This window comes from Trachypithecus francoisi, unplaced genomic scaffold, assembly GCF_009764315.1.
Source record: "Trachypithecus francoisi isolate TF-2019V2 unplaced genomic scaffold, Tfra_2.0 Lachesis_group7, whole genome shotgun sequence".
NCBI classification, from domain to species: Eukaryota; Metazoa; Chordata; class Mammalia; order Primates; family Cercopithecidae; genus Trachypithecus; species Trachypithecus francoisi.
In genome coordinates, this window is record NW_022681472.1 from 53,965,615 (window position 1) to 54,244,732 (window position 279,118).

The 279,118-nt window shown below is 41.5% G+C and overlaps 3 protein-coding genes and 1 non-coding gene across 6 annotated transcripts; 1 reads left to right on the forward strand and 3 right to left on the reverse strand.

Moving 5' to 3' along the window:
• Window positions 1-4,928: 4,928 nt before the first annotated feature.
• RIDA (reactive intermediate imine deaminase A homolog) lies at window positions 4,929-23,384 on the reverse strand. The gene is made up of 6 exons (XM_033202710.1): window positions 23,195-23,384; window positions 11,802-11,907; window positions 9,168-9,222; window positions 8,835-8,903; window positions 7,380-7,435; window positions 4,929-5,490 (listed from the first exon to the last, which is right to left on the reverse strand). The coding sequence occupies exons 1-6, from the start codon at window positions 23,257-23,259 to the stop codon at window positions 5,428-5,430; spliced, it is 414 nt and encodes a 137-aa protein (XP_033058601.1). The 5' UTR covers window positions 23,260-23,384; the 3' UTR covers window positions 4,929-5,427.
• A 71-nt stretch (window positions 23,385-23,455) lies between these two features.
• Window positions 23,456-67,743, forward strand: POP1 (POP1 homolog, ribonuclease P/MRP subunit). Of its 2 annotated transcripts, none has more exons than XM_033202539.1 (16): window positions 23,456-23,553; window positions 30,068-30,211; window positions 34,333-34,500; window positions 35,094-35,269; window positions 37,216-37,464; window positions 41,045-41,132; window positions 41,575-41,762; window positions 43,583-43,839; window positions 43,962-44,073; window positions 47,476-47,587; window positions 48,187-48,306; window positions 53,912-54,027; window positions 56,468-56,659; window positions 58,403-58,557; window positions 63,971-64,333; window positions 65,540-67,743. In XM_033202539.1, the coding sequence occupies exons 2-16, from the start codon at window positions 30,070-30,072 to the stop codon at window positions 66,192-66,194; spliced, it is 3,093 nt and encodes a 1,030-aa protein (XP_033058430.1). In that variant the 5' UTR covers window positions 23,456-23,553; window positions 30,068-30,069; the 3' UTR covers window positions 66,195-67,743. The 2 variants fall into 2 exon arrangements, with proteins under 2 accessions (XP_033058430.1, XP_033058431.1); XM_033202540.1 differs by having other exon boundaries at window positions 43,962-44,055.
• A 34,571-nt stretch (window positions 67,744-102,314) lies between these two features.
• Window positions 102,315-201,490, reverse strand: NIPAL2 (NIPA like domain containing 2). 2 transcript variants are annotated; one of them, XM_033202680.1, is made up of 11 exons: window positions 201,094-201,490; window positions 169,236-169,304; window positions 167,672-167,843; window positions 151,392-151,451; window positions 134,282-134,403; window positions 124,113-124,209; window positions 115,687-115,822; window positions 113,692-113,780; window positions 106,493-106,556; window positions 105,282-105,337; window positions 102,315-103,299 (listed from the first exon to the last, which is right to left on the reverse strand). In XM_033202680.1, the coding sequence occupies exons 1-11, from the start codon at window positions 201,226-201,228 to the stop codon at window positions 103,187-103,189; spliced, it is 1,113 nt and encodes a 370-aa protein (XP_033058571.1). In that variant the 5' UTR covers window positions 201,229-201,490; the 3' UTR covers window positions 102,315-103,186. The 2 variants fall into 2 exon arrangements, with proteins under 2 accessions (XP_033058571.1, XP_033058570.1); XM_033202679.1 differs by having other exon boundaries at window positions 102,455-103,299; window positions 105,282-105,376.
• LOC117079768 lies at window positions 102,411-102,515 on the reverse strand. Its single transcript, XR_004435608.1, has one exon. It is a non-coding gene; the product is annotated as a U6 spliceosomal RNA (small nuclear RNA).
• Window positions 201,491-279,118: the final 77,628 nt, after the last annotated feature.

Genomic DNA, 279,118 nt, shown 5'->3' on the forward strand with positions numbered 1-279,118 from the left:
TAATCCTAGTAGGGTTTACATTGTACTCTTTTGGTAAATATAATAGCTTATTAGAGATGGCAAATATCTTTTTATTTTTTGGTCACTCAGGCTGGAGTGCAGTGGTATGCTCTGGTCACTGCAACCTCCACCTCCCAGTTTCAAGTGATTCTCCTGCTTCAGCCTCCCTTGTAGCTGGGATTACAAGCAGGCGCCACCATACCTGGCTAATTTTTGTATTTTTAGTAGAGACAGAGTCTTACCGTGTTGGCCAGGCTGGTCTTGAACTCCTGAGCTTAAGCAATTCTCCTGCATTGACTTCCCAAAGTACTGGGATTACAGGCTGAACCCCTACACCTGGTCGCATATCCCATTTTTATGAAGATAGTTTGGTGATCCAAATCTGAATTCTCTTTAACAAAGACCAGCGATGTGGACATCATAAAGCCATTCATTTGCCCACATACAAATGTGTGTAAGGCAAAAGGTAAGGTAAAAGGAGAATGACCCTTCCCTTCTTCTTTCTCCCCACACCAGATAGCAAGGCATGCCGTGTTTGAAATGTTGAAAGCATTTGCTTATAAGATGTCATAACATCTAAAACTATATCAGCTTCTCATTTCTCCAGAGTTGATAAACTTATGAGTGTTTGGTTATAATCTCAAGGCTTTAATTGCCTACGCAGAATCAGTGTAATTTCAGAGAGCAGCTGACAAGTATGGAATTTCTCTTCCAGTTCCTGTTAGTATCAACAAAAGTTGGCATTAGTAATCCATGTACAGGCAAATGGCAGGCTTTTCACTTTACTCGTCAGTACCGCCACTCAGCACATTTATTGGGGAACATTTGAGTTGTTAAAAGTTAACAACTATATCATTATTCTTGTGCCTAATGAAAGAGTTCTCTGGACATCAAAGCCAGGGTTTAATAACTCCCAAAGGTAGAAGAAAGGCCAACCTATATTATTCTAAAACACTCTTTCAGTTTAATAATGTGCTACTGAAATTAATAAACATGCTACTTCCATCCACCACTGGGGACAGAGGTCTGCAAACCTCACTAATTTCCAGAAAAAGAGTTCTGAGAAACCAATTGGGGATACCAATTTTGTTTTGAGATCTGCCTCATTTTGTTTTCTCATAGAATATAGATATTTCTAAAATTTCTTTTTTGTTGTTGTTTTTTTGAGACAGAGTCTTGCTCTGTCTCTCAGGCTGGAGTGCAATGGCATGATCTCAGCTCACTGCAATCTTCACCTCTTAGGTTCAAGCCATTCTCCTGCCTCAGCCTCCCAAGTAGCTGGGACTACAGGCATGTGCCACCATGCCAGATTAATTTTTCTATTTTTAGTAGAGAAGGGGTTTCAACATGTTGGCCAGGCTGGTCTCGAACTCCTGACCTCAAGTGATCTGCCTGCCTTGGCCTCCCAAAGTGCTGGGGTTACAGGCATGACACACCACGCCTGGCCTTAAAATTTCTTAATAAAAGTAAGCATAGTGATTTGTACTATCGCATAAATTTAAAAATAATGCATGTTGTATTGAATTGATTTGTGTGACCCTGATTCTAGACACTTTTTTTTTTTTTTTGAGACAGAGTCCCACTCTGTCACCCAGGCTGGAGTGCAGTGGCGTGATCTTGGCTCACTGCAACTTCCGCCGCCTGGGTTCAATGGATTCTGGTGCCTTAGCCTCCTGAGTAGCTGGGACTACAGGTGCACGCCATTACACCCACCTAATTTTTGTATTTTTAGTAGAGACGGGGTCTCACCTTGTTGGTCAGGCTGGTCTTGGACTCACGACCTCGGGTGATCCGCCTGCCTTGGCCTCCCAAAGTGCTGGGATTACAGGCATGAGCCACCACACCCTGCCCTGATTCTTTTTTTTTTTTGAGACGGAGTTTCGCCCTTGTCACCCAGGCTGGAGTGCAGTGGCGCGATCTTGGCTCACTGCAATCTCTGCCTCCCGGGTTCAAGCGATTCTCCTGCCTCAGCCTCCTGAGTAGCTGGGATTACAGACTCTAGACACTTTAAAAAGTCATTTTGGCCAGGTGCGGTGACTCATGCCTATAATCCCAGCACTTTGGGAGGCTGAGATGGGCAGATCACAAGGTCGGGAGTTCCAGATCAGTCTGGCCAACATGGTGAAACGCCATCTCTACTGAAAATACAAAAATTAGCTGGGCGTGTTGGTGGGCACCTGTAATCCCAGCTACTCAGGAGGTTGAGGCAGGAGAATAGTTTGAACCTAGGAGGCAGAGGTTGCAGTGAGCTGAGATGCACCATTGCACTCCAGCCTAGGTGACAGAGCGAGACTCCATCTCAAGCAAACAAACAAACAAACAAAAAAGAGTCATTCAATGACAAGAGAAGAGGCTTTCCATGGCAGCTGTACTGTTGTAGAGTAGCTTTGGGTTGGAGAGGGGGTTTGGGGCCCAGCACCTCACTAGGAAGTCACAAGGCCCAATGGTGACTTTTCCAACCACCACCACACCCCTAGCAGTTCCATGGAGAACAAAGCAATAGTGATTTCAAATAGCAGTTATTTAGTGAATCAGTATAGATTATCTTCAAGTTTCTGGATATAAGAGTTTTTAAACAACTTTTTTTTTTTTTTTTGTGGGGGTAGAAATAACACTTTCTGCCTAGGTACTTATAGGTAACACAGAATGACTATTTTAGGCAATAATTACAAAAGAAGGAGGTTATTAAAATAATTACTTTTTTCTTAGTATAAAACAATACATGTTCATTGTAGAAACTTCAGAAAATATAAACTTTAAAATATGAAGTCTAATATTACCCATAATTCATCTCGATGATCACTGTTAGTATGTTGATGTATATGGGGGATTTTTTTAAATTGCAAAACTTGTTGCAATAACAAGTTAGTCAAAGCACAACTATCAATAGAACTTTGAGTCTGTTGAGTCAATGAGCCAGCACTTAATCCAATGGAGATAATAGGTTATAGAGAATGTTCCAGTAATTCTTGCTGTATTCATAAACATTGATTAGTGCTGCAGAGAAAGCAACTCTGCCTAAGTATGTTAGGGCTTAGCTGACTACAGTTTATGATTTATGCTAGATGAATAATTTACTGAAATGGAATCCTTTATTTGGAATTATTTTTCATGCTTTCCAATTGCTAAACACATGGCAGAAGTGAGAAAAATTGTAAGCTCTTCTGAGGGCAGGAAAGTTAGTTCAAACTTCATTCTCCTCCCCTAAGTCTAGTACACATTTGTCATTCTATAAATATTTGTTGGTAACAAATGTTCTTTATTCTTATGTAATCATGGCAATTTCCTTATAACTGAAAGTAATTGGCTTTATGGGAAATTATGGCCAAAATTTTAATGAAATTATTCGTACTGCTGGGTCAACATTTATAATTTTGATTGAATAAATATCTTATTAGAACTAATAAAGTGTTAAAAAGTTTATGATTGTGTATTTTTTACCTGAATTGTTTTACAGAAACATACTATTTCTTTTGATTTGTTGTGTCCTTTAGAAAAAAAAAGCAGACTTTAAATTAATCTTGGGAGGCTGAGGTGGGAAGACAGCTTGAGGTCAGGAGTTCAAGACTAACCTGGGCAACACAATGAGATGCTGTCTTTGCAAAAACATAAAAATATTAGTCAGGTGTGGTGGTGTCGGTAATCCCAGCTACTCAGGAGGCTGAAGTGGGAGGAATGCTTCAGCCAGGAGTTTGAGGCTGCCATGAGACATGATTGTGCCACTGTACTCCAGCCTGGGTGACAGAGTGAGAATAAAAGAAAGAGAAAGAAAGAAGAAAGAAGAAAGAAAGAAAGAAAGGAAGGAAGGAAGGAAGGAAGGAAGGAAGGAAGAAGGAAGGAAGGAAGGAAGGAAGAAGGAAGGAAGGAAGGAAGGAAGGAAGGAAGGAAGGAAAGAAAAAGACCAACATGCAATGTTCCCCAAAATTAACAAATTCTAGTGATTCTCCTTCAAAGTGGAAAGGAAGACTCCAAGCCACGACCCAGCCACTAACAAATTAATTAACGTGGGTACCAGCATCTTATTTCCAGCTCTTTCATTCTAGAGTTTGATTTTGAAGTCATGCCCTATATACAACTATTCCCCCTAGACCTAACCTGGCCAGGCTGTCTAATTTCCTGGCTTTGGCTTAGGAACAGGCCCTTAAGCTGAGCTGGACCAATCAGAGGCTTCCCTGAGATTCTTCTGCCAGAGAGATCAGGAAATCGTTATCTTTCTGCTGGGGTTAGCGCACTCATAGCCTGTATCTGGGGTCTGCAGCATCTTCCCCCAAGAGACAGATGGAGCCGTGAGGTTTTTGGGCTACATGTGCCTAAAGCCAGCGGTACTCTGGCCTCTGCGACCTAAGCCTATGCATTTATCTCTTTTCTCCACTTAATACTAGTTTGAGTTGGGTGTCTGTAACTTACCAATAAAAGACTCAATATTAAAAGTAGAAAAATGTGACTTATCAATGAACTGGAGAAAATAATAAATATAAGAGCAGAAATAATGATAAAGAAAGATATAATAGAAAGGATCAACAAAGCCAAAAAGTGGTTCTTTAAAAAGATTAATGAAAGGGATAAACTTCTGGCAAAGACTGATAATGGAAAAAAAAGAAGTCCATATAAATCATATCAGACATGAAAAGGGGGGACAGATAGAGCAGAGATTAAAAAGATGTCTACAAATGTGAAAATTTACATGCAAATTCTGCAACACTGTAAATGGCCAAAACTGCTGAAGACTAGAAAGTTTAAATAATGTTTCATGTAATAATAGTTGGCTAAAACTGCTGAAAAAAATAAAATGTGTAAAAGTGCATGAAGTCAGAAGTAGGCTTTGAAAAATGAAATAGTTGGAGATTTTAACTTTACCCACCCCAACTAGGCAATATGTTTTAATGTATTAAACTGTTAAGAAATAAGTGAACAAAATCACACCAAAGGAAATCTGCATGTCTCTTTTATTTCCATTAGAAAAATATTATCTATATTAAATTTTGGTCCACTTTCTTCTCCTTGACCTCAAATTTAAACACTTAAATTTTACTCAAGAAAGAGCAGAATCCCATACCTAACATGAAAACTAAATCGTTCACATCATTAGTTTGAATTAGATATGTTCTTGATTATTTCTCAGGAATAATTACTCTTCTTTCCTACCTGTTGTTTCTCTTTTATTTATTGAGTAACTATGTAATGGGTATCTCTTTCCTATATTCAGTAATACAGGCGTAATTTAAAACAGCAACTGGATTCCTTCTCTAATCTTCAATTCATGTTCAACTCTCCCTATTATATGGTATTTCCATAATAACTTCAGATATTTTCATCAAGCTCACACTGTCATCAATTGTGAAAATTAAAAGGTTAATTAAGATGTTACATTGTAAAATTGTAAAAATTAAAATGTTAACAAGTCCAGACTACAAAGCACTGGCCCACTTATAGTGATGCTGTTGTCAGCGGTCCTTGGACAGCTACTGCTTCAATTTCAATTCGACTACCCTGTGAGGAAAACGAAATAATTTGTTTTAATCATTTTGTACAAATTGCAAACTCTATAATACCTACTAAAAACATGAAACTAACAGCAATATAACATTTTTAACGTTAAGCTTTTCAAGGAAGGAAAGGAGAAGGAAATATTCACCAAGAATCTATAATAGACCAGGTTACCATGCTAAGTATATTCATATACTATATTAGCTTACATGAGTCTCATGGCAGCCCTATTAGAGAGATATTTTCCCATCAATTCACAGAATGATATGCTGAAGTGTAGAAGGAATAATTAACTCATTCCAGTCACAAGCTAGATAGCAGAGGTTGAACCCTTGTCTTTTGATTCCAAGTTCAGAGCTCTTTCTACTACAACCAGTACCTTAATAGGTTTGATAATGATCATTCCAAGTAACAACTAATTAAAGCAATACAAATTACACTCTTAAAACATAATTTTTCTTTAGTAGAAACTGCAAGTAGAAGTCAGTAAGAGCTGCTTTTTTATAGGCAGGAATATCGTGCTGCTAAGCTTCGAGTTAGAGTAGCAAAATCAAAATGGTGAGAAATATGTGTGCCCCTGGTTTAGAGATTATTTTTCTAGTGGAAGGTTTAGATACTTTTTCTTTTCTTTTTTTTTTTTGAGACGGAGTCTCGCTCTGTCGCCCAGGCTGGAGTGCAGTGGCGCGATCTCGGCTCACTGCAAGCTCCGCCTCCCGGGTTCACGCCATTCTCCTGCCTCAGCCTCCCGAGTAGCGGAGACTACAAGCACCCGTCACCACGCCCGGCTAATTTTTTTGTATTTTTAGTAGAGACGGGGTTTCACTGTGTTAGCCACGATGGTCTCCATCTCCTGACCTTGTGATCCACCCGCCTAGGCCTCCCAAAGTACTGGGATTACAGGCGTGAGCCACCACGCCCAGCCAAGATTCTTAATTGTACAATAGCCAGGTGAAATTTTTACTGCAGAACTCATAAACAAATCTGGCTCAAATTTATAGTCCCCTAAGTAACATTACAACAGTACAGCTGCTATTTAATTTTTTCTCACAATTTTTTTTTTTTTTTTGAGATGGAGTCTCGCTCTGTTACCCAGGCTGGAGCGCAGTGGTACCATCTTGGCTCACTGCAAGCTCTGCCTCCCGGGTTCACGCCATTCTCCTGCCTCAGGCTCCTGAGTAGCTGAGACTATAGGAGCCTGCCACCACGCCCAGCTAATTTTTTGTATTTTTAGTAAAGACCGGGTTTCAATGTGTTAGCCAGGATGGTCTTGATCTCCTGACCTCGTGATCCACCCGCCTCGGCCTCCCAAAGTGCTGGTATTACAAGCGTGAGCCATCGTGCCCGGCCTTTTCTCACAATTGAAGTATTTTGATTTTGATTCTATGTTCATGTGTTGTCTTAGAAGGTTTTTTTTTTTTCAAGCATGTAATATAGGGTATTTCCTTTCAGACTTTAAGTCCCTGGGGAAGCAGGATCTATCTCTTTTCTTTCTTTTTTTTTTTTTAGAGACAAGATCTCACTGTCACCCAGGCTGCAGCACAGTGGTTCGATTACAGCTCACTGCAGCTGTAATCTTCTGGGTTCAAGTGTTCCTCCTACCTCAGCCTCCCAAGTAGCTGGGACTACAGGTGTGCACCACCACCATGCATAGCTAATTTTAATTTTTTTTTGTAGAGATGGCTGTCTTGCTATGTTGCCCAGGCTGGTCTAGAACTCCGGGCCTCAAGCGATCCTCCTGTGTTGGCCTCTCAAAGCACTGGGATTACAAGGGTATGCCACCCTGCCCAGGCTACTTCTTTTAAGTTTCCTTTCACAGTGCTTAGTTTACTTATAGAAGAAAAACAATGTAGACATTGAAAACTGTGTACATTAGTCATTTAAAGTGTACTTACTTTGGGCAAAGCAGCAACTTGGTAAGCAGCTCTAGCAGGAAAATTACTCTTGAAATCTGAATTTAAAAGAATTTCATTTTTTTAATAGAGAAGAGTTGAAAAAATAAAGATCAAGTGAAAAGTTTTATTTTAGTTTTCAGATATTGTATTGTTATTCAATACTCTACAACTAAGAATCTGGCAAGTGCTTCATATACTGGTCAGTTCTTAGATATAAGCAACATTTTATTTTTATTTTTTTGAAACAGAGTCTCGCTCTGTCACCCAGGTTGGAGTGAAGTGGTGCAATCTCAGCTCACTGCAACCTCTGTCTCCCATGTTCAAGAGATTCTCCTGCCTCAGCCTCCCGAGTAGCTGGGATTATAGGTGTGCACCACCACGCTTGGCTCATTTTTGTATTTTTAGTAGAGATGGGGCTTTGCCATGTTGGCCAGACTGGTCTCAAACTCCTGATGTCAAATGATCCACCCACCTCAGCCTCCCAAAGTGCTGGGATTACAGATGTGAGCCACTGCACCCGGCTTTAAGCAACATTTTAAAAAAGAGACTCACTATCAGATTTGTTTGATAAAATATTTTGCTATACGATTCCTACGATAGTTAACACTTTTTAAAATCTCTTAGCTTTCTGGCCAAAAAAAAAAAGAAAAAAAAGAAAAAAGAAATACATACTCTAACATTTTGATCTTGTTTGATGTGGAGTTTTGTTTTTAAAGTGATATTTATAAACTATTTAACTAAATAGGGAACAAGTGCCCATCTCCAGCAATTTTGGCAAGTACTTCCTCTGCCAGCTTTGGTCTTTTCTAGTCATTTCTTCAGGAGAGAATAAGTAATGATGCTTTTTCCATGTTATACCTTTGCCTCATCCCACTAGGTGGTGGGGACACCAATTTTCCCCACTATGCCATCAATGTTAATAATAGCTAACATTTACTCAGTGCTTATAACACACCAGCATCTAAGTGCTTTACACGTTGTACTGACTCATTTAATCATTCCAACAATCCTATAAGGTAGGAGTATATTATCTCCATTTTGCATATGAGAAAACCAAGGCATAGAAATATTAAGTAACTAACTAATGAGTCTGAGAGAGCCAGGATAAAGATGGTGGCTGGACCATACAGCAATAGTAAATAAAACCTATGTGTAAAAAACTTTTTAGGCGAGTTTAAAAAGCCTGAAAAGGGTTTAATGAAATTAAGCTTTTGAAAAATGGGTATGTAGGGTTTCACTACATTGTTTTAGGGAATGCAATAGAAATGTCTTAGAACTTTTTCATGGGGTGTATACAACCTATTTCCAATCAGATTATTAATTCTTTTAGGACAAGATCTATGACCATTTCTTTAGCATCTCCTACCACTCTTAATTCATAATACACATTCATTAATGTGACCAGATTTATTTCTTTTTAAAAATGGAAAATAGGAATAAAGCCAAATTACTTACACTGTTTGTAGATTTCATTGACAGTATTGAAGTCATTTATGTCAGCCAGAAGAACAGTTGTTTTCACCACTAGAAGATATAAACATTGTCATTAGGTTTAGTTATTTGGTCTGACCCAAAACATTACTTAGAAAAAGACTATATGATTCTGAGACTGTCTTGATTAAAATGGGACTGAAATGGGACCAAAGAAGCGAAAGAGAACAGTTGCTGTTTAAAACAACTTCAAGTAGTAACAAAGACATGGCATGGCATATTACTGGATGCCATATATTTTTGAAAAAGACCAAAGAAATATCAAAAAGAAAGGTGAAATAATATCAAATTGCTCACCATTAGTGAAGTCACAGCCTGCAGCTTTCAGAATTTCACCCATGTTTTTAAGAGCCTGTGAACCAAGCCAAGAAAGGCCTAAGTCACTGATGTTAGATTTAAAGCTTTAATTACATTCAATTAATCATCTTTTACTAATACCTCCTTAAATAGCTTATGTTGCAGAAAAATATTCTCTACTCTTGTTAGGAAGCTTACAAGTGTGTTTCTTGGCTTCCCTTTAATAGAATGAGTCTTTCTGAAATACAGTGAAAAGGTCGTCTCCTTTTGTGCGTAAAAATACTGGGTTGAAGTCCCTTCTTCAGTGCTAAAATGTGTTAATTGTTCGGCCAATGTCCACAGAAATAATTTCTGGGGTTCTTCATTTGATACCACTTCAAGGATAAGGATGAGCTAGTAAGCATTAAAACATGTTTTCTTTTAAAGCAATATTTGACTTTAAAGAGTTCTTTTTCCTTTTTCTCAAAAAATGATATTAGTAAATTATATAACTGTTTGAGACACTGGCTTCTGGAAAAACATCTTTTTTTGGATTCATTCTTCCTTCCCACTTTGCTGGTCACAATGTAATATTTCATTATATTCTTGTGTCTTTTAAAATAATCTTCTAAATAGGTAATACATGGATATGGCAACAACAACAACAACAAACTCAAAAGCTATTTAAAAAGCATATATAGTGTAAAGATCTCTCTCACCCTTCTCTCTCTCTCCCATGTTTCCCACCTCAGAGGTAGCCACTGTTCCTAACTTAATGTATATCCTTCTAGGTACAGTCAATGCTTATGATACATATTTTTAAACACAAAAGCACACACGGTAGCATACTGTGCATGCTGTTCTGCATCTTGGTTTTATTACCATGAAACAATTTACGTTGGAGATCTTTCCACATTACTTTAGTTGTATTGATCTAGCAGAATTTATTCAACCGGTTCTTTATGAGTGGACATTTAGGTTTTTAAAAATCTTTCAGCTAGGCCACGTCCGGTGGCTCACGCCTGTAATTTCAGCACTTTGGGAGGCTGAGGTGGGTGGATCATGAGGCCAGGAGATCGAGACCATCCTAGCTAACATGGTAAAACTGCATCTCTACTAAAAATACAAAAAATAAGCCAGGTGTGGTGGCGGGCACTTGTAGTCCCAGTTACTTGGGAGGCTGAGACAAGAGAATTGCTTGAACCTGGAAGACAGAGGGTGCAGTGAGCTGAGATCACGCCACTGCACTCCAGCCTGGGCAACAGAGCGAGGCTGTTTCAAAAAAACAAAACAAAACAAAACAAAACAAACTTTCAGCATTATATGACTCAGTAAATGCATAAAATTATAGTTTATTATTTTATTTTATTTTACTTTTTAAGACAGTGTCTTGCTCTGTGTCCCAGGCTGGAGTACAGTGGTGCGATCTTGGCTTACTGCAACCTCCACCTCCCAGGTTTAAGTGATTCTCCTGCATCATTTTCCTGAGTAACGGGAACTACAGGCATGTGCCACCTCACTGGGTTAATTTTTTTTTTCTTTTTCTTTTTGAGACGGGGTCTTGCTCTGTCGCCCAGGCTGGAGTGGAGTGGCGCGATCTAAGAGTTGGAAATTTGATGGATCATGAATCATCTAACAACCAAAAGAGAGATTCCTCCTCCTTAACACTAAAGTCACCTTAAACCTGAATCATTGACATCAGATGACATGCTGCCACTTCCACATGGATTGGGAAATTTTCTTTTCAGGGCCACTGACCTGCCCCTCCTAAAAAAAAAAAAATTACCACCACAGAAGTAAAAAGTCAACATTTAAAAAAATAAGCATGTGGAATATAATTCTAATTATATGTTGCTCACTGCAACCTCCACTTTCTGGGTTCAAATGATTCTCATGCCTTAGCCTCCTGAGTAGCTGGGACTACAGGCACATGCCACCACATCTGGCTAATTTTTGTATTTGCAGTAGAGACAGGGTTTCACCATGTTGGCCAGGCTAGTCTTGAACTCCTGACCTCAGGTGATCTGCCCACCTCAGCCTCCCAAAGTGCTAGGATTACAGGCGTGAGCCATTGTGCCTGGCCTCCCCTGGCTAGTTTTTGTATTTTTAGTAGAGATGGGGTTTCACCATGTTGTCCAGGCTAGTCTTGAACTTCTGACCTCAAGTGATCTGCCAGCCTCGGCCTCCCAAAGTGCTGGGATTATAGGCATGAGCCACCATGCCTGGCCTACATTATGGTTTAATTATATTTATTGGATTAGAATTATATTCCCCATGCTTATTTTTTAAAATGTTGACTTTTTACTTCTGTGGTGGTAATTTTTTTTTTTTTTAGGAGGGGCAGGTCAGTGGCCCTGAAAAGAAAATTTCCCAATCCATGTGGAAGTGGCAGCATGTCATCTGATGTCAATGATTCAGGTTTAAGGTGACTTTAGTGTTAAGGAGGTAGAATCTCTCTTTTGGTTGTTAGATGATTCATGATTCATCAAATTTCCAACTCTTAGATCGAAAACTATGTTAAATCAAGCAGTAAGTAGTTTAAAAAACATTTATCTGTTAATCTCTATAAAACAAATCAGGCAAGTGGATTCTTAATACTCTCCAACCTTAAAAAGGTAGTAGAAAAGGGAACCTCAAATGTGGAAAATGACTTACTTGTTTAGCTTCTTCTGCTACCCCTCCTGACACAAGTTGTCCACTTGAAGGGTCCATGCCTATCTGTCCTGAAATGTAAATGGTCCTGTCGACTAACACAGCTTGACTGCAATAAACAGAAAGCTAGTGTATTTATATAAATATAAAACACAAAATTCAATGCTAGAAGATGTTTTTGATAGGACAGAGAAGTACAAATGGTAAAAAAAAAAAAAAAAAAGATACATTGGACTTCACGAAAATTAAAAACTTTTATTTACTAAAGTTATCTTTTTTTTTTTTTTTGAGATGGAGTCTTGCTCTGTCGCCCAGGCTGGTGTGCAGTGGCATGATCTCGGCTCACTGTAAGCTCTGCCTCCTGAGTTCACGCCATTCTCCTGCCTCAACCTCCCGAGTAGCTGGGACTGCTGGGACTACAGGCGTCCGCCACCACGCCTGGCTTTTTTTGTAGTTTTAGTAGAGACAGGGTTTCACCATGTTAGCCAGCATGGTCTTGATCTCCTGACCTTGTGATCTGCCCGCCTCGGCCTCCCAAAGTGCTGGGATTACAGGTGTGAGCCACTGCGTCCGGCCTATCAAGATATGTTTAAGTAAATGAAATGGGGCTGGGTGCTGTAATCCTAGTGCTTTGGGAGGGTGAAGCAGGAGGATCGCTTGAGACCAGGAGTTTGCGACCAGCCTGGGCAACCACTCAGTCTCTACAAAAAACAATGAAAAACAGCCGAGTATGGTGACGCACACCCGTGGTCCCAGCTACCCGGGAGGTTAGGGTGATTGAATTGCCTAAGCCCAGGAGTTGAAGGCTGCAGTGAGCCATGTGTATATCACTGCGCTCCAGCCTCAGTTGGCACTGGGTAATAGAGAGAGACCCAAAATTAAAAAAGGGGTCAGGGGAAGAAAAAGCAAGTCATAGATTGGGAGAAAAATATTTGCAAAACATACACCTAATAAAGTACCTATATCCAGAATATAAGAAGAACTCTTATAAGTCAATAATGTGAAGACAACCCAATGAAATAGGAGCAAATGATACTTTACAAAAGAAAACATACAAAGAGTTAGAGTACATTAAATTTGCTCAACATTATTAGTCATTAGAGAAATGCAAAGCAAAACCACACACTAAGACATCACTGATAAAACAAGCATTGGCAATGATGGGGAGCAACCCTCATACACTGTTGGTAGGAATGCAAAATGGTACAGCCACTTTAGAAAATAGTTCGGCAGTTTCTTTAAAAATTTAAATATATATTTGACATACAACCCAGCAAACTCTTCTTTCAGAGACAGGGTTTTGCTCTGTCACTCAGGCTGGAGTGCAGTGGTAGGATGTTGGCTCACTGAAGCCTTGACTTCCCAGGCCCAAGCGATCCTCCCATCTCAGCCTCCTAAGTAGCTGGGACTAAAGGTGTGCACCACCATGCCTGGCTACTTTTTAATTTTATTTTTTATTTATTTTTATTTTTTGTAGAGATGAGGTCTTGCTGTGTTGCCTAGGCTTGTCTCAAACTCCTGGACTCAAGTGATCCTCCTGCCTTGGCCTCCTAAAATGCTGGGATTACAGGCTTGAGCCTCAACTCAGCAATTTCTTTCCCAGGCAACTATCCAAGAGAAATGAAAACATATGTCCAAAGACTTTATGTGAATGTTCAGAATAGCATTATTTATAGCAAAAATGGAAGATGCACACACATGCACCCACTGACAGATCCAACAAAGGACTATATATTGTCTTATTTCACTTAAATGAAACCTTAGAAAGGACAATAGCAGCAGCAGATGATTAACTGTTGTCTGGGGCCAGGGGTGATCATAAATGGGTACAAGAGAATTTTTTGGGAGTGATGGAAATGTTTTAAAATTTGACTATTTGGATGCATGATTCTATACATTTGCAAAAACTCATGGCACACTATGTGAGTAACTTAATTAAAATGGGTAACTTGTTGTTTTGAGATGGAGTCTCACTCTGTCACCCAGGCTGGAGTGCAGTGGCGCAATCTCAGCTCACTGCAACCTCCGTCTCCAGGTTCAAACAATTCTCCTGCCTCAGCCTCCCAAGTAGCTGGGATTACAGGCGTGAGCCACCACGTCCAGCTAATTTTTGCATTTTTAGTAGAGATGGGGTTTTGCCATGTTGGCCAGGCTGGTCTTGAACTCCTGACCTCAGGTGATCCACCCACCTCGGCCTCCCAAAGTGCTGGGATTACAGTTGTGGGCCACCACACCCAGCCATTAAAATGGGTAACTTTTATAAGTAACTTATACCTCAATATAGCTGTAAAGCAAAAAAATGCAATTTCAAGAGCACTTTTAAAAACATAAGTAGTCATGGGGGCAGTTTCCCCCATGCTGTTCTCATGATAGTGAGTTCTCATGTGATCTAACAGTTTTATAAGTGTCTGACAGTTCCTCCTACACACACACTCTCTCTCTTGCCTGCCATCATATATGATGTGCCTCTTCTCCTTCCGCCATTATGGTAAGTTTCTTGAGGTCTCCCCAGCCACGCGGAACAGTGAGTCAATTAAGCCTCTTTTCTTTATAAATACTTGGGTTGTATCTTTATAGCAGTGTGAAAACGAACTAATACAACTTCATTTCTGTAAGTGCTTACTTCTGTAACTGACTTTTTCTGTCATGAAGATGTTAACTTTCAGAAGTAGGATAAAATCACAGGAAAAAGAATACAATACATTGATACCCGAAAAAAAGCCAAACAAGTCCACTTTTTATAGGAATCATATTAGTTTTGGGATGAAGAAAGCCTGTCTGTTTTTTTAAGATGTTGAAGAAAGAAACCTTAATGTAATTTTAATTTAGAAGTGAAATGTGGTAGGGCATGGTGGCTCATACCTATAATCCCAGCACTTTGGGAGGCTGAGGCGGGCAGATCACATGAGGTCAGGAGTTCAAGGCCAGCCTTGCCAACATGGGGAAATCCTGTCTCTATTAAAAAACACAAAACTTAGCCAGTGGTGGTGCACACCTGTAATTCCAGCTACTTGGGAGGCTGAGGCATGAGAATCACTTGAACCTGGGAGGTGGAGGTTGCAGTGAGCCAAGATTGCATTACTACACTCCAGCCTGGGCGACAGAGGAAGACTCTGTATCAAAAAAAAAAAAAAGAAAAGAAAAAAAAGTGAAATTTGTTTTAAAATTTCCATGCTTATTTATAAATTTAAGATAGTCTCATTTTAATCCTCTTCTTTTAGTTCCCTATTCTTCCATCTTCCAACATGCTCCAAACTTTCCTCTTTTATTTAATGAAGTTTTCCCTGGTCTTCTTGACCACATCTTTTGTTTTCCTTTATAATTTATTTTTGAATAGGAGTTCATATGGTTCAAAAATCCAGAAAATATATACAAAGAATTGCAGTGAAAAGTCTTTCTTCCATTCTTGTTCCCTATGTGCTCAGTTCCCAGCCCAGAACCATTGTTCTTCTTCAGGTATTCATCCAGTTTCTTTAAAGAACAGATAACCAAAACAAATATATATTTTCTCTCTTCTTTTACATAAAATATGGTATATTAAACATTCTTGTACACTTTGTTTTTTTCACTCAACAGAATATCATGAAGATCTTTCCATAAGTATATGTAGAGTGCTTCCTCATTTTTTGAAACAGCTATGTATGTTTTACAATATGGATATACTTTATTTAATTAGTCACCATTACTTCCAATATTTTGTTATAAATAAAACTACACTAAACACATACACACACACACACACACACACACACACACACACTCTTTCCCAAAGTAACTAAGCTTTTCTTTCTCCTGGATCCCAGGAGTGCTCTGGTTGTATCTTCCTTATACTATGTACAGGATCCTGCCTTGTGTTGTAACTCATCCTGTTATTATCCTATCTCCCAAGGTATCTTAGACTCTAAACTCCTTGAGTTTGGGGTAATGTCTTACCACATCTCTGTAGCTCTGTAGGGTGTAGGTGATTCCTTGCATACAGTAGGTACACTATAACTACTTGCTGATGTTTTGCCCTTTAACCACTTAGTAGCATAAACAATTTTGGTTGTCAGTGAATGTCTTTTTAGCAGGACCTGTCGACTTATAGCAAATGCTTTGGAGAGAGCTAAGGAGGTATGTTTAAACTTGGTAACAAGATTCAGAAAGTCTAGAAAGTTTTCTCAGCTATCTGGCTTTCACACTGGTCTACAAATAGATAACTACTGAGTTTGTTAATTTGTAATCTTTTCTCGGGTTAAATAATACCATCAATAACACTGTTTTTCATTAACTGTCCTGTGTAGAATTAGGCCATCTGCCCTAGGTCCTGTGCAAAGGGCCTTCAGCTTTCCCCATATATGAAACATACTTTAAGACCATATGCATTATTATTTATCAGAAACTTCATGATAGTAAAAAGAAACTCTTTTCTTTTTTTTTTTTTGAGACTGAGTCTCGCTCTGTTGCCCGGGCTGGAGTGCAGTGGCCGGATCTCAGCTCACTGCAAGCTCCGCCTCCCGGGTTCACGCCATTCTCCTGCCTCAGCCTCCCGAATAGCTGGGACTTCAGGCGCCCACCACCTCGCCCGGCTAGTTTTTGTATTTTCTAGTAGAGACGGGGTTTCACAGTGTTAGCCAGGATGGTCTTGATCTCCTGACCTCGTGATCCGCCCGTCTCGGCCTCCCAAAGTGCTAGGATTACAGGCTTGAGCCACCGCGCCCGGCCGAAACTCTTTTATTTTCAAAATATAAAAAGTAAGCACTGGAGCTGAGTCCATCTGAGCTATGTGAGTTATCTCTTATAGATCTAAAGAGGTTTGTTCATAAGAATAATTGTCTAGTTGACACTTTCTGAGCATAAGAATCCTACTATCCAAAGACAAGTGGCTGGACTTCAGAAAATTTAAAAGTGCATTGTTCTACTTCCAGGTTAAAGGGTAACCACACTTTCAAAAGCATTCTAATAATTCTCACATCATAGTCTATGCCACGTGGGCTACTGCTTCAAAAATTCATAATTATGAGGACAGTGTGCAATATGCGCAATGCAAAGCAATGCAATGTTGAAATCTTTCAAGGTTCTGTCTGGAAGTATTCCTGAAATGTGCCGAGTTGATTGGCTAATTAGTGACAACACCCCATCCATTCCAATGCCAGAGACTGAAAGTTCAACACATTTGAATTCTTCCTGGAGAGGACCCAGGATTCTCAAAAAGTGTACTCACTACGCACTCCATGCACAAAAACTCTTGTTTCCAAAAGGTTCCTAAAACATGTCCAATTAACTTTATCAGAATATAAGTAGTTAGTTGGAGTTTGTTTTTTTCTTAAACATTAAATATTGAAAATAAGCACGATTTCTAGTCACCTAGTGCACAAGAGGCACAATGTCCTGGAAGTCTCCACACCACGAAGCTGGTTGGTGGCTTTTTTTTCTTGTCATATTGGCACATTTATACAATGATTCCCTTCTCTTTTGCTTTCAGCTTTATAAAGACAGTTGACTCCCACTCACCTTCAAGTCAACCAGCAACATTACTGTTATGCTTTCCTTCTTGAACAAAGTCCACAGAGTATCTCTAAATAGGTCAAGGAAGGGGTATACTCTTTAGCAGGCTCCAGGACAAAGTGTCTCTAATAATCACTTTGATTTGGTTGTGTCCCTCTTGTTTGAAGGTAAAAGTGTTTTTTTAAATACTACTACTGTGTGATTGAGAGAAAGACATTAGGGCAGAAGGAGAAAAAAGATTACAAATTTTCACTTACAATATTCCCTAACTATTCTCACTCTCTTAACCTCCAAATTTCTATCGGAATTACTATCAGAATTATCTTCTTAAAAGATCTGATCATGTTCCACCTTGTTTAAAAACATTTAGCCTGGGCAACGTGGTGAAACCCCAGCTCTACAAAAAATACAAAAATTATCCAGGCATGGTGGCTTGGGCCTGTAGTCCCAGCTACTTCGGAAGCTGAGGTGGGAGAATGGCTTGAGCCCAGGAGGTTGAGGCGGCAATAAGCCATGATCCTGGCTCCAGCCTGGGTAACAGAGTGAGACACTGTCTCAACACACACACATACAAACACACAACCACAACAAAAATCATATTTGATTGTTCCTCATTATATACAAAATAAAGTTTATATTCTTCCATTTAGTATTGGAAACCACCACAACCTGTATCCTGCTAAAATCTCTCTCTCTCTCTCTTATTTTTTTTTAGACAGAGTCTCGCTCTGTAGCCCAGGATGGAGTGCAGTGACGTGACCTCCGCTAACCACAACCTCTGCCTTCCAGGTTGAAGCAATTCTCTGCCTCAGCCTCCCGAGTAGCTGGGATTACAGGCATACGCCACCATGCCCAGCTAATTTTTTTTTTTTTTTTTTTTTTAGTAGAGATGCAGTTTCACCATCTTGGCCAGGCTGGTCTTGAACTCCTGATCATGTGATCTACCCGCCTCTGCCTCCCAAAGTGCTGGGATTATAGGCATGAGCCACTGCGCCCAGCCAAAATCTAATTTTTATTGGTCACTTTTATTTAATTCCCACAATAATCTTATCAAGTGGTATTATTTACGCCCATTTAGAAGACAAAGAAGCAAACTAAGAGAGGTTAAGTCACTCTGCAAGGTTATATAATTAAAAAGAGGCAAAACAAAAATTCAAATCCAAAGTCCAACTCTTAATCAGTATTCTCAAAGGAGTCAGTCATACACAGTAAAACACAGTAAGAAAAAGACTCCTTTTCCAATTTTTTTTTCAATCTACACCAGGGACAACAAAGTAAATGATTAAGACTAGGCTCTAGTACCCATTTCCTAAATTCAAATTTTGTTACATCACTTTTTAGTGGTGTAACTTTTGGCAAATTATTTAATTTTGCACACATCAGTTTCTTCATCTGAAAAATGGGGACTATAATATAACCATGCATATAAATCACTTAGAACCGTGCCTGGTGCTGACCAGGCATGGTGGCTGACACCTGTAATCCCAGCACTTTGGAAAGCCAATGTAGGTGGATCACTTTAGGTCAGGAGTTCAATACCAGCCTGACCAACACAGTGAAACCCTGTCTCTACTAAAAATACAAAAATTAGCCGGGTGTGGTGGCACATGCCTATAATCCCAGCTACTTGGGAGGCTGAGACATGAGAATCACTTGAATCTGTGGGGTGGAGGTTGCAGTGAGCCGAGATTGTGCCACTGCACTCTAGCCTGGGCAACAGAGCGAGACTCTGTCTCAAACAAACAAACAAAAAAAAAAATAGTGCCCGATGCTGCTGAGTAAGCATCAGTAAATGTTAGCAATGATGATTCTACCCCATTTGATTACATTAAGGAGAAAAAAAAATCATCTTTAGAAAACAAATTAAAACATCAATTGAAAGTTTTTAATTAAACTTTTTTTTTTAATAGAGATTGGGTCTCACTATGTTGCCCGGGCTGGTCTTGAACTCCTGACCTCAAACAATCCTCTCACCTTGGCCTCCCACAGTGCTGGGATTACAGGCGTGAGACACAGTACCAGGCTAAAGAAACCTCACTCTTAACAAAGAGAGAGCAGGCCTCAGATTTTGAGCCAACTGTAATGTCTAGTCTAGCTAAAATTTAATAACACCTTTTCTAAAATTGAGGTTTTCTTACTATTACTTTCTATTGAAATGTTTTCTATTTCGTGTACTGTTGTAAAGTTTCCCTTTTCAATTAACTTGTTAAATAAAATGAAGTTAGCCATCTCAAAGAAATAGGTTAAGTAAATTGTAAGTGATATACAGATTTGGCAAACAAACAAAAAAGATAGAAGTAGCACTTGAATTATGAAAACTTTCTCCCCAAAATCTTTATACCATGCATTCTTCTACCTCCATGCCCTCACTCAAGCCATTCCCTCTACCTGACTTCTACCTCCATGCCCTTCACTCAATGACTTCCTGTTGAAATCCTTAATATATTAATTTAAAAATCAAACTTTACAACACTACTATAAATGACAAAACCAACCTTCAAAACCAAAGGACTACCTCTCACAAGGAACCTTCCTAAATCTTCTTTTTCCTCTTCCACCCCAAGTTAAAATCAATTTGTCTTTTTTCTGCTTTACTCCCTACCCCACTTGCCCTCTCACTCTCACTGCATTTTATTTCCAAGTTTTCTATAATAATTCCTGTTCTGCCACATCTCAGTGTCTTTTCCCACAGCAGTAGGTTTAAAGGAGGGAGCTAGGGCTTGACTTCAAATCAAAATGTCACTTGTAGACTCTCTGACCTTGACTTTGAGCTTCAGTTTTCTTTTTGTAAAATGGGGATGGGACTTAAGAGAAGGTGGTTGTCATGGTGCCTGGTATAGAGCATGTGCTAAATTAAAATGTTCATTTTTCTTTTCCCCATATATATTAATGTTTTTCACACTGGGTTGTCTTTATACATTTTTGTACTCCTAAGTGCTTGGCATATAGTAGGCATTCAATGCACATCTATAAGAGTTCAAATGTTTCAGCTGTAGAAGTTTTCCCATTTTGGTTCTTTAACAGTGAGCAGATACTATAAACTGTATTTTAAATAGAAAAAAATTGAAAAGGGGTTACAAAGTATAATTTAGTGAAGAATTAAAAATAAACAAAAAATTATCTTAGAAAAAGAAAGTATCCAACAATGCATACTATAAGATCCAATAGTTTTAAAGCTGAGACATTTTAAGAATATGAAGTAGGGGGCCGGGCGCGGTGGCTCAAGCCTGTAATCCCAGCACTTTGGGAGGCCGAGACGGGCGGATCACGAGGTCGGGAGATCGAGACCACCCTGGCTAACCCGGTGAAACCCCGTCTCCACTAAAAAAATACAAAAAACTAGCCGGGCGAGGTGGCGGGTGCCTGTAGTCCCAGCTACTGGGGAGGCTGAGGCAGGAGAATGTCGTGAACTCGGGAGGCGGAGCTTGCAGTGAGCCAAGATGGTACCATTGCATTCCAGCCTGGGTGACAGAGCGAGACTCTGTCTCAAAAAAAAAAAAGAATATGAAGCTTAAAAATAAAATTAACTTTTCCATTTAAAAGCACTTCTGACAAGTGGAAACAAAAGCACAAGTGGAAACAAAAACAGGTTAGACTTTCTGGCCAGTATACATATATTTAGCTAGAGTATGTTGGCACAGTCTTAGAAAATAATGTTTGCTACGATTTGTATTTAGTAGTGGGAAATAAGAATGGGCAATGAATTGATAAACATTACAATGCATTTCCATATGTTGTAGAAACCAGTGGCTTGAGTAGATGTGCAGGGATTTGCTAAGCATTTCTGTTAAAGGAACTCAGCTCTCCACAGAAGAGACAACCACATCTGTTGACAGGGCTCTTCTCAATTGAGGGAGGGCTCTGTTTCCTCTTCCACCCCAAGTTAAAATCAATTTGTCTTTTTTCTCCTTTACTTCCTACCCCACTTGCCCTCTCACTCCCATTGCATTTTATTTCCAGTTTTCTGTAATAATTTCTGTTCTGCTACAACTCAGTGCCTTTTCTCACAGCAGGAGGTTCAAAGGAGGGAGCTGTTGATGGGGGTCTTTTCAATTGAGAGAGGGGTAGACCAAGTATGAAGCTAATGAAAGAAGTTGGTCATGCCGGGCGCGGTGGCTCAAGCCTGTAATCCCAGCACTTTGGGAGGCCGAGACGGGCGGATCACAAGGTCAGGAGATCGAGACCATCCTGGCTAATACGGTGAAACCCTGTCTCTACTTAAAAATACAAAAAACTAGCCGGCGAGGTGGCGGGTGCCTGTAGTCCCAGCTACTGGGGAGGCTGAGGCAGGAGAATGTCGTGAACTCGGGAGGCGGAGCTTGCAGTGAGCCAAGATGGTACCATTGCATTCCAGCCTGGGTGACAGAGCGAGACTCTGTCTCAAAAAAAAAAAAGAATATGAAGCTTAAAAATAAAATTAACTTTTCCATTTAAAAGCACTTCTGACAAGTGGAAACAAAAGCACAAGTGGAAACAAAAACAGGTTAGACTTTCTGGCCAGTATACATATATTTAGCTAGAGTATGTTGGCACAGTCTTAGAAAATAATGTTTGCTACGATTTGTATTTAGTAGTGGGAAATAAGAATGGGCAATGAATTGATAAACATTACAATGCATTTCCATATGTTGTAGAAACCAGTGGCTTGAGTAGATGTGCAGGGATTTGCTAAGCATTTCTGTTAAAGGAACTCAGCTCTCCACAGAAGAGACAACCACATCTGTTGACAGGGCTCTTCTCAATTGAGGGAGGGCTCTGTTTCCTCTTCCACCCCAAGTTAAAATCAATTTGTCTTTTTTCTCCTTTACTTCCTACCCCACTTGCCCTCTCACTCCCATTGCATTTTATTTCCAAGTTTTCTGTAATAATTTCTGTTCTGCTACAACTCAGTGCCTTTTCTCACAGCAGGAGGTTCAAAGGAGGGAGCTGTTGATGGGGGTCTTTTCAATTGAGAGAGGGGTAGACCAAGTATGAAGCTAATGAAAGAAGTTGGTCATGCCGGGCGCGGTGGCTCAAGCCTGTAATCCCAGCACTTTGGGAGGCCGAGACGGGCGGATCACAAGGTCAGGAGATCGAGACCATCCTGGCTAATACGGTGAAACCCTGTCTCTACTTAAAAATACAAAAAACTAGCCGGGCGACGAGGCGGGCGCCTGTAGTCCCAGCTACTCGGGAGGCTGAGGCAGGAGAATGGCGTAAACCCGGGAGGCGGAGCTTGCAGTGAGCTGAGATCAGGCCACTGCACTCCAGCCTGGGTGGCAGAGCAAGACTCCGTCTCAAAAAAAAAAAAAAAAAAAAAAAAAAAAAAGAAGTTGGTCATAAAGGACCACACGTTTTATGATTAAATTATGGGAAATGTCCACAATCAGCAAATTCATGAAGATGCAAGTAGATTGTCAGGGGCCGGGGGGAGAGTGGGGGCAGAGGAGAATGGGAAGTGAATGCTAATGGGGATGGGATTTATTTTTGGGGTGATGAAAATGGTTCTGAAGAAAGTGGTGATGGCTGCATAACTGTGAGTATGGTCAAAGCCACTGAATTGTCCATGTTAAAGGGGGTGAATCTTATGGTACGTGAATTATATCTCAATAAAGCTGTTACCAAGAAAACAAAAACTACCCCCTTCCCCCAAAAAACACAGGGTCTGAAGACTTCTAAATGGGGAGAGCTGTCTGGCAGGCTCGGTTCCGCAGCGAGGCAGCCCCAGAACGAGCAAAATCCCGTGGAGTGCAGGCTCCCGCTCCCATCGTGGCTCCCAACTCTCTGTGGGTCTTCGGGTGCGTTGCCCCTTTCCAGGCTCAATTTCCTTGCGTGTTCGCTGGGGCTCTGACCCGGAGGGACCCCAACCGGGCCCGAATCCCCGAACCCACACGCCCCGGGACCGTCACTGCTCACACCAGCATCGTTACCTGTAGGGTCCAATGGCCCCTGGAGCTTTCGCGGTGCTGATCACCCTTTTGATCAAGGACGACATGGCTAAGTCTTCCCTCTTGCAGCCCCTTCGGGAGAAGAAGCCCCAGCACCAGCCGTGCTCGCTTCTGGTGGGACCCACCAACCCTAGCAGCGCCTCTGCCCGACAGCGGCTGCTGGGGGCGGGCTCGCGCGTCATTCTGGGAATTGTAGTTTCGGCGACGCTCCAGGCCACGTGGAGGAAGCGCCCGGTCTGGCGCATGCGCTCTCCAGCGCGTTCGCCAGGCGCTTTGGTTCGGCGGGGACTGCTGTGGAGGCTTGTCATTCTGACCCGGGAAGTCCTCAGAGCGTCTGGCAGGTTGGTCGTGAGGGGCTCGTGCCTTCCAGGGCTGTCAATGTCGGGGGGACTGTTTGTGGTGGTCCCCCGCCCGGCGCCCGTCTCCCCTCTTCATCTTTTCTCCCTCAGACTCCGCTGACCACTTCTTTCCTTGCTGCCTATGCCCGGGGCCCCTCTTCCTGGTGTCGCATCTCCTTCGGCCCCTGCGCTCGAGCCCCCTACGTCAGTCATTTCCTTTCATTGCCCCGCCGGGCGGAGGCCGTCCTGGGATGGACTTGCATCCCCTCTTCTGCAACCCCAAAGGACTAAGATGGGTCATTCAGGCGACCACGCTGAGATCTGGGCGTTGGTCCTCCCGTGTTCCCTTTCCTGCTCCTCCCGTGTTCCCTTCTCTAGGGTGCTCCTCGGGCTTTACAAGGTCACTATCTGAACAGAGCCCTAGTGATTGGGGTATCATTTCAGAAAGAAAGATAGTGATCTGGAATGGCCCAGATCCCTTATGAGTGTTCTGCTGTGTCAGAAGGGATGGTACTTGGCTGAATATTTCTTATCCTGTTAATATTTGCATTGTTAGTACGCTTCATTTCTTCATTTATGCGGGCACTCACAGATATATAATGAGTCCCTACTTTGTGTAAGGCACTCTGCTAGATGCTAGGAATGCAACAGTTAAAAAAAAAAAAAGTAAAATCTCTGCTTTCCCTGCTTCTTAAAGATAATATAAGAAAATCTCCTTTATTCCCTTTCATTTTGTCCTACATACTGCTTAGGTTTTGGCCTTCCTACTTCCGGCTCAGGAACCCTCTGATCTTTTTCACTGGTTTGGGGCCTGGAATAAAAGACCTTTCAATCTGGCCTCCCCTTGCCTATTCAAGTTTCATTGTCATCTACTCCCTCTTCCCACTAGAGTCCTCCTGTATTCACACAATAGATTCCTGAATACTCTTTCTTCCTCATCTATGCAAATTCCATCTAACTGAAAGCCTATTTTCTCTTTGACTTTTCCTATCAATTCACATATTTTTTCTTCTTCTTCTTTCCTTCCTTTCCTTTTCTTTTTGTTTCTTTTCTTTCTTTCAAGACAGGATCTCACTCTGTCACCCCGGCTGGAGTGCAGTGGCATGATCTTGGCTCACTGAAACCTTGACCTCCTGGGCTGAAGTGATCCTTCAGCCTCAGCTCTCAAGTAGTTGGGATTACAGGTGCATGCCGGCTAATTTTTGTATTTTCTGTGGAGACAGGGCTTCTTCATGTTGGCCAGGCTGGTCTCCAACTCCTGGGCTCAAGCAATTCTCCTGCCTCGGTCTCCCAAAGTGCAGTGTAACCATTACGCCCAGCTACATTTTTTTTCTTTCCCTTCTCCTGTTTCCTATTGTGCTGTACCGCATAATTTAGTATTTTATTATATGAGATCCTATTTTCTAATTGTTATATGTTTCAAGAATAGTGGATTGGAGAGGGAAGGGGCAGAAAAAAAAAGAAGAAGAATAGTGGATAGAGTCAGACTGCCTGGTTTGAATCTCAGCACAATCACAAGCTTTGTAGCCTTGGGCTGGTATACAGTATCTCTGTGCTTCAATTTCTTCATTTATAAGATGGGAATAATACTAGTGACCACCGACTTGTGAGAATTAAATGAATAAGTCATGTAGAATAATGCCTGCCACATCAAGTTCTTAATGCTGCCTAAGATGACAAAATTCTTATTCTACTTTGGTATTATACACAGCTTGAAACTATTAGGCACATAGTAGGTGCCCAAAAGTTTGCTAAATTTGATTAAACTAGATAATTAAGAGATGCTTTTTATTTACAAAATAATTCACCATTTAAGTTTTTAAATAAGAAGCTCCCTTGGAGCATTACAAATGATTCAACTTGTGTAAAATATTTCTTGTGAAATAAGATGCCTTTATTCTTAAGGCAGATTTTATATCAAGTCTGAATCACCAACTTTTTAGGTCTAGAAGAAAATAGACATCATCTAGTTAGTTCCCAGGTTCTCAAACTGGGAACTAACTAACACCAAAGGTTGTGTCTGGCCAATCAGGGGATACTAAGCTGTGCCAGAAAATATAACGTATCCATTTTATTTGAAGATTTGGGGAAAATATTTTTATAAAGGCAGCACATATTTAGTGCTTATTAAAGTTTTGACAAAACTGACTTGAAGGTGAAGGTAAGAGTTAAGATTCCTTCTGGAAACTTTTTTTTTTTTTGAGACAGGGTCTTGCTCTGTCACCCAGGCTGGAGTGCAGTAGTGTGATCAAGGCTCACTCACTGCAGCCTTGACTTCCCTGTCTCAAGCCATCTTCCCACTTCAGCCTCCTGAGTAGGTGGGACCACAAGCACATAACCATGCCTAGCTTGTTTTTTGATTTTTTTGTGGAGATGAGTTCTCACTATGTTGCTCAGGTTGGTTTCTAACTCCTGAGCTTAAGCAATCCTCCCGCCTTGGCCTCCCAAAGCACTGGGATTACAGGTGTGAGCCACCACACCAGGCCTCTGGAAACTTTTAAATTAAGTCCTCAGACTTCATAAAGATGCATCCTATGTTCATTCCCTTTTGCTGTTAGACCACTGCTAGTTTGATTTGCTCATTTTTTAATCTGGACCCAAAGCTCAGGGATGTTCCCAAGGTTATCCTAATCCTCCAGCACCAACCTTTTCTTGGCCCATTCTGATCCTGAGGGGAGCTAGAGTTCCGATGGTGTTCTTGTCTAGTCTTGCTGGTGAGTTCTGATTCAAGCAGGTAACAGTAGGTTAACTAAGTTGTTTTGTGGAATATTTGGAATGGCTTTTAATGCAGACTGATCTGAATCTTGTGCTTCACTAGCCAACCAGTTCTGCAGAACTCCATTTACTTCCTTCATAGTGTTTAATTTGAAAAATGTTTTTGCGTGTAGATATAGTTGTCTTTCATTTAGTTGAAATTAGTGGAGTAGACAGTGAAAAGGCATCAATCCCTGCTATTTCATTTATTATTTAAGAATAATAGCTACTATAAACTGAGCATTTAGTTAGCATAAAGCCCCATGCTAAGTGAGTTGTGTATATGCATTTTGCAAAACCAAAACCACATACAGTATGTATATGTTTGTTTTTTTTTATTTTGAGACAGAGTTTCACTCTATCGCTCAGGCTGGAGTGCAGTGGCGTGATCTCGGCTCAGTGCAACCTCCACCTCCTGGGTTCAAAGGATTCTCGTGCCTCAGCCTCAGCTGGGATTACAAGCGCATGCCATCACATGTGGCTCATTTTCGTATTTTTTTTTTTTTTTTTTTTGAAACGGAGTCTTGCTCTGTTTCTTGCTCTGGAGTGCAGTGGCACGATCTCTCGGATCACTGCAAGCTCCGCCTCCCGGGTTCACGCCATTCTCCTGCCTCAGCCTCCCAAGTAGCTGGGACTACAGGTGCCTGCCACCATGCCAGGCTAATTTTTTGTGTTTTTAGTAGAGATGGGGTCTCACCGTGTTAGCCAGGATGGTCTCCATCTCCTGACCTCATGATCCGCCCGCCTCGGCCTCCCAAAGTGTTGGGATTACAGGCGTGAGCCACTGCGCCCGGCCTCATTTTTGTATTTTTTAGTAGAGATGGGGTTTCACTATGTACGCCGGGCTAGTCTTGAACTCCTGGCCTCAAGTGCCTTGGCCTCCCATAGTGCTGGGATTACAGGCATAAGCCATCCCACCTGGCCTGTATGTAATGTTTAATTCTCACAGCAACTTGTAGAGGAAGAGGCTGAGGCTGAAAGTGAGAAAGTAATTTTCCTGAGATTATGTAACTACAAAGTATAAAGAAGGAATTTGAACCCACATCTTTCAAACTCCGTAGTGTTGTATGCGAGCGAGTTAGAGAAACGCCACACTCTGAGACGAATTTAAGAGTCCTTTATTAGCCAGCGACCGAGAGACGGCTAACGCTCAAAATTCTCTCTGCCCCAGGAAGGGGCTTGATTTTCTTTTATACTTCGGGTTAGGAAGGGGAGGGGAGCTCAGTTGCAACAATTCTACAGAAGTACAAACATGTAAACAAGTTAAAAAGATAAATGGTTACAGAGAAACAAACAGTTTCCAGGTGCAGGGGCTCTAAATCTTTCCTAAGATGTTTTATATGGGGGCTCTGCCAGACACAAACTCAAGGCTTTGTGGTGTTATCTTTTGAGCAAAATCCTGGGAACTCCGCACATTGCTTGCTTCAGTACCTTATCAGTTAATTGGACTCTTTGATATGTTGAGAGTCTGCTTACACAAGTTAACTCCTTGAGGAAGCGGGGTGGGTAAGGAGTCCTTGAAGCCTTGTAAATGAAGGAGCAGAAAGGAGTCCGTCTGGCTTTCTCAGCTAAGGGAGAGCCTATTCATGTGCAAACAAGGCTAGGTGATTAAGGGAGAGTCTAAAAACAAGGTTAGGTATTACAATAGTGAAAGCCCTTAAACGCTTTACCATATAGGCAAGTCTTAATTTTGTGAGGTCTTGCATTGGAAAAGGAAGTAAGTGAATAGGGGGTAGTTAATTTAGTAGCTCTCAGTGGAAGTGGGCAAATTCTGATGTGACTGGCATTTTGGAAGTTTGTGCAGGTATTTTGGTTGGCATAATTGGGCTAACATTGCCGGCATTTTTTGGGCACGGACCAGGAATGTTAGACAACCTGCTATGTGCAGAAAAGCCCCGTAGTAGCCCAGTACCTAATTTATATAAAATTACTGGTTACACAGGTTCCCCCCCATCCCCCCCCCCCCATGGGGACTCGCTCTGTTGGCCAGCTTGGAGTGCAGTGGTGTGATCTCGGCTCACTGCAACCTCCACCTCCCGGGTTCAAGCGATTCTCCTGTCTCAGCCTCCCAAGTAGCTGGGCTTACAGGTGCGCGCCACTGCGCCCCACCAATTTTTTTTTTTTGAGACGGAGTCTCGCTCTGTTGTCCAGGCTGGAGTGCAGTGGCTCCATCTCGGCTCACTGCAAGCTCCGCCTCCCGGGTTCACGCCTTTCCCCTGCCTCAGCCTCCGGAGTAGCTGGGACTACAGGCACCCGCCATCACGCCCGGCTAATTTCTTTGTATTTTTTTTAGTAGAGATGGGGTTTCACCGTGTTAGCCAGGATGATATCGATCTCCTGACCTCGTGATCCACCTGCCTCGGCCTCCCAAAGTGCTGGGATTACAGGCGTGATCCACCGCGCCTGGCCCACCCAACTAATTTTTGTATTTCTAATAGAGATGGGGTTTTGCCATGGTGGCCAGGTTGGTTTCGAACTCCTGACCTCAACTGATCCACCTGCCTCAGCCTCCCTAACTGCTGCAATTACAGGCATGAGCCACCGCACCTGGCCTGGTTACACAGTTTTAATATGCACTGAATTTTCCTGTAATGCAGTTAGTCAAAGCAAGTTTGTACTTTTGTTGGCGGGGTGGGGGTTGTACTTCACTAAGGAGTGTTCACCAATTTGAAAATTTATGTCATTAGTGGCATTGTTACCTTCTCTTGGAGGCACTAGTACAATGCACCTGTGCTGCTTTGCCTTTGTAGCTGTTGAATTCATGGTAATTCTATCTATAGGTAGAAGTAAAGACTGGTATTAAAATATTGAACTGCTTTGAGAACTGTTTGGTGAATACCAGCTGCTCTGAGCTCCGCTACATCCTAGTGTGTCCATGTATAGGGCCCTTCGGATTTCCTACAGTTAGCAATGAAAGAGTTAATCACTGGTGCCTCGGGATTGGAGAGCTTCCAGGATTCCTCATTCTCCAGCTTTATGGATTGTGCCAATGCCTGTGCTAGTGCCTATGTGGATGTTGTTATCCCCTGGGTTCAAAATCTATTTCAAAATATCATCTAGTGTAGTTGTGGTGAAATGGTTACATACTGAAATATATATTATTTTATTAAAATTACTTCTTAGGTCTCCTTTATGTTACATTTAGGGCATCTATTGTAGGGTATGTCTTGATATGTGTCTAATAGGTTATAACATTCATTTCATTTAAAAGTAGAAAACAGCTGCTTCAAACTGAATCAGTAAAAATAGGGGATGTTGAGTTTGAGAGCTGGGAACTGCTGAGTGGTAAGTCAATCGGAGTCCCACTGTTTTTGTCCTTTATTTTGCTTCAAATTGAAATCATTATCTATTGCCTTTGTAAATTAAATATATAGCTGGCCACATCTGAGTAGCGGAAATGAAAGCATCAGTAATCTGTGTTGTTTTTAATAGAGTTTCTCCTTTCGGAATAGGGTGTTTTGTATTTCATTGATTCAGGTGGCTCTTATTTCATCTAAGAATCAAGATAAAGTATTTGAACTAATTAATTTTTTTGTCATCCATAGTAATCTTATCTCATTTTTCATTCTTCTAACAGACTTTATTTGATATCAACAGTTGTACATGATTTAATTATTTGACAGTGCAAACTGGAATGTACTGATAGGGTCTCTTCCATCAGTAGACTTATTTTGAATCACATGAATATTTACTCATTAAATTTATTTTCATTTTTAAGTGGAAGTTTCCTTTCCCTGTATTAAATGTATTACTTTCTTTCCAGAAATGTCTAATGCAAAAGAAAGAAAACACGCCAAGAAAATGAGAAACCAGCCCACCAATGTGACTCTGTCCTCTGGCTTTGTGGCTGACAGAGGCGTAAAGCACCACAGTGGAGGTGAAAAACCTTTCCAAGCTCAAAAACAAGGTAAGATATACAAAATAGACCAGCCATGGTGGCTCACGCCTGTAATCCCAGCACTTTGGGAGGCTGAAGCGGGCGGCTCATGAACTCAAGATATCGAGACCATCCTGGCCAACATGGTGAAACCCTGTCTCTACTAAAAATACAAAAATTAACTGGGTGTGGTGGCACGTGCCTGTAATCCCAGCTACTCAGGAGGCTGAGGCAGGAGAATTGCTTGAACCCAGGAGGTGGAGGTTACAGTGAGCCGAGATTGCGATACTACACTCTAGCCTGAAGACAGAGGGAGACTCCGTCTCAAAAAAAAAAAAAAAAAGATACACATGATGCTGTCTCCACTCCCATTTTGATCAAATTGCTTTTGTCAGCTCTTTTGATAGTCATTATCTAAATAGTAAATGAGCTGAATTACAAACAGATACAGTAGACCCTTATTATTATTTTTCAATTTCCTATTTGCAAGTTTGCCTTCTTGCCAAAGCTTATTTGTAACCCCAATGTCAATACCCATGGAGCTTTGCTATCATTTGTGGACATACATAGAGCAGGAAAAATTTGAGTTGCCCTGTGTTTATGTTCCCAGCCGAGCTTCCCAGCTTTCATGCAGAAATGGCCGGAGGATGGTGGTAGTACAGGGACAGGGCAGTACAGTGCAAGAAGCTCCAGCTCTACTGAGGTTTGAATCTCAGCCCTGGGGCAGCCTCATGCAGGTCACTTAGCATTTCTAGACTTCATTTTCTCTTTTGTAAAATAAAGGAAATAGATTCTACCAGGAGGAGTTGTTTTTAGGATTTAAGATTATAATATGGCCATGGGCAGTGGCTCACACCTGTAATCTCAGCACTCTCGAAGGCTGAGGTGGGCAGATCACCTGAAGTCAGGAGTTTGAGACCAGATTGGCCAACATGGCGAAACTCCGTCTCTACTAAAAATACAAAAATTAGCCAGGCATGGTGGTGCATGCCTGTAGTCCCAGCCACTCGGGAGGCTGAGGCAGGAGAATTGCTTGAACCCGGGAGGTGGAGGTTGCAGTGAGCCAAGATCGTGCCATTGCACTCCAGCCTGGGTGACAGAGTGAGGCTGTCTCAAAAAAAAAGGAAAAAAAAAGATTATAATCTATGTGAGATGAAGATATATATGTATCCCCACTAGGAGGAATGGTTCGGTATTCACTAATTCATTGACATAATTCAGTGACTGTATGAAACATAACTACTATAAATAATGAAAATTAGCTGTGCATATTTTAGAGCTGGTATATTTTATTTCTACCTTAACATCAGTGATTATTATACTTCTGTATTTCCTAAGAGAAGTGCAGTATAGTCATCATATCTGTATTTCACTGGTGTGCTGATTTTAGAACCTTATGAAGTGATAGGAAGATTACAGTTGTTCATTAGGGCAGTGGTAGAAAATGCTAATTTGGGAAGACAGCAAAAGCAAGTGGCCAAGAACTTGTTTAGAATGCTTTAAAAAACTGTGCATTGGGTCTGATTAAGTAAACTTTAGAGTCAAGTTCATAAGGTCTAGATTCAGATCCTACAGTTGATGCCCACCATGCCATGTGATAAACCTTTCACACATATTATCCTCACAGTGTTTTAAGATTATAGTGGTTTAATAATTAACACCACAATTGAAATAAGCTGAAACACTATGAAATTCTCTACTGATCTCTCCTTTAATTTACAGACAGTTTTTTTTTTTTTTTTTGAGACAGGGTCTTGCTGTGTTGCCCAGGCTGGAGTACAATGGTGTCATCTCAGCTCACTGCAACATCCACCTCCTGGGTTCAAGCGATTCTCCTGCCTTAGCCACCTGAGTGGCCGAGACTACAGGCGTGTGCCGCCACTCTTGGCTAATTTTTGTACTTTTAGTAGAGACAGGGTTTCACCATGTTGGCCAGTCTGGTCTCAAATTCCTAACCTCAAGTGATCCACCTGCTTCAGCCTCCCAAAGTGCTGGGATTACAGGCGTGAGCCACTGCACCTGGCCACAGGCAGATATTTAATGTTGTCTTATAGTCATAATTCCCAGACACTTGTGTGAAAGTGTTGCCTTTTTATTTGGAGACAGAGTCTTGCTCTGTTGCCTGTGTTGGGGTGCAGTGGTGCGATCTTGGCTCACTGCAACCTCTGCCTCCCGGATTCAAGCAATTATCCTGCCTCAGCCTCCCAAGTAGCTGGGACTACAGTCACATGCTGCCACACCCGGCTAATTTTTTGTATTTTAGTAGAGATGGGCTTTTACCGTGTTGCCCAGGCTGCTCTTGAACTCCTGAGCTCAGGCAATCCGCCCACCTTGGCCTCCCAAAGTGCTGGGATTACAGGCGTGAACTACTGCACCTGGCTGGAAATTTTGCTTTTTAAATTTTTAAGACAGGGTCCCACTCTGTTGCCCATGCTGGAGTGCAATGGCATAGTCGTGGTTCACTGCAACCTTGACCACCTGGGCTCACGTGATCCTCCCACCTCAGCTTCCCGAGTAGCTGGGGCTACAAGCGTGTGCCACTGTGCCCAGCTAATTTTTTTTTTTTTTGTAGAGACAGGATTTCGCCACGTTGACCAGTTAGTCTCAAACTCCTGGACTCGAGTGATCCGCCCACCTTGGCCTCTCAAAGTGCTGGGATTAGAGGTGTGAGCCACCACATCCATCCTGGAACTTTGCTTTTAGTTATTTATTTAGTATAGTAGCTCTCAATTTGAGTGTGGCGGAGAATTAGGATAAAAGACTGTACATAATCATGTGGATTATAGTATTAAGGGAGTGTCGTTTGGGCTGCTGTAACAAAATACAGGTTGAACATTCCCGATCCAAAGATCTGAAGTCTGAAGTCCTCCAAAATCCAAAACTTTTTGAGCACTGACATGACACAACAGGTGGAAAATTCCACGTCTGACCTCATGTGATGGGTCACAGTCAAAATGCAGGCATATAACACACAGTTTATTCAGTATTCCCATGGGAAAAAAGATATTCCTAGCCCCCTTCAGCTGGGATATAAATATTTCCAAGCACTCCTAGATTTCACCACCTAAGCACACCTGCAAAGACAAATAAAATGGCATGTAATTCTTACTGTTAAATACTTACATGTGAATCAGCGTGAGAAAGTGATTTCTTATCAGCAGCGTATAGATTCCGAGTCAGGAAGGGTGCTGATGCCAGCCAACCACAGATTGTCCACAGGGCGGCTGAGATAGTGGCACCTTTGCTTTCTGATGCTTCAGGTATACAATGTGCAAAAAGTTTCATGCACAAATTATTAAAAATATTGTATAAAATTACCTTCAGGCTATGAGTGATAAGGTAAAAGAAACATAATTGAATTTTGTCTTTAGACTTGTGTTCTAAGATACCTTAGACTTGTGTTCAAGATACCTCATTTTATATATATATGAATATTCCAAAATCCAAAAAAAATTGGAATTTGAAACACTTCTGGTCCCAGTTATTTCAGATGAGGGATACTCAACCTATATCTTACTGGGTAGCTTATAAATAACAAATGTATTTCTCACAGTTCTGAGGGTTGAAAAGTCCAAGATGAAGGAGCCAGCAGGTTTGGTGACTGGTGTGGGCCTGCCTTCTGCTTCATATACATCACCTTTTTACTGGGTTCTCACATGGTGGAAGGAGTGAGGGTCTCTGTGAGGACTCCTTTATAAGGATACTAATCTCATTCATGAAGGCTCTACCCTCATGACCTCATCGCCTCCTAAAGGCCCCACCTCCTAATACCATCACCTTGGGGGTTAGAATTTCAACATTGGAATTTTGGGGGACATAAACATTCAGACCATACCAGGGAGCTTAGATTTGACATTCATGTTGCACTGTTTATAGGAGAAAATTTCCCCTGTATCTGTTATATCCAGGGTCCTTTATATGTCATCCTGACATGATTACCTTGTGTGCTACCTACTAGCTTTGTGACCTCAGGCAAGTGAATTCACCTTCCTACGTAAGATTCCTCTTTAAAAATAAGTAGTAATAGCCACCTTACAGGGTGACTGTAGGATTGAAAACATGGTCAGTGTTGCCACCCAACAAATATTAGTTCTCCACTATAATTTTTATCTCTGATAAAGGTAACATGTTTCTTTTTGAAAATATACTAGAGCCTCATCCTGGAACTTCACGACAGTGGCAAACCAGAGTCAACCCCCACTCTCTGCCTGACCCTGATGTGAATGAGCAGTCTTCCTCCAAAGGGATGTTTAGAAAAAAGGGAGGATGGAAAGCAGGTCCCGAGGGCACGTCTCAGGAGATCCCCAAGTATATAACTGGTGGGTACTCATAAAGAAGTGCAGTTTGCTTGTATTTTGAGCTCTTCATGTCTAGTGCAGCAACAAACTGCCCTCCTTGTGGTCCTGGCTCTGCCTCCCCTGCCTCTCCTCTCCTCCTCCCACTTCAGACCCTTCTCACCTCTAGCCTGGACTTTGACCAGAGCTTCCTTGGGCTTGATGGCTCTCCCTTCTTCAGTTTCTCTCCCTGTCTCTTACTCGTCTTCTTACAAGTCTTTGTGAACTGTTCCTCTTTGTCTTAGCCCCCACGCCTGTCTAGTTTTAAATATGCCATCCATACTCAGCATGGCATTCTCCAAAGATGGAAAATTGCATATGCACTAATGGCAACCAAACCTTTATTTAAAGGGCTTGTCTCCAGGCCCTTTCCAGCCTCTTCTGTTCTTCACCCTATAATCCCCAACCACACTACCACATTAAACCCTGTATTCCTTATACATACCTTAGATGTGCTTTCTGGTCTCTCTTTACACCTTCTTGGTGGAGGAATTCACTTAAGTTTCCCCAGCAGCCTGTTTATTCTCCAGCGTTAATTCAAGATTGGTGTTTAATGACGTTGTCAATTCTTTCAACAGCTTCTACTTTTGCTCAAGCACGAGCAGCTGAAATCAGCGCTATGTTAAAAGCTGTGACCCAGAAGTCTTCGAATTCACTGGTTTTCCAGACTCTGCCACGGCACATGCGACGAAGAGCCATGAGCCACAATGTCAAACGTCTTCCCAGACGGTTACAGGAGATTGCACAGAAAGAGGTTGGAGTTCCACTTAGTGTAAATGTTTAGAGTAGTAACTCCTAGAAGCAATTGAGAAGTATTGACCTAATAGAATTTATTAAAAATGAAAACCAAGGCTGGGCATGGTGGCTCATACCTGTAATCCCAGCACTTTGAGAGGCTGAGGTGGGCAGATTGCTTGAGCCCAGGAGTTCAAGACCAGCCTGGGCAACATGGCAAAACCTCATCTCTACAAAAAAATCCCAAAATTAGCTGGGCATGGTGGTGCATGTGTGCCTGTAGTCCCAGCTACTTGGAAACTGAGATGGGAGGATCCCCTGAGCCAGGGGAGGCTGAGGCTGCAATGAGCTGTGATCGCGCTACTGTACTCCAGCCTGGGCGACAGTGAGACCTTGTCTAAAAAGAAAACAAACAAACAAAAAAACTCAGAAAAGAACACCCTCATGGTTTTTGTTTTTGTTTTTGTTTTGCATATATTTGATTTAATCATTATCCAAACTTCTTCTTCCCTCCAAGCCAAATTAACAGACAACTGGCTATTACAGGTGCTTTGAAATACAGCATTTGATACTCCTCTCTTGTAAGGGTGTTGAATAGTTTATGTTCCCTTCCCAAATGTAAAAAAAACCTGACCCTCTTTTTTTTTTTTTGAGACGGAGTCTCGCTCTGTCACCTGGGCTGGAGTGCAGTGGCTGGATCTCAGCTCACTGCAAGCTCCGCCTCCTGGGTTCACGCCATTCTCCTGCCTCAGCCTCCGGAGTAGCTGGGACTACAGGCGCCCGCCACCTTGCCCGGCTAGTTTTTTGTATTATTTAGTAGAGATGGGGTTTCACCGTGTTAGCCAGGATGGTCTCGATCTCCTGACCTCGTGATCCACCCGTCTCGGCCTCCCAAAGTGCTGGGATTACAGGCTTGAGCCACCGCGCCCGGCCAAAAAACCTGACCCTCTTACCAAGTAGTTTTGGATTTGTGTTTTTGGAGTGTGGTCAGCTTGGGGTAGGAAGGTTAAAAAAAGCAACATCAATGCTTAGCATTTGCTTTCTGACTTTTTCAAAGTTGAAAACTTAAACTGGGTTTTGATTTTTGTACAAGTCTAATTGTGTTTTGGCTTCATCAGAATTCTAGACTTGAACATTCTAAGATTAAGCCAATGTCTTTACTAATTGGTTTAAAACCTATTTATTGAGCAGCCTTCTATGTACCATTGCTATGCTAGTGGTGGGGTTTGAGTTCAAGAGGGAAAACTAACAAGGAATTTTATACTTTCTGGATTTAATGTAAAGTCTGTTTGCCAGTGATAGCATTCAGCATGTGTCTGTCTGTAGCCTAACTGAAATGAAATGTGTGGATTTTCCTCACTTATATTATTTTTGGTCTTAAGTTTTTGGTTTTAGTTACAGTTCTACAGGTTAAAATGATAACAAGAAGCTAACATTTGACTTCTTCTTTCTTGCCCTCTAATACTAATAGCCATATGTCTTCCTTCTCTACTTACATTGAAGAAACCAAGTTAACAATTTTTTTTTTTTTTTTTTTTTTTTGAGACAGAGTCTCGCTCTGTCCCCCAGGCTGGAGTGCAGTGGCGCGATCTCGGCTCACTGCAATCTCCGCTTCCCGGGTTCACACCATTCTCCTGCCTCAGCCTCCCAAGTAGCTGGAACTGCAGGTGCCCGCCACCACACCCGCTAATTTTTTGTATTTTTCTTAGTAAAGACGGGGTTTCACTGTGTTAGCCAGGATGGTCTCGATCTCCTGACCTCGTGATTTGCCCACCTCGGCCTCCCAAAGTGCTGGGATTACAAGCGTGAGCCACCATGCCCGGCCCCAAGTTAACAATTTAAGCAAGCTAATGGGATCTATAAAATATTCCACTTAATCTAAAGTTATTTGTTTGCATTCCTAACCATTAACTCTGTTTTGAGATTCTTACAAACTGGGATATGTCTCTTTTCTTGAAACTATAGGCAGAGAAAGCTGTACATCAGAAAAAAGAACATTCAAAAAATAAATGCCATAAAGCTCGAAGATGTCACATGAACCGGACGCTAGAATTTAACCGTAGACAAAAGAAGAACATTTGGTTAGAAACCCACATCTGGCATGCCAAGCGGTTTCACATGGTCAGGAAGTGGGGCTACTGCCTTGGGGAGAGGCCAACAGTCAAGAGCCACAGAGCCTGCTATCGAGCCATGACGAACCGGTGCCTCCTGCAGGTGAGCTTTCCCAGTGGGCTTTCTTGTTATTTTGGTTTGATCCTTTCCTATTGAGACCTTTAGAATAGTTTATGGTATGCCAAGCCCCGTTTATGTGGTTATTCATTGGAAAAATGATTCCTGAGCATGAGGCCTGGGTCCTTTGCCAGATACTGGAGATCAGGCACCCTAAAGTCACTTCACTACCAGTGGAGTGACTGACATTAATCAAATGATTTCCAGATATGTGATTGTAAGGGAAAAGCATGCAGTATGATGAGCATTTCTAACCAGCTCATCACACTGAGGGCATCCCCCAGAAGTGCTGCTTGAACTGAGCTCTCAGGGATAAGATGGGAGGGGGGAAGGCAGAAGGAAGCCAGGTGAGAGTGAAGAACTGGAATCAATTCTGTGTGATAGAGATGAAGAGGAGAGCAAGGCAACATGAGGGCGAGGTTAGGCTGGAGAAAAGAGTAGGAACCAGATCGTGCAGGTCTCGTTGATCATATCAAGCTTTATTCACTATAGATTAATCTAACAGTCATTCACCAATAACAGATACTTGAGAATCTACTGTGTACCCTGAACAGGGTTCAAAATGCTGGTCTAGGTGTTTGTGGGTCAGTGGGATGCTAAAGGATGTTTTAAATTTTAAAAGCTTTGAGAGGACACATTATTTTAGAGCCTCTTAATAGTATTTATCTGATTGTTCCCTCCTCTCAGTAGCTAATTCAGTTGCTTTCTATTTCTTCCAATACATATTTAGAAATTTGTTCTTTGCAGAAGGGCCTATCTTTCAATGGCAGAATGGCCTTGGCCAAATTTTGAAAGCGATTATTATTGGTGTCCTTTGATACCCCTTGAGAGTAAGCAATACAAGAATCTTTTTTAAAAATTGTGGTCAAATATACATAACAAAACCATTTGACCATTTTAAGTGTACAGTTCTGTGGCATTAAGTATGTTTACGTTGTGTAATCAGTACCACCATCCATCTCCATTTTATCCTCCCAAACTGAAACTCTGTACTCATTAAACACTAACTCCCCATTCCTTCAGCCCCTGGCAGCCACCCTTCTACTGTCTATCCAATAATTTGATCCTATAGGTACTTCATAGGAGTGAAATCGTACGATATTTGTCTTTTTGTGACTGGCTTATTTAATTTAGCATAATGTCTTAAAATTCATCCGTGTTGTAGCATGTGTCAGAATTCCCTTCCCTTTTAAGGCTGAAGATATATTCCATTGTAGGTATATACCATATCTTGATTATCCATTTATCTGTCAGTGGACATTTGGCTTACTTCCACCTTTTGGCTATTGTAAATAATGCTGCTGTGAGCATGGATATGCAAATATCACTACAATCCCTGCTTTCAGTCCTTTTGAGTATATCCCCAGAAGTATAATTGCTGGATCATATGATAATTCTATGGTAATTTTATGTTTAATTTTTTGAGGTACTGCCTTACCGTTTTCCATAGCAACCGTATCATTTTACATTCCCACCAGCAATACACAAGGGTTCCAATTTCACCTCATCCTTGTCAGTACTTATTACTTATTTATTTGTTTGATCACAGTCATTATAATGAGTGTGAAGTGAATAAGAGCACCTTTTAGGAGTCTTTGATTTGAGAACTCAGCAGCAGAAATCACAGATTATAGTCAAGTTCCTCATTCACATTGAGGAAGCTGGGTTCTAGAGAGATGAAGTGACTTGCCTGGGCTCACACAGCTTGTTGGTGGCCTACATGGCACTTGAGTGGCTGATTCCCCTGGCCTGCACTTTTTCCACTGTCCTCTGCCAATGAGTTACTTTTCATTTTGGGCAGAATTTTTGCTAAAGTTATTAGATACTTTCTTTAAAATTTGATCAGCCCTAAGTGATAAAAATAATAACTAATAATAACAAATATTAGTGAGTGCTTAATATACGCCCTACCCTGTTTTAAATGCTTTGCATGTGTTTATTCATTTAATCCTCACAATAGTATGAGGTAAGGAGTTACCATTATTTCCATTTTACAGATGGAGAAACTGAGTACAGAGAGGTTAGTAATTTATCCATGACCATATGGCCAATGAGTGTTGAGGTTCAGATTTGAGCCCAGTTGCCTGACTCCAGGGTTCCACACTCTCAACCATTATTCTCTGCTGTCACTTATTTGCACACATTTGGGTGCGCTTCCTCTGGCCACTGACAGCTGAGAGCTGGTCACTGGATGGGAAGATTTCTTTCTGTGAGTGATCATATTGATTAATGTGTGTTGTCAGAATCATAGCTATAATTTGCCTTTTAGTTCTAGTTGCTCAGTGAACTGAAACTGCTTAAAGGTGCCATAGCAGAAGGGTTGGTTTGGCAGGTCACCGAGCCTGATTAGAATGCTGGCTTCTCCACTTAATGACTCTGTGTCTTTGTTCAAGTAACAATCTCTGTGTCACAGTGTCCTTGTCTATCAGATAAGATAACCATACTTGGTACATCTGATTGTCAGGAAGACTAAATGACAGTTCATGTAAGAAGTTAACTCATTACTGGCACTCAGTAACCCTTCAATGACTATTAACTATTACAGGCCAGGCATGGCAACTCATGCTTAGAATCACAGCACTTTGGGAGGCTGAGGCAGAAGGATTGCTTGAGCCCTGGGGTTCAAGACCAGTCTGGCTGGGCAACATAGTGAGACTCTGTCTCTGCAAAAAAAAAAAAAAAAAAAAAAAAAAGCTGGGTGTGGTGGCTCGTACCTGTAGTCCCAGCTACTTGGGAGGCTGAGGCAGGAGGATTGCTTGAGCCCAGGAAGTTGAGATTTCTGTAGCTGTGATTGCACCTCTGTACTCTAGCATTGGCAACAGAGTAAGACCCTGTCTCAAAAACAAAACAAAACAAACTATTAGAACTGTTATTATTATTATGGATACTATAACTATTGAAACTTTTAACATTGATTTCATTACCTTAGTTTGATCTCTCTTCATCTTACTTAAAATTCTGTGTTATTACTTTTACTTTCTTTGTACTGTGCTTAAAGTTGCATATCATGGTTAAGATTGAGCATGGGAGAAATATGGGATGGATTAATTGCAATATTGTATCTCTAGGCTTACTGTTAAGTAATCTTGAGGTCCTGAATTACCTAACCAAATTGAGCAACCTGAGCATAATTTTGCAGAATTCATTACTGTTTTCCTTATTTTACTCTGGTTTGTTATCTTAGGTAGATTTTGGGGGTGAACGGTTCTTTACTTAGAAGCAACAGTTATATACCCTCCATAGAACCTGTCTATGAATATGGGATAAAACGTAGATTATCTAAAAGGTAGGATACTGTAACTTACATTTTTAAATGGAGATTCATTTTTATTTGGTTCGGATTGGTTTAAAAATATTTGCTAAGGTAACAGGAATGGACGGGTTTAGATATTTTTTCCCCTAAACCATCGGGCAGGAGAAGGTTTAGATTTTGACATATGAGAATATAGCTTTAGCAATTTGTTTTGTGTCTTAGGCCTCTAAAGTTTTTGTGATGTGGCTTTTGGCTTCTTAGCAGTTTTGCCTATGTAAATTCCTAAGTACTTGTGTCTCCCGCTTTGTGCAGGATTTATCCTACTACTGTTGTTTGGAGTTGAAAGGCAAAGAGGAAGAAATACTAAAGGCACTTTCTGGAATGTGTAGCATAGACACAGGTAAACTTGTTTTAAAGCTGAGTTCTATTTTAGTCTTTGTATATTTATTCCTTTCATAAAGAATTGTCTACTGTAAGCATTTGGAATTCAAACATATAGAAAAATGTGGGAGACACTAATCATTCCCGATGAAAATATTAATTTAAGAACAGTTGGGTTGGCTTTTAAATCATTTCTAACATTGTCAAGTTTTACACTTGACAGTGATAGAGTCATTTTTCTGGTGGGGTGAACTTGACAGAAAGAAACTTGAAGCTCTCATTATTCATTTAACACATATTTGTTGAGAACTTATTGTGTGCCAGGCTTTGATCTGAGCAATCCTCACAACCAAAACTTCACCTCTCATGGAGGCAGACAGTAAATGACAGTGTGGCTATCAGGAAATAGGACTGCAGTCTCAATACCTGGAATTATGGAATTTTGCTTTTGTTGATGTCAGGACTGACGTTTGCAGCAGTTCACTGCTTGTCTGGAAAGCGCCAAGGGAGCCTTGTGCTTTATCGGGTGAATAAATATCCCAGAGAAATGCTTGGGCCTGTTACGTTTATCTGGAAGTCCCAGAGGACCCCTGGTGACACTTCTGAGAGCAGGCAGCTGTGGATCTGGCTGCATCCAACCCTTAAACAGGTATAATCTTTCAGGTTATCTCCCATTATTCTGAAACTGCATTTTTAATTACAACTGGAAGTCAATACTGTAGAAATGTAAATAGTGTAAAGGTTTGTCTGATAGTCTGATATTTATATATGGGGGGGCTCTGTGAGTATTGAATGAAGTGAATTTTTAAAAAACTTATATAATTTGTGTTTAAAAATGTCTAGCTGACAAAAAGCAAATATATTCGAAGTATATAATATGATGATTTGATGTACATGTTGCGTACCATGATCAAATAACACATCCATCACCACCCATGCTGTACATTAGATCCCCAGAACTTGTTCATCAAATAGAATGAAGTCAGGGCGGGGCATGGTTTCTCATGCCTGTAATCCCACCACTTTGGGAGGCTGAAGCAGTTGGATCGCTTGAATCCAAGAGTTTGAGACTAGCCTGGGCAACATGGTGAAACCCCGTCTCTGCAAAAAAGACAAAAATTAGCTGGGATTGGTGGCATGTGCCTGTAGTCTCAGCTACTTGGGAGGCTGAGGTGGGAGGATCGCTTTGAGCCCAGGAGGCAGAGTTGCAGTGAGGTGAAATCGTGCTATTGCACTCCAGCCTGGGTGATAATGAGACCCTGTCTTGAAAAAAAAAAAAATGAAACTAATCTTGACCTCTCATATTTTTAGTAAGTCATAAGTAGAAGTAGAGATAAAAACCAGCCTTATGCTAATTATTTGAAATGTTGAATTGGAACTAATGTTTCTACCATGACTGAAGTGGTTCACTAGTATCTAGGTGCTAGTTGCAGCCTATTTGATAATGAAAAGCTATTTCTGAGTACTTCTGATGATTTTTCACACTGAATTTAGCTTAGCTTCCCTTCTTTAGCATACTCACTACTTAAAAAAAATTTAGTCAGAGTGATCATGTTGTTTTCATAATATTTGACTAACCCTACCCCAACCCCAGCCCTAACCCATTTTAAATTTTAAATTTCAATTTTTTTTTTTTGTTTAAAGTGACATGCGCTACTCAGAACACCCCAAAACGCTTTTTTAAAAAAATTAAAGTTAGATTAAAAAATATATATATTTTTTGAGACAGGGTTTTGCTCTGTCATTGAGACTTGAGTGCAGTGGTGTAGTCATAGCCCACTGCAGCCTCTACTTCCTGGGCTCAAGTGATTCTCCTACCTCAGCCTCCCGAGTAGCTTAGACTACAGGGGTACGCCACCATGTCCAGCTAATTATTTTTTTATTTTGTGTAGAAACAAGGTCTCCCTATGTTCCCGAGGGTGGTCTCAAACTCCTGGGTGGAAGCCATCCTCCCGCCTCAGCTTCCCAAAGTGTTGGGATTACAGACGTGAGCCACCGCACCTGGTCCAAAAAAGCTTTTTGGTGATTAATTTAAGTTAATCTGTGAAGGGATAAAAATGTGAATTTTTTTTTTTTGAGATGGAGTCTTGCTCTGTTGCCCAGGCTGGATTGTGATGGCATGATCTCAGCTCACTGCAACCTCTGCCTCCCAGGTTCAAGCGATTCTCCTTCCTCAGCCTCCTGAGTAGCAGAGATTACAGGTGCCTGCCACCACACCCAACTAGTTTTTGTACTTTTTAGTAGAGATGGAGTTTTGCCATGTTGGTCAGGCTGGTCTCGAACTCCTGACCTCAGGCGATCTGCCCGCCTCGGCCTCCCAAAGTGCTGGGATTACAGGTATGAGCCACCATGCCCGTCCAAAAATGTTAATTTTTAAAGCGATGAAAAAAAAAAACATAACCCAACTAAATTTGTCATAATATATTTAAATTTCAGGATTTTAAAGTGAATATTTAAATATATTTTTAGGATATCTTAGAGGAAATAAAAGCAGCGTGTCAGTGCGTGGAACCCATCAAATCAACTGTCTGCATCGCTGACCCACTTCTGACACAATCCCAAGAAAAAAGCCAAAGTGAATTGCCTGATGAGAAAATTGGCAGGAAAAGAAAAAGGAAAGACGATGGAGAAAATGCTAAACCAATTAAAAAAATTATCGGCGATGGAACTAGAGATCCATGTCTACCATACTCTTGGATCTCTCCAACCACAGGCATTGTAATCAGGTATGAGTTGAATTTGCTTTGAATCTACTGAATATTTTCAGTGAAGACTTGCTGTGTTTTTGTCAGTGGCACAGATGTTGTGTGATGGAAGTTTCCATTTTAAGATCTTCTTTCTTTTTCAGTGATTTGACGATGGAGATGAACAGATTCCGGCTGATTGGGCCACTTTCCCACTCCATCCTAACTGAAGCAATAAAAGCTGCTTCTGTTCACACTGTAAGAGTAAAAATGACGGTAGTGTTTTATTCTAATCATGTTTTTCCTGTCAAATTTGTGAAACCTAATATATAATTTGGTAACATTTTGGGCCATGGCTTTTAGATGTTTATTTCCCTACTTATTATCAAAGATTTTGTTATCTTTCACTTCTCCTAGAAGACCACAACTAAGTGGATATGATCAGTAAACTGACTGTTCTTATTTAAATACAGACTGCTCTGGTAGCTATCAGCCTTGTAGAGGGTCTTAACTTCTGCTTCATAGGTAGGGAGTCTCTAAAATCCCTGAAATTGTGTGCCAGATTTTGTGCATTTTTGCTTGTGCCATGTAGGTTTTCTTTCTTTCTTTCTTTCTTTTTTTTTTTTTCTGAGATGGAGTCTCATTCCGTTGCCCAGGCTGGAGTACAGTGGTGCGATCTTTGCTCACTGCACCCTTTGCCTCCCGGGTTCAAGCGCTTCTCTTGCCTCAGCCTCCCGAGTAGCTGAGACTATAGGTGCGCACCACCAGGCCCAGCTAATTTTTGTATTTTTAGTAGAGACAGGGTTTCACCATGTTGACCAGGCTGGCTCGAACTCCTAACCTCAGGTGATCCACCCGCTTTGGCCTCCCAAAATGCTGAGATTACAGGCGTGAGCCACCACACCTGGCTGGTTTTCTGGGGCTAGTTTTAGGACTCTAGGATCCCTAAAAAGGTTAAGAGCACTGTGTCTAGGGCAGAACTTCCAGTAGAGCTTTCTGTGAGGGTGATGTTCCTTTGTGCTGTCCAGGATGATAGCCATTAGCCACATGTGGCAGTTGAATACTTGAATTGTGGCTGGAGTGACTGAGGGACTGAATTTATACCTTTACTTAACTTTAATTAACTAAAAATTAAGTCTGGGTAGCTCTATTGGCAAGTAGCTAGCATAGAGACTAGCTTAGGAATCTGTACCCTGGGTTCAGATCCTGTTTGTTTTCTGGTCTTAGTGCAATTAACTTTTCAATGCCTGTGCCTCTCACTGACTTGACGTGGTCAAATATGATGATAGAGCTGAATAGATTCCGAGTTTTTAGAAGTTTTTAAAATACAAAAGCTACTTTTCTCCATCTTCACTGCCTCTGCTCTGCTCTCAATCAGTGTTGTCTCTTGCCTGAACACTTAGGGGATCAGGAAAGGATTCTAGAGGGAACCTTACGTTTCCTCCATCCCTCCTCTTTTTTTTTTTTTTTTTTTTGAGACGGAGTCTCGCTCTGTCGCCCAGGCTGGAATGCAGTAGCCAGATCTCAGCTCACGGTAAGCTCCGCCTCCCGGGTTCACGCTATTCTCCTGCCTCAGCCTCCAGAGTAGCTGGGACTACAGGCGCCCACCACCTCGCCTGGCTAGGTTTTTTGTATTTTTTTAGTAGAGACGGGGTTTCACCGTGTTAGCCAGGATGGTCTCGATCTCCTGACCTCGTGATCCGCCCGTCTCAGCCTCCCAAAGTGCTGGGATTACAGGCTTGAGCCACCACGCCCGGCCCATCCCTCCTCTTTTTCAGCCCATTCTCCACACAGGAGACAGAGTGATTTTTTGATAATTTATTCACCTCTTGTTGCTTCCTGATAAAAAGTTTTTGAATAGCTTCTCATTGTAATTAAGATAAAATCCAAAGTGTTCAATGTGACCCATGTAATCTTGTGCCTTCTTGCCTCTGAGGCCTCATTTCTCCTCACCTTCTACACTTCAGCCACCCTGACCTTCTTTCAGGTTCTAGAATGTCAGTTCTTGTCTCCCTTAGAGCCTTTGCACCTGTTTTTTTCTTCCAACTACTGAGCATTCTGCCTCCACCACTTTTTGCTTGGCTGAACCATCCTCATTCTTCAGGTTTCAGTCTCTAGCATTTCCCTCTAGCATCCTTTCCTGATCCCCCAAGTTAAACTAGATCCCTCCTGTTGTTTTCAGAGCATCTTGCAAATTTCTTCAATTTGTTTGTGTGGATTTGTGTATTTATGTAATGTCTGTGTCTCTTGTGAGACTGTGAGCTTCATAAGGGTGAGGATAGGGTTGGTCTTGTTTTTTACTCTTTCCCCAGTGCTTAGCACAATGCCTGGCACAGAGAGGGTGCCCCATAGCAGCTAATAAGTTGTGGAGCAAAGATTTGAACCTACGAAGTTTGGTTCCAGAGCCTGTACTGTAAACCACTAAGCTGTGCTATCTGAGTTTCTGTGAGTAAATCGTACCTTTGCTTTTTTTTTTTTTTGTGAGACAGAGTCTCGCTCTGTCACCCAGGCTGGCGTGCAGTGGCACAATCTCAGCTCACTACAACCTCCACCTCTTAGGTTCAAGCAGTTCTCATACCTCAGCCTCCTGAGTAGCTGGGATTACAGGCGCCAGCCAACGCACTTGGCTAATTTTTTGTGTATTTTTATTAGAGGTTTCGCCATATTGGCCAGGCTGGTCTCCAACTCCTGGCCTCAAGTGATCCGCCTGCCTCGGCCTCCCAAAATGCTGTCATTACAGGCGTGAGCCACTGCACCCCGGCCATGATTGCTTCTTTAGGATCTGTAAGTGCACATCCTACTTCAGTGAACTTCAGCATGAGTTGTGGCTATAGATTCCCTTCTTGCCATGCACATGATACTTGAAGAGCTTTTTGAAATCTTCCTCAATTCTTAGTTCCATGTGGAAAAGATATACATTTCTAGGAATACTGTAGTAGTAGTATATCCTTTATCTGGAGAGTTCTTCAAGAGGTACTGGTTTGATTTTCCTTTGGTGAGGAACATTTTATTGCTTACATCGGAGATGATGAAGTTAGCTCTAGTGGAAGAGGACCAGGTGCGGTGGCTCACACCTGAAATCCCAGCTCTTTGGAAGGCTGAGGTGGGTTGATTGCTTGAGCCCAGAAATTCAAGACCAGCCTGGGCACCATAGTGAGACAATGTATCTACAAAAAATAAGTTTAAAAAATTAGCTAGGCATGGTGGCGTGTGACTGTAGTTCCAGCTCCCAGCCACTTGAGAGGCTGAAGTGGGAGGATCACTTGAGCCTGGGAGATTGAGGCTGCAGTGAGCCATGATCGGGCCACTGCACTCCAGACTGGGTGACAGAGTGAGACTGTGTCAAAAAAAAAAAAAAAACGGTAAGAGAGGAGCGAGGCCTCCTCTGTTGGTACTGTGCTCTGGAGAGACTGGGTGTGAAGTATCTTAGTGAGTTAGTCTATCCTCATATGTGAAATCTTGAGAGAAGTGTAATACTATATCCTTGCTACTAACTGAAAGAGTAGTCTGGTATTAATTGCTATGTGAAGTATAGTGGCAACTTCCCTGGTTCACCCCATAACACATTCATTTCTTCACACAGAAGAAGAAAGAGTGGGGGGCTGATATCACAACCATGACAAAATTATGAAGGTGGATTCATTGTTTGCCCGGTGAATAGTGGTTGTTATTTTTCAGGTGGGAGAGGACACAGAGGAGACACCTCACCGCTGGTGGATAGAAACCTGTAAGAATCCTGACAGCGTTTCCCTTCATTGCAGACAAGAAGCCATTTTCGAGTTGTTGGGAGGTATACGAAGGGAAGACCGGGTTGTGTTGGGGAGGGAAGGGGGCTAAAAGAGCCTTTTGCAGTTGGGCCTCCAGCGTGTAATATTGCTTTTTAACCTGCTGCAATTGTGACACAGCAAGAGGACCAAGTAAGAGTCGGACTGAACTCAGTGAATAAACACTATATTCATGCCTGGTTATGAAACAACAAACAAATGAGATGTTCGTATTCTAAGTAACTGGCATTCTGATAGTGGAGATAAATGCATACGCCAGGTACTGACCTAAACTCTGTACTTACCTGAACACAACTGCGGTTTTGCCCATAGCTGCTATAGTTATCACTGATAGAAGCATGTGTGTTCATTTCATAAAAGAACCTTTTTTTTATGTTGGCTTCATGTTTTTTTGCGAGAAACCTCATTCTTTATAAATGTTAACTTATTCTCTAAAAGTATCAATGGGAAGAGAGGGAATACATGCTTTTAAGTAATTAGTCCAAGAAAAACGTTTCATTAGGAAATCTGAAAGATTTAAAAATACAAACAAATATAGATGTATTATGAATGACTTTCTGTAAGCTTCTTTTGGTTGTTTTTGTTCTTTTTGTTGTTGTTAAAGGAATAACATCACCAGCAGAAATTCCGGCAGGTACTATTCTGGGACTGACAGTTGGGGATCCTCGAATAAATTTGCCCCAAAAGAAGTCCAAAGCTTTGCCCAATCCAGAAAAATGCCAAGGTAAAGTTCTAAAAACGCCCCAGGTTTTCCTTACGATTTTGAGCAGGCCAGTCTTATTAGAAGAGTTCTGTCTCTGACACATCTCCAGTAACTTCATCTGTAAAAAATTAGGGCAGTCTCCTTACCTGCCCACTTTACAAACTGATTATGATCTGAGGAAATGGTATGTGTGGAAGTGTCTCTTAGCTGTAAAACATGTAGCTTGATACTTATGTTCATTTTATTTTCCGAGTTCTCTCTTTTTAGTATCTAGTAAAACCTGTCTCTCTGCAAACTACGTTCTCTGAAAATGTCTGGCGTTTCAGAATTTTAATTGTGAGGAAGGGATCTGCACCCGAAGCTGGTCTTGTGCTCAGTGGAAGCCTCTGTCTGACCATACAGATGATCCAGGTTCGAATCCTGGCAAGGCCATCCCAGGTGCTGAAATATAAGATGTTTTGGTTTAGACTAAGTAGAATGGCCTGAGAAAGTTGTTTGGCTGGGGTGGCATAGGAGGTGGGTAAGGGGCTGGCTAAAATTTTGTTCTGATCTGAGATTGGCAGCAATTTTGATAATGTCTCATTGTATTTACTGTCATATAAACATGATTAGTTGGAAGAATAATTACAATTACCGTGGCAATCTTTGGAGGTAAAGTACAGGTTTGTGTTGTAACGACTTCAGAATTTTTTTTTTGAGATGGAGTCTTGCTCTTGTCACCCAGGCTGGAGTGCAATGGCGTGATCACTTCTACCTCTGCCTCTCAGGTTCAAGCGATTCTCCTGCCTCAGCCTCCCGAGTAGCTGGGATTACAGGCGTCCACCACAACACCTGGCTAATTTTTTTTTTTGTATTTTTCGTAGAGATGGGGTTTCACCATGTTAGCCAGGCTGATCTCAAACTCTTGACGTCAGGCGATCCACCCAGTTCAGCCTCCCAAAGTGCTGGGATTACAGGCATGAGCCGCCATGCCCGACCCAGAATTTTTTTTAAATGTAGTTAGATAGCTTATTGAGGGGGCAATAAATTACTCTGTCAGAACTTCAGATGAAAGGTGGATTGGATGAGGGAGGAGTTTGAAGATATATAGGTAAGTTAGTTAATTATGAAGCCTAAGACTTTACTCAGTGAGTCATTGCCTCTTTCTTTTCTTTTTTAATATCAATGTGGTCTGGTGCAACGTAAAAGTTGCAGCATTTACTACACCATTAAATGTTGACTATTATAATCACCTTAAAGCTATAAACTCTACTTAGTTTCTCTTGCTACCTCAAATCCTTTTTTGGATTGAGGTGATTATTAAATCCTCTCTAAGGCTTTTGTTTTAATATGAATCAGCTCAAGGAAAATTAAAAGTCTATCTTGAAAAGTGATTTAATTTGACTCCTGAAGTCAAGCAATCCTTCTGCCTCGGCCTCCCAAAGTGCTGGGATTACAGGTGTGAGCCACCATTCCCAGCTAGAGAGCTTTTAAAAGGAAGGGTACATGAAGGGTACCTGAAGTGATAATGAATATTCTTAGATGCTTTGGAAAAGTTTGCTTGATCAGCTGGTTCTAGAATTTGAATTAAATCTTAATAATGTGTTTCTGCAAATCTTTTCAACTGTATTAACACAATATTTCACTATATAAGTAACTGGTTTTCTAGGTGAGATTTAAAAATATAATTTCTGCCGTACTAGCTGTTATTTTATTTGCAATCTTTAGTATTTGCCATTTTGCTTTGATGGATTATTTTGATTAGTTCTTATCTGTGAGAGACCAATTTCTTTTAGGAAATACTGAATTTACATTGTGCTTGTGGGCTTATCATCTTTCCCTTTGAACACTCTTTGGTAGTATGACTTTCCCGTACTACCCAAAACATGGAAGGAGAACAGCTGCCTTTAGAGTGATAGGTTGCAGGTCATCCTTTATATTTTAGAGCTCTTGCAAGCACTTTGAGAGCACTGATCTGCAGTGGACTTGAGCAGTGCCCATTTAGCAGTCATATTCTCTGCTTCACCTGGGTCCTTTGAACTGTTTTGCATATTTTATTTAAAATAGTTTAATCTGAAGGCTGTAACTTTGGTTTTATTTGATTTCCAAATGAGAAAGCCTTTTACTGGTTACCTTTGCTTCTCTGAGTCAAACTCATTAAAAGAAAGTTTAATGTAACATTTGGTGATCTTTAAATACGTTTAAGAAAGAAGAAAGCCAGCTCCTCTCTTCAGTCTTTAAGTCACATTCTGGAGCTAATATAATCAATTCAAGGACTTTTGTCTGTGAAAGGAAACATGCTTTATATGAGTCTGGGGGAAGGACTCAGAATTACATTCAGAAGTGGCAGTCATTCTAGGCACACTGATGTGGGTACTGATTCTAGGGTACTGATGTGAGTCTCAGCTGGGGGTATTGTTTTTCTCTGCCCAGTAAAGACTATTGACCTAAAAGGGCCTTCCCCTTAGCCTTCAGACATACTCCACTTTGTTGTAAATAGACTTTATTTTTTAATGCAGCTTTAGGTTCACAGCAAAATTGAGCATAAAGTACTGAGATCCCATGAACTTCCATCCCCCTCTATGCACCGCTACCACACAGTCCGTGTCCTTACTAGAGTGGTACGTTTGTTACAGTCCATGAACCGACATTAACACATCATTATCACCTAAAGTCCTCAGTTTGTATTAGGGTTCACTCCTGGTGGTATATATACTCTATCGATTTTGACAAAGGTGTAATGACATACTCACCATAATAGCATCATACAGCATAGATTCACTGCCCCCCAAATCCTGTGTGCTCTGCCTATTCATCCTTCCTTTACCCCTAACTTCTGGTAACCACTGATCTTTTTACTACCTCCATAGTTTTGTGTTTTTAAGAATATTATATAAATGGAATCATACAATACATAGCCTTTTCAGATCGGCTTCTTTCACTTAGTAATATGCACTTAAATTTCCTCTATGTAGGCCAGGCATGGTGCCTCATGCCTATAATCCCAGCACTTTGGGAGACTGAGGCGGGCAGATCACCTGTGGTCAGGAGTTAGAGACCAGCTTGGTTAACATGGTGAAACCCTGTCTTTACTAAAAAAAAAAAAAAATTGGCATGGTGATGGGTGCCTGTAATCCCAGCTACTCAGGGGGCCAAGGCAGGAGAATAGCTTGAACCTGGGAGGCAGAGGCTGCAGTGAGCTGAGACTGTGCCACTGCACTCCAGTCTGGGCAACAGAGCAAGACTCCATCTTTAAAAAAACAAAAAATTCCTCTGTGTTTCACATGGCTCAATAGCACATTTCTTTTTAGCTCAATAATATTCCCTTGTGGGGACATACTGTCTACTTTGTTTTATCTGTTATTATTATTATCATTATTATTATTTTATTTATTTTTGAGACAGAGTCTCACTCTGTCACCCAGACCTAAGTGCAGTGGTGCAATCATGGCTCACTGCAGCTTGACCTTCCAGACTCAAGCGATCCTCCCACCTCAGCCCCCAAGTAGCTGGGATTATAGGCACGTACCACTATGCCTGGCTAATTTTTAACTTTTTGTAGAGAAAGGGTCTCACTGAATTGCCCAGGCTGGTCTTGAACTCGTAGGCTCAAGTGATCCTCCCAACTCAGCCTACCAAAGTGCTAGGATTAAAGGCATGAGCTACTTTTGCCAGACCTATCTATTATTATCTTTTAACATATTTGAAGATGAGGTAGTACTTTCCTGGGTCTTTACACTATAAGTATCAACTATCTCTTGTTTGCAGCTTAGTCTGACTAAAATCCCAATCATGACCCCAAATGCGTGGCAGTGCTCCACAGGAAAGCACTCTGGGTACCCAGGCTGTTGGAAGTGGAGCTTGATTGCTCCTAGACAGGCCATGTGAACCTGCAGCACATAGCACTGTGGCTTGAGGATCTGATGGTGGTTATCTCTGTAAGGAAGAGCAGTGTACTGAAGCTGCTGTGGCTTTAAAAAATTTTTTATTTTGCTTTATTTTTTTGAGACAGGGTCTGGCTCTGTCACCCAGGCTGGAGTGGAGTGGCACAATCTCAGCTCACTGCAACTTCTGTCTCCTGGGCTCAAGCCATCCTCCTACCTCAGCCTCTCAAGTAGCTGGGACTACAGGCACACACCACCACACCCAGCTAATTTTTGCCATGTTGCCCAGGCTGGTCTTGAACTCCTGAGCGGAAGCAATCTGCCCGCCTTGGCCTCCCAAAGTGCTGGGATTATAGACATGAGCCATTGTGCCTGGCCTGTTGTGGCTTTTGAACAGTTTTTAATCTCAGATCTTTTCATCAACTTAATTTTTTTTCTAACTTTGTTCTCCCTTAAAATCTGTCACACTATGGCCCAATGGCTCCCAACTTATTTTTTACTAGCCATCAGACCCATGCAGGCAGGTATGTGCCTTTGAGTGATGTTTCTTTGTGGAGAGTTTAGAACCATAACCCAAACTCAAAAATTGTCTTTGTTTTCTAATGAAAATTCATCAGTTCAACAAAATAAGATTTGGGAGATACTTTTCCCTGGGGATTAAATGACTACATGTAGGAAGTTCCTTCTATCAATATAGAGGCTTGTCACTGATAAAGTTTCTTCCTCTTTCTGCTTGAGTACTTGCTAGAATGGTACAGCTTATTTAAAGGGATAAAACACTATGTATCACTGAAAATATGCTTATTTTAAAGGGATGAGGCTGGGCATGGTGGCTCACACCTGTAATCCCAGCACTTTGGGAGGCTGAGGCAGGTGGATCACTTGAGGTCAGGAGTTCGAGACAGCCTGGCCAACATGGTGAAATCCTGTCTCTACTAAAAATAGCAAAATTAGCCAGCAATGGTGACACGTACTTGTAATCCCAGCTACTTGGGAGGCTGAGGCAGGAGAATCATGTGAACCTGGGAGGGGGAGGTTGCAGTGAACTAAGACTGTGCCACTGCACTCCAGGCTGGGCGACAGAGTGAGACTCTGTCTCAAAGAAAAAAAAAAGGATGCAAAAATACATTTTACAGAAAGGAATAAGTAGTTCAATATAAATAGGTTATCAGAGACTTAAAATAATGGGGCAGAAGAGAAGATGATGATATCTGTTGGCTCACCACCATTGGATGAGGAATGATACACAAAGTCCTGAAGCCAGTAGCTGAAATATGACATGTATTTATAATATGGCATATTATTATTTGGAGATGGGGTCTTGCTATGTGGCCCAGGCTGGACTTAAACTCCTGGGCTTAAGTGATCCTCCCCGCTTAGCCTCCCAAGTGGCTGGAATTACAGGTGTGCACCACCATGCCTGGCTTAATGTGTCATAGTGTTTGCCTTTGCAGTGGCTACTAGAATTTGATTATCTTGCATGTGGAATTAGGCAGTTTTTTGGAGGCAATTTAATATTGTGATATTTGCATCTTGTACATGAAAAATCAATACCAAAGAAAACTGCTTAGGAGCCTTTGCTATGTCATAGACTGTAAAACTGACTATAAGAATAACTTAATTTCTTGTCAAGTAAGTTCTTCTAAACTAAGTAAATGCCTATGAAATATTGGTTTGCAACAAAAGGCCTACTGCCAACGTTTGGAGTTTGACTTCATTGATCTGAAGGATGTGGTTTGAAGGCTATTTCTTTTCCCTCTTAGATAATGAGAAAGTTAGACAGCTGCTTCTGGAGGGTGTGCCTGTGGAATGTACGCATAGCTTTATCTGGAACCAAGATATCTGTAAGAGTGTCACAGAGAATAAAATCTCGGATCAGGTAACTAATTAGTGTAAGGATTATTGGTAAAGTCATGAATGACAGGTTAAATATATCATTCTAGAGACCGTAAAAAGTTATTTCATACTTCATAGAATTCCATAGACTTTCTTTTGTTTTCAAACAAGTTGTTGATCCCTGACTCATGATATGTACAGTGATTTTCTTCTGTTCTTAGGGATAATCTAAGAATAAGGATAGGGATATAAGAATAAGGATCTTATCTGTTATCCAAGGATAAGAATCTAAGAAGAAAGATACATACTGTGATTTTTTTCTGTTCTTAGAGATAAAGTAAGAATAATCTCTAGGAAATGTTAATACAAAGACTTTTTCTTGAAATGATGATCTCATGGTTTAAATATGTTTTTCTTTTATTGTTTTCTTTTCCCTTAAATGTTCTCTGTCTTTAATTTTACTATGATTGGGGAACTTCCAGGCCAGACATTGTGTGAGATGCTGGGATAGATGATTTAGATGTGGTCAAAGAAAGTACAGGGCACTCAGGAAATCTCTAGAAGGGGTACTGAGCTCAGATGAGAAAAATGAGGCTGGCCTCCTGGATGGAAGAGCAGGCATTTGAACTGACTCTCAGATGGGAGCCAGAAGTCACCAGACTTCTTGGAGGCAGAGTCAAGGTTTCAGTGAAGATAAGATTGCAGGAAGTGAGAAAAGCATGTGCAGGAGCCCAGGCAGAAACCAGGAAGACTCTCCAAGTGGATCAGGAGCTAGGAATCAGAAATGGGGTGAGAAATGAAGCTGAAGACACAAATGGGGCTAGAGCATGAAAGACCTTGAAGCCTTTTAAGGATTTGGAGATGTGGGACACCCTTAAAGGTTTTAAGATTGGCCATGACATGATGAGATTTCACACTGGCAGCAGTGGGGGGTTGGAGATGGGGGGTGAGGGAGCTGGAGAGAGACTGTGGGTTGGATGGCCTTAAAAAGACCCTTGAGATATTCAAATATGACATGATGGGGGCCTGAATTGTGGCGGTGTGGCTGGAGTGGAGAGGGTGAGGTTTAACGCATATTCCTGGAAGGTGAAATTGACAAGGCTTGGTGGTTGGTTGGAAGATGGGAGGTGAGAAAGGAGGAGGCGTGCCGATTAGGTCCTGATATTCTAGCTTGGATTTAGGATTTCAGCTAAAAGAGAGCCAGAGCCATGTCTTACTTGCTCACTGATGTATTTCCAGGTTCTAGAAAAGTGTGTAGCACATAGAAGTGCTCAGTAAATATTTGAATGGCGGAATGAATGGAGTGTGTGAATTGTGGTGTCATTCAGCTAGGTAGGGGATACAGGAAGAGAGCAAATACAGTGGAAGGGTGATGAGTTCAATCTTGAGCTTGAGGGGCTGTGGGACTTCCCAAGAGCAGAGGTCCAGGAGGCAGATTTCGATCCCAGAAGGAAGAGTCAGGGCTAAAGAGAGATAGTTTGGAATTACTAACACATAGATGGTAGCAGAAACTCCGAAAGTGAAAAAGAAGATTGGACCTGGCTTGAAGAGCGTTCATGAGATAGCAGTTAGACTATGGTCTGGAGGCAGTCTCTTGCATAGTTTCTTCTAAACTGAGTGATAGCCCTCTTACCTACCTGTTAATCTCTTTTTACAGCTCCAAGAAAAGTCTGAAAGGATGTTATCCACCCCCTACATTCCCTTTAACAATAATTTTAACCATCTTCTGTTTTGATTCTTTAAGACCTGGTGGGCAATTTTCTCAAGAGCCAGTGCATTTCTCTAGTTGCACATCCTTGAGAAGGCGTCACTTAATTGTTTATATCTTTTTTACTCTATGACACCAAATCTTAATCAAAATCAATGTAAGGACAGAATATCAACATATAAGATTAATCTTGATATAAGAGATCAACAGAATGAATGCTGATAATGAGTGATATAAGACAATTTGGCATTTCTACCTAAACGCTTGTATAGAGGAAAATATCTGGGCCGGGCGCGGTGGCTCAAGCCTGTAATCCCAGCACTTTGGGAGGCCGAGACGGGCGGATCACGAGGTCAGGAGATCGAGACCATCCTGGCTAACACGGTGAAACCCCGTCTCTACTAAAAAATACAAAAAACTAGCCGGGCGAGGTGGCGGGCGCCTGTAGTCCCAGCTACTCCGGAGGCTGAGGCAGGAGAATGGCGTAAACCCGGGAGGCGGAGCTTGCAGTGAGCTGAGATCCGGCCACTGCACTCCAGCCCGGGCGACAGAGCGAGACTCCGTCTCAAAAAAAAAAAAAAAAAAAAAAATATATATATATATCTGTAGGAGGAATACCTTATACTTAAAATGGCTCACATTTATTTATTGAGAATGTTTTTCTCTTGCTTTTTTAAAAGAGCATTTAACTTTCTAAAGCTGCTTATAGGGAGACCCAGGAGGATCTCCCAGAAGACTAGGGCTGTTTGTCTTGAATTATTTTCTTCCACTTTAGGATTTAAACCGGATGAGGAGTGAATTGCTGGTGCCTGGGTCACAGCTTATTTTAGGTCCCCATGAATCCAAGATACCTATACTTTTGATTCAGCAGCCAGGAAAAGTGACTGGTGAAGACCGACTAGGCTGGGGAAGTGGCTGGGATGTCCTACTCCCAAAGGGCTGGGGCATGGCTTTCTGGATTCCATTTGTAAGTTACTTTTTGATTCTAACAGTTGCAATATTTAAAATAGATTCCTAATAAATGCTAAGTACTCAAAATGTTCCAGACTTTATGTACAACTTAGGAGGAATTGAGTGGTATATTTCTGCCCTTAGAGCTATAGTCCCGGATACAAGATACTTCATACATATAGTTCCTGGAGCCAGGTTCTCATTATAAGACCTGTGCTGACATATCATTAATTGTCGAGGTTTTTAAAGTGACCTGATTTTTGAATAGTAGTGGCAACAAAAATGTCTAGCTATTTGATTTGAAGAAATTTGTTATAGTTTAAAAGCAAAGGACTTAACTTTTACAGACAGAATACTTTTTAAAAAAATGTTAACTATAACCATATACCCCTATTTATCAACTGCAGCTAAAAATTTTATTAGAATCGAATGTGTCTTTTTTTCCTGTTTATTTTAAATATTACTTCGAAGGCTGGGTGTGGTGGTTCTCGCCTGTAATCCCAGCACTTTGGGAGGCCGAGGTTGGCAGATCACTTGAGGTCAGGAGTTTGAGGCCGGCCTGGCCAACATGGTGAAACCCCGTCTCTACTAAAAATACAAAAATTAGCTGGGTATGATGGCTCCTTGGGAGACTGAGGCATAAGAATCCCTTGAACCTGGGAGGCGGAGTTGCAGTGAGCTGAGATCACACCACTGCACTCCAGCCTGGGTGACAGAGCGAGACTGTCTCAAAAATGAAAATAAATAAATAAATAAATATCACTTTGATCCTAGAGAGTGTAAAAGGCATGTGAGACTTTTAGATTCATGCCAGTAATTAATTTTTAGCATGCCTAGTGCAAGGACATCCAGTTAATCATTCAGGAGTAGGAATATTTAAAAATAATCCTACTGGCCGGGCGCGGTGGCTCAAGCCTGTAATCCCAGCACTTTGGGAGGCCGAGACGGGCGGATCACGAGGTCAGGAGATCGAGACCATCCTGGCTAACACGGTGAAACCCCGTCTCTACTAAAAAATATTAAAAAAATTAGCCGGGCGAGGTGGCGGGCGCCTGTAGTCCCAGCTACTCGGGAGGCTGAGGCAGGAGAATGGCGTGAACCCGGAGGCGGAGCTTGCAGTGAGCTGAGATCCGGCCACAGCACTCTAGCCTGGGCGACAGAGCGAGACTCCGTCTCAAAAAAAAAAAAAAAAAAAAAAAAAAAAAAAATCCTACTTAATTTTTTACTATGAGATGCTTTCAAGCATACAAAAAAGAATAGATGCTGATGTAGTAAATGCCTGTGTGCCATTTACCCAGCATCTGGCTTAAGAAATAAAACACTACAGATGCATCAATGCACCCTGTGTACCTCTCTCCAGTTTCATTTCCCTCCCTTCTTTTAAAATAATCACTCCTCTGATTTCAGTGTTTGCTGCTACCATGCATATTTTTATAGGTTTATTGAAGTATGTTTGTATCCCACAATAAAATAACTATTTAGACTTGACACGTTTTTAAAGTATATACCTCACTGTATATATGATTTTGCAACTTGCTGTATTCACTTGGCATTGAGATTCTTTTCCATATTTATTAATGAAGCATGACGAAGCTCAATTTCATTCATTTTTACTATTGCGTGGTAATCCATTGTGTGTATTTCTATCCATTCTCCTTTTGAGGGGCATTTAGGTTGTTTCTCATTTTCCCCCATATAAACATAAAGCAATTCACTTTAAGTTGGTAGACTGATAGTATCTTTTTGACATTTCTTTTAGATCTATCGAGGTGCGAGAGTCGGAGGGCTGAAAGAGTCTGCAGTGCATTCTCAGTATAAGAGGTCGCCTAATGTCCCAGGCGATTTTCCAGACTGCCCTGCCGGGATGCTGTTTGCAGAAGAGCAAGCTAATAATCTTCTTGAAAAGTACAAAAGGTAAGAAGCTGGCTTCTCTAGTTTGATAACGTATTAAGGAGAAGAGAAGTGCCTGCTTATATTGGTATCCCAAGCATTAGGATGGCTTTGGTAATTCTTGTTATCTAACATGGAGTTTCATAGACTTTTCAGTGAGTTCAGCATTACTGAGAATTAATTAAGAAGATACGACTTAAGTGGGGAGATTGTCTTATGTCTGTTTGGCTTTTATAGGCCCATTTTGGTTATAAACCCTTTTGTTCGTTATTTATTTCTATCAATAATAATGTACACTTAAACTTGGACATGAGTCTCAGACACTTGTTAATAGATTGCTAGTACCAACCCCTCTCTCCCTCCAAAATGGAAATTGTGTTTTTGAAACGTATTATAGAAGTAATATATAGTTATAAAATTTTAATTAAACTATGAAAATATATAAAAAGATAGATTGGTATAGTCCTGCCATCCAGAGAGATAAGTACTGTTTGTTTGTTTGTTTTTTGAGATGGTGGTCTCACTCTGTGCCCAGGCTGGAGTTCAGTGGTATGATCTTGGCTCACTGAAACCTCCGCCTCCTGGGCTCAAGCGATTCTTTCACCTCACCCGTGTAGCTGAGAGTAAAGGCACGTGCCATTGTGCCTGGCTAACTTCTGCATTTTCTGTAGAGACGGGGTTTCACTATGTTGCCCAGGCTGGTCTCAATACCGGTTTTCCATGAATGCACCGGCCTCGGCCTCCCAAAGTGCCAAGATTATAGGTATGAGCCACTATACCTGGCCAAGCACTGTTTTTATATCTTAGTACTTATCCATTTAGACTTTTATTTTTTCACTGGAAGTGTGGCCAATGAGGGTCATGATTTCCTTTATATTACAAAGTATATTCTAACATTTGGAATTTGTTGCCCCCTAAATTGTAGGCTCCCAGAAGCACAGAAGCTGTCTCTCTTTATTGTGGCATTTGCAGTGTCTAGCCAGTGCCTGGTGCACAGTAGGTCTTAATAACCTTTATTTGTTGTCTGATGAATGACTGGTTGAATATTGTAGTTCCTTGATGGTGAGCTTCATGAGGGCAGAATTGTGTTTTCTTGTTCATTGCTGCAACCATAACTGTCGAGACAGGCAGTCTGCCTAGCTTTTTTGGGGGGGGGGTGGGGTGCGGGGGACAGGATCTCACTCTGTCACCCAGGCTGGAGTACAGTGGCATGATCATGGCTGACCACAGCCTCCACCTCCCGGACCCAGGTGATCCTCCCACCTCAGCCTCCAGAGTAGCTGGGACTACAGGCACCTGCCACCACACCTGGCTAATTTTTGTATTTTTTGTAGAGATGAGGTTTTGTGATGTTGCCCAGGGTGTTCGTGAACTCCTGGGCTCAAGTGATCCACTTGCTTTGGCCTCCCAAAGTGCTAGGGTTACAGGTGTGAGCTACCCTGCCTGGCCTGTGCCTGGGTTTCAAACTATTTGCAGAGTGGTGGATGAATGAGTGACTAGTGATATATTCCTGGATTGCTAGCTTACCAGCTCTTTGAGGGCAGCAATCATATGTTATACATCCTTGTGTCTCCCATAGAATGTAGTTGAGAGGCTTCTATGTGTTTGTTAAATAATAGTTGACAATAATACTTATTTCTTACTCTTCAGAGCTTTTTATGCATGCAAATTTTCCATAGATACACATATTTTTTTAAAGAATGGTATTACATACATTATTTTGAAACCTGCCTTTTTCGTTTAACAATATGGTGTGTATAGTTTTACCATATCAAAAAATATGACTCTAAACCAAGTATTGACAAACTTTTTTGGTAGAGGGCCAGATGCTAAATATTTTTGGCTTTGTGGAGCCTTTGTTCTCCATGGCAACTACTCAACTCTGCCATTGTGGCTTCAAAGCAGCTGCAGATGACGTGTAAGAGAACGAGCACGGCTGTGTTCCAATCATGCTTTATATATGGACACTCAGATTTGAATTTCATATAATTTTCATGTGTCATGAAATATTACTCTTTTGCTTTTTCAACCATTTAAAAATGTAGAAACCATTCTTAGCTCATGGGTGGTACAAAAACAGACAGCAGGCTACATTTGGCCTGTGAGTCAGCCTGCCAGCTTTGCTCAAAATGTCACTTTGAATGGTCGCATGCAATTGCAGTGTGGATGTCCTGTAATTTATCAGTAGTTCTTGAGGTTATTTCTGATTTTTTGCTGTGTGTTTCTGTGAACATCTTCCTGTGTGCATCTTTATATATTTGTCTCATTTATTCCTTCATTTAACATACATTTCTTTAGAGCCTACTGTGTGTCAAACACCATTCTAGGTGCTGGGGCGACAGCAGGGGCAAGGCAGACAAGTCTGTCTCTGCCTTCATGGAGCTTATATTCTTCTTTTATTTTTTTGAGACAGGTCTCACTCTGTCACCCAGGCTGGAGTGCAGTGGTGTGATCATAGCTTACTGCAGCCTCCAACTCCTGGGCTCAGGCAATCCTCCCATCTCAGCCTCCTGAGTAGCTGGGACTGTAGGTGTGCACCACCACTCCTGGCTAATTTTTAAATTTTTTGTAGACAGGGTCTCGCTTTGTTGCCCAAGCTGGTCTTGAACTGGCCTCAAGCAATCCTCCCACCCCAGCCTCCCAAAATGCTGGGATTACAGGAATGAGCCATTATACCTGGCCATGTAACTTGTGTTCTTGATGGAGACACAAGTGTCTAGGCTGGTTGGGGGTACCCAAGAGATGGGAGGGAGGCTAAAATGTAAGAGCTAAGTCCTTGGACAAGGAAGAAGGGGTGGGATTCAGGGCACAAGTAGAGGAGGCAGTATCTGTTGGGATTGAGTTCAGTTCTTCTGAATATAAGACTGTTAGACTGCCACTGATACCATTTAATCTGCTTTTATTTCTTTGGCTATCTTCCAAATAGATTTACAAACAGTTCGGACTCTTTTTTTTTGAAATGGAGTCTTACTCTGTTGCCAGGCTGGAGTGCAGTGGCATGATCTCGGCTCATTGCAACCTCCGCCTCCCAGGTTCAAGCGATTCTCCTGCTTCAGCCTCCCGAGTAGCTGGGATTACAGGTGTCTGCCACCATGCCCAGCTAATTTTTGTATTTTTAGTAGAGATGGGGTTTCACCACCAGGATGGTCTTGATCTGTTGACCTTGTGATCCGCCTGTCTCGGCCTCCCAAAGTGCTGGGATTACAGGCGTGAGCCACCGCGCACAGCCCTGACTCTTAATTCTATTTTCCAAACCACTTTCTTTCTGTAATTCTTAAGTTGGCTAGTTCTTCTTCCTCAGAAAAAATTAATATAAGACTGTTAGACTGCCACTGAAATCTGAACATGGATTTATTTAGCTAGGTTAGATTCTGCGGTGGGGGGATTAAGTAGCACACACCTGATTGTGACTGTCTTCATGAAAAAAGAGGCACAGCTATCAGCCAGCAGTAAGAAGGGGAGAGAGGCTGTTGGAGATTTGAAGAGAGAGGAATTGTAAGCAGTTTCTGGGACAGTGGAAGATGGAATTGAAAGGAGAAACATAGGATCTGTAAGATGTAGAGAGCGCCTATTTGAGATTTGTGTTTATAAAGGAAGACCATTCAGGACCATTTTGAGTTCTTCCTCAGCTGTGCTTTGCCACTCGGGCTGGCATGGGGTCATTGGAGAGTCAGCTGCGCCCAGGTGGACTTTCCAGTGGAGGGAGTGGGGGCGTTTGTAGGGGAGGGACGGTGGTGTGAACCATGGAGTCTAGGCTGATGAAGAGCGAGGCAGCTGCTGCGAGCCGCGGGGAGGTGCTAGTGTAAATGGATGGTTGCGGCATTGTTGTGGGAGGGTAAGTGGGTGGAAAACAGGACGCATGGCTCTGAGAACAGGATACTGACATCACAGTTTGAAGCTGGAGCAGGTGTTGGCAGTGATCACACTTAAGGTATGAGCAGCGAGTGGGTGCTTGAGGTGGGATGAAGTAAAAGATGCGAAGTGAGGGTGGGAAGGTGACTGGTGGGGTATTGGAAGGATGATTTAGGCAGATGCTGAAGCCACTGGTAGTGACAACAAGAGTCATGGTGGCGCAGCGGAAGGCAGAGTAACCGTCAAGATCATTCATTGCAGCCTTGTTTGGAGGAACCAAACTTGAAGACAATCAAAATGTCCTTTCATAGAGGACTGTCTAAATCAATAAGGGCATATTCATTCAGTAGAATAAGATACAAGATACACAGCCTTTTAAAAAGAAAGAATGAGGGAGCTTTCAGTACTGGCATAAAGTAATCAAGATATTTTGTTAAATGAAAAAAGTGAAGTTAAGCAAAAAGTACTGTATCTAGTATGCTGCTATTTGTATAAAAATAAATAAAAAGGAAGAGATATGTACATATCTGCTTGTATGTACATAAAATGTCTCTGGAAGGCTATGTAAGAAACTGATAATGATATTTATTGTTTTTGTGGAGGGTAGCTGGGTCACTGGAGGTCAAGAGTAAAATAGAAACTTCATGTAACCTTGAGCTTAGTGTATAGGAAAATCGTGGCGCAACTCCAGGGGCACCAGTTCCTTGTAGCTTTCAGGAATGAACCCCCTGGTGTGGTTCAGTGGCCACATGGGGCTACATTGTTTATTGAAAACCAGAGAAAACAAAAAAGCTTGGCCGGTAGAGTTGGTTATTATTATTATTTTATTTATTTTTCTTTGGAGATGGAGTTTTGCTCTTGTCACCCAGGATGGAGTGCAGTGGCATGATCTCAGCTTACTGCAACCTCTGCCTCCCGGGTTCAAGTGATTCTCCTGCCTCACCCTCCCTAGTAGCTGGGATTTCAGGCACGTGCCACCACACCTGGCTAATTTTTTTGTATTTTTAGTAGAGATGGGGTTTCACCGTTTTGGCCAGGCTGGTCTCGAACTCCTGACTTCCGGTGATCCACCCACCTGGGCCTCCCAAAGTGCTGGGATTACAAGTATGAGCCACCGCGCCTGGCCTATTATTATTATATTTTGAGACGGAGTCTTACTTTGTTGCCCAGGCTGGAGTGCAGTGGCGCGATCTTGGCTCACTGCAGCCTCTGCCTCCTGGGTTTAAGTGATTCGTCTGCCTCGGCCTCCCAAGTAGGTGGGATTATAGGCACCCTCCACCATGCCCGGCTAATTTTTGTATTTTTAGTAGAGCTTTCACCATGTTGGCCAGGCTGGTCTCGAACTCCTGACCTCGGCCTCCTAAAGTGCTGGGATTACAGCCCACCTCGGCCTCCTAATGTGCTGGGATTACAGGCATGAGCCACTGAGCCCAGCCTATTATTCTTTATCATATGTTTCTCGGAGAGCTTTTGTGTGTGTGTTTGTGTGTGTGTTAAAAAAGAGATACATTATAATGGTTATAATTATTTTAGTTTTGCAGTCCTAAATTGTTCAACATTGGTTCTCCTCTGTGTTTTTCTTTAGACGCCCTCCTGCAAAACGGCCCAACTACGTTAAGCTTGGCACTCTGGCACCTTTCTGCTGTCCCTGGGAGCAGTTAACTCAAGACTGGGAGTCAAGAGGCCAGGCCCACGAAGAACCTTCTGCAGCTTCATCTCCAAATGGTAAGGAGAGTAAGCTAAGAAGATCTGAGGCGCCTTGTGCTCCCATGCCTAAAAAACCTCATCAGCCATCTGACGAAGTGGGCACATCCATAGAGCACCCCAGGGAGGCAGAAGAGGTAATGGATGCAGGGTGTCAAGAATCGCCAGGGCCTGAGAGCATCACAGACCAGGAGGCCAGTGAAAACCATGTTGCTGCCACAGGGCGTCAACTTTGTGTTCTCAGGTAAGTGTGGGTGACTTCTGGGTACATTTTGGATTATTTATTTTGATACTGAAGAGGCTACAGGATATAAGCATCATCACTGTTTGTTTATGCAAAATCCAAGGGAATTTATAGACTTTCTGGAAGGGAAAGCCAGTCTTTCATATTTCATAGAGGGCTCAGGGAAACAGCTTAATAATGTTTGATGTAAGGCATGATGCTAATTGATGAAATGATTTACAATATTGTCATCAATAGATCTAAACCAAGGCAGTTTTTTTCTGACATATTTTATGCAGTTTGAGCAAGAATTCTTTGCTTGAAATCACCAAATTAGATTTTTTCTAGTTCCTTTTGAATCATATGGATTCGTAATGGAGTAGCAACCAGTTAGATGTAATATGGTCCTAACCAGAGAGGCTACCAGATACTCTATGTTCTCCTCTCAATATTGCTGCGGGCCAGGTTCTGCTTATCAACAACCCTGCATTCTGTGCTTTGCTCTGATTTTTTTTTTTTTTTTTTGAGATGGAGTCTTGCTCTATTGCCCAGGCAGGAGTGCAGTGGTGTGATCTTGGCTCACTGCAACCTCTACCTCCTGGATTCAAGCGATTCTCCTGCCTCAGCCTCCCAAGTAGTTGGGACTACAGGTGCATGCCACCACGCTTGGTTAATTTTCACCATGTTGGTCAGGCTGGTCTCAAACTCCTTACCTCATATGATCCGCCCACCTCGGCCTCCCAAAACTGCTAGGATTATAGGTGTGAGCCACTACGCCCGGCCTGTGCTATGATTCTTAAAAAGTGCTTATCCCTCTAGTCTTGTGCTTACTTTTCCGTATAGTAGCCTCTTAATTTCCTATCATTCTTTCTTACTTTACATGCAACTATTGTCCCTTACAGTTCCTTTACTCATTAAAATCTTAGTGCCTCTTTATTTTCACCCTCACTGTGATTACAATCCTAGATTCTATTTCACTGTCTTGTTTTGCCTGCCTTCAACTTCTTAAACATTTAGTCCCTGAGTTTCAGAATGGCAAACACATAAAAAGAAAAATATCAGTACTAAAATGTACTACAGTGTATTTCTAATTTTTAAAATATTGTAGTTTTGATTCTTATATAGTATAAAAGAATCAAATTAATTCTAGCAGTGTCTAATCTTCTGATTGTATGTTTTTTTTCTGGAACAAAATATCCTCAAACGTATGTCTCCAACTTCATGTAGGAGTAGAAAATTACTGAAGCAACTGTCAGCCTGGTGTGGGCCCAGTTCTGAGGACACTCGGGGAGCCCGGCGAGCTCCTGGCAGAGGCCAGCAAGGATTGACCAGAGAGGCCCGCCTGTCCATCTTGGGCCACTTCCCCAGGGCCCTGGTGTGGGTCAGCCTGTCCCTGCTCAGCAAGGGCAGCCCCGAGCCTCACGCCATGATCTGCGTCCCAGCCAAGGAGGACTTCCTCCAGCTCCGTGAGGACTGGCATTACTGTGGGCCCCAGGAATCCAAACACAGTGACCCATTCAGGAGCAAGATCCTGGAACAGAAAGAGAAAAAGAAAAGGGAGAAGAGGCAGAAGCCGGGACGCGCCTCTTCTGATGGCCCGGCGTGGGAAGAGCCCGTGGCTGGGCAGGAAGCTCTGACTCTGGGGCTGTGGTCAGGCCCTCTGCCGTGTGTGATGATGCACTGCTCCAGAACTCTCCTAGGCTTTGTGACTCAGGGAGATTTTTCCATGGCTGTTGGCTGTGGAGAAGCCCTGGGGTTTGTTAGCTTGACAGGCTTGCTGGATATGCTGTCCAGCCAGCCAGCGGTGCAGAGGGGCTTAGTGCTACTGAGGCCTCCTGCCTCTCTGCAATATCGATTTGCGAGGATTGCTATTGAGGTGTGAACGTGCGCTTATATCCCAGCAGGGCATAGATAATATGTTATTATTGTCTGCCAAGTTTCACATGTGGCAAGTCTGCTTCTGCTTCAAAACATCATGTGAAACTCCTTGGAAACAAGAATAAAAAATTATGTATTATGCAGATGATAAAATGTTTACATCATTCCAGTAGTGTCATTGATTTCCATCTTTCCCTGTCATTGCTGTAATACTTTTAAATTATTTGGCCAAAAGCTTTGTATTATGATCTCTTGGTCTGGGTAGTTGTGGCTGAAAATAATTAGAAGCTCTACAAGTTATCATCCCCCTTTTTTGTTAGGAACAAAGGGCTTGTCAGGTCTATTTGAAAAACCTTGTAGTCATGTGATAAGCAACAATAGATGTTTAATGATTTCACTGTTACAACAGAAGACAAGACAAGACGTTTGGCCTCTGTACATGAAATATGGGCCCCTGATGGGCCACATTCAATTCTGTACTGTGATTACCATGCTGAACAACTCAAAGGGAGAAATCATGGACAACTGATTGCTACCTGTTTTCAGGCAGGCAAAGTTTATGGCGACAGTGCTAGGCTGGAATTAGAAAGGGGGGGGTCTATGACGTGGACTTCCTGACTCTTTGATCTCTTTGTTGTTGACCAACACATGATCCTACTAGTTACTTAATTTTTTTAAGTAAAAAAAATTATTATTATTTTGTTTCTGCAAAGAATTTCTCAAAGCCATAGAGGAGCATTTCTCAGAATGTGTTCTATGAAATGTGTCACCCCAAAAAATAAGAGATTCCAAGGTCAGGTTGATATGGAAACTCTGGGTTAAAGTTAAGCATTTCTTTATGAAAGGACTTCTGGAAACTTCCATGTGATACTGTACATTGTGGATCTCCAGGAAGGGAATGATAGTGTATAGTATTTTCTAAATACTTTGATTCCTAAAGTTCTCTTACAAGGAGCACTTTGTAGGACCAGTGTTCTCAGGAGCGCGCTTTGGGCAGCGTGGCTGTGTAGTGCATAGCTACCTCTGCAAGGTGATAACAAAGCCGGCAAGCTGCCTTTCAACGTTCATGCAGTCACGTTGTCCACCTGAGATTCTCAACAGGGTATAAAAGAAAGGTCTTATCCTGCCACAGGAAGAGTGGGCTCAGTGTGACTTTTTTTCCACGAATGGAGAAACTCAGTGCTCATCTACTTTTAGTTGCCACATATGGCTCACTCATAGCCTTGGTCCTTAACTTTCCTGCCATAAATTTCTAGAAGAGCTTAAGCGAGATTTTTTCTAAAAATTGTAAATGTGCAGTTAGGAATTATTTTATGTAAATGCATTGGGTTTTTACTGTAGCGTTTGGCAGTAAATGGCTTTGGGGATGATGCGGTGGGGAAGGATACGGCAGGTGGTACAGTAGTCAGAAAGTACCTGCCGCCAGTGAGATGTCTGATGCTTTGCCTCTCACCATGCCTCTGAATGTCTTTGGATCCAACCCAGATGAGACCGAGAAAAATCAGTGTAACTACGTGGTGCCTGTAAACAGAATAAATGAAAATGTCACCTGATGTTCAGTTGTGAATATTTATTGGACCATTCCTTATTTGTTTTCTGGGCTCTCAGTGACCTCATTTGTGGCTGAGCTCACTCGATGACAGAAGTCTGAGTGTGCTGCGTGGTCACCTAACCACCTTCTGTGCAGCCCTGCCCTCATTATAGAGGACAGGGCACGTTTGCAGCCACTCTGCCTTGTGGGTGGTAGGTCAAAGAGCTGTGCACCAGAAAGATAGACTAGTATTTCCCAAAATGTATTCCTGGGAGTACTAGTCCCTGCAGCTGTTCCTGGAGAAAAGTGTTCTATGGCTAAATAAATTTGGGAAAAGCTATATATGGTATCCTTCTATTGCGATTCACAATGAATAATTGTATAGTCAAAGCTCTGCAAAGCTCTTTAGGAAAGAAATCTGTCTTTCAGACTCCCACACACGTACCTTTTTTGGTTTTTGCATACCTATTTGTCCAGAGAAAACTAGTTTCACAGAAGATACTTTGAAAAACTAACAATCTGCAGAGGCAATAAAGAATCCGTGTTCTTTGTGAAAAAGACTGATAGGGGAATGGCTTATTTTCCGGCAGCTGAATTGATTAGCATGTTGATCTTGATCCTTCTAAGTGCCTGCCATGCTGTACTAGAGCCGCGTAGCTACCAAATAAGTACAATGTGGCCCTTGTCCTCTTGTTGAGGGAGCAATGCTTTTAGGGTTCTTGAAGCATCCTGACCAACATGGTGAAACCCCATCTCTACCAAAAATACAAAATCATCCGGGTGTGGTGGCGCATGCCTGCCATCCCAGCTACTTGAGAGGCAACAAGAGTGAAACTCTATCTCAAAAAACAAACAAAAAAAAGGTAAGAGTTGTGAGCTGAACACTTATAGACCAGCTATGCACTTAAGTTCTGTAAGAAACAATGGATTCCTTTTGGTATTTGCTCTAGTAACATTGGTCATATCAGTCATCCATATTCATCATAAAACAATTAGAAAATGAAGATAGGCAACAACAATAACAAAATTTGAATCACCTGGATTTTCACCAGCCAGTGTAACTAGCTACCTTCTGGTATGTATCCTAGATGTTAAGATGTATGTGGATAGCATAAGCCATTGCGTATGTAAACAGTTATACCATACTAGTGCAGCAAAGTGCGTATTACCAGTTTTTTTGTTGGTGCTTGACTGGCAAGAGCTTTAAGGATAATGCTCCTTTTTTTTTTTTTAAATGGGAATTGACTAGGTAACCACCCATCATGTACTAAATGTAGCCTTGCCGTCTTGGCGGCCACGTGCCTTGCGTGAGTTTTTTCTTCCCAGCCAGTGGGAGGTGAGGGGGGCAGCTGACAAGCTATATGGAATCCCTTGTAGTCTTAACTGGCCTACTCATAACCGGCCGATCTGAGGCCTGGGGAACACAGAGATAGATCCAGGACTGAGCTGCATTAGCAGAGAATACAAAGCCTGTAGCAATTGTGGGCCACTCCAGCAACAACCTGTTACACAGCGGTTCTGGTTATTGTAGACCTCCTGAGGACATAGAGGAATACAGGTGCTGCCTTTTCTTTGGCAACAGCAGCTTCCAGTCTTGGCTGCGTTTTTAAAAATTAATTAATATATTTATTTATGACAGAGTCTCACTCTGTCTGCCCAGGCTGAAGGGCAGTGGTGCGATCTTCACTCACTGTAACCTCCGTCTCCCAGGTTTATGCAATTCTTCTGTCTCAGCCTCCCGAGTAGCTGGGATTACAGGTACATGCCACCATACCCGGCTGATTTTTGTATTTTTTTAGTAGAGACGGGGCTTCACTATGTTAGCCAGGCTGGTCTCAAACTCCTGACCTCAAGTGATCGGCCCACCTTGGCCTCCCAAAGTGCTGACTTTACAAATGTGAGCCATCGCGCCCGGCCTTTGGCTGCATTTTAGAATCACCCAACAGCCCAAGCCGCAGCCCAGAAATCAGTCTTGGGCTGGGCCCGAGGATCAGTATTTATGAGCTCCCCAAGCCATTGTGATGTGCTGCTCAGCTGAGAATCACCGCCTTAGGAGGTCCAGCTCTTGGACCCTCCGCACCTTGGGGAAGTGTGACTGAGGAACAAGGCTGTGGAAACCCAAGAACTCCCGGGCCTGTGGCAGGCCTGCTTGCCATTATGAAAAAGTACGTTTCTGCAGTCAGCTCACAGGGTCTGTTGACTGCATTGTGAAGCGTCCAGGTGGGAACGTAGTGAGAGCGTAGTGTCGAGGGCTGGGTGGTCCAGAGTGGGGGCTTCCACCTGGGGAAGAGGCCTGGTCTTGAAAAAGGAAACAGCCTCATTACTTGTGTAGCCTTCTCTACCTGAGCATATCAAATAGGTGTCTTGTTTTTCTCTTGATGAGTATCCTTCCAGATCAGCTGTTCTCAGCCTTGGCTGCACATGGGAATCACCTGCAGGCTTTCAAAGCACCGGTGCCCAGGGCCCACCCTCCTGGGATGGAGCTTTAACTGGTCAAGGGTGTGAGCTAGACTTGGGGGGTTTTAACGGCTCCCAGGATTTGCAGCCAAGGTTGAGAACCACTCTTCCAGACTTTAAAAATGAACTTCCAACATAAGTAATTAAAGATGCAGCTTATCAGTAATGGGGACCCTGAAGCAGGGTGTGGGGAGCAGATGCAGCTGTCCTAAGGGGCACACAGCTGTGACCCATGGCCCTGGTAGGGGCCTGCTGGAGTTGAGCATGTGGCCAAGTTCATATCAAGGCATTTTCCCTTTCCCCGTGTTTTGAAAATTTCATCAGATATTGTTCTGGAGAAGCCCACCCTAACCATTTGTGTGCTTTCACTTGAGGAAATGTTTACAAACATGGAACTTCCCTCGTTTCTCTCTCTAGTCCCACTGCACCCCTCTGGCCTCACCCACTGGGCTCTGAACATGCTGGCCTCAGCTCCTTGAACAGTCAAGCTCTTAGCTCCTCCACGATTGTCCACGTGGAGAGGCTTTCTCTGCCCACCATTTATTTTATTTTATTTTTTATTTTTTGAGACAGGGTCTTGCTCAGTCTCCCAGGCTGGAGTGCAGTGGCGTGAACATGGCTCACTGTTGCCTTGACCTCCTGGGCTCAAGCGATCCTCCTCCCTCAGCCTCCCGAGTAGCTGGGAGCCACACATGCGTGCCAACACACCCAGCTAATTTTTGTTTTTTTTTTTTTGAGATAGTCTCGCTCTGTTGCCCAGGCTAGAGTGCAGTGGCATGATCTCAGCTCACTGTAGCCTCCGTCTCCTGGGTTCAAGTGATCCTCCCACCTCAGCCTCCTGAGTAGCTGGAATTACAGGCAGGTGCCACCACATCTGGCTAATTTTTGTATTTTTGTAGAGACAGGCATCTCACTATGTTGCCCGGGCTGGTCTTGTACTCCTGACCTCAAGTAATTCACCCGCCTGGGGCTCCCAAAGTCTTGGGATTATAGGTGTGAGCCACCGCACTGGGCTTGCCAATACCACTTAAAATAGCCTCTTCCTGCTTACATTACTCTATATCACACAATGGGTTTATTTCCTGACATCACAATATAAAATAATTAATTCTTTTGTTGTTTACATGTTTATTGTCTAGTCCATTAGAATATGAGCCTCATGAAGGTGAGACCATGTCTTGTTTAATTAGTGTTGCACCCCAGGTGATGGCACAATGCTTAACCCAAAACTTGTATTTAATACATTTTTGTTGAATTGATGCATTAATCAAAAAGGGTGTATGTATTAAACTTTCCAGTTAATACTCTTTGTAATGAACAAAGGAATCCACTAGGTGGTGCTAAGACCTCATGAATAAACAGCCCACTCTGGGGGAGGGGGGGGAAACATCAGCTGAAAGCACAATTCAATGGTGTATGTCCTTGGACTGGGGGAGTTTATGAGGTCACTTATCAATAAACATTCCCCCCTTTTGGGGCAGACTCATACTAACAGAATCTTAGTTTGAAAAGGATTTGTGATTTTTAAAGAGGTGCCTAGAAAAGGAATAACTTTAGGGTGGGCGTGGTGGCTCACACCTGTAATCCCAGCTGCTCAGGAGACTGAGGCAAGAGAATCGCTTGAACCTGGGAAGCGGAGGTTGCAGTGAGCTGAGATCGTGCCGCTGCACTCCAGCCTGGGTGACAGAGTGAGACTCCATCCAAAAAAAAAAAAAAAAAAGGAATAACTTTAAAAGCTTTATCCAAAGAATGAATCCCATCCACATTATCCCCAGGAAGTCTACCCCTCTCCATCACAAGCTGAATGCCTCTGATGATGGGGAGCTCATAACTTCACCAGGAGACGCCATCTCCTCTTTGGCAGCATACCGATGGGTGAAATGGCCCTTCAGTTCCAGGTCAGTCCTATCTCCCTGCATGCTTACATCAGCTAACAATGAGAACCACCCATTTGTTTTTATGAGGTTGGTTTTTAACCTTTTCTCCAGGCCAAATAAGCCTTGTTTCTTTGGTTTCCTTCTCTTGTTTCCAACATCGCACAGAGGACCTTACATTATTTTTTGGACACAACATAATTTGTTGTCAGAACCCTGCACAGCTGCAGTGAGCCTCAGGCAGGGGCTGCAGCTTCAGGGAGAGCCTCTGGTGTTCTGGGTCACTGTGGGCTGGCCGTCTCTGAAGTCTGCAGCCTCCTCCTTCCTCCTTGTTCTGCAGGCTTTAGCCACTACCACTGGAGGGCATGGGTTAGCCACGTTTTTCTCTAAAACAAAGCCTGGCATGGCTTTGATGCAGGAAGGCTGGGAAAGTGAACTAGGGAAGGAGGAAAGCCTATCCAAGTATGCATTGTGAGCTGGTTACCCTTGGAGGCAACTGGGGCTCCGTCCCTCTGAGGACAGTCTGATGAACAGAGTGCTTTGTCTACAGGAGGCCCGGGAGAGGAAAATCTTTATTTACCAGCTCCCATTTCTATTGCCCAAGGGTTCCCCTAGGGACTGTTCATTTCCGCCAGATTTGCACAGGTGTTAGAATGGCTGGGCCTGCTCAGTGAGCATCTCACAGAAGGCAGGACGAGAAGCCCCAGGGGCAGAAGACTAGGGTCGGCTAAGGCAAGGTGCCCTTGGCCTACACCTGTGCTCAGCTGTAGCAAGGGCTGAGCACAAGTTGCTGTAGCAAGGGCTGAGCACAAAGTGGGTCAAGGGAATGAGAGACAGGATAGGTGTTCAGCACAGGGCCCTCAGAAGACAGGGTGATTATTTCCCGTTGCAACTTATGAAGCCACATTTCTGTGTGTGTGTGTGTGTGTGTGTGTGTGTGTGTGTGTGTACTGTATACACAGGGTGGAGGGGTGTCTGGAGCCACATTTCTGTGTGTGTGTGCACGTGCACACTTGTATATACAGGGTGGAGGGGTGTCAGGGAGGGCCTCATGTGCACCCTGGAACACATGCCAGAGGTTGGCATGTAGACTCTAAAGTTGATCTTGCCAAAGAGTGGGGTAGTTACGGTTCAGCTGCCCAGCAAGCCCTCAGTCCCAGGGGCCCATGCAGAGTTCTAGTTCCCACTGCACACCTGCAATGATCACTAGGAAACAAGCCCCAAGACTGTTGTCTGGTAAGAAAATGACCAAGTGGAGATTCTGGGGCTGACTTTGAAACCAGCTTTCCAGCTTTACCATCATTCTTAGTTTTTTTTTTTTTTGGGTTGTGGGGAGAGTCTTGCTCTGTTGCCCAGGCTGCAGCAGTGGCACAATCTTGGCTTACTGCAACCTCCACCTCCTGGGCTCAAGGAGTCTTCCTGTGTCAGCCTCCCAAGTGGCTGGGACCATAGGCGTGACCCCCTGTGCCTGGCTAATTTTTGTATTTTTTGTAGAGACAGGGTTTTGCCATGTTGCCCAGGCTGGTCTCGAACTCCTAACTCAAGCAGTCCTCTTGCCTTGGCCTCCCTCCAAAGTGCTGAGATTACTATCATTCTTGATCAATTAGCTTGCAGCTTCCTTTCAGCTCAGCTCCCACCCACGTCATTTTTTTATCTTTCAACTCAGCAGTTCTCCTCTCGACTTCCCTTATATCTACTCCTCAGTTTATCTGTTTCTCAGTCAAGTGAGGGAGGTTGGAGAACAGTCTGGACACTTCAAGTATGGTTTTAGGACCAGCAGCATCAGCAACAGAAATGCAGAATCCCAGGCCCCATTCAGACCCGGAATAGAATCTGCATTTGTACAAGATCACCAGGTGGTTTGCATGCACAGGAAAGGTTCAGGAGCAGTGGGCCAAGTCTGTGGTTTCCAAACCTCATTATCATCAGAGCACTTGGGGAGCTTACTAAACTCACAAATGTCTTAGTGTCAGCCCCGAGAGATTCCAGCCCAACTAGGTCTGTAGGGTGGCCCTGAAACCTGTGATTTTTATTAGGCTCCCTGTGTGATTTCATGGGGTCATGTTTGAGAATCACTAGGAAAGATACTTTTTTGAATTTTTTGTCCACTTGTAAGTTCTGATATTTTTGCCAGAATTGACTGTTCACAAATTTGAATGTCACTCTTTTTGGGTGTTATGAATGAGGGCATAAAGGTTTAATTTTTTTTTTTTAACATTGAGATCTGGATCACTGTAGGCCTTTTCCTTCTTTCTCTCTTTCTTTCCTTTCCTTTTCTTTTTTTAAACAGTGAGGCCTAGCTTCTGGTTGCTGAATATTGAATATTCTGGTCAGGAACTTGTCTTTCTTCTAACATCTAGCAGCTGCCCCTTTACGTAACTTCTGGGTATTTCACATGCCCTGTAAGCTCCCACGGCATCACTCTTCTGCAGGGACATATAAGTTCTGCTGGAGCCTGGGATGGCATTTTGCCGCCCTCCTTCAGCCGCTAGGCGCTGGAGGGGATGTTTCTGAGACACCCTGTCCTGACTCTCTGTGTGGCTATTGACAGATGAGGCCTGGGGGAACTGCAGAAGGCGGTCAGAGTGTGTTTTCTTCTGGTCTCGGCATCTTGGGGCCATTCCTGTCCCGATGCGTCACCCCACACAAGCCTGAGTGACCTTCAAGAAAGTAACCTCGATCCTTTGCCCTGGGAGCCTTGGCTGGGGCATCTGGAGGCACCCCCCATGGCTGGGCATCATAAGGGGAGAAAAACCCGCCGGATGGGGCACTAACTGGCTGCAGGGAGCACGGGGCACTTCCAGGTGAGCAGAGAGAGGATGAACACCTCAGAGGTACCCCCACCAAGCTGAGGTGTTAGAACGTATTGGAGGCTCCAAACCAATAGAAAGCCTTCCTTAGAAGGTCCTCCTGAAGTGGCAGGTCCCCTGCAAAGCCTAAGTAAGTGTCTCCTCCCATACATTTCCTTTTTGAGTCACTAATTGTTTTCTGCCTATGAGGTGCTGTAGAGCTCTCTTTGCGGAGCTGGGAGAAAAGGTAGAAATTTCTTCTTACCCAAGGCAGAGCATGGCTCCCACAAACACTTGTCACTGGCTCAGGGGCACCCCCTAACGCGAAGCAAGTGGCAGCCAAGGGGTAGCTGGCCTTCAGCATGGGGCCAACATCACTCACAGAACTGCCTGGCTCTGCCCCTCCACCCAGAGGCCAGGGGCGGGGGTGGCTGCGGTCTGGGCCTCCACCTCACTCCCAGGCAGAATCTGCGGATCCTCGCCTAAGTCTGGAGGGCACTGGGGAGTGACTGGAGGGGAGTGTCTGTCCCTACTGTGGTGACCACAGAGTCAAGCTGGGAACAGGGACAGCTAGGGTTCCCCAAATGCCAGCATGAGACCCCCTTCCTCATAGTTACCAGTGCTTCCTCAGCCTCTGTCTCCCTGAGTGTGAAGAAAACAGTTGTTCCACCAGCATGGCATTTGGAATGGCTTTTAACATTTTCAAAGGCTTTAACCAGTCATTAGGAATAGAAGACAGGGAGGCCGGCCGAGTCTTCCCTACATAGGCTCCGACTTGCCTCAGGCAGCTAAAGGGCAACAACAGCTCCCTGCTTTGGGGCCACGTGAAGAGTGTCGAGGATTTTGACCCTTGGTCTGGCACAGGAATCTGGTCTTTCTCATCCTGACATGTTCCTCGGAAAGATGGCCCTGGAGTCCTGATAGATTTATTTCATTTGTTTTTCTCTCTCTTTAATTCTGCCCTGATATGCTGCTGTTATTTTCAACTAGAGCACCACCCAAGCCATTCATCTTCGCCTAGTTAGGCGTCTATGAAAGGCCCGTGATTACGTCTACCGATTGGCCCGCTCTTGTTTGAAACATCAGCCAAAAGCAAAACAATGAAACATAGGCACACAGCCGTCCCGCACCCAGAAAGGCGTGGGTACACCCCACCCGCGCTCTCCTCTCAGCTAAGAGGTGGCAGGGAGCAGTGACCTCTCCTCCCACTCTGCCCTGGGTCAGCCTTTGGAGCCTCGGCAGGTTGCATTCTTTTAATCTGGCTAGCAAACGGCCAGGCTCCCTGCCCACAGGGCTCTGCGCCTGCGGAGCTCCTGGCCCTGCATGCAGCGTTTTGGGCACAGTGATTCAGTCCCACTGGGGATTAATGCTAATCTCCTGTTCACATGACCGAGTTAAGAGTTATTCTTTCCATCTGTCACGTGCCGGGGCACAGTTCTGGGTCCTTTCTTCCTCCTCGGAGGTCTCTGAGGCCAAATGGTGACACCCCTTGGCCATGGATGTCCACAGAGTGGTGGTGGGCAGCTTCCCCACAGGGCACCTGAAAAGCATGGGGAGGGACTGGTGTGGGGCTGAAAGGCCCCAGAGCAGGCATCTTGACCCACCCTCTCCCTCATTTTGTCAAGGAGGAAACTGAGTCCCAGAGAGGGGGTATCACGTGTCCAAAGTCAGCCAGTCACACCCCTGCGTCACAGCAGGGCCAGAACCAGAGCCCAGACCTCCTAACAGTGCTGGGTGCTTCTCAGGACAAACTTTTGTCTTTTTAGTTTTTTGTTTGTTTTGTTTTGTTTTTTTCTTGAGACAGAGTCTCACTCTGTTGCCCAAGCTGGAGGGGAGTGGCACAGTCTTGGCTCACTGCGACCTCTGTCTCCTTGGTTCATGCAATTCTCATGTCTCAGCCTCCTGAATAGCTTGGATTACAGGCTAGCACCACCACACCCAGCTAATATTTGTATTTTTAGTAGAGATGGGGTTTCACCATGTTTTTTAGTTTTTTTGATGTTGTTTGTACAGATGGGGGTCTTGCTATGTTGTCCAGGCTGGTCTCCAACTCCTGGACTTCAAGGGATTCTCCCGCTCTCAGCCTCTGACTGTGCCTGGCTGAACTTTTTGAATAAAGCATTTTTTTTCCCTCCTGCAGAAAGAGGGTCTGACATCCATAAGGGAAAAGAGCAGTTTGCTGTCTTGGACTTGCACTGTGTCTCCTCTCTCTTCTCTCTTTTGACCTTCCCAGTTTTCCCTCCGCATTCTGCCCTCTGCATCTTCTTTCAGGGGGCTCCTGGAATGTTGGCAAGCACCAAAAGGCTCCGCTTCAAGCCAGCGTTCCCTGGCTGAAAGACCTCAGGCCAGCCCCTTCCACTCTCTGAGCCTCAGTGTACTTGTCAATACAATGGAAATATTAATGTTTACCTCACTAACCTGAAGCAAGTCTCTGATGGAGTAACAGAAGCATAGGTGCTTTGAATTTTTATTTGTTGAACACTTGCTATGTGTCAGCCATGGAGCCTTAGCTTATTTTCTATGAATTATGTCTTTTAATACAGTGATTCTGGGTTCTATCATCCCCATTTTATAGAGAGGGAAACTGAGGCCCGGTGGGGTGAGGTAGCTCTGCAGGGTCTGAGCTAGGGAGTGGTTGGGTTGGGCTCAGACCCCTCTCTGCCAGCATTCTTTACCAGCATGCGCTTCAGTAAGGGGTTAACGCGTCCTGTCTTTGTCCCTTTCTCTCACGTGTGGCTTGAATTCTCATTGTCACCTCCCACTCATAATCTGACAAGCGGGGCTTAGGATGTCAGGACCCAAATAACCGTGGTGAAGCAGTGCCTGGTCATTGTCGGAGACTTTATAGAGGGAAGAAGGTGGGCTGAGGATTCCAGTCCTGGAAGAGGTGACAACGGCGGGAGAGCGGGGCTCCACGGTGCTGTCCGGGAAGGTGCAGTTGCCAGGTGTGACCGCGGGGTGGCGCGGTGCACCGGCGCCCGAGTTCGCAGACTTCCCTGGAGAGAAACCTCCGTGCAGCCCAGGGGCTGACGTGGATGCCACCCTGGGGTGGGTATTCAGTTTTGTTTGTTCCAAACTGCAGCCCAGCATGAGACCTGTGTTCCTTTCCATCCAGCAGGCGTTTGTGGGGACTCCAGGCGCAGCCCAGGCCCTTGGCTCAGGGAACCCAGGGGGCTACATGACCAGGTCTGTTTCTGCCTCTGGGAGCGCACATTCACTTGGGGGACAGTGGCAGACGCCCCCACACACGCTCCCTTCTAGATGAATACGAAGAAAGCAGGGCATTTTGCCATAGCCTTAAAAAAGAAAAAGCTCGCATTTTCTGTATCCAGAGTAAATGAGACCTTCACGCTTTCCCAGACCCTCACCCCTATTCCTGGAGCCACTCGGAGTGACCCAGCCTCAACAGAATGGGGCGTCTGAGAATCCCAGGCCTTCCTTGAAGGTTCTAAAAACTTGCACATCCACCATTCATAACCAATCCTCTCCCCATCTCCCCTGGGGCACCCTGGCTCATTTAACCGGGCAAGCTCTACTTCCTCAAAATGCTGCTCATCCCACCCTTTTATAGTGTAGCGTTTCCTGAATCCTTTGGAATGAACCGCTGCCTCCTTGGTGTTGTATATGCTCCCGCTCCCAGAATTGTGCATTTACCATGTATGTCAGTTTCCACATCTGCCCTGCAAGAACAAAATGTCCCTGAGGACAGGGTCCCTGGGCTTGTATCCCCAGCACCTGACACAGGGCCAGGCTAGTAGAGTGTGCTTATTAGGCGCTTGTCCAATTTTAAAAACTGATACATAGTATTTTTGCGTATTTATGGGATACATATGCTATTTTGCTACATGCATAGAATGTGTAACGATCAAGTCGGGGTATTTACGCTATCCATCACCTCGAGTATTTATCATTTCAATGTGTTGAGAACATTTCAAGTCCTTACTTCTAGCTCTTTTGAAACAAATATAGAATACATTGTTGTTTACTGCAGTTACCCCACACTACTTGGAGAATGCACACATGATTTTTAAGTTATTACCTAATTCAGTTCTAACAAAAACCCTATGTACTTGCTATTATCTACATTATTATTACTATTATTTTAATCCCAGAAGATTATCTGCATTATTTTATAGATGAGGCAATGCTAGTTGCTGCAAAAGAGAGACCCTGAAATCTCAAGGGCTTAACACACTCAGAGGTTCTATCTCACATCACAGCCTCTGTGAGTTGGGCAGCCTTCTTCCATCTTCATGCTACTTTATCTAGAATGCATGTCTCTAAGCCTCCTGGTTTAGTTTGCTTGAGCTGCTGTAACAAAATACTATGGACTGGGTGGCTTAAACAACAGACATTTATTTCTCACAGTTCTGGAGGCTGGCAAGCCCAAGATCAAGGTGCCAGTAAATGTAATTCCTAGTGAGGGCCCTCTTCCTGGGTTGCAGGTGTCCTCACATGGCTGAATGAGAGAAGACTCTGGTCTTGCTTTCTCGTCTTACAAGGGCACTAATCCCGTCATGGGCCCTACCCACTATTCTCATCATGGGGCCCTACCCTCATGACCTCATCTACACCTAATTACCTTCCAAAGGCCCCACCTCCAAATACCATCACATTGCAGGTCAGGGCTTCAGTGTGTGAATCTTAGGGGACACAAACATTTAGTTCATGACAGCTGCCACTACAAGGGCATGTGGGCACTAAGTTGCCCCAGCCAGAAGTCACTTCTGTTCACAATTCATTGTCCAAAACTAGCCATACTGCCCCAACATAAAGACCAGGGGGACTGAGAAACATAAGAAGCACAGGCATAGTGGGTGGGCGCCATCCAACTCTGCCACGAAGCCACACACACCTGTGCATACCTGCCTGTATCGACAAATGCACACGTATCCACATACATATACATACACAAGGGTACATACCTATCAATCATGCCCGAACACATGTAATAAGTACTATAATGACCTACACAGACACACGGAGTCTGCAGAACATCATGTGTCCAACAAAAAGCACATGCAAAATAATCCCCATGTGAGAAGGGCTGCATTTCTTAAAGAAGATTTTTTTTTTTCACCATTATTGGCAAAGTTGTATGCTTAGGACTGAAAAAAAAGATGTTTTTGGAGAAAACTTAAAGAACAGCAGGCAAAAGCAATGGCAACAAAGAAGAGATGATAATGTTCTCTCTGTTTTTGAGGATAATAGAGTTCTGGAGGCAAGCAGTTCTTGGGCGGTTCACTTAGAGAGCAGCGAGACATAATCTTTGCAAGATTTCCCTTGAGAGCCAGAGACAATTGTTTTATTTCTTATAACTATTTAGCATATATATAGAAACAAGAGAGGCAGGCAGAGGGGATGATACACCCACTGCCTCAGTGCTGCTTTGTGGCACCAAAGCTGTGTGGGTGTTGATGCCGCTGCAGAGGTTAAACGCGACTTTGGGGAGGTTACTTGATGACATTTTGACATTGTGGAGACTGGAGGTGACACATTTGTGTGGGAATTAAAATATTAGGACCAATTATATCAATAAACATGACTTAAAGGGAAAAACAGCAAAGATTGGCAGCTCCTGGCATTGATTGATCTCGCGTTCTCTCTCTCCAGGACATCTAGAGTGAGTGTGGGGGACAAAGGCATTCTTTCACTGGGGCATTTCTGGTCCTGCTCAGGGAGAATAAGGTTCCCTGGGAGTTTTGGATTTCACTTCAACAGTTCAACCCAATTTGATCAATATTCATGGAGTGACTCCTGTGGGCCTGGCACCTCTCTGGGTGCTCAGCCCCCAATGTTCTTGTAGTTTCTGCCTGCAGGGAGCTTGCAGTTTGGCAAGAGAGAGAACATATGTGCTTTAATATCTGCAAGCCAGAGGAAAGTGGGGAATTCTGCAGAGATGGGCGGGGGGAGGTGGAGTTAATGGGGAGTGATTCAGAAGTCTCCAAAGGAGGTCTTGGAAAATGGGTAGGATTGACTCCTCTGGACCTGAGAAGAACATATATGAAGTGTTGCAGGGTGCAGCTAACTCCAGAAGTCAATGAAAAGGTTGGGAGGGAGGCTGGAGCCACACCTTGGCGGCTCTGCCTGCCATGACATTCGACATTCCCTGGACCATCAGAAGCCCCCACATCAGCTGTTTAGGAAGCTGCTTCTTGTAGTGGGGCCCTGGCTGACTGCAGCGAGGAAGCATCAGAGGCTGAGACAAGAATTTAAAGAGGGGAGGTGGGCGTGGCTGCGGGGGAATAGTTGGGGACAGGGGTTTGTCCGTCTGGGGTCTTCCCTTGGAATCCAGGCAGCAGCAGCAGGTGCAGCTGGTTGCATGAGAAGGAAACATCATGACTGTCAGCAGCAGCCAGACTTGCCCCTCAGAACGTCTACCTTGCATGAGGAACTGTGCCAAGGGCTCTCCCAAGGGAGCCCAGCTTACCCCTCCAGCAAGTTTCTTGATTTTTTTTTAAAGCTCAGTTTCTTCTTCTGCAAAGTGGAGCAAGTAATAGTAACTGCTCATTAAGCACTTACCATATGTCAGGCCGTTGGTTTTGGAGCCTGTGCTGTTAGCCACAAAGCTCTGCTCCCTAACGCTGCCCTGTGAGCCTGGGATGGGGGTAAAGCAGTTAGCATAGTCTGGCACATGGAGACTCCTCCAGTAAGTGATGGACTATTGTGGATTCAGTATGCCCCCAAGAATTCATGGGAAGCCCAGCTCCAAATGTGATGGTATTTGTATTTGGAGGTAGGGCCTTTGGGAGGGCAGTAGGGTTAGATGACATTGTGAGGGTGGGGACCTCATGATGGGATTAGTGCCCTTATAAGAAAAGACACCAGAGAGCTTGCTGTCTCCCCCACCCCCTGTGTGAGCACAAAGAAGAGGTCATGTGAGCACATAGCCAGATGGTGGCCTCCTGCAAGCCAAGGGAAGAGGCCTCAGAATGAAACCTACCTTGCTGACACCTTGATCTTGATCTTGGACTTCTCAGCCTCCAGAACTGTGAGAAATAAATTTCTTTTGTTTAAGCCACCCAGCCTGTGGTATTTAATTATGGCATCCCAGGCAGACTGGCAGTTACCTAACTTAATCCTTAAATGACTCCTAGACCATCATCATTAGACCTATATTCAAGATGAGAAACAGGCAAAGGGAGTTTAAGTCACACGATATAGGTGACACAGGTATCCAAGTCACAATTCTTGTTTTTTTTTTTTTTTTTGAGACACAGTCTAGCTCTGTCGCCCAGGCTGGAGTACAGTGGCGCGATCTAGGCTCACTGCAAGCTCCGCCTCCCAGGTTCACGCCATTCTCCTGCCTCAGCCTCCCAAGTAGCTGGGACTACAGGTGCCCGCCACCACACCCGGCTAATTTTTTGTATTTTTAGTATAGACGGGGTTTCACTGTGGTCTCGATCTCCTGACCTCGTGATCTGCCCGCCTCGGCCTCCCAAAGTGTTGGGATTACAGGCGTGAGCCACCACGCCTGGCCTGCAAGTCCCAGTTCTATCCCAAACTTTGAAACATGCCTCCTGGCAGGAGATGAGAAGCTTGGCTGCTTGAATTCAAGTCTGGAGTTCTGACATTTCACTCTATTGCCCTTGGCAAGTTCCCTTCCATCAGTGCAGGATGGAAGGGAACTCAGGATTTTCATCTGTGAAATATGTGTAATTTGGGAAGGTTAATGTGTAACAACAACACTCAGTGCCAGCAAACGAAGGCTCTCTGTTGGGGTATTACCTCAGACAATGAGATTGGGTGAGAAAGACCTGGAATGAGTGACAGGGCTTTGCAGGATGGCTGCTGTTCAGTAATCATTAAATTATTAATAACTGTTATATAATAACGATTACAGAAAACAGTATGGTGGTTCCTCAAAAAAGTAGAAACAGAATTATCATCTGATCCAGCAATTCCATTTCTGGGTATATACCCAAAAGAATTGAAAGCAGAGTCTCAAAGAGGTATTTGTACACCCATGTTCATAGCATTATTTTCAATAGCCAACAGGTGAAAATAACCCACGTGTCCATATGATAGATGGAGAAGCAAAATGTGGTATATACATGTAATATAATATTACTTGGCTTTAAAAAGGAAGGACATTCTGATGCATGCTGCCACATGCACGAACCTGGAGGATGTAAGTCAGGATGAAATAAGCCAGTCAAAAAGACAAACACTGTGTAATAACTCTTAGAATTCTCATGGTAAGAGGCACTGCCTTTAACATCTAGCCAGAGAGACTGGACTTGAGCCTTTAGGAGGATTTCCAGTGAGTGAGGGCTGCTTGCCTAGACGAAGCTGGGTGAGCATACTGCCAGGGTTTCTCTCCCTGGTTATTTTAGTGATAGGATAGAAAGCCGCCAGCCCATAGTCCTGGGTCTTATGTTGGTAAATGGTGGTGGTGGCCACACAGCTCCAGCCTCGTCTCCTTGCCACAGCATGAGAGCTGTGTTGAACATGATAGTCTGTGGGATGTGCTGTTTGGGCGCTGAGGTCAGAAGATCGGGCTGTGATGCTCTGATCTGTGACAAGGAAATAAGATATTCAGTCTCTTTCTGTCTCTCTGACTGTACAAGGGCTGGGAAGCTTCACTTCATGGGTGTGTGGAATGACACCTCCTCTGTGAAGCCTTCCCAATCTTCCCTAGCACAGACTTCATGCGCTTCTTCCTCTGTGCTCCTGGTGGACCTTAGAACATACCTCCATGAGGACGTATGCCATGCAGAATCAATTTTGGGTAGGAGGTCGGAGTTACTACTGCGTCCCTAGCACATTGTTGACGCAATTAATATTTATTCAATAGGTGAATTCAACACGGGGTCCTGAGTGTGGAGGGAAGAAGACCTTTGTTTGGCTTTTCCTCTCACTTCCCTTCCCAGCCCCCACCTCACTCTCACTGCTAGGTCATTTCACTCTCCTCTTTGATTTCCTCTGCTGCCTGTGGTAGTGGAGGGAGTCGGGGTAAGGGGTGGGGGCCTGGAGTGGGGTGGGGGAAGGGAGGCAAAACCTAGCTGGAAAGGATGGTGTCACGAAGTCAGTCCCAGTAAGATGTGAATTGGATTGATAAGATTGAGTAGCTATGTCTCCCAGAGGCCCTTGTACCCCAACAGTGGCAGTGACTTGATGTCACAAAAGACAAACACACGCTTTCCCAGTCATCCTCACTTCTGGGGATTCACACCCTGTGTAGCCCCTTTCCACATTGAATCTGGGCTGGCTTGTGTGATGAATAGAATATGATGGAAGTGAAAGTGGTGACCTCCAAGGCTAACTCAAAAAGGCATTGCAGCTTTTGACATGGCCCTTGGATCAGCTGCTCTGGAGGAAGCCAGCTGCCATCCCATGAGGATGCTCAAGTAGCGCTGTGGAGGGGCCCCACAGACACAAGGCATGGATCAACAGCCAGCACTAATCTGCCAGCCATGAGTGAGCCACCTTGGGAGGGGAAGCTTCAGTCCCATCCCAGCCTTCAGATGACTGCAACCTTAACTGACATCCAACTACAACTTAATGAGCGACTTTGAGCCAGAACTGCCCAGCCAAGCTGTTCCTGAATTCCTGACCTACAGAAATCATGAGAGATCATCAGTGGTTACTGTTTAAGTCACTGAGTATTGGTGTGACTTGTTATGCAACATTAGCTAAGACAGACAGGAACTCTAATAGTAGAATTTCCGATATCAAGACCCTTCCCAGAATTGAACTGCCCACTCCCAGAGTAAGGCAGGGGCTGTGCGGTCTGAGAGTGGGCTACAGACATCTTGCTGCTGTATGTGCTCTGTGTTGATGCCCCCTGCCTGCCCCCTGCTTCAGCAGCCTTGGCATTGCTCCCCACTCCCTGTGCCTAGACTCCTCAGGCCCTGCCCCAGCACTTGGTGCTGTCAGCGTGGTCAGCTCTGCTTGCTGTCAGCATTCTTCCTGGCCCCCAGGCCAGGCTGGTTTGGGTGAGGACCGCAATGCAACAGATGAGTTTCCTCCCGAATCCCTTCAGATTCTCAGTCACAGTTTCCATGATTGTTTTGGGAAAAAAACAAAACAAAAAAACCAAAACTGCCCCCCGACAAACAGGTTAGATATAATTTCCTTCTAGAATCTGGAGGGAGGAAGAGATGAAAACGCTGAAAAAATTTTTAAGTCTTATATGACCAGTGAACTTATTTTGCTCCTAAGTTATTCTAAGCAAAAAGACGTACTCAACCAGAGAGCAAAGGCCTTGAGGGCAGGCACTGTGTGTCTTCTCTCTGTCTCTCATTCATTAACTCATTTGTCCACCTGTTCATTTACTCATTCATTCATTCATCCATCCATCCATTCATTCATTCATTCATCCAACAATGTGCATGCAAGTACTAGCTATCAGGCATAATGATAAGTACTGGAGAGACAGCAACAGCAAATAATTCCTGCCCTTGGGGGAATTTACAATACACACAAAAATAAGTAAAATATACTCAAGTTGAATATTTGCTGGCAAAGCATACCGTGAAGAAAAATAAAGAAGAGAAGGTGGAGAGCAAGTGTCAGGGGGTGGCTGCTGTGTTAGTGAGTGAGCCAGGAAGGCCTCTTTGAGCAGGTGACATCGAGGACAGGCTGACTGAGGTAAGGCCTGAAAGTCCTGTGATTCCTGAGGGAATCCAGGCAGAGGAGGAGTTCGTGCAGAAGTCCTGTGGCGGGAGCACCCAGAAGTTTTCCAGAGCTGGTGAAAGGCCTGTGTGACTGGAGCCCTTGAGTGCCAGAGTAGCAGGGGCTGGGGTCACACGGAGGGGTAGGGGTGGGGTAAGATGTGGTACGTGGGCATTTACTCTCAGTGAGCTGGAGCCATGTAGAGTCTTGGCAGCCATGTTTTGTGGCAGAGCACATTCTTCCTGTGTCTGCTTTACGCTAATGTCTCCTGTTAGATGCAGATAGGGACCTAAAGTTCCAGTCCCCATCTGCTCATACAGGGCCTTCCCCGCTTCCCCTGCCCATGGAGTCTCGGGTGTATTTATACAGTAGGCCCTTGGCAAGGGTTGCAGTAGCAGCTATGCAAGTGTGTGGGCATTCAGATGTGCAGGTGTGCCGGGTTGGGCCTCTCTAATCCCTGACATCCATTCTCTGAGAGCCGTGTGGAGCAGCCTCACTAGGGCCTCGCTGCTGGAGCCCCTTGTGGGAGCACCCATGTGGGTGCTCCTAAGTCCCCTTCTCCCAGGGAGCTGGCGAAGTGCAGATTCTGTGCAGGGGCAGCAAAGAGACCATCTCCCCCCATCTCTGGGACACCTGTGTCTCCTCTGTGCCCAAGGACACTGCTGTGGGACCCAGCTAACCCCGTCTTTCCACCAAGAAGCACCCCCGGAGATGGCTCTCACCCACCTGTGAGCCCACACAGACACAGAAGCCAGGGCTCATTCTTGCTCTTCTTTTGCCCAGCATGAACTCCACCCTTCTCATGTGATACAGAAAGGCCTGGATTCTGGTGGGCGCAGAAGGTGATGAGAGCTGTCAACACTAGTAGGGTCTGTGGGCCTGGGCCAGGTGGCCAAATGCCGAGGATGCTCACATTTGGACACTGGTGTCACTGCTTTCTGAGAGCCTTTCACACTCATCTCCTCTGATTACTTCTCATGTCACCACGTTTGGTCTGGCAGCTCTTTGCGGGTGGCTGTCAGGCTCTCTTCTCTGCAGGCCCCTCTGCTTCTTCAGCGCGGACCAGAGTTTTTCCCCTTGGTGCACTTCAATTTAATATTTACCACCTGAGTCACGTAGTAGGTGCTTGGCCACTTCTGGAGACAGCCTGAGACAAATGTTGCCTGACAATCTTAGACACCTTCGAGGGGTGTCTTCATGTGTTTGCAATGTGCACGTTACACAGTTGTGTGCACGCCAACAGCGACAAAGCCCCCACGCCCCGCTGCTGAGCAGTTTTCAAGCAGGGCTGTTGTCCTCGCTGCTGTGACACGGTCTCCTTGCTATTGTTTTCATCTTTATTCTTCAGACCTCAGCTGAGATAAATCTTCAAGCTCTTCGTCCCTGCCTGAGCAAGGCTATGACTCATGAAGCCCCACGCTTGAGAACAAACAGGCTGTCCCCTCTTCCCCGCCTCTGCCCTCTGTGACCCAGTGCTCTTTCTCCAGCGATGATGAACCTTTATTGCAGCGATGGGGCAGGGTTTGGTCCTGGGATGGTGACGTTATTAAAAACAGATTTAGCAATGCTCCAAGTAGTTAGTCCGTCTGCTCAGTAATGGTTTATCATAGTCAGAAAGCTAAACGGGACCGTTAGGGGTCAGCTGATCTCTGCTTTTAGACACGACCACACCTACGTCATTCCAACGAAATGGAATTATCTTTTATTTGTTGTTATTTTTTAAAGGCCTCCAGAGAGAGCTTAGAGCTCCCCCTCCTTCAGAAACCTCTGGTGTTACAGTGTTGCTGGGGCCATGTCATTGATCTGTGTGTGTGCACTTGTGCGTGTGTGTGCATGCGTGTGATGCACACACACTGGGTTTCTACAGTGATTTCTGCCTCCACCACTTGCTCTCTATCTGCCCTTCTTCAGGTGCAGGGTCTGAGACAATCACAGCAGAGGAGCCTGCAGACAGCAGTGCAGGTGGGAGCTCGTGGCGTGGGAAGAAGCTACATATTTCAGCGCCTGGATTCTAATCTACCTCCTTCACTGACTTGCTGTGACCCAAGGCAAAGCTAATTAGTCTCCCTGAGCCTCAGTTCCCTCAAGTGTGAAAGTCATAATAACTATGACTTTGCAGTGTCACCAGGATTGGAGGTAATATATGCAAAGTACCTCGTCCATAGTAGATGCCCCATAAATACCTGCTATTATTGGGGATAGAAAGAAAGTGCCTGTGGGTGGTAATGGGAACATTCTGACTTGAGCCTCTCCTGAGAACAGAATGTGTGGTCTGTGTGGGCATCCATCAGTCAGGGGTGGGTCCTCCTGGGAAGCCTCCACCACTCACTGCATGGGGACCCGAGACTGCCTGAGCTGGTGTGGTGCTGGCCCCAGGGCCATTTGCACCCCTACACTTCCAGCTGATTGGCCAGAGCGTCCCGTGCTCTGGCTGTGGAGGGAATGGTGCAGGTCCGTGTGTTCTGCGGCGTGTGATGCACGTTGTTTGACTTCATGAAAAGCAACCTGTCCCTAGGCTGTTGGTTTCCATGGCAGCGCAGGGAAGAGCAGCCAAGCAACCAGGCAGCTAGGCTTAAAAAGAAAAGTAGCATGATTTGAGAACCTACTGACTATCATAGTCAGGAGTATGCAGAATTCAGAGATTTGTTTATGTAACAAATATTTACTGGGTCTCTCCCATGTACCAGGCACCCAGGATACATCAGTGAGCATAATAGATCAAGATCCCTGTTCTTGAGGGGCTCACTTTGTGGCAGGTGGGGACGGGGAGGCAGACAATTATCAATAAACATAATAAAAAATTATTCAGTATTCTAGGAGGTGATCTCTGCTACAGAGAGAAAGAAAGCAGGGCAACAGGACTAAGGGTACAGGGTGGAGGTGGGGTGGGTTGCAAGATTATAAATAACGAGGTCAGGGTGACCTCTTCGACAAAGTGACATTTGGGCAAAAACTTAAAGACGCTGAGGGACTTACCCTGTGCAAAGGCCCTGAGGCAGGAGTGTGCTCGGTGTGTTCAGTGAACAGGGAGGAAGCAGTAAGGCTGGAGAGGAGGGAAGAAGAGAGCAAGGAGGAGACCTTCTGGGCAGAGAGGTCATGGAGGTTGGATCACGTCTAGTCTTTTGACTGGGACTTTTCTACTGAATGATCAGTTAGGGGGCTGTGAGTGATCACCACTGAGAAGTCACAAGTGACAGTGGTGGTTGTGGAGCTGGAGAGGAGTCCAGGGCAAATCCTGTTCCATAGATAGTGGCAATTGGATAGCAGGAACCAGATGAGCATGTAGATGACTGTGACGCAACCTGGAAGACACTGAGTTGCATCCAAGAACGTAAAGGGGATTTGAAGGTGGGAAGGAGCACCTCTGGCTGATAAGGATCATAAAACTGGTCAGGCATAGTAGCTCACACCTATAATCCCAGCACCTTGGGAGGCCAAGGCAGGTGGATTGCTTGAGCCCAAGAGTTTGAGACCAGCCTAGGAAACATGGCAAAACCCCGTCTCTACAAAAAATACAAAGATTAGCAGAATGTGGTGGCCTTCACCCGTGGTCTCAGCTGCTTGGGAGGCTGAAGTGGGAAGATTGCTTGAGCCCAAGAGGTTGAGGCGGGAGTGAGCCGAGATTGTGCCACTGCACTCCAGCCTGGGAGTTTCTTGTTTCAAGAAGAAAAAATTATAAAACTCTTTGTCCATGTTAGAGATGGGCTTTGAAGGAGGGCTGGATTCCAGTGGAGTACAGGTGAGCAGATGATGAGGCCAGGAGCAGTAGCAAGGGAAATGCACGGTCAGGGTAGGATCAGGACTTTCTCTCTCTCCAGGACTCACTGCCCCCACCAGCATGCATGGGAATCTGAGATGCAGACAATGGCTCAGACCAGTGTGTGGACTGGGGTGGTGGTTCAGGTGGGAGGACCTGACAAAAGGGTGGCTGCTGGGAGCCTGGGAAAAAAGGGAAGCGTGGGTTGTACGGGACCTATCTCATGGTGGTCAGGGGAGCACAGGGGTGCCGTGAACAGAGGTAGTTTGGTGACGGCTGGAGAAAAGACAGAGGGTAAAGGTAGGGAGTTTGCCTTTGTTTGCACTGAGATTAGGATGTCCCACAGGCCATGGTCAAGCAGGGGTGGAAAATGCCAGACAAGGTGTATGGGACGCTCGGCTTTTTGTTGATTTGCACTGATGTCCTCATTTGCTGAGGTACTTACAGAATCCATGGGAAGTCTGCAGGATTGGGCTTGGAAAAGGGGAAGGAACCAAGTGAAACCAAATGGCTGGACAAATGGCCAAGGTCAGGTTTCTGGCAAATGCTGGATGGCATCCTGGCACCATTACAACTGGAGGTTAGGAGCCACCGCTGCTGGCAATGAAATAATCCTTTCTAAACTGCCCAGTGCTCTAGCCCCAGTGCCCTGGAATGGAGCATCATCTGCCAGGGGTTGGGGAGAGGGAAATCTTGACTTTCAGCTTTCATAGCGAGGTGCGGGGTGGGTCTGCTTCCCAGCAAATTTTGCACCATGGCAGATTCTCCGAACAGAACAGGGGGTCAGCCTCTGGGAGCAAAGGAGATGAAAGTCCTTGTATGAGTTTGCTACATGCGCTGTAATAAAGTACCATCAACTGGGGGACATAACAGAAATTTACTGTCTCACAGTCTGGAGCCTAGATGTCCAAACTCAAGGTGTTGGTAGGGTTGGTTCCTTTTGAGGTCTGCGAGGAAGATTCTGTTTCATGCCTCTCTGCTGGCTTCAGGCGGCCACAGGCATCCTTTAGCTTGTTGACGGCGTCTCGCCGCGTCTTTGCCTTGGCTTCACTCTGTGTATCTCTGTGACCATGTTTCTCCTTTTTCTATGGACACCAACTGAACTGGTCAGGGCTCAGTCCCTAATGGCCACATTTTTAACGTGCTTACCTCTGTAAAGACTCTATTTCCAAATAATGTCACATTCTGAGGTGGTGGGGTTAGGACTTTAATGTTTATTTTGGGTGGGGGGCCCCAATTCAATCCAGAAGAGGTCCCCGATAGCAGTGTCAGTTTAGCTTTCTTTGTGACTTCGCTTCCTGTCAAGAACAGGATGGTTTTAATCCTGATGGTTTTAGAGATATATTTATGTAACTGTCAATTTTTATATGATGGAAATGAAATAAATCTGCTTTGCTGTTTCGATCATTCATAAAAATCACTTAACAAGATTTGGTTTGCTCTTAGCAGTTTCTGTCTATAGATGGTAGATCCAACACTCTGCTGTGCTCGCTGAGAGTGTTCCTGGCCATGGGATATGTTTTTTCCATTATTAACTTTATTGTTGTGGTGCAAAAATCAGCAGGGAAAGTGAGGCTGCTCCCGTTGCTTTTGGACCGAAAAAAACATATTCAGCGCGTGGGCTGTGTGCAGGGGCCAAACACCAATTTGCAGCGCAGACCCGTCACTCCTGGCCCACCCAGGAGTTGCTTGCTCCTCAGACAGAACTCTCCCCAGACATGTTTGATGTCTCCGTGGTTTTAAGCAAAAGCTTAGAGTCACACACAGCTCCGTGAGACTTGATGTCTGGGACTCCTCTGCTCTTCTGTTGGATGAGCTTTTCCTGTCTCGTCACCTGTGTCTTTGCTGTCAATTCTCCTGAACATTATTCTGAAGGACGATGTGAAATCTTTGTGCTAGTCCTAAGCCCCCTCTTTTTTGTTGTTGTGTTTTGTTTTTTGAGACAGGGTCTTGCTTCATTGCCCAGGCTGGAGTGCAGTGGTGACATCATAGCTCTCTGCAGCCTCGACCTCCCAGGCTTAAGGGATCCTCCCACATCAGCCCCCTGAGTAGCTGGGACCACAGGCACATATGTGCCACCATACCTGGCTAATTAAATTTTTTTTTTTTTTTTTTTTTTTGTGCAAACGGGGTCTCCCTATGTTGCCCAGGTTGGTCTGGAACTCCTGAGCTCAAGTGATCCTCCTACCTTGGCCTCCCAAAGTGCTGGGATTATAGGCATGAACCACTGTGCCTGGCCAGGTCCCCTCTCTACATTGTCCTTTTATATTTGTGTCACCTACTGTTTCTCCTACATCTTCCTTCTGAGGCCCAGCAGGCCGGACATAATTAGCTCTACTTTATGAGAGAACGGGGCCATGGAAAGCACAGAAACACGCTGCAACCTTGTCTCCCTCTACAAAGGGTTAGAGAAAGGAGATTTTGGAGTTAACCCAACAGACCCCCAAACTAAACTGCCATGGAACACAAGGAAGAGAAATAGAAACACAGAAGAAGAAAGCAAATCGTCACTTGCAGTGTTCTTTGGAGAGGGGCTTTCTGTGCAGAAGTCCAGCAAAGCCCCCAGGCCGTGGGAAGCCCACAGAGCAGAGTAAACAGGAAACGCCGGGAAGCTATTTTTATTTGGTGCTGTCTTTACTTTCCCTTGTTTCAGTGGAAAATGAGTCTGGATTCCACAAAACTCCTTAGTGAACAACAAATACAACCAGAGGCAGTGCCAAGACTGTCATTCCTCAGCAGTGGTTTGGACACGTTTCTTTTTTGCGGAGATTTTGGAAGGCTCAGGCCCATGCCGGGCAGGAAACAGGTGGTTTGCTTTAGAGAAGGCCCGTGGAAAGTCCAGCAAGGCAAGCCCTGTGCCCCGGGTGACAGATTTCTGTCCTCCCCTGCAGAATCCTGTTTTCTTGTTAGCGACTGAGAAGCAGGGTGGGCCCTGTCAAGGTGCAGGCAGCAGTGTCCCAGGTTACCACTCCGAGACCCCCCAAGCCAAAGGAGAAAGGTGGCCATTGCGTACCAGGCTCCATGTGGGTGCTCACCCTGTTCCAAGGCACAGCAGTGGAGCCATAACCTGGCGCAGGAGTTCCTAGCTTGGGGGTGGTGAGGGGCCGGGGGACGGGGTTAGGGGTTGTGCTACTTGGAGGCAACTCTCCTCCCGTGACCCGGTTCATTTCTCTGGTTTTGCCCCAAGAGCCACCTGCTCAGCTTTGCATTCCTAGGTGGACAGAGAGTCAAGGAAGGAGGTGTTTAAAGGGCTCTTTTGCTGTTGTGCTCCCTGTTTATATCCTGTCTGTGACTGAGGGAGCTGACCTTTCTCTCCACACTGAAAAGGGTTCCCATTATGTCCCCTGCTCCCTCAACGTCTTTTTATGCATCACCGTGTCTCACTCCCGACGCGCACACACACACTCTCACTCACTGAGCAGATGCCTCAGCCGTCATTCAGTGACCATGCATTGGGAGTACTCTACATACCTTCAAAAAACAAGGTTATACTGCTCATTAAGATTAGCCCTGGGATCCACCAAGGACTCCTGATCATTTTCTTGGGCCCACTTTCTTCCATCTTCTCTCCAAAGGTTGTCCCCTACCACTATGGATTCTCACTGAACAGTCCTGCACTGTAGTGTGAATACTGGAAATGATGGCCTCCTGGTTTTCATGAAGTATTTCTCAAATGAGCTCATCCCTTCCCTGTCTGGTGCCAACAGCCCAATCAAACTATTGTCTTCTGGAAACCCAATGACTTCCAAGGAACTCAGGACCTTTGGTGGCTAGGAAGAATCTCTCCTGCCAGCTAGAGGGTGTTGGCTGTTACTGTAAGTGTGCCATGAACTTTATACCTGCAAGAGGTCCTGGGCTTTGCTCTCCTGGTCACCTCTCTCAGAGTTTATGTTTTTCTTGCAGTATTTTCTTACTTCCCCTGTCTCTGCCAACAGATTTGGCTCTTAGCTCATTTAGTCTCATGATTCCCTCTTCCTTGTATACTATTAACCTTGGCTTGCCAAGGCCCTTCATGGTCCCCTTGTACCTTTATATCTCTCTGGGAAGCCTTCCAGTATCAGCTCCCACTCCCAACTCCTTGCCTGCTCTATACCTCTCAACCCAAGTTCTGGAGAGTGAGAGTCTGGTTGGCCCAGCACATTCTTCTCTGGAGACAGCTGTTTTGCTCGAGGCCAACTCAGAAGTCACTGTCCAGCTCATGGCCTCATAATGCTTGATCGTTTCTGGTAGGATGTGATGAGCCACAAATGCAAAAGTAGAGTTCAGTCATTATTTTTTGAATATCTTTTATGCCATCTTATATTGAGAATGACTGCCTAAGGAAGATATGGAGGAATGTCCTTAAATTTTGATAGGTGAGTTTTATTGTTGTTGTTTCTGAGTGGTTATTTGCTAGTGTGAATGGATAGGTGAGTTTTTGGAAAGATAACTGATTATGTTCGTTAAGGTCAGTCCTCATCCCCAGAAATGAAGTTAATATAATTGTTTACCTCCCAAATCAAGCATGAACTCTTAAATCTGTGTCATAGCTGGCCACTCAGGCCCTTGTTACCTGCTTTTCTAGCCTTACCGAGTTGCCTTCCTCTTCATGTGACCCCATGTTATAGATGTTTACCAGGCTTGAACTATTCAGTTTCTTCTTTGCTCATGGGGCTTCCCCTCATGTCCAAATTCTACATGTGCTTCAAAGACCAGATCAATCCCTATTTTAGTTTCCTGGAGTTTCCACAATAAATCACCACTAAGGAGGTCAGAAATCTGAAATCAAGGAGTAGTCAGGGCTGTGCTGCCTCAGAGGGCACTAGGGGAGAGTCCTGCCCTGTCTCCTCTAGTTTCTGCTGGCCCCAGGTCTGCTTTGGCTTGTGGTTTCAGGACTCCAGTCTCTGCTTCTATCTTCACAGGGTCCTCTCTGTGTTTTGTCTTTTCTTCTGTCTTCTATAAGGACACTTGTCACTGGATTTAGGTGCCACCCAGGTACTCCAGCTTGCTTTCATCTCAAGATCCTGAATTCCTTTTGCAAAGAACTTGTTTCCAAATATGGCCACATTCACAGGTTGCAGGGTTTAGGACATGGACATAGTGTTTCAGGGGCCACTGTTTAACCCACTGTAATCCCAAATCCCTTTGAAGATTGTGCCCTAGACCTTTCTCTCCTCTGAGCTCCCATGCCCTTTAAGTCTCTTAAGCATTTTTGACATTCAATTGCACAGTGTAGGTCCTTTGGCCACTTGTGCTAAAAGTGTGGGTTACAGAGCTAGATGTCCTGGGTTCAAATCCCAGTTCTGCCACTTGCCAGCTGAATGATACTGGTCAAGTCACTTAACTCCTTTTGCCAGGACTGGGACACAGTGAGACACCTAGGGCACAACATTTAAAGAGGCACTCACTCTCAGGGTCCTCTCACCACCCCGCCAGTCAGATTTTCATAAGCTTCCTTAAATTGCGTGTCTTGGGCCTCTGTTGACTTACCCTAGTCCCTGCCCTGCCTCTTATCATGGTTTTCTAATCTGTAAAGTGGGGATCAGAACCTCTCTAATAGATAATTGTAAGGATTAAATGAGTAACACAAGTAAAAGATTAGCAGTAAGGGCTCAATAAATGATAGCTGTGGTTTCTCTGACTAGACAGACAACTCCCGAAGAGCTGGTCTAATTCATCATCATATTCCCAATAACTTTAAATTGCAAAAACTTGGAAGCTTTTTGCAATTGCAAGATGTCCTTCCAAGATGACATCTATTCATCTACTTGTCCAACCAAGTAGGTGAATAGGCGAATAAACATCCAGAAAATGGAATACTATTCGGCACTCAAAAGAGTGAGCAACTAAGTGTAAATAGCCATGGAGGAACCTTAAATCCATGTTACTAAGTGAAATAAGCCAATTTTAAAAAGCTACATACTATATAATTTCAATATATGACATTCTTGAAAAGACAAAACTTTGGAGACAGTAAAGAGATCAGTCGTTGCCAGGGCCTGCGGGGAGGCAGAGCAAGAGGGTTTTTGAAACTGATCTGTGTGATACTATCGTGATGGGTACATGTCATCACACCTTGTCCAAACCCATAGTATGTATAACACCAAGAGTGAACCCTAATGTAAACTAGGGAGTTTGGGTGATAATGATGTGCCAATGTAGGCTCATTGATTGTAACAAATGTACCACTCTGGTGGGGGATGTTGCTAATAGGGGAGGCTGTTAGCATGTGAAGGGGCAGGAAGCAGATGGCAATTCTCTGTACATTCTGCTCAATTTTGCTGTGACCTAAAGCTGCTCTACAAAATAAAGTCTATTAAAAAATGCGCATTACATTGAAAATTGTAGGTGATCAATTATGTTTGAGCGAATTAATGAACACTTGCTAAGTTTGAGGCATGTGGTAATTAGGCAAATAACCCAGGCTTTGAGTCCCTGGGTCAAGAGTTCTTGAGCTGGTTCATCTCCTTGTTCATGCACAGTGTTGAGAAGGTTTAGATGAGGTGCTTTGGATAGAGGGAGTAGAGTCCAGGCCTCAGAACATTTCTGAGGTTGGTTTTCAAATTAGAACCATGAGGGAAAGATTCTGAAAGTGGGATGCGTGCACACTGGAAGGACTGGCTCGTGTTTGGATAGCAGCAGCTCAAATGTGCAAAGTGGCTTTGGTCCATGCATGCTGGTCCCACCAGGAATGGAGGACTCTTTCTTGGCTACGCACTTGTCAGCTCCCTGGGAAGGAGATTCTTTCCTGGAACATGGAGACTATCTTACATCTTGCCTGGAACTCCATGAAACTCTTGGCAGTGCCTGGCCCAGCAGGGTGCGCCCCGAAACACCACATTTATTTGATATTGGGATTGATATTCCTCTTTAACATTGTGGTTGGGACTCATTAACTCTCAAAAAGGACCAACGTTAACGTTAAAAGAGGAGTTTCCTCCCTCTCAGGAAAAAAAAAAAAAAGCTTCCTTGGATGGGCCACAGCTCCTGTAACTGATTTGCTCTCCTGGCACAGGACATCATGTTGTGTGGTACCCCGAGGCTGGTGAGAAAGGGAAAAAACTCAAAAATTCCTGGGTGGGAAGGCTCTTCCCTGCATTTACCACAATTGCTAAAATGCTAGGTTTAATAGCCCAAGCTGGTCTATATTTGCATGGAAACTGTGTATGTGTGGAATTTTATTTTATTTTTTTTACTTCAAGATGGTCATAATAAGAGCCAGACTGTTGATGAGTCTAATGATTAGAAGCAGCCTCTAAATTCCCCACACAATCAGGTTGGGTTCAATTTTGAGATTTTGTTCTAATAGTTCAAAATGTGTGGTGTTTATCTAGCAACCCCACTAAAGGACTCACATTCATTGGTGCCAAACACGTGCATTAGCCTTGCAGCTGCCCAGTGCAAAGACTGCCTCTATAACCAGCCACAGAGTTTAAGTAAAGCAGTCTGGAAGAGTGTTGGGAAGGTTCATGTTAGTAACTGCTATATTTATGTCCATCATGTCACTGTTAAATTGGCAAGCACTGAGGCAGCCTTCAGCATTGCTGAGTGTGTATACTCACCATTCCTGGATGAGCTGCGTGCTTGGAAACAGGAGCACAAAGAGGGTTCTTGGCTTAGGGAACTTGGCTCAACATTTCTATCTATTTGAGTCATGTCCACCATTACACCTGCATCCTTTGGAGCCAGACTTACACATTACCACCATTACTCTTTCATAGCACTGGAATTGCACACATCTATGAAATCTGTCTTTCTCTTTCTTACGTTGCCACAGAACAGAATCTCTAGGAGTGTGTGGGGTATTGAGGAGGGGGAGGAATTCATTCTGGGTCACCGCTTGAGAAATTTTTTTATTGTATTTGTTTTCAAGTGATTCTGGTAACGAAAGTATTATAGTTACAGGACAAGCAAACATATAAGCCAAAAAACAATCATGTGGTAAAGGCCTCTGCTTTAGTCTACTACATGAGAGGTCATTGTTACTCATTTCCAAAGCTATTATCGACTTGCAATGTGGGATCAGAGAGGCTTTTCAAATGTAGTTAGTGGTGTTCACAAAAGAACCATTGCCTTCAAAAGAGAGAAACTTGGACACTGAGAATGAACTTCTCACTTCCATTTATAACTTATATAAGCAAAAATATCTGAAGACAAATATCAAGCCATGGTTTCACACTCCCAAAGTATCTCATTTGTCATGAGCCATGAGTGTCACTTTTTAAACTCCTTCCCTGAATGCCCAATCAACAGGAAAGAAGCTGCAGAGGAAGGGCAGAAGAGTCTAGACCAGGTGTTGGCAAACTATAGCTCATAGACTGACCACTTGTTTTGTTTGTTTGTTGTTGTTTTTTTGAGACAGTCTTACTCTGTCACCCAGGCTGGAGTGCAGTGGCATGATCTTGGCTCACTACAACCTCCACCTCTCGGGTTCAAGCGATTCTCCTGCCTCAGCTTCCCGAGTAGCTGGGAGTCCAGGCACTCACCATCACGCCCGGCTAATTTTCGTACTTTTAGTAGAGATGGGGTTTCACTATGTTGACCAGGCTGGTCCCGAACTCCTAACCTTAGATGATCTGCCGGCCTCAGCCTCCCAGAGTGTTGGGATTACAGGCATGAGCCACCGTGCCTGGTCTGTAATAAAGTTTTATTGGAACACAGCCATGCTCTTCTGTTTACATCTTGTCTATGGCTGCTTTAGTGCTACAATGGCAGAGTTGGGTAGTTGGGACAGACACCATGTCTGTCTGTTGGGACAGACAACACAATCTCCAAAATATCTACTCTGTGGGTCTTTACTGAAAACTTTGCTGACCCTTGGTCTAGACAAACAGTCAGATGAGCTAACTGTTGGCTAATGGTCCTCAACTCACAATGCCAAGAGAAAGACTGAGTTGGCTTTAGCTGTTGTCATGCACTGCGTAATTTAAAAAATCTTACAAGCCAGTACAACTAAAACTCCTATTTACCTTACTTTGGAGCAATAATATGGAAAGTAAAACTAGGTCTGAATATATTTAATATATTACCTGGACTTCTAAAACATTCTTGATTGCTTAAATGTGCATAAGTCAATGTCATTTCTCAAAACGTTTAATAGATACAACTGTTGGCAGCTGCTAAAGTACTGGTGTTATGCTTGTGCCTGTGTGAAATTCTGCAATGCTGAAAACCTCATGCACTCTAGCTACGAATGTAGGTCTACTTGAAGCAAAACTCTTCCATCTAATTGTTTTCCCAATCTTTGAAACCAATTTTAAGAGTGACCAGAAAACTGTAGTTTAAGGCACCAGATACATTTCTCCGTTGAGCCTTGTAGTACCAATATGCTGGACCAGTTCAGTAAAATATGCCATAAATTATGACTGCTTTATCTGAATGCATGGGACACTTTCCACAATGGTGGGAATTATTACCAGGAGTTTAGGAGCCAGACATGGGTTCTGTATTTTTCATACATTGGTGATCAATTCAAATCTCTTTCCTTTGCAGCCAGGTTTGGTCAGTATGGCCAGGAGTGCAGATTATGACAAAGAACAAAACTGAAAGACCTGAACCATTAAGGTTACAGTCTCAATACCACCAAGTTAAACAACCTATTTACATGCAAGACCATTGGTTGGAATGATATTGGATAGACATGTCAAAAGTGATCTGAAGGCTTTTATTTTATTTTATTTATTATACTTTAAGTTCTAGGGTACATGTACACAACATGCAGGTTTGTTACATATGTATACATGTGCCATGTTGGTGTGCTGCACCCATTAACTTGTCATTTACATTAGGTGTATCTCCTAATGCTATCCCTCCCCCCTCCCTCCACCTCACAACAGGCCCTGGTGTGTGATGTTCCCCTTCCTGTGTCCAAGTGTTTTCATTGTTTAATTCCCACCTATGAGTGAGAACATGTGGTGTTTGGTTTTTTGTCCTTGTGATAGTTTGCTGAGAATGATGGTTTCCAGCTTCATCCATGTCCCTACAAAGGACACGAGCTCGTCCTTTTTTATGGCTGCATAGTAGTCCATAGTATATATGTACCACATTTTCTTAATCCAGTCTATCATTGATGGACATTTGGGTTGGTTCCAAGACTTTGCTATTGTGAATAGTGCCACAATAAACATACATGTGCATGTGTCTTTATAGCAGCATGATTTATAATCTTTTGGGTATATACCCAGTAATGGGATGGCTGGGTCAAATGGTATTTCTACTTCTAGATCCTTGAGGAATCACCACACTGTCTTCACAATGGTTCAACTAGTTTACAGTCCCAACAACAGTGTAAAACTGTTCCTATTTCTCCACATCCTCTCCAGCACCTGTTGTTTCCTAACTTTTTAATGACTGCCATTCTAACTGGTGTGAGATAGTATCTCATTGTGGTTTTGATTTGCATTTCTCTGATGGCCAGTGATAATGAGCATTTTTTCATGTGTCTGTTGGCTGCATAAATGTCTTCTTTTGAGAAGTGTCTGTTCATATCCTTTGCCCACTTTTTGATGGGGTTGTTTTTTTCTTATAAATTTGTTTGAGTTCTTTGTAGATTCTGGATATTAGCCCTTCATCAGATGAGTAGACTGCAAACATTTTTCCCATTCTGTAGGTTGCCTGTTCACTTTGATGGTAGTTTCTTTTGCTGTGCAGAAGCTCTTTAGTTTAATTAGATCCCATCTATCAATTTTGGCTTTTGTTGCCATTGCTTTTGGTGTTTTAGACATGAAGTCCTTGCCCATGCCTATGTCCTGAATGGTATTGCCTAGGTTTACTTCTAGGGGTTTTATGGTTTTAGGTCTAACATTTAAGTCTTTAATCCATCTTGAATTAATTTTTGTATAAGGTGTAAAGAAGGGATCCAGTTTCAGCTTTCTACATATGGCTAGCCAGTTTTCCCAGCACCATTTATTAAATAGGGAATCCTTTCCATATTTCTTGTTTTTGTCAGGTTTGTCAAAGATCAGATGGTTGTAGATGTGTGGTATTACTTCTGAGGGCTCTGTTCTGTTCCATTGGTCTATATCTCTGTTTTGGTACCAGTACCATGCTGTTTTGGTTACTGTAGCCTTGTTGTATAGTTTGAAGTCAGGTAGCATGATGCCTCCAGCTTTGTTCTTTTGGCTTAGGATTGTCTTGGCAATGTGGGCTCTTTTTTGGTTCCATATGAACTTTAAAGTCATTTTTTCCAATCCTGTGAAGAAAGTCAATGGTAGCTTGATGGTGATGGCATTGAATCTATAAATTACCTTGAGCAGTATGGCCATTTTCACGATATTGATTCTTCCTATCCATGAGCATGGAATGCTCTTCCATTTGTTTGTGTCCTCTTTTATTTCGTTGAGCAGTGGTTTGTAGTTCTTCTTGAAGAGGCCCTTGTAAGTTGGATTCCTAGGTATTTTATTCTCTTTGAAGCAATTGTGAATGGGAGTTCACTCATGATTTGACTCTCTGTCTGTTATTGGTGTATAAGAATGCTTGTGATTTTTGCACGTTGATTTTGTATCCTGAGACTTTGCTGAAGTTGCTTATCAGATTAAGGAGATTTGGGGCTGAGGCGATGGGGTTTTCTAGATATACAATCACGTCTTCTGCAAACAGGGACAATTTGACTTCATCTTTTCCTAATTGAATTCCCTTTATTTCTTTCTCCTGCCTGATTGCCCTGGCCAGAACTTCCAACACTATGTTGAACAGGAGTGGTGAGAGAGGGCATCCAGTCTTATGCCAGTTTTCAAAGGGAATGCTTCCAGTTTTTGCCCATTCAGTATGATATTGGCTGTGGGTTTGTCATAAATAGCTCTTATTATTTTGAGATATGTCCCATCAATACCTAATTTATTGAGAGTTTTTTAGCATGAAGTGCTGTTGAATTTTGTCAAAGGCATTATCTGCATCTATTGAGATAATCATGTGGTTTTTGTCTTTGGTTCTGTTTATATGCTGGATTACGTTTATTGATTTGCATATGTTGAACCAGCCTTGCATCCCAGGGATGAGGCCCACTTGATCATGGTGGATAAGCTTTTTGATGTGCTGCTGGATTCGGTTTGCCAGTATTTTATTGAGGATTTTTGTATAGATGTTCATCAGGGATATTGGTCTAAAATTATCTTTTTTTGTTGTGTCTCTGCCAGGCTTTGGTATCAGGATGATGCTGGCCTCATAAAATGAGTTAGGGAGGATTCTCTCTTTTTCTGTTGATTGGAATAGTTTCAGAAGGAATGGTACCAGCTCCTCTTTGTACCTCTGTAGAATTCGGCTGTGAATCCATCTGGTCCTGGCCTTTTTTTGGTTGGTAGGCTATTAATTATTGCCTCAATTTCAGAGCCTGTTATTGGTCTATTCAGAGATTCAACTTCTTCCTGGTTTAGTTTTGGGAGGGTGTATGTGTCCAGAAATTTATCCATTTCTTCTAGATTTTCTAGTTTATTTGCATAGAGGTATTTATAGTATTCTCTGATGGTAGTCTGTATTTCTCTGGGGTCGGTGGTGATATCACCCTTATCATTTTTTATTACATCTATTTGATTCTTCTCTCTTTTCTTCGTTATTAGTCTTGCTAGTGGTCTGTCAATTTTGTTGATCTTTTCAAAAATCCAGCTCCTGGATTCATTGATTTTTTGAAGGGTTTTTTGTGTCTCTATCTCCTGATCTGAAGGCTTTGAAATGTCATGAAGGGTGGGACTTATTGTTTGATGTTGGCTACAACAAAGGCTACCTCTTTCCTTCTCCTTTAAATATTAGGTAGATCATAAATAACAGATATTATTATGGATTCTACATGCAAATGTGTCTTAGTAGATATGTGATGAATTGAAGTGGAAAAGCCATTCAGGGCACAGGAGGAGTTGGGCTTCCTCTTGAAGCTCAGGTTTGACCACTGTGTTGTCTTCTATGTCTACAGATTTAACTGACTGAAATACAGTTCTCTAATCACAACTCTCCTTTTATCTCGAAGAATTTACAAAGCTTGAGATAATGACTTTGGGAAGAAATGATGTGTAGTGTAAGTATCACTAAGAATTTAAATGTGATTTTTTAGACTTACATGGAGAATAAGACATATAAACCCACTTGATAAATTATAAGATCTATAAAAACAAAGGCATAGGATATTAAATTTTTCTTCAGTTTCAAGTATAATAGAATCATACAGCTGAAGAAAACATCACCATTCTATATTTTTATTACAAAATAAAGAAACATTGGTCCTACTTTTTGTCTCTAATGCTTCATGAATTTATGTGTCAGCCTTGCGTGGGGGCTGTGCTAATCTTCTCTGCATTGTTCCTATTTTAGTACACGGGCTACCGAAACGAGCAGAGTCCTACTTCTTAAACTTCCTCTTTCTTACATTTAAAAAGCCCACCAGTCAAGGTCTTTTAATTTTGGTATGCACCATCACTGAATGCCATTTATAAATTCTAATTTTAAAGAGACCCTTAATTTTCCAAGGAGGACTTTGATAGCATTAGTTTTCAGAAAAGATGACTTGCGATTCTAATTTAGGACTTGAAAGGTAAGATTTTTATAGGGAGGCTTATAAAAGGTGGCTTAGAAAAAAATGAGCACTCTCAAGCCTTTCTTTTGGGAGTCAGGCTATGGGGCTGAAGTGTCTTTTTAAAGTGAAGCAACTGACACTACCCATGGGAGAAGCCACCTATGCGACCTATGGCCAAACCGCAAATGTACATTTCTGTGCAACATTCCTGCTAGAGCAGCTGGGCTCTGATTAAGGTGTAGCTGGATAGATAATCACTAGGGAGAGGTCCAGGGTGTGGGGAACACTTCAAATCACATTCCATGGAAATATTAGACTGTCAGAGCTTAGGAAGCCCCCGATTGTCCATAGACGCTGAGGTGGGGGAAAGGACTGAAATGAACCCTAGCACATGTCAGCTTATAAAAGAGCTGCTGACACAAATTGAACATGTGCAATTTTTTAAAAAGGTGGTATCGAATAACAGGCCAACAGTCATCCCTCTCAGCATTTTAGACCTCTTTCTTCTCTCCACTTTGGCTGTTGATTGAGTCACTTCCATCAGGCAAAGTTCCATAGGATAAGCTATTTGAATCTGGTTGTATTTTGTCCAACATTTGTTTCCCTGTGGAGATAATAATCATAGAGAATCTTTTGTGGTCTTATAGAAAAATGAGTCTTAATAATTTCTCCTCAATCTAGGCCACATTTTATCACCTCTCTTTTATACTATGTGGGCACTGTCTAAACAGAAGAGATGAATATCAAGGAAGGAAAGGCCCTTGGAATGCCATGTCTCTAGCTGTGTGATAGCATGTTGTCTGTGTCAGAGCCACTGTCCCCACCCCCCAGGATCGACAGGCTGTGCATGGAAATCAGGTGGGTTTAGTCTGGAGATTCACATGAAGCATTCACTCATCTCCAAGCCTTTCTCCCCAGGGTTGTGTCTTCTTTTCCATGTCGAATGCATATAACAACATAGAAAAATAGCCTTTGATAGTGGCTTCTAAAGCTGCTACGGAGTCTATGCACTGGGCTTTGTGAAATAAAAAATAGAGTTAAAAATAATCAGGCTGGGCACAGTGGCTCACACCTATAATCCCAGCACATTGGGAGGCTGAGGCAGGCGAATCACTTGAGGTCAGGAGTTTGAGACCAGCCTGGCCAACATGGTGAAATAGAAAAATCAGCCAGGCATGGTGGTGCATACCTGTAATCCCAGCTACTTGGGAGGCTGAGACACAAGAATCACTTGAACCCTGAGGGGGGAGGCTGCAGTAAGCTGAGATTGTGCCACTGCACTCCAGAACAGGATGACAGAGCAAGACTCCGTCTCAAAAAAAAAAAAAAAAAAAAATAAAATAAAATAAATAAATAATAAATAAATAAATAAATAAAATCAAACTTTATTTCCTACTAAAGAACCTCTAACCATATAAGGCTTCTCTCACACGCACCTTTGCCACTGATGCCAATTCTTTCATTGACTGCTCCCAGCAGATAAGATGGCTCGAATGGCAAAGAGAACACAGAATTCATTGCATGGGGCCATATTTCTCAGTCTTAGGGATGAGGCTTCCCTAGTTTTTGCTTTTTTTTTTTTGAGACGGAGTCTCGCTCTGTCACCCAGGCTGGAGTACAGTGGCTGGATCTCAGCTCACTGCAAGCTCCGCCTCCCGGGTTTACGCCATTCTCCTGCCTCAGCCTCCCGAGTAGCTGGGACTACAGGCGCCCGCCACCTCGCCCGGCTAGTTTTTTGTAATTTTTAGTAGAGATGGGGTTTCACCGTGTTAGCCAGGATGGTCTCGATCTCCTGACCTCGTGATCCGCCCGTCTCGGCCTCCCAAAGTGCTGGGATTACAGGCTTGAGCCACCGCGCCCGGCTGCTTCCCTAGTTTTTGCTTCACAGGCATGATGCTAACAGAATGGTGGAGAAAGCTGTGAGAATATCTTCACTCCTGCCTGGAAACCTATAGGTCCCCCCATACCCCCAATAAGGCTGGAGAGTGCTGAGGGTGGGTGGATGGGGGAAGAGGTGACACAGTAGACTGTTTCCTCTGTCCTGGACTTGGCTTTTGTTGTCTACATGACTAGGTGAGTTATTTCTCAGTGAGAGTGAGAACCGGAAAGAGTGTTTGCTCTCTGTGTAGGTGGGGCGAGGAAGGGGGAAGAAGCTACTCATGTCCTGAGCCACAGTGCACAAGCCACCCCAGGCTTTCCCCAAGACATGTTCCTTAGCTGCCTACCCTTTGTCCTTGGATGTTCCTTTAAGGTTCTCAAGGTGGCAGGGGTCTGCTGCTGGTAGTCATTGCTACTCTTTTCTCTACCCTTTTCCAATTTAAGGAAACCCAAAAAGGAAATCCTCCAAATCACCCAAATCAAGGAAACGTGGTCAGTTCTCTTATATCCCCAGTTCTGTGCAAAACTAATATTCAATAAATTATTAGTAACATTTACACTGAAAATATCACCTTTGGTTTCATTATTAAATGCACATTTTTAAGGGTAAGAATTATGTTTTATATTAACTTACCACCCAAAATAATACCAATAATTATTCATTTATAAGGATCAAATTTTCCACTATAAAGAATATATGATTTTTACCAGGAATATTTCCAAAATCAATATAAGACTGTTGCAGATGTTCCTTTTCTCGATTTCTTGTGACCAAAAATACACCAAGGAATGACAGAAAACACCTGTAAGAATAATATTAATAAAGAATACAAGAACACTGAAACAGACTCATGATATTAAATAACTGAGCTCCGTATTCTACATGATGACATAAATCCCATTGGTTTTGTTCATCCAGTTCTGGTAAGCTTCCTAGTACTTGTCTTAATTAGCACAGCCAATAGTTCTACCCAGAACCAAGACTTGGGCAGATTCCAGTAGATCTCTCCCCCGGGTTTTTACCATCTGGGAGCTAATTCAGGCTCAAAACCCTTTGGGTAGACACCCTGTCTCATTTTCAACCCATGCATGCCCAGATCCATTTCTGGCATGTGACACAAGAGAAAAAATAATTTATTCTTTAATTTTCTAAGAAATCTAGTTGTCCTTGGCCATAAGAGTAGTCATAATTTCCAGACCTCAGAAGTTTGGCCTTGACCAAATATCTTATAAAATTGAATTTTCAAGATAGATGGCTTCCTACACAGAAAATAGCCTAGGCTTAAGTTTGCATAACAATGGTCATGCTGAATATCAGATCAGAAGCAGCTAAACATTTAATGAAGTGCCTCATGGACTCATGGAAGCTCCTATACACTGGCGATATATTGTCAAAGTTCTGCTTTCTGTTTGCAAGCAATGCTAGCAATGACGCCCACCAAATCTCTAGGAAGAGTTCAAGCTGCACACTCTGACACAAGGAAGGGACGCTACCAACATGATGTTATCATGACTAAAGCAAGGGATCTGCCTATCTTGGTCTTTTATTTTGGGCGACCCTAGAGGATCATGATTCTCTAATTTAGATCTAATCTAGGGGTTCCGAAGAGTGAAGTAGGTCTGATACAGTACAGAAAGGTCATGGAGTAACTACAAGGGCCAGTGGATGTATCTTGTCTTTGGCCTGGAATTGAAATTCCCCGATGTTTCAGAGCTTCAGAGGAATACTTAAGTCACAAAGCCAAAGACACTGAGCCCCGTGTAGGGCCTTAAGTTAAAAAATATGTTTCTTTTAGGAGCTCAGGAAACTGACGTTTCTTATATTATTTTCCAATTTTCTATACCTCTGGTACAATGCCAAAAATCCTATGTAAAAGTAATACAATTTCACATACTTTACCTCTGAGACATTTACTCACCCAAAAAGATATATAAATACAGTGAGAAAAGCAGCACCAAGGAATTCCTGATAAAATATGATACCTGTGACACAGGAAAAGAAGATAAAATTGATTTTGAAGTAAGGTTATTTATAATAGCTAAATATTGTTTATAAACTTATGTTAATATGTTATTTTTTCAAAGTAAATTTAGTCACCCTTAAAATGCACATTCAGCAGTTTAGTTTAAGAAAATTTGCAGGCCACACATTCTGAATTATTCCAAAAAGAACATAGATTTGTAGACCTGATATAATTATCATTATTATAAAATCAACATAATTGACATATATTTGCAAGCAGAAATTTCTCATCCAGTCCAGGATTGCCCCACTGGAACATACAAGAAAACAACACTCTAGTGACTATTCCCCACCTGCAGTTTTAGGTCAGGAGTCAGCCAGCCTGCCCTAAGAGTCTTGGTGGACTCTGGGGCCTCTGACACGGCAGGTCCGCCTCAGGCCAGCTGCTGCCACGCATGCTGTCACTTGTGGCGATACCAGTGATCTGTTGGTCTGGCCCCACGGCAACTCAAGCACCAAAGCACACTCTAGCAGCTGAAGTGCTACCTTAGCTCCACTTCCCACTGCCAACCCCCATCTCATCTTCCTCTGGTCTTCCATAGATAAACAAGGATGCATCATCTACTTTGATGAACGTTGCTTCTATCCCTGTTGGTCTCAATGATTTCTTCTGTAAAGTTCCAAAGCCTTCATAGAGTTTTTGTTAAATAAGATATCTTTAAGTTATATGTCGCCTGGAATTAAATTTTTTTGTGTGTGGTGTTATCCTTGCTAGCCAGCCAACAAATGTTTATTGAACGTCTGCTGTGTGTCAGCCACTGCTCTAGGTCTTGGAGAAACGACAGGACAGAGACCTATCCTCAAGGAGCTTTCTCAATCTTCACTTTATCTTCTTACCTAGGGAATGAACTTCTTACAGGAAGAAGTCATGTCCAGTTCTAATGAATATTTGTTGAATGAATGAAAGTTTCTGAAGCACACTCCAGGTTATTACATACTTCCTTATAACCATTTTAATGTTTTCGTGTTATTTTATTTATTTATTTATTTATTTTTGAGACAGAGTCTCACTCTGTCTCCCAGGCTGGAGTGCAGTGGCGCAATCTTGGCTCACTGCAAGCTCCGCCTCCCAGGTTCACGCCATTCTCCCGCCTCAGCCTCCTGAGTAGCTGGGACTACAGGCGCCCGCCACCTCGCCCGGCTAATTTTTTGTATTTTTTAGTAGAGACGGGGTTTCACAGTGTTAGCCAGGATGGTCTCGATCTCCTGACCTCGTGATCCATCCACCTCGGCCTCCCAAAGTGCTGGGATTACAGGCATGAGCCATTGTGCCTGGCCAGTTTTCATGTTATTTTAAACTGATATACCATAATATTCATTTCTCTAAGGGCATTTCAAGTTGGTTCTACATCTTTTTTCTCTTTTTTTTTTTTCATTTTTTTTTTCTTTAGTAAAGCAGCAATGTACTTCTTTGTACAGGCGTATCTTGAAAATACGTGGTTTTGGTTCCAGACCACATCACAATAAAGCTAATCTCTCAATAAAGCAAGTCACACTAAATTTTTGGTTTCCCAGTGTACATAAAAGTTATGTTTATACTATACTATAGTTTATCAAATGTGCAATAGCATTATGTCTAAAAAAAGTACATACCTTAATTAAAATACTTTATTGCTAAAAATGCTAATGATCATCTGAGCCTGCAGTGAGTCCTAATCTTTTTGCTCGTTGGAGGGACTTGCCCCAGTGTTGATGGTTGCTGATTGATCAGGGTTGTGGTTGCTGAAGTTTGGGGTGGCTGTGGCAACTTCTTAAGATAAGACAATGATGAAGTTTGCCACATCAATTAACTCTTGTGAAAGATTTCTTTGTAGCATGCAATGCTGTTTGATAGCATTTGACTTACAGTAGAAATTCTTTCAAAATCTCTACTTAATCTTCTCGAACACAGCTGCTGCTTCATCAACTAGGTTACTGAAATATTCTAAATCCTTTGTTTTCATTTCAACAGTGTTCCTAGCATCTTCACCAAGAGTAGTTTCCACTTCAAGAAACCAATTTCTTTGCTCTTTTATAAAAAGCAACTCCTCATCCATTAAAGTTTGATCATGAAGTTGTAGCAATCCAGTCACATCTTCAGGCTCCACTTCTATTCTAGTTCTTTTCCTATTTCCATCACATCTGCAGTTACTGCCTTCTCTGAAGTCTTGAACCTTTCAAAATCATCCAGGAGAGTTAGAACAGACTTCTTCCAAACTCCTGTCAATGTGCATATTTTAGCCTCCGCCCATGAATCACAAAGGTTCTTAATGACATCAAGAAAATCAGAAAGTTTTCAATTTACTTTGCTAAGATCAATTGGCAGAATCACTATCTTTGACAGCTATAGCCTTATGAAATGTATTTCTTAAATAATAAGACTTGAAAGTCAAAATTACTCATTGATCCATGGGCTGCAGAATGAATGTTGTGTTAGCAGGCATGAAAACAACATTCATCTCCTTGTACATCTCCATAAGAGTTCTTGGGTGATCAGGTTCATTGCCAATAAGCAGTAATATTTTCAAAGGAATCTTTTTCCTGGTCATTAAGTCTCAACAGTGGGTTTAAAATATTCAGTAACCCATGCCATAAACAGATGTATTGTTATCCAGGATTAGTTGTTTCATTTAGAGAGTGCAGGCAGAGTAGATTTAGCATAATTCTTAAGGGCCCTAGGCTTTTCAGAATGGTTAATAACTCTCTCTCTCTCTCTTTCTCTCTCTCGCCCAGGCTGGAGTGCAATAGTGTCATCTTGGCTCACCGCAACCTCCGCCTGCCAGGTTCAAGCAATTCTCTTGCCTCAGCCTCCCGAGTAGCTGGGATTACAGGCCTGCACTACCATGCCCAGCTAATCTTGTATTTTTAGTAGAGACAGGGTTTCTCCATGTTGGTCAGGCTGGTCTCGAACTCCCGACCTCAAGTGATCCGCCCGCCTCAGCCTCCCAAAGTGCTGGGATTATAGACATGAGCCACCGCACCCAGCCCAGAAACTTTTTTCTTTTGCATTCACAACTTGGCTGTTTGGTGCAGAAGGTCTACCTTTCAGCCTATCTTGGCTTTTGACATGCCTTCCTCACTAAGCTTAACGGTTTCTAGCTTTTGACTTAACGGAAGGATTGTGTGATGTTTCCTTTCACCTGAACAGTTACAGGCCATTGTAGGGTTATTAAATGGCCAGATTTCAATATTGTTGTGTCCCAGGGAATAAGGAGGCCCAAGGGGAAGGAGAGAGATGTGGAAACAGCTGGTCAGTGGAGCATCAGAACACATACATTTATTGGTAAGTTGGCAGTCTTACACAGGTGCAGTTTGTGGTGTCTCAAAACAATTATGGTAGTACATTAAAGATCACTGATCACAGATCACCATAACAGATATAATAATAACAATTTGAAATAATGCAATAATTACTGAAACATGACACAGAGATATGAAGTGAGCACATGCTGTTGGAAAAATGATTCCAGCAGACTTGTTTGATGCAGGATTGCCACAAACCTTCAATTTGTAAAAAAATGCAGTATCTGCAGAGCACAATAAAATGAGGTATGCCTCATTTTCCCAAGTATTTTATGAATTTTCATGGGGTTTTTAGAAGTGGAATTTCTGTTTCCAAAGATTTTCTTGGTCCTCCTAGAAAACCTTTATTTATTTTTAACTTTTATTTTTTTAGAGATGGGGTCCTGCTCCATCACCCAGGCTGGAGAGTAGTGGCGTGATTATAGCTCACTGTAACCTTGGACTTCCAGGTCAAGTGATACTCCCGCCTCAGCCTCCTGCGTAGCTGGTACTACAGGTGTGCACCGCCACACCAGGCTATTTTTTTCCCCCAATTTAAAAACATTGTAGGCTGGGCACAGTGGCTTAAGCCTGTAATCCCAGCACTTTGGGAGACCGAGACGGGCGGATCACGAGGTCAGGGGATCGAGACCATCCTGGCTAACACGGTGAAACCCCGCCTCTACTAAAAAATACAAAAAACTAGCTGGGCGAGGTGGTGGGCGCCTGTAGTCCCAGCTACTCGGGAGGCTGAGGCAGGAGAATGGCGTAAACCCGGGAGGCGGAGCTTGCAGTGAGCTGAGATCTGGCCACTGCACTCCAGCCTGGGCGACAGGGCAAGACTCTGTCTCAAAAATAAATAAATAAATAAATAAACAAACAAACAAATAAATAAATAAATAAAACATTGTAGTCAAATATACATAACATAAAATTTACTATCTCTATTTTTTTTCGGTGTATAATTCAGTAGTGATAAGTAGGTTCACACTGTTTTGCAACCAATTTCCAGAACTTTTTCATCTTGTAAAACTGAAATTCTACTCATTTCCTCCTCCCCTCAGCCATCGTTCTACTTTTGTTTCTATAAATCTCACTACTCTAGATATCACATATAAATGGAATCATACAATATTTTTCTTTTTGTGACTGGCTTATTTCACTTACCATAATGCTCTCAAGGTTCATTTATGTTGTAGCATGTGTTATAATTTCCTTCCTTTTAAAAGCTGAATATATTCCATTGTATATATATACCATGTTTTGTTTATTCATCTGTTGATGGACATCTGGGTTGCTTCTACCTTCTGGCTATTGTGAATAATGCTGCTATGAACATACATATACAAATGTCTTTTCAAGACCTTGCTTTCAATTCTCTTGCCTAGAAGTGAAATTGCTAGATCATATGGTAATTCCATTTTTAATATTTTGAGGAACTGCCACACTGTTTTCCATAATGGCAGCACCATTTTACATCCCAACCAACGGTGTACGAAAGTTCCAGTTCGTCCACATCCTCACCACCATTTGTTGTTTTCTCTTGTTAATAGCAGCCATCCTATTGAGTGTGAGATTATATCTCATTGTGGTTTTGATTTGCATTTCCCTTATGATTAGGTGTTGAACATCTTTTCACGTCTTTTGGCCATTTGTGTATCTTCTTTTCAAAAACATCTATTCAAGTTCTTTTCCCATTTTAAAATCAGATTATTTGGGTTTTTGTTGTTGACTTGTAGAATCAAAGAATAGAAATATTTTTAAGGCTTCTGATAAAAACTACAAAACTCAGTTCTAGGAGGGTGGCACCATGTTACCCAGCCCATAAGAGTGCCTGTGATACTGCAGCCTTATCAGCATTGGATAATGCAATAAAAAGAACAAACAAAACTTGACTAATTAGTAGGCAAAATATGGTCTCATCTTAATTGTAAGCTATGCTTTCTCATGGAGGCAGAGAGAAGAAGTAGTCAGCAAGCTCCACCACCATTCCACTCACCAGTAACATCAGAGAGACTCTTATGTCTCCCAAAAGGTCTCAGCATCCCCCGACTCATTAATTACTCTGTATGCTGAGTATTAAGACCCAGCCCTGTTGGTTCTCCTAGAAAATCTTTATTTATTTTTAACTTTTTTTTTTTTTAGAGATGGGGTCCTGCTCTGTCACCCAGGCTTCAGAGCAGTGGTGTGACTATAGCTCACTGTAACCTCGAACTTCTGGGTTCAAACAATCCTCCTGCCTTAGCCTCCTGAGTAGCTGGGAATACAGGTATGTGCCACCATACCTGGCTGATTTTCCCCCTAATTTTTTAGAAATAACATTTTGCTATGTTCCCAGGCTGCACAAAACCTTCTGATCAGGGCAACTATATTCTTTATGCACATTAACTATCAGGCTTATGTCATTTCTGTGACTCTTTTTGGCCTATTTTCCTTTTCCAATAATTCTAAGACACATCAATATGCAATCTTTTCTTACTTTGTTAACTAGCTTAAAATACTAAAAAATTAGATGTCATGGGATAGAATCTTTTTCTTTAAATATTAAGTGTCAAGTTTGGGAAACAGAAAACGCATTAATTACTTTAAAGAACTACCCACTGACAGTCACATTGTTTTCCATAAAATAAAAAAAAAATGTGTCATTTAGGAAAGAGATAATCTTCAATTACTCCCTCAAATACATAAACTTTACATTGAGAAATGAACTCTCAAGATCAAGAAGGTGGCAAATACATCAAATAAGCCAATGAATGAGGACATACCAGTACCAAATTTAGAAATGGTATACTTGAATCAACTGTTTTTGGTTTGGACTGAGTTTCAAATTTATACTTTTAGTTTTAATGTTATCATGCTTGTCATATTTTAAAAAAATGGTCCATACTAATAAAAGAACTGCAATAGTAGAAAAAGAGAGGCCAGAATAGCAAAGGCAGTAGTTTCTATTCTTGTCTCTCAGGCTTTCCCTGGAACATTGAATTCAGTTTTGGATTGTGCTCTCTGATCAAGCTGGCGAGGGGCATATAGGGAAGAGTTAGTAGAATTGGGCATGTATGGCCCAGAGATAAGACTCAAGAGGATCTTTCAGTTGCTTTGATGATCAGAAGGGCTGATATAGCTTGGATATCTGTCCCCTCCAAATCACATGTTGAAATGTGATCCCCAAATGTTGGAGGTGGGGCCTAGAGGAAGGTGTTTGGGTCCTAGGGGTGGATCCTTCATGAATGGCTTGGTGTCCTCTGTCAGTCCTGAGTTCATATGAGATCTGGTTGTTAAAGATACTGGGACCTACCCCTCTCCCTTGCCCCATCTCTTGCTATGTGACACGCCTATTCACCCTTTGCCTTCTGCCACAGTAAAAGCTTCCTGAGGTCCTGACAAGAAGCAGATGCTGGCACCATGCTTCTGTACCGTCTGCAGAACCTTGAGGCAAATAAACTTCTTTTTAAAATAAATTACCCAGTCTCAGGTATTCCTTTATAGCAACACAAAATGGACTAATACAAGGGCTGGCAAGGGAAAGACTCCAACAAGAAGAACAAAGATGAGTGTCTTGAATTTGCAAGGAAACTCATTTCAGCTCCAATATAAGAACACATTTTCTACTTAGAAATCTCCAGAGAATGAGAGTGATCCAAAGCAGGACTGAGCTGAGCCAGGAGGCAGACAGCATTCACAAAAAGTAGAGGAACCTCTCCTGGAGGACTGTCATAGGGGAAATTCAGACACCAGAGATCCTTACAACCTAAAGATTTCTGGATCCTCTCATTTACTCTGGGAGATACTTAATTTATGCTTGGAATCACCTATGTATAGAAAACCAAAACTCACCTGCAATGATGGCACTGATTGTAAAGAAAATATGATTAACTGGCACCACTCTTGTCGTATTGTAGAGTTTCGTGGCTTGATTCAGGAACCTAGAGCAGAAGGCACTTACTGGAGCTTTGGCTTTAAGAGACATTCAGCAATAAGTTAACAATAACTTCAAGAAACGCGTGTTCTTTAGCTACAACTACAAAGGGAAAGGAGGTGCAGTGAAAGGGCATTTCCAATCAGCAGTCATAGCTTATATGCATCTGATGTATGAGATCAGATGTCAGGTTTTATGGTCTGTTTAAACCAACAACAGTAACAATGAAAAGCAATTAATCATATTCCGAGGCCACAGAAGTTTGAGTTGGAAGCGATTCAAGCTGCTGGACCAGTATCACACTGGGCCTGATTCATTAGGATAGACCCTAGAATCTGTTAAATATCATATCTGGGGAATAGTAGAGCTATCCATTGACATGCCACGTGCCAAGAAAGAAGATGGAGAAGTAAAGGAATGTTTAATGTTTCAAAAACAATGCTGAGTGCTCCAGCTGCAGAGCATATGTGGGAGCTCAACTTCTCATTCTGGCCACCAACACAAAAGCAGTTCCCACAACTGTGCTGTGCTGCCCTGCTTGGGACTAGATTGTTTTTTGAAGCAGTGAATGGTACTATCACAGGGGTGCTTTTAAAAAGCACGAATGCTTAGGTCCTACTCTAGAGCAATTGAAAAAAGTACTTTGTGGGTAGATCCTGTGTGTATCTGTGTGTGTGTGTATACATACACATATGTAGGTATACATAAATGCATGTATGTTCTTGTATGCCTGCATGTACATATATGTACAAAAGTCAGGTCATATACATGCATGTACACATATATGTGCAAAACCCAGATCATTTTAATGGGCAACCAGGGCTGAGAACCACAGTTGTACAGGGTGATGGGTGCAGAGATTGAGACAGGGTGACAGAATGCAGTTTACCCCCAATTGTGTCTGCCTGTCAAATTTACAAAGTATGGTATGAAGATAATGCCACTAATCCCAAAAGATATTGTGGCAGTACCAATTAATTCAGAAGAAGAAAGAGAAAAAAATAGCAAAATACAAGTATTAGAAACACAGACTTATAAGGAGATGACAAACCAGCGACAAAACATTGGGTTTCTCCAGTAATTCTCCACAGACCTTGTAACAGGGCCTATCTTCAGTCCATAACAATTAGATGGTACTTCTCACACCTACAGAAGGAACCACTCTTGTACTGATTTTGAGCTCTGATTTCTTATCTGGGATGGTGCTTTTGCACAGCATTTTGGGGTGAACAGAAAACTTTCAGGTCAACTCAAGAAAGCCCAGCAGGCAAAGGCACAATCCCAGTGTGAGAGATGGAGGGGAAGTGATCAGAGCTGATGGAAGTGGGGGCAGGGAAGAGCAGAAATTAAAAATGTTCCATGTCACCACTATTAGGCCCCAAGAGAAACATAAAACAATCATTTTGCAATCCCATGGATACAAAGGAAATTCTGGCCAAAGATGCAAAATTTTGGGGAAAGGATTTCCCTCCCGGCCAAATGTCTGGTTTCGTCCATCTCTGGGCAATTAGTGAGCATGAGCTAAGAAATGAAGGTGAAGGGTTCATGTGTGTCCTATATTTAGAATGAAAGCCTGGATGTGGACCTGCCCCTTTGATTTATTGCTAATGACAACCTGTGTACCATGGATATTAATTACAAGCAGAAGAGCATCAGGAAAGTATCAAAGTGCACTTAGCTGGATTAAGGCTGCGCTTTAGAACTCACAAGACATGAAGGCAACTCTTCGTAAAAACTCATTATTGGATGCAAAGGGGGAAGCAAGGCACACTGACTGAGGACAAGCTACAGGCCCTTCACCCTTAGAAATCAGTTGTATCTCATTTTAATTATCATCTGAAGCCAATAAAGATTAATGCCCAGAGAAGCACAGGAATGTTGAAAGATTAGTGAATATGCAGAAGCTAACTTACTTGACTTGGAAAACACAAGATGCTATCATGACGACAAACATGATATAGAAAATGGGATAAGTTAGTTGCATTTTATCCGTCATAGAAAAAGTGATCATGCCTGAGACGGCCTTTACTGAAATAACAGTCAATGAGGCTGAAAAAGAAAACAAAAAACACAAAGAACATATTTGAGATTGAATTAACAAATAAATATCTTAAGCTTATGTGGTAGAGTAGCAAATACACCAATTATGGTTTAAGAATGAACATGGTTGTGAGAGGTGTAGGAAGGAATGTGACAGTAGTAAGCAGTGGCCTCATTGCTCGAGCCATGCTGGATTTCAAATTTGCTTAATCAGCTAAAGTTCTGCTGTGTGACTGTGTGCTTTATTATTATTTTTTTCTAATCTTTGGAGCAAGATGCTTCTTTTCCAGACCTAACTGTTGAAAGAATGCTGTGGAGGTTATAATTACGAATAGATGGGAAAGGCAAAAACAATGGAGGGAGGAGATAAGAAAAGTCAGATTGTCCATGTGACATTAATGAGAAAAATAACTATTAAGCTATACTGAAAATTTAAAAACCAAATAGATGAGAAGACTAGAAAGTGAAATGCAACTCACTTCTTGAGTTTACTTAGAGTTGTATTAAGTCATTGCTTCTCAGCCTTTTGGCTAAGATCAAGTGAGTTGTACTAAGTCTATATATAAGCCTTTTTGTTAGGAGACACCTAGAAGTTTCACTAAAAATATTTTTGACAATGACAATAATTGGAAAGAGGACCAGAGTTGAGTATTCATTTCTCAGGGTGGACCATCAATTTAAGGTTTACATAAGCAATAACTATTTATTTTCTATGCTAAAGATGAACTCATCCCTTATGAGAATAAACTTTTCATAGGTTCCAAACAGCCATTAAGAAAAAGTAACTTGAAAGTAATGGAGCATTTTCCGACAACATCATCTTTCTGTAAGGAAGAAAAGAATGCTTTCTGTCTTATGTCTCTTGAAGTTACTGCTGCAAATAATTCCATAATTTAGCTAAAATTCACTGAAAGTTCAAAAATAATTTTTACATGAAATCAAAAAATTATAAGTCAGAGGCAATGCAAAGGAGAAATACTCCCTTTGTTGCTGTTGATCTACTTGGCCATAATATATCTGAGTTTTCCTCCTTTTATTTGAAAAGGTATTATATATATATATATTTGAAATTATATATATTTAAAATGGCGAGTGGTGGCCAGCCAAGAAGAGTCTTCCATAATATCGTTTTCCAAAAACTGAAAATATACTTTAACTTGAAGGGTACTAGGGTACACTTCCAAATTAGGCATTTTCTTTCAGTTAAAAATCATAATTGGCTGAGCATGGTGGCTCACGCCTGTAATCCCAGCACTTTGGGAGGCCGAGGCGGGTGGATCACGAGGTCAGGAGATTGAGACCCTCCTGGCTAACACGGTGAAATCCCGTCTCTACTGAAAATACAAAAAATTAGCTGGGCATGGTGGCGGGCGCCTGTAGTCCCAGCTACAGCTAATCGGGAGGGTGAGGCAGGAGAATGGCGTCAACTTGGGAGGCAGAGCTTGCACTGAGCGGAGATCGTGCCACTGCACTCCAGCCTGGGCGACAGAGCAAGGCCAGACTCCGTCTTAAAAAAACAAACAAACAAAAAAAACCATAATTGACACAGGAGATCAGGTAATAAATTCTAAAAACAAACCCCAGTTCTCAACAAAGAGGCCCTTATAGTCAGGTCTCTCTCCATCTTAAGATGTCTTTTGACCTGATTCTTTTACGTATTTCCTATTAATGATGCCAATAGTCACATCTTAGCTAACCTAGGCATTTTAAATAGCTATAGAGATCTGTGTGTCACTTGATGGTTTAAGTTTGTAGGTTAGCTCTTGAGGGACCTTGATTTCCTCCTAAGCACTGTCTGAAATCAGAGCACAATGTGATTATGATCTTGGGGTCTGAACAGTCAGGTTTCCCAAAGGGACAATTAATGGAGAAGGAGTTAAACGTACTGTTCCATTAGCCTCAGAACCTCAGAATTGCAAAGGACCTTAAAGGTCATCTGATTTAACCACTATCTGATTTTATATTATACTTAAATAAAGACAAAAACAAAACTAGAATTCTCTGTTATTGATAGCTAAACAAACTATCAATTTCTGTAGCCAATCATTATATTTTCAAAGCATGCACAATTGTCAACTGATTAATCACGATTTTAACCTGTAAGTTATTTCTAGGCTGGTGTTGAGTACTTCTAAGTATTTTTGGGGGGTGGTTGATGAGGATAGGTGGAAATACAGAATTGTAATGCAGTGTTCTTCTAACATTATACTTAAAAATAGAAAGTACTTAGGTAAGCACAGAAAAAAAGACTAGAAGAAACTACATCAAGATATTGTCAGTGGTTATCTCTAGCACTAGGATAATGAATTAACTTTAAATTCATTAAAAAAAAATCTACACAAGTAAACACATTCATTTAAAAATTTTTAGAAAATGTGGAAAAGCCTGGAAAGGAAAATTAAAATCACTTGTAGTTTCAACACTCACCCCAAATCATTTTTGACATTGGGACATATTGTTATTTTCCTATCTATAAGTATGAATATGTTACAACATGTGAATCATAAGGTATATACTACTTATGAGCTTATTTTTCAAGTATATACCACTTAGGAACTTATTTACCTAAAGTATTTTCTATGCCATTAAGTATTTTTCTAAAGCATGAATTTGTATGAATTGTATATCCATACAAAAGCATAAAGAATGCTTTTGTATGAATATATAATTTATTTTGGCAATTCCCTATTTTTGGATATTTAGATTTTTTTTTTTTTTTTTTTTTTTACTGTTAAAAGTGTAGCTGTGATGAATATTCTCGAACATAAGTCTTTGTATATCACTCTGCCTATTTCCTTAGGAAAATCACCTAAAGGGGAATTCCTGACTACAGCCACTGTGAAGGCTTGTGAAATATACTAGCAAACTGCCTTCCAGAGAGTACCAGCTGCACTCTGTTGTACAGTGCTCAGTTACACAGATTTTCATATTTTTCTTTGTATCTTTCTCTATTTTCTTAATTATCAATAATTACCATATATACTTTCATCATTAGAACAACACCAGTGTTTCTTTTTCCTTTCTTTCTTTTTTTTTTATTATACTTTAAGTTCTAGGGTACATGTGCATAACGTGCAGGTTTGTTACATATGTATACTTGTGCCATGTTGGTGTGCTGCACCCATCAACTCGTCAGCACCCATCAACTCGTCATTTACATCAGGTATAACTCCCAATGCAATCCCTCCCCCCTCCCCCCTCCCCATGATAGGCCCCGATGTGTGATGTTCCCCTTCCCGAGTCCAAGTGATCTCATTGTTCAGTTCCCACCTATGAGTGAGAACATGAGGTGTTTGGTTTTCTGTTCTTGTGATAGTTTGCTAAGAATGATGGTTTCCAGCTGCATCCATGTCCCTACAAAGGACGTAAACTCATCCTTTTTGATGGCTGCATAATATTCCATGGTGTATATGTGCCACATTTTCTTAATCCAGTCTGTCACTGATGGACATTTGGGTTGATTCCAAGTCTTTGCTATTGTGAATAGTGCCGCAATAAACATACGTGTGCATGTGTCTTTGTAGTAGAGTAATTTATAATCCTTTGGGTATATACCCAGTAGTGGGATGGCTGGGTCATATGGTACATCTAGTTCTAGATCCTTGAGGAATTGCCATACTGTTTTCCATAATGGTTGAACTAGTTTACAATCCCACCAACAGTGTAAAAGTGTTCCTATTTCTCCACATCCTCTCCAGCACCTGTTGTTTCCTGACTTTTCACTGATTGCCATTCTCACTGGTGTGAGATGGTATCTCATTGTGGTTTTGATTTGCATTTCTCTGATGGCCAGTGATGGTGAGCATTTTTTCATGACAACACCAGTTTTTCTAACCTGTGCTGACCTGTTCTTGAAATTTGGCCCTCTCAATTCCCTCTTAGATTTTCATCAATATACCTCCTTTCAAAAATTTTCCTAGGTTGCCATCAACGTTTCCTTATTAGAGCCAGAAACATTTTATTTATTAATTTGTCTCTGATAACCAAAGCATTCCATGGATAGAGAAGGACTTCCTGGCCTTCCTAGTTTCCTGATGGTCCCAGAGGCTTTGGAGTACTTTTTTTTTTTTTTTTGAGATGGAGTTTCACTCTTGTGGCCCAGGCTGGAGTGCAATTGTACGATCTCAGCTCACTGTAACCTCCGCCTCGTGGGTTCAAATGATTCTCCTGCCTCAGACTCCTGAGTAGCTGGGATTACAGGTGCCCACCACCACATCCAGCTAAGTTTTGCATTTTTAGTAGAGCTGGGGTTTCACTATATTGGCCAGGCTGGTCTCAAACTCCTGACCTTAGGTGACCCACCTGCCACGGCCTCCCAAAGTGCTGGGATTACAGGTTGAGCCACCGCACCAGGCCTGGAGTCCTTTAAGAATGATCACCACCACTGGCAAAGGGGGCCACTCACCAGAAGTCAGGTTTCTTTCTTCTGACTACCCTCGCTTGCTATTTTCTTTTTTTTTATTCCAGTCTTTATCAATCACACAAGCAATATTATGTACTTTGCTAACTCTCATGGATACAACATGACTTTGATAATCACTTTTTAAAAAGGTACTAATGCTCATTGTACAATATTCAAGATGAGCACACGGTGCAGAGTGAGCATCCTGGTTCTCATTTCTTGCTGTAATGAGAACACTTCTGGTATTTCACCAACAAGTTCTTTATTAGGAGTGCATATGAAACTTGATGAACTATATTAATGAATTTCTTAAAGAATCCCTCTTTCATTCCCACAGTTAATTAAATTCACATGTTTACTGTGTGCTCACTGTGCTCAATTCTACTTAAAGAATGTATACTGTAAATAATAGTCACGCTCTATGTCCTCATGTAGCTAACTTGGCCAGGAAAAAGGGGCTCATAATAGCATATAAACATAGAAGTAGAATATGTAAGTGTAAATTGTTGTAAGTGTTACAAAGAAGAATCAGTTTTATTAAGACCACTTGGGCCAGGTGCGGTGGCTCATGCCTGCAATCCTAGCACTTTGGCAAGGTGAGGCAGGAGGATCACTTGAGCCTAGGAGTTTGAGAGCAGCCTGGGCAACGTGGGGATACCCTGTCTCTCCAAAACAAAAATAATAACAAATAAATAAATTAGCCAGGCATGATGCCATGCGTCTGTAGTCTCAGCTACTCAGGCGGCTGAGGTAGGAGGATCACCTGAGCCTGGGAGTTTCAATGAGCTATGGTTGCGCCACGACACTCCAGCCTGGGTGACAGAGCAAGGCTCTGTCTCAAAACAAAACAAGGACCACTTTGTCACTGAGTATGATTTGCTCTGTGTTTATTTGCTAATTTTTTTTTGATTTTTGTATCAATATTTAGCAGTGATATCAGCTCATAATGTTTTTTGTTTGTCCTATTTGTTTCCCAGTTTGGGAGGTGAGTCTTATCTGATTATGTTTTTTTAAAAGTAAAAGCTTTCTTCTTATGTCCTCAAATAGTTGCAACAACATCAGAATAATCTATTCCTTAAGGATTTGAAGATATTACCTTTGGAACTCTCTAGGCCTGGTTCTCTTTTAGGATATAGCTTTTTAACAACTCCTTTATTTCCTCCGTAGTTATTTTCATTAAAAAATAAGCAATTTATTCAAATTTATATATATGCATATCTATCGTTTCTATTTTGGAGTATTTGTGGTTTTTCTTTTTTTCTGATGGAGGATCTATTTTACTGTCTTTTTTTTTTTTTTTTTTTGAGTTGGAGTCTAGCTCTGTCACCCAGGCTGGAGTGCAGTGGCGTGATCTCGGCTCACTGCAAGCTCTGCCTCCCGGGTTCACGCCATTCTCCTGCCTCAGCCTCCCCATTAGCTGGGACTACAGGCACCTGCCACCACGCCCAGCTAATTTTTTGTATTTTTTAGTAGAGACGGAGTTTCACTGTGTTAGCCAGGATAGGATGATCTTGATCTCCTGACCTCGTGATCCGCCCACATCGGCCTCCCAGAGTGCTGGGATTAAGGCGTGAGCCACCGTGCCCGGCCTATTTTATTGTCTTTTAAGAACGCATTGTTGTGTTTAGTTATAAATCCATTACTTTTCTCTTTTCTATTTCATTAATTTTTGCCTTTTTAATTAATTTTAATTAATTATTTCTGCTTTCCTTAGTTTTATTTCAGTATTTTTTCTAATTTCTTGAGTGCTTAATTGACTTACATTTAAAGCAATCAATTTCTCTGAGTACAGCATTAGTCAGAAACTCTAGGTTTAATATTAAGTGTTTTAATAATAATTAAAAAATATGCTGCAATTAAATCTTGGTTTCTACTTTGCACAGCTGCAGTTTAAGGGTAGTGTTAACATTTCCAGGTGGTAGGGTTTTACTGGTTTCTATTTTTGTTATTATTTTTCTGTTTTTATTTCACCGTGATCTGAGGATGTGGTCTGTACTCTTTCAACTTCCTGAAATTTATCAAGGATTTCTTCATGGCCAATTATATGATCAACTTTTGTAAATGTTACACAGGCACTTTAAAGAAAGTTTATTCTCTGTTTTCAGGCTTTAGAGTTTAATATTAGAGGTACCAGTTCATGATTAATTATTCAGATCCTCTGTCTTTATATGGTTTTCTGTCTAATTATCTTCCATGAGCTGAGAGAAGTCTCCTAAACCCCTTATATTTCTGTTAATGTAGTTTTGCATTTTCTGCAGATTTTCTATTGCATGTTGGATATGATATTTTTGTGGATTGTGCTCTTTTTGTCAGGATAAATTATCCCTTTTGTCTCATTTAATATCTTCTGCCTTAATTTTCATTTAGTATCATGACCTGCTTTGTTTTACTTTTAACCTCATTTATTTTGTTTTAGATGAAAATTTATGCATGTAGCCAAAACACTTTGCAACCTGCAAGGGCCAATCAGAAAGGGTGCTGGCCCTGTCACTGCTGGAAGAGGGTCCTGGAGGGCTCCTGTCTTAGTACTTATGACAGGGCTGGAGTTGAGAGGAGGAGATCTTAGGGGAAGGAAACATGGTGGCTGCTATTTTAATAACCCTTACAGCTGTACTAGTGCAAATTGGCTGAATCCAACTTCAGAATCATTTTCAAAATCAATCTGGAAGTTTCCCTGACATCCAATTTGAGAATGTTTCTTTTTTCTTTTTTTTTTTTTACTAGGTAAACGTATTCCATTTACATTTATTATCATAACTGCTACACATTATCTTAATTCTGTTATCTTACATTCCTATTTAAAGTTGGCTTCATTTTCATTATTTTCCTATATAAGGTACATTTTGTTTCTTAGTTGTCTGCTTTTGTTTTCCCTATTTGGTAATTTGGAAAGAAACAAATATAAAGTTCTCTTTCTGTTCTCTTGATCTACAGCATACCTGAATATAGCACAGAGTACATTTGTTTCTCTAAGTAACTATCAAAAACACAAATTTACTAGTACAAAGGAGAGAATTAGTTGATGAGATGGGAACATGAAAACCCAGCAGCTCATTAACATGGAGGCTACATGCTGCCCCAGGGGTAGGAGTACGGCCTTCCAAGTCATGGCAAACAGCACACGATGCGTGGGCCATCTGACTGGCAAAGAGGAAATGAAGGAAGATTTACAAATACATTTTTATAAAGGGAATTTCCTAAATGATTAGTGAGATCTCCTAGTATTGGTATATATGAGCGAGAGTGTGTGTGTGTAGGGGTGGGGGAAAGAGAGAGAGAGAAAGAGAGAAAGGGGCAGGGACAGAGAGACAGAAAGAGACAGAAAAGGAGAAGGGAGTGAAGATACATTAAAAAGTACATAGTGGGCTTATCTAAGCACTATTTTCATCTCTAACAAGGTGCCTCTGGAAAAACAAAGTAAATAGGTTGGTAAACAATGAATGCAAGAAATGTGGTATTTAAGAAAATCATACTGCTTACATCTACATTTCCTGTTAGTCATATTACAAAGTTTTTAAAGCAAATATTAATAGTATAGGTCTTGCTAACCAATTCCTGACACAAGAGTTTCAATTGGGATCATTAATTTGTTTCTCTTTTAAGATTTTCAATTACTTATTAACAAAATATCTTCAAATTGTCAGGGAGCAAATAAAGTTATCAAGAAGCGAAAAATCCTTAAATGTATTTTTAAAAGAATTAAATATCTAACCAATTGCAGTAATGGACAGGCAATGTATAATTTTTTTTAATTTAGACTCAGTTTCTTCCTGTAGATCAGAGCTGAAAAATATAAACAATGAGAAAGGAGTAGAATGCTTAAGTATTTTCCTTCAAACCTCATTTATGACTCAGCACAGCTCAATTAAAGAGTAAGAAAACAAAATATGCCTTTACCTAGAAGTGCCACCAAGGTTAGCAGAATCACCATGTGCTTCATTCCTTTTCTTTTGTAGAAATATAGGAGAATGCAGAAAATTAATATTTCTAAAATCTAGAAATGAAAAAGATGAAAAAGAGTAAGTTATTCCACACAAAATCTTCAAAATGTCACACTTCTCATTTTGATTTTTGCAGCAGTTCTCATATGAGAGTTGAGGGTGACTGAGGTTCTTCAGGACGACACAGGAGAGGAGCATAAGCACCTCGGCCATCCAGACCCGGAGCTGGAACACCCCTCTCCGCCAGTGATGACCAATCTAGATCTCCAGTCCTAACCTCCCTGGGAGTTCAGCCTCATTTCCCCAAGTATCTATGGGACATTTCCATATGCATGTTTAATAGACATGCCACAGTATTGTGGGTAACACTTCCCACTTGATTCTCTACCTTCCCAGCTTGTTCCTTCAGGGCCTTTGCCCTCCAGTTAGTAGCATTCCCACACTCCCTGTTGCACAAACCCCAAACCCTTCCCTTTCCCTCACTCTCTGCCTTCCTCTCTAGACAGCTGCATTTGCTTCTAACTCATCTCTGATTTTACTCTTGCCTCTCTATAATCCAGCCATTCCACAGCCAGAGGAATCATTTAAAAACACAATTTGGATAATGAAATATTTTATTCATGGAGAACATATATGATACACATCAAAGGGTTTTAGATAATATGACAGACACTCACAGATTCTCTACCCAAACTAACAAACAGAACCTATTGACACCTCTGAAGTTGCTCATGTGCCCCTCTCCAGCTGCACTCCCCTCCTCCTTCAACCTCCCCAGGAATCACTACGCTGAAAATTTGTGTTTATTATTCACTTTCTTTATCTTTATAGTTTATCGCATTTCTATGTGTCCCTAAATGGTACCCAGTTTATTTTTGCACATTTGGACTTTATACAAGTGGACTCACACTTGCTTTCACTTATTTGCTTTTTTTCGCCATGTATTATATTTGTGACATTCTTCCAGGATGATGCATGTAGTAAAAATATAAACTAGACCCATTCATTACTTTGCTGAAACCTCCTGTGGTTTCCTACCACATTTAGAATAATATCCAAACTCCCTTCTGGATCACAAAGTTTTAGGCAACTCCCTGGACCTCACTTTGTACCACTCACTCCTGGATGGTCCACTCTGTGCCAGCCTCATGGCAATTTTTAAAAATTCTTTCTTTTTTTTCCTAGTTCTTTGCAATCTTCAGATTGCTCCTGCCTGTAGGCCTTTTCACTAACTGTTCACTCTGCCTGGAATGCTCTTTCATTGATCTTTGCACAATGGCTCCTCCAAGTCACTCAGCTCACAGGTCAAATGCCACCTCTCTGAGAATTCTTCTCTGACTCTTCTGATCTAACGGAGCCACTCATTATCCTGTCACACCCCCAGCTTCAGGTCGCTGTGGAGCATTTTGCCATCATCATTTCTTGTTCATATGTTTATGTGTTTCTTGTCTGTCTTCCCTACTGGAATGCCAGCCCTAGAACAGGAATCTTACCCACTCTTTTTGCCACTCAATATCTGGTGCCTGGCACACAGTTGGTCACTCAATGAGTATTGATGGAATTAATGAGTAAATCACACCTCAAATTTATTATGAATAAGTTGCCAAAAAAGACCTAATGTCTGAGAAAGTGACTGTTCAATAAATATTAATTGACTAAAAGTCTAAAATGTTCCTGTCCTTAAGAACTTTAGTGTAATTTTGAGTTCTCAGTTTTACTTTTGTTTTAACTTTTTTTTTTTTTGGAGATGGAGTCTCACTCTGTTGCCCAGACTAGAGTGTAATGGCTCGATCTCGGATCACTTAAACCTCTGCCTCTTGGGTTCAAGTGATTCTCTTGCCTCAGCCTCCCAAGTAGCTGGGATTATGGGTGCCTGCCACCACACCCGGCTAATTTTTGTATTTTTAGTAGAGACAGGGTTTTGCCATGTTGGCCAGGTTGGTCTTGAACTCCTGACCTCAAGTGATCCACCTGCCTCGGCTTCCCAAAGTGCTGGGATTATAGGCATGAGACACTGCGCCCAGCCCAGGCTATTATTTTTGACGAGATGGTATTCTTGGGCTGAATTCGTAAGTATGAATGTTTACTCTTCTAACAGCAGACAGTACCATCACTAATTTTTTTTCTCTTTTTTTTTTAACCACACGAGTTAGGGACTTCACTATTTATAGGAATGCATTCTACCTACAACGCCTTCTCTAAATCAACTTAAATTTGTTTCCATTCAAGGATTTGCTTGTGGGTTTGTTTTTTTCTCTAATCCTTTGTGGGCATGGGAAACAGCAGGCCCTTATCTTCGTTCATTAAAAAACCTTTTCATCTAATATGGAAGATGAAATCATCCCTTTTCTTTGTCTTTTCTTCTCCTGGTAAATTAAACCAATTATTTTAACTGTTTCTTACGGGACTTATTTGCCAGACCTTTAATTTAATTGAGTAGTGCTACAAAAGCTATTAAACTTGTATCTCTTTGCCTTCCCTAAAATGGCCATCAAAACATTGGATGTCCTAATTTCTGTGCATTTCGCCAATTGTTAACAGAAATATCCCTCTGGGCCTGGTCTCCCCTCCACCACAGGCTTCCATTTCTCACATGAGACAATTATAGACAGTTCACAGCAGCATTTGGGCCTCTGTATTTGTTGTGGGAGAAAAGAAAGCTCTTCCTGCGTTAACACACAGAGCCTGTTAGGTAAATCGATTATCATGCTGATTATTAATTTTTGCAGGTATTTGTTATCAGTTCTAGAAACCATGTATGACTTTTTTCATGTGTGGGCAAATTCCATCTCTGTGGCTTCAGATAAATAAAACATGAGTTCCCATTATTCACAGAATAACTATAGTTGCCCTGGTTCTGCCTTGTGGCAAGAAGTCACACAGCTCCTAGGAATAAAATATTAAAGCAGTATGAATTAATGCTGATTTTTTTCTAGCAACATTTTTTTTTTCTCCCTGAAAACATCAATATTAAAGAAGCTGTGATTTCTGCAGGTTGCGGTGCCCCAGGAAGAGGCTGCATTATTGATTGCAATCTCACAGGTTAGAAAAAGTAACAGCACTTACTGAGTCCCCCTCAGCCGTGCGCTGTTCTCAGAGCTTCCTGTTACGAATTCATTGAATCCTCAAAATCACTTAGGAGGTAGGTGCTATCATCGGTTTACAGGTGAGAAAACTGAGGCTCAGAGGGGCAAAATGATGCAGCTCTGATAGGCAGCATGATGGCCCCATAGGAGTCCCTGGTCTAATCTCCAGAAGCTGTGAAGATGTTACTTTACATAGCAAAGGGGTTTTGTATTGGGTTGGTGGGTTGGTGCAATTCTTCCTTCCTTTATTTTCTGTACTAGATCAGAGGAAAAGTTCCTGGGCCTTGTACCTGTGAGGTTTCCATTTAATGTAAGCCTTGAAGGAAAAGCAGACAATTTTCAGTTTTTCCCACTGAAAATAACTACTTTCAATGGGAAAAACCTCAATTACTTTTGCACCAACCTAATACAAAGAGCACTGGCAGCTGAAGGGGTGTGTGGCAAAAGAGATAGACAACATTTTAGCACTGGGTGCCCCACTGCCAGTACCAATATCTGAGCCCGATTAGACCTCATCTTGCCTCACCAAGTTCTCAAACGCATAGCCTATGGCCATAGAATATGGCTTCTCTGTCCAAAAGAAATGAGCTCTGCAAAGTTTCTCTCTAAGGCCATATTTAGACAAAGATCTGATCCTTGGTGGTCAGTTTATTAATTCTGCAGAGAGGCATTGAGTGAGGTGTATTGGCATGTGCACCCCAGAAGTGAACAAACTGGTTTTGAGTTTTGGCTTTATCACTTAGTACTTATGTGACCTTAAACAAGTTCCTGGGCCTTCCCCAGCCTCAACTTCCCCATCCGTTAAACGCAGAGGATAACAGTGTCCCATGTATAGGGCCAGTGTGCAGGTAAAGAGCAGAATGTAATCTGAGCTAGACGTAGAGCTCAGCCACTCAGAGAGTGGCTGCTGCTACCAAAGAGGTGGACTCTTGTGTGGATGCACAAGTGCTATTTGCATTCAGACAATAAAGCAAATAACATCATGCCATAGATATTGATGTCCTATAAAAACATACAGTTTTCTCCCTTAGGTTTCTAGTACTCGATGGTGGATTTTGTCACAGTTTTTCCAGAAAGGCTGGCTTAATAATCAGGTTTAGGGTACAGGATGACACCAAATGACAGGCTTGGCCCCAGCATCTGCTGATTTAATTTTTTGGTCTGAGAGAAAATGAGCAATGTGCAGATTATTTTGTGAAGGATTTTATGTTCACAAAAGAGGTTTCCATTTGAATAGTCTTTTGGAAAATCTGGGTGAGCAAAATAGCCATGACTAAGCCTGCCAAAGAACATGAAGTAATTGAGAATTAGGGCTGCATTTTCTAACGTGGTTTTTGCAGAACACGTTTGCTCATAGGTATTACTCAACAAAAGGTCCTTCCAAGAAAAGGGCCTCATGGTCAAAGTAGCCTGGGGCATGTAGGACGAACAAAATCAAACCTTTCTCATTCTTACAGGACTTCTGGCTTTTAACATTGCTAACAGAGATGATGAATTTCTCAGACAGGCCATGTTATGCAGAATTTTCCTCACCTAGTTTGACCTTGAAAATCCCACTCCTCTTTGTGTTTTGGCAAGGATCGGGATTGTCCGTCTGCGGCAGACAGGCTGGGAAAGGCTGTTTTAGTGAGTGAGTGGAGGGCACTTTATTCTTCTCTGGCTGGTATACACTGGGCTTCTCAAATCTTCCCTCCTTTCTTTTCTGTACCAGATCAGAGGAAAAGCTACTGAACCTTGTCCCTGTGAGGCTTCCATTTAATGTAAGCCTTGAAGGAAAAACAGACATCTGTTTGGGGCACGCAAACACGCAAAACAAGGGGTTGATGTGAGCCAGTGGGTGCCGCAATATTATAATTCCTTTTGTGAGAAATATAAAAGGTATTCAGGCTTATAAATATTTTAGAAGTTATTTGATCAGTCCCGAAAGCCAATTCAGGTGCTCTTATTTATACTTGGTATAATACATAGAGTTAGATGAATGATATGTCAAAGAATAGTCTTAATTACTGTAATTATTATCTTTGCAGTCAGGGCTTGCAGAAAAGCATAGAATTTGCCATATCTGAGGATTAAATATTACTTAGGTGTTTAACAGATTCAAACCAAATTTCAGCTCACAATCTTAGTATAAAATGCATCACTTCTAGAGTCTTTAGAGATGCAATTATATAATGGATTAAATTACAAATGAATATAATATAGATCTATTCCCCTTAGGGTCTAATGCCAACAGTGTTATTCAAAAGTAATTTTATTAAAGGTTTACTTTATGCTATGTTATAAATACCTGAAATTATTTACATTTTTCTCTGTGGCATTTACTTTCAAATATACTTTCTTTATCTTAATATGATTTTTCATATATATGGGTTTCTCCCAGAACTGTAAAATTCCTGCTACGGGAATTCCTGTCTCTAAACTTGGTGTCTAATCACCACTTAATGGATGAGTGAATAAATGGATGAATAAATTTATTTTAAGAGTTGATTTTGGAAAAATGGCAAACTGCAACTCATCTCAGTACTTTTTGTGGAAATATACTGTTTAATAAAAAGTAGTTTGGATCTCTTCAAATGTTTTCTCTGGTGTTAAAACAATACAAGATATAGCATCATTAAACAATGCTGTTTATTCCAGGAAATAAATCTTGATGCATCTTTAATATACAAAGGATTTAACTCATGCCATTAATTTTCTGGTTTCAGGCTATGTGACCCTTTTCTTAACTAGATGAAGAATTTATTTTGCCTGCAGGCAAAGAGTAATAATTTGTTGGTAGGTAAAGAGTAATAATTTGGTAGGCAAAGAGTAATAATTTTTTGGTAGGCAAAGAGTAATAATAATAATAATTTGGTAGGCAAAGAGTAATAATTTGTTGGTAGGGCTTCAAGTCTGGACTATCATGAAATTTTCTGTAAAGTATAAAAGACAGAAGTAAATCACAGATCTAGTGCTTATCATTGACTGACAAAAGCTGTGATAATTAAAGAACTGAGTGCGGCATAGAAGTAGGAAGATAAATGGGGCAGAGGGGTTGACACAAAGTATGACAGACCCGAGGAAGGCGATCTGAGTTGGGAAGCCCAATCTTAAAGGCTGAAGGAAGGCAGGGGTGAGGGAAGAGCTAGGAAGTGACAGCACTAGGGTAGAAATAAGGCCTATGAAAATAGATTTTGGGGCCATAACATATGAGGATCAGGGATTTAAATAGGCAGGGCACTGTGACTGATGGCCTGATTGATTCATTGATCAACCAGTACAAGTTCATGTCCTGAAGAAGTACAGGGTCTTCTGAAATAAGACAGACAGGTAAATAGATAAAGAGGTCCAATCTGAGCCATGCCCATGAGGGTAAGTTTTCAGAGGTCATAAGGAGATGGGGCTGTGGGTCAAAGGAGGTAGGGGAGGCAGACAGGTACAACAGCGCTGCCTTATATGGCCAGAGGGGGCTCACTGGTCAGATTTGTTTATTAGGAGGAGCTTGTACCAGTGTTGAACAACAGGGGAGACAGCCTTGTTAAGAGCCTGCTCACACAGTTCAAACAAGAGATGCTGGAAGCCTGAGTTAATGCAACAGGAATGGGAATGTGAAAAAGGGATCAAGTTCAAGAGACTTTACATTTCCAAAAGGATCAGGGGTAGGAGTGAGGAATGAGGGTGGAGGAGAAGTCATGTGTAGTTTAGGTTTCCAGTATGGGAGGCTGACATGGAAGAGAAGAGAGAGTCTGGGAGAGAAGATAGTTTGTTTTTTGATATGTTACAATTGAGGAGATGATGGGACGCCCAGGCAGGGATGAGTAATATGTGGACAGATGACAATATAGATCTGGAGCCCAGGAGGTGCCTGGGAAGGAGAGGTAGGTCTGGATTAAGAAGTCTTTAAAAAGGGTGCTGGTGGGTGGGCAATGGGATTCTTTTAGAAGACCTTGGAAGAGTGTGCAGCATCAATAGAAGTGAGGCAGAGGAAGAGGAGGTGCTCAAGAGTCTGGCATGGATTAGTTAGAGAGGAAGAAGAGAAACAGGGAAAACATTTGGAGGAAGTGAGGAGGAGAGAGGTTCTAGAAGATCATGGGCCAGGGAGTAAATGCTGCATAAGGTTCGAGAAGAATCAGGATCAAAAAAAGCAATTCTTTTGGCAATTCATGGAGAGGGATTTACTTCTCCAGACTTCTCCTACACCCTAATTTGTCACTCCTAGTCCGCTTCCCGTTGGGAATGTAAAGCCTCTAGAACTTGGTCCTTTTCTATATTCCCATTCCCATTGCATTAATTCAGGCTTCCATCATCTCTTGCTTGGACTGTGTCAGCAGCCTCTTAACAAGGCTGCCTCTCCTTTCTGTTAATCATCAACACTGTGGCTACAAGCTCCTCCTAATAAACAAATCTGACCAGTGAGCCCCCTCCAGCCACATAATGTAGTGCTATTGTATCTGTCTGCTGTTCCCTCTACTGGCAAAATCCCCTACCTCCTTTGACCCACCGACCCATCCACAGATTGGAATGAGTGAAGAGTCAGTGGGAGCTGAGGAAGTGGACAGGGCCAGCAAGAGTAGACTATTTGAAGACATTCTTGGTAGTAAATGGCAGGAGTGAAATTGGGCAGTTTATTAAAAGGGTGTGTAGTGTATGAGAATTTTTTTAAAATAGAGAAACCTAAGTATCTTTGTAGGGCAAGAGAAAGGAGTAGAAAAGGAAATGAAAGTGAAAAGATCTGTAGATATTTGTGTTCTAGTGGTCAGAATACATATCAGAAATGGTAGGATATGTAGAATTCTTGTCATACACACTAGGAACTGCTTCAGTCATGTACTTAGAGCAAATTTAATCAGTAGACACATCCCTGTAAATGCCAATGTCACACTTTTCAATACTAGGCATATAAAGTAGGATCATACTATTTTACCTGTTTTAATGGCAGAAGGTTAGACCAGTTAGTGTTTGAGGTCACTTCTAATCCTAATAGTGTATAATTTTGTGTACTTGGATTCTTTTTTTTTTTCTTTGTCTTGAGACAGGGTCTCACTCTGTCACCCAGGCTGGAGTGCACAGCTGCAATCATGGCTCACTGCACCCTTGACCTCCTGGGCTCAAGATCCTCTCATCTCAACTCCCAGTAGCTGGGACTGCAGGTGCATACCACCATGCCTGGCTAATTTTTAAAATTATTTGTAGAGATGAGGTCTTGCCATGTTGCCAGACTGGTCTCAAACTCCTGGGCTCAAGCAATTCTCCCACCTTGGCTTCTCGAATTGTTGGGTTACAGACGTACGCCACCATGCCCAGCCTGATTATTTTTATTGTTTTCACAACTATTTTACCAAACCGGTTCTTGGTTAAATGCTCAGCTAGACTATCCCAGCTTTCTTCTTATTACCTACCCTTCCTAGAATATTATTATTCCCCAATCTGTACCAACTTCTGTGACAAGTTGCATATCAACCCTTTTGATCATATTATCTTTATACCTACAGATACAGCCACTGCATCAAGCGAGATAACCCAGTTAACACCTTCATATTTCTCTATCAGCTCATTTCATTCTTTTTTTTTTTTGAGACAAAGTTTTGCTCTTGTCGCCCAGGCTGGAGTGCAATGGCACCATCTTGGCTCATTGCAACCTCCACCTCCCAGGTTCAAGCGATTCTCCTGCCTCAGCCTCCCAAGTAGCTCGGTTTACAGGTGTGTACTACCACTCCCGCTAATTTTTGTATTTTTAGTAGAGATGGGGTTTCACCATGTTGGCCAGGCTGGTTTCGAACTCCTGACCTCAAGTGATCTGCCCGCCTCGGCCTCCAAAAGTGCTGGGATTAAAGGCGCGAGCCACTGTGCCCAGCCTCATTTGATTCTTTTACACATCTGTTGGCATTGTAGTACTGTTGTGTGCTCCTCTCAGATAATCTGTGGCATTGATCTCAACAAGGACTTTAAAAAAATTAATAAATCACTTTAATCTTTTTCACTGGAAAAATTAAAGATATAAAATTTAAAGTATAATAAAAGAGAGAAATATACAAGTTTAAGTATTTTGTATTGGTTGACAGTACTAATGGGAATATAAATGAATATGGAAATTCTGGAGGGCAGTTTGTCTACATCTATCAAGTTTTTAAAAAAAATTATTATACTTTATGTTCTCGGATACATGTGCCGAATGTGCAGTTTTGTTACATGGGTATACACATGCCCATGGTGATCTGCTGTACCCATCAACCCATCACCTACATTACATATTTCTCCTAATGCTATCCCTCATGCTCATCATCACTGGCCATTAGAGAAATGCAAATCAAAACCACAATGAGATACCATCTCACGCCAGTTAGAATGGTGATCATCAAAAAGTCAGGAAACAATAGATGCTGGAGAGGATGTGGAAAAATAGGAACACTGTTGGTGGGAGTGTAAATTAGTTCAACCATTGTGGAAGACAGTGTGGCAATTCTTCAAGGATCTAGAACTAGAAATACCTTTTGACCAAGCAATCCCATTACTGGGTATTTATCCAAAGGATTATAAATCATTCTACTATAAAGACACATGCACACATATGTTTATTGCGGCACTATTCACAATAGCAAAGACTTGGAACCAACCCAAATATCCATCAATGATAGACTGGATTAAGAAAATGTGGCACATATCTATCATGGAATACTATGCAGCCATAAAAAACAAGGACTTTTTTGAAGAGAACCCCTATTTTGAATAAAGTTCAGTAAAGCAAAATGTGTCCTCAAGTATTGTCCCTTCAACTTGGAAGGGAATGTTTTGTTTTACTCTGAGTTATCCTAAAACATGTTGCTTTGGAACTTGCTGGATTAATTGATGTGGAAATTGTTCCAGGAAAGGATACCTGGGAAACTAAGGGTGCTTCTATTGCTGACTTAGTATTTCAAATACTTTGGTGTCAGTCAAATACATTCAGATTTTAATAAGATGTTAGTGCTGGTAAGGAAAAGGTTATGTTCTCTAATATCTGCATGTACTGGTGGTCTGGATCATACAGATTTGGGGATAGTAAAATATTTAGAATTCTTACCACATAGATCAGGAACTGCCATCCGACAAAGTAATACTGCACTGTTCTTGCTGAGATTGCCTGAGTTATATTTGGAGCAAAGTTCACCAGTAAATATGTTCCTGCAAATGCCAGTGTCATACCTTTAAATAAAATTGAAAAGAAAAACCAAATTGAAACCAACCTAAAGCTTTTTGTTGACGCAGACAATGCCTAGAGACTGAGCATTACTTGTAAAAGTGCCAGTCGCCCCTCCCTATTATACTCCGTTTCACCAAACCATCCCTGGATAGCATCCACATTCACCTGAAGGCTTTCCCTTTACAGGGGAATAGAGCTGGGGGATGGATGGGGTAGGACATAACCTCCAATTTTTCTCTGTTGTTCTGGACGACTCCCGGCCTCTTCAGGGAAGCTTTTCCCAGTGATCGGGAAGATCAGTATATGTGCTATGAAGATGTGAAAACACATCCTAAGCTGACCGTTTCCTCATGGGCCAGTAAGTGCATGATGGATCTAGACATGTCTAGATCTGTCTAGATCTAGATGGCACAGTCCAGAGGACAGGGAAACCCATCACGTGATGATCTGCTCTACACTCACTCATCCCTGGAGACTTCAACACATTCAGGTGATTTAATAATTTGAAACTCTGGTAATGAACATCTTTAATCACTGCCATTTATTGGATTCGTTTTAGCAGCAATAACAAAGGTGAACGCTGGGTTTGCTATAGGAGTTTAATTAATCCAGTCTAGAATATAGAATTCCAAGGTTAGCTTAATAAAATAAAATAAAATAGAAACCACGTCATAAACCTATGTAAGGAGTGTGTTACTGCCATCGGTTTAGCATTACTTAAAATGACAGAAGAGGGGTTAGGGGGTGAGGCCACCAAAGAAGGGGCGAAGGGAGGACTTGCCTTTCCAAATAATGTTGAAAAGTGCTTATTTATATATAATTAGCAGCCTGAAAAAAACCCTGATATAAGTAGTGTATTTTAGATAGCACACTTGAAAACATAATTCAACTTGTTTCATCTCTGAGGTCAGTGCTATTGTGGATATAATTTATAACCAACATTGACTCCAACCTGAAACAATTTGGTTTGTCTACAAAGTCTCACAATTTGAAGGCACCAATTTCCTGTTCCTCTTATGCAAATGACTTAGGTTTTGAACTCTAGTTCCTGGAAACAAATAGCATTTGATTTTTCGCAAAACCTAGACAACAGCAAATCAGGGTATTGTAGAAGCTACAAGGAAGTTTCCTCTAATGTAACGATTTATTCTGTAATACTTTGTGAAGACAGTTTATATGCAATCTTTAAAGCTATTTTGAATGAGAACTTTAGAAACAAAAACCAATATACATTATTAAACACTGTAATAAAAGCAAATGATAAAACCATATGTAAGAACTTGGGAGAAAATTATTTGTCAGTCATGTCTTTTCTTTGGAAAAAAATTACATAATTGCTCAAAAGTAGGTCCCTAGGAGGAAGAGATTTAAAAAAACTGTTTTCTAAACTTGGTATGATAAAGTAGCATAAATCCATTTAATATACTTTAAAATGTCTCAGATACTTGTGTTGCTTTTGTGAAATCCAAATTTCTAGTTATATCAATTTCCTCCATCAGATACTTCTTTATCTCTACTAATAGTATCTAGTTTCTATTAACTTTCTTGTATTTAAATTTAGTTTCGAGTAGGCAACACATGTATATGGCAAAATTCCAACAATACACAAGGTGGACTGGTGAAAAGTTAAATCGCATACACCCTGATGGTTCACTAGTTTTCCTCCTCAAAGTCACTACCACCACTAGTTCTTGGGGTTTTCTTTTCAGAGATGTTTTATGCATGTGTGTATAAAAAAGTGTGCATGAGTTTTTTTTTTTCATAAATAATTGCATATTATATAAGCTTTTCTGTATCTTGCTTTTTTTTTCTACTTAGAACATTTTGGAGGATACTTCACATCAGTATATGCAGGGTGGTGTCATTCTTTTTAAGTCTACTGGTATTCTATCTCATGGAGGTAGTATTGTTTACTGAATAACTTTCCAATATTGTCCCTGTTTCACATCCCGACATATCCCTCCCTACTTCACATCCACATCTGCTTTTGCCTTCCATGTCTGTCCCTATCAATGTATATCTTCATTGCATTTCTTTTTAAAAATTTTTAATTTTTGTGGGTACATAGGAGGTATATATATTTATGGGGTATATTTCATTGCATTTCAAAACTTTTAAAAAATATAAAATGGCTGATGCTTTTACAGTTATTCCTTCCTTCCTTCCTTCCTTGTTTCTTTCTCTCTTTCTTTCTTTTTTTTTTTTTTGAAACAGAGTCTTGCTATGTCACCCAGGCTGGAGTGCAGTGGTGTGATCTCAGCTTACTGCAACCTCTGTCTCCTGGGTTCAAGTGATTCTCCTATCTCAGCCTCCCAAGTAGCTGGGACTACAAGCACGTGTCACCACACCCAGCTAATTTTTGTATTTTTAGTAGAGACGGGGATTCACCATGGTGGCCTGGGTGGTCTCGAACACTTGACCCCAGGTGATCTGACCGCCTCCGCCTCCCAAAGTTCTGGGATTACAGGAGTGAGCCACCATGCCCGGCTGCAATTGTACTTTCTAAGTTCCTTTCATATATATTATTTCTTTTGGGCCTCACATCACTGTGCATCTGCTAAGTAACTTTATGGCAATTCAGCAGGTCACACATTCTTTCTTCTTAATAATTTTTATTTCAGCTATCTGCAATAATTACAAAGGCAGTTCTGGACAACTGCCACCAGTTGTATGCTGGTTTATTTGGCGTCATTTATATTTACGTGACTTACTGTTCCCTTTATGAGTCATATGCACATTTTTCGTGTTAGTCATTTGCACTTCCTTAAATAAATTCCTTTTAAATTTATTTATATTCCACCTTTTTCTAAAAGTGATATGAGATATCAGTCCCTGCTATTTTTATTTCAGTAAAGTTACATATATTCCTTCTTTTGAAAGACACAGATTTCTGACTGAGGAAACTTGTTAGTTTACCTTCTGCTGGACTGTTTGCCGAAAGGAGTAATCTGGACGTGTAAGATCCTCTGAAAAGTCTGCTGCCAGAAGTCTCAGAGCTCTCTTGTATGTTATTTGTTTCTTTTCTCTTGCTGCTTTTAGGATTCTTTATCCTTGACCTTTGGGAGTGTGATGATTAAATGCCTTGGGGTAGTCTTCTTTGGGTTAAATCTGCTCAGTGTTCTATAACCTTCTTGTATATGAATATTGATGTCTTTCTCTAGGTTTGAGAAGTTCTCTATTATTATCCCTTTGTATAAACTTTCTAATCCTCTCTTCCTCTACCTCCTCTTTAAGGCCAATAAGTCTTAGATTTGTTCTTTTGAGGCTATTTTCTAGATCTTGTAAGTGTGTTCTGTTCCTTTTTATTCTTTTTTTTTGTCTCCTCTGACTGTATTTTCAAATAGCCTGTTTTCAAGCTCACTAATTCTTCTCCTCGATCATTTCTGCTGTTAAGAGACTCTGATGCATTCTTTGGTATGTCAGTTGCATTTTTCAACTCCAGAATATCTGCTTCATTCTTTTGAATTTTAAAAATTTCTTTCTTAAATTTATCTGATAGGATTCTGAATTCCTTGTCTGCATTATCTTAAATTTATTTGAATTTCCTCAAAACAGCTATTTGAATTCTCTGTCTGAAAGATTACATAACCCTGCCTCTCCAGGATTGGTCCCTAGTGCCTTATTTAGTTTGTTTGGTGAGGTCATGTTTTCCTGAATGGTCTTGATGCTTGTGAATGTTTGTCAGTGTCTGGGCATTGAGGAGTTAGATATTTATTGTAGTCTTTGCAGTCAGGGCTTCTCTGTACCCTCCTTCTTTGGAAGGCTTTTTGGGTATTTTAATGAACTTGGGTGTTGTGATCTAAGTTTTTGGTCACTGTGGCCATATCTACATTAGGGGGCACTCCAAGCCCAGTAATGTTGTAGTTCTTGAATATTTGTGGAGGTACCATATTGGTGGTCTTGGATAAGATCTGGATGAATTATGTGGATTAACAGGAGAAGACTCTTGTTCTCTTCTCTTACTTTCTCCCAAACAATCTCTCTCTCTCTCTCTCTCTCTGTATGTATGTGTGTGTGTGTGTGTGTGTCCTGAACTGCCTGGAGCTGGGGGTGAGGGGTGGAATGACATAAGCACCCCTGTGGCCACTCCCACTGGGACTGCACTAGGTCAGACCTGAAGCCAGCACAGCATTGGATTTTGCTCAAGGCCTGCTCTATCCACTGCCTGGCTACCACCTATGTTTCCTCAAGGCCCTAGGGCTCTACAATCAGCAGGTGGCAAAGCCAGCCAGGCTTGTATCCTTCCCTTCAGGGTGACAAGTTCCCCTAGGCCCTGGGTGGGTCTGGAGATGCTGTCCAGGAGCCAGGCCTGGAGTCAGAAACCTTAGAAATTTACCTGGTGTTCTATTCTACTGCAGCTAGGTCGACACCAAAACCACAAGACAAAGTCCTTTCTACTTGTCCCTCCCCTTTCCCCAGGCAGAGGAGTCTTTCCTCTGTCCACCACCCTCAGGTACTGCCAGGGTACTGCCAATAGTCACATAAGGCCCAAAGGCTCTTCAGTCAGCTTATGGTGAATGCTGCCAGGCCTGGCACTACCCTTCAGGGAAGTGGGCTCTCCTGTGGTTCAGGGTAGGTCTAGAAATGTCATCCAAGAGCCAAGACCTGGAATCAGGGACCCCAAGAGCCCTCTTGGCACCCTACCCCGCTGTGGCCAAGCTGGTATTTAAGCTGCAGGACAAAATACTTTTTATTTGTTCATCTCCTTTTCTTAAGCAGAAGGAGTCCTTCCCCACAGCCACCACAGCTGTGAATATGCTCGGCCACACCTGAAACTAATACATCTCTGAGTCTCACCCAAGGCTCATGGTGAGTACTGTCTGGCTGCCACTGCTGATTATTCAGGGCCCAAATACTCTAGTCAGCAGATGATGAATCCTGCCAAGACTAGGTCCTTCCCTTCAAGGCAGTGGCTTCTTTTCTGGCCCAGGGTGTGCAAGAAATGTCATCCAGGAGCTAGGGCCTGGAATGGGGACCTCAGGACTCTGCCTGATGCCCTATCCTGCTGTGGCTGAGCTGGTGTCCAAGTTGCAAGACAAAGTCCTCTTTATTCTCTCTCCTTTCCTCAAGTGGAAGAAAGGAGGCTCTCCCAGAGCTATGAGCTGTGCTGCCTGGGGCTGGGGGAGGAGTGGCGTCTGCACTCCCTTGGCTTCCCAGCTGTTGTCTCACTGGATCATATGCCCCTCAAGTCCACTGGTTCTCATCCTAGCACAGCACCAGGACTTGCCTAGGAGTTGCAGTTCTTGTGGCCATGCAGCCTTTCAAGTTTATTTAGCACCCCAGAGAAATTTTAGCCTGCAGTGGCAAGGCTTGCCAAAACTCAAGTTCACACCTCTGGGGTGGTTGATTCCTCTCTGGATAGAGCTGGTCTAAATGCTCCCTCTGTGGCCATCAGCTGAGCTCTAGTCAGTGTTGGCAGCATTGAGTTCCAGCGCAAAGTCCCATAATCACTGTGCTCTTCTTCTCCAAGTGCGCAGATTCTCTGTGCCACTTGGCCACTGCTGGCGGATGTGGGAGGGGTGGTGCTGGTGATTCGAGACTGTCCTTCCTACCCTCTTCAGTGCCTCTTTCAGCAATATGAAGTTAACACCAGGTACTGTGATTGCTCACCTGAGTTTTGGTTCTTATGAAGGTGCTTTTCTGTGTTTAGATACTTGTAAAATGTGGTGTTCCTACAGGCAGGACGATTGGTAGAGGCTTCTATTTAGCCATCTTGCTCCACCTCCTTTGTCTGGACATGTAAGATCCAAAAGGAAGCAGGGTATCACCAACATGTTTCTCACCCAGGGAAATGTTACATTTTAGGTCAAGACTTGGATCCCAGGAGTCTAATCCAAGCTGAAACTGCCCTCATAAAATTCACATTTCACTGCTACTTGCTACCTGGAAGAGCTTAGGCAAGTTATTTACTCCATTGTGACTCAGTTTCCTCATCTCTAGGTACAAATGAAGTCATCATACTTGCAAAATCCCAGGAATTGGGCTCTGCAAGAGGCCAGTCTAGGGAACTGAATATGCTTTAAAGCCCACTGAGAGGCCTGATGCGACAGCGGATCCTGGATAGATCCATCTCAGGATGCTGACTGCCTGCCATGAGCCAATGGCCATCTGAGTTAAGCTTAAAAATTAGTCCAAAATTGTATCTCTAATATTATAGCCTTGGGATGATCAGGGGCCATCACTGGGGCTGTCTCTAAGGAGATAACCCAATTTGATAATGGAAGGAATGAGCAGGAAGGAATTGGCTGGTGTTTTCTGAATGCCTAGCAAAGACTTCTCGCTGTTGGTTTTCAAAGAAAACAGAAAGAAGGACATGGCATAACTAACAGACATAACAAAGAAGAAGGAAAAAATAGCAGTCCTATGTTTGCTACCCACAGCTAGCCTCAAGAAACTGGTGCATAGAGTCCCAAGATCTGGATATTGGAGGGGACATAAAACAGCAGCCAGACAGCTGTGGGTAAGCTGCAGGTAAGAGGCAATGTCTAGATGCTAGACGCTACACACAATACAGGCATGGGATGCCATCCTCTGTCCTCATACCCAAACCTGCAGCAAATACGTTTTTCTCATCATATACAACTCAAGTCACTAAGAAGTCTATAATGGTCTGTTGGGAATCTTAGATTTAGCTTGATAACATACACAAATATTAAAAAAAAAACCTCTCCCTATAAACTTGATATTTGTGCAAAACAGGTAAACAAGCAAATCCCTGCCTTTTATAATAGATACACTAGTTATACTGGGAGGGCATATGCCAAGGGAACGTAATCTTTTTTGTTTTAAATAGAGACACAGTCTCACTCTGTTGCCCATGCTGGAGTACAGTGATGCAATCATAGCTCACGGCAGCCTCGAATTTCTGGGCTCAAGTGATCCTTTCATCTTGGCCTCCTGAGTAGCTGGAATTACAGGCATGTGCCACCATGACTGGCTACTTTTTTAATTTTAAGTTTTGTAGAGATAGGGTCTGGCCATTTTGCCCAGGCTGGTCTCGAACTCCTGGTCTCAAGTGATCCTCCCACCTTGGCCTCCTAAAGTGCTGGAATTGCATGTGTGAGCCACTATGCCCAGCCAGTAATAATTTTTTTTAGGTGTTGTTCTTAAAATGATTGAGTTCATAGATGTGTATGGCTGACATGAGAGTTATGGTATAATCAGCATCATGCTAAAATGTGATGATAATGATAACTATAATAGTAATAACTAATACTTGTAAGCACAGTTCTAAATGCTTTATACATAACTAATTTAATCCCTCCAACAAATCTGTGAAAATGATTTACCCTTGTGTTGTTATACTGTTACAACTTTTACTATACATAGGTTGTATAGTATATGACATATAATATTAATACTATATAATGTATACTCTTAAACTGTTACCATCTACATTTGACAAATGAGGAAATTGAGCCACAGAAGAAATAGTTATTTTGCCTGGGATTTTCCAGCTAAGAAGAGGAGAGCTGGGATTGGAACCTAGGTAGTCTATTTTCTTAACTATTATACTCCACTGCCTCTTATTTGCCTTAAGAATCAAGGCCACTGAATGGACAGCTCAGGGCTGTCATTTACATTGAAGCCTGTATGAGTGGCACCCATAGGAACTGTACAGAGCACAACCTGAGGCCGTATGCAGCACCCTCACTGGGGATAAAAGAAATTGATTGTTTCCGGCAAAGGTCCCTGGGGTCCTTGACTGGTCTCAGGTAATATTTCTGGCCCTAAATTTCCTTTAGAAGAGTATTCGGCGCGGTGGCTCAAGCCTGTAATCCCAGCACTTTGGGAGGCCGAGACGGGCGGATCACGAGGTCAGGAGATCAAGACCATCCTGGCTAACATGGTGAAACCCCGTCTCTACTAAAAAAATACAAAAAAAACTAGCCGGGCGAGGTGGTGGGCGCCTGTGGTCCCAGCTACTCGGGAGGCTGAGGCAGGAGAATGGCGTAAACTCGGGAGGCGGAGCTTGCAGTGAGCTGAGATCCGGCCACTGCACTCCAGCCCGGGTGACAGAGCGAGACTCCGTCTCAAAAAAAAAAAAAAAAAAAAAAAAAAAAAAAAAAAAAAAAAAGAAGAGTATTCCCAAACTGGTATTCCTGGAACCAGTTTCGTAAGACAGATGCTCCACCAAAAAAGGTCCCAAGGCAAATGTATTTGAGAAGAGGTGAATTAAACAAACTTAAATCATTCTTTTACTGGAAAACCTCTCCGATCCTAATGTATTAGCATTCACTGTAAATCTCCCAGAGGAGGATATGGTTGTCATATTTTCTAAACATATTTGACCATTTATATTGCACTGAAATAGTGTTTTGGGGGAATATTTTATATTTTGGGAAATACTTGACATTTAACTGGATCCAGCTGTGAGCGTGCCTTTGTTTCAGGAGGCTACTAGTGTTCTGTTGCAGAAGTCTTCTACAGATACCTGTGCACCAAGAATGTGGTTGGAGGAAAACACCCCAGAATCAGGCTCCTTCTGAAGGTTCTGTTCGCGGGCACCTCTAACCTGTGGAGTCCCTCACCTGTGCAAGTCTTGGAATCTAAGATCTACTTGCACAGTTCTTTCACAACAGATATCCTGGTTCCCAAGCTCCTCTTTCCCGGAACTAAAACCTGAAATCTTCTTGAATTTTGTCCACTCTCCAGCTGGATGCTACTTAATATTAACTGCCCATTTGCTGACTTCTGGAATCTGGTCTGACCTGACTTTTAGGAACCTTAAGAGTTTTTCTTACTCAGCTAACCTGACTGCAACCAAGATTGCAGTCTAATCCCTTTGGTTCCTGCAATATGTCTCCTGGTCAGTGGGAGTCCAGTTATTGCTTTTGTGGGATAACAGGAGTCAAAGAATAAATTGGACTCCTTAACATCAAACCATTTGGGAATACCCTCCCATAAGTACAATCTCTCTGGATTCATCAGGCTTATGGTAGCAAAACCTTGAAGAAGCCCTCGATTGAAAATCTCAATGATGTGGTGAATTCAAGTAGTCCATCAGAAAGGCTCCCATTCTTGAGGCAGCTCTGCAACCAAAACAGTCAATCTGTCTTCTCAACCACAGACAATGGGGCATTTAGCTAGTTTAGTATTCTAGACACTGGCTCCAAATCAAGCTGACTTCTGGGGTGGGAAATGGAAGGAAGGAAATAGCCCTCCTCTCACTATTAATCTCGTGATATTCTATTTAGGGAAACCCTTTCTAGGTGACCTGAAGTAATCAAATTGCTGGTCTCTGGAAATTGCTGATGAGTTGACTGTCATTTTTGTTTCTATGATGACTCTATCTGGTTTTAAATCAACTGGGATCTCACAGATGATTTGGTGCTTTTGATGTCTAAGGGAGAAGAGGGAAGAAAATCCTATAGTTTTCAGCTGATTGAAGGGGAGAGCAATCTGGTGCTTTTACTTTTTAAAGGAAAAATAATCATTAAAATAATTAATCCACTAAGAATCAGAGCACAGTCCAAAACCTGTCATTGACTTAATAATACTTGGCGATTGCTTTCAGACATAGCTTTGTGAGGTCATTTTTTGAGACTAGTGGTGAAAAGCTTCATAGTCACAGAGTAACATTTGGCAATAAATTAGTTCAGCTTGTTTCCACATGGTCCCCAAATCTTCATTTGTTCCATCATGAAAAACAAACTTCCATTTGCTCGAAACAGGGAAAAATAAATGATCTTCCTTTACACATTTTGATAATTTAATTTTTAGCATGTTCATGTGTTAATCTTTAAAAAACCCCACTAACTACTCTTTTCCCTGTTTAGTTTTAGTCCCTAGGAAGTAAAAGATGCTTTTTTTTTGCTTTTAACAGGAAAAGCTACATTTTCTCAAGGCAACGGCAACAAAGGCTCAGAGCAAATACATGTGACTTGACACATTTCTGAGAGGGGTTGGGGAAAAGTCCTTCCTTGGACTTCCCTAGGTACGAAGTGAGTTGCTACATCTCAGATAATGATAATCTTAGGATATTACTTGTTGGAGGCAAGGGTATAGAATAGGTGACTCAACCCTTTTTTCATTCCTAGGACACTAGATTAAAGGCAAAAATTGGTCATGTTTAACTATGGTATGAAATAAATATGACTTATAAGTTACATGGCCCTACTCCAACAGCATTAAGTTAGGTAGGAAAAAACAAAACAAAGCACCCAATCAGAGTTGTGGGAAAGGTTACCTGGATTCCTAAAGTTGGCAAAAATGTCCTAATCAAGGTTTCCTCTGATTAATTAGTAGAGTACAGTGGTGGGTGGTGGTGGTAGTAGTCATAATGACAATTATAGCTAATATTATTGAACACATTATGTGATAGGCTCTGTTGTAAGAGTTTTACATATATGAACTCATTTAATCCTGTGAGGTATGTAATATTATCTTTATTTTAAAGATTAGAAAATTGAAGCTTAAAAAGCTTATTTATGTAACTTTGCAAAGGTTACATAAGATTCCTCCAGTGTGGCCTTAAAAAAGAAAAAAGAGACGGGTTATATAAGGTTATATAACAGCTTTCTGATACTAAAGACTCACCCTAACTTTATACTATAGCTATGCCAGATTGCCATTGTTAGGATACTGGTCTATCAGGTACTAGTTATATGACCTTGGGCAGGTTACTTAACCTTTCTAAGTATCAGATTTTGCTTCTGTAAATGGATTGTTCCTACATTCAAATGAGATAATCCATGCAAAACACTTAACGTAGTATTTGGCAAGAGTAAATGTTTAATAAATGTTAGCTACTTTTAAAAGATGAGGAAGTAGGCCAGGCACGATAGCTCACACCTGTAATTCCAGCACTTTGGGAGGCACTGGTGTGTGGATCATGAGGTCAGGAGTTTGAGACAAGCCTGGATAACATGGTGAAACCCTGTCTCTCTAAAAATACAAAAATTAGTCGGGCATGGTGGCATGTGCCTGTAATCGCAGCTACTTGGGAGTCTGAGGCAGGAGAATTGCTTAAACCCAGGAGGTGGAGGTTGCAGTAAGCTGAGATCACGCTACTACACTCCAGCCTGGGCAAAAGAGCAAGACTCTATCTCAAAAGAAAAAAAAAAAAAAAGGTGAGGAATTAGCAAAGAATCCCAAATAATTACTTAAAAGTTTTATTTTGTTAGTTTGTTTTCTTGATATGTATGTGTGTGTGTGTGTGTGTGTATTTCTCCTTCCTTATATTGCATTTTTAGTGCTACCTCTTAGGAATCTCTCAGCAATGAAAGTGGTAATAGAAATTATGACAATTATATTGACAAAGCTTTGCATTTTCCAAAGTACTTATATATGAATTAATTTATTTGATCTTCAAAACTATCTTATATATTTGTCAGAAAAGTGAGGCTTAGAGAAGTTAAGTAATACTAGGTTGCCCATACAGTTGATAGCCAGAGTTGAATCCAGATCTGAAGTTATGAGAGTCAGTTTAATTTAGATCCTTTAATGTTGAGAGCTGTTTACTGCTTCTGGTAATGTTTAGTTGATAATGCGCTCTCTAAGTATATAATAAAATAAACTGTACATATTGATATTTTTATTTCTTCCTTTCCATAGTTACAACTTACATTTACTTTTTTCCTAAGCCTTACAGGCAAGAGTTATGGTGGAGTATGAAATAGAAATTTACTTTACCTTTTCGTACCTTTGTTAACATTTCTCATGTTATTCCCTCTGTATGTTCTCCTCCAAATTATTGGATGTAGCCTATGCCTGTCCTGCCCAGCTGTCAGAACCAATTCAAATGTTATCTCTGCTGTAAAAAATTCTCTCTGATCTTCTCAGCTAGAGAAGAACAGAGCTAAACCTGAGTATTTTGTCCTAGGGGACATTTCAGAATGTTTGGAGACATTTTTGGTTGTCATAACTGAGTGGGAGGATGTTAGAGGGATCTAGTGGGTAAAGGTCAGGAGGGATCTTAAAGATCTTACAGTGCACAGGGCAGCCCCTACAATGAAGAATGATCTGGCCCAAAATCTCAGCAGTGCTAATTCAGAAACACTTCTAAACTAAAGACTCATAGCATTATGGCACATATTCTTTTCTACTTAAAAAAACGTATTTATGAATATATTTTATCATGGACTATAAATTATTTCAGGACAGGGATTCTGTCTTAATCATCCTTTTATCACAAATATTCAAGATTAGTTTGCAAATCCCCCTTTATATCTGCATTCTGTCATTAAATACCTTAGGTTAATTTCATCATTATTCAACCATTAACTATAAAAGATGACAGATATTAGATAAAAGGATTGAAAGTTCCCTTAAGTCACTTGATAAATGAGAAAAATAATGTATCTAGGAACTAATTTTTAGTTTATAAAACTCAGGTATTGGTCATTTCTTTTCACCTTTTTTCTTTTTTTTTTTAATTATACTTTAAGTTCTAGGGTACATGTGCACAACATGCAGGTCTGTACATATGTATACATGTGCCATGTTGGTGTGCTGCACCCATTAACTCATCATTTACATTAGATATATCTCCTAATGCTATCCCTCCCTCCTTCCCCCACCCCACGACAGGCCCTGGTGTGTGATATTCCCCTTCCTGTGTCCAAGTGTTCTCATTGTTCAATTACCACCTTTAAGTGAGAACATGCGGTGTTTGGTTTTTCGTCCTTGCAATAGTTTGCTGAGAATGATGGTTTCCAGCTTCATCCATGTCCCTACAAAGAACATGAGCTCATCCTTTTTTATGGCTGCATAGTAGTCCATGGTGTATATGTGCCACATTTTCTTAATCCCGTCTATAATGATGGACATTTGGGTTGGTTCCAAGTCTTTGCTATTGTGAATAGTGCCACAATAAACATACATGTGCATGTGCCTTTATAGCACATGATTTATAATCCTTTGGATATATATCCAGTAATGGGATGGCTGGATCAAATGGTATCTCTAGTTCTAGATCCTTGAGGAATTGCCACACTGTCTTCCACAATGATTGAACTAGTTTACAGTCCCACCAACAGTGTAAAAGTGTTCCTATTTCTCCACATCCTCTCCAGCACCTGTTGTTTCCTGACTTTTTAATGATCACCATTCTAACTGGTGTGAGATGATATCTCATTGTGGTTTTGATTTGCATTTCTCTGATAGCCAGTGATGATGAGCATTTTTTCATGTGTCTGTTGGCTGCATAAATGTCTTCTTTCGAGAAGTGTCTGTTCATATCCTTTGCCCACTTTTTGATGGGGTTGTTTGTTTTTTTCTTGTAAATTTGATTGAGTTCCTTGTAGATTCTGGATATTAGCCCTTCATCTGATGAGTAGATTGCAAAAATTTTCTCCCATTCTGTAGGTCGCCTGTTCACTCTGATGGTAGTTTCTTTTGCTGTGCAGAAGCTCTTTAGTTTAATTAGATCCCATTTGTCAATTTTGGTTTTTGTTGCCATTGCTTTTGGTGCTTTAGACATGAAGTCCTTGCCCATGCCTATGTCCTGAATGGTATTGCCTAGGTTTTCTTCTAGGGTTTTTATGGTTTTAGGTCTAACATTTAAGTCTCTAATCCATCTTGAATTAATTTTTGTATAAGGTGTAAAGAAGGGATCCAGTTTCAGCTTTCTACATATGGCTAGCCAGTTTTCCCAGCACCATTTATTAAATAGGGAATCCTTGCCCCATTTCTTGTTTTTGTCAGGTTTGTCAATGATCACATGGTTGTAGATGTGTGGTATTATTTCTGAGGACTCTGTTCTGTTCCATTGGTCTATATCTCTGTTTTGGTACCAGTACCATGCTGTTTTGGTTACTGTAGCCTTGTAGTATAGTTCAAAGTCAGGTAGCATGATACCACTCCAGAAGGAATGGTACCAGCTCCTCCTTGTACCTCTGGTAGAATTTGGCTATGAATCCATCTGGTCCTGGACTTTTTTTGGTTGGTAGGCTGTTAATTATTGCCTCAATTTCAGAGCCTGTTATTGGTCTATTCAGGGATTCAACTTCTTCCTGGTTTAGTCTTGGGAAAGTGTATGTGTCCAGGAATTTATCAATTTCCTCTAGGTTTTCTAGTTTATTTGCGTAGAGGTGTTTATAGTATGTTTATAGTATTCTCTGATGGTAGTTTGTATTTCTGTGGGGTCAGTGGTGATATCCCCTTTATCATTTTTTATTGCGTCTATTTGATTCTTCTCTCTTTTCTTGTTTATTAGTCTTGCTAGTGGTCTATCAATTTTGTTGATCTTTTCAAAAAACCAGCTCCTGGATCCATTGATTTCTTGAAGGGTTTTTTATGTCTTTATCTCCTTCAGTTCTGCTCTGATCTTAGTTATTTCTTGCCTTCTGCTAGATTTTGAATGTGTTTGCTCTTACTTCTCTAGTTCTTTTAATTGTGATGTTAGGATATCAATTTTAGATCTTTCCTGCTTTCTCTTGTGGGCATTTAGTGCTGTAAATTTCCCTCTACACACTGCTTTAAATGTGTCCCAGAGATTCTGGTATGTTGTATCTTTGTTCTCATTGGTTTCAAAGAACATCTTTATTTCGCCTTCATTTCATTATGTACCCAGTAGTCATTCAGGAGCAGGCTGTTCATTTTCCATGTAGTTGAGTGGTTTTGAGTGAATTTCTTAATCCTGAGTTCTAGTTTGATTGCACTGTGGTCTGAGAGACACTTTGCTATAATTTCTGTTCTTTTACATTTGCTGAGGAGTGCTTTACTTCTATGTGGTCAATTTTGGAATAAGTGCTATGTAGTGCTGAGAAGAATGTATATTCTGTTGATTTGGGGTGGAGAATTCTGTAAATGTCTATTAGGTCTGCTTGGTGCAGAGCTGAGTTCAAGTCCTGGATATCCTTGTTAACTTTCTGTCTCATTTATCTGTCTAATGTTGACAGTGGGGTGCTAAAGTCTCCCATTATTACTGTTTGGGAGTCTAAGTTTCTTTGTAGGTCTCTAAGGACTTGCTTTATGAATCTGGGTGCTCCTGTATTGGGTGCATATATATTTAGGATAGTTAGCTTTTCTTGTTGAATTGATCCCTTTACCATTATGTAATGGCCTTCTTTGTCTCTTTTGATCTTTGTTGGTTTAGAGTCTGTTTTATTAGAGACTAGGATTGCAACCCCTGCCTTTTTTTGTTTTCCATTTGCTTGGTAGATCTTTCTCCATCCCTTTATTTTGAGCCTATGTGTGTCTCTGCATGTGACATGGGTCTCCTGAATACAGCACACTGATGGGTCTTGATTCTTTATCCAATTTGCCAGTCTGTGTCTTTTAATTGGAGCATTTAGCCCTTTTACATTTCAGGTTAATATTGTTATGTGTGAATTTGATCCTGTCATTGTGATGTTAGCTGGTTATTTTGCTCATTAGTTGATGCAGTTTCTTTCTAGCATCGATGGTCATTACCATTTTTTTTTTCTTTTTGAGATAGGGTCTCACTCAGGTTGCCCAGGCTGGAGTGCAGTGGTGCAATCTTGGTTCACTGCAGCCTTGTCCTCCCAGGCTCAGGTGATCCTTCTGCCTCAGCCTCCCAAGCAGCTGGGACTACAGGTGCATGCCACCACACCTGGCTATTTTATATATATATATATATATATATATTTTTTTTTTTTTAGTAGAGATGGGATTTTGCCATGTTGCTCAAGCTGGTCTTGAACTCCTGGACTCAAGCAATCCATCTGCCTCGGTCTCCCAAAGTGCTGGGATTATAGGCATCAGCCACTGCATCAGGCATTGGCCATTCTTATTTCTGAGTCCATACATCTTCCCCAAATGATTCTACAAACCACAATATATTAAAAAGGGTATAGAAAAATAGTATATTGGGAGAGATAGAATCCACATATGAATGCATTTAGAAAAACATTTAACCATGAAAAATTTGACAATGTTGACTAAAAACTCTGCTAGCAGAATCAAACCAAGGAGGAAAAGAAAAAGAGAAAACATTTTCAAGACATTATGCTCAAGGGAAACATGATCAGGGAAAACAAATGCTCAACATACCAACATTGGTGTCACATTTAGAGCTCGAAATTTTAAAAAAATATGATCTCCCTGGAAGAGGGGAGGCATTGTTTTATTTAAAGTGCCTGAAGTATTTGTATTCATTATCATATGTCAGCAGCAATTCAAACAGGATTCTGTCACGGAAGAAAATATGATTCTCTATAATGCTTCTCACCAATGATATGTCCAACAATAGCTGGAAAATGCAATACATAAATGATGGCTTTGCCATACATCAGAAATGTTTCTTACAGCCAGGAAGGCTACTGTCATTTTCCATTAATAACTGTATGTCCAAATAAAATATTTAAGAACAATGTTCTGTGCTACTTTTGGGAAAAGCCAAACATAAATTGTAGTTAGTTCGTGCAGCAAATTTTTTGTGGTTTTCATTTTTATACAATACTTTCTTGTAACAATATAACAAATATATCCTTTGAAGTGTGGTAGCCTATTAGGTAACACAGATGTTTTCATTCAATTTTATTGTGTTCATACAATTTTATAACATTAATATTATTATAAAGACCCATTATAAAATATACAAATGCTCAACATACCAACACTAGTGTCACATTTAGAGCTCAAATTTAAAAAAAAATATGATCTCCCTGGAAGAGGGGAGGCATTGTTTTATTTAAAGTGCCTAAAGTATTTGTATTTTAATGGGTTATTATAATAATAAAATATATGAAATTATAATTCAATGCATTATAACAATATAATCCATTCAATTGATTAATATAATAATCCATTCTAAATTATTTTATAATAATTCATTATAATTATTAATTGATAATTTGCTATAGCAAAAATTGATCACGTTTAGCAGTGTTCACAATAGAAATGGAAGTATTTCATGTGAGAAGAGATGGCAGCTCCAAGACAGAATAATGCTTGTCTCTAAATGAGACTTACACCCATTTCAGTAATTTGTTTCCAGTTTTTATTGCACATACTTTTTACGGATAGTATTATTTATTTCCTGATCAAGCAATGCTACAATTACATGAATTAAATAATTACTTACCTAGTAAATCTGAGGCTCTCAAATTGTCTTTCAGAAATGTAACAGAAATAATGGCACTACCTAGAAAGAAAATGGCTATTAGTGGTAGTTCCAATATAAAAGTGTCTATTATGCAATGCCTTTTGAAAGAAGTTAAGCAATTTGTGTTTTATGCCTGATGAGCTATGTCCTGATCAGAGATATTCAGCAGTTGTGGCTGTAAAAAGGCCTTTCTTCCCCCTGTGGCTGAGGATATGTGGAAATTGGCATGGTTTACAATGGATGTGGCTGAGATAGTGTCTTGTATATTGTGAGGTTTTAATAAAAGTTTACTAAATGACAGAACAAACGAATAGAAAGAAAGAAGAAAGGCAGAGCAGGAAGGAGTAGAAAGACAGGAAGAGATAGAAAGGAAAGAAAGAAGGATGGGGCAGGGTGCAGTGCCTCATGCCTGTAAGGCTCAGCACTTTGGGAGGATCACTTGAGTCCAGGAGTTCAAGATAAGCCTGGGCAACATAGTGAAACACCCCATCTCTACTTAAAATACAAAACATTAGCCGGGCGTGGTGGCATGGGCCTGTAGTCCCAGCTACTGGGGAGGCTGAGGTGAGTGGATTTCTTGAGCCTGGGAGGTTGAGGCTGCAGTGAGCCATGATGGCACCACTGCACTGCAGCCTCAGTGACAGAAGGAGATCCTGTCTCAAAAAAAGAAAAAAAAAAAAAAAGAAAGAAAGAAAGGACAGGAAGAACTTTAAATATGTGCTAAACTGAAACTCATGATTTCCCAGCATCTCCTCCCATAATTCCTGTTCTGACAATTCCTGTATCTACTTACTAACACCAGAATCCCAGGACTTCTCCTATTTGTCTTCTATTTGACGATCCACATCCAACAGGTCACTGGGTCGAAGTCTGTAGTCCAGTCTCTATTTTTTTCTTTTTTTTGAGACAGGATTTTGTTCTTTTGCCCAGACTGGAGTGCAGTGGCAAGGTCATACCTCACTGCAACATTGCACTCCTAGGCTCAAGCGATCCACAGGCTCATGCCACCCTCCCAGCCAATTAAAATTTTTTTTTGTAGAAATGGGGTCTCACTATGTTGCCCAGGCTGGCATCAAACTCCTGGGTTCAAGTGATCTTCCTGCCTCGACCTCCCAAAGTATTGGGATTACAGGTGTGGGCCACTGCAACCAGCCTTATTTCCCTCTCTGTTAGGTCTGTTCCCGAATCTTCATTCCTGTGATCACCAGCCCTGTCCCTGAGGAGAAGCTCAGGGCAGCTTCTCCTCTGGCTTAGACCATTAGCTTCTCTCTGACCTCGCATTTCCCCCTTTTCCCCTTTCCCCATACCACCACCAGAGTGATCACTCTGAAATGCAAATCTGACATAAATACACTGCTTTCAACCCCTAAGTGGCTGGTCTACAGGACAAAGGCCACACTACCAAGCTGAACACTCGAAGAGCTATGATTTTGCTTCTGATGCTTTGGTTACATTTGTCTTTATTTCTTTGATAATCTGTAGCCCCACCTTACTGAAGTAATTATAATTCCCAGAATCCACCATGCAGTTTCATGCTTAATGGCTTTTACATGTTCAGCTCTGCCCCTGTCCTTGTGACCAGCTCTAGACTCAAGTGTCACTTCTGGATTCCCCTGGGTTGAGCTGATCACCCTACCCTTATGCTCTGATTACCCCTGTATATAGCTTTTTCACTACACCTCGATTTATATGCCTGTCTTCCCCTGAAAGTCCATCAGTTCCTTTTAATCTGAGATATGTCTTCTTATTCTTCTAAGATCTCCAGTGAGTAGCTGTATCCAGCACATAAAAAGTGTTCAATAAATGCTCATTAAATGAAATGAGACAGTATGGGATCTCAGCCTTGCAGCTGTTCTCTTTCCCATTAGTGACACTTCTGGACTCTCTCCCATACAGTCGATCCATGGTCTGCTACTGTCACCTCAGGTATCAGGGTTAAACTGAACCTCTCTGAGTTGTTCCTCTTATGGGGCCATTTCTCTATGAGTATAGGCACGGGAAAATCCAAAATTGTAATAATACAAAAAAAATGCAACATAATATATGCTGTAAATTTTTAACAAAAACTATTTGCTGTTTGTTTTTTAAAAGCAAAAGTACAGGAAAGAAAATTGTCATAAAATAATATCATCCTGTAAAGAAAATTGCCGTTAATATATTGGTGTTTTTATTTCTCTTCAGTTGAGATCTAACTTTAGTGGCAAATTTATTTTCTCAGTTTCCTCAGTCAACACATTACAATTTGCCATGTCATCAAGAATTCTTCATAGACATAATTTTAATGTTGGTATAATAATCCATTAAACAGATGGTGTGGTTAAATTTGAATGTGACTATATCTGATATTCTGGCAGTTTATTGAAAACAAAATAAGTCCACACCAGAAACCCTCATGCAGGATAAGATGGGATGCTATTTGTCTCTCTTGGTTTTTTTTTTTGTCTCAACTTAGCATTTTCTCATTCTGGTTGATCTTTGTCCTTCAAAACTTTTCCTGGGCAGGTTACTTATAGGAAAGGAAGCTTCACACAGAGTAAACCAGGCATGGGAAATGCTCATCAAGCATGAGTTTGAGTGTTGTGGTTTTAAAACATTAAAGCAAGATTTTCTGTAGATAAACTAATGCATGACTATATGGCTCATTAAATTAAAAAATGAATTTGGGATAGGTATAAAAATGTATACAAAATTTCTATTTCAGATTTGAACCAAAATAATCCAGGGAAACTAATTTCACATGGTAGAGCTTGAGAAAAGGTATTAAAAACCTGAACCCCTACCCCACCCTCCAATCCCAGACTTCCTGTGTAATTAAGTAAGGGATGTGTCTAAGTAGGAGATAGATTAGCAATAAAAATAGGTGAAGTGTCGCTGCATTAACACATCCCAAATGTGTTCCATTCTAACAATCCTTGAGGTGACCATTTCACAACAAAGGATTATAGTAAGAAGGGAAACATTGCTTACATGGAATGAGGAGATTTTAAGCTAGTAGGAGACATAGACATAATCCACTCCAGGTTCTAAACTTGACAATTGGGAAACTGAGGTCCAAAGAATTTGTTTGTCTACTCACTGATCCATCCATTTAAAACACATTTACATTACAGCAGAGCTGGAGCAGGCACCCATATTTCCTTACTCTCAGTCCAGAGCTCTTTCTAGTACACTATACCCCATTGGCTCCCTTGAAGTAAGAAAGCATCATTTTACTTTTCTTGTTGCTAAGCCACAGTTTCTTAATACATTTACTTTCATAAGGAAGAGTGGAAAATGTTATATGGGAAATAATTTCATTGCTAAAAGCAAAAAGGACATGATTGGTAACGAAAAACTGGAAATACACTACTTGTATCAAATTATATCAGTTGCTATAAAATAATTGTCAGAATTTTATGAAACATAAATATGCTACTCTTCCTTTCTGAAAGATAATAGAAGTCTAATGCACTTCCATATTCAGCCAATAACATTTTTTTTTCTGTTTTAAGAGAACATGAGATTTTCTACAAAATTTTTAGGTAATAGAACAAAAAGATATTTTAGTTTTATTTATCTAGTAAAAAAGGCAATAAAAAAGAACATTCTATTAAGATGTATTTACTTTCAACTCATTTATCTTGCAAAACATGCTAAAATGAGAGCTGTGCTGAGCAAAAAGGCAGTATTGAGCAATAGCTAATAACATGACTTTTAAGAAGAGTATAAATTTTTCAAATGAGAAAAACGTAAACTGAAGTACTCTCATCTATGTTTGTTATCAGAGGTCTGTCAAGCCCAACACTTTTTAGTAGTTGCTATAACAATAACCATTGCCTAATGAACACCTAGAAAAGGGGGAAATCTATTATACTTTTATTCCTATAGCAAAATTTAATGTTCAAAAATAGAGCATTTCAAGATTAATCATTTAAAAAGCATGAAAACAGTTTTCACATGGTGAAACTACAGTTATGACTGGATATTTACTTAAGCAATCAATTGTGTGTGCATTTTTGGTTTGAGACATGTTTGGGCAGAGACTCATGAATGCTTTTCCCTCTGGCCTTCAGAAGACACTGGTTTACAGAGAGTGCTCACTGATCTCGGTGCTTTATTAAAAAGTACCTTTTCAGGGGGGAAAATTGATGTAAGAAAAACCAGGAGAAAGATGCGAGCTCTCCTAAGCACATAATAGTCCTAGCAGATTAATCAAATGTCCCTGCTTCAGACAGGCTATTTTCCCAGTCAAAACTCACTGCCCATAGTCAGTGAACTGTTATTCTTGGCAGGTGGGAAATGTTCATAAAATGTGACACCCTTTCCCCGTAAGCTTATCAACAAGTGATGGCCATTGCAGTTACCCAAGAATCATCTTATCTTGGGGCCGATATACAAAATTTGCAAAAGGGGGTCTAATCTGAGCTGAGCTGTCTTCAACTCATTCTTATTTCATTATCCTTAAGGAAATGCTCGGTTGGAAAGGCTGAGGCTGATTCACGAGGATGCTGGGAGGTGGAATACGGACAGGAATTAGCCAAAAAGACTTCCCTACTGTTTTGTTACTCAGAGTATCACTCCAGGTGAAAAGAAGAAGGTCCTATTGAAGAACTGAAGTTCCACAACACTGCCTAGGTGGCTGGGTCCTGGGCTGGGGTATAGAACACCTGGGTTTGAGTGTTGCTCAGTCCAGAACCAGCTATGGAATACAGCACATGTTAATACACTAGCCTCGGTTTTATTTCCTCAACCAGTGAAAGGAAGCATTTGTGCTTCATCCTTTCTAATTATTCTCCTTGCTTGAACATTTTATAAACAGTCAGTTACTAGAAATAAGAGTGCATGGATCAAGCTGTGCTCTTTGTGTTTTCCCAGGTGGCTTTCAGTATTTGAGGGAAAAGAGACAGGTCCTCTGTTTTCCAAGATGACCATGGTCTATGTGTGCAGGTATAACTGAAAGCACCAAGATTTGACACAGCATCTTTCCTTTACTTAGTGATGATACGTGTGAACAGGTATACCCACCAGTAGGCAAAGAAACACAACCCCGGTGGATAAATGAATGGGCAGGAACACAAGGAATTCACAAATGAGAGCAGACAAACACATACGGGAAAGTCCAAGTCATCAGTAATAAAGATAATTTAGAGTCAGGTGCTCTTTTCCACACGCAATTTTAAGACTGAGTATTGATAAGGAAGAAGTAAAGTCAGTACACCCTCACATTGCTAGTGTCATTGTAAACTGATGCAAACTTTCTGATGAGTGATTTTACAATATCTATCAACAGCATCAAACAGTTCAAATTCTTTGACCTAGTAATTCTGCATCTGTGAATCTGTTCTAAGGAAGCGTTCCAAAAAACTGAGAGTCTCAAGCCTAAAGGTGTCAATTGCAAAATTATTTTTCATAGTGGAAAACTGGAATAATCTAAATGTTCAGCAATAATCAGTAGAATATTATGCAGCTAATAGAATTTATTATGGAAAATTACATAGTGATATTAAAAATTTTATGCTATTATGTTAAAAGAGGTAGAAAATTATATTGATACAATGATTATGACAGGAAAATTTATACATAATAATGGTGGCTGAATATTCTACTTATTAAGGGTTTGACATGGAATAATTAACTCTTTCTATCCTCTCAACATCTCAGTGAGATAGTTGGCATTGTTATGCTCATTTTATAGGTAAAAAAGCTGAGGCTTGGAGAGTTTATGTTTATTACACAATGTCACACAGTGACTCCAGAGTCAAGCACTAGACCACAATGGCCATAATGCATTAAAAAAAAATAAAAGGTGAAACGTAATACACCATTGGTATACCATGGTATAAAAGGCGAAAGGTAATGTACCATTGATAATATACCAGTTTATCAAATTTCATTTAGACAGGAGGAATAAGTTTTAGTGATCTATTGCACAGCATGGTGGCCAAGTTAACAGTAATATATATTTCAAAATTCCTAAAATAGTAGATTTTAAAAGTTCTTTTTTTTTTGAGACGAGGTGTCCTTCTGTTACCCAGGCTGGAGTGCAGTGGCGCAATCACGGCTCACTGCAGCCTCAACCTCCTGAGCTCACATGATTCTCCCACCTCAGCCTCCCAAGGAGCTGGGACTATAGGCAATACCGTATACTAAAAACTAGCCTGGCTAGTTTTAAAATTTTTTGTAGACACAGAGTCTCACTGTGTTGCCCAGGCTGGTCTCAAACATCTAGGCTCAATTGATCCTCCTACTTTGGCCTCCCAAAGTGCTGAGATTACAGGCAAAAGCCACTGCACCCACCCTAATTTTTATTTATTTATTTATTTTTTAAACGGAGCCTGGCTCTCTTGCCCAGGCTGGAGTGCATTGGTGATCTCGGCTCACTGCAACTTCCATCTCCTAAATTCAAGTGATTCTCCTGCCTCAGCCTCCCACGTAGTTGGGACTACAGGAGTCCACCACCATGCCTGGCTAATTTTTGTATTTTTCATAGAGATGAGGTTTCACTATGTTGGCCAGGCTGGTTTTGAGCTCGTAACCTCGTGATCCTCCCGCCTTGGCCTCCCAAAGTGCTAGGATTACAGGAGTGAGCCACAGCACCCGGTCTTTTGCCTAAATATTCTTAACCACACAAAATGAGAAGTAGATGAGATGATAAATATGTTAATTAGCCTGATGTAATATTTTTACAGCATATACGTCTATCAAAACACTACACTGTACCCCGTAAACATATAAAATTATTTGTCAATTAAAACAATTTTTAAAATTACATTAAAAAATAAAAAATTTTGAAAAGATAATATGCCAAAATCCAAAGGGTGGTTCTGTAGAAGTCATGGGGGGGTGGGGCGGGGGAAGACAGCAGGAATACTATCCATAAGGGGAAAGGACATACAACCTTCTTCTAGTCTTTCCTCTGGTGCAAAATGGTACCTCCATGGAGCAGTCTAATGTATTTAATGTATCCAGTTGCCCTTGAAGCTCTAATGCTTTAAGTTCAGGAAGCTTCTCAGCAGCAATTGCAGTGGACTGATTCCTATTGGTGAGTCATCTGTTCTCCATGTGGCTATTAAGTGTCACTTAGGTTGGCAATCAAAATGGAAATTCATTTAGGTTGGCAATCAAAACGGAGATTCATTTTGATCAAGGTTCACATAAGGAAACCTACACATGAGCATTTGGATTCAGGTAAAAGGCCAAGCAAGTTTCCGGTGCCTTCCAATGATGTCGGGGAGGGTGCCAGTCCCAGAGCGAGGTATGTGTCTTGGTGTTGTGCTTCCTCGTGCTTCTTGATTTACTTAGGAATCAACTCTCGGTTTGTCCTTCATTCACATACTCTCTGATATCCTTCAGTTTATGAGACTCAGTCCAAGACCAGCTGTTATTATGGAAGAGTTATTTGATGCTCTAAGACCCATAGCAAGTCATGAGAGAGAAAAAGCCAACCATAAATTAACCTGATGCATGAGTATTCAGAAAAGTTGTAAATACTTGGTTTGAGGTTCTTCTGTAATAGCTACTAATGAGGATTAGTAAATGAGAAGTTAAACACCAAACTTCTCTGTTAGCAATTTAGCTTAAGGGCAGCCTTTTCCATGTCAGTTTAGAACCCTGTGTCTGTAGAATAATAGGTAAATGGGCATTGCGTTTTTAAATATGTAACATTAGGACATATGTGTGCTTTTTATTTAAACTGTCTTCCCCTAAAATAATAATTTTTTATTAAAAGCTTAATGGTACAGAAGACTGTTCAATAACTGTTTAAATGTTTAGGGTATGGCTATTTTTAAATGATTTTGTTCACTTTTGTTTCTCTGTTTTTTTACCCTTTATTATCACTTTTTAAAGACAAATCTAACCCAAAGTTAAGACAATCAATTATTTTTACCTTACTCAAATGTGATTATGGATATGATATTCTTATCTGATTCAGCTGGGGAGAAAAAGAACATTTGGTTGACAGGTTAGAAACTCAAATGCCTATAAGGGCTTTTAAGGTAATCCTCTGAAGACAAAAAAAAAATAAGGGGGGTGGGCCATAGTAATAAGGGGGATGGGCTCTGGTGAATGAGGGGGGTGGGTGTGGTGATGGGATGTAGTCTGTAATGATAAGGGGGTGGGCTCTGGTGATGAGGGGCGTGGGCGTGGTGATGGGATGTAGTCTGTAATGATGAGGGGGTGGGCTCTGGTGATGAGGGGCGTGGGCGTGGTGATGGGATGTACTCTGTAATGTTGAAGAGGTGGGCTCTGGTGATGAGGGGCTTAGGCGTGGTGATGGGATGTAGTCTGTAATGATGAGGGGGTGGGCTCTGGTGATGAGGGGGGTGGGCGTGGTGATGGGATGTAGTCTGTAATGATGAGGGGTGGGCTCTGGTGATGAGAGGGTGGGCTGTAGTGATGGGGGGTGCTGGCCATGGTGGTGAGGGGCTGTGGGGCCATGGTGAACTATTCAAGATCAGTGAAAGGTGGCACTCCTGAATCAGCCTTAGTCAAATGCAAATCCAGCACTACCAAATCTGATTCTTTAGCCAAAAATTCAGCTTTTTTATGTGTGTTATTGTCTAATTTTTACCCATAGGAAATTAATTAGTATTCTTTAAAAGCGTTGTTTGAGCCAGTCAAAACGTGGGCCAACTCTGGTCTACAGGCAAGTTTGTGAACTCTGATCTAGCCTACAAATAAAAATTCCATCCATTTTCATTTCCTGGACATTCAATTTATTGTGTCACCTCTGTGATATGAGGAGAAACCATGATGTATATTTATAATATAGGAAAGTAGAAGATAAAACAGTAAGGAAAACTCTCTTTTATAAAAAAAAAAACAAAACCCATGACATGAAAATAACATATTTACATAATAATGATACAAACAGAACCTCACATGTAAATATCTGGCTTGTGGTTTCTGACCACTTATAATGGCAACTTTATTGTACTGCTAAAAAGCAAACCACAAAAACACTTTCATGTCAGTCACAATCAGGCTTCAAACACGTGGACACATTGAGCGTGCTCACAGGCTGAGTCAACTCTAACCATATTGAGGCACTGCTATGTAATTATCATTCCCCATTAGTTGTAGAATTTTAGGAAAAGAGGTATGTCAATTACAATGTATTCCGTGGAATTAAAGTTTGAATATCTGAGGATATGACAGTTTGAAAAATGTCATCTTACAGAGAGAAAACTTCCACCATTCATGTTGGCAGGAAGTGTCAAGTAATTCATGTTGATTAAAAAATTGCTATTGTCATTTACTGAAGATAATGAAGAAGGAACTGTCATTCAGGGACAATTTGCATAATTTCAAATGAGGGAACTTACCTGGATTAAGAACAATAATCCTTTCTTTTCTATGTTTTTCTTGGCATGCATTAATGATTAAAGTTGAAAAGACTCCAAAAAAGTAAAAATACTACCACTGACTAGATTAATTCTGTATTACAAATTTAATTGTGTGTTACTTCACCATTAGCAGCCTCTCTAGAAATACTTTATGGCATGCTCAAAAAATAAGGATTAGTGGAAAAGATGTTTCAAATAAAGTGTTTAGGCTTCAGGAATGCTTTCTGCTGAGAGTGTATGAACGGACATAAAATTAAAACTTCAGAGTTTCACACATTTTATGTCGGCTGGTTTTTGGACAAACACGCAAAAGCAGATAACTCAGCAAGCCACTAAGAAAAGCAATATTTTCTGCATGTCTTGAACATTAAAATCAATGTCGGTGTGAAGTGACACTATTACAGGCATCCTGTGAGGTTTTAGAGTTCCGGTGACCTCATCCAGGCTGGCACTAAGCACATTGCTCTAAGGGACAAAGAGAATTCGCAGCATCTAGGTTTGGGTAACGCCATGGGTCACTTGCTCATTGGTCTGTTTATGTTTCCTTTCATTTGTTTCTAATAAAAATCTTGGAGACCAAAGTTTCTGCTTGACATGATTTCTTTGGAATTTCAAAAGGCCTCACCAGGGCTTCCTGGCTCTGCTATGACCATCGTCTAATGGATTACAGATACATTTCAGTTTAGGGCTTCATAACAGCACCACAGAAACATACAAAACAACATGTATTCCACATCATGAATTTTGATTTGAGCAAAACCCAGCATATTGGGGAAAATTAGAGATGGAAAAGACTTATCAGACTCATGCTCTCCTCATTTTCTTAGTGCAGTTAGCTCTCCAACCTTAATACAAATTAGTAACAGAGCGACTACTTCTCTTAGGAACTTAGATTCTAGGGCCACAGAGATCTTGCTGCTAGCTGCTATTATCTTTCCATACAAAATTTCAAGTGCTTAATTTAATATAATTTATCCCAAAGTCAATCTATTTATTACTCATTTCCATTCAGCTGGGCAATGATGGAGGTAATGAGTTTATGTATCTCATACCTGGCATAGTGGATGCTCATTCAATATTAGTTTCTTACCTTTATTACTTTGTCTAAAGTATTGCCTGAATTTAACTTGGAAAAAGCTGATACGTTCTTGCACTCTTTTCTGGTTACTTTTAATCAATATACTCAGAGGCATAGAACTGAAAAATGTCACCCATGCTTCCATCACGTTCTATTTCTCCCTCCCTCCCTCCTTGCCCCTGCAACGATCTCCCTCCATATCCCACTTCCTTGCTGCTCCATAGACAAGTTAATTTTATACTGAGAGAAGTCTGCCATGAAGCTATGTAATTCCATGTGGCTTTAATTCTTCGGACTGTTGATAACTTCATTGTTTTTAATCATCTTTAAATGTTTAGGCATAGCATAGATCACAGTCATGGGGATAAACAGAAAAAGGAAAACATTAAATGTAAGCCCACGCTTTGGAGACGCACAAATAATTGAACTCAGTTCCCAAAGGACAGGCGTATAGCCCTACGAGTGTTCACAAGCATGAATATTCATGAGTCTCTTGCAATGAACTGTTTAACCACCGTGCTTCATTAGGAATTGAAATCTTTTAAGCAAGCATTTATCTCTTCCAACACCCTAGAACGGAATATCCTATCCTTGTTTTATCAAAATTCAAATTCAAACCAATTCTGCAGGCTGCATTGTATGATTTCCTCATGCCATGCTCTTCCAGGAAGGGCAAATGTCAAGCAACAAGACACATAGTCAGTCACCAGTCCCCTGGGTCTCAGTTAAATGGTGAGGAAGGACATGAAACAGGTCATTGTGAGCATGCTGAGAGGTGCCAAAGGGGAAGCATAGGGCAGGGTCGCTGTGTGTGGTTGGACAGGCTGTGTAAGTTTTGGAATGCAGAAAGTCTCCACATCTGAGGTGGCACCATCCGCGTCTCACACCTTGTTGATTTGTGTATTTCTCAACACAATTCTCTGACAGATGTTGCCAGAGTGTCCTGCTCTAACAAAATTAATGTATTACAATCATTTGCAGACAGACAGAAATAAAGTATTTTGAGAAAGGGCGCTCTTTTTCTAATTCACAAAACGGCACCACACGGATGAGAGGAAGGCCTGCATAGGGTGTGAAGGGAGCAGAGAATAAACCTGTTTAATTACCTTAGTCTAAAAGCCAGGGAAGGCCTCCCGAGGAAGGGTTTACCTGAGACATGAAGGATTAGCAGTAGTTTGAAGTTTTATTACAAACTCCACAGAATATCTAACCTATGTCTTTGTACTGGATATCTAGTATATTAATAGTTTCCCAGAAAACATATCCTCAAATCACAGTTGATCTGAAAGGAATCTGCCATTCAGCCTCTCTATGTAGTTAATGAACAAGAGAACACAAGCTCTTTGAAACCAGAGCACAAAGATGGAAAACTGTATACACCTCTAGCTTTCTAAGCATTTCCTCTGACAAACTCCCATATTTGTTTTTAAAATGTATTTCGTCTTGGTAGGTTATTTGGAAATTCTTCTATTTTCCACTGTGTTTTGGTGGGGAATATGCGAAGGAGTTGAAGGGTAATTGCTACTTAATTAGATGAAAAATGAGCAGTGAGGATCCTACTTTTCTGCTCTCCATAATTTAACCACTGCGTGGATAATAACAATAAAAAGCCTTTCTTGAACGGATTTCTCCATTTTAGAGAATTTAACCATCAGCCATCTTTGGAGGCATGGAAGTATGCTCCATTATAAAGTATAAGGTATTTTATTTTTCTACACAATAATAGTCACAAACCATAGTGACGACAGCCAGTGTTGTCATTATGTCAAATACTATCTATCCAACACTGTCCTTAGATGTTTGAGTTTACTCAGTTCTTCCCCACAACGACCTCTAATATGGAAACTGCTTCATTCCCATTTTACAGGCTAGGGATCTGAGGCATAAACTGGTTTTAATAATTTGCCCAAGGTCACAGAGCTTGCCAATGGCAGAACCGAGATTTGAACCTGGCAGTGTGGTCCTAGAGCTCTTGACCTTTCTGCTGCCCTGGTTTATTAGGGTGAGTATTGAACCTAGCTTCTAGGTGAAATTGAAAACCATTAATTAAGCTTTCTGAATTACACAAATCCACATCTAGAATTAACCACACTGCTAGTATAACTTGCATTTTAGTCAGAATAGATTTTGGACCTATTATTCATTGAGAAAGACTTCCAGTGAGAAAAACAAAGTAAAATTAAAAGATGACACAAGGATATGAAGGTTCTGACTCTCTCAAAAAGCTGGACCCAGGCCTGGGCATCCCTGTGCACTGAGATCATTCCCCATTTTGCCGTCTTCACGGTGAGGCATAGACTGGTTATTTAGGCTGAGTCTCTAGCACGATGTGACTGCCTGTGAGCTTTGCCTTAAGAATTCCCTAAAGGGTTTTCTGCAGAACTGCCTTGAGATACAATCAAGGGAATCTCAGAAGCGCTCAGTATGTTTTGGAGACCTGGCGTACTGCATCTGCCTCTCAAAGATTCACAGTGTGTGTGGGCCTGTCTTAAGGCCCCAAGAAGCTCTACACTAATGAAACCTCTGTCACCTTTAAAACCCCAAATTGCAGAATGCTGTTTGATTATGGAATTCTTTATTTCTTAGAACACCTATGAATCTACCTGTAAAACTAATGTTGGACAAATGCTGCCTGAAGCTGAGCATGTCAGTGAGGAACAGCAGGACACACAGAGAGAGGGGAAAAAATCACAGAAGAAAGATGTTTCAAGGCAGGAAAACATGGGTAGAGGGCAAGTTGAAATGTCCATATTGCTAACTGTGGTGCTTCTTACAAATGAGTCCTATATGTGACTAGCATATATGTCAGACATATATATGTCAATCATATGACATGCATACTTTAATTGAAAACATATTCAATTAGTATAGTATCTATTAATATAGAACTATATTTAATATATATTAAATATATAACATAAAATAAATTTTAATATAACTTATTAAATATAATCAATATATTAAATATTATATATTAAATATAATCAATATAATTATATTAAGTATAATTAATACAATTATATTAATATATTAAATACAATCAATAAAATTGTATTTATAGTATTAAACAAATATATTAAATATTATATAATTTTTATTAATATTTAATTGAATATATTATACTCAAAGTGTACAAATATATATTATACTCAAAGTATACAAAAGAAGCAGGAATTTTGATTATGTGAGACAAAATAGCAGGTCTGGTATATTAGCAATCATCAGTGTAGTAAAACTAGTTCACGTGTTTACCCGCACTGCCTCTCCCTACTTCTGGAAAGGAAAAATGGAGCAGAGTCTGCATACAACTGCTGAGAAATAAAATATTCTGTTCAACTTAAAAAAAAAAAAAAAAAATGGAGCAGAATGTGTTGGTGTGAACCAGACTATCTAAGGAGAGGGAGGAAGATAAAAGACTTAAGGGACTTAACACACTTGGATTTAAGGGCTAAAACTATTGTAAGTGTTCTGGATTTTAATAGTTTGTCTCTCTGTCTCCTTCTCTTAGAAAAGCAACAAAAGACAGAAGAAAAATCAGAAAAGAATCTGCAATTTCCCATGCAACACTGCAACAGGTTTTATTTTTTATTAAAATTCAATGGGAGATTTGATTTCTTAAAGCTCCCAAGAAATGATACCGAAAAAAAGTTTTAACATAGAAAAGTGTGGATTTTCTGTTTCATCTATAGACACAGACATAAGACACATCTGGTTTATACTTTCCCTTTTCCTTCAAATTATCTAGAGTTTCTAGGATCTTTATAAAGAATCTCAGGGTAGCAGGGGTTTGTTCTAGGGAAAATCCTCCATCACCAGCAGTCCCTCACCCACCCACAAAGCTTTACAATGACTTAAATCCAGCTCAGGACTGCTCTGGGAATACTATTTATGAACATACATTACTGTGTGCAAAGATTGTAAAGTAGGAAATGAGTTGTGTTTGAGGCTGTAAGTTCACATCTTTGAATCATTTCAGATGGACAGAGAGGGAGGTAACTAAAAATGTTCTGAAGCTGAACCATTAATTGGGGCTAACAGCACACAAAGAAAAATAATCTATAGCGTGAAGAAAAAGCCCATCTGTCAAGGCAGTGGGCTCAGAGTTTGACGGTGGGTGGACCGGCTCGCAGGGGACTTGGGAGAACAGGACACTCTCTCTGAGTGGAAGGTTGGAAAGCTTCAGCTTTCACTTTTTAATGAGAGCTTGGATCAAGTCTTGCCAAGATGGGCAGACTCACTGGCAGCTTCACTGAAGGTCTAGGAAGGGTACGACTGCTGACCCTGAGGTCCTGAAAACTGCCCCATTCTCACTTCAGGCCCCGTGAGGTCTGGTTATATCTCATTTCTGTGAAATCTCTGATCTTTACAACAATATTTCCCCTTGTCTGAACCACCTGGGGTAGCACCCTTTTTCTTATAACCCACTCCTGCAAAAGACTTCCCAGGACCAGTCTCAGACATGAGATAAATGGAGAATTTCAATACCATATGGTGCACTCACCACCTGCCTTCCCCAGTTATCTATCTAATATGCCCGGACACATTTTTCTCTGGCTATTTCATGGAAACAGCATAAAGTAAGGAACAAAACTAAAGATCAGCATGACATACACAGTTATTATTGGAGAATAAAACAATATTTTCAAGACAGCAAGAGTCTGGAGGGATCGAAGTTCACCATATAACTAGATCTTTTATCTGTTATTTCTCAGATTTTGAAAACATAAAATGTCTAAAATGTCTATGTACATGTTATGTGGTTTACTAAATAGAAAGTGAGGTTTACCCAATTTGCTTATTCTATTGGAATGTTAAAAACAGTAAATGATTACATAAATTGTGTGCCTCTTCAGAGTAGTAACAGGATGACTCTTTTAAGTAGGCTATTTCTAGAAAGCAAAGTAAGTGTTTTTTTGCTAAATATTCTATTATACCTCATTCAAGTATTTTAAATAAAATATTTTAAATGATTGAGATAAATGACTTACAAAATAAAATAAAATTCTCTTTGAATCTGCATTGTGTCAGTTTAAATGATATTTTCTTTAAGAATATCATGTGGTTGTTTAGGAGGAACATTTAAATTGGGATATGTAAACATGTGATATGCTTGATCTAGTTGTTAACAGATAATGACTATCAAGTTGTTTCTATTTCAGTGAAGTTTCTAAATTCACACAAATTTAGAAACATTCTGTTTCCATAGCAGCAGATAAAGAGTAAAACCAAAAAGATTTTATTGATTTTAACAGGGCTTAGAGAATTTGTTCTCCTTTTTAGCAGTGATTTTTGCTCTTTTTTTTTTTAAGTCTTTCACAACATCTCATTTTCTGTTTTCTAAATGTATTTAGTAAATCACATAAAATTTCAAATTAGATATTTGTGACATTACTGTAAAATAACACATTCTTATAGTAATGTAGAATAACCAATATTTAATTCTTAATGTCAAACAGATACTAAACTATGAAGTCAAGACCAGACATCAAAGACTCTAACCACAGGTATTATCAGTTTAACATATGAATAAAACATTGCATTACAAATGCTTTTAGGTAACTCATTAATGATTACAAGCATAGTATAACATTTTCTGTCACTGTTAATTTATTAAGACTCAGGCATCAGGCTTTCACAGATAAGTGTTAGAGTCACAAAATGCAAGTTTCTTCATGGTTAATGTGACAGCATGACAATGGATCGCTGAAATAAGCCGAATAATTGTTCCATGTTAATGTGCTGAGAAACCAGGCAATAGACTTTCTTTTTTGGTGCATTTGTTGTTTCAGTTGTGTGTTTTTCTCCAATTTTTCTGCTCTTTAAGTTTCTGTTTGTCAAAACACACAACGGCTTACCTGTAACAGACACACAGCCTAACGGAGCGATCAGAGTAATGGGAGCAAATCCATAGGCTGCGAAGTTCCCCGTCTCTCCCACGGCCATCAGCAGGACACCACCCCACCACAGCACACTCTTGAAGTATGGCCTTGGGTGCTCCTGTTGTGCCAGCTGAAGGTGAGAATATTTCTGAAAGTAAACCAGAAGATAAATAAGAAAACATTCTGAGCTATGAAGGGAATGCCACTTTTTTTTCTTTTGTATTCCTTTAATTCTTTTTATAAGAACACTAATTTATTTTTGTATTTTTTAAAGAACAAATACATTTTTGGGGAATTATTGAAAATTATACTAGGTCATTTTCTAGCAAAGATTTGTATAAACAAATATAGTGGTCACCCCTCAATCCACGGATTCATTTTCTGTGGTCTCAGTTACCCATGGTCAGAAAATATTAGATGGAAAATTCCAGAAATAAACATTTCATACATTTTAAATTGCATTCTCTTCTGAGTAGTAGGATGAAATCTCTTGCTGTCCCGCCTGGTATGTGAATCCTCCCTTTGTCCAATGTATCCAGGCTACAGATGCTCCCCGTCCCTTAGTCATTCAGTGGCCCTCTCGGTTATCAGATCAGCTGTTGCAATAGCACAGTGCTTGTGTTCAGGTAACCCTTATCTTACTTACTTGTTCTATTTTATTATTAGTTATCGTTGTTAATCTTTTACTGTGCCTAAGTTATAAATTAAATGTGATCACAGGTATGTATGTATAGGAAAAATATAGTATATACCAAATAGGGTTCAGTATTAGCTCTAGTTTCAGACATCCACTGGGAGTCTTGCAATTTATCCCCTGAGGTTAAGAGGGAATTACCATATAACATTCTGGGAGATATTTTGATGTTCAGGTTTATTTTGATTCAAATCATTTTAGAGACTGCAGCAATTTGATTCTAATTCAAACTGATTCATTAAATGATTTAAAATGGTTTATTTAATTCCTGATTTGGTTAAAAATTCATATTTCATTCAATTTGCATTTAGCAAATCAGTGATTTATTCAGGTTTCTAATTCATGTTCAGTTATAGTTCCTATTTTGTATTCTACATTCTTTCCTCAAGACCATTAGTCTATACTGGCATATTTAAGAGTATTTTAAAGAAAGGGGAAAAAAACCCTATAATCTGTACTTTTATGAACTGCTTCTAAAAAGTATCCATATCCTACCTGGGGTGAAGGCTATGAAAGAAATCAAAGTACTGCAAATCAAACCAGTGCTATTTATCCATTAGACACCATAGGCCCCTTACCTAGGGTCTACAATACTGTCAGAGCCCACTCCACACCCCCCAAAATTAATTTCTTTTAAAATCAGAAGAAGAAGAAGAAAAACGAATGCACTCCAGCTTGCATTATATTTCTCTTTACACCAATGAGGTCATAAAAAATATATATTTTTTATAATTTTTATGGAGAAAGGAGTCACAAAGACAAAAGTTTCCAAGACCCATGAGAGTCATCATGTGTATGCGTCCGTGGATTAATCTACAGTGCTAGAAAAATAAGCTTTTTTCTTACCTGAATATTTAGAGAAATGCTGATCACCAAGTTTCCTAAAATGGCCAGCAAAACTCCAAAAAGGTGAATCTGTAAAAGAAAATGTTTTCCTTAAATAATACTTGTAAGATATTTACTGGAAGAAAAAAGACAAATTTAGGTATTCATTCGTTTGTTCAGTAATTCAGCTTTAGCTTAGCACCCATTTGCTAGGGTAGGTTTGATAAAAATTACACATTCTTATAGTAATGTAGAATAACCAATTAATACCATAAATACCTATTAATATGATTTAATTAGAATTAGTTTTTCACTTTTTTCAGACACTATTTTTAAGAAATCACTTGGTCCTCTATGAATTCTCTAGATATTTGCCTGCCTCATTTACTAATATAAATAAAATAGTTATTTGGCTTTTTTCTATCAAGATGCTGCTTCTTATATATCCTTTCTTTTTATTTTCTTTTCTGTAATATGTTTTGGAGGACTGTGATAAGAAAGAAAGATAATCGGACTACAAGGTAAAGGATAAATCTGAGACACAGATTTGCTCTTTCCTAACTGGGTGACCTTTTGAGCAAGTTATTTCACTTCTCTGGCCTAAGTAAAAATGGGATATTAGATAACATGTTTCCAGAAATCCCTTTACTTCTAAGGCTCTATGATCTCCACTGGAGATGGGCTAAATTTTCCTACTACTCCCCTGGTCAAAAACCTACAATGATTCTCTACAGTCTACTATATCAAACAATAAACTACTATACCAGCTCACCACAATTAGTCCTCACCCAGCCCTCTGTCCATGACTTACATTTAATGTGCTTCCTCTATCTCAGGTATGTGGCACGTGCTATCTTCCAGCCAGATGTGACACTTTCTCATGTCACTGCTCTCCTAGGTCGTGCAGGTGCACCTCTCACTCACTCCAACCAAACCTCGCCCTCTTGGCCTGCAGAGGTCCGTCTCCTTGAGACCTCCTCAGACCACCTTGGCCCACCTTGACTTTCTCAGATTCTAAATGGTAAGCCTCCCTCATTTATTCTTTAATATTATCATGTTTGCTCAAATTCTCTGAGGGAAAAGAACCAAGTCTTATGCTTCTTTCTATTGGGTCTTCTGCATCATCTATTGCAATATAAAATTGAAGATTTAACAAACACTTGCTTGAAAAAGTATATAATCATCTAACGCAAGAACTATAGAGGTTAAAAGGTAAGTTCTTACACATTGCCCAAGATGTTTATCATGGATAGCTCATGTATTATTTAATGATTTCAAAAGATGCATTTGTTGCTCCCATCTAGGTCCAAAAGTATAACGTCTTCTATTAGTATAAATTAGCAATGATACAAAGGATCATCTCCCTCTTATTCTACAGTACATAACTTCTAGCTAGTTTCAAATTCCAAGAAGTTATTTGAATTTCAAATGAGCATTGCAACCACAAAGAACCCTTTTCAGAATGCAAGATGTCTTTGAAGTTTTAGAGCTTTATTATATGTGATTTTTGTAGCAATAAGACACCAAATTCCAGCCTGACTCAAGTATAGCATGAAATTTAGTATTTAGAAATGAAATTTAGTATTTTTTAAATGAAGTAAAAAGTTGAAAACTCATTATATAGTTGATATATAATATCCATGGTCTTTAATCAGTTAAGAATTTTCTTTTCCTAAGAGAGGCAATTGGTAATAATTTTGATCACGATCCCTCATGGGGAAACAATTGAGGTACAATACAATGTGCTATTTCCATGCTTCCTATTTACATCTAATGTACTTGGCATTAATCAGGAAAATGAAGACTGAGAAAAAACTTTGGCCATGAATGGATATTTATTAACATCTCCCATAATTATAAAAGTACATTGTTGAATAGAAATAACTCACTTTAAAATTCTTCAAGTCATTCACTGAATGGTTTAAATGGATTCAGGCTGGGTATTTAAAAATTGGTGGCAGGGTTTGGCAATAATTTCTTGGATATGACACCAAAGCATAGGCATTGAAAAAAATAGATAAATTGTATTTCACCAAGATTAAAAACTGTTTTTTTTTTTTTTTTTTGAGACAGAATCTTGCTCTGTTACCCAGGCTGGAGTGCGGTGGCATGACCTCGGCTCACTGAAATCTCTGCCTCCTAGGTTCAAGCGATTCTCGTGCCTCAGCCTCCCAAGTGGCTGGAACCACAGGCGTATGCCACCACACCCAGCTAATTTTTGTATTTTTAGTAGAAATGTTGTTTTGCCATGTTGGTCAGGCTGGTCTTGAATTTCTGACTTCAAGTGATCTGCCTGCCTCAGCTCCCAAAGTGCTGGGATTACAGGCATGAGCCACCATGCCTGGCTGAGATTAAAAACTTTTTGCATCAACATGCACTATCAACACAGTGAAAGGCAACTCATGGAATGAGAGAAAATATTTGTAAATCATATATCTGGATTGAGATCCAGAATATTTAAAGAATGCCTACAATTCAACAACAAAAAATAAACATCCTGATTAAAAAATGGGCAAAGGACTTGAATAGCTGTTTCTCCAAGAAGATACACAAATGGCCAATAAACACATGAAAAGATGCTCAGTATCACTAATCATTAGGAAAATGCAAATCAAAACCACAATGAGTCACTACTTCACATCCATTAGGATGGCTATAATTAAAAAAAAAAAGAAAAGAAGTGTTAGCAAAGATGGGGAGAAATTGGAACACTTGTGCATTGCTGGTGGGAATGTAAAATGGTGCAGCCACTGTGGAAAATGGCATGGAGATTCCTCAAAAAATTAAACATATGGTCTAGCAATTCCACTTTTGGGTACATATCCAAAAGAACTCAAAACAGGGATTTGAACAGATACTTGTACACTTACATTCAATAATAGCAGCATTATTCATAATAGCCAAAAGGCGGAAGACACCTGTGTCCCTCAGTGGATGAATGCATAAACAACATAGAGTATATACATATGATGGAATATTATTCAGCCTTAAAAAGGAAGGAAATTTCAATATACATTACAACATGGATGAACCTTAAAAACCGAAAGTAAAATTCTAAGTACCTCAACTGACTGATGGACCCTCACCTAGGCCAAAGGCATTCCAAAGTTAACCTGAAAAACGAATTTAAGCCATGATGGGAAGTGGGGGTTGGGACATACCTCATTATACCCTCCTTCCTTTAGAATTAGGGCACAACTGACCAGCATTAACATTAAAACAAAGATCTGAAGACTGACAAAGCAGACTTTTTATAGCAATAAGACACCAAATTCCAGCCTGACTCTAGCATAGCATCGCATGGCAGATAGCAGGCCCTGAAAGGAATCAAAGTATTTTATCCCCATTTCTTTGTTTCTTTTCTTTTCTTTTCTTTTCTTTCTTTCTCTCTTTCTCTTTCTTTTTCTTTCTTTCTTTCTCTCTCTCTCTTCCTTTCTTTCTCTCTCTCTCTTTCCTTCTTTCTCTCCCTCCCTCCCTCCCTTCTTTCTCTTTCTTTCTTTCTTTCTTTCTTTCTTCCTTTCTTTCTTTCTTTCTCTTTCTCTCTCTCCCTCCCTCCTCCCTCCCTCCCTCCCTCCCTTCCTCCCTTCCTCCCTTCCTCCCTCCCTCCCTCCCTCCCTTCCTTCCTTCCTTCCTTCCTTCCTGGAGTCTTGCTCTGTCACCAGACTGGAATACTGTGGCATGATCTCAGCAGCTAATTTTTGTATTTTTTGTAGAGACAGGGTTTCACCATGTTGGCCAGGATGGTCTCAATCTCTTGACCTCATGATCCTCCCGCCTCGGCCTACCTAAGTGCTGGGATTACAGGTGTGAGCTATAACACCTGGCCTATTTCTTTGACATATTTTGAAATGGCCCTGCAAAGCTGTCTCTTATGGGGAAAATCTATGTTCTGTAGAGAATCTCCATCCTTTTCCAGGGCTTTTCCCTGATCCAGGAGAGAATTTACTAAGACTCAGGCACCTTTTTAGGTCTGATGAGAACTCTGAAGCCTGCTACCCAGAGGCTTCATCTGCATAATAGAACCTTGGTCTCCACAACCCAGATATTCCTTTTTATTGATTCCATGTCTTTAGATAATAACTCTTTCAACCAATTGCCAATCAGAAAAGCTTGAATTTGCCCATGACCTGGAAGCCCCCACTTCCAGTTGTTCCCCCTTTCCTGACGGAAGCAATGCACATCTTATGTGTATGGATTGATGTCTTATATCTCCCTAAAAATGTATAAAACCAAGCTGTGGCCTGACCACCTTGGGCACATGTTCTTATAATCTCCTGGAGCTGTGCCATAGGCCATTGGTCACTCATATTTGGCTCAGAATAAATCTCTTCAAATATTTTACAGAGTTTGACGACTTTTGTCTACAACCTTGAGGCCATTATGCTAAGTGCCAGTCACAAAAGAACAAATGTTGTGTGATTCTACTTACATGAGGGAAATTCACGAAGACAGAAAGTAGAATGGTGGTTGCCAGAGTGAGTGGATGGAAGAATGGGGAATTTGTGTTTAATGGATATAAAGTTGGGATAGATGAAAAAATTCTGGAGGTGGATATGATGACAGCTGCACATCAATGACAATGTGCTTAATGCCACAGAAGTATACACTTACAAATGGCTAAAATGGTAAAATTTTATATTACTTGTATTTTATAACAATACAAAATTGGTGGTGAAGTAAGTCAGAGTGTGCTTTAACTTGGAGAAGTAAGGAAAAACTCACCTGCTACAGAATAGCTCCCTGGCCCAGGGTCAACAGTGTTAAAGCAAACTAAATATGGCCTGAGAAGGACTCCGTACTTCTACATTTGAGTCCTTGTGGGTCAACTGCAACCCAACTTAGTGGGTAGACAAGACTGAAAACCAAACTTAGGAGTATGTGCCTGTAACAATAGCTGAGTCTTGGCCAATGCCAGAAGCCATACTTCAACCAGGCATACACTTCTGAGTGTTCAAACTGTGTTCAAATAAAGTAAATGACAACCTGTAACCAATTCAGCTGTTTCTGTATCTCACTTCTGATTTCTATATGCCACTTCTCTTTTTTTGTCTATAAATTTGTTCTGACCATGAGGCATCCCTGGAGATTCTCTGAATCTGCTGTGATTCTGGGGGCTGTCTGATTCAGTCATTCGTTACTAAATTAAGCTCCTTTAAATTCAATACAGCTGAAGTTTTTCTTTTAATAGTCTGGGTATTAAAAAAATGGTGGCAGGATTTGGCAGTCATTTCTTGGCTATGACACCAAATGCACAGGCAACAAAATTAAAAAATACATAATTCTTCATCAAGACAGCGTTATGCTGCCGTTCCTTTAAATATTCTTATCACAGGTTTATTTTTGCCCAAAGCAGATATTCCTGGAAAGGTATACACTATTACATTATTAATATCTTAATATGAATGTATCAGACAAGTTATTTGGAAGTAATTGGAGTATGGCAGATTGCAAAAATGGACACACTTGCTTACTCCTCCCAGTATCCGTGCCCTTGGCTAGGTAGTCTTGTACCTCCTCCTGTTAGGAAGAACAGTCTATTTCCCTATCTCCTTGAATTCAGGCTACAAATGCAGTGAAAGTATGCTAGTTCCAAGACCAGGCCTCAAAAAGTATGACATGCTTCTGGTTATGAAATATTTTGAGAACAAGCCCAGGCTAGCCTGCTGGGTGATGACAGATGGGGACACACACAACCCTGCTGCGTTTGTGTCTACGGCCCTAATCAATAGTCAGTCAGTGTTCAACCCCAGTGGGGGGCCCTCCCTAGAGCAGCCAGCCCCCAGCTGACATACCAGCTGGCTGCAGAGGCATGAGTGAACCCAGGTGGACTCAGCCAAGTCTGACCCACATCAGTGAACCCCCAGCTGACCAATTGATTCCAAAGCACTCATTGATGTTTGTAATTTTAAGCCACTAAACTTTAGGATGATTTATTACACAACAAGAAATAATATACTAAGGTAGACTAAGAAGATGAGAGAGTGGAGTGTGGATATTGTGGATCACTTACAGTGAGAAGGGGATACAAAAAAAGGTGAGACATTTTGCTGAGGGTTACTATGGCATAGAGGCAGCAAGCTATTTTAAAAGTCAGACCAAAAGTCAGGAGACCTGTCCCTGCCAGGTATTCACTTTAAGTGACCCCTGCAAAGCCATTATCTTCTTTGACTCTCAGTTTTCTCAATTGTAAGGTGAAAACAATACCATAAGGAGTTTGGAGACCTAAATGAATGAGGTCCCCTTATGAAAGTATGACACAACACGCTAGTAATCCAAAGCGATGGGCTAAGGCGATACTAAGAGGTAATAAGAAAGCTTTATTTTCTTTATCTGTATCTAAAATGACCAAGCAATCACATAAATGGTTCCTTAAAAAAAAAAAAAAAAACTGCCAACCTATTGCTTGGCAGACATAGTAAATGAAGGTTTTGCTGTTTCTCTATTCCCCCCTCTTTTTTTTTTTGCCTCAGGGTGTGTGCACCAACTTTATAATATGTTATTGCAACATTCATTTTGTTTTCAATAATGTCTTCCAAATCTAATGAATACAGAAAATATTTATAAGATATAGGTGATAGTTTGGTTTTCTTAATAGAGAGATGGTAAAACTACCAATTATAATTTTTTTTAGTGCTGTAGAACCAGATATAAAAATATGTAGCATTTTATTTATTTTTCTCAGAAAACGTCTTGACTCACAGATGTAGGTACAACTAGAGGGGATATTCTATTTTCCTTTTCTGTTTTTTGAAACAGGGTCTCACTTTGTTGCCCAAGCTGGGGTTCAGTGGTATGATGATGGCTCACTGCAGCTTTGACCTCCCGGGTTCAAGCAATCCTTCCACCTCATCTTCCCAAGTAGCTGGGACTACAGGTATGCCACCACACCCACCTAATTTTTCTATTTTTGTAGAGACGGGGGTCTTATTATGTTTCCCAGGCTGGTCTCAAACACCTGGGCTCCAGCAATCTTCCTGCCTCAGCCTCCTGAAGTGTTAGGATTATAGGCATGAGCCACTGCACCTGGTCAATATATATTTTTCTAATTGATAATGCCAATCATATACTATTTTATTATTTTAACTTTTTAAGCCATCATTATTAGTTTAAAAGAGCTCACATTATAATATTTCCTTTCTTACCATTTCCCCATAAGCTTATGGGTTATTATAAAATTTACTCATATTTCAAAATGGCCTGAATATAAAACTTACTTTACAGTTCCTGAAGTTAGAATAAACTTTGAAGTTTGTTCCCCACCCCCTGGAATCTACATGAGGCAAAAATTTAGAGATTTAAAATTAACCATATACACATTCCCCACAATTAAATAATAGTTGTCAAAATCATGTGGGAGTTCAACTTCACATCCTAAGAAACCACAAAAAGAAGATTGTCCTTTCTTCAGTCCAAGTTTAGTTCTGAATATTATACAATAATTAACAGAGGTAAGAACAACCATAAACTGTACCTGAGAGAATCACGTTTTTAAATTACAGAGCAGAAACAAGTGGGCAAAGAGATAATTGAATATACATAATTTCTTTTCATAAAGAATGTTGAAGGTAGATATCACCCTAGTTGAGTCCTTCCTAGTCTTTCTCATCTATCAAAGAATACCCTATACTATTTCTCCTTGAATACTTATGATGCATTTTTTTTTGGTAATATGTGTGTGTCTTTACTAACACAATAAAAACAATGTCTGGTGGCAGGTCCAATAATTACCACGAGTTCAAAGTAGGAATAAGGCCAGGTGTGGTGGCTCATGCCTGTAATCCCAGCACTTTGGGGGCTGAGGTGGGCAGATCACTTGAGGTCAGGGGTTCGAGACAAGCCTGGCCAACATGGTGAAACCCGTCTCTAGTAAATATATAAAAATTAGCTGGGTATGGTGGCGCATGTCTTTAATCCCACCTACTTGGGAGGCTGAGGCAGGAGAATTGCTTGAACCCGGGAGATGGAGGTTGCAGTGAGCCAAAATCGCACCACTGCACTCCAGCCTGGGCAACAGAGCAAAACTGTCTTAAAAAACAAAAAACAAAACACACACACACACCCCCCACAAAATAAAGCAGGAATGAGCAAAATTATACAGGCATACCTCAGAGATATTGCAGGTTTGGTTCCAGACCACCACAATAAAGTAAGTCACACAAACTCTTTGGTTTCCTAGTGCATACAAAAGTTATGTTTACATTACACTATAGTTCAAGTATAGTGTAACCTATACTTAATAAACATACTGCAATAGCCTTATGTCTAAAAAAGTTAGACATTCTTTAATTAAAAAATACTTTATTGCCAAAAACGCTAATTATCATCTGAACCTACAGCGAGTCATTTCTACAATATTTCCAGCATCTTCACAAGAAGAAGTTTCCATCTTAAGAAACCACGTTCTTTGCTCATTGGTAAAAAGCAACTCCTCCTCCATTCAAGTTTGACCATGAGATGGCAGCAATTCAATGACATCTTCAGGGTCCACTTCTAGTTCTCCTGCTATTTCCACATCTGCAGTTATTTCCTCTACTAAGTCTTGAACCCTTCAAAGTCAACCACGAGGGTTGGAATCAACTTCTTCCAAATTCCTGTGAAGGTGAATATTTTGACTTCCTTCCAAGAATTACGAATGTTCTTAATGGCATATGGAATGGTGAATCCTTTCCAGAAAGTTTTAAATTTACTTTGGCTAGATCCATCAGAGGAATCACTATTTATGGCAGCTATAGTCTTACAAAATGTATTTTTAAAATAATATGACTTGAAAGTCAAAACTACTCATTGATCCATAGGCTGCAGAATGGATGTTGTGTTAGTGGGCATGAAAATCTCCTTGTACATCTCCATAAGAGTTCTTGGGTGACCAGATGCATTGTCAATGAGCAATAATATTTGCAGATGCACCTATTTTTCTGAGCGGTAGGTCTCAATGGTGGGTTTGAAATATTAAACCATGCCATAAACAGATGCGCTGTCATCCAGGCTTAGTTGTTCCATTTCTGGAGTATAGGCAAAGTAGATTATTGTTATTTTTGGTTATTGTATTTGTGGCTGTTGTTGGTTACTGTGGCTTTATTTATTTATTTCCATTTTTCCTTCTAGATTCAAGTGGTACATGTGCAGATTCGTTTCAAGGGTATGTTTGCAAGATGCTGAGGTTTGGGCTTGTATTGATCCTGTCACCTAGACAGTGAATATCGTACTCAATAGGCAGTTTTTTAAAAGTCTTGCCCCCCTCCCTCCTCCAGAGTCCCCAGTGTCTATTGTTCCCAACTGTATGTCCATGTATACCCAATATTTTAGCTCCCACTTATAAGTGAGAACATGCAATATTTGGTTTTCTGTTTCTGTGTTAATTTGCTTAGGATAATAGCATCCAGCTGCATCCATTCTGCTGCATAGGACATGATTTCATTCTTTTTTATGGCTGCATAATATTCTATGGTGTATGTACCATATTTTCTTTATCCAGTCCACTGTTGATGGGTACCTAGGTTGATTCCATGTCTTTGCTACTGTGAATAGTGCTGCAATGAACATGTGAGTGCATGCAACTTTTTGGTAGAACAATTTATTTTCCTTTGGGTATATACTCAGTAATGGGATTGCTGGTCAAATGGTAGTTCTAGTTTTAGTTTTTTGAAAAAGCTCCAAACTGCTTTCCACAGGGGCTGAACAGTTTACATCCCGCTAACCATGTATAAGTGTCCATTTTTCTCCACAGTCTCACCAGCATCTGTTGCTTTTTTACTTTTTAATAATAGCCATTCTGACTGGTATGAGATGGTATCTCATTGTGGTTTTGATTTGCATTTCCCTAATGATTAGTGATGTTCAGCATGTTTTCCATATGTTTGTTAGCCACTTGTATGTCTTCTTTTGAGAAGTGTCTGTTATATTCTTTGCCCACTTTTTAATGGGATTATTTGATTTTTGCTTGCTGATTTGTTTAAGTTCCTTACAGATTTTGGATATTAGTTCAAAATCTCTAGACTGATACATCTTTGTCAGATGCTTAGTTTGCAAGTATTTTTTCCTTTCGATGGGTTTTTTTTTTTTTTTTAATTCTGTTGATAGTCTCTTTGGATGTGCAGAAGCTCTTTGGCCAGTATAGACATTTCAACAATGTTGATTCTTCCAATCCATGAACATGGAATATTTTTCCATTTATTTGGGTCATCTCTGATTTCTTTCAGCAGTATTTTATAGTTCTTGTAGAGATCTTTCATCTCCTTAGTTAGATATATTCCTAGGTACTTTATTTTTGTGTGTGGTTATTGTAAATGAGATTGTGTTCCTGATTTGGCTCTTAGCTTGAACATTGTTGGTGTACAGAAATGCTTTGATTTTTTGTGAATTGTGTATCCGGAAACTCTACTGAAGTCATTTATCAGGTCTAGGAGCCTTATGGCAGAGTCATTAGGGTTTTCTAGGTATAAAATCATATCGTCAGTGAAGAGAGATAATTTAACTTCCTCTTCTCCTATTTGGATGCCTTTTATTTCTTTCTCTGGCCTGACTACTCTGGATAGAACTTTTATGTTGAATAGGAGTGGTTGGAGTGGGCATTTTTGTCTTGTTCCAGTTCTTAAGGAGAATGCTTCCAGTTTTTGCCCATTTAGTATGCTATTGGCTGTGGGTTTGTCATAGATAGCACTTATTATTTTGAGGTATGTTCCTTTGATGCCTAGTTTGTTGAGGGTTTTTATCATGAAATGATGTTAAATTTTATCAAAAGTTTATTCTACATCAATTGAGATGATCATGTGTGTTTTGTTTTTAATGCCGCTTATGTGGTGAATCACATTTATTGATTTGAGTATGTTGAACCAAACTTGCTTCCCAGGAATAAAGCACATTTGATCAGGGTGAATTAATTTTATGATGTTCTGCTGTATGCAGTTTGCTAGTATTTGTAATGATTTGTATTCCCTTCCTATAGATGAGGAAACTGAACCTGAGAGGTTTAAGTTACCTTCTAAATTTCCACCATTACTGGTGGATCTCAGGTCTATTTGACTTCAGAGCTTATCTTCCTTCCAGGACCTCATGATTGGTGTTAACTCTTTCTTACTTCTCTCTGGCTAAATGAGGATCATCAAGAGCAGAGGTTTTGTTCTGTTTTCATTCCTCATTTATCTTTGCATCCGCAATAATGGAACTGGATAAGATTGTGCTGCAAAAAATTGCAGTTAAATGAATAATCATAGACTGAGGTATGGAAAAAGGAAGGGAGATTTATTGAATACCAGTTAACTTGTTTAATGTCATTTGATTAAATGCATAAATATTTTAGACTATTAGAAATGGCCTATTATTTAAAATATTATTACCAGTTAATGTAGTGTATTAAGAAACAGTTTCAATACAATTAATCTGTTTATTCTTAACACCAGTTTAGAAAAAGCATCATAGTGTGTGCTTTTTTTTTTTTTTTGACACAGTCTCGCTCTGTCGCCCAGGTTGGAGTGCAGTGGCGCAATCTCGGCTCACTGCAATCTCTGCCTCCAGGATTCAAACAATTCTCCTGCCTCAGGCTCCTGAGTAGCTTGACTACAGACACATGGCACCACACCTGGCTAATTTTTTGTAACTGTGTGCTATCTTACACAATTCTGTAGAATCAAAAAACCACTTGAAATAGCACATAAACTTATGATGTCTGAAAACCAAGGAAATGCTTATTTTTTCCAGGAATATTTCAATAATGCTCAACATCATTGTGATATTAACTCCCACTACAAAACTCCACAGTGATATTTGGGATAAACAAAGGATTGAAAGTGTCCATGAAAAGGCTATCATTATAGAGGAGAAATGATCCAAGAGAAATAAAGCATATGTTCACATAAAAACTTGTACACAAATATCCATAGCACCATTATTCCTAGTGCCCCAAAGTGGAAATGACCAAATGTCTATTGGCTGGTGAATGAGTAAACAAATGTGATGCATTTTATATAATGGAAGATTATTCAGCTGTAAAAGGGAGTGAAGTACTGATACATGCTACAACCTAGGTGAACTTTGAAAAGTTTATGCTAAGTGGAAGAATTCAGTAACAAAATATCACAAATTATATGATTCTATTAATATTAAATGTCTAGAATAACAAATCTGTAGAGACAGAAAATAAATCGGGGGTTTTCTTGGGGCTAGGATGAATGAGGGGCTTGGGGATGACAGCTAAAGGTGAATGGGGTAGTTGGTTATCAACCAAATGAAGTTGGTTACCACTTTAATAATTTCTAATTTTATTGAGTTGAGGTCAGAAATGTGCTGTGTGTAAATCAATATTTGCTTTCTGACCTAATACATGGTATAAATAGAAATTTGTCTTGTGACCAGGTAGCGTGTGGTCAAGGTTTATAAGTGTTCTATGTATGCTTGAAAATAAAGTATTTAGTTGCTAATATTATACATATATATATACTTTACATATTCTATCTATCCATCTATCTATCTATCTGTCTATCTATCCATTCATCCATCCACCCATCCATCCCATCTATCTCTATTAATACATTGCTCAAATCGTCAACAATCTTACTAAATTTTGTACTGCTTTGTCTATCAGTTGCCAAGTGAGATATATTAAAAATCTACCACAAATATGGATTTAGACATTTTTTTCCTTTTAAATCTGCTGAATTTTGTATTACATATTTTAAGGCTATACTATTAGGTATATACAAGTTCAGAATTATTTTATCTTCTCAGTTAATTGTTCCTTTTATCATTATGACTCTTTTAATCTCAATAATGTTTTTGTTTTAAAGTCTATTTTGTCTGATATTAATATAATATAATCATTTTCTTTTGATATTTCCTCTTCCTCCATCACTTTACTGTCATCATTTCTGTGTCATTACATTTTAGTTGGATCTCTTATATATAGAAAATAACTGGAGTTTTAAACTGAGATTTTCTGTGAAATGGGAAATTTAGTCCACTTATACTTATTGTGATTGTCAACATAGTTTCAGTTATTTCTACTATGTTTGTGTGTGTGTGTGTGTGTGTGTGTGTGTGTGTGTGTATCTGTAGTTATCTTGCTTTTCCTTTGCAGCCCAATTTCTTCTTTCCTACACCCCGTTAGAATTGGTTGAGTGTTCTTTATACCCCCTCTGCTCTCACTCTTCTGGTTAGGAAGTTATACATCTTATTTCTATTATTTTAGTAAGTATTGCTATTTTCTTAAACCTTTAATTTTGAAATAATTATGGATTCATAGTAGGTTGCAAATAAATGTATAGGGGGTTCCTATGCATATTTCCCCTAACTGCCCTCCCTAAATGTTTATGTCTTACACAACTACAGTAAAATATCAAAACCAAGAAATTGGCATTGGTAAATACCTTATTTAGATTTCACCAATTATATATGAACCCATTTGTGTGTGTGTGTGTGTGTAACCACCGCCACAATCACAATATTCATCTGTACCATCAGCATAAGACTCCCTTGTATTACCCCTTTATAGATATATCCTGTTTCCCTCCCCATTCCTAACCCCCATCAACCTCAATCCAATCCATTCTCCATTTCTGTTATTTCAAAAATATTGTTACATACATGGAATCTAGAAGTATGTGTACTTTTGAAATTGCCTTTTTTCACTAAGCAGAATTTCCCTGAGTCTCATCTAAGTTGTTGGGTCATTCCTTCTCATTGCTGAGTAGTATTCCATGGTGTGGATATGCCACAGTTTGTTTAATTATTCACTCATTGAATGACTTTTGAGTAGTTTCCAGTTTGGGGCTGTTTTGAATAAAGCTTCTTTGAACATTCGTGTACAAATTCTACATGAAAATAATCTTCATTTTCTGGGATAAATGCCCAAAAGTGTAATTGCTGGTTTGTGTGGTAAGTCCATTTTTAGTTTTGAAAGGAACTGCCAAACTATTTTTCAGAGTTGTACAATTTTACTTTCCCACCAGCAATATATGAGTGATCCAGTTTCTCCACTAATTTATCTGCATTCTTGACATAAATTCTAAAAGTTAATTAATATTCCCAGCCTCCTGAGCATTATAAAAGCTTCCATTTGTTTTAACTATAATCTTTCTTCTCTCCTATCTCATATGTTGTTGACTAGTGTATCAGTTCTACCTTGTATTTATATCCTCAAACTAGTCATGATTATTATTATTTTTTAACCAGTATTATTTTTTAGAGTAGTTTTTGGTTCACAGCAAAATTGAGAGGAAGGTACAGATTTCCCATTTCCTCCCTGCCTCCATGCATGCACAGCCTTTCCCATTATTAACATCACTCCTCAAGAATCAAGAGTAATACATTTGTTACATTTCATGAGCCTACATTGAAACATCATCATCACCCAAAGTTCATAGTTTACATTAGGGTTCACTGTTAGTTTTTTATACTCTATGGGTTTTGGTAAATGTATAATGACATGTATCCACCTTTACTATAATGATATACAGAATAGTTTCACTGCCCTAAAAATCCTCTGTGCTCACCTATTCATCCCTTCCTACCCACAGCCCCTAGCAATCACTGATTTTTTTTACTGTCTCAATAGTTTTGCCTTCTCTAAAATATCCTATAGTTGGAATCATATAGTATATAGCCTTTTCAGATTCACTTTTTTCACTTAGTAGTATGAATTTCAACTTCTTCTATGTCTTTCATGGCTTGATAATATTCCATTATCTGGATGTACCACAGTTTGTTTATCTATTCAGCTACTGAAGAACACCTTAGTTGCTTCCAAATTTTGGTAATTATGAATAAAGCTGCTATAAACATCTATGTGCAGGCTTTTGTGCAGACATAAATTTGCAATGCCTGTGGGTAAATACCAAGGTTGCTGAATTGCCTGGTAAGAGAATGTTTAGTTTTTTTTTTTTTTTTTTTTTTTTTTTTTTTTTTGAGATGGAGTCTCGCTCTGTCGCCCAGGCTGGAGTGCAGTGGCCGGATCTCAGCTCACTGCAAGCTCCGCCTCTCGGGTTTACGCCATTCTCTTGCCTCAGCCTCCCGAGGAGCTGGGACTACAGGCGCCCGCCACATCGCCCGGCTAGGTTTTTTGTATTTTTTTAGTAGAGACGGGGTTTCACCGTGTTAGCCAGGATGCTCTCCATCTCCTGACCTCGTGATCCACCCGTCTCGGCCTCCCAAAGTGCTGGGATTACAAGATTGAGCCACCGCGCCCGGCCGAGAATGTTTAGTTTTGTAAGAAACTGCCAAACTGTCTTCCAAAGTGGCTATACCATGCATTCCCACTAGCAATGAATAAGAATTCCTAGTAATTATTATTGCTCCAGACAGCCAATACTTGCCTTACTTATCCATGTTTACCCATTTCTTTCTTTCTTTCTTTCTTTTTCTTTTCTTTTCTTTTCTTTTTTTTTTTTTTCTTTCTTTCTTTCTTTTTTTTTTAAGACAGTCTCACTCTGTTGCCCAGGCTGGAGTGCAGTTGCACAATCTCGGCTCATTGCAACCTCTACCTCCTGGGCTCAACCGATTCTCCTTCCTTAGCCTCCTGAGTAGCTGGAACTAGTGCATGCCACCCTGCCAGGCTAATTTTTGTATTCTTAGTAGAGATGGGGTTTCACCATTGTTGGCCAGGCTGGTCTTGAACTCCTGACCTGAAGTGATCTGCCTGCCTTGGCCTCCCCAAGTGCTGGGATTACAGGCGTGAGCCACTACACTCAGCCCATGTTTACCCATTTCTTGCTCACCACTGTTCTTATTTTAAATAACAGCTTTATTGAGATATAATTTACATTCCAAAATGTTCAGCCTCTTAAAGTGTACAACTCAATAGTTTTTAATATACTCATATAGTTGTGCAGCTATCACTACTATCTAATTTCAGAATATTTTCATTACCTGGCTGGACACTGTGGCTCACACCTGTAATTGCAGGACTCTGGGAGGCTGTGGTGGGTGGATCACTTGAGGTCAGGAGTTCCAGACCAGCCTGGCCAAAAAGATGAAACTCCATCTCTATTAGTAACAAAAAATACAAAAATTAGCTGGGCATGGTGGCACATGTCTGTAGTCCCAGCTACTTAGGAGGCTGAGATGGGAGAATTGCTTGAACCTGGGAGGCAGAGGTTGCAGTGAGCCGAGGTTGCACCCCTGCACTCCACCCTGGGTGACAGAGTGAGACTCCGTCTCAAAAAAAAAAAAAAAAAAGAATATTTTCATCACCTCAAAAAGAAACTCCATAGCCATTTAGCAGTCATTTCCCATTCCCTCCTCCCCACAGTCCATGGCAGCCATCAATTTACATTCTGTCTGTATGAATTTGCCCATTCTGGACATTTTATATAAATGGACTCATACAGTATGTGGCCTTTTATGCCTGGTTTCTTTTACTTAGCATAATATTTTCAAGGCTCATCACATTGTAGCATGTATCAGTGTGTATCACCTCTAGAGCATGTATTATTTCTTTTTATGGCTATTTAATATTCCATTGCATGAACATACTACATTTTATTTATCCATTCATCAGTTGATAGATATTTGGGTTGTTTTCATGTCTTGGATATTATGTTCTTGTATCTTATTTTTTCTTCTGACTTCAGTGTCCTTCTTCCTGAAGAAAACTTTAGTAGCTCTTTCAATAAAATTCTTTGAATTAACAAACTCTCTGTCGCTCTGCAAATATCTTCATCTTTCCTCTTGAGTATAGAAGTATAGGCTGACTGACGGTAATTTTACTCAGCACTGTATGATATTATTCTGTTGACTTCTGGCCCGTAATGTTGTTGTTGAGAAGTAGGTTGTTAGTCTAATTGTTTCTCCTTTGTAGGTAATCTGTTATTTTTCTCAGAATGCTTTTAAGATTTTCTTTGTCATGGTGTTTGTTTGTTTGTTTGTTTGCAATTTTACTACAATTTCTGTATATGTGATTTATGTTTTTTGGGGGGACTCATGCTTCCTCAATTTGAGGATTCATGTCTTTCACTAATTCTGTTAAGCTTTTCACCATTATCCCTTTAAATGTCATCTACCCTTTGTTCTCTCTCTGTTCTCCATCTGGAACTCCTCTTACTCATACATTAGGTCTTTTCATTCTAACCCCTTGTTTCCTAAGATGTCTTCTATATTTTCCAACTCTTTATCTCTTTGTACTGAATTCTGGATAATTTCCTCAGATCCATCTTCCAGTTTACCTTTCCTGACTTCCGTCTTCTGAACTGAGTCTTATATATTTCTATCAGGACATGTATTGTACAATACTGCAGTTAATTTTTACAAGGCCATTTCTCCACTAGACTACAAGCTCCTTGAAGGCAGAGCTGTGACTTACACACCAACTCATCTCAGTACTTTTAAACTAGTATGACTAATGACTAGTAAACTAATGACTAGTATAGACCTAGCACAGAGACATTGTTTATTAAATACCATTTGAACTGAACTATTGGATCAAATATAAACTGTCTAGAAATAGGAAATTTTGACCTTTGGTCCTAGAAGGATCTCAGTGAGTAACTATTTTATAATAACCGAGGTTGGAATATACCAAACACCCAGTTTCTGTGAGAGCAAAATTTGTCCCAGAGTTCAGATTTCTACAATTAAGAGTGTAGTAAAAAGTTGCTTGCTGACTTTTAAATTCTAGTTTATTTGAATTATACTAAAAAAACAAGAAATATATTGATATAAAGCAGCTGTCAGAAACAGTTTCCTGATAGTACTCCATATAAACTGATACATCTTATTCTATGTTTTTTCTGAAATTTTGTCTAATTATTTGAGGTTGATTGCATGCTTATTAAATTTATTTAATACATTCCTGTGAATGGTAGTAGCACAGTAAATCCTCATTAATTCCCCTAGTTATTGGAGAGGAAAACTTCCAATTTGCAATGCTTTTAAAAGATGGTGGTTTGATTACCTTCAAAGACATACAATAACTTGAGGTAACCATTACTAAATACCGCTTCCAATTAGAAGCTCTGGTAAATGTACTTTAATGACTACAAACTCCTGTAATCAGAAGTATCATTTGCATACATTGAGCAGGCCCTTAGAAACTTCCCATTACATTAGATTAAAAATGTCTACATTACATCAGTATTTATTCAGCATGTTATCTCTTTTTCTAACATTTTGGAATTAATGGAAGTTTAAATATCTCTCTCTTTCTCTTGTTTTCTCTTTCTTCCACTCCCTAGCTTCCCTGTCCTTTCATTGGTCAGGGAAGAGAACAGGGCCAGAGAAGGAAAGTGACTTATGCAAAGTCACACAGCTAGATAGCAGTCAAATTTTGAGTCCAAGGCGCTCAGGTCAAGTCTGAATCACTATTTATCTGTAGAATGCAATAGATAACTTTTTGGCTAGTCAATGTCAATGCACCACAAGTTTTTAATTAGCAGAATTTGTTTCTTTTTCTCAATACAAATGAAATAAAGCAATGACAATAGTTAGGAGGAAAGGTTGTTCCACATCTTAATAATGTAGTTACAAGTAGAGGCCAGAAACACAGGAAGATGCCTTTAATTAATGTCTGCAGTGCTCACTGTTGTCACCACTGTAGCATAATTTCTGGCTTTTCCAGGATGTCTTGGCAAATACATGGTGGCAGCCACAGAATACAATTTATATAGAATGAGGTTCAAAATAGCAGCACTGATAAGTATTAAGATATTTTCATTGTATTTGGAATAACAATTTTCTATTCTACTTTTATTGTGCCAGAATGTTCTTTAGATATTTCAAATTGACCTGTAGTATTGTGTTATTGACCCGTAATCCATTGTGGAGCAAGAGCAGTGGTTTGGCCACAAGGAGATGGGATATGGTAATACAGGGGTGTGTAGAATTGGTGATCTGTCTCAGCTCTGGCTTTGAACTCAACCATATTCCTGGCTCTGTCTTCAAAACATAAATGCAAAATCAGATCCAAATGGAGCTAGTACATGGCACAAAAGCACCACAGATTCTGAGCTCGTTTTGAACACAGTAATGGTTGCATGCAACTCACAACTGGAATAATGATATCTCTTGTTTCTGGCAATAAAACATGCATGAACTGGAAATGAGATCTAGCATCTTGTATCAGCAATAGTACAGGTTGAGTGATTTAGCTCAACCAATTACTGCAGAAATGACCGTAATGGCCTGAACCAGGGGACATGTCTGAGACACGGGTGTTCAGCTCACCCCATCTCGTGGTAAACTCTTAGGAATGAACTGGAGTTGTTTTGCATTTGTAGCCAGTAGACAGGTAGGCGCATGTTAGGATGTGCCAGGACAGTTAGGATGGGACAGGAAGACATCCAAACTCTTAGAGATACATCTTAAGTATTTAGGAGTAAACATTTATAATGTGTGCCACTGACTTTCAAATAGCCCATTACTCTCTCTATCTATATCTATATCTATATCTATCTATATATATATATAGAGAGAGAAACAAATATTTCACAATGTTAACAATTGGTGAATCTCCAGGTGAGGGACATATGGTGTTTATTGTACTATTCTTTTTTACTTTTCTATAGGTTTAAAATTTTCCAAGCTAAAAAATTTTAAATACACCCTCCTTTGCAGCCTCAGTGAAATTAAGGAGAAGATGGATTTATTTAAAAATAGAGTTAAGAGGAGATGATAAAAGAGAAGAAATGAAAAGGAAGTTGGCAGAACCAAGAAAAGATGTTAAGGAGAAAAATAAAACCATTGCGCAACTGAAAACCGCATGTAGGCACTGCTTGAGAAAAACACACGAGACAGAGGGAAAGGACGTGAAATGAAAATGATCAGAGAGAAGAGGAGGGATGTAGGGGACAGACAACTTCAGCAAGCTCACATCAGGACCTCATCCATCCAGTCATGCATCCATTTGGTATTCATTCAGCAACCGCTAAATGTTAGGCCCCCTGTCAGGAATCAAGGATGCAAAGTACCCCCAAGAAGCTCAGAAGGAGTAGAAGGATGGTTACTAGAGGCTGGGAAGGGTACTGGAGTAGGCGGTGGTGAGGTGGGGATGGTTAATGGGTACAAAAAAACAGGAAGAATGAGTAAGACCAACTATCTGATAGCACAACAGAGTGACTCCAGCCAATAATAACTTAAATGTGCATTTAAAAATAACTAAAAAAGTATGATTGGATTGTTTGTAACACAATTATAAAAGCTTGAGGGGATGGATTCCCCATTCTCCATGATGTGATTATTAAACATTGCATGCTGGTATCAAGACATCTCATGTACCCCATAAATATACATACCTACTAGGTACTCATAAAAATTAAAAATTAAAAAATTTTAGAAGGGAAGCTGAGAAGAAGTAGAGAAAGCAACCACTAACAAGCAGAGCACAGCCTGTTCGGTCTCTAATAGAGGTGTGCTCTGCAGAACCCCAGGGAATAGGGAAGACAGAGTACAAATCTGTCTAGGGTGGGGACTGTACTTGTTTGCTGTGGCCGTTGTACCAAATTACCACAAAACATGGTGGCTTAACATAACACAATTTATTCTCTCACAGTTCTGGAGGCTAGAAGTCCAAACTCAATTTTGTTGGGCTGAAATCAAGGAGTCAGGAGGATACCTGTGATGGCATTTAGGCCCACCTGGGTGAGCCAGGACACTCTCTCCATCTCAAGATCCTTACTTGAATCATATCTGCAAATTTCTCTTTTTGCCATGCAAGGTAACATTCGAGGAAGACTTTGGGATCTATATGCAGATATCTTTTGCTGGGGGGTCTTTGTTCAGCCTACTCCAGGGATGGAGTTAGGGAAGCCTCACAGGGTGATATCTCACCAGGGTGAGTGCATTCGGCTAAGGGTAGAGCAGGTACAGGGGCCCAAGGTGCAGCAAACAAGGTGCCCTGCAGGCCTGAAAGCAGAGGACTGCAGTATAGCTGGTCTGGAGAGGCAAGCAGGAGACGTTTTGTGCCACGGATCTGTAGGCGGTGCTAAGACACAAGGAACTCAAAGAACACAAAGACACAAACTAGAGAAGGCTACGTCCAGATTTGGCTTTTGGAAGACTCATCCTAGCTGCAGTGTGGAGGATGGACTGGCAAGGAGACCAGGGAACAGGAAGACCAAGCAGGAGATCGATCTAGGAGTTCAGACAAGAAGTAGGGGTGATGAGGATAGTTAATTAAAACAGGGTCCTAAAGAAACAATACTAGCTGGGCGTGGTGCCACGCACCTGTAGTCCCAGCTACTCAGGAGGCTGAGGTGGGAAGATCACTTCACCCCAGGAGTTTGAGGCTGCAGTGAGCTATGATTGTACCACTGCACTCCAGCCTGGGCAACAGAGTGAGACCCTGTCTCTAAAAACAAAAAAGAAAAGAAAAAAGAAACAATATTCATACAGCAAACATAGGAGACGACCTGAAATACGGTAATGCTTTTTAGATTACTGGGTGGGTTGAGCTATTTTTACCACTAATCTCCTTCATTCTTGTAGATAATTGAGTTGTCTGCAATACTAGCACAAACCGAGTTAAAACTATAATCCTATATGTGAAAAAGAAGAAAGAAACATTTTCAGTCAGGAGCAGATTTTTAATTTGTTATCTTGGTTATTGTATGCTATTGGGTTATTGGGTTCCTATCCTGAGAAAATCGTATGACACCAGATCCAAATTGGGTTATTTAAAAGCCAACATAAAGGCTCAGGGTTACATAACACAGTACATCGTTGCTATTCTACAAGCTGTTTCATGCCAATTTTTAATCAACCTTAAAGCCTAGGCAGAAAACTCCAACATATTGCCTTCCCATCCAATTAAGAATGATTACATTTGTCTTTTACTAGGGAACACATTTATTTATATAATTGTACATTCTTTATTTTTAAAAACAAAATTTCATTAAAAATAAGCCTGAGTTTTGCTAAGAAGCCACCAGGTTTTTTCATTTCTGAGAAATGTAAGTCTCAGCAGAGCACATTTATGGAAAAAGCAATACATTTAATAACACACCCTTTGAGGGTGTTTAACTTTGTTAAATGGGGAGCAACAATAGTCAAGAAAAGGTGAGATTCCAGTTAAGGAAGTCTTAAACTTGGTTCTATTACAAAACAGCTTAATCCTGTATAATACTGGGGAGGAAGTTTTTGAAACAAAAACAGACATGCTGAACACAAAGAATGCCACTGTCTATGTCCAGGTCAATATAGGGCCTTATAACTTTCATGTTTTACAAGAACATGTGTATTATAATAGTTTTAACAACCCATAATCCTTTGTTTCCAAAGAAGCAGGATTGCAGGCCACCTTTTGCAGGCCCAGCCCAGGTTTGGAACAAGGCTTCTTCTGCAAAAGCTGGATGCTGTGAGCTCTGTCAGCTGCATCGCTCTACCTCACACCTGCCTGGGTCTCCGGAGTGCATACTCTATTTGGGAGCAATGCCTGCCTTGAACTCCAACAGTATTTTGTCAGCATCTTTCCCCAAAGACTAAACTCTACAGCCTATATCAGGTGTCAGCCACCAGGTGAGTCTTTGTCTTGATATGGGGAGGGATTGTGATGATGTTGCCACTTACTCACTGATCTCTGCCAGAGACTCCTGATGCCCTCACCACCCACCAGATTAGACCTTTCTGAAATTGAGTCAGGAATCAAGTTCAAGTTTGCTATACCCCTTAGACATTGTGACTTGGGCTCTTCACAACCTCTAAAGGGCCAATCCTCACAGCTAAGCATATTTCCTCATCCCTAAGCCCCCTATTCCTGGCAAAAGCCTCACATCCCACTGGCATAGCAGCCAGGTCCCAACACACCTCATGGTCAATGCTCATATGACACCTACAGGATTCACTGATGGCAATTGTTATTTGGGTCGAATCTTGCTCACAAAGAACTGCCCATTTCTCTACCATTGTGACTCCAGCAGCCATATCCAAATGTATGTCACAATCTTTCCTCTTCTGTTTTGGCTCTCTTATTCACAATCACAAAACAGAACCATGTTAGTTCTGGAAGTTTAATGTAAATAACTCACCAGGTTATATAAGGAGGGTGACTTCTAACCACTTTTTCAAATGTTTTTCAAGTATTTCTAAGGCATCCTCTCTCTCTCTCTCTCTCTCCACACACACACACACACACACACACACACACACACACACAATGTATATCACAAAAAATGCAGCTACTTTTTGAGGTCATAGTCCATGTTTTCTGACTTCTTTGGTAATACTGCCTTATAGAGAGGGACTCTCTGCTTACGATTTTTCTTGAATGGAAAGTTGGTTGCATTTTGGACCTTCGTTGATTCACTGACCCAGCCTAATGTGGGCTGTGATAAGAGGGAACACAATACAGACAGCCCCCAAAACAGCCCTGGAACAATCAGAGCCCTGCAAGTCCAGAGGTTGAAGAGGAAATAAAGACCCCCAGAATTCCCAGGAATCACCTCAAACTTGAATGAGATATTCACAATGCTAACATGACCCCAGGACTCCATACAGCATTGTATTTGTACACCATAACCTAAGTCACCTAAATATGCTAAACTTGTCCTACCTACTGAAGAGGTGTTTGTTGATAAGAACTTGCCTAGCAAGAATAAGCAAGATAGAGACCAAGCAGAGGACACTGCCTTTGCCACTTGTTCCCTTTAACTTTTCTATCAATAGGAATGAGCAGAGGCCTTTCTAGAATTTCTTGGGGGCAGGGGGAGATATATTTAGAACTTGGAAATAGTTACTACTTAGGGATGATGCTTTTGAAAATATTTCAGAAATTAAACCTATAATCTAAGCTTCTAAGGAGATTACTGTTTGGGTCCCACCAACAAAGACAAGGCCGAATGAGTGAGTTATTCTGGGGAGCCGCTCATGTGAGCCAGGACACAGAAATGAAAGGTCCTGGGTGAGCTGGGAGTGATGTTAGCCCAAGCATGTCCCATGAAGACAAAACTCCACAGGAGGAGGACTTGAGCCCACCTGCGGGGGGATTGCTGTTGAGGCATACAGTGCCCTTTTCTCTTGGTTACAGGACTCCTATTTCAGGTGGGTGTCCAGTCCTTCTCAAGAGTGCCCATGTGCTTTGGGAACACTAAGCCCAGTAACTCCAACTTTGGTGACTGGTATGAGATAGGACATGGTCTTAACATCATCCAATCAGACTAAAGCCCATGTTTTTTCATTAGTGGCTGAGAAAGTCAAGCTCTTTCTTCCAAGGGGTGAAAGGAAGTATGTACCCTAGAGGGATGAGCCTGATAAAAGTGGAACCAACAACCCTGAAGAACAAAAGTTGAAAATGAGAGTGAGAAACTGAGCATTCAGCATATTTTTAAAGCCCCCCGGATGGAGGGTTGACTGAACCCAGAGTTCTTCTGACCTTTTACATCATCCAGATGGATTACTTTCTTTTCTTATTTAAGTCAGTTAAAGTTAGTTTCTTTCTTTCCTTCTTCTTCTTCTTCTTCTTCTTTTGTGTGTGTGTGTGTGTGTGTGCGTGTGTAACTTGCAACCTAAAACCTCTTAACTTACAAAGCATTCATGGTAGGGAAGCCAAGTTCAAAGACCGGAAGAGAGACTGACTCCTCTTGCAAGCTAAAGAAATCAGGCCAATGGTCCAAGTTCCTGAAGGAGGAAACAATTTGAGAGTTGCAAAGAAGGTGAAGTGGGGTCAAGTGATGAAATGGTTTAAATGTGTCCCCCAAAGTTCATGTATTGGAAACTTAATCCCCAATGCAACAGTATTGAAGGGTGTGACCTTTATGAGGTGATTAGGTCATGAGGGCTCTGCCTTCATGAGCGGATTAATGTCTTTGTTTGTGGAGCAGGTTTCTTATAAAAGCAACTTTGGCCCTCTCTTGCTTTCTCTTGCACATTCTTTCACTATTTGATGCCTTCCCTCATGTTATGACACAGCAAGAAGGCCCTCACAAGATGCAGCCCCTAGACCTTGTACTTCTCAGCCTCCAAAGCCATAAGCCGAATAAACTTCTATTGTTTATCAATTACCCAGTCTGTGGTATACTATTATAGCAGCATGAAAAAGACTAAGGTGATTTAGGGAACCAGTGCTGAGGCCACAGGCAAGCAGCCACTCATTTTATGCAGACCTGGTATGACCTGCCAAGCTCAGGGTGGGTCTCTGAAGAAGTCATGTTAGGACAAATACAATCTTCAGTGAGGCATGGAGCTCATAACTAAATATATATCAGCCAATATTTACATTAGGGATCAGTCAGCACCTCCTGATATGTGCCAAAGATGGCAAGATACCATGTTGAGGCTAGACACGGTGGCTCATAACTACCGTGGGAGTATGAGGTTGGGAGGTTGAGGCGGGTGGATCACCTGAGGTCAGGAGTTCAAGACCAGCCTGGCCAACATGGTAAAACCCCATCTATACAAAAATTATTTGGGCATGGTGGCACATGCCTGTAGCCCCAGCTACTCAGGAGGCTGAGGCAGGAGAATCACTTGAACCCAGGAGGCAGAGGTTGCAGTGAGCTGAGATCATACAACTGCAACTGTACTCCAGCCTGGGTGACAGAGTGAGACTCTGTCTAAAAAACAAAACAAAACAAAACAAAAACACATTAAGAGTGACCAAGGGCTGGGAAAGTGACACGGTGAGGCAAATGTGTAGTGTGTACATCCTGAGAGCTATATGGAGGGGCAGTAGAGTACTATCTGCCAGGCTTCATGCAATTAGGATGCTTTGGTGGGCCATGACAGACTGGGTGAAGAGATTTGACTTTATGTAAAATGTAAGTCTATTGGAATATAGAATGGGGAAGGGGGCAGTTAACAGAAGTTATAAATGGAATAGAGGAATATCAGTCTTTCAGGAAAGAAAAAAAAGCTAAAATAAATGCATAAAGTCTTATGTTAACACTAAATGAGCTTTCCTAGGCTGGGATGGTGGTCCTTCTGCTTGGTTAAACTACAGTCAGGGCCTATGAAATATGATGACACTACTGCCACCAAACACCTCTATCAGCTGTTCCCAGTGCTACATTCACCACCTTTCCAACCTGGAAGTCTGGAAAGTGGCTGAAGACATGGGAAGAATCTCTGCCTTAGTACTTCGAGATATCAAGTGCTCCAATTAGAAAATTACTCTCCTTAGGAAGAGTTCTGAAATGTGACTGAAAGGGAGGCAAACATCAAAGAGAGTGAGGAAGGCACTAGATGCAGAGAAATAGTGGTTATGGTTTAAAGAAAGCAAAGTTACATCAAATAACTGACATAATTTTTCTTATTTCCATTTGCAATGAGCTGAGTCCAAAAATTACTGATTATTAGATATACATTTTTTTATGACATTTCCTATATTATAGGTTGATTGCAATGTAATAATAGCTAGTGTTTATTGGGTACTTGCTATGTGTCTGGCATTTTGCTAACTATTTGACATGCATTATCATATTTTGTGCGTACAACAACTCTGTAAGGTACATATGTATTATTATTATTTCCATTTATATAGAGAAAGCCAAGAAATGGAGAAATCGAGAAACTTGGCAACACATCCAGTAAAGAGTCCAAGCTTTTATAACAGCACAATACAGGAACAAAAAGAATAGCTTTGGGGAATGTCAACCTTTCCAAAGTAAGTTCTCAAATGTCAGTGTGAACAGTCATCAACATTGGAAACACAAATTGTTTAATTCTCATAAGCTAACAAAATGGTTATGACATACCATTTCCCATGCTACCTAGGTGAAGCATGCAAGCTGAATAGTCATAGCAATGTTAGTATTATTTTTTAAGTTTTTAAAAATTATATAGACAACTGTGAAGATAATTATTTTGATGAGTAAATTACTACAATAAATTATCATAAGGAAAATATCCAGATCAAGAATAGAAATTGGGTCCCTACCCAAACCCTCCCTTTTCCTCCTCCCATCACAACCCTCTCCCTTCCCCAGAGGAATTGCTGGCCTGACTTTGTGGCAATCACTTTCTAGCTTTTTCTTACAGCTTTATCACCCAAGTGTGTGCCCCTAAATACTATAGTAAATGGTGTCTTTTTCTGCTGTGTCTTTTAGGTCTATTTTAATCTATAGGTCATCCAACTACCCATTTTTTCCACTTTTTTCCTCATAAAAATGATTTTTAAAGAAACCCTAACTACTATAGTAAATGGTGTCTTTTTCTGCTGTGTCTTTTAGGTCTATTTTAATCGATAGGTCATCCAACTATCTATTTTTTCCCCATGTTTCCTTATCAAAATGATTTTTTAAGAAACCAGGCCATGTATGCTGTAAACTGGCAGTTTCCCATAGCTTGGATTTGGCTGATTGCCTCAATGTGAATATTATAACTATGTAGTATTACTCAAGCCATAAGGAGGGTATCAGGTAGATTTAAATGCAAATATCTGGTCTGCCACATACACAAGTATATTAAAACTCAGTTCCTCTAACAAGGGCCAGGGGACTTATTTATTGATTTACAAAAGTTTTGAACAGTTGCTTTGAGATAATCTCTTTCTTCCTCCCTCTCCCTTCTTGCTTTTTTTTTTTTTTTTTAAAGGGACAGCATCACGCTATGTTGCCCAGGCTGGTCTTGAACTCTTGGACTCAAGAGCTCCTCCTGTCTCAGCCTCCTGAGTAGCTGGGACTACAGGCACAAGCTACCATGTTTGGCTTCTTGCTGCCTTATACATACATCTCCTAGAAAATCTGATAAAGGAAAAAATATCACATTGGATACATAACGAAGGGAACAAAATCAAGTATGAACAAAACAAAATAGAGAAAGAATTTTTCTTAGGAAGGAAATGGAAAGGACCAGCAATTTGAAAGTTTTGCACTATTCTTTCTTTAAGAGATAGTCATATGCAGCTACTAGCAGAAAAGAGATAGATGGTAGCAAAGCAAAATTAATAAAAGGGTAATATAAAACTCAGCACGATTTTTCTCAAGACCAGCAAGAGAAAAGCCTTAATCATTTTCCCTTCACGTGGACTCTTACCACATTGTTTTCAAGCCTTAGTTTCTAGCAATGGCCTTCAGGCATGGAATAAAAGTAGTTTTGCAGTTAAACACACTTGCTGTAAGATCTCGGGGCAACTTATTTAACACAAGTTTCCTTACATGAGCAGTGAGGATAATACATACCTTACGAGGCTGAGGGGGGCTCAAATGAGATAACAGCTATAAAGTGTCACACAGTAAATGCATAACAAATGTCCGTCTCCTTGCTGTCCTCCTCCCTGCCAAGTTATATCAATTTTCCCTTAAATATGTTGAATTTAAAATCCAAGCCATTGAATATCAAAAGTTCAAAGAAAGGGCATAAAAAATCCTGAAGTTTCATCTCACCCTACGCAGAAAAAACCTTTCTGACCATGTCCTTGTGAATTTAGACATTTAACAATACGCATAAATTTAAAGAACCAACAACAAAATCCTCCCTCCCATTATTTCCCACATTTTCCCTCTTCTATCCATTGTCTCTACAAACCTTGCTGGTTTGTCCCTTATTTATTCAACCACATAGCGTGAGGGAAGCTGGAGATCTTTTGGTCCAACTCTAATTTTTACCAATAAGGAAACTGACATCCAGAGAAATTAAGTGACTTGTCCAAGTATGCTAGTTAACAGCAGAGGTGACAGACTCTAGCACTGGTTGCAAATTAAATGCCTATGTTTTGAAATTTCACATGGACCACATAAATATGTACAACTATTATGTATCCATAAAAATTAAAATTTTTAAAAAAATGCATATGGGAGTCAGTAGGTAAAAGAAAAGAGAAGCAAGAGAGCTACAGCAGGAAGCACAGCTTGCTTTAAACATGATATCCAGCTCAGTGATCATGTGGGGGAAAAGGCCCAGTGTTCCTGGAACTCCTAATATTTAAAGAGATTATGGTAACTTGAAATTTTGTATTTAATCTTCTCATTTTTAAGTGTTGGCAATGTATTGAAGATTTTGAAGCCTCTCTGCTGGCCAAACAAGATGTATCTATAGGCTGGATTGAGTCCACAGCTGACCAGTTTGAAAACTCTGGATCCGGCTAGCCTTAATTTAAATTTTTTAAATTTAATTTGCTTTGATTCCTGCACTCCTCAAAAAAAATCTTCAATGGCTCCCCACTGTCTACAAGGTAAAGTCTAAACTTTGTCACCAGTCCTTCAAGGCAATCCATGACTATATACAAGACCCTAAAACATATTTCCACCTTATAGTCAGTCTCCATCTTCCACCGCAACCAGAATGATGGCTGAACTGTACTCTAGGAAGGAAAATATTCAGAAAGGCACCTGTCCAGGCCATGAGGGCTGCTCCTGGGTCCCTGAGCTTTTTCCTTTCCTGAAATGCCCTACACTGTGCATGCCTACCAATGAAACCCTGTCCATCTTTAACTGTCCAGCTCCACCTCTCCACAAAGCATCACTGATGGCCAGCCAAATGCCCCCTTGCTCTGAATTTCCATAGGACTTTATATCACTCACAAAACACTTACAACATACTGCCTTGTTTTGGCATTACTTACATAGCTCATTTTCCCAAACACCTAATAATATTCACAGAAGGAAGAGTTTGGGTCTTGCACTATATTGAATATCCCTGCAGTGCTTTGTACATAGCACGGAGCTCAATAAACATCTTGGGAACATTATCCTTCTCTACTGAAAACTTGTGGATCAAACATAAAGTGCCCTTTGTTTACCTGGCACAACTCTGTCACTTCTATACTTCTATAGGCCAGGCTTTTCACCAAGCACACAGCATCTGAGTAGTGCAAAGGGCAAAGACCTTACCTCCCTGCTCCTAAGACATCTTTCCCTACTGAACTACTACTTTTGAGTTGCTTTGAGATTTCTTCCTCCAGAAGCACTCACACCTTTGCCTTAGACAACATTGATTCCAAATGGCCACTGTTAAACATTCATCTATTACATGAAAGCATTCCAGGGAAGTTTGTCTATTTCTATGTATTAAGGTTAATTGATCAGATTTGATGATAATCACTTTGGAAGGGACACAGGGACAGAGAACTAGGCCATCAGCCAACACGCACTGTGCAAATATTTTAGTTGTGATAAAACCAATGGAGGCAAGCAAATAAGCATCATTAAGCTGTGGCTAGCTAGCAACCAACATTCATTTTGATTATGGGAGTGACACATTTATATCTCACACTTTGTTTTTCTGGAACCACACCCATTTTCAGCCATTTCTATTCAGTGTTGAAAAAGACAAGAAAAATTAGACTCAATTTTATTTTTACTGGCCTGGACAACACCAGAGGCACTCAATAAAATGCTTCTCGAGTGAACTTTTTAAAAATTAATTTTTACTTTTGCTTAACACAAATGCAATTACCAAAAATATAAAATACCACCATCTTATAAGAGGGCCTAAATTTGCACAGTAATGGGAAAACTTGATATAGTCTTATCTCAAACCAGCAAAGTTTAGATGTCAGCTCAGTAATTTCAATTAGCACATTCTGGATACATCCTTTCTAACCTGTACAAATACATACTGTCAAAGGCAAATTAAGCCTTGCAAACAGTATTTATTTGCCTTGCATTAATGTCACATGATAATCTGTGTTTGGATATCAGAGAGCCAAGACAATCAAGAATTCCAGGAAATGTCAAAGAAAACTAATGACTACAGAGGTTTCCACTGTGAAAACAGTGTCCTGTTTTTGGATGATCGCATCTACTAACCCTCTAATTTTTTTTTTGTTTTCAAGAGGGGATAGATAATTCATTCTTAAACTTACATCGAGAATGCATCTAATATAAGAATAATATACTAGATATACTCAAGTTCCAATAAAAATGATTTCTTTGTAATTCCTTTGTAGAAGAAAGGAGAAATGGGGATGGATTACAAACACTGATCAAGAGGCTCTGAGTACCCTCATTTTTCCTATTTTTATGTCTTTTATGATGAAATGACTTAAAACAATACTCTCCCCTCTTGAAAACTAATAAAGTGAGCATGCTTATTTATCTTACTTATTTTTTATACAAATATATTGTCTTCTGCATTCAGAAATTAGCATTTAAAACACTTCAGGCATAAAAAGAATCTAAATCTTTGATAATTGGTTAAACTCTCCGATTTAGAACAACAGCAACAAATATTTTCTGATTATATTGTTGCAAAAATAAAAGTATCCATGGTTTTGTTAAAGAACAAGAACAAAGTAACACATTTAATGAAAACAGGAGGAAGCCTGGAATCCACTGTGATAAAACTCAGTTGCAATATGAATGCTGCCAAAGGAAGGGTTGGTCAGAGCTCTTCCTCATCTTAAACCAAGCCAAAAATAAATGGGCGACTCCAAGTCCCTTTGATTTTGTTAAATGTATATTTCCAGTGTAAACTGGCGTTGTTTAAGTTAACAATGTTTTCCCAAAGGGCCGGTTGGAAAGAATGAGTCCTGCAAATGCAACCTGAGAAAATGTGTTCCTCGCACGGAAATGGAAGAGCTGTGTTGAGACACCAGGGACACACGCAGGGCATCTGCGCGAGGTGACATTAGGTTATCCTTAATGAGTTTTCTGCTTCTGAAAACAGGGTGTCACTTTTTTTCTTCTTTTCTTTTAACTGTAAAAGGATCCTGGGGTGAAAATGAGTGGATAATCGCCCCCACACTCCTAGATGCCTTCCGGGAGAAGAGGGCGGACACCGGCTGGGGAGGCGGGATCAGGACCAGGAGGCCCAGGAACGGGTGGCTGAGGTCAAGGCCCAGGACCTGGACGCCCACTCTCAGTGCCAGGTGCCCGGGAGAGGAAGACTGGGCGGACCCCCGCGCTCCCACATGAGGGGGACTTAGGTCAATGCAGGAAACATCGCATGTCAGCTCCTTCCACTCGGAGAGCCCGGGTGTCTTCCTGAGAGCTGGCAGGAAAGCGGCCGAGGCGCAGAGGCGCCCGAAGGCAGCCGCCCCGGCCGTGTTCCCACCGGGCTGCGGGAGCTGCGGGGCGGCCCTTACCTGGTTCCTGCGGTACCAGGCGCCCGAGAGGGAGCCGTTGCCGGCACCTGGCGCCCCGTACGTGAAATTCAGTGACAGCTCGTCCAGGGCGGCCGAGGCGGCTTCCCCGGGGCCCGCGGGCGCCAATGTTGCCATGAGGTCTCGCTCCCGGCTCTCAGGCTCCGGCTCGGGCTGCAGCCGCCTCCCCGCCCGTTTGCACCGCGAGGAGGCCGCGCCCGGGCCGCGCCGCAGCCACTTCCTGCTCGGTTCCCGGGCGAGGCTGGCGCGCCGAGGCCACCTGGCTCCCGCCCCCGCGCGGCCGCAGGTGCTTCCAGCCAGGCCGGGCGCGGCCTCCTCTCCTCCTCCGAAGCAAGGTGTCGGCGGGGAGACCGGCGATCTGCGGCCTCCCGCGGCCGCACGGCTCGCACCGCGTCCTCCTCCCGCCGGGCCAGTGTCTGCATCCTCCGGGCCGCACTGCCCAGGGGGCAATCCCCGCGGGCCTCCGCAACGGGTGCCCGCGCTTGTCGGGGCCAGAATCAGATAATCTCCGATGTAAACATTTGTCCAAGTCAGTGGAAAAGGAGGAGACACTGACTAACCCAAAGCAGCTACCATCTCCCATCTCTACCTGGCAATTCCGGTCCTCTATCACATATGTAGTGTTTCTCACTGATATTTTAAAAGTTAATTGCATATGAAAATGTCATGAGTTCCCAGAAATATTGTAAGCAATATGAGCAAAAAAGATCCGAGCGATTAAATCTCAGTGCCAGTGCTTGATACATCCTTAGTAAATAATCGTTGAATGAGGAACGTGGTAGACCGTAGGACCCCAGTGTGCGATGACTGGATTGGGTTTTCTTCAGATGGGACCAGGTGGAATTGGGGAAAACTTGCCAGCTACTGTATATATGAATTTAGGATGAGAGATAAATGTTGTTATTAATCTTAAGAACTCTAACGAGATGTTCTGGTTTTACCTGTATTCAAATAATAATGTGTGACCACAAATGATCTGTAAGGTATTTCTCACTTTAAAAAGACCATGATTCTATACTGTTGCCTGAAGCCTGCCTGATACTTGCCTTCTTTTGTTTACACAATGCTGAGGTTTTTCTTAGATAATGTGCTTTGACTTCCATGACTTCATGAAAGAGAGACCTTCAAGAAAAGAGAATTGCTGCCTAGAAGGGAGCAGGGACAGTTTTCAGTGTTTCTTAGGGGAAATGTGCAAATGAGAGAAAAGAGTGAGAAAAAGTCATTTCACATATAGAAAAAGCAAGACATGTCATCTCAGAAATTGTGTAGTTTCTTGCTTAAGCACTCGAGGTGTTCAGTGAACAGCTAACAATTGTGGTTAACTATTCCCAATTTTAAGAGGCTGGTTTACTTCAAATAAATATCTAAAGGAAAAAGGTCTCCATTTGTTATATTACATTTTATTTTATTTTTTGAGACAGGGTCTTGCTCTGTTGCCCAGGCTGGAGTGCAGTGGTGTGATCTTGACTCACTGCAGCCTCACATTCCTGGGCCCAAGTGATCCTCCCACCTGGGACTACATACAGGTGCATGCCACCATGCTCGGCTATTTTTTTTTTTTTTTTTGATAGAGTCTCTCTCTCTCTTGCCTAGGCTGGAGTGCAGTGGGACAATCTCAGCTCACTGCAACCTCTGCCTCCTGGGTTCAAGCAATGCTCCTGCCTCAGCCTCCTGAGTAGCTGTGACTACACGTGCACACCACCATGCCTGGCTAATTTTTGTATTTTTAGTAGAGACAGCGTTTCACGGTGTTGGCCAGGCTGGCTTCAAGCTCCTGACCTCTAGTGATCCCCTTGTCTTGGCTTCCCAAAGTGCTGGGATTACAGGTGTGAGCCACCACACCCGGTCCTGGCTAATATTTTTCTATTTTTTTGTAGGGATAGGGTCTCGCTATTTTTCCTAGACTGGTCTAGAACTCCTGGCCTCAAACAGTTGTCCCATCGTGGCCTCCCAAAGTGATGGGATTACAGGTGTGAGCTGCCATGCCTGGTCTGATAAGTTTTCTATAACATCACATTAATTGATATTGGTGACTTTATTAATGCTTCTTTCTCTTCACATGCTTTAAGATGCAAGTAACAGAATATCCAAGTAAAAGTGGCTTAAACAATATGTATCTGCTATCTCCAGAGGAATGTGTCTCTATGTGGTTCTATTATGTTGTCACTTCCACCTTTCTGCTCTGCTATCCCTGCAGTACTGGCCTTGTCCATTGAGGGAGGAAAGCCTTTTCCAGAATCCTCCCTGCATCCTTTCACCTCAGATCCCATTGGCTGGGACTGGGTCACATGCCCTTGTTCTACCAGCAAGGGAGGCTGGGAAAGTGATTCTTGGCTTATTTCCAGCCTAGTGAGAGGTGAGCTTTACCAACCAGGATGAGTGGGAATGCCATGGGGGCATGGGGGAGGGGAACCTGTCAAGCCTGGTACAACCACTCTTTAGTATTTTTCTATCAGCCAGATTATAAGTAGTTGTACAGTTGCTAACAAGCAAAATATTAAATGGATTGTGTTACCTTCTGGTTTAAAATACCTCAAAGCCTCCCCATTGCCATAATGAAGTCCACACTTTTTTTTTTTTTTTGAGACGGAGTCTTGCTGTAATGCTCAGGCTGGAGTGCAGTGGCACGGTCTCGGCTCACTGCAAGCTCCACCTCCCGTGTTCACGCCATTCTCCTGCCTCAGCCTCCTGAGTAGCTGGGACTACAGGTGCCTGCCACCATGCCTGGCTAATTTCTTGTATTTTTAGTAGAGTCGAGGTTTCACCGTGTTAGCCAGGGTGGTCTCCATCTCCTGACCTCATGATCCGCCCACCTCGGCCTCCCAAAGTGTTGGGATTACAGGCGTGAGCCACCGTGCCTGGCCAAAGTCCACACTTTTAAAATGTGGCACATGAGATCCTTGTGATCTGGCCCTCATACTCTAGTGAGCCAAAGCAGCAAACTTAAGAAGCCATGTTGGCTAATTTCTGCTTGAACCCTCGATTCTGTGGTGAAGCAGCTCTCCAGAGGGAAATGCTGAAGACAGGACAGAGCACACAGCTCCCCTACATGTCTTGCTTCGGTCACTATGTTTCTTAAACGATAAATGACCCTAGTCCTTACCTTTAATTGCATATGATAACATCTGATGGGGTTAGTGATGATGTGTCTACAATCTATAACCAGGAGTATCTCTTAAATGCAAACCTTGATGTGATTCTGATTTAATGTAATTTAGGTGTAAGTTTGATGTGATTTTGCAAGTACTGAATTTTCACCACCTGCATATGAACTGTGAACTGAAATGCTGCTTTGGAGCCATCTGAGATAACTGCTCCTGGGTCACAGGCCTCAGTCTTGTTCTGTCACCCAGGCTGAAGTTCAGTGGCGTGATCATGGCATTGTAGCCTGGAACTCCTGGGATGAAGTGATCCAAAATTCAGCCTAAGGAGTAGCTGAGACCACAGGCACATGTCACTATTCCTGGCTAATTTTTAAATTTTTTCTAGAGATGAGGTCTGCTGTGTTGCCCAGGCTGGTCTCCAACTCCTGGGCTCAAGCAATCCTCCAGCCTCAGCCTCCGAAAGTGCTGGGATTACAAGCAGGAGTCACCATGCCCTGAGACTTCAGGGATCTCCATTGATCCTTAGGCTTCTCAGTGCCTACAGGCAACTCTGTTATCTAGAGCATGTCCTCAACTGTATGCATAATTACCTAAGTTATTTTAGAATCTGCTCATTGTCACCTAAAGAGGGAAAAAGAAACCACATTTCCTTGTCTCTGGCACATGTCATTTTAATTTTTTTCTCCCTTCTTTCTTGTTCTTATTTTCCCTGTCTTCTTTCTCTTAATCTTGAGAAAGTTTGTTTCATAGACTCAGCAACAATTCTAGTTTCCCTAGAGGGTTTTCTTTCTTCTCTTCTCTTTTCTTTTTTTTTTTTTTCTTTTCTTCCTTTCTTCCTTCCTCTTCCCTTCCCTTCTTTTCTTTATTTTCCCTTCCCTTCCTTTCCTTTCCTCTCTTCCTTCCTCCCTCCCTCCTCCTTCCTTCCTTCCTTTCTCTCTCTCTCTTTCTTTCTTTCTTTCTCTCTTTCTTTCTCTTTCTTTCCCTCCCTTCCTCTCTCCCTCCTTCCTTCCTTCCCTCCTTCCTTCCTTCTTTTTTTTTCCCCCAAGGTCTTGCTCTGTCACCCAGGCTGGAGTGCAGTGGCATGATCTTGAATGTAGTGGCGCAATTTCATCTCACTACAGCCTCGACCTCCTAGGCTCAAGTGATCATCCCATCTCAGCCTCCTGAGTAACTGGGACTACAGGTGTGCACCACCATGTCCAGCTAATTCTTTTTCTTTCTTTCTTTCTTTTTTAAGATGGAGTCTTGCTCTGTTGCCCAGGCTGGAGTGCAATGGTACAATCTCAGCTCATTGCAACCTCTGCCTCCTGAGTTCAAGCAATTCTCCTGCCTCAGCCTCCTGAGTACCTGGGATTACAGGTGCACGCCATCACGCCTGGCTAATTTTTGTATTTTTAGTGGAGACAGGGTTTTACCATGTTGGCCAGGCTGGTCTCAAACTCCTGACCTCGTGATCTGTCCACCTCAGCCTCCCAAAGTGCTGGGATTACAGGCATGAGCCACTGTGCCCAGCCAATTTTTAAATTTTTTTGTAGAGATGGGGTCTCATTATGTTTCCCAGGCTGGTCTAGAACTCCTGGCTTCAAAAAATTCAGTGAGACTTCTGAATAAAACTAAGTTTAATTCTTTAAAAGCTTGATTTTTTTTCTTTAGTTGATACTCTGCTATACTCAACTTGTTCCCATTTTATTTCTTAATTTAAAAAATCATTTTCAATTTCTTTACATTTGTTTAAAATCTCTAATTTTGGAGGAAGATGGTACATGATGCAGAGAAGATTTGATGTACAGCCTACCACGTGCTGTTCTCTAAGTTCCAAGATGTCACTGCTGTTGCTGCTGCTGTCCTAATGTGTGGGGGTGGTTGAAACGAAGAATTCGTGACCAGCGTTCCTTCCCACACAGTTCACAAGGAGGCGGCAGGAATGCCATGTGAACTATTTTGGTCCCAGCAGTGTAGGCAGAGCTGTGGAGATTGTTCTGTACTTTGTAACGGCCTCTACCTCTCGTGGGATTTCTTCAGGGGATATCCTGTTCACTTTACGGGATGCCAAAAGCTAAAAAAAGGGCTGAAACGTGGAGGTCTGTCTTCCTCAGTTAATTTGAAGAACTCTACTCTGGTGCCAAATCATTTACTTAGAGAGCAGGGTTAGATTTTGCCTACCTTGCCTGGGATCAGTCACTGGCAGCATTAACAAAACAGCTTTTTTTTTTTTTTTTTCTCTCTCTCAACTTTTTTGTAGATACAGCAGGACATGTGCAGGTTTGTTACATGGGATTCTTGCATCCAGGTAGTGAGCATAGTTACCAATAGGTAGTTTTTCAACCTATACCCTCCTCCTTCCCTCCCCTTTCTAGCAGTCCACAGTGTCAGTTGTTTCCATGAATAAAATGTTTTTTCTTTTAAATTCATCTCTAGCACAATTCAGTTGATACTAGTTGTGTTACAATAAGCATTACTCAAATTAGGAGCTTTTAAGGGGCCAAAGTAGAGAAGGGTATGGATTAATTCAGGTATCTCACATCATAAGCCAAGTCCAGATTAGAGACTTTGATGAGAGAGACAAAACTTTAAATCTTATAGAATAACATATGACACTATCTCTATAAACAGCAGTTTGGCAATTGTTAAAGTGCAAACACAAGGCAGACTGTCTGCGTTCAAATCCTGACTCCACTGCTTATTTGCTGTATGACCTCATCTAGTTGCTCAATTTCTCTGAGCCTTGTCTTCAACACCTGTAAAAGGGAGATGATAAGGAGTACCCAAAACATAGAAAGTACTCAATAAGTGCTGGCTATAACCTTACAATAGGGAAGGATCCCTTAAACAAATTAAAAAATAGAATCCACATAGACAAAGATTCATAAGTGCAATTACAATAAAACTAAGAACTTTTTTTTTTTTTGGAGACAGGGTCTTGCTCTGTTGTCCAGGCTGGAGTGCAGTGGTGCAATCTTGGCACAACGAAGCCTTGATCTCCAAGGCTCAAGCCATCCTCCTACCTCAGCCTCATGACTAGCGGGGACTACAGGCTCACACCACCACATCCAGCTAATTTTTGTGTTTTTTGTAGAAATGGAGTTTCACTATGTTGCCCAGGTTGGTCTCAAACTCCTGGGCTCAAGCAATCTGCCTGCTTTGGCCTCCCGAAGTGCTGGGTTTACAGGCATGAGCCACCATGCCCAGCTAAACTAAGAACTTGTATACATCAATAGGCACCATAAAGTGTAAAAAGATAAGTCAGAAACTGAGAACCTTAATACAAAAATGCTAGCCAGGGATGGTGGCGCATGCCTGTAGTCTCAGCTACTTGGGGAGGCTGAGGCAGGAGGATCAGATCACCTGAGCCCAGGAGGTCAAGGCTGCCCTGACCTGTGATCATGCCACTGCACTCCAGCCTTGGCAATAGAGTGAGACCCTGTCTCAAAAAACAAAACAAAACAAAACAAAAATCAAACTCAGAACCTTTATTTCTCACACATATGACTGACCAAGGATTCACATCCAGAATATATAAATAACTCCTTCAGGTCAATAAGAAAAAGTCAGACAACCTGGTAGAAAAATGGGCAAAAGTATAAACAGACAGTCTTCATAAGAAAAAATATAAATGGCTAATAAACATATAAAATACTTCAATTTCACCAATAATCAGAAAAATACAAAATAATATCTCCAATGAGAACCATTTTACACCTGCTTGTTGGCAAAAATTTTTTTTTTAATTTGCATACCAAATGTTGATAAGGATGTGGAGCAAAAGAAACTCTTATTTAGTGCTGATGCTATTGACATTGGAAAGAGTTTGACAGTATTTGGTAAAGATGAAGGAGTACATGTGAATTTCACTCTTATGTACATGCCCCAGAGAAACTTCCATACTGGACAGCAGAAGAGATGTACAAGAATAACAGCACCCTTTGTAATAGCAAAAAAAAAAAAAAAAAGCGAACAAACGAAAAACTGGAAGCAGCTCAAATGTCCATCTATCTGTCTGTGGGAAGACCTAATGAAAAGCAAAGGATGGACCAGGTGCTGTGGCTCATGCCTGTAATCCCAGCACTTTAGGAAGTGGAGGCGAGCAGCTCAAATGTCCATCAGCAGGAATAGTGGGCAAATGAATTTTGATACATTTATAAAATGGAACGCAGCAATGAAATTACCTGCAACCACCTAGTAGCCATAGCAACGTGGATGAATCCCACAAAGATAATAATGGCAAATCCATAGAAGATTATATTCAATATTATTCAAAAGCATGCAAAATTAGACAATATATTGTTTAAAAGTACATCTATCTATATGTGGCAGGACCTAATGAAAAGCAAAGGAGGGACCAGGTGCTGTGGCTCATGCCTATAATCTCAGCACTTCAGGAAGCGGAGACAAGGTGATCATGTGAGCTCAGGAGTTCAAATCGAGCCTGGGCAACATGGTGAGATCGTGTAGGTACAATGAGCTGTGATGGCTCCACTGCACTCTGTCCTGGGGGACTGAGTGACACCCTGTCTGAGAAGGAAGGAAAGAAAGAAAGAAAGAAAGGAAGGAAGGAAGGAAGGAAGGAAGGAAGGAAGGAAGGGGCAAAAAATGATAAACACAAAAATTCTGATAGTGGTTGAAAGGTTTGGCAACATTCTGTTTTCTAAATTGGGTGATGTATTACATGGGCATTTGTACTATTAGTGTTCTTAAAGATACACACTTATGTCAAGTGTGTTTTTTATAACCATAATATATTTCACAACTAACAGAAAAAGACCCATCCAGAAAAAAACCAAGGTTTTGTGGTCAGAGGTTTGAAAAGTTTAAGATTGGAAGACCTGGATTAAAGTGTATTCTTCTGACCTTTATCAGCTGTATGACTTTGGGCAGATTCTCTGATATTAAGTTTCCTAATTCATAGAGTAGGAATGATAATATTTATCTTAAAGGCTTTTTTGAACATTAAGTAATAGGTAATGTGAGCTGTATTTCAGCCTACTTCACCAAATACTTAACTTTGTGCCAGGAGCCCAGGACATGAAATTGGATAAGGCATGAGGAGCTTAACTGGCTGTGAGCAGGCAGACATGCAAATAAATAGGTAGGCTCAATGTTACAAGTTAACTTCAGCGCAAGGGTGGGAGGGAAAAAGAAGCAGCGGCCAGCTCAGGCTGGGCAGGCAGGTGCAGCCTGGGATGGCTACCTAGAAGAGGTGATGACTACTGAGAGCCCTGAGATGAGTTAGCCACATGAAGAAGGGCGGTCAAGGGTGAACAGGGCTTGCAGCAGGCAGAACACAGCAGGCAAAGACAGAAGAGTATGCATGTATCCACATGGAGCAATTCCACTTTACCCTTGGGTGATACAAGCTATAAGTACCCTACCATAAGGATAGAGAGGCTGACAGGGCCAGGAAATTGAGGGCTTTGTGTGTTGGATGATCAAGGTCAGTCTTGACTCTTAATGGGGAACCGCTAAGTAGCTTAAGATGAGAGAGCGGCAGGGCAAGCTTAGTGCTGTAAAATCCCTTGTTGGAGGCACAGGTGTGGCTGGGTGTGGTTTAAGGGGAGAAACACAAGATAGGAGACAAGTTAGAGACTGCTATGGTTCACGTGAGGATATGTGAGAAAGGCTGGGGAGGAGAGGGATTAAGAAATGTTTAGAAGTAAAATCAGCATGACCTGCTGATGGGGCAGGGGAAGGTGGGAGAAGGGAGAGTTGAAGATTGTTGTAGCTGGGGCTGCTAAGTACGAAGGCAGCACCGTTCACTGATGTGGGGAAGAGGAAAGAGGAACCAGTGTAGGGGAACCAGAGTTTGGTTCCGAGACTCGTTGAATTTGAGGAACTTGTAGAATATTCAAGCAGGAAAGGGTGTGCAGAATTTATTCTAAGGTGCGCTGGTGAGGTCAGGGCCAGGGAAATAGATCTGGGATTCACCAGCATACAGGTGGATGAGACTGGCCAGGGTTAGCAAATAGCCAACATCTTTTAGAGCAGTGTTCAGCACACTTTTTTCTGTAAATGGCCAGATAGTAAATATTTTAGGTTTTTTGGACCATATGGTCTTTGTCACAACTACTCAACTCTGCCGTTGCAGCGTGAAAGCAGCCACAGACAACATGTGTATAAATGGATGTGACTGTGTTCCAATTAAGACTTTATTTACAAAACCAGCATGGTCACTGGATTTACCCCATAGGCCACAATTTGCTGACCACTATTCCAGATAAAGTACAGAACACAAGGCCAACAAAAACTGCCTAAGAGGTAAGAGCACGGATTTGTAGGGTTCTCAGTATTCGAGACAGGATCCCAGTTCAAAGGGAAATTCATTAACTCCTAACTAAAACTTGGGAAGGCAGGGGTGGAGCTGGACTACTGGATCTGGGAACCTGATTGTGCCCTCTGGGCTTCATCCTCCGATCAGTTTCACATGGTGAGACTATGGCCACAGGGGCTCCTGATGCCATCTTTACAGTGACCGAGGAAAGGGGGAGTGTGGCAGATTGGACTACACGGTTCTTCATGCCCCCGACACAGGAATATTTGCCTTGTACCTCCCCACCCATTGCTTAGTGACTACAGTTTCTCCCACAGAGGCATCTTCCCAGTGATGGTGGGCTTGGGCACATGACTTGCTTTGGGCAATAGAAACGTGGATGGAGTGAGGGTGACAATTCCAGGCCAAAGTTTTTAGAGGCATTCCTGTGCTGCTCTCTGAAAAGAGAATTCTAAGTAGCCACCGGTCCAGGGAGGAAAAGGAAATCTGTGAAGTGGACCTGAAGCTAATCCTGGCTGTCTTCAGTGGAACCATATCTGACCTGTAGACTCTTGGGCAAGAAAATAAATTTAGATTGTTAAAAACCACTGCGATTTTGAGGGTATGTGTTAAGCAGCAAAACCAATTAATTAAGTGTATTCCCAACCAACTTCAGTTAGAAAGTCCAGGGAAAAAATCTCTGCTTGGTCTGCTTTGGGACATGTGACCCATCCCTGGACCAATCGCTGAGGACAGAAGGATTTGGTATTAAAATTGGCCCACCTGGATCATGTGCCCGCTCTATTCAAGATGATGGGGCATTACCAAGGTGAGGAAAAGGGATGCTGAGCAGATAAAAGCGATCGCCAATATTGTGGAAAACCAGCATAGAGCAGTGCTGTAGAAACCTGGACAGGAGAGAACTACAAAAATGAAGGTGTGTTGAATAAAGCCGTCAGCTGCAGAAAGGATATACTGAGACAGTAAATGAAATGTGTTTATTGGCTTTGGCAATGATAGGTGGTCACTGGTGATCTTTTGCTGAGAGTTTCAGTGGAGTGTTGGGGTGACAGATTATAGTTAACTACAAAATTTCACAAAATTCTAATTCGCCATAGGAATGTCAGTTATTACTGTAAAGAAACTTAGGTAAGGAAGAGGTTAGGAATCAGGTGAGAGCCAGGAGTTTTGTAACTTTGAAACCATAGGAGGCTTCTGGGAAAGGGATGTTGGGATCAGTCCATACTCCAGGGAGACAATGCTCAGAGCAGGGGAAACCCATCAAGGGGAGTACCAAGGCTGAGAGGCCAAGCACAGTCCTGGTGTGACCCTCGGGGCCTGAGGCAGAATTGCATTTTTGGGAACCAGACGCAAAGGCAGGATCCAAGCAACGTGGAATTTAAAAACAGCAGTGAGAGATGACTTGAGGGAGGTAGAATAGGCCAGTGGAGGAGAGAGCTGATAAGAATATCTGGTCTCAAGCCTGGAGAAACAAGAACAGAGCCAGCCCTAAACAAAAGTATTCAATGGACAGAGGTTAATCTAGTACCCACACTGCTTTAAGACTGACCTTTCCTTGACTTACGGCAAAGCCTTTTTCCATAACCCTCCCCAACTCCTGTCCTCCCTCCATACCCCATCCCACCTGCCTTTACTGACTTCTGGCTAGGCAGGGCTTCCCAAGGCTGTGTCCCATCCAGGCCAGTCCTCCACAGACAGCATCTCTTCCCCTGCCTTGTCTAAAATCATACCATCTCACTTCTCATTCCTTTGCTTTCTACTTTCAAAGAGGAGTCTAAGAATGAATCCATGCCAAGATATGGACATAATAGATCTTCTGTGTCTATTTGCTTTCTAAACGGACTCTCCTGGCAGCACAAGGTCTTAACCCAAAGGAGTATTTCGTTCAGTCATGGTAAGAATTTGGGTAGATGGAGGTGGGAAGGGCAAAATTGCCCCTCAAATCTTACTACATAATAGGTTTGTTACTGGTAAGGCTGCTTGTGAATTGGAGAAATACTGAGGGGAGTGAGATAAAAACCTTAATTTTAGAAATAAAATATTTAATTTGGGGTGATGACACAACAGATCTTAGATGTAATTGGTAAATGAAACTCCCCTGGGGTGAGAAATACAGAGGTAGACAAAGGGCCACAGGTCGGAGGCCAAGAGGTAGTTACTGGCTGGGCTTAGTGGCTCATGCCTGTAATTCCAGCACTTTGGGGGGCCAAGGTCAGAGGATTGCTTGAGCTCAGGAATCTGGAGACCAGTTTGGGTAGCATAGTGAGACCTCGTCTCTACAAAATAAGAAAAATCAGCTGGGTGTGGTGGCATGTGCCTGTGGTCCCAGCTCCCTGGGAGGCTGAGAGGAAGATGACTTGAGTCTGGGAGGTTGAGGCTGCAGTGAGCCATGATCATGCCACTGCACTCCAGCCTGGGCAACAGAGCAAGACCCTGTCTCAAAAAAAAAAAGAAAGAAAGAAAGAAAGAAAGAAGTAGTTAGCCACATCATAGTATTATCTTTCCCTTTCAGTTTATAGTTTACAAACACTGTCACCTCTATTGTTTCATTTGCTTCTTTCAAAAGCTGTGTAAAGTAAGCAGAATGTTTGTGTTTTTAAAAAGCATTTTTGTATTTTGTTTGTTTATTTATTTATTTATTTATTTATTTTGAGACGGAGTCTTGCTCTGTCGCCCGGGCTGGAGTGCAGTGGCCGGATCTCAGCTCACTGCAAGCTCCGCCTCCTGGGTTTACGCCATTCTCCTGCCTCAGCCTCCTGAGTAGCTGGGACTACAGGCGCTCGCCACCTCGCCCGGCTAGCTTTTTGTATTTTTCAGTAGAGACGGGGTTTCACCGTGTTAGCCAGGATGGTCTCAAACTCCTGACCTCGTGATCTGCCCGTCTCGGCCTCCCAAAGTGCTGGGATTACAAGCTTGAGCCACTGCGCCCAGCCTATTTATTTATTTTTAATTGATACATAATATTTGTACATATTTATGAGGTACACGTGATATTTTGTTACATGCATAGAATGTGAAATGATCAGGTCAGGGTATTTAGGGTATCCATCACCCTGAGTTTTTATCATTTCTATGTATTGGGAACATTTAAACTCTTCTCTTCTAGCTATTTTGAAATATATAATACATTGTTGTTAACTATAGTCAGCCTACTCTGCTATCCAACGTTAGAACTAATTTCTTCTACCTAATTGTGTTTGTACCTGTTAACCAACCTCTCTTCAATAAAATTTGAATTAATGTTTTTTTTTTCAGAGTCTCACTCTGTTGCCCAGGCTGGAGTGCAGTGGTGAAATCTTGGCTCACTGCAACCTCTGCCTCCCAGATTCAAATGATTCTCATGCTTCAGCCTCCCAAGTAGCTGGGATTCCAGGCCCCACCACGCCCAGCTAAGTTTTCTAGTTTTTAGTGGAGATGGGGTTTGGCTGTGTCAGCCAGCTTGGTCTTGAACTGCAGGCCTCAAGTGATCCACCCGCCTTGACCTCCCAAAATACTTGAGTTATAGGCGTGAGCCACCGTGCCTGGTGAAAATTTGCATTTTTAAAAAGCAAAAGCAAACACCTCAGCTTAGAGAAGCTAAATTATTTATCTAATGTTCACTGCTGATTTGTGGTGGAGCCAAGACTTCTGCTGCTCAACGATGTCCAAGTAGAAGGGTATACTAATCAGGGCTCTTTAGAGAAACAGAGCTAATAGGAGACAGGCATACATGCACGCATACACGCACAGACTTATTATGAGGAATTGGCGCACATGATTATGAAGGTGAAGTCCCAAGATCTGCAGCTGGCAAACTGAACACCCTAAAGAGCCGATGGTGCAATTTCATTCCGAGTCTGAAGACCTGAGACCAGGAGAGTCAGTGGGGTAGGTTCCAGCCCAAAAGTGGGCAGGTCTGAGTCCCAAGAAGAGCCGATTTTCCAGTTAGATTTCAAAGGCAGGAAATGACCCATGTTCCAGCTCAAGCCGTCAGACAGCAGGGGTTCCCTCTGACTCAGCCTTTTCGTTCTATTCAGGTCTTCAGTCAACTGATGAGGCCCACTCACATTAGGGAGCACAGTCTCTGTACTCAGTCTGCCAATTCAGCTGTGTGAGGCTCCTCCAGAAACTCCCGCACAGCCACATCCAGAATAATGTTTGGCCAAATGTCTGGGTACCCTGTGGCCCAGTCAAGTGGACACATGAAAGTCGCCATCACAGTGTGGTCCTCAAGGAAAGGAATGAAAGAAACAATCCAGCTTTGCATTTCACACTGATACAATGGCCTGTGAAACCAGATGTGACAAACCTGGCAAGTAGAAGTGTCACAAACATAAATTTGAGCATTTCTCAGATTTTTCTTTGGCCTGGAGTTTGATCTCAATAGTCATTCAACTTGTCCCTTAGGACAAATTTGTTTTCTCTCTTTCTTCTCTCCTTCTCATTCTTCTCCATCACCATTATCATCATCATTTTCACCGTCATCATCAACATCCAAAGTGTATGGAGTGCCTGCACTCACGTGGCTCCTCACTAAGAAGGACTTTGGAATTCATGGAGGAAACTGGATCTGTCCCTTGCTGTAAGTGGCTTAATTCCAGTTTAAGAGACAGAACATATACATAAAAAGATAAATAAGTATAAATCAAGTAGAAACTCGGTACCTAAGTGCTAAATACAGGAGAAAATGAATCTTGGATTCCACAAAAAGGAGTGATTTTGGGCTGGATAGGATCTGGAAAAGCTTCAAGGAGGTCGAGGTTCTTGAGCAGGGCCTGAGGGAAGAGCGTGGCTGACACAAGTGTGAGAAGGAGAGAGTATGGCAGGAATATAGAACACCCGGAGGGAAGTGGGAAATGCAAATGTGTGTGCAGGGACAAGTCATGGCTGGGTGGGCACCCGTGCCACGGAACAGCTTGATGCCTGGAGAGCAACTCCCAGAAACAGCTTTCGGCCCAGATTGCTAATTAGAATTTTTTACTGTGTGTGAAATTTCCAAGATCAGCATGGAGTGTCATCGGCGTCTCCTGCAGGCGTCTCCTCCCGAACACGGCTTCCTAAACCTGTCTTGCCAGTCAAGTCCCACAGCTGCTCTGGCGAGTTATTCAGGCTTCCTCTGAAAAGCTGTTCTCCTGGACTTGCATGTGCTTAAAGGGAAGAAAAACAAGGACAGCGAAACCCTCCACTTGTTTCCAGGTTCTGAGTGAATCTTGTTTTTATACTATTTGTCCTGTTATCTGGATCCACAACACTGGTGTGTCTTAGATGATAAAGAAAGCAGGGACTAATGATAAAGAAAGCAAGGACTAATTGAGTAGTTCTCTCTGCAGGGCCCTACTGTGTGCTGTGGCCTCTCTGGGTTCTTCATGAGTGCCTTGGGGATGTGATGAAAACTACATGTGTGATGAGCAGAGTAAGCTTTGCCTTCTGTCAGCCAATAGGACACCGCCTAGTAATTCCCCCGCAAACACACACACCACCCTGAAATTCCCCAAGGCCCTCATTTGGGTGCTCTGGGGGGCAGGGAGGGTTATGAAGAGAGGTATATACTGTGCAAAGCAGCACGTGCTCCAGGTCTGGCTCTGCCTCCAACCAGCTGGGTGACCTTGGGCAAGTTCCTGTATCTCCCTGGGCCTCATCTGTGAAATGAGAGGCTTGGACTGTATCATTCCAAATGTTTCCAACTCTGAAGTACGAGTCTAGGAGAACTTTTATCTTCTTCACATTATAGCAGATTTGTTTTTAACCCCTGGATACTTAAGGGAAGAGAGAATGGCTCTATAAGGTACTAATCAGTCTTCCTACAACATCTTGGGATATCTGGTAGTCTCTGGTCAAAGAGGGTTAGCTTTTCCCCCCCAATTTTTCCTTCTTTTTTCTCCATCTTCCTTTCTCTCCTTTCTCTTTCTTTCTTCCTTCCTTCCTTCCTTCCTTCCTTTCTTTTCTCTTCTTTTCTTCTTTCTTTCTTTCTTCTTTTTCTCTCTCTCTTTCTTTCTTTTCTTTCTTTCTCACTCTCTCTCTCACACTCTCCCCCTTTCTCCCCCTCCCTCTCTTTCTCTCTCTTTCTTCCTTTCCTCTCCTCTCTCCCTTTTCCCCTCTCTCCTCTCCTCTCCTTTGAGACAGGGGCTTGCTCTGTGCCCCAGGCTGGAGTGCGGCGGCACAATTACGGCTCACTGCAACCTCCACCTCCTGGGCTTATGTGATCCTCCCACCTCAGTCTCTCGAGTAGCTGGGACTACAGGGGACTACAGGTGTGCGCCAACACACCAGGCTAAGAAGGTTAGCTTTTATCTTCCACACATGTTTAAAATATACCTTTTTTAATTTTAATTTTAATTTTTTTTGAGACAGCATCTTGCTCTGTTGCCCAACCTGAAGTGCAGTGGCGCAATCTCGGCTCACTGCAGCCTCCACTTCCCAGGTTCAAATGATTCTCATGTCTCAGCCTCCCAAGTAGCTGAGATTATAAGTATGCCATCATGCCTGACTATTATTGTGTGTGTGTATTTTTATGGAGATGGGGTTTCACCATGCTGGCCAGGCTGGTCTCAAACTCCTGGCCTCAAGTGATCTGCCTGCTTCGGCCTCCCAAAGTGCTGGGATTATAGGCATGTGCCACTAAAATATATATTTTATGGGAACTTTAGAGAGATGGAATATTTAAAGAACTTTAAATGTAAGAGGACTAAGATTCAAATAATGGTGCCACCGTTTAGTAGCTACATGATCTTGGCCAGGTTATTTCACTTTTCTGGGATTCAGTTTCCTCAGTTGTAAAATAGGAATAGGCCAGGTGCAGTGGCTCACACCTGTAATCCCAGCACTTTGGGAGGCCAAGGCAGGAGGATCTCTTGAAGCCAGGAGTTCAAGACCAGCCAGGGCAACAAAGCGAGAGACCTGTGCTGTCCACCCCCCACCACCCCCACCATCTCTCTGAAGAAACAGAAAGTTAGCCAGTGTGGTATATGTATAGTGGTTAGCTGTGGAACACTGCATTCAGGCAGATCTGGGTTTCAATTCAGCTCTGTTTCTTACCAGCTGTTTGGCCTTGGGCAAGTTATTTTACTTCCCAATCCTCAATTTACTCCTCTTTACAGGAATAATAATAGTTCCTGCTTTGTAGGGTGATTGATTAACGAGGATTCCACGAGACAAGGAATTAAAAGTGCCTGACACAGAGTAAATATTCAATACATTTAATCATGATGAAAAACAAACAAATATCAAATATCACGCTTCCCTATCCATTCTCCTCCAAGGACAGCAGTAGCAGAAACTCCCCTGATGAAGGGAGAGACTGAATCATGTAGCTGGAGAGCAAGCTTGATGAGGGCAGGACCACCTCCGCCTGGTTTATCCTGCAGCCCCAACACCTAGCACAGTGTCCAGGACATAGAGTACCAGGAAGAAATCCTTTACAATGATGCAAACAAGACAGAGATGTTCATAAATCTTTCTACCTTTACAAGATATGCTTACGTTTCAGGTTTTCAGGCTTGTTCCATTGTTGTCTTAATAGCTCCACCTGTTACTGAGCCAAACCTGGGTCTGCTCACCCTGCACACTAAAGACAAACACCCACACCGAGGTTTTGCTGCTGACTTACTGGCCTTCCTGCTGACTTACAGGCAAAGGTTTTTAAAGGTGGGGAATACTTCAGGAAAGCAGAAGTGAAATCATAGGCAGCACATGGAGGTTAGAGATTGGTTTGGCCTAAAAAGGTGGGATATCTTGAAGCAGGGGCTTACCGGTCATTGGGGATTCAAAGATTCTCTGGTTAAGGAAGCAGAGCTTTGTCTAAAAACTTGGGTCAGCAGAAAGGAATGTTGAGGTCTGGCCTGTGCATGTGACTCTTCAAGTCCCCTCAGGAAGAAATTTAGAACAAAGAATGGCATTCAGTCCTCACTTCTCCCTTACCTGAGGTCTGCGTGCCAGTGAATGACATTTTCCATTTGGTGGGGGTGTGAGTTTCTGAAAAACAACTCAGGGACATGGGTTAAGATGTTATCTTTAGTTTTTCTTTTTTTAGAGAAAGGGTCTCCCTTTGTTGCCCAGGCTGGTCTTGAACTCTTGAGCTCAAGAGATCCTCCTGCCTTAGCCTCCCAAAGTGTTAGGATTACAGGCATGAGCCACCATGCCCAACCTATCTTTAGTTTCTATAGGGAACCAAACATCCTGTGGCTCTAACTTCCTTTATTATTGTTTTCAGCAATTATTACCCTCTTTCTTATCAATTTGCTTATTTACATCTCAGGGCTGGCTAGGTGTTTGGAATTTCCCTTGAAGGAACTCCAGATTTTACTTTATTTCCATGCTTGGGGTGGGGTGGCAGGCCCCTAAGAAGAGTCTCTGCTCTGTCTCACACCCAAGAGGACATTCAGAAATGTTCAAATCTCCTCTTAAGTCTAGACCAGTGTTGTCCAATAGAAATGTAACTCAAGCCCTATATAGAATTTTAAATGTTTTAGTAGCCATGTTAAAAAGGCAAACATAAACAGGGGAGATTAATTTCAATATTAGATTTTATTTAATCCACCATATTCAAAATGTCATTTCAACATGTAATCAATATAAAAACTATTAATGAAATAACTTATATTTTTTGTATTCAGTTTGAAATCTAGTGTGTGTTTCATAGTTGGAGCACATCTCAATCCAGATCAGCACATTTCAAGTGCTCAATAGCCACATGTGTCTAGTAGCTGGTCTATTGGAAAGCACAGCTCTAGAACAAGAGAGCAAGATCAAGCGTGTCCTTTCACCCACCCAAGCCACCCTTCAGCTCACTTCCTGTCTGAGAATACCCTTCTTTCCCAGGTGGCTGCTCTGGAGAATGGCTTCCAGCTTCTTGGAAGACATGCCTCCCACCCATACACATGCGTGTGCCTCACTTTACACATCGCACCAGAAAAACCACATCAGCATGCAACACCATAACCTCATCATTCATTCCATAAGGTAATACACACAACTGGTAATTGACATTTCCAAGCACTTCCAGGCTTGTCACTTGAGGTAGGCAACTATCACCCTTCTCTTTTCCCCACATGCTTTTGTAGATCTTTATCCAATGTAATCTTGCCTGAATTCAATCCTCTCTGATAATTCATTTGTTTGTTCAATTTGTTGAGTGCCTACCGTGTGTTATGGAGTTAAAAATACAACAACGAGCAGGAAGGATGAAATCCCTGTCCTGGGGAACCTCAAACTCAAGTTGGATGGGAGGAAGAGTGAACAGAATTTTATAACGTAGCTTAATGGGGGAAATAAATCCTAGGGGCTCTGGAACCTCATAGGAAGGTAACTAACCTAACACAGGAGGAGTGGGTGCATGCACGTGCACATACATATGTGTTTGTACACATGCATGCATGTGTGTATATAAGGGGGCACTCAGAGAAGCCACATCTAAAGTGAGACCTGAGTGGAAGTTGGGGTGTGGGTTGTGAGGTGTGGGATGGGAAAAGAGAGAGAATTCCAGGTGAGGAGAGAGTGTGCACATGTTCCAGAAGGGGCAAAGATCAAGTAGGGGGCCTGCCAATCACCCCATCTGGCTGGAATCCAGGAAGAGGAAATCTGTGGCTTGGGGGAGACATGGGGGTGAAAAGAGATAATCATAGTCAATAGTTTAGGCTTCATTTAAATTCTGTAATAAAGTTTCTGGGAACGCAGTTCTGGTTCTGATTTCTCACCTGTATTCATATTCTGCACTTCCAGCTGTATATGGAACATCTCCATGTTTCACTCCAACACAACATGTTTAAAATCACTCAGCACCTTCGCTCCACTACTAAATATTCCAAACTGGTTATCTGTCCTAATCTCTCTGTCGCTAATAATGAGATAAACATAGTTCCAGTCTCCTACCTAGACCAAAACATCTTTCGTCTCTCTCATATCTTCATTCTATGTAGCAAAGTTGTCACTAAATCTTGCTAATTTTTTGACTGAGTATCTGAAGGCTTTTGGTTCAGGCACTTCCTGGCTTCCCTGAAGATAATTCATCATTCCATTTTCTATAATAGCTTTAAATTTTCACCAGGCCTATCTAAATTCCAAGCAATATAATTTATACCCCTTTGAGATATCAGTTTGGAACAAACCAGCAGTTTAAAAAATCATATCAGATTATAAAGTAGAAAAATAATTTCAGCAGTCCAGAAAAGTCCCAAGTAATTTTTATTGGAAAACAGTTCTTAACGTTTTATTTATTCTTAGATTCTGTCATCTTCTTATGTACAATAAAGTTCATCCACCTTCCTCCTGGAGTCATAAAGTTTTATTATCTGCATAGAGAAACCATAAACAGGTATTTTTATTTGTCTAATTGTGTCCCTCCCTTTATATAGAAGCCCTTTCCTGGATACATTACCTGAACATTCACTCACCCTAAAAAAAAGTTCAATACTGTTTGAACTTGTCCTTGATTACTGAATATCTTACTTCATATTGGTTTGGCAATTCATTGTAACCGCACCCTGAAAACTGGACATGGAAAATTAAAAACACAAGAACCAGATTGCATTGTATGTCTCAGGAATAAATGAGAAGAGAAATGATAATTTCCCCCAGTTGTATTTTGTCATATTTTAAACAAAATGTCCACTGGCTGGAAATTCCATTTCAAGCAGTAAGTATTTATTGAAATTTACTGACCATGTCCAGCATGCAATTACATGTTAGAGGTATGGTGACCATGTCTCCTACAATTAAAAATCAGGACACATGATGTAACTGTGAAACAAAGCACCCAAAAACACTCCTGCCCCAGAAAACGTGAGTTATGTAATTGCAATCGCTACCGGAAATGCAAGAGAAACACTGTCCCTCAAGCTTACAACTTATTGGAAACATAAGCATAACACACATTCATTAACTTCACCACTGAATGAAGAGTAAGTGAACACTAGCAAAGGATGCACTTTGTTAGCTAGTAGGATTACAGCAATGAGAAAAGAGTCACCTTAAATACTTTGTCAAACAAGGTAGGCTCTTGTGATGGCCAATTTTATGTATCAGCTTGTCTAGGCTATGGTGCCCAGTTGTTCGTCAAACACCAGTCTAGACGTTGCTGTGAAGGTTTTTTTTTTTTTTTTTTTTTTTTTTTAGAATGGATTAACATTTCAATCAGTAGACTTTGAGTGAAGCAAATTACCCTCCATAATGTGGGTGGGCCATATCCCATCAGTTGAAGGCCTTAAAAGCAAAGATTGAAGTTTCCCCCAGCAAGAGGGCATTATGCCTCCTACTGCCTTCAAATCCAAGACTGCAACATCAGCTCTGTCCAGAATTTCAGCTTGCCCTGCAAATTTTGGACGTATAGACCCACAGTCACGTGATCCAGTTCCCTAAAATAACCCTCCCTCTCTCTCTCTCTTTCTCTGTATGTGTTGTACACATGTCCTGTTGGTTCTGTTTCTTTGGAGAATTCTAATACAGTTCTTATAAGAATTGTTACTTATTTTTAATTCCTGAGATAATTGATGCATTTTAAAACATAATTATACTATATCTTTTTTTGCGCAAATGGTGACATCCCTTTTAACAATACATCTTCTAGCAGTGTTTTTTTTTTTGTTTTTGTTTTTTTTTTGAGATGGAGTCTCTCTCTGTTGCCTAGGCTAGAGTGCAATGACGCAGTCTCGGCTCACTGCAACCTCCGCCTTCTGGGCTCAAGAGATTCTCCTGTCTCAACCTCCCGAGTAGCTGGGATTACAGACACGCGCCATTGTGCCTGGCTAATTTTTGTATTTTTAGTAGAGATGGGGTTTCACCATGTTGCCCAGGCTGGTCTCGATCTCCTGACCTCAGGTGATCCATCTGCCTCAGCCTCCCAAAGTGCTGGGATTACAGGTGTGAGCCACCGTGCCTGGCCCAGCAATGTTTTTAAACATAGAGGCCATTGACTTTCAAGGCCCACCTTGCTGTCGAGGAGAAAATTTAGAAGCCAAAGTGGAATTCTCAGATGAAACAAAACTGTTTGAATTTTAAGTGGAATGAGAAATAAGGGAATGCAGAGAGTTTGAGGAAAGCTAAGAAGGTCTCAAAAGAGGGAGACAACAGGGAAGAAAGCACAGAGAAGGCAACTTTGACCTTCTGATTACAAAATTTGGGGGAAAGGAACTGCATGGATAACAGGGCCTGTGCCTGTTAGTATGTTTCCAGCAGAAAGACACTATAGAAAGAAAAGAGGATAGCAGAGCAAAACTGGTCGAATTGAGGATAATAATTAAAATTATTTGGAAGTTAAAAAGGAGCAAAGAATGTAGTTTAAGAGGTAGAATTGTGAATTCAGCTCTAAATTAAAGTTTGGGTGCTTTCAGGCTTCTATAAACAATCCAGTGAAAAATGGTACAGGTTGATCTGTTTCACAAAGAAAGGTGAATGCTAGAGAATTCTCTTGTAGCAAGAGTGGATTTATGGTAAAATCAGTGGTGATATTAAAGTGATTATTTGATACTGTATAATGAAATGTGTGAACATCAGGAAGATCTACATAACTCAGGGAATCAATATTTTCCAAATGACTAATGCATAATGCCAATACATGAGAGACCAGTAGATTTTAATGTAATGAAGGACAAGAGATTGGATCTCTTGCAGCAAGAGAATTCTGGATGGAATAAGAGATAATTGATTTCCATATCTGATTTAAGAACATAGCAGGCCCACTTCTCTGAACCAGCAATAAAAAACACTTGGAAGGGGGAAATAGGAATAATTAGACATAATTAGGTTGTCAGCTCATATATCATTATGTCTTGCCTCTCAGGGATGTTTTGCAGATTAATTAGTTAATGTTTGTAAAATAAGCTCCAAGTGCCATGTGTCATTGGCATAGAATTTGATTTTCAGCGTGGTGAATGTAATTAAGTCATGTTGCTTTCAAACAGCCTTCACTGCAGGATGATGCCTGCTCTGGAATGTTCTGGGGGCATGGGCACATGGGCTCGCGCACTGACATTTCAAGAAGAGCTCTTGAAGGTAGGCGTTTTGTATCATGTATGAGGTATTTAAAGTGTCAGATTAGAATTGTGTTCCCTATTGATGAATAAAGGTTATGTTTGTACATTACATCCATCTTGACAGTATAGTAACTAGAAGTGAACATTTTAACATCAAGGTCAGCAGAGGAGAAAACACTGAGGGTCCTTTTTGAGCCCTAGGTCATTCTTGCCTACTATATGACATATATGTTAAATAGTCTTTAGTTAAGAAATTCATTTTTTTAACCCAGAGTGGCTTCAAAAAATCCCCAATGCATACCTGTTAATCAGATTTTCTTAAACAGTACAATTGATTGTTGACTTACAGGTTCAACTATGTAGTTCATACTTTTAGATTTGGTGATTTTTTAGAAAGGAATCAAACCAAGGTCAAGGAAAATGGTTTTCAAACATTTTGGTCTCAGGACCCATGAATACTCTTTAAAAATTATTGAGGACTCCAAAGAGCTTTTGTTTACATGGGTTATATTAATAGCTAACGCTTATTGTATTAGAAATTAAAGTTAAGAAAGGATTTTTTTTTTTTTTTGAGACGGAGTGTCACTCTGTTGCCCAGGCTGGAGTGCAGTGACATGATCTCGGATTACTGCAAGCTCTGCCTCCCAGGGTCACCCAATTCTCCAGCCTCAGCCTCCCAAGTAGCTGGGACTGCAGGTGCCCACCACCAAGCCCAGCTAATTTTTTGTATTTTTAGTAGAGACGGGTTTTCACAGTGTTAGCCAGGATGGTCTCGATCTCCTGAACTTGTGATCCACCCACCTCGGCCTCCTGAAGTGCTGGGATTACAGGCATGAGCCACCACACCTGGCCAAGAAAGGATTTTAAAAATTTATTTCTTTATTAAAATAATAAGCCCATTTTATAATAATATAAATAAATACTTTCAATGAATATGTTAGTGAGAAGAGTGGCATCGTTTCACATTTTTTTAAGTTGCTTTAATGTCTGGCTTAATGGAAAACAGCTGCAGTTCCATAGCTGCTTCTGCACCCAATCTGATACGGTACATTGTTTTGTTTGAAGTAGATGAAGAGAGCTGGACCTCACACAAATCTGTAATTGGAAAAGAGAAGAATATTTTAACACTCTTTTTAGATAATTGTGAATATTTCTTTTAGATTTGACATCAACACTCAACAAGTGATAGTTTCTTCAAGGATGATCTCCTAAATCTGGTAGAATTGGTAGATTCTGAAACCGTATCAATGACTTTTTGTCCTTCATTGCATTAAAATCTACTGGTCTTTCATGTATTAGCATTATACATTGGTCATTTGGAAAACATTGATTCCCTGAGTTATGTAGATCTTCCTGATGTTGACACATTTCGTTATACAGTATCAAATAATCACTTTAATATCACCACTGATTTTATCATAAATCCTTTAAGCATTGGTATGCTGTGAACTTTTTTAGAAATTCTCATTTTTGCTTGAAAGCTGGAATTTTATTATTGGCAATAAGTACTTTCAGTTGTTTTGCTTGAAGTGATAGTCTCACTTTGTTCATTTTAGGGAAAATGTCTGCCAAATCCTCACATCTGAATTACCATGGTTTGTTTTCAAGTAAAAATGGAATTCCATTAAAAAGCAACTAGTTCAGCTCACAACTCAAATAATCACACACATGATTTTACTTGAGTCAACCATCATAATCAGTATGCATCAAAGTATTTATGAGAACTTCTCATTTCCTCACACAGCATATTAAAACGCTATGTGCACAAGTGCCAGCATTTAATACAATGAATACTTTTCATGGCTTTATCAAGGTCATTGTTAAATGAATCAGTGCTTTAAGAAAAATCAGAATAGGAACAGCTTCAGTCTCCAACTCCCAGTGCGAGCGACACAGAAGACCGGTGATTTCTGCATTTTCAACTGGGGTCATCTCACTAGGGAGTGCCGGACAATTGGTGCTGGTCAGCTGCTGCAGCCCGACCAGTGAGAGCTGAAGCAGGGCGAGGCATCGCCTCACCTGGGAAGCACAAGGGGGAAGGGAATCCCTTTTCCTAGCCAGGGGAACTGAGACACACAACACCTGGAAAATCGGGTAACTCCTACCCCAATATTGCGCTTTAAGCAAATGGGCACACCAGGAGAATATATCCCACACCTGGCCGGGAGGGTCCCATGGCCACGGAGCCTCCCTCATTGCTAGCACAGCAGTCTGCGATCTAACTGCAAGGCAGCAGCGAGGCTGGGGGAGGGGCGCCCACCATTGCTGAGGCTTAAGTAGGTAAACAAAGCTGCTGGGAAGCTGGAACTGGGTGGAGCTCACAGCAGCTCAAGGAAACCTGCCTGTCTCTGTAGACTCCACCTCTGGGGACAGGGCACAGCTAAACAACAACAACAAAAAAAGCAGCAGGAACCTCTGCAGACGCAAACGACTCTGTCTGACAGTTTGAAGAGAGCGGTGGATCTCCCACACCGAGGTTGAGATCTGAGAACGGACAGACTGCCTGCTCAAGTGGGTCCCTGACCCCTGAGTAGCCTAACTGTGAGACATTCCCCACTAGGGGCAGTCTGACACCCCACACCTCACAGGGTGGAGTACACCCCTGAGAGGAAGCTTCCAAAGTAAGAATCAGACAGGTACACTCGCTGTTCAGCAATATTCTATCTTCTGCAACCTCTGCTGCTGATACCCAGGCAAACAGGGTCTGGAGTGGACCTCAAGCAATCTCCAACAGACCTACAGCTGAGGGTCCTGACTGTTAGAAGGAAAACTATCAAACAGGAGGGACACCTGTACCAAAACCTCATCAGTACGTCACCATCATCAAAGACCAGAGGCAGATAAAACCACAAAGATGGGGAAAAAGCAGGGCAGAAAAGCTGGAAATTCAAAAAACAAGAGCACATCTCCCCCTGCAAAGGAGCACAGCTCATTGCCAGCAACAGATCGAAGCTGGTCAGAGAATGACTTTGACGAGATGAGAGAAGAAGGCTTCAGTCCATCAAACTTCTCAGAGCTAAAGGAGGAATTATGTACCCAGCGCAAAGAAACTAAAAATCTTGAAAAAAAAGTGGAAGAATTGACAGCTAGAATAATTAATGCAGAGAAGGTCATAAACGAAATGACAGAGATAAAAACCATGACACGAGAAATACATGACAAATGCACAAGCTTCAGTAACCGACTTGATCAACTGGAAGAAAGAGTATCAGCGATTGAGGATCAAATGAATGAAATGAAGCGAGAAGAGAAACCAAAAGAAAAAAGAAGAAAAAGAAATGAACAAAGCCTGCAAGAAGTATGGGATTATGTAAAAAGACCAAATCTACGTCTGATTGGGGTGCCTGAAAGTCAGGGGGAAAATGGAACCAAGTTGGAAAACACTCTTCAGGATATCATCCAGGAGAACTTCCCCAACCTAGTAGGGCAGGCCAACATTCAAATTCAGGAAATACAGAGAACGCCACAAAGATACTCCTCGAGAAGAGCAACTCCAAGACACATAATTGCCAGATTCACCAAAGTTGAAATGAAAGAAAAAATCTTAAGGGCAGCCAGAAAGAAAGGTCGGGTTACCCACAAAGGGAAGCCCATCAGACTAACAGCAGATCTCTTGGCAGAAACTCTACAAGCCAGAAGAGAGTGGGGGCCAATATCCAACATTCTCAAAGAAAAGAATTTTCAACCCAGAATTTCATATCCAGCCAAACTAAGTTTCATAAGTGAAGGAGAAATAAAATCCTTTACAGATCAGCAAATGCTTAGAGATTTTGTCACCACCAGGCCTGCCTTACAAGAGACCCTGAAGGAAGCCCTAAACATGGAAAGGAACAACTGATACCAGCCATTGCAAAAACATGCCAAAATGTAAAGACCATCGAGGCTCGGAAGAACTGCATCAAATAACGAGCAAAATAACCAGTTAATATCATAATGGCAGGATCAAGTTCACACATAACAAATTAACCTTAAATGTTAATGGACTAAATGCTCCAATTAAAAGACACAGACTGGCAAACTGGATAAAGAGTCAAGACCCATCAGTCTGCTGTATTCAGGAACCCCATCTCACATGCAGAGACATACATAGGCTCAAAATAAAGGGATGGAGGAAGATCTACCAAGCAAATGGAGAACAAAAAAAAGCAGGGGTTGCAATCCTAGTCTCTGATAAAACAGACTTTAAACCATCAAAGATCAAAAGAGACAAAGAAGGCCATTACATCATGGTAAAGGGATCAATTCAACAAAGAGCTAACTATCCTAAATATATATGCACCCAATACAGAGCACCCAGATTCATAAAGCAAGTCCTTAGAGACTTACAAAGAGACTTAGACTCCCATACAATAATAATGGGAGACTTCAACACTCCATTGTCAACATTAGACAGATCAACGAGACAGAAAGTTAACAAGGATATCCAGGAATTGAACTCATCTCTGCACCAAGTGGACCTAATAGACATCTATAGAACTCTCCACCCCAAATCAACAGATATACATTTTCTCTCAGCACCACATCGCACTTATTCCAAAATTGACCACATAATTGGAAGTAAAGCACTCCTCAGCAAATGTAAAAGAACAGAAATTATAACAAACTGTCTCTCAGACCACAGTGCAATCAAACTAGAACTCAGGACTAAGAAACTCAATCAAAACCGCTCAACTACATGGAAACTGAACAACCTGCTCCTGAATGACTACTGGGTACATAACGAAATGAAAGCAGAAATAAAGATGTTCTTTGAAACCAATGAGAACAAAGATACAACATACCAGAATCTCTGGGACACATTTAAAGCAGTGTGTAGAGGGAAATTATAGCACTAAATGCCCACAAGAAAGCTGGAAGATCTAAAATTGACACTCTAACATCACAATTAAAAGAACTAGAGAGGCAAGAGCAAACACATTCAAAAGCTAGCAGAAGGCAAGAAATAACTAAGATCAGAGCAGAACTGAAGGAGATAGAGACACAAAAACCTCCAAAAAATCAATGAATCCAGGAGTTGGTTTTTGAAAAGATCAACAAAATTGACAGACTGCTAGCAAGACTAATAAAGAAGAAAAGAGAGAAGAATCAAATAGATGCAATAAAAATTGATAAAGGGGATATCACCACCGACCCCACAGAAATACAAACTACCATCAGAGAATACTATAAACACCACTATGCAAATCAACTAGAAAATCTAGAAGAAATGGATAATTTCCTGGACACTTACACTCTCTCAAGACTAAACCAGGAAGAAGTTGAATCCCTGAATAGACCAATAGTAGGCTCTGAAATTGAGGCAATAATTAATAGCCTACCAACAAAAAAAGGCCAGGACCAGATGGATTCACAGCTGAATTCTACCAGAGGTACAAGGAGGAGCTGGTACCATTCCTTCTGAAACTATTCCAATCAATAGAAAAAGAGGGAATCCTCCCTAACTCTTTTTATGAGGCCAACATCATCCTGATACCAAAGCCTGGCAGAGACACAACAAAAAAGAGAATTTTAGACCAATATCCCTGATGAACATCGATGCAAAAATCCTTAATAACATACTGGCAAACTGGATTCAGCAGCACATCAAAAAGTTTATCCACCATGATCAAGTGGGCTTCATCCCTGGGATGCAAGGCTGGTTCAACATTCGCAAATCAATAAATGTAATTCAGCATATAAACAGAACCAAAGACAAGAACCACATGATTATCTCAATAGATGCAGAAAAGGCTTTTGACAAAATTCAACAGCCCTTCATGCTAAAAACGCTCAATAAATTCGGTATTGATGGAACATATCTCAAAATAATAAGAGCTATTTATGACAAACCCACAGCCAATATCATACTGAATGGGCAAAAACTGGAAAAATTCCCTTTGAAAACTGGCACAAGACAGGGATGCCCTCTCTCACCACTCCTATTCAACATAGTGTTGGAAGTTCTGGCTAGGGCAATCAGGCAAGAGAAAGAAATCAAGGGTATTCAGTTAGGAAAGGAGAAGTCAATTGTCCCTCTTTCCAGATGACATGATTGTATATTTAGAAAACCCCATTGTCTCAGCCCAAAATCTCCTTAAGCTGATAAGCAACTTCAGCAAAGTCTCAGGATACAAAATTAATGTGCAAAAATCACAAGCATTCTTATACACCAGTAACAGACAAACAGAGAGCCAATCATGAATGAACTTCCATTCACAATTGCTTCAAAGAGAATAAAATACCTAGGAATCCAACTTACAAGGGATGTAAAGGACCTCTTCAAGGAGAACTACAAACCACTGCTCAGTGAAATCAAAGAGGACCCAACAAATGGAAGAACATACCATGCTCATGGATAGGAAGAATCAATATCGTGAAAATGGCCATACTGCCCAAGGTGATTTATAGATTCAATGCCATCCCCATCAAGCTACCAATGAGTTTCTTCACAGAATTGGAAAAAACTGCTTTAAAGTTCATATGGAACCAAAAAAGAGCTCGCATTGCCAAGACAATCCTAAGTCAAAAGAACAAAGCTGGAGGCATCATGCTACCTGACTTCAAACTATACTACAAGGCTAGAGTAACCAAAACAGCATGGTACTGGTACCACAACAGAGATATAGACCAATGGAACAGAACAGAGTCCTCAGAAATAATACCACACATCTACAGCCATCTGATCTTTGACAAACCTGAGAGAAACAAGAAATGGGGAAAGGATTCCCTATTTAATAAATGGTGCTGGGAAAATTGGCTAGCCATAAGTAGAAAGCTGAAACTGGATCCTTTCCTTACTCCTTATGCGAAAATTAATTCAAGATGGTTTAGAGACTTAAATGTTAGACCTAATACCATAAAAACCCTAGAAGAAAACCGAGGTAGTACCATTCAGGACATAGGCATGGGTAAGGACTTCATGTCTAAAACACCAAAAGCAACGGCAACAAAAGCCAAAATTGACAAATGGGATATGATTAAACTAAAGAGCTTCTGCACAGCAAAAGAAACTACCATCAGAGTGAACAGGCAACCTACAGAATGGGAGAAAATTTTTGCAATCTACTCATCTGACAAAGGGCTGATATCCAGAACCTACAAAGAACTCAAACAAATTTACAAGAAAAAAACAAACAACCCCATCAAAAAGTGGGCAAAGGATATGAACAGACATTTCTCAAAAGAGACATTCATACAGCCAACAGACACATGAAAAAATGCTCATCATCACTGGCCATCAGAGAAATGCAAATCAAAACCACAATGAGATACCATCTCACATCAGTTAGAATGGCAATCATTAAAAAGTCAGGAAACAACAGGTGCTGGAGAGGATGTGGAGAAATAGGAACACTTTTACACTGTTGGTGGGACTGTAAGCTAGTTCAACCATTATGGAAAACAGTATGGCAATTCCTCAAGGATCTAGAACTAGATGTACCATATGACCCAGCCATCCCATTACTGGGTATATGCGCAAAGGATTATAAATCATGCTGCTATAAAGACACATGCACACATATGTTTATTGCGGCACTATTCACAATAGCAAAGACTTGGAATCAACCCAAATGTCCATCAGTGACAGACTGGATTAAGAAAATGTGGCACATATACACCATGGAATATTATGCAGCCATAAAAAAGGATGAGTTTGCATCCTTTGTAGGGACATGGATGCAGCTGGAAACCATCATTCTTAGCAAACTATCACAAGAAGAGAAAACCAAACACCGCATGTTCTCACTCATAGGTGGGAACTGAACAATGAGATCACTTGGACTCGGGAAGGGGAACATCACACACCGGGGCCTATCATGTGGAGCGGGGCGGGGGGAGGGATTGCATTGGGAGTTATACCTGATATAAATGACGAATTGATGGGTGCTGACGAGTTGATGGGTGCAGCACACCAACATGGCACAAGTATACATATGTAACAAAGCTGCACGTTATGCACATGTACCCTAGAACTTAAAGTATAATAAAAAAATAAAAATAAAAATAAAAAAATAAAGGTAAAGAATAAAAAAAAAAAGAAAGAAAAAAGAAAAATCAGTGAGCATGTGGCAGTGACAGTTCACGGACTGCCAGTATAATTTGGTGCCACTGCCTGAGGAGTGATGAGTTCTACCCATTTTATCCAGTAGTTTTGCCTTTGCTCTACCAATGCTAGTGTTAGCACAGTGAAAAAGCAAATAATAGCCCCACCTTCTAATGAAAATAGTATTGAACCTGTTGACTCCCTTGAAAGGGTCTCATCCTGAGACCTCAAAGGATCCGTGGACGCTTTGAGAATCACTGGCATAAGAAACGCCCTGAAGGTAGGGCAGAGGAGAGAGGCAGGGTGATGTGGTTTGGCTGTGTCCCCACTCACACTCATCTTGAATTGTAATCCCCATAATTCCTATAACTTATCAAGGGAGAGACCAAGTGGAGGTAATTGAATCATGGGGGCAGTTTCTTCCATGCTGCTCCCGTGATAGTGAGTGAGTTCTCATGAGATCTGATGGTTCTGTATGTGTGGTAGTTCTTCCTGCATTCTTTTTCCTTCCTGCTGCCCTGTGCAGAAGGTGCCTTACTTCCTCTTTGCCTTCCACCATGATTGTAAGTTTCCTGAGGTCTCCTCAGTCATGCTGAACTGTGAGTCTTTCCTTCATAAATTACCCAGTCTCAGGCAGTTCCTCATAGCAGTGTGAAAACAGACTAATACACAGGGTATCCTTTTAAAGAAGTAATTTCAGCTATAGGTAGAACAATGTAAGACAGTCTAATATGATGAAATGTTTGGCTTTTTTATTTTAAGCAGCAGGAAGCCTGTTACACTGCCTTAAATCAGTTTCTCATTTGGTTTGACCGTAACACACAAGAAGAAACATTTCTTACATTAAGGCAGTGTACACATATATACAGATATATTTACTGAAATAAAAGTTTCATGAAATAATACCCTGAAAATTTGTAATACATGCTAACATTTTTAAAAATGTTATTCTATTTCATTTATTTAATAAAAAGTTGTCATGACCCACTAAATTGATTTCACAACTCACCAATGGGTTAGAAACCACAGTTGGTTAAAAAAAAAAAAAAAAAAGAAAGAAAAAAGAAAAAAAAAGCTTGCTTTAAATAAAGATGCTTTCATTTTGTAATGTATAAGCCATGGGTGTCCAATCTTTTGGTTTCCCTGAGCCACATTAAGAATTGTCTTGGTGGGGGCGGAGCAAGATGGCCGAATAGGAACAGCTCCAGTCTCCAACTCCCAGCGCGAGCGACACAGAAGACCGGTGATTTCTGCATTTTCAACTGAGGTACTGGGGTCATCTCTCTAGGAGTGCCGGACAATCGGTGCTGGTCAGCTGCTGCAGCCTGACCAGCGTGAGCTGAAGCAGGGCGAGGCATCGCCTCACCTGGAAGCGCAAGGGGGAAGGAAATCCCTTTTCCTAGCCAGGGGAACTGAGACACACCCACCTGGAAAATCGGGTAACTCCCACCCCAATACTGCGCTTTAAGGAAACAGGCACACCAGGAGAATATATCCCACACCTGGCCGGAGGGTCCCACGCCCACGGAGCCTCCCTCACTGCTAACACAGCCGTCTGCGGCGATCTATCCGCAAGGCAGCAGCGAGGCTGGGGGAGGGGCCCCGCCATTGCTGAGGCTTAAGTAGGTAAACAAAGCTGCTGGGAAGCTCGAACTGGGTGGAGCTCACAGCAGCTCAAGGAAGCCTGCCTGTCTCTGTAGACTCTACCGCTGCGGACAGCGCACAGCTGCAGTCCATTAGGGGAAAGAGCGGGGCGCTGCAGACCGAACGACTCTATCTGACAGCTTTGGGGAGAGCCGTGGATCTCCTAACGCGGAGGTTGAGATCTGAGAACGGACAGACTGCCTGCTCAGGTGGGTCCCTGACCCCTGAGTAGCCTAGCTGGGAGACATCCCCCACTAGGGGCAGTCTGATACCCCACACCTCACAGGGTGGCGTCACCCCTGAGAGGAAACTTCCAAAGAAGAATCAGACAGGTACACTCGCTGTTCAGCAATATTCTATCTTCGGCAACATCTGCTGCTGATACCCAGGCAAACAGGGTCTGGAGTGGACCTCAAGCAATCTCTAACAGACCAACAGACAGTCCTTCTGACTGTCAGACGGAAAACTATCAAACAGGAAGGACACCTATACCAAACCCCATCAGTACGTCACCATCATCAAAGTCCAGAGACAGATAAAACCACAAAGATGGGGAAGAAGCAGGGCAGAAAGCTGGAAATTCAAAAAATAAGAGCGCATCTCCCCCTGCAAAGGAGCGCAGCCCATCGCCAGCAACGGATCAAAGCTGGTCAGAGAATGACTTTGACGAGATGAGAGAAGAAGGCTTCAGTCCATCAAACCTCTCAGAGCTAAAGGAGGAATTACGTACCCAGCGCAAAGAAACTAAAAATCTTGAAAAAAAAGTGGAAGAATTGACAGCTAGACTAATTAATGCAGAGAAGATCATAAACGAAATGACAGAGATGAAAACCATGACACGAGAAATACGTGACAAATGCACAAGCTTCGGTAACCGACTCGATCAACTGGAGAAAGAGTATCAGCGATTGAGGATCAAATGAATGAAATGAAGCGAGAAGAGAAACCAAAGAAAAAAAAGAAGAAAAAGAAATGAACAAAGCCTGCAAGAAGTATGGGATTATGTAAAAAGACCAAATGTACGTCTGATTGGGGTGCCTGAAAGTGAGGGGAAAATGGAACCAAGTTGGAAAACACTCTTCAGGATATCATCCAGGAGAACTTCCCCAACCTAGTAGGGCAGGCCAACATTCAAATTCAGGAAATACAGAGAACGCCACAAAGATACTCCTCCAGAAGAGCAACTCCAAGACACATAATTGCCAGATTCACCAAAGTTGAAATGAAGGAAAAAATCTTAAGGGCAGCCAGAGAGAAAGGTCGGGTTACCCACAAAGGGAAGCCCATCAGATAACAGCAGACCTCTCGGCAGAAACTCTACAAGCCAGAAGAGAGTGGGGGCCAATATTCAACATTCTTAAAGAAAAGAATTTTCAACCGAGAATTTCATATCCAGCCAAACTAAGCTTCATCAGTGAAGGAGAAATAAAATCCTTTACAGATAAGCAAATGCTTAGAGATTTTGTCACCACCAGGCCTGCCTTACAAGAGACCCTGAAGGAAGCCCTAAACATGGAAAGGAACAACCGGTACCAGCCATTGCAAAAACATGCCAAAATGTAAAGACCATCGAGGCTAGGAAGAAACTGCATCAACTAACGAGCAAAATAACCAGTTAATATCATAATGACAGGATCAAGTTCACACATAACAATATTAACCTTAAATGTCAATGGACTAAATGCTCCAATTAAAAGACACAGACTGGCAAACTGGATAAAGAGTCAAGACCCATCAGTCTGCTGTATTCAGGAGACCCATCTCACATGCAGAGACATACATAGGCTCAAAATAAAGGGATGGAGGAAGATCTACCAAGCAAATGGAGAACAAAAAAAAGCAGGGGTTGCAATCCTAGTCTCTGATAAAACAGACTTTAAACCATCAAAGATCAAAAGAGACAAAGAAGGCCATTACATCATGGTAAAGGGATCAATTCAACAGGAAGAGCTAACTCTCCTAAATATATATGCACCCAATACAGGAGCACCCAGATTCATAAAGCAAGTCCTTAGAGACCTACAAAGAGACTTAGACTCCCATACAATAATAATGGGAGACTTCAACACTCCACTGTCAACATTAGACAGATCAACGAGACAGAAAGTTAACAAGGATATCCAGGAATTGAACTCATCTCTGCACCAAGCGGACCTAATAGACATCTATAGAACTCTCCACCCCAAATCAACAGAATATACATTCTTCTCAGCACCACATCGCACTTATTCCAAAATTGACCACATAATTGGAAGTAAAGCACTCCTCAGCAAATGTACAAGAACTGAAATTATAACAAACTGTCTCTCAGACCACAGTGCAATCAAACTAGAACTCAGGACTAAGAAACTCAATCAAAACCGCTCAACTACATGGAAACTGAACAACCTGCTCCTGAATGACTACTGGGTACATAACGAAATGAAAGCAGAAATAAAGATGTTCTTTGAAACCAATGAGAACAAAGATACAACATACCAGAATCTCTGGGACACATTTAAAGCAGTGTGTAGAGGGAAATTTATAGCACTAAATGCCCACAAGAGAAAGCAGGAGAGATCTAAAATTGACACTCTAACATCACAATTAAAAGAACTAGAGAGGCAAGAGCAAACACATTCAAAAGCTAGCAGAAGGCAAGAAATAACTAAGATCAGAGCAGAACTGAAGGAGATAGAGACACAAAAAACCCTCCAAAATATCAATGAATCCAGGAGTTGGTTTTTTGAAAAGATCAACAAAATTGACAGACCGCTAGCTAGACTAATAAAGAAGAAAAGAGAGAAGAATCAAATAGACGCAATAAAAAATGATAAAGGGGATATCACCACCGACCCCACAGAAATACAAACAACCATCAGAGAATACTATAAATGCCTCTACGCAAATCAACTAGAAAATCTAGAAGAAATGGATAATTTCCTGGACACTTACACTCTCCCAAGACTCAACCAGGAAGAAGTTGAATCCCTGAATAGACCAATAGCAGGCTCTGAAATTGAGGCAACAATTAATAGCCTACCCACCAAAAAAAGTCCAGGACCAGATGGATTCACAGCTGAATTCTACCAGAGGTACAAGGAGGAGCTGGTACCATTCCTTCTGAAACTATTTCAATCAATAGAAAAAGAGGGAATCCTCCCTAACTCTTTTTATGAGGCCAACATCATCCTGATACCAAAGCCTGGCAGAGACACAACAAAAAAAGAGAATTTTAGACCAATATCCCTGATGAACATCGATGCAAAAATCCTCAATAAAATACTGGCAAACCGGATTCAGCAGCACATCAAAAAGCTTATCCACCATGATCAAGTGGGCTTCATCCCTGGGATGCAAGGCTGGTTCAACATTCGCAAATCAATAAACGTAATCCAGCATATAAACAGAACCAAAGACAAGAACCACATAATTATCTCAATAGATGCAGAAAAGGCTTTTGACAAAATTCAACAGCCCTTTATGCTAAAAACGCTCAATAATTTGGTATTAATGGAACGTACCTCAAAATAATAAGAGCTATTATGACAAACCCACAGCTAATATCATACTGAATGGGCAAAAACTGGAAAAATTCCCTTTGAAAACTGGCACAAGACAGGGATGCCCTCTCTCACCACTCCTATTCAACATAGTGTTGGAAGTTCTGGCTAGGGCAATCAGGCAAGAGAAAGAAATCAAGGGTATCCAGTTAGGAAAAGAAGAAGTCAAATTGTCCCTGTTTGCAGATGACATGATTGTATATTTAGAAAACCCCATTGTCTCAGCCCAAAATCTCCTTAAGCTGATAAGCAACTTCAGCAAAGTCTCAGGATACAAAATTAATGTGCAAAAATCACAAGCATTCTTATACACCAGTAACAGACAAGCAGAGAGCCAAATCAGGAATGAACTTCCATTCACAATTGCTTCAAAGAGAATAAAATACCTAGGAATCCAGCTTACAAGGGATGTAAAGGACCTCTTCAAGGAGAACTACAAACCACTGCTCAGTGAAATCAAGAGGACACAAACAAATGGAAGAACATACCATGCTCATGGATAGGAAGAATCAATATCGTGAAAATGGCCATACTGCCCAAGGTGATTTATAGATTCAATGCCATCCCCATCAAGCTACCAATGACTTTCTTCACAGAATTGGAAAAAACTGCTTTAAAGTTCATATGGAACCAAAAAAGAGCCCGCATTGCCAAGACAATCCTAAGTCAAAAAGACAAAGCTGGAGGCGTCACGCTACCTGACTTCAAACTATACTACAAGGCTACAGTAACCAAAACAGCATGGTACTGGTACCACAACAGAGATATAGACCAATGGAACAGAACAGAGTCCTCAGAAATAATACCACACATCTACAGCCATCTGATCTTTGACAAACCTGAGAGAAACAAGAAATGGGGAAGGATTCCCTATTTAATAAATGGTGCTGGGAAAATTGGCTAGCCATAAGTAGAAAGCTGAAACTGGATCCTTTCCTTACCCCTTATACGAAAATTAATTCAAGATGGATTAGAGACTTAAATGTTAGACCTAATACCATAAAAACCCTAGAAGAAAATCTAGGTAGTACCATTCAGGACATAGGCATGGGCAAGGACTTCATGTCTAAAACACCAAAGCACGGCAGCAAAAGCAAAAATTGACACATGGGATCTAATTAAACTAAAGAGCTTTTGCACAGCTAAAGAAACTACCATCAGAGTGAACAGGCAACCTACAGAATGGGAAAAATTTTTGCAACCTACTCATCTGACAAAGGGCTAATATCCAGAATCTACAAAGAACTCAAACAAATATACAAGAAAAACAAACAACCCCATCAAAAAGTGGGGAAAGGATATGAACAGACATTTCTCAAAAGAAGACATCCATACAGCCAACAGACACATGAAAAAATGCTCATCATCACTCGCCATCAGAGAAATGCAAATCAAAACTACAATGAGATACCATCTCACACCAGTTAGAATGGCAATCATTAAGAAGTCAGGAAACAACAGGTGTTGGAGAGGATGTGGAGAAATAGGAACACTTTTACACTGTTGGTGGGATTGTAAACTAGTTCAACCATTATGGAAAACAGTATGGCGATTCCTCAAGGATCTAGAACTAGATGTACCATATGACCCAGCCATCCCACTACTGGGTATATACCCAAAGAATTAAAATTACTCTACTACAAAGACACATGCACACGTATGTTTATTGCGGCACTATTCACAATAGCAAAGACTTGGAATCAACCCAAATGTCCATCTGTGACAGACTGGATTAAAAATGTGGCACATATACACCATGGAATACTATGCAGCCATAAAAAAGGATGAGTTTGCATCCTTTGTAGGGACATGGATGCAGCTGGAAACCATCATTCTTAGCAAACTATCACAAGAAGAGAAACCAAACACCGCATGTTCTCACTCATAGGTGGAACTGAACAATGAGATCACTTGGACTCGGGAAGGGGAACATCACACACTGGGGCCTATCATGGGGAGGGGGAGGAGGGAGGGATTGCATTGGGGAGTTATACATGATATAAACGTCATGCACATGTACCCTAGAACTTAAAGTATAATAAAAAAAAAAAAAAAAAAGAAAAAAAAAAAAGAATTGTCTTGGGCACACATAAAATAACTAACACTAATGATAGCTCATGAGCTTAAAACAAATCTCATAATGTTTTAAGAAAGTTTACGAAGTTGTAAGGGGCTGCATTCAAAGCTGTCCTGGACTGCATATGGCCCACAGGCCACAGTTTGATAAGCTTACTATAAACTCTCCTAAGGGCTGATCACCTTTGGTTTAAAACCTCAGGTAACCAGGACTCTTATCGGCTGCCCATTCTGCCATTTCTTGATTCATTTGCAAATGATTCTAGGGTGTGGGTCAAATGAGAAATACTTAGTTTCAAGAATGTAATGTGTATATTATTACATGAAATACATCTTTGATTTTATTTTCTCTAGAAAGTCTACATGTTTACCCAGGGTTTATAAAACCTGACACTTTTTCTTCAGCATTGCTGGATAAATATACACAATCAGCTCTTACTAAGGAGGTTGTGTTGAGGCTGGTACCATAGTAATTATTGCTCTCATTTAAAAACAAACAAACAAACAAAACAAACAAACAAAAACACCTTAGTACTTTTTCAGGATCTAGGTTTACATCCTATTTGCTTTTTAGTTTTAATTTTTTTTATTTCCCCTCTCCCAGGCCGCAGAGTGTGTTGTTCCCCTCCCTGTGTCCTTGTGGTCTCATTGTTCACCTCACACTCGTAAATGAGAACATACAGTGTTTGGTTTTCTGTTCCTGTGTTAGTTTGCTGAGGATAATGGCCTCCAGCTCCACCCATGAGTTCTATTTGATATTGCCCTAATTTCCTACTCTGCCATCCTTTGAGAATCATTACTCAAATCCAACTAATTGTAAAAATCAGAATAAAATGAGTATCCATTTTGGTTTCCTGCTTTAAAGTTAAGTATTATTTTTTGTTGGTGATAATATAAGCAGAGAGGCGGTAAGAAAGTAGAATATCTGATGTAAAGATGTGTCTTCTTTTCCCTCTTGAGTGTTTGATCCCTCCCTGCTTCTCTTAGTTGGCTTTCAGGATATATCTCTCTCTCCCTACTTCTCTCTCTCTCTCCACAGGCCCCCATCTCTCCTGCTATGTTTTTCAATTTCTTTTTTAAAAAGCCTTGATCCTTGCACCCCCTTGTATTCATTTTCACACTGCTGGTAAAGACATATCTGAGACTGAGCAATTTACAAAAGAAAGAAATTGAATGGAATTACAGTTCCACGTGGCTGGGGAGGCCTCACAACCATGGCAGAAGGTGAAAGACACATCTCATGTGATGGCAGACAAGAGATGAGCTTGTACAGGGAAACTTCCCTGTTAGAAAACCATCAGATCTTGTGAGACTTATTCAGTATCACAAGAATAGCATGGGAAAGCCCCACCCCCATGATTCAATTACCTCCCACCAGGTCCCTCCCATAACACGTAGGAATTGTGAGAGCTACAATTGAAGATAAGATCTGGGTGGGGACACAGCCAAAACATATCATTTCACCCCAACCCCTCCCAAATCTCATGTCCTCACGTTTCAAAACCAATCATGCCTTCCCAACAGTCCCCCAAAGTCTTAACTCATTTCAGCATTAACTCAAAAGTACACAGTCCAAAGTCTCATCTGGGACAAGGCAAGTCCCTTCTGCCTATGAACCTGTAAAATCAAAAGAAAGTTAGTTACTTCCTAGACACAATGGGTGTACAGGCATTGGGTAAATATAGCCATTCTGAATGGGAGAAATTGGTCAAAACAAAGGGGCTACAGGCTCTATGCAAGTCCAAAATCCAGCAGGGCAGTCAAATCTTAAAGCTCCACATCTCATTTAACTCCATGTCTCACATGCAGCTCATGCTGATGCAAAAGGTAGGTTCCCATTGTCTTGGGCAGCTCCACCCTTGTGACTTTTCAGGGTACAGTCTCCCTCCCAGCTGCATTCATGGGCAGGCATTGAGTGTCTGTGGCTTTTCCAGGTGCACAGTACAAGCTGTCAGTGGATCTACAATTCTGGGGTCTAGAGGACGGTGGCCCTCTTCTCACAGCTCCACTAGGTGGTCCACCAGTGGAGACTCTGTATCAGGGCTCTGATCCCACATTTCCCTTCTTCACTGTCCTAGCAGAGGTTCTCCATTAGGGCCCCACCCCTGCAGCAAACTTCTGCCTGGGCATCCAAGCATTTCCATACATCCTCTGAAATCTAGTTGGAGGTTCCCAAACCTCAGTTCTTGACTTCTGTGCACTCACAGGCTCAACACCACATGGAAGCTGCCAAGGCTTGGGGCTTCCACCCTCTGAAGCCACAGCCCAAGCTCTATGTTGGCCCCTTTCAGCCATGGCTGGAGTGGCTGGGATGCAGGTCACCAACTCCCTAGGTTGCACATAGCACAAGGACCCTGGGCCCAGCCCATGAAACCATTTTTCCCTTCTGGGCCTCCAGGCCTGTGATTGGAGGGGCTGCCGTGAAGACCTCTGACATGTCCTGTAGACATTTTCCCCATTGTCTTGGGGATTAACATTTGGCTCCTTGTTACTTATGCAAATTTCTGCAGCCAGCTTGAATTTCTCCTTAGAAAATGGGATTTCCTTTTCTATTGCATTATCAGACTGCAAATTTTTTGAACGTTTATGTTCTGCTTCCCTTATAAAACTGAATGCCTTTAACAGCACCCAAGTCACCTCTTGAATGCTTTGTTGCTTAGAAATTTCTTCTCCCAGATACCCTAAATCACCTCTCTCAAGTTCAAAGTTTCACAAGTCTCTAGGGCAGGGGCAAAATGCCACCAGTCTCTTTGCTAAAACATAGCAAGAGTCACCTTTGCTCCAGTTCCTAACAAGTTCCTCATTTCCATCTGACACTACCTCAGTCTGGACTTTATTGTCCATATCACGATCAGCATTTTGGGTAAAGCCATTCAAAAATTCTCTAGGAAGTTCCACACTTTCCCACATTTTCCTGTCTTCTGAGCCCTCCAAACTGTTTCAACCTCTGCCTGTTACCCAGTTCTAAAGTCACTCCACATTTTTGGGTATCTTTTCAGCAGTGCCCCACTCCCAGTACCAACTTACTGTATTATTCCGTTTTCATGCTGCTGATAAAGACATACTCAAGACTGGGCAATTTACAAAGGAAAGAGAGGTTTAATGGACTTACAGTTCCATGTGGCTTGGGATGTCTCACAATCATGGCAGAAAGTGAAAGGCATGTCTCACATGGTGGCAGACAAGAGAAGAGCTTGTGCAGGAAAACTTCCCTTTAAAAAACTATCAGATCTCATGAGACTTATTCACTACTATAAGAATAGCATAGGAAAGCACCGCCCCCATGATTCAATGATCTCCCACTGGGTCTCTCCCATAACACATAAGAATTGTGGGAAATACAATTCAAGATGAGATTTGGGTGAGGACACAGCCAACCACATCACCCTTGTGTTTAAGGTCAAAGTACCTGCCTGGTCCTGCCTCCTTTGCTTTGGCATCACTTACTGCCCTGGCTTCGAGAGATGTCTAAGAAGGAATGGCAGAGGGAAGCAGCTGAAAGTGAGAAAAAGTTAGCTATCTATAGCAGTTGTTCAGAAAAGAGCTGAAGCCTCCCTAACTAGGAAGAAGCCACTGGAAATGGAAAAGAGGGGACAGATCCCTAAGATCTAGCTAGTGATTGGATTGGGGATGCAGAAGTTAAAAAAGATGACTGAGAATGTATTGTGCCTGAACTTGATAAGCTAGGAGGAGGAGGTCATGCAGGAAAAATGATGAGTTCATTTTCTAAAACATATTGAAGATGTTCACCAGGCACCAGAATATATTGCAGTGGAAGCTGAGAGCATGCAGGGCATGAGTTAAACTCTTGGATATAAATGAAGCCACTAATTTAGAGCACATGAAAGAAAAAGGTAACCAAGGCTACACTTGGGGGACTTCAAAGCCCAAAGAGCAGTAAGAGGACAAGGAGACAGAAGGAGAAATCCAAGGAGCAGGAGAACCAGTTAGAAAAAATATAACTTGCAGAGGCAAAGTAATTTGGCAGCACGTGAAATATTATACAAAGTTACAGTCCTTTAGGGAAACGACAACTCTCATCTGAGCAAAGAGTAACAGACAACAGTGCTCAGTGATGCATGATGTGAAAAGAAACATCATAGAATTTGGGACCAGCAGTCATGGATTTTCAGTTCCTTGTAAGTGCTTACTAGCTATATGACTTTACGCAAGTCACAAAATACACATATGAAACCACTAGAGCACACTGGAAGTCTAATCTGGTGAAATAAACTGGAAGAATTATATCAGGTCAGAAAGAGCATAACTGTCTGTTTTAAGGAAATTGGAGAACACTATCAAGTGGATAGAACTCAAGTAGGACATAGAAGGATTAATAGGATTTAGGCAGGTACAATAGTGGAGGGTGCATACATGACTTAAAAACCAATGATTCCTCATCTGGAGAAAAAAGAATTGAAGACATGAATTCCCCTGAAAAAGAATCTTTGTTCCCTTTTGCCTTGTTTTTGAACTGTTTTCTTATTTATTTGAGATGTTGAGATATTTATTTGAGATGTTGATATACTATGGTATATATGTGGTATGATGTTTGGTATAAGAAGAAAAATAAGGCAAAAGGCATACTTTTACATAAAAAGTCTTCCTGTAAGATGAATAGGTTGTTCTTTATTTTACTTTATTCACTTTCATTTCAGAAATGTACTCTAAAAGTTTTCAACAAGATGCTCCTTGGGTTATTGTTAAGGAAGTTAGTAGCACTTTATGTAGAAAGTAAAGCAACCACGTTAAAATTCCATCACTTTATAAGTAGGAGGTATTGAATAAAAATGAGCAGTTCATTATTTAATTTAGAGAACAAAAGTGAAAGTCATACATGGCGATTTGGGAGGTATATATTAAATGTGATATGAATGTGTATCTTCCTGGATTGCAGTGGGAGAGAAGTACAGGGATTGATTTCAAAATGCAGCGAGACACTGAGGGAATACAATCTGGAGGAATGCAACTGTTTTAGAGTATCGTGACTTTAAAGATAAAATATCAGTTTGGTAGTAAACCAACATTCTTGGGTCATGACGCTGGTTCTTTTGGGAAAAAAATTAAATCAAACAAACATAAAGACATTTTATTCCACTCTTTCGGGAAAATACAGTTATGAGTTTTACCTCCAAGAATCAGTTCCAGAATACAATGGGCTTTATTGACCATATATTAGAACAGGATCAATAGCTTTGGTGTGTGGCAGAGACTCATTCATTGCCGAGAATTTTTTTGTTAGCCATTATCAGTGGTTTCGTAAATGGTCCTGATGTGGTTCACTCTGCTTCAAATGAAACCAGTGAGATCACCAGTACTCACATTAGTGAGGACAAGCTGAGGATTAGCAGCTTTTCAAAATAAAAACCAGAGAGTACTAAATGTCTTCACCGGGAGGTGGGGCTCTGGGTCTTAAGAGGATTTGGACACATACAAGGATCATTACTATGTTATTAAGTTATTAAGTATGCATTCATAAGTTAGTTCATATTTGCCAAATACAAATATAAAAATCATTTCCTAATTATGCAGGCATTAAAGTCTTGCATCATTAACCACATATTTAAAACCACTTTGTATCACTTACAAAAACAATTTAAAATATCAGATTATTGAATTTCCTCTGTTCTAATGGCCAAATGCCTTCCAGCCAAGATTAACCTGTTTATTGTCCTGTAATTAAGGAAATAAAAAAATATTATTTTTCCCATTTATCAAAATTTGAAGTTCAGAGAAATGAGGCAGTTTATATGAGGTACATATGTATTCATCAATCCACTGTTGAAATTCAAGAATTGAGCTCTGATTTTTTTTAACCTAGTCTGCATTTGTACAGTATGCCAGGCAGGCAGCATACTGCTAAGAGAAAAGAAGGAAAATAATAAAAAATTATTAGCTTTGAGTTGAATCAAAAAGGAGCAGCAAATGGAAACTTATCCACTAGCCAAGAAGGGTGGTAGTTCACTCTTCCATCCATCACCACCAGCTGGCAGATGGGCTCGGGACTAATGTAAGTCTCCTTAGATGCCAAGTTCTCTGCTTATGCAGCAGTCTCTGTCCCTGCCATCCAGGAAGGGAAGGACAAAGAGAGGACCGAAGCTTACAGTTCCACGTAGCAGCTCATCTCACTGTTAAGGAAACTGTGGGGTTAGCCAACAAAACTGGAATTCAAATTTGGAACCAGACCTCACCTGATATATTTTAACTGATTGCCATGTGATTGTCCATCTGCTTATAATTTGAATGTCTTTTCTTTGTATGAGAAATGCTTTTGTACAGGGCGGGACCCATGCTCCTCTCAATTTCTATATGCAAAAAAATATTTTCTATCTTTTCATTGCTTTGCTGAGTAGCTTTCAACAAGCTTTTGGAAAAAGTCTCATTCCAGATTTATAAAGCATCAACTGATGTGATGCTAAAACAATGGGAGGATTTTATGGGCTGTAAAGCTTTTATTATTAAGTAATGTTTTGGGATTATGGTAATTTTAATAATAGTAGTAGTAAAGTATTTTGCAGGTTGGAAGGTTAATAAATCCTTTAAAATCAATTGAGATTATTTAAATTCAATTTACACATTAAAATCCAAAATATTATTTGGCTATTGCTATAGTTTTATGATTTATTTAAATATCACCGTTTAGACTATTTACAAAAATTAATGCTAGGTAGAATAATAGAGTAAAATTACTGGGTCCTGAAATTTGTATAAACGCAAAAATTGTGTTTTTTTTCCATTTAAAATATACTAATCTTCACTGGTCCAACTTTGATTCTCTTGTCTAAACCTGCCTTGTGTGAGTCCGTTATCAAAATTTTGGCGGCTAAATTAAGACTTCGGAGCTGCATTTCTTGAGGAAAAAGAAGAGAGGTTCTCAATTTTGTTCCATCAGAATCATCTGGGGAGCCCCAGCCCCAGCCCCAATTCAAATCCGTGGCATCAGAATCTGGAGGTTGGGGTTTTTTTTCTTTTTGGTCACAAGTTGCGCAGGTAATTCTGATGCACATCAACGTTTGAGAACAAGTAACTAGACAAACCCAAGAGTCAAACTCTCTCACAGCACTGCTTATTTTTGTAAATAACATTGGACTGGAATATCCCACCCATCATTTCTGAATTGTCTGTGGCTGCCTTCATGCTACAACGGCAGAGTCGATCATCAGGACAAAGATCATATGGCCACAAACCTGAGAATCTTTACTATCTTACTCTTTATGGAAAAGTTTGCAGGCTCCAGAACTAGATGAATAATATAAGTACATTGCTCCAGACCCAGTTGTTTCAATTCATTCATTCATTCATTGGCCTAGACAAATAGGAACTAAAAAACTTAGAAACACTTATGGGGTTAAAAAGGACCATAGATATTGCCTTTAAATTTTCTTTAAACCTTTCAAATGCTTCAAACAAAGAAAAGAGAAACTAAGCTGGATATATTTTTTTAATCTGTATTCAATGGGCCGTAGATATTGCCTTTAAATTTTCTTTAAACCTTTCAATTGCTTCAAACAAGAAAAAGAAAACCTAAGCTGGAATTTTTTTTTTTTTTTAAATAACTGTATTCAATGGAGGTTTTGGACATTTAATGGTTTTCCAACTTGCTGCAGCAAAATGATTCATCACTAAGCTAAGCTCTGTAATATCTGTAATATCATAAATTTAGTAGCTCAGTCATTAAAGTAAAATTCAAATATAAGAAAAAGTAAATATATTCAGAAATATACCTCAAAAGGTTAGGATAATATTTAAACGATTATAAGGGCTTGGAAGTGTGTTTGAATTCAGCAAAGCAGCAAAATGGGGAGGGGGCTAATGATGTTTAAGGCTGCCTAGCCAAAGATAGCACATCATAAAACAAGGATGCTTTCTGGTGATACAGTACAAGAATGCTCTGTACACAGTATGAGGCATCTTGAAATGTTAATAAATTGGAAGAAGTTCCAGAAACAATAGATATGCTTAAGTGAATGGGAGGACTGAGCTGTAGCAAGGCCTTTGATTTATGTAGCATGATTACTTCAAGGCGTGCACAGCTCTTCTCCAGGGCTGGGATGGATTTTCTTCCCAGCGTCTACAGGAGATGTTGAATAGACATCACAAGGAATTGTCAGCAGAAAAGACAGACTGATTGCCAGGCTACAGGAGGGAGTTAGAGAGGGGAATTTGGTTCCTTACACCTTGTTCATCATGTCATTCACTCCCTCCTTCAAAAATCTTCAGCGACTTCTTATTACTTAAAGGATTAAAGTCAAACCCAGGCTGGCATTTCAGGCATTCTTTAATCTGTCTCTTACACTGGTATCACAAACCATTTTCATGCCTGTTATCTCATATGATCTTTACAGTACTGCTCATGCAAGTCAGGGGAGGCATGAGTGTTCCCATTTTAAAGACACGTAAGCTCAGTTACAACTAATGCAATAGACTGGTTAAAGGTCATGCACCAGCAAGCCACTGAGTCAGGGCTGGAACTTGCGTCTCCTGCACCACATGGAATGCCCTTCTCTACATGGAATGTAGTCCCCTTCTCTACATGGAATGCCACCCTTCTAGTTCAATTGCCATCTCTACTAGCAAACCTTTCCTGAACTCCAGTCTTCAGTGCTCGTCTTCTCCTCTGAACTCTTTTTTAATTGACCCCACTCCTTTTCCTCAGAGTCCTACCATGCTTTGCAGCATCTCCTGTCTGCTGGATATTTCTATTGCACAGTGAGACTCTTGAATTGCTTTTGAACTTTGCAAGTGTGTATGTTCCATGTCTCCAGTAGAAATGCATGCTCTTTGAGGGAGTACCTAAGTACTCTACATGTCTTTTCTCCTTCGATGTCTTGCATAGTGCATAAAGAAGGCAGGGCCTCAATACATATTTGTTGGACAAACAAATGATTTCATTCTCATGCAATCTCTGAATATGGTTAAGAGAAATGAGATGAAACTGAAAAACAGAGACCAGTTGAATACCACAAATGTGTTTCTAACAGCAAATTCTTTTCTATTGAATCGAAGTATTCCAAGGGCAACAACTGATGCTCCATGTTTAGCTGAAGCCCAGAGTCATAAGGGCTGACTGATCTTAAACTGGGCATAACGTAAACCTACCCATAAGAAATTAAGACTTGGAATATACATTGACAAGAGAATTCTTTTGTACCTTTTCCTTCTCAGGTCAGCAAATCCCAGGCATTTGGCCTAATGGGGAGAAAGAGAAAGACAGTGTTTTCCTCTCAAAACATGGGTCTTACCATAGCCTCTCTTCCTAAGGCCAGCACTGCTCTATACTTCCCTGGCCTGTATCCAAAGGTGCATCTGCGACAAGGCAAACCCTGCCTTGGAGAGTCTCCAAGATCTTCTCATTTCTTCAGCTGTAGGATTAAGAACTAAACACAGTTGCTCGGGTATGGTGGCTCTCGCCTGTAATCCCAGAACTTTGGGAGGCTGAGGCAGGTGTATCACCTGAGGTCAGGAGTTTGAGACCAGCCTGGCCAAACTGGTGAAGCACTGTCTCTACTAAAAATGCAAAAAATTGGCCAGGTGTGGTGGTGGGCACCTATAATCCCAGCTACTTGGGAGGCAGAGGCAGGAGAATCACTTGAACCTGGGAGGCGGAGGTTGCAGTGAGCCAAGATCACGCCATTGCACTCCAGCCTGGGCAAAAAGAACAAAACTACATCTCAAAAAAAGAAAAAAAAAAAAAAGGACTAAGCATAGTTGCCTTTGGAAGGTCTGGTCAATGGGAAATAAATTCAGGGGTGCATCCCTCACAGGTCAGGTGCCTCTTGCAGTGCAGGTTTGCCTAAGCCCACCTGATGCCCTCTTTTTTGTACTCTCACTCAGCCAATGGTCCCTCTCCATCCCCACCACTTCTTTGTGTTGTGATTTCCTTCCCAGTTGCCCTGACCCTCAAGGATCAGGGCATGAAATGATTCAGGGCTGATCTCGCCTCCCATGCTGGTCACACCTGTAATCAGAGTTCTGAGTTCAGAGCCCCAGGCAGCTTAGGCAGGGCTATGTGGTCTATACCTTTTTTCTATGTTTCTGGATGAGTTTATTGACCAAACTAAAACTAAATGCTAGGTTATACCTGTTTACATTGATGACTTCCTCTCAATTTACCAGGTCCTTCCATCACAGAAAGCGATTATATTAATCTGAGTGCTACCTGGGAAGTCGAAAACTTATGTGGTTTTTATTACTCCTGCAAGAGCCTCTCAATTATATTCCACACACATATTTCTTCACTTAAGAGTCAAACAGAGCCATGTAAAGTGAGCAGCGTGTTTACAGTAGATCCCTATGGCTTGCTATCAAATTAGTGGCAAATCAGTATTAGAGTAAACAGGGGTCAAAGATCAAACCCACAATTTCACATAAAATTCAAAACACGAAACACAAAACACAAAAGAGAAGGCTCGTGTCATGAGACCATCAACTACTCTTAAAAAATAATCAAAACCAGGAAAAGATGAGAGGAAACAAAATTTAAACATGATTTTAGTCCAGAATTTGATGCAAAAGCCAGACCTTACAGAGATCTATTTAAAACTATGACAACTCACTACATGTCACTCATCTTAAATGGAAACACACATCAAAAGGTGGCAAGAACCAGGATTTAGCAACTCCCACATTCTATTCATGGACTTGACACTGACTTTGGACAAGTAAAAAATCTGTCTTCATTTTTCACTCTGAAAAGCAGCGTGGAAACTATTGTTTTACCTCTCTTGATGGACAACTCTGGAGTCATGCTAATATAGAGACAGTGGTAATTCTCTCCTAGATTTGATTAGATGTATTTTTGAAAAGTCAAATGATTTAGTAGCATGAAATTGTACACACCACACCCCATTTTTATGGTAGGCAGCTTTCCACTCTTGACTTTTAAGCAGGAAACTAGAAGAATCACATTTATTCCATGTTAAAGTGTTCCTTGAAAACAAAACAAACTCTTTAAAAATCAGAAAAATTGATTATTGTTTAGACCATGTTATTAAAATGGAGCTCTAAGTTAGCCAATAGTTTGTAGCTATTGTTATTAATCTAGGATTAAGTACTCGAGTTAAAATAGAACTTTTTACTGAATGCTTACACGAATGGACTAGGCTAGCTGTTAAATATTATAGGGGGAATATGAAAGTCTTTTAAAATAGAGATTAGAAAAACTCCAAAAGAGTTATGAATATTTAAAAACAACTCAGTCAATGATTTTAATTACAATGCTACTTATTAATTTGTAAGATTTGCTTAATCAATGCCACCAGATGTCAGTATATCCTACATGATTACTACTGAGTTCTCAAAAACATCCAGAGTTTTCATTCCAGTTAATAAGAATGATGTTGTAGCCAAATAATTAAGGCTCTCTAGGGGATGATAAATCCCATTCCTCAACACTGTTATGTTATGATAGAGGCCCCTTAGTTGAGATGCAAACTCCCAACTCCCCAATAAATCTCAGCATTGGGGCTTTGAAACAAGAATGTCATATTCTGAAAAAGATGCTTGGTGGTGGAGATCAAGCATGTTGAGGAACACTGACTTAAGTAGAGCTGCAGCAGGTCAAGTCTAAGACCACAAATTCTGTGATTTGCTGATCCTGTTGGCCTTGTTTTTCCATTACAGAAATATCTTATTGGGTTTGGCCTTTCACCCAAGGGACTTTTCAGCTAGATAAGTGGAATTTTTATTAACAAAGATAACTTTTACTGGATACGTGCTAGGATGTTTACCTGTATTATTTATTGAAACAACAAGAAGAAGTTGAGACAAAAAAAATTGTTTAATGTGTTTAAAGTATAAAAGCCTGGTGTGTGCCACTTTTTGACAATAGGAAGGATTTAAACTTACTTATTAGCACTGAGTTCTCAAGCCTTCTAGAATTTTCACTTTGGTTAACAAAGTGATGTAGTGGTCTTAAAAATTAAGGGTTGTAGTAAACTTGGAAAACTTTTGCATTTTAAGTTAGTTTTATGCAACAACTGATCCATTCTTTGAAAGGATAAATCAGGGAGCTTTCTAAAAAGTAGTAAGGATAAGATCTAAAAAGTTATTTAATAGTATACCTTTAATTGTAAAGTATATGTGCATTTGGACAACCATAAACTCTACAAATCTTCAAAGTTCCTGGCACTTTGCTAGTTTCCAGGAAAAATAAATTTTGCATAAACAAGAGCCATGTTGGAACTTCACATTGTAGAGTCTCACTGTGGAGATTATCCTGGGGATGGCCCTGGGGACAGCATTACAAGACAGCCAGGCTTCCTGCTGCATAATGAAGAATGCACATTTTTTCCTCAGGATAAAAGAGTCCTCTTTTATCCTAGAAGTTGATATTTCTGTGAGCTTTACCCTTGAAGAGAAATCCTTTGAAATATTAATCTTCAGTAGAAGAAAAAGTGTTATAGTCTTGGTCCTTGATGACAAAAGAAAGAAAAGTTCTGCAAAATTTCTTGGACTCTACTAAAACTTTTGTACACCTGTAATTGTGTCTGTGAAAAGGTCACTTGGATTTTTTTTTAAGTTTATCTAATTTTAAGGCATTTGTGAAATTCACTACAAACAGAGCTCTTTTTCTCCCTAAATGCACATGCACACATATTGTTTCTTTGGTATATAAAGATCCCTGAACCAAATAATTAGGGATTCTCTATGGAACAATGCCAAATAAGAAATTTTAACTTGATAACATATGTGTTTTATGACACAGTTCCCCAAAGTCACTGTATTTGAATATCTGCTCCCACGTATAATCGCGAAGCCTTAGAAATCAGAAAATTTGACCTAGTAACTGAAAGCAAGTGCTACAAAAGTCACTCTTAAACACAGCTTACTTGTCCTCAAACCTTTCCCTATAAAAATGCATTTCACTAGTACGGGGACTGTCACCCATTCCTCAGGCCCCTGGGCATTCGCACTACTTAATTTTTAATCACCATAATTTTGTGAACTAATTTATTTTACTCACTAAAGCTGGTTTCTAGGCAATATCTAATCTTCCCAAGAGGCTGTTGGACAAATAGATGGTAGGTGTAATTGATTTTTCAAAGCTGGAAAAAAGAAGACAGGAGGAAGTGAAAGGCATTTCACACACATCATCTCTTTTATCTTTCATAAAACATATGAGGTAAGATTACCCTCTCCATTTGACTGATGAGGAAACTGGCTCAGAAAGGGTAGTTAACCTGCCCAAGATCATTATCTATTTAAGTAGCAGAGCCAGGATTTAAACTCAGATCTGTCTGACTCCAAAAACCATTCTCTGTCCAGCCCAAGATGTTTCCATTTAAACTACTTACCCACAATTGCATGATGAGAGATAATAGAATTGACACAAAACTCACTGCCAGCGCACTGGAGTATGTTTGCATGGAATCTTCACAATAAAGTCCAACAGCACAACTCCTCCTCACCAACCAACAACACCCTATATTTTTTTCCTCTTTCATTGCTAGTCTGATTTACTCCACAGAATCAATATCTTAACTAAATAATAGGTTTGCTAACTCTTGAATCCTGTAAGCCATCCTGAGAGGCTCAGTCCATAAGTCACTGAGGAAACAAAATGTAAAGAAATTGGAACAGGCCAGATGCAGTGATTCACCCTATAATCCCAGTGTTTTGGGAGGCTTAGGCAGGTGGATTACTTGAGGCCAGGAGTTCAAGATCAGCCCGGGCAACATGATGAGACCTAGCTCTACAAAAAATACAGAAATTAGCTGGGCATGGTGACGCATGCACCTGTAGTCCTAACTACTCCTTTGGGAGGCTAGGGCAGAAGGATCTCTTGAGTCCAGGGGTTCGAGGTTGCGGTGAGCTATGATTGTGCCACTGCACTCCAACTTAAATGACAGAGCAAGACCCTGTCTCAAACAAACAAACAAACAAACAGACAAACAAAACCACAGCAAGAAACGCCATTCAAATGTGGTTTTAGATGCACTGTGGATATGGTCAGCAGGCTTCTGTGTGCTCATGAGTCAATCTGAGTGGGGCATGAAGAGGGAATGTGAACTTAGAAACTTCACATTGGCTGTGGGTGCGCCAAATGTCTTCTCACTCATCTTTCCTCTAGCTCATTGAAATTCAAAACCATCATTTCCAAAACAGAAGAGAAAGAGAAAGGAAAAAAAACAAAAACAAAAAAAACAAGAGTGCATATACCCAGATTATCTATCTATCATCTGTATCTATCTATCTATTTATTATTGAGACAGGGTCTCACTGTGTTGCCCAGGCTTGTCTTGAACTACTGGGCTCAAGGGATCCTCCTGCCTCAGCCTTCCAAAGTGCTGGGATTATAGGTGTGGACTACCACACTGGGCCCCAGATGATCTTAGTATCAAGTTATCTGAGGTTGATATTGCATTGACAAGTCTAGGGTCAAAAAATGGGCATATTTAAAAACTCATCCTATTTATTCAGCATGGATCTCAACAGATTTAGGTGGTACCAAGTTCTTGTACAGACCACAATACAGAGGGAGCAATGGGAAATCAACCTCTGTCCTAACCACATAGCTCTGTTTGCTTTTAACTGGACGATTGAGGCAGCTTCTAACCTTTGTGTCTAAATGATGATTCCCAGTGTTTTGGAAAAGTAATAAGATCCTTCCTGGGGCCAGTTTGGAGCCAGCTCTCAAAAGATCACAGACTATTGGGCTAGAAAGGCTCCTAACGACACCAGCACTTGCCGAGTAAACACAGCCTAATGGTCACCATTTTGTTCTCAAGTGTACGGAGAACATGAGTAACCAGGGAGCGTAGAAAGGAAAATAATTTCACAGGGTTGCACAAGTATTACTTATTGCTTTGTTACCCACTGGGAAAGTTCATGGAGTTTAAGACACCATCTTGATCAGGGTGTTCACTCTGCAATCAGTCCTGTGGGGGGTTTTCAATACTGCGCCCAGCTAAAGCCTTCAAAATTGTCTTGTAAAAATTCCTGGTGTTCTGACACAATGCAAGAGAAGCTCTCGTTCTTGCGTTTGTGTATTTTGTGCAGGAGATGAGAGTTTATCCTGGCTTGTCCCTCTAACATGGTCTTTGGTGAGGAATGTCCCAAAACCTGGATCACAGTCCTTGCGTCACTCTGGAAGGTGCAGACTTCCACAGCATGGTGGTAATTCCTAAGGTTGGCTGCAGAGCTGCTGTCAGAGGCTCTCCTTGTGTGGAGCCAGAGATTTCAAATACTGCACATCTTCTGCTTTGTTTGATTTTTAGGGTAAACACTCTTCTGTGTGTAGGTAAAGGAAAAAAAAAAGCCAATTTTATGTCTCAGTGACCTAGAAAGGGCAAGCTCTGAGACTTTCATATAACAAAAAGAATCTAGTCTGGAATGAAGTAACTGACTTTTGCAAATATTTGTACTGACAATACAGTCTGTGCATAAATTTTTTTTTAGGATACTCAAATATAGGAATTGGAGATGTTTGAAACCTATCAAATAATTCTCACCATATGCCCATTTTTCTTAATCTTATCATAATATTTCAGAATAAATTCACCAGCTTTCTTACATCCAGCTGCCCTGATATAATGAAAAGAGAGCCCTTCTCTCTCTTTTATTTTTGGGGAGTGTTTTTAAATCAAGATTTATATTCAGCATGACATTGCTGACATGATTCACTCCTCTGGCTCTCCAGGGTCATAGCCCAACTTCATAACCTCAACACTAATAACAAAATAATAAAACTAATAGCAATACTTATTATTTATTGATTAATGTGTATGGACCATGACTGCTGAGAATTTTATATACTTTATTTAATTTAATCCTCACGACAATTAGTAAACAAATGAAGCTAACACCAAGTGTTTACTATGTGTGACGGTTAATTTTATGCATCAACTTGCCTGGGCCGCAGGATGCTCAGACTGGGCCACAGTTAAACATTATTCCAGGGTGTATCTATCTAGGGGGTGTTTGCAGAAGAGATGAGCATTTGAACTGGTAAAGCAGATGGCCCTCCTTAATGTTGGTGGGTCACATCTCATCTGTTGAGGGACTGAAAAGAACAAAAAGGAGGAAGATGGAATATGCTCTCTGCCTGACTGTTGAGCTGGGACATAGTGCTCTTGGTTCTCAGGCCTTCAGGTCTGGACTGGAACCTACACCACCTACCCTCCAGCTTTCAGGCCTTTGAATGACACCACCAACTTTCCCAGGTCTCCAGTGTGCAGATGGTCCCTCCTGAGAGTTTTCAGCCTCCACAGAGCCAAGACCATATATACAGACATAGCCTGTTGGTTCTGTTTCTCCAGAGGACTCTGATTAATAGACTATGTATCACACATGATCTTAATCATTTTACATATTAACTCATGAATTTTCCTAATCCTCTTGAGTCTTATAAAATAGATTTTTACCCATTTTACCCATTTTAAAGACTAATATGTCCACTTTACAGATGAGACACAGATACCATCTGATAGGCTGAGAAAGATTCAACAACTTGGCTCAAGGTTTGCATCTAGACTGTTACATTAACCAAAATGGCAACTGTTTCTTCTGTTGCCAACCTATCCTTTCAGGATATCAGAGTTATAATCTTCTTTTCCTTCAAGCTTTCAACGGCTTACTGTTGCTTCTGGAGTGAATTCCAGACTTCTCAGTGCAGCATTGGAGGTCCCAACATTTGACTCTAGCCTCGGTTCCCATCCATTTCTGCTCTCTACTCTGGGCTATGACCACCTTATGTGGGATCTCTCAGCTCCACTGCATCCTTTGGTACCTATAGGCTTGTGCAAGTGCTACTTGGGTCATTTCTCTGCATCCCTACCTGCTGTTACCACCCATTTCTAGGCCCTCATCATTTCTCACCTGAATTACTGCAGCCACCTTCGAACTCATCTTCCTTCTCCCCTGCAAACCATCCTCTACTCAGTAGCCAGAATGATCTTTCTAAAATGCAAGCCTGAACATGGCATGCCCATGCTTAAGGCTTCTCAATAATTTCCCCTTGCCATAGGAATAAAGTCCAGATTCCTTCAAACAGCACTCATGACCTCGTCCCAGCTTACTTCTCCAGCCTCATCTCTCACTATCCTCCTAAATGGGCCTCTTCACCCCTCAGCGTTTGCATGAAAAGGCCCTTTTGCCTAGAATGTTCTGCTTTAGTCTCACATGGACAACGGCTACTCAACCTTTAGGCCTCAGCTGGGATGTCATCTCCCCTAGGACACCATCCTTGACTCTTGCCCCTACAAATGTTTTCCAGGCTAGAAGTATGCGGGGCCATAAAGAGTGCCACACACATCATGCCAGCTACTCATTGTTGTTCTTGTCCCACTGTGTGGTCATGGCCTGGCTCTTGCCAGCTTCTAACACTGGACTCTGCATTCCCTAAATGGCAGGACTGTCATTTTATTCACTATTGTTGCCCCAATACCTGCCACACCGTAGCAACTTAATAAATGTCCAGTAAAGAAAGTGACCAAATGAACAAATGAATGAATATCTGGATTGCCTACTCTGTCTTCACTTCCTAAAGAAATCCCTGCTTTGCTTCAAAAGTTGACTCCAACCTCATTCTGCCTCTAAAGCTGTCCCTGTCCTGTCCCCTCTGTGGAATTAACAGTGCTCTTCTCTTCTGGAAAATGTGCTATTAGATAGATAGATAGATAGATAGATAGATAGATAGACAGACAGATAGATGGCATATTTAGCAGGATTACAAATATGGTCCTACCAAATAGTGGCAAGGATTCTATGTTTACCCACTTCAAGCTTAGTCCTTGGTGCAGGGCCTGGCCCTAGTAGGCTGTCAATAAACATTTGTGGAATTGAACACTGTGTTTCACATCACCTGTCCATTCACATCAGCTGAGGCTTTTCATTAGGATTACATCATCACAAATGGAAGAAAATGAAGGATGCAAAGAGAAAAAATTAGGAAAGATGTAGCATTGTGATGAAACAATGTACGACATCCAGAGAGACACCTAGACTTCTGCTCCTGGGGCTGTCTGCTTCCTCCCTCAGGGAACCTGGGGCACATTGTCTCTAGAACATAGTCTTTCTCCCCTATCTTGTCTCCACTGACTCCTTCACGATGGGTCTGCAGCCCAGCATATGCTTAGCCATTTAGAGGCAAATAATAGTGGGTTTTCCCCCACCATGTTAATATTCAGTGCTAAGCAGTAAGTATACGCAAGTAGGTGGCAAGCCTTGAGTGGCTAAACCTTGGTGTCATTTGATACATCAATCTGGGGCTCAACCATCCCAAGGAGTTTTGTCCCCAGAAGGAGCCAAGTCACCCCTTCACCCTGACTCTGTTTAGCCTCGTCCACATCTTTGGTTCAGCTGGAAATCCCTTTTTCTGGGGCACTGAAATCCCAGCGTGGACACTATCCCACTCCACAGTCCACCATTCATTCATTTATCACACTATTGTCTGCTTTGACAAATTCCCCTCTGCAGATGCATTTTCTAATTGCTGTTTCTGAGAGTTATTCAATCCCCATTAATTAATCCTGTTTTCCCTCACAACACAGTTTACCTAAACAACTTCTTTCTCCTCTTCATCCCTGTGCTCACTGGTTCACCCCTAAAAGGTCTTCTGCAGATGGTCCCATAAGTTTCTCAGTCTTCCCTTTGGTTCACTTCAATAAGCATTTATGGAGAGTCCACTGTGTTTTAGGCACTAGGGATAAATAAAAATGACTAACAAATAGTGCCTATCCTCAAAGGAGCTATCCTAGACACACAGAAACAGATAGAACACAGAGCGAAGACAGGACCATGGAAGTTTGTACAGATTTCCCCCAAAAGGAGACCCTGAAATAGGGATGTGGATGCCATTCATTTATTTGGGAGGTGACCCAAGGAAGCACAATGAGGGAGTGAGAAAGTGAAACAGTGAGGAAGGAGAAGCCAATGGGGAGTGTATTGATCAGTAGGTGAACACTGTGGGCAACTGGCGCTCAGTCCCACTGACAGCCCTCTGAGACACGTGGAGGGCAGACTTTGGAATTGTCCCATTGTGGAGCAAGGAAGCTGGGGTGTTCATCAATGAATTCCTGTCCCTCACTGGTTAACAGTTGCTTCTGAGGCATTAACTCCCTGGCACTTTTGCCTATCCCATGTAGAGATGACATGCTCCTGTGGTCAGAGAAAGCCCTCAAGTCAAGACAGAAATGCTTGAGAAATGAAGCCATAGACATGGACAGGAATTGTTCACTTGGTCTCCAGATGGTTTCTGGGGTAGTCCCAGGGGATATGAGTGAGGTACCAACAACACCTGTTAAATGGACACAGAAATGTGTGTGGGGGAAGGGGAGGATATTGTAAATTAGGAAAATGTTCATAAAAAAAAAAAAAAAAAAGAAGTATTGTCTTAGCAAGGTTTTGAAGGTCAATAGGCGTTCTCCCAGATGGACAGATACAGAAAGTGTTTCAGACCAATGGGACATTATGCACAAGGGCCTGGAGATGTGAACTAGTGTGCTAATGTGAAATATCCCAAGTAGATGGGTATAGATAAGCCTGAAGGGGAAGAAGGAGACACAAGGTGAGATGATACTACCGAGGCTTGATAGCATTTGCACAACATCTTTCCAATGCTGGGAAACAAAATCCACAGCAAACTGGTGAAAGGGTTTTGGCAGCTGTGGCCAAGATAAAAGGTTTTGTCATCATGGCAATGCTGACAAACCCTTTCCTGATCTCTGATCTGCAGTATCCCCTCATCCCCCCCCCACCCACACACACACACACACACACCCCTATTTCTGGGTCCATGTAACAGGTGCTGAGTGTAGCTTGTGGGGCTATTTGGGTAGACAGGCAAGGAGGTCACACTTGGGGTCTTGGCTAGCTTCCAGATTTATGGGACATGTTTTAAACCGTCTACATAATTTAGCTTCTTGTTTTCCCTTAGTTTGTTTACCCACTTTGATGGAAGGAGAGATTTCCTTTTCCTGAACTTCTCAATTTTACCCTAGTCATTAGCAGAATCATGGGGAGTAAAGACCTCAAGGAAATTGTGGCATTTTCATCTCTTACGAGGAAGTGTAATTTGGGGCTCAAGGAAAACAGAGCCTGTGTTATTGACAGAAGAAACATGACCCTCACAGGGGAAAAGAGAACAATATGGATTGGGATATTCTTACTTCAAACATATACCACTGTGTTTAAATAAATAAGTAACCCAGAAATACCCCTGGGGAGAAAGCACAATGAACAAATTATGACGATCATATTCCATCTGTGCACTGCATCTGTGTTTGAGGTGTTTGACTCTCTGAGTAGGTCGCCTAAGCAAGGCTCCAGGAGCCACCACTAATCTTAGCAGGAGCCTTGATGATGTTCTTTCTCCATTATTTTGTGTTTTACCTCATGGGCAAAGAAAAAAGGGGGAAAACGCCAATGATAAAAATAAAGGGTCTTTTGGGAGTTGTTCTTGTTTATTTAACTTCCTTCTTTTAAAATAAAGAAACGCAGCTGGGAGCAAGGAAGAGAGAGAAAGGTAAGAGTATTTTAAAACTAATTATAGCATAAAAATCATCCAAGAGTGCTCTGTTCCGGCCTCTGTCAAAGTCCCAGCTTTGTCCTTATGCATGAGTCAGAGGCACCCAGGGGTTAAGCTTGTGACTGTCAAGAGCCATTATTGCATTTGGTTATTTTTGTGGGATGCTGGAATGCAGCTAGTGTCAGTCCCATCCTGTAACACAGGGCAGAGTTTCTCAACACTGGCCCTACTGGCATTTTGGGCTGAAGGATTCTTTGTCATGGGGACTGTTCTGGTCATTGTAGGATGTTTAGCAGCATCTCTGGCCTCGATCCACTGGACAGATGCCAGTAGACTACCCCCTCCCAGATTGTGACAGCCAAAAACATCTCCAGGCATTGCCAAATATCCCCTGGGGGACAAAATCACCCCTGTTTAAGAACAAATGACATAGGGCTACAAAGCTGGCTGCTATGGAAGCAAACTCATTCCACAAAATCCAGGAGGTCACTCCAATTTTTTTTCCAAATTAAAAAAAAAAAAGGTCCTCACCTTTCCCCGCTTTGGTCTGTAGTTGCTTTCTGACTTCTAGAGCCTTTTTATTGCCCAAAAATATACATTGCCCTACAATACTTTGTCCTTATTTGATTTTTCTCAGGCCTCTCAAGCAGATCATGGCTGCTGAACAAAACCCAGACCCCTGTGGTTGGGAACCTCGGGTGAGCTGATAATCAAACATTTTTAGATAGTAAAAAGGAAAAGAATTTTTTTCATGTCCTTCCTATTAAAAATGCTCTGTTGCAAATTATATTATTTTTAATTTCCAGGAAAATGACCAAAGTTATAATCTCCTTAAAGGCAAGGACTATGTTTTGTATTTCTGATTATAACTGTTCACAGTGCTCAGCACATAGTAGATAATAAATACATAATGATTAACTGATTGAAATGGATCAACTAGCAGTTAGACTTCAGCCATAGAAGCAGCAGCCATAGCAAAACCCAGAAACAAGCAAATAGACCTCTAGGTGAGTATCTTTACTTGAATGAGTCATTAGTAAGGAAATAAGTATTACAGAAATACACCTGCTTTTCTCAGTTCAGATTGGTTCAGCAGACATATATTGAGTGCTTGGTGCAGTGGGGACTCTCAAGGCACTTAAAGGCACATAAAGACACTTCAGCGGATAATTTCAGTGCAATGTGGTACATTCTAAGACACAGGGGCTTAATCAGTTCTGTGGGAGCCCAGTAGAGGGGCCCCAGCATAGCCTTTGCAAGGAGGTAAGAGCAGGGTTGGAAGGTGTGATACCTAAGCTATGTCAAGGGACAGTAGGCATGTGAAGGGGGTGGGAACTGAAGGGGTGGGGTGGTGGCAAGCACAGTCTAGGCAGAGGAATAGCATGAACAAAGCTATGAAAGCATGTATTGGCATGATTGGTGTGGGAGGACCATCACATATGATTTGATGTTGCAGGGGCTGGGAATGATGGGAGATGAAGCTGTAGACATGGAGAGGCCAGGTCATGGATGACCTGACACCCTCACCGGGGAGTGGGGGCCTCTTCTGCATGGAGGGGGGTGCAGGGAAAGGGTTTAAGCGAGAGGATGAGGCAATCTGATTTGCGTCTTGTGCAGCAGGAAGTACGGGCTTAAAGAGCAAAGGTCAGATGAGGCACTGTCATGACGTTCAAGAGGAGAGCTGGCAGAGGCTTGCTCCAAGAAATGAAAGGTGGGTGCACAGAACTGAGAAATGGAGCAGGATGTCCAAGTAGACTGAACCACAAGTGGAAACCCTCTGAATAATGGAGAGCCCACAGGTGGTTGGGTGGCCTTTGAAAGATCTGTGGAGATGTGAAAAGGATTTCTTCCTTACCTTTGTGCTGCTCTCTTCTCTCTCTCTCTCTCTCTCTCTCTGATTTTTGTGTTATTTTAGGTAGAGAAGAGAAGCTATCTTACAGATATTCCTTATAGAGGCCTTTGTGGTTTTAAGGTCTCTAAGCTCATCAAAGAGGTGAAGTTGGATATCACAGAAGGAACAGCTGGTGTCCCCAAAGGGTAGAGGTACAGGGATGGGAGGGAAAAGGAGGGAGGATCCAGATTTTGAAAGGAAGATGACAGATGCTGGGGGGGAAGGATCTGAGTCAGAAAATTATATTTGATATACTTAATACCAGTGAATTCAGGACTACTTGTGAATTTCTGGAGTGCAATGCTAAGATCTGGAGTGCAGGTGAAGGTGCTTAGAATTGAGCAAGTCAAAAACTCATAAGGCTGGTAGTGTGTTGAATGGACCATCCACAAAGGCACTGACATGTCCCAGAATTAAATGGAGATTCAGTCTGCCCCTAAGATTTGTGTAGCCTCTGCAAGAGTACAAATGGAGGTGCCTGCCTTCTTTTCCCACACCCACCCCAATCTATTCTGAGATGTGGAACAAGGAGGACAGGGTAGGTGGGATGGGCTTGAACATCCAAGCTCCACTCACACCTTCCCATCCAGTAGCTACTTGGATGCCCCTAGGAGTGCACACACCAGTAGCACTGCTCACCCTCTGGAGGACAGACCTGTGGAGGAGTCCCTGGAAGTCGGCCGAGGGCCACATGGGGCAGGCACTTTCAAGGTCCTAGAATATAGCTTTGAAAGAGGGGGCATGGGCTGTCTGTGAGACTCTTCCCTTGGCCCCTTAGATTTCTTGTCTCTTAGAGAGCAGGGTCCTCTAAAACATGGGGCCCAGGGTAGGAACCTTGATGGATTAGATCTAAAGGCAGTAATGGCAGCTTTAGAGATGGAGAAAAAAGATATGAATCAGGACCTTGGTCTTCAATGAGTGTGTGTGTGTGTGTGTGTGTGTGTGTGTGTTTCTGTGTGTTTTGAGAATATGGGTGGCAGTGATGGCAAATAGAGGGGAAATAAATAAATATAGAGGAAATCAAGGTGAAGATCCACCTTAATCCAACTCAATTGCCTTAGAATGCAGTGAGATGTAAGGTTATGCTCTAGCAGGTTGATTTTCTGGTTTTCCCTGGTAACCTTCAGTTCCTGTAGAGTTAAAAAGACAGGCAAGCAGAGTGGGGAAATGCTGAGAGATACACACTGATAAGTGGTAGCTGGCAGCAAAAGACAGCAAGAGGGTGAGAGAGGACAGTCCCCAAATAGAAAAACATATTAGGAGGGGTCATCTAGTGCCAGGGCAAATCGCCTCACATGCCTCAAAAGCTCCTCAGGACACAACTCCATTACAGCATGCAACAATGATGAATGTGCTTTTAGAAGTTTCCATTTTTGGGAAAAAGCATTTGCTTTCCGTTGTCTAAAAAAGTCCATTAATTAAACCTCCTCTTTCTCCAACAACTCGTGATGAGTTGGATATTGCTGCAGATCCCATGTTATCTGAGCATCAGATTCTGTTACCTCTCCTCTGGTTCAGTATCACCTGATCAAGTTTGATATTGCTCTTCCTCCTCTCGCCCCCCTCCTGGAGAATTTCACCTGCCTCATCCACGGAGGAGCATTGCATGGCTCATTGTGTGGTCAGGCATGATAAAGTCAGCTCCACTCATCTAAGCCCGAAAATGAAGCGGCAATTCTGCTGTTATGCTCTAATTCACAGGCTCATCATTAAATTGTTATCATAGCCTCATATGAGACTTTTAATTCTCTTACAACAGCTGGCAAATGGCAGGAACAGATGCTCTCACTCACTGAAGTGGCTTCTGCAGGAGCAGTGGAGAAGAGAGAGGATAACGGGTACCAGCAAGGAAGGTTCAGACACTCCCTTATTCCCCACTCTCAATCCTGGAAAATCTGGGCTTCCACTCTGGGGGTCTTATTGCAGCTCACCAGGAGCTGGTCACAGTATGGAACCAAGAGAAATGTGGGCCTGGGAGAGCTTTTGTGTGGCTTTTAGAGCTCCCCTTAGCTCCGAGTGGATTCCCACAACTTCCCTATATCAAGTCCTCCGCTCTAAAGGTCAGTCCTAAAAGCAAGAATGCAGACGGGATCCCCACCTCATGGTGGCGCTATGCTTACCCTCTTTACCCTCAGCAAGAAAGGCACTGTAGGCCAATCTGGGAACCAAACCATTGTTCATAATATCGCTTTTATGGACAGGGATTTCCAGTGCCAAACCACTGACTGACAAACATATTCGAGTAATTTGGGGCCATCGTGTTTGTACATGTATCTGCATGTCATGCCAGCGTGTCCCCAACACTCATCTGCAGAATCCACACCCAGGCTCTGGGGCCATTCCTGATCTGAATGGGTGGATGAGACATGATGATGACAGTGGTGGAGTGGGAGGAGGAGGAGAGGAGCCGACATGTTTTACGACCCTGCACTGCAGCATCAAGGCCAGCTCAGTAGGATCAAGTGCTCTGGAGAATGAAATCCCACTTGGTAGTATCAAGCGTAGTGTTAAGAGCTGGCAGGTTTTCCAACCCCATTCTGCATTACCAAGTATCAGAATGTCTATAACTACTCCGTAGGTAGGAATTACTGACACCCTTTCAGAGACAAGGAAACTGGACTGGGAGAGATGAGGTAACGTTTCCCAGGTGGAGGGGAGGTCAAAGAGCCAGGATTCTCATTTACCCCATGCTCTAACCAGTGTCCGGCAGCCTCTCCTAAAAGGCACCTTGGGTGCTTATACTTTGTACTTCAAGGGCTCATTTACACTGAGTTTTCTGATAGTCCAGGACTGATCTTATCTCTCGAGTCTAACAGTAAGGCTCTGTCTTGTTCCCTGTGACCCGTCACCTTGATTTAGGTCTCTTTTCTGATAACTGCATCCTTATCTAATTCCTCTGCATCAGGTGCCTCTCACGACCAGGATCTCCATTCCTCTAGGACAAAATATTCACCCTGATCTTTCCAGTATTGCCCATAAGTCCCAGTTACTGGGACCCTAGTCCCCCAGTGCCTTCTTCTAGATTTATAGACAATGACCACTTACTCGTTGCCCCCATTGCTGACAGTCTGCTTCCCTGATTCACACTGCCTCTTTCTGATCTCCGAGCTCTTATCCTCAGCCCAGCTGTAAGCATCTGGCCATCCCTAGCCACTGGGTAATGCCTCATCAACATGTCCCATCTGTCCCCTAAGTCTGAACCACTCCAGGTGCCACTGAAGCATTTGTAACAGACCTACAAGCAAGCCTGAATTTTCCTAAAGGGGTGCCAGGGAGTCTGGACCACACATTTCTACTTCTGCCTTGACCAGAGCCCTCTCCCAAGTCTTCCCTTAGAGATCTGCCTTTTGGAAGCTCTGGCCACCCACTGGGCTGGCAATTAATGATCCCGCCCAGCCTCTTAGGCCGTTTCTTACCACTATTGCTGACCCCAGGGGTTCATTTGGAAGCTTTCTTAAATGCATTTTCCATTACTGATTAAATATATAAGGGAGAAAAGCTTTAATTATTAGTAATTCTCCCTTGCACTGACTTGCAAGAAAAGCACTCAGAGCAAGGGAAAAAATGCAATTCCCAGAGGTCCTCCCAGCTTCCCTCTGTGGAGAGCAAAGGAAGTATGAAGCCTCGAGGTCTCCCAGCTTTCCTAGTGCAGCCTGGGAGGTGTGGTAACTCCTGTGGCATTCTCTGCTGCGGTAGCAAGGTAGAAAATAGTGATAGTGGAGAGAATCACGGATGAGGAAAGACCCTCACTTTGAATGTGAGGGAAAGTTTTAGAGCAGATTGAGAAGTGTAGATGCTACGGGGCAGCTTTGGAGTATGAGAGAATTTGAGAGGAGTCAAAATTTATTATTTTTATTATATTATTTATTATACACCATGTTGCCTAGGATCATACATGGGATTCCCCATGTTTAAGAGATACAATGAAAGAAGGGTCACTAAAGTTACTTTTAGTTTCTGAAGTGCATTTATTCGAATGTGATTTTGGAAAGAGACGGGGCCATGTGGAACTCCAGAACCATAAAAACCCCATGTGGATACTGCCCCAGGCCACTGAGGAAAACATAATTGTTTTGCAGACCATCATCTGACAAGTCCTTAGGAGGGTACTGTTTTCATCTGAAGATAAATGTCACCCGAATTCTACCACGTTTTCCAAGCTGCAGCCCCTCACCTGGAATCCTTGCATCCTTGGCTCCCTGTATCTGCAATGCAAAAGAAACACAAATATTTACCTACAGCAAAACTCTGAGAATCCCCACAAAGTCAGGCTGCCAGGAAAGGCTAAGAGCCCAGGAAGGAGAAAGAGGGGACAACACATTCTGCATGGTTTAGGCATCCTTACTGCCCAGTGCCTTTTAATCCTCTTGGCAAATGGCCTGGGTTTATTTTTAAGAGTAGGCTGGGCAAACACAGATGGAAAAGGCAATACATGCCTGGAGCACAGGAGCCGGAGTAGAAAATATGGGACTGTCCAACTTCTTATCTTGTGGTGCTAATCCCATCACCTATAGTAACGTTGCAAGGCAGCTGAAAGCTTGAATTCTATCTCCACTGTTATAAAGGAGGTATAAAATAAAACATCTATCAAATATTTTGAGATCCTTAGAAGCACAGAATGTTACAGCTGAAAATCCTAGGTGTCTCTGAGAATGTGGAAATAGGCCATTTTAGTTTAAAACAAACAAAAGATTGCAATTTACTGAGCCTGAAGTGGTTTGAGATCTATGTATGCTTAATCTAGCAATGTATGTCCCAAATACTGCAGGTCCTCTTGACTTTAATCATGGCAAGATGATCCCATATTCATTGAGAAGAAATAAATAAAACAGCTCTCTTCAAAACCACTCCTTTGCATGTAACACACTGAAGGCTTCAGCGAACCATTGAGCGCTTTTCTCCACTTCATCTTAGTAGGAATCACACTTTTTACTTCCCTTTTCTGGTTTTGGTAAGCCTCAGGCTTTGCCAGTGAGGAAGAGACCCTTTCTTGGGCACCAGATACTGGATATTGTACACCAGATACTGGATTTGGAGGAAATGAGAGTGATGTCATCTAGGGAAAGGCAGTCCAAAAAAGAGCCATGTAAAGGCTGGAGAAAGAATCATCTGAAAATGTTAGAGGGAACAGTATCTGATGCTCACATAGGGCTGGAAATAGTGTCTGTTCTGAACCAGACATGGAAAGAGGCAGGAAAACACAACCTATAATGAGGAAAATAATTAATCAGTAGAAACCATCCCCAGAGCAGAGCAGGACACCAAAGTAGTTTTTATTTTGAGTTCTTCTATATTTCAAAAGGTTAAATAGAAATGTGGAAAATATAAATGATCCAAACTGAATTTCTGGAGATGAAAACTACAGTGCCTGAGATTAAAATACACTGGATGGAAGTGATGGCAGACTAGACATTGCAGGAGAGAAAAGATTCGTTGGACTTGAAAATTGAGATATAGAAACTACCTAAAATGAAACGCAGAGAGAACAAATAGTTTCAAAAGTTAACAGAGCTGTCTGGGCATGGTGGCTGCTCACACCTGTAATCCCAGCACTTTGGGAGGCCAAGGCGGGAGGATCACCTGAGATCAGGAGTTCAAGACCAGCCTGGTCAACATGGTGAAACCCCATCTCCACAAAAATACAAAAATTAACTAGGCATGATCATGGGTGCCTGTAATCCCAGCTACTCAGGAGGCCAAGGAGGGAGAATCGCTTGAACCTGGGAGGCAGAAGTTGCAGTGAGCTGAGATTGCACCATTGCACTTCAGCCTGGGTGACAGAGCGAGACTCCATCTCAAAAAAAAAAAAAAAAGTTAACAGAGCATCAGTGGTGGGACAACTCCAACAGCCTAATATAACTGTCATTGGAACTCCAAAGGAGAGGAGGGGGAATAGGAGACTCGAAAAAATATTTGAAGAAATAATGTCCAAATTTTTTAAAAAATTTAATGAATACTATAAACTCACATATCCAAGAAACTCAATGAATACCAAGTAAAGGTGAAGAAACATGAAGAAAAACATATGAAAATAAAATTTCTTAAAGGCACATCAAAATAAAATTTCCCAAAACCATTGATAAAGAGAAAATCATAAAATCATCCAGAGATAAAAGACCATAACATTCAAAGGGACAAAGATAAGGATAACAGCAGATTTCTCCTTGGGAGCAATACAAGTGAGAGAGTTGTATCAATCTAGAATACTATACTCAGCAAAGCTATCTGTCAAAAACAAAAGTGAAATAAAAACTTCTTCAGACACAAAACTCTGAAATAATTCATCTTCAGCAGGCCTACGCTGTAAGAAATATTACAGGAAGTTTCAGGCAGAAAAAAAAAGATACCAGATGGAGACATGGGTCTACATAACAGAATAAAGAACATTGGAAATGGTAGCTACATGTATATGTGTATAAAATTATTCCTTATCATTTAAATGTCTTTAAAATATAATCATATTTTTAAGCAAAAAAATACTGTATTATATTGTAGGGTTTACAATATATGTGAAAACAAAGTGTATGCTAACAATACCACAAAGCCCATAAAGGGAGAATGGAAGAAAGGATTTTATACTATACATAAAAATGCTATAATATCACTTGAGGGTAGAATGTAAAATGTTAGCGATTTATATTATAAACCCTATAGCAGCCACTAAATAACAAAACAAAGAGTTATAGCTAATAAACCAAGGAAAAAGATAAAGTTATTTAAAAAAAAAAAACAGTGTATTAATCCAAAAAAGGCAGAAATAGAGAAAAATGGGACAAAGGACAGCTGGGACAAATAGAAAAAAAATACAATTATGAACTGAAGTCTACCCATATCAGCAATCACATTAAATATAAATGTTGAAACAATCTCAATGAAAAGGCAGAGATTGTCAGAGTAGATAAAAAAGCAAGACTGACCTATATGTTGCCTATAGGAAACATATATTAAATGTAAAGATACAAATAGGTTAAAAGTAAAAGGATGATAGAAAGACAAAGTCTTGTCAAGATATTGGTTCTTTCCAACTTGTTCTAAAGATTCATCACAATTCAAAAAAAGTAAACATCCCTGCAAGATATTTTGTAATATCAACAAAGATTCTAAAGTTTATATGGAGAGGCAAAAGACCCAGAATAGCCAACACAATATTGGGGAACAAGAAAAAAGTAAACCTGATACTGCTCAACTTCAAGACTTACTATAAATCTACAATAATCAAGACTGATACTGATGAGAGAATCAACAAACAGAACAATGGAATTGAATAGAGAGCTCATAAATAGACCCATGTGAATATAGTTAACTAATCTTTGACAAATAAGCAAAGGTAATGTAATGAGGAAAAGACAGCCTTTTCAACAAATGATACTGGAATAATTGGATATCCATATATAAAAAGATGGATCTAGATGAAGACTTTACACCCTTCACAAATATTAACTCAAAATGGATCATAGGCTTAAATGTAAAATCCAAAACTATAAAACTAGAAGAGTTAAAAAAAGAAAAAGAAAGAAAGAAAATCTAGACTACCTGGGATTTGGCAATAACTTTTAGATGCAACACCAGAACCACAATCTATGAAATAAAGAATTGATGAGCTGGTGTTTACTGAAATTAAAGACTTCTGCTTTGCAAAAGACATTGTCAAGAGAATGAGAAGACAAACCACAGATGGGGAGAAAATATTTGCAAAAGACATATTTAATAAAGGACAGTTATCCAAAATACACCAAGAATTTTAAAACTGAACATTAAGAAACAAACAACCTGATTTAAAAATGGGCAACAGATCTGAACAAGCATCTCACCAAAAATATACAGATGGCAAATAAGTGTATGAAAAGATGTTCAACATTATATGTCATTAGGGAATTGCAAGTTAAAACAGCAATGAGACATCGATTAGAATGTTGAAAATTCATGACAATGACAACACCAAATGCTAACAAGGATGTGGAGCAACAAGAACTCTCATTCATTACTGTGGAAATGTAAAATGGTACAGTCACTTTGGAAGGCATTTTGGCAGTTTCTTACAAAACTAAACGTACTCTTACCAAACAATACAGTAATAATGCTCCTTGGTATTTACCCAAAGAAGTTGAAAACTTATGTTCATGCAAATATCTGTACATGATGTTTATAGCAGCTTTATTTATAATTGCCCAAACTGGGACGCAACCATGATGTCCTTCAGTAGGTGAATGGATAAATAAATGGTGGTACATCCAGACAATAGAATATTATTTGGTGCTAAAGGGAAATGAGCTATTAAGTCATGAAAAGACACAGAGGGAAGTTAAATGTATATTGTGATAAGAAGCTTGTCTGAAAGGCTGCATACTTATGATTCCAACCATATGACGTTCTAGAAAAGGCAGAACTATAGAGACAGTAAAAAGATCAGTGGTCATCAGGGATTGGGAGAGGGAGAGATGAAAAGGAGGAGTATAAACGATTTGTAGGGCAGTGAAACTACTCTGCACGACACCATATGGTGGATACATGTTATATCTTTAAAAAATAGTTGTACTTTATCTCCATTGTCAGGACATGGAGCCACTACATACTTTACGCTATCATTAGCACTCATTTAGTCTTAGTTTCCCAAGTAACTGTGTATTTAATGCTCCCTATGAAGATGTCTCTAGTTATTTTGGTTGCCCAAGGTTTGTGTGGTAGAAGACTTCTTAGTGGGGGACTTATGGAACCAGTTTCCCTAAGTTGTTGATAAACAGTATGTCTGTACCCTTTATATTGAAAGTCAATTTTGCTCAATACACAGTTTTGGGCTCACATTTTCTGTCTTGAATACCTTAAATATGTTATTTCATTTTCTTCTGTCAAAAAGTGTGATAATAATCTAATTTTCTCTTTCATGCCATGTACTCTTTTTTTCTAGATGCTCAAAATATTTTTCTTTTTCTGTAAAGTCCTGCAATTTTATTAGAGTGTATCTTAGAGTTGGTCATTGATACAGTTGTGCTGTGTACCCACTCAAATCTCATTCTGAGTTGTAGCTCCCATAATTCCCACGTGTTGTGGGAAAGACCCAGTGGGAGATAATTGAATCGTGGGGGCAATTTTACCCATACTGTTCTCGTGCTAGTGAATAAGTCTTACAAGATCTGATGCTTTTATAAGGGAAAACCCCTTTCATTTGGCTCCCATTCTCTTCTCTTGTCTACTGTCACATGAGATGTGCCTTTCACCTTCACCATGATCATTGGTAATGTTTCAGATGGTGATTGCTCCATCAGTTGGATCCTAGTGTGGATATCATCATGCAATGGGCTTGTGATTGACAGAATATAAGCAGAAAGATGTCACTGAGATTTGGGAGTGCTTGTTACTGCAGCCTGCCTATCCTATCGTGGGTGATACCATGCAGATATGGGCTGGGGTTAGCAACATTGCTAGAAGAAGACACTTGAAGATTCTAACTCACAACCAAGCCTGTCACACAGACTCTTTTTCCTTCCTCTGTTCTGGGTCCTCCTTGAATCCCTTGTCCCTACTTCAGAAAGAAAAGTGCTATTTCCTAGTAGTGAAAGCATCAAGAAGCAATAAAGTTGGGAGTTTCTTTCTTGCTTGGGCAGGGGTGGTGCCCAGAGGTGTGCTGGACACATGGATAGAGTTTTGTTAGGGGAGTTTGGTGCTCACACCAGACTCAGAGAGAGAGCTGTCCCTTAGCTGAGACTCAGCTTAGTTTGCAAAAAGACAGAGCCCAGGATAGGGGGCACAGCTTAGCTCTAAACTACCAGGTAAGGATCGGAATGCTGTCCCCCTTCCTGCAAAAGTCATGGAAGACAGGCTGAGGAGTCTGGAAAGCGAAGCTGAAAGCCAGGGTTGCTCTAGTACATGCAGATCCCAAATGTGGGAATGCTATGTGATGATTTTATGAAATACAAAAGTCAAATGAATTTTTCATGAAGAAGTTATCTTCCCAAGATGCAATAATGGAAAATTCCTTTCAAGAACTGGTGTTTAGACCTCACAAAAATGCGCGGCAAATTGCATTGTGATTTATTTGTCAATGTTTTTATAGGTTAGGCGTTACTTTCTACCCCACAGCTGGAGTCAATTTTTAATATTTAAAAGTGGAAAGAAAGCAAAACCTAAACACATCCAGAGCTGTCTGTTTTAGATTGAGCTTTTCCCAAACAGTGATGTTTAGAACTGAACCCTGAGCCTGGTCGGTCTGTGGCCAGCTGGCACTTACTTCCCTGCAACATAGAATTAAAGTATCTGGAACTGGGCAGATTACATATAAGACCTCCTAAATTGTAATTGGTGGGTCTGGTGTTTATAACCATTTTCAAGTGCACGTAGCCTGTCTGCCCTCTCAATTGAAGAAGGAAAGAGTCTTTGTACTTTTTATTCTGGGTTTTCCTTCATGCCCTGAGCTTAAGATGCTGTGAACATAATTTTCAAGTCCAGTGGGTTCTGACCTTATTAGATGACTGGATTAGCAGGGATCCAGCACTCCAATCAACTATAGAGATGCAAACTGGGCCTCCAGACTTTGACTCCTAAGGAGCCTAGTTTGGAAATAACCCAGGGTTCACCTGCCTGGGTCTCCAGGTAAAACGAGGATGCTGGCCTTGAACATGGGTTCTCATAGCAAGGATTCTAATCTCAAAAGAGATCAAGGCTTGAAGCTTAATCCCATTATCTTGGGCCAAGTGTCCAGGCTGTAATGGGAGTCTCCTTTTTACAGAATGGTGCTCCCAGAAGCACGGGATTCACACCTCAGTGCATAGCACACTGTACCTCATGCTTAACTGCAGCCACCATGGTTGGAGGTGTAAGGCTGGCACTGGAACTGGACTTGGCTGAGGCTGCCATGTGTGTGGTTACTAATAAAGGACTTTGTAACACACAACATCTGGAAGGAGGAAAAACAACTGTAATTGTGATAAGCACATCCCCTTTGGGTAACACGTTGATACCCTTCTAATGGAGCGCATGTCTCTCTTTGCTTTCTCCTTTTTGCTTCCTCCTGATAATTTAGCCAAGGCCCACAAGAGTTGACCCATTTCCAAATGTGTGCGTGGGTCCAGCTGAATCTGCCAGTGGGGGACCTTTGAAGCTGTGAACAACACCCCCTCTTCAGACTTTGAGACATATCAACCCCTTAAGAGACAAGCTTCAGGTTGTAAGGAGCCTCGGCAAAGCATGGAAATGTCAGATGTACAAGTATCTGCGGCTCACCTTCAGCTACTGTGGCCTTTCCCCAGGACCCATGCCCAGGGTCCTCATCCTGACCCCCAGCATCAACAGACCCCCTTCAATAAACTCCAACATTCTGAACATCAACAAGCGAGGGGATGGGGAAGGGCAGTGATTATTCCAAGGGCAGAGATGTTATCAGGTTTTGCTCCAAAAAGGATTTCTCTCCTCACAAAAAGAATTTGCCACGGATTTCCTTTTAAAAGTGAACACCCCAAAAACACTCAGCAGATGATTCAGTTTAACGTGCAAATCACCAGGAACACAATGCATGAAGTGAGGTACACGGGCAGTTGGGGCCAAGGTGCAGTAGACCTTCCCACCAGCAGGAGGAGCTGTTCCCTTGGGTCAGGCAGCCACGGCAGGTCCAATCACATACCCGTTACCCAATAAAAACATACTGGGGCTTCAAAAGGCAGGAACAGAACTGAACCCTGCTGTCCAAAAAAGACCCCACAGATACCCAGTAGGCTTGTGCTTTATCCTGAAGGCAATGGGGAGCCACGAAGGATTCTGAGGTGTGTGGAGTTGTATCAGGGCTTCTGGTCGTTCTTGCCCAGTGCCTGTGACTTCTTTGAGGAATCCATTGCCAGGGATAGTGTTCCCTGCATTTTTGGCTCTTCTTTTAAAATGCATTACAGTGATGATCCATGAGTCACCTTCCAGGGACCTAGGGCAGGTTCAAGGTTAGCGGTGTTTCTCAAGAAGTGCATAGCTTTGTGTGTTGGCTCAGGAGAAAGGTAGGCATGGTTTAGGGGAATGAGAGACAGGTGACAGGCAGAAATGCAATTGTTTTTTGCTTCAGTAAAGCTCCAAGCCTTCAAACAAGAAGCTTGGCACCAAAAATGGTGCTGTTAGAAAGTTAATGGGCAAGACATTCTGAGAAAGGGTTGTGGAGATAAGCATCAGGAGGAAACAACACTGTTTTAAGTTCGCCGGCATCCAGGAAGTCAAGAAAAGCAGAGCCACCCCTGAGCTGGACTGCAGCGCACACACGCACAGGCTCATGGAATCCAAGCTCTGTCCAGAGACAAACATCGCCCAGAAGCAAATCAAGAGTGACTTTTTTGAAGAAAGAGCTGGGGAAATGGCATTTCCTTCCTGTGCTGAAGAACAGAGTCACGACATTCTGGGGAAGAGATGTGAGCTCCCAGGGGCAAGAACTGGGCACCATCCCTCTATTCCTGCTGAATATTAATAGCCAAAGCAAATATCTTGACTTCAGAGAGCTCCAAAAGACAGAGTCACTCAAGAGGAAGTGATGAAAAGGAGAAATGAGTGTTTTCTTGAATACTTTCTACCAGAATCAGGCCACTGTAGTCTCCCTCACTGCAATAGTCTCCTAATGGGTTTGCCCACCTCTGGTCTTGACTTCCTTCTCCCATTCAGCCTCCATAGAGCAGCCAGGAGGATCTTTCTAATCTGATCTGCTTAGAATCCTTCAGCGGCTCTCATAACCCAAATCTTTGATATAAGTCATGAGGCCCTCCAGACTCTCATCTCTGGGGAAATCTCAGAGGCTCATCTCTTGCCACTTCTTGGTCTTGCCCTTTCTGCTCTAATCATTCTGAAACCCTGTAGCTCCCTGGATGTGCCATGTTTCCAGTGGCATGGGACGGGTAAACAGTACTGGGGACCTTGTAGCTCCCTGAATGTGCTATGTTTTCAGGGGCATGGGAAGGGTAAACAGTACTGGTGACGTTGTAATGTACCTTGTGTCCTTTCTCTTTATCTTGGTTGGAAGTTGCCAAGACTCACATCTTTGAGGGGGCACCGTAAACTGGGACAGATGGTCTCTTCTGTCCCCTCTTTGCTCTGTCCCTCTATGGTTTTTACTTACCCTCGGGACCTTTGCAAATACTTAGGGGTTCCCCTTTCATCCTTTTCTCTCTATTTTGTCCTTCAAATGTTGAATTAGAAATTATTACATTAGAAAAGCCTATTCTGACTTCTCAGAACTGGGAGGGACACCCCGGTATCTCTCTCCCACGTTGCCCTGTGCTTATTTCTCTTGCACCATTTGCACACTGTGTGTAACTCCCTGCAGACCTGCCCATCCCATTCACCCTCTAAACTTGAGCTTCACAAAGGTGGGACCTTCTTCCCTCTGTGTCCCCATGCTTAGTCCAGTGCCTCTCATACTGTGGAAGCTCAGTAATATTTCCCGAATGATCATATTCCTTTTTCCCAGACTACTAAGGCCACCATGTCTTTTTGAGCCAATTTCTTTTTTTTTTAATCGTTAATTTCCCCAAGCCCCCAACAAACAGTAAGATCCGTCTTTAATGATGCCACAAGCTGGCCCGTAAATGATGCATTCATTGTCAGATACACTTGGCTGTTGTTTGTACTTGTAAGGAATATTCCTCCTTCCTTGAGAGCTCTCACTCGCAGACATTTCCATTACTTTAATATTTTATGATGCAGCCATTTTGGAAGGCATAAGGGCATCATCTCTGTTTAACTAAATGTCAGAGTAAAGTAGTCAAGGCTAGTGGTTCGCTTGGCATGCCAGTGATTAGATAGCTTTGTTAACAGGCCAGTTGGGCTGGGCTATGTGATTACATGCGCTCGGCTACTTCTGTGCAAAATGATGCATAAACAAATAGAGAGCAGGGATTGCAAAAACATTTTCCAGGGGTGTCAGAGGGTCCCTAAATGTTCAGTTCACTCTCTTCCACCTTCCACATCTGTAGCTCATAGGACACAAAATCACAAGGCCAAAATTGGGTCTTGTCAGTCTGATAATCTGCTATTTTCACACTCCTGTAGACCCTAAACTCTGCAGAATGTATAAACTAAGATATTAGATTACACTGAGTAGCCCCCTTCCCAACCGGACTGGACAACAGAGAAATTACATCTGACTTTAATGAGTGCTCAGAGGTGGCCAGCACCTTTGGAGGCTGAAGAGCTGCATGCTGGGAGTTCAAGGCCCACACACTCTACAGACCAGGCCTTGCCTCCTGCCCACGGTGCCAGAGGTGGTAGCTGCAGAGAAAAAAATGCAGTGCTTCTTTTTAAAACTAGGCATGAACTCCATATATATATTATAGCATGGTTAAGGGCATAGGCTCTGGTGCTGGGTTGATAGTTTGTAGTTTGTTCTGGCACTTGATAGTTTTGTAAACCTGTGGATTACTTAACCTCTCTGTGCCTCAGTTTCCTCATCTGTGGCATGGAGGTAATAACAATATCTACATTTCATGGTTGTTGAGAGGGTTAATGAAGTGCTTAGAACAGTGCCTGACACCTCTGAGCATTACAATAAATTGAGCTGTATTTATGATCTTAACAAAAAGGATGGTCAGGCTTTAACATCTGTTTGGGTTGCCTTGAAGTCATGAGTTCGAAATGCCTGCCTCCCATCCCCTTACTGTGTTGACAACGACAAAGCAGTGCACCTTATATAAATGGCATATATTTCATTGGGACACTGGATGTTTTCACCCCAGGCATGCTAGCTTCTAGAAAGGACCTAGGAACAAGGTGGTTTTGCTGGTCTGACGAGGTTAGAGAGAGCCGCAGGGGCAGGCCTTTAGCATGTGGCCCTGTGGCTTCAGGACAAGGGAGCCACAAGTGAGTTCTGTTGCTTCTTGGCTCAGGGCACCAAGCATTTTGAGCTCAAGCCAGTCCCAAGGGTTTGATGATCTCAGCTGGGTCCTCACTGCCAGCCTGAGTCCTCTGTAAACTGGAACTGGCTTTGCAGATGCTGCACAAGCTACTGGCAGACTCCATTCGGTTGGATTCCAGGTGGCAAATGTCCCTCTGGGGACATTGCAAAAGTGTTCCTTCCCCCCAGAAGGAAGGTAGGCTAACCAATAAAGAAGTGTACCTAGAAGAGAGCAAAGGAGGGTGGAAGAGGGGAAGTTAGGCTCCTTTTAATAGTCAAGAGACCCCTTTGAGAGAATACAGAGGCGAACTTGGGTGAAGCTTGCTCAGTGGGGAGAAGGGAAATGCCCGGTTTGGATCTTCACTGGAGCAAGCACTGACAGGACTTATTGATGGCTTGGATGTGAGGGGGAAGAGAGAGTGGGCTCAAGATTAGCTCCAATGCCTTTTTTTGAGGCACTGGGTGCTGGCGTGCCACTGTCTGCACACTCCCTCTACAGGTTGAGCTGGGGCGCTGTGACCGCCCTGCCGGTCCTGCTTCTATTATTCTATTGGTCAAAGCTACTCTCCCCAAGGTCAAGACAAATCCACTGCCCTTTAGAAGATCCAGAGTGATGGGGGACACTGTGGGGGGACACCTTTCCCTGAAGTCAAGTCTGCATCCACGAAGCCTCTAGCTGATTCCCCAGGTGGGTTGCCAGGAATGTCCATCCTTCCCCAGATCTCAGGCAAAGGCTGCTTACAGGAGGGAGCATCCATTTCTTTCACCTCACACAAATTCCTGCAGCACAGGCTTAGAAGCTGGGGCGAAGTGGGGCAAAAGTGTGATGCTTCCACCTGAATTCCTATCACACAGTCACAGCTAAGCCCAGGGCTGTGCAGAAGAGGCCGCTCACTTCACTTCCTTAGCCACACCTCTTCTCTGGGTCTGCTCCCACAGCTGGGCACCTCAGTAACCCAGAAGGACAAATATTCTGCAGGTCTAATTTGGGTCAGCAAATTCCTATTTGCAGAAAATCATTTCAGATCTGACAAGAGTTAGTGATCTGTTTCTAAAAAGCTTTGACACAATCATTATCAGTCTCTCTCTCACACATACACTCATACAATGCTATTTACAGTCCAGGAAAGGCTCATGCATTCTGAATGTATACTCCACCCTCTTCACAAACCACGGTAAAATTCTCAAAGCCTACACATACTTGCAAATAGATCACCTTAAATGGAGCAGGATCTTTGAAGACCCCATGAGTCATGTAGCTAAAATGTCCCCTGGGGAGACCGACTTAGCACATGCATTTTTCTATAACAAATCAAGTTCTGAGCTTTCCATAGCACCCAGCTCAATGCCAGGGAAGGTCCATCTATCTCTGGTGGGGAGCCAGTGGTCAGGAAACCTATGAGGCTAAATGCTATGCCCTTCACCTGGTGGAAACGCACCCCCAGAAAATCACTTAGCAGAATAACAAGGAGACTTACGCTGCTGGAGTAGAAAGAGCAATGGACAAGGATGAAGGGGCCCAGGTTCTGGTACAGGCTCTGCCCTCACTGTGCTCGCTCAGGGTCCATGCCTATCATGGGGCCTTTGTTTCCTTGTCTCTGAAAGGAAAGCCTAGATCAGATTAAATTAAACAATCCCTAAGTGCCAGATATGTGCAGGGGAAATGTGCTGTAGGAATGAAAAACAGAAAAAAGAAAAAAACAGCCAAAATTTCAGCTCCAGTCCTCAAGGAGTGTGCAGTCTAGTTGCAGTTGGTTAGCCATGGTACTGCTCGGTTAGAGCTTAAGGCCCCAAGGGGGGCCGAGTGACACCCACTTCTTTTGGATTTAGGAGGCTAAGCCTCCAAGTCTCATCTCATCCCTCCCTGACTTGAGCAGTCTCAGGTTGGAAGTGATGTTACCACGGAGATTTCACAGCCAGAGGAGGGCCTGAGGACCCCTTCTTCTACCACTGGTTATTGCTATAGTATGGAGCCTCTAAGTTCATACACTCCACCAGACACTCAAGAGTGCGGGGCAGGACGGGAGGGGAGTACAGATGGTCAAGATGCCGCCCTGGCCTGAGCTGTTGCCCAGTGCTGTTCTCCCTGTCACAGTCAGGCCAAACAGACCTCAGCTGGGGAGCCCAGAACAGAGAGAAATCTTAGTGAGTTGGTGGGTGTCACTGTCTGCTGGAGGGCCACTGTGGGAGGCAGTGAGTCTGGGGTTCCTGGAGGCATCTCCAGACAGCCTGGAGCCTGGATAGTGAGACAAGCAGTTTCCCATGAGGCCTCAGGCCAGAGGGTGGTCTTGGCCTTAGCATCAGGCAGATGCTGGGTCTCACACACAGCGCCTCTCCCTCCCACTCGCCTGCTTTCCATCAGCCGCCCGTTTCCTTCCACATCTGTGCACTCATCATGCACCATGGCTACCTATGAATTCCCACTTGGAAGAAGCAGATGGTGCTTTATAGCCACTGGCTGCCAACTCCCTCTGGGCCCATCTTGAAGTCCCCTGTCCCTCTCCTTCTGCCTCTCACACTCGGTCTAGGAAGGCCTGCCAGTCTCGTTCCCAGGAGGCTGAGCAAGAGCCCCAGTTCCAAGCCATGTTCCTCTTCTTTGGTTTCTATTTCCTTAACAGTGACCGCTCTCCAAGGGCAGCCTGCCCCAGGTCTCTCCCTCTGCTCTTCCAAACGCAATTATATGGCTATCACTAACTTAATGCCAGGACTTGGATTCCTTTAGCCCTTAGGCTGCTGCTTCTCCATCTTCCCCCACCCCCATGCCAGATTCGTTCTCTGCCTTCCTAGAGGGAGAGGAGGTTGGGGATGCGGGGTGACTCCTGTGAACTACATCTCCCAGAATGCCTCGTACTTGGCTTCCAGTTGGACTTAGCCAATGGGAGGCACCTAGAAGAGGTTAGCAGCTGGGAAGAAAGAGAGCTCACGGTATTTCTTCTCACCGATTTTCTACCCTCTCCCTGTTTTGGTGTCATGTACTGGTCTTAGGTGCTGCCCTCCATGACTCCAGTTGCCACCAGGCATCCTCTCCTCCGGAGTTTCCGTTTTTACTGGGCCACAATTACACTGTTTTTCTCCTCCTCCCTTTAGCCTTAGGGTGGTAATGACTTCCGCTGTTGCTCGTCCCCAGCGCCTAACCATCCCAGTGCGTTCCCATAACCCTGCCCACACCGCTGTAAATATTCTTTTTATGTACCTGTCTGAGC

Excerpts from the sequence above, each read along its gene's own strand:
- RIDA (XM_033202710.1), bottom strand. The coding sequence starts at position 23,259 with ATGTCGTCCTTGATCAAAAGGGTGATCAGCACCGCGAAAGCTCCAGGG. Across the intron at positions 7,436-8,834 it reads CAATGAAATCTACAAACAGT|ATTTCAAGAGTAATTTTCCT; the intron begins GTAAGTAATTTG and ends TTTTAAATTCAG. Across the intron at positions 5,491-7,379 it reads AAGTTGCTGCTTTGCCCAAA|GGTAGTCGAATTGAAATTGA; the intron begins GTAAGTACACTT and ends TTTTCCTCACAG.
- POP1 (XM_033202539.1), top strand. The coding sequence starts at position 30,070 with ATGTCTAATGCAAAAGAAAGAAAACACGCCAAGAAAATGAGAAACCAG. Across the intron at positions 47,588-48,186 it reads CATTTTCGAGTTGTTGGGAG|GAATAACATCACCAGCAGAA; the intron begins GTATACGAAGGG and ends TTGTTGTTAAAG. Across the intron at positions 56,660-58,402 it reads TGGCTTTCTGGATTCCATTT|ATCTATCGAGGTGCGAGAGT; the intron begins GTAAGTTACTTT and ends CATTTCTTTTAG.
- NIPAL2 (XM_033202679.1), bottom strand. The coding sequence starts at position 201,228 with ATGGCAACATTGGCGCCCGCGGGCCCCGGGGAAGCCGCCTCGGCCGCC. Across the intron at positions 151,452-167,671 it reads AGGCTGTGTGTCTGTTACAG|GTAGTGCCATTATTTCTGTT; the intron begins GTAAGCCGTTGT and ends TTTTCTTTCTAG. Across the intron at positions 124,210-134,281 it reads GGCAGTTCCTGATCTATGTG|ATTTTAGAAATATTAATTTT; the intron begins GTAAGAATTCTA and ends TTTCATTTCTAG.